At 41.0% G+C, this 288,358-nt stretch overlaps 5 protein-coding genes and 1 long non-coding RNA gene across 6 annotated transcripts; 2 read left to right on the forward strand and 4 right to left on the reverse strand.

Annotated features, from left to right (window-relative positions):
- Positions 1-449: 449 nt before the first annotated feature.
- LOC115393550 (globoside alpha-1,3-N-acetylgalactosaminyltransferase 1-like) lies at positions 450-9,998 on the reverse strand. The gene is made up of 11 exons (XM_030098591.1): positions 9,902-9,998; positions 6,498-6,539; positions 6,173-6,307; positions 5,535-5,567; positions 4,763-4,897; positions 4,474-4,582; positions 3,170-3,283; positions 2,796-2,912; positions 2,350-2,483; positions 2,051-2,128; positions 450-1,492 (listed from the first exon to the last, which is right to left on the reverse strand). The coding sequence occupies exons 1-11, from the start codon at positions 9,964-9,966 to the stop codon at positions 1,345-1,347; spliced, it is 1,110 nt and encodes a 369-aa protein (XP_029954451.1). The 5' UTR covers positions 9,967-9,998; the 3' UTR covers positions 450-1,344.
- Positions 9,999-14,868: 4,870 nt separating this feature from the next.
- On the forward strand, positions 14,869-23,609 carry ddx21 (DEAD (Asp-Glu-Ala-Asp) box helicase 21). Its single transcript, XM_030091952.1, has 16 exons — positions 14,869-15,019; positions 16,603-16,830; positions 17,038-17,160; positions 17,647-17,722; positions 18,170-18,348; positions 18,428-18,545; positions 18,800-18,985; positions 19,117-19,262; positions 19,403-19,552; positions 19,692-19,853; positions 20,060-20,179; positions 20,572-20,645; positions 21,096-21,255; positions 21,395-21,529; positions 22,017-22,061; positions 22,543-23,609. The coding sequence occupies exons 1-16, from the start codon at positions 14,936-14,938 to the stop codon at positions 22,819-22,821; spliced, it is 2,265 nt and encodes a 754-aa protein (XP_029947812.1). The 5' UTR covers positions 14,869-14,935; the 3' UTR covers positions 22,822-23,609.
- Positions 23,610-24,024: 415 nt separating this feature from the next.
- odad1 (outer dynein arm docking complex subunit 1) lies at positions 24,025-28,593 on the reverse strand. Its single transcript, XM_030094851.1, has 13 exons — positions 28,346-28,593; positions 28,054-28,243; positions 27,855-27,980; positions 27,632-27,745; positions 27,157-27,224; positions 26,900-27,087; positions 25,788-25,922; positions 25,456-25,538; positions 25,014-25,182; positions 24,696-24,850; positions 24,483-24,586; positions 24,187-24,277; positions 24,025-24,111 (listed from the first exon to the last, which is right to left on the reverse strand). The coding sequence occupies exons 1-13, from the start codon at positions 28,591-28,593 to the stop codon at positions 24,025-24,027; spliced, it is 1,758 nt and encodes a 585-aa protein (XP_029950711.1).
- Positions 28,594-30,994: 2,401 nt separating this feature from the next.
- Positions 30,995-53,068, reverse strand: chs1 (chitin synthase 1). The gene is made up of 34 exons (XM_030094864.1): positions 53,022-53,068; positions 46,803-46,938; positions 45,573-45,758; positions 44,399-44,600; positions 43,365-43,519; positions 43,137-43,212; positions 42,580-42,698; positions 41,603-41,780; positions 41,183-41,276; positions 40,875-40,971; positions 40,544-40,665; positions 40,067-40,162; positions 39,719-39,883; positions 39,493-39,640; positions 38,774-38,839; positions 38,495-38,670; positions 38,304-38,362; positions 37,953-38,153; positions 37,666-37,834; positions 37,214-37,329; positions 36,828-37,007; positions 36,610-36,714; positions 36,398-36,515; positions 35,465-35,546; positions 35,169-35,382; positions 34,877-34,957; positions 34,686-34,767; positions 34,406-34,559; positions 34,076-34,180; positions 33,579-33,689; positions 33,298-33,435; positions 33,111-33,190; positions 32,785-32,851; positions 30,995-31,081 (listed from the first exon to the last, which is right to left on the reverse strand). Exons 1-34 carry the CDS (start codon positions 53,066-53,068, stop codon positions 30,995-30,997), a joined length of 4,212 nt encoding a protein of 1,403 aa, XP_029950724.1.
- Positions 53,069-104,430: 51,362 nt separating this feature from the next.
- csmd1a (CUB and Sushi multiple domains 1a) lies at positions 104,431-243,343 on the forward strand. Its single transcript, XM_030097344.1, has 3 exons — positions 104,431-104,740; positions 194,051-194,267; positions 243,154-243,343. Exons 1-3 carry the CDS (start codon positions 104,605-104,607, stop codon positions 243,290-243,292), a joined length of 492 nt encoding a protein of 163 aa, XP_029953204.1. The 5' UTR covers positions 104,431-104,604; the 3' UTR covers positions 243,293-243,343.
- Positions 243,344-257,050: 13,707 nt separating this feature from the next.
- Positions 257,051-276,967, reverse strand: LOC115392730 (uncharacterized). The gene is made up of 3 exons (XR_003931899.1): positions 276,956-276,967; positions 267,521-267,529; positions 257,051-257,133 (listed from the first exon to the last, which is right to left on the reverse strand). It is a non-coding gene; the product is annotated as an uncharacterized LOC115392730 (long non-coding RNA).
- Positions 276,968-288,358: the final 11,391 nt, after the last annotated feature.

The following is a 288,358-nucleotide window of genomic DNA, read 5'->3' on the forward strand; positions in this document are numbered from 1 at the left end:
CGTCATGAGATTTGACCTTATCTGTACTCACGTGCAAATTGATAAATGCTGATCTCAGTGTGGAAATGTTCGTGCACCCGGTTTGAAAATGGAAGAAGTGGACATAATGAAAACAGCAGATGGATGAAGTATAAAAATGCAGACCTTTTTGAAACTGTAGCTTCACAGTAAATCAAGAAGGAAAGTGAGATAAAATGCCAGCACCGGGGTTTGTTTACTTCCAGTAGATCTAAGTACATCTAGTCTGTGCCTTGTCCAATCAGTACGTCACTTTTGGTATTTGAGCATTTAGTATCCATCCTATGTTGGCACATTATATTATTGAGGTCCCTGATCTCTTTGTCCCCATGGAAAAGTACACTCAGGCATGTTTCAACATATTTTATTAAAGTTTCATATTAAAAAAAACCAACATTTACAAATAACATCAAGCAACATAAACAAAAAAAAACCCAAAATAGATTTTGATATGGCAAAAAAAATCTTGATTTTATATCCATTGTAATACAAAATAAATCACATTTAAAAAAATGCCATTAATAAAATGTAAAAATCTTTTTTTTCCTCACATTTCAAAAGGGGTTCCATTCCCCAGCTTGTAGTGTCACTTTGCAAAATCCTGATAGGAGCAATTTTCTTCACATCCCAGCTAAACACACACTTCAAACATGTGCTTTGCACACACTCTGATTAAATATGTTTCTTTGAAAAAATAATATATTAGTCATTTTCAGAGTACCACACAAGCCACTTTAATCTCGTTTCAACTGTTGTGATTATGACTCTAAATCACTGTAAGTAAAATAAAGTTCAAGTCAAAATATGTTATAACTAATAAAGGTTTGTCCAGAGCCTGTGGGTGTTTACATATGAAATTACTTCGTAAATTATGCTCGGCTCCAGACTTTGTGCTTTGCTTGTCAAACAACAAAAACAACAGAGAGCAGCTGATATCGTGCAGGCTGTAACAGCAGCTGAAGCACCCCGACTCCACATCGAGAGACAAGATGATCTCAATAAAGATCACCTACATTTTTTTCCTGTGTGTTTTATTGCTCTCAGCTGAAAAGCACTGGGGAGTCATACCTGCACTGCAGTTAGCTTAGGTCGAATTTAGCCCAGCTATGTTTGACATGGGTGTCGCCTCACCAGAGTCAGTCCTTTACACACCTTCATGTAAACTCGTGCAGATAAGTGTTAGCCTTTGTTCCCACACATTATGCTTTATGGCTCCAGAGAGCACAGAATATGCCTTCTATTACCTTGACTTTGGAAATGTTTAACAGAGCACTTTCCAGACGTACTGTTTCCCAGTTTCACTTCTGAATGTCAACCCACATCCTGTCAGTGTCCGCCGTTGGGCCGCACCTCAGCATAGTTCTTAACCAACTGTGAGATCCTGACGACTTTGATGTCCGATGGTACCGAGTCGTAGTCAGACCACAGGTATTCGGGAGACAGCACTTTAGTGGGTTTGTTGTATAGCAGGTACCTGTATGCACCAGAAAGACAAACTCACAATCCATGTAACCTGTGACGTTAGAAATGCAGGAGATAAGATTTTGACCATTTTCCTAAAGACATACTGTAAATGTCATGACTGAGTTTTGGATTCCCAGGGGTGAAGTTACCATGAGGGCATTGGTGGATACCTCCCTCTGTAATGTGATCGAGCACGCAATGCGTCCTCCCAACCTGTCATCGGCTCCAAGTAATGTCAGTCATTGTATTAAGTTGCCACCCATTACTGAATTATAAAAGGGAGATGAAGCCAAAACTGGAGGTAATTTCAGCAGGGAAAGTATGATTCCACTTATGATGGCAGGTTAGGATTCTTACTAATTCACACTGCATGTATGCATCATCTTCAGGAGAATAAAGAATTAATTTACCATTAAAAGCAAGATAAAGAAGTAGAAACAGTCACTGGACAGTTAAAAAAAAGCTTCTTTGCAGTCTCTGTGAAATTGGATATACCTCCCTTATGTTTAATAAATTAAAATCAGGAATAACAGCAATGAAAATGCAGGAATACAAGGTGACACCATACCTGTTCAGGTGACTCTCCTCCTGCCACACAGCTTCAATGTTGTTCTTTTTGTCCTCCTCCGACATGTTATAACAGTATCTGATGAAATACAAAAGTTGCAACTGTGAGGCAGAACAGCAGGCAGAATGTGTAAGATCACACTCCCCAAAACTGTTTGTAAAGCCTTTTTTTCATGACTGCGTTTCAGGAAAAGTTAAGGAATCCTAACTGCTTTTAGAATTCAGCTAAACGTCTGCTTCTGTTCAACACTTGATTTTCTGAAACTATGGATCAAAAACATTGGAGAATATTTTGATTACTTGACCAGGTTGTACATGTCCTCCAGGTATCCGCCCCAGACGGCTGCAGTGTAGTAGTAGTCTCCTTCATCGATGGGAATATAGGCTTTGGACTGGGGCCGACGCTCATATGGAAAGTCGTCTCTGTTTGTCCTCTGGTAGAAACAGACATATACAGACATTAAAAATATTTTGAAAACTTACTAAGTTTAGCACATTGGTTTAAATCTAATGCTCTTAAACAGAAAATTAAACAATAGTGTCAGGGTTCCCCCTGAACCTGCAGGTCTATGAGCCCATAGCATGTAATGTACTAATGGCTGAGCTGAAGACAGCTTGTGAGTAACTTGTACAGTCCATCACGTCCATGGCCATGATGAAATAAAGGGGTAAAAAAAAAAACAAGCAAACAAAAAAAAAAAATTATTTGGCATGAATATGATGGAATGAAGGGAAAAAATTGAAACCTTGTAGTATCCCCGGTGAAGTACAGCAGAGAGCCGACTGAGAGCCTCTGCTCCAACGCGGCCGTGGAAAACGCTGTCGATGTCCATCATGAACAGATAGTCGGCTTCTTGACGGATCTAGAACATGGAGGACAGAGTTAAACTGTTAAATGAACACACGAAATTGAAAAACAAATCCTCCTGTCAATACTGTCTCGATCCTAAGAGCATCAGGAGTTTATAGCGAGACTCTTTAGTTGTTTATCCTAAAATACTTGTGTGGTGACTCAAAGCAGAGTAATGAAGGGATTATTGAAGAGCGGATTGTAAATGCTTGATAAAATAATCTGAGAAACTGTGGAGCGTCACACAGTCCAGTGTCTTTGACTCGTCACCTGTTTGTCGATGGTGATGGTGGCCCACTTCATTCGGCCGAGCACCACGTCCTGCCAGCGCGTGGCACTTGGAACGGTGACCACTGTGATCTTTCGGCCTTTGTTCAGTGCAACCTAAAAAAGTTCAATAAAAGCATTTACAAGAAGATTACAACCGTAATCGTCTTCCAACATTCAGTAATATGGAATGAATGAATTGCCTTTATTAGTCCCACATCCACAACCCAAACTTAATAAAAACTCAGACAGTCAGCTTTAATCGCATTAATTGCGACTAGGCATGTCAAACAATTACATTTTTAAATTAAAAATTAAAATGTTAAAAAGTGCTCCAAGTTTCGGCCAACATTTAGACTGGAACACAGGGCATGAGGAGAGGGGTCTCTTGCTCTCTCACTTCAAGCAACCACAACGAAAAAGTTTTCATATGATCAGCAATAAGACCCCTTTACAGACACATCAGTAAAACGACCAAAAATGTGGTTTGTAAAATCAAAACTGGCAAATGCCTCTTCATTTTTGTTGACCAAAACGAGCAGGAACAACAGAGGGGGAGCGAGGCACTATAAATATACAACATATGGATGTGGAAGAGTTCAATTATCTGCTTCAGCTGGTGGTCCCAAATTTCTAACCAAACGGACAAAAGTGGGTTTGATGGCAATAATATTTATTTATATTTGACAGTAATAAAAACGGTCTATAAATCTCTCTAAAATAAGACGTGCAGGAGGTCACAGTTCATATAGTTGCTGCTGCTGTTGGATGCAGTCAGAGCCATCTGTTGAGTTCTTTTCAGTTTCACTTTACAAGCAAAACACTTGCAGGCGCTAAAATAAATCCTGACCAGAGCATCCTCCATGTTTGCAATGGGTGCATTCCTCAGTTTATAAGGTAAAAATCAAATTATAACATTATATAGCGACCTTGAAGTTCAAAATAACGGAATTCAATTCAAAACATGATTCGTCTCAATGAACTATGGAAATCCTGTCATTAATTACATTTAAAAACTTATCTTTTGATCACCCCAAGATTGACATTTAAAACTGTTATTCATATTTTTGTGTAGCCCTGCTTGATATAATGGAAGCTTTCAGGTTTATTTTCATATGGGTTGTTAGCTTTGCCTTCTCCAGACTGTGACTTTCGGTTTAAATCACGGGGAGTGTTGGAGGTCTGGTTTCTGAAACAGACCTCATTCACACTTTAGGAGCCCCTTGAAATATTTCCTGAGAAGAAGCTGATCAAACTCCAAGCTATTTTAGATTCAACATCTCCCACTGAAATTAATTTTGACTTACCCTGGGAACCTCTTTCTCGTTGTCAGTGAAGATGTAGTAAGTGATCCTGAAGTCGACTAGAAAGTACTTTTCACCAGACTCCAGGAAACCCCTCAGAAAACGTGTGTATCTGTTTTTAAAGAAGCATGTCAAATCTTCAGTGCATCTGAGATAAACAACAATGTAATGTAAATAACACAGGAAGAAATTAAGGTTAAATATTTTTTAAGTTTAAAAAAAGTTACGTTTCTCAACTGATAGAATGGTTCAGAATTATTTCACACCAACAACATGCCGTCAATGCACTTACTTGCCAACAGCAAAAACCACCACAGCAATTCTTGGGTCCATTTTCTTATAGATTGCATCGATAACCACTGGATCAAACGTTCCCTCCCACACCAGAGGAGCATTCCAGTTTGTTACTGTGTTCACATCAGTGCGCCTGAGAAAAACGAAGATTAAAAATGGATTGAAGCACTCACGCTTTCTGGATACGTGTATGAATCACAATTGTGAGCTTCCAGTCTAACTGTGATCTGCAGTCTGGCTACAATCTCAACATAATTTCAGCCGTGAGGCGATATTAGATGCAGATAACAATAACATCAGCTGATCTATCCTCATTTTCTACGTCTATTGTGCATTAGGAGTACTGTACGGAAAAGTACTGCGTTCTGACATTACATGAAAATGTCCAGCTTCGTTTTCTCTTCTAAAATGCAAAGTCCAGATGTAACAGCAACTTTAATATGATCAACTTCTGAGTTTAGGAGAATCAGTCACTCTTGCCTCAACTGACTGTTTTGCTGTACATTGCAAAAACAAGACACGTACTCCTTTTTCCTTTTAGCTTCTCTGTCTCACTGACTTTCAGATTTTGCTCCTTTCACCAACTCGATAGTAAAACCCTCAACAACATTTTGTGTTTGATTGCACCATCTTCACTGCTGACACCTCTAATAATAAACTTCCTGCTTGTCACACATCCTGTATCTAAAGACACGGATGACTTAAATTCTTATCTTAGCATGAATATCTCAATATCACTGATCAAACCAGCATCAGTTTGAAAGCCTTACCCAATCTGTGTGCTTGGTAGAGCATATTTTACCCTGGAAAGTAAGAGAAAAGTCAGCATTTCAGTTTTATACAGTTGTAAAGAGACTGTGACGGTCAAAGCTGTTAAAAACAAAAACTGTGGCAAAAAATCCATGGGAACTTGAAATTTAACATGAAAGTGAGAACTAGAGAACTGGAGTGTTAAATCACCTGCTGAAAGTAATTCATCTTTAACAGAAGATAATTTTCCTATTCAGAAGAATGAGTTAATCATTCATCGGGTCATTCCATAGCGGGTGCTGTGTGACTCATTTGTCTCTTTCTCACAACACACTCGGCTAACATTTGGTGTGCATTTGGCTTAACTACTCTATAACTAACATGAATACCACCCGTAAAAGGAATGAGGAGGAGGGCATGAGAAAAAGTGTACCTTCTACTCTTGGTACTTTCCTTTTCAAAAAAAAAAAAAAAAAAAAGATCTGAACTGCCCATAATGTTTATTCTGATAAAGTAAATCTATGTGCTGATACATGAACGATGTGTTCATGGATGAGCAGATCACTGGGAAATGACATAAACATTAGTGGGCATTCATTCAGAAGTGCATTTTTAAAACAATAGTTCCAGTCTGTCAGGTGATTAAAGGGCCTCTCACCCTGATGGCATCGTCAGGTCTCCAATCTTCCACTTGTCACTGCTTGGAACAGGTTTGATTTCTTCTTTTTCCACGACATCAGTGTCCACGATGATCCTGTCTGGCTCGGGAACTACATAACATGGCTGACACACACTTCAACAAAAAACAAGATCAAAAACAAATATGAGTTCCAACATAAGAACAAACAGTACAATGCTGTTTTTAAAATCACATTTTGAACATAGCTTTATCAGTGACAGAAACGCCGCACATATTTCTAAGGATTAGGTTTTCTCAGTGTCATTTACAGATGGTGTGTTCTTATTTGCGCTGTTAGACTTACCTTAAGGATGAGATATCGTTTCCCGAGTAGATATATATGGCCCTATTAAAACAAACAAACATCCATATATTATTAACACATTAAAAATGTCATACAATTAACACAATATCATCAAATGGCTCAAAAAGCTCTGCCTTGTTATCAAAGTGTTTTGCACCACTCACTTAGTTTGCAACATTCAACTCAGAGGAGTTTGAAAACTTTCAAAATAACTTCCACAGTTACTGACTTTATGAGCAAACGTAAAGCCTGATCATGGATTTGATCAGCTTCCTTGTGAACAACGTCTCATGACTGAAATGTGCTGGAATCGAATGAAGCTCAATGTATTGTTGAAACATAAAGGCTATCTGAGGATAGTGTGTGGAGCGTTAAAGCAAAGGGTGCAGCAGAATTTAAAGAGTGAGAAGCCTAACAACATTGCTGCCATGTCAAGAAAGTGATTTATTGGGAGGAGCCGCCAACTGTAACAATTAAATTCATACCAACTATGTGTCTGTACAAGCTTTTGGAAACAGAATGCTTCAGCATTCCAGTATTTCACAACAGAGAGCTCAGATATACGAGGGATAAGTACAGGGATATGTAGATATAGCTGAAAAAAGCACAGAAAGATTGTGGTTGAGAGTCGACGACTTAATCCTGCTGCCAGCTCACAACGACGGATAATAGTTTAATATGTTACCTATCACTTCCAGCCTCTGTGGGCCTTTTCAGCTCAGGAACACATGTTGGTTACAGCAGCATTCAACCAACTGTTTGCTGAGAAATCCACAGTTAAACATTAACAGGCCTAATGCGCTCAGGTGTGTCAGACCTGATATGAGGCTCACAAAGTTTCAAGGAAATAAAATCACATTTGCACTTGAATTTTTGCCCATTGGCACATTACGACAAAACCTCAGTCTCTGATCCTTTTATGGGGAGATTACTGATTGCTTTACAAACACACACAAACAAGTTTGTTCATGTAAATCCTTGTTTTTTTTTGTTTTTTTTTTTGAGAGAGAGAGAGAGGAAAAGAGCACAGGTATCATGAATCGCAACAACACTTTATTCAAGAGTACGACAATCTGAATAAGATTTTCAAAAGCAGGACTCTGAAGAACCAAAGCACACAAACAGCACAAACACCACTTTATTTTAGAATCCTTTTTAAGATGATCTTATCTACTTTTAAATCCCTTCACAGTCTTGCCCCATCCTACTTTAACTCAACTTTGTTTCTCGAGCACTTTAAAGAACTCCTGCTGGAACAAAGTTCTGTAAATAAACAGTCATAAAAACATGAAGTGCAAGATAAACGGTAAAAGACACTGATAAAAACAGGAGCAGAGACTCAAGCTGGGTGGAAAACCAAGGAATAAAAACCTCTTTAAAGATTTCTTTTAAACGTGGACAGTGAGGGCCCTGTCCGATGTCCAGCTCATTCCACAACTTATAGCAGCACCAGAGATCTCAACTATATGGAACATCAGATGAACGTCTTTATTTCTACCTTTTTGAATTAAACCTTTAAACCCACATCTTCTTGGCTTTTAGCACCATGTAAGATGCTGGCATTTAATGTATTTTTTTCTACTTGTTTTTAATTTTTTCTTGTATTAAATCTATTTGTCTTTTGGAAGTTTTTGTTGTGTATTTCTCTGATTTTCCTGTGACTGTTTCAGTCCTTTATAAAGATGAATTGGATTCACAGAGCTTTAACAAACCACATAAAGTTACCCATCTATCACGATGGTTTCCTGACTGATTCTGCTCTCCTGAAGCACACAGGAAGAAGATTGCATCGCACCACTTTGACAATAACAAGCGTTATGAAAATCTTTCTAATGTTGATTGCATCAGTTAGTATTTTTTTTAACCTACAGGTTTATACAGCTTGCATTTCTTTTTGCACACATACCAATGGCATCTGTCATATATTATGATGATTAAAGCATTCTACATCAGAAGCGTTTGCACCATTACAAAACCACATAACGGTCCTGATTTTCTGAAAGTATTATGAGTATAAAGTGCTTTATTGATTGAATCTTGCAGGCACTCCCACGTGCAGGGTGCCTGTAAAAAGCCTGAATGACTCAGAGATTCTACTGAAAGCTTATAGAGATGATGAACCGAATATTCCACAGGAAGTCACGGTTAACTGCCAATGAAAAGGGAAAGAGGCAAAAAACGTTAACATGAAGTTTTTAAAAATTAATTCAAATCTGAACATGTGAACGAGTACATTTTGAACACTTTCAAAATATTACAGGGGAAGAGGACTCAATGTGCAACCAGCTAAAACACTTTGCCACAGCTGCATTACTTTTCTGCAGGCGGGAGTGACAGGAAGTGCTGCGGTTACACTCACTGACAAATAACCTCAAGTAGGTCAGAGCTCTGCAGTTATAAGGTTAAGCGTCTATTGAAAATGTTACTTTAGCTAGACATGATTTTGAAAAAGGTCTTAAATTGTATGCATCTATGAACTTTCATCAGACTTCCTTTATACTAAGAAATATAACGAACATTTACTTTTAATCATGTTTTCACAGCTCTGTTATATAAATCAAGATGTAGGAAAAAATGCAGAAGAAGTGATACCAGGAACAGATACTCTAAAAGTGAAACAAAAGAAATTTGAAGTACGCATTTTTATGATTTTTTTTTCTTTATTTTTTATTTAATTTTTTAAACGATGTAATACTCGTGGTATGATTTGGGACACCAAATACCAATATGAGAAAGCACAAAATACACGATTCCAAACCCATTTTTAATGAGCTTCATTTTAAAATTCTTCGTGTTCGTCTTTTTTTATGCGCTTCTGTTTTCTGATATCTTCCTTTGTTTCTGTGTTTTAATGTTTCTTTCTCTTCGTGCAGCACTGCAATAACTTGCATTGTCTTGCCTTGCCTGCGGCAAGCATTTAATCAGAAAAGTGAACAGAAAATATACAGGCCTACCCCTGTGTGAGCACACACAACAGCAGCTGTTCTGTCCAATTAACTGGAGAAAAACAACAACCTCAAACTCATCAGTTATAGTCTGTGTTGTTGGGCTTGACTTCATGCAAATATAAAGATATTGCAGTCCTGGAGCCACATGTATGTTCAGTGTGTACATTAATTTTAGACTCACGTGAATTCTCATTTATCATTCTGCTACTCACAGCAGGTGATGCAGGTTTTGATAAAACTAAGATTGTATAATAATAATAATAATAATAATAATAATAATAATAATAATAATAATAATAATAATAATTATTATTATTATTATTATTATTATAATCACTGTCATTACGAGGTACAATGGATTCAAGACAGTTTGATGGTTTTCAGTCAATTAAACAATTAAGTTCTGGTTTGGTTCAAAACACAATCACTATCATAAAGCACAAGTAAAAGACTTACCCCACAACCATGAGAATTAAAGCAGCGATGATGAAAACGTGGGTCTTCGACATGTTCCGCAACATGTTCTCCTGCCGGAACAGGCATTCACTTCTGCTTGAACAAACCGTGTGACTGTTAACTCTGCACGGAGCCGCTGTCTGCGCGGTGGGCGGAGCTCAGGGCGCACCTGAGACTGACAGTCATCTTCATCTGCACCAGATCGTCCGTTTACCCACCGTGGTGCCCGCCTCGCGGGCTCTGCTTCCAGGAAAGACCTTCTGATCGCTGTGTGTCGTCTGTGCTGACTCCCGAAACCCTCCTGCTCCCTTGATGCGGCTAGTTTTGAGTGCATGCCGAGTGGCACCTCTTAAAATGTGCCCTGCCAAATAATGCATGCACTTCTTTACCATATAGGACTGAGCTTAGGGCGTGTTTTTCAGCATTTTGGAATTATGTACAGCTTGGACTTTGTTAAAGAACAGTTGTGTTAAAAAAGTATAAAGAGAACTACAATTCGAGAAGCAATAAAAGTGTAAATAATCAGTTCACGATCAGGTTTGCCCATCAGGAGGAGGAAATGGTAAACCTGACACATTTAAAGTCTTGTCCAGGCTGACCTGTAAACAGTTCTTTTACATCCAGGATTTGATTTGTAAGATTCAGTTAAGGAAGGCTTCAGTTGGCCCAGTGTCTTCAGGTGATATATGGAAATATACTGGTGATATATATGGAAATGGTGAAATATATTGCACAGACTGTACTAACTCCAATGCAAAGTTACATCAAACATTTCCTTAAATCTGTCCAATTTGTAATGAGTGTGAATGTGCAGAAGCAGACTTGTCTCACAGTTACAATCGGATCACATCATATTGACGAGTGGTTCTTTCATTCTCCACCTGAATTGTTGCATGTGGGCTACTTTTGCCCAAATACACTAGGCTACATCTGGTTTGTGTACAAACATTTTTTTATCAATAGCAATATGACAATAGCTTAAGCACAGCACTGCAATATGAAGGCTTTTTATCAGACAAAAATAATAAATTGCTTTATTGCTCAATTAATGTATTACAAGTGTGCACTTGAGACCCCAGTTATATGATGTGTGCTGCAGAAATATTGCTAGGTTTATCATTTCTCAAGTCTCAGCATGAAGTTATACTTTCAGTTCTGCTGTGTGGGTTGATAATAGACTATAGCACACGCACTGAACCAAAGTAACTTATTCTAAACTTAAAGTAAACAACCGGCATTTAGGCAGCGAGTCTACCAGTCTGCAGCCGTTTCTGCTCAGTTCACCCTTTGGGAAAGAAAGTAGTCAACAGTTTTCTCCCTTCTTTCTTTTTCTTTCCTGTCTTTCTTCTTTTGATACCCCGATTTATACTTTTTGGGCAGCATGATGTCGAGCCCTGGGCCCTTCATTCACCCTGGGCTCACTGATGTTGCACTATTATCTCCGGTCGCTGTCGAGTGTTCTAAACCATTTTGTGCCTTCAAGAGGGGCCCCCAGAATGTCCAATATGTCGGGTGGACTGTGACGTGAAGTTCATTCTCTCAGTTGATGTTATCATTGTACTTGAAATAAGTTATGACACCACTTAATTGGAGGGCCCATTTGATTGAAAATAAAAACACTCAGGATTTTCAGGGGCCCTTCTCTCTGCTCAGACCCTGGGTATTCAGAAATGTCCTTATCAGCACGATAGACAAAACATCACTGTTTTATGTTTTCTTGTGTTAATGTCTATCAGTGTCAGGTTTTCTTTTTCTGTCCCTTTCTGATATGTTTTGATTTGGCAAAGTTCACTTATAACATCATATGAACTGATATGATTATTAAAGACATTTAAAACGGAATTATACAGCGGCGTATCATCTGCGTGACAGAGAAAGCTGATGTTATGTCTCCTGAAGACATTCTCAAGTGAAAGTATAAATAAATTAAAAAGATTGAGCGCTTCATGTTGTATTTCATAGACTGCTGAGGTACATATAACAAGAGCTCCACTAACTTTTCTGAGCAATGGAAGCTAAACCATTTGCAGACAGTGCGTCTGTCTGTTTAAAAAATGTGCAAGTATTTCTATTCTATTGCATTCTATTGACCAGGATTGACATGTTATGCGAGTTCAGATTGCACCGTTGTGATTCTTGTTGTGGTTCACTCTAAAGTCAAACTGACATTTCTCAAAAAGTGTTATCTGGTAAAGGCACGCAAGGAAGCAGCGCAGGTGTTTAATTCAATTCAATTCAGCTTTATTTATAAAGTGCCAATTACAACATAGTCATTTCTAGACACTTTTACAGAGCAAACCCAAAAGATCCACATGAACAAGCATAAGCGACTGTGGAAAGGAAAAACTCCCTTTTACAATACATTCAACAAGTTACAAAATGACATAAAATGATATCAGTAGGAGCCATTTATACTTATTCTTAGCAGGTTATTTTGTTGATCTAAATATTTTTATCATTTTATGATTTGGAGACTTGGTGGGTTCGGTTGGGCGCAGGCTGTATGTGAGAGGGCATAGGTTGCGGGAGAGGAGGGCACAGGTATAGGGAGAACAAACAGTTCTCACCAGACCAGTAAACAGAATAAACTGGAACAATACTCCAAATAGTATCATATGAGCAAATGTTCGAAAGGATGAATTATGACTTGGAGGACATTTGAATGTCATGTTGTTGTTTCTTCAGAAATGATATGGGTGTGACACTGTGAAGATAGAAAGACTATGTGGTGTGTTGTGGATTTTTTTTTTTTTTTTTTTTTTTTTTTTTTGTGGAATACTAACAACTTGAATAAAAAGAAGATTCGATGAATGGCCTTTTGTTGTCTGATTTCAGAGCTCCTCCCACTCATCCAGACAGCTAGGCTGCTTACTGTGCCTGTATGAAGAGTCTCAGACACAGAGAGACGCAAAAACTGATTTATATCCCCTTAAGTTGGAGGAACCGGAAGAAGAGGTTAAGTAAAGGTTTATCAAAGACAATGATGCAGAACTTCAAACTAAATAGATGCAGTCTATGGAAAAGGTCCTTGTGGACGGACAAAATACCTGTTGTTAGTCTAATTTTCTGTTAAATTGACACGAAAATAGGAGAAAAGGACCCGTTTATTTGAATCTGATTATGTCAACTTAACAGAAGATCAAACTAACAAAAGGTCTCTTGTCTACGGAGCCCCGGACATGACATGGTAAAAAAAAAAAAATTAATTGTGGCCACGAATTACTAATTCGTTCCCTCGAATTAATAAATCATGCGCACGAATTACTAATTCGTTCCCTCGAAATAATTAAATCGTGCGCACGAATTACTAATTCGTTCCCACGAATTAGTTATATCATTCATATACTGAACAGTTCAGTAAAGTTGGCAGCATATTGACAGATACGGACTTTCAGTCTCAATAACTCTTTAACAAAATGTCAGTAACATACAAAGGGCGCTGCATCCCATCGTTGTGAGGTGGACGATATGCTACAAGTTCATTTTTTATTAAAAATATCTGTCTTGATTTCAACAATATTGATTTCAATCAGCACCCGGTAGTGCTGCGGGCTTCAGGGACCGTCTACAATTTACAAGACGCAGCAACAGTGAAGACAAATAGCTAAAAAAAAAAAACAAAAAAAAAACCAACAACTAAAACAACAACAACAAAAAAAACGTAATACCACCACTGGGATTTACTACAGTGTCACCATAATCGCTACAACCTTCATTTGTCTCCTATCAAATTTATTGGATATGGTATTTGTCTTCACTGTTGCTGCGTCTTGTAAATTGTAGACGGTCCCTGAAGCCCGCAGCACTACCGGGTGCTGATTGAAATCAATGTTGTTTCTGCTGCTTGATAGACAGATATTTTTTAATAAAAATGAACTTGTCGCATATCGTCCACCTCACAACGATGGGATGCAGCGCCCTTCGTATGTTCCTGACATTTTGTTAAAGAGTTATTGAGACTGAAAGTCCGTATCTGTCAATATGCTGCCAACTTTACTGAACTGTTCAGTATATGAATGATGAATGATGTGGCCACAATTTATTTATTTTTTTACCATGTCATGTCCAGGGCTCCGTACTTGCCCCACTCCACTGTTTGATTTCGGTTTTGGTTACTTGTTTTTGTGTTGTGCCATCGTGTTATTTTGACTTTGGGACAAAAGTACTGTGTTAAATATATTACTGAGTTGTTTTTGGAAAACAAAACAAAAAAACACTTAAGTAGTTTATTAGCCTGGGATCAATACATCTTTATGGTGTCATTAGTTGATGTTTGTTGTGTCAGAATTCACCTTCCATGAACACCCAACTCTCTGGTGCAGCCACTCCCTGTAATGTCACAACAGACTGCAGCGTTCAAGAACAAAACTTTAGCATGTCGCAGAGCTCCATCTGCTGGAATGATCAATCATTACATGTGGAATGCAGCGCGTGCGAGTGCTGATTGTTTTTTTTCCACGTTCTTCCAAGATCAGAATCGCATCATTTGTATTTATTGGACTTGCGTCTAAGTATTCTAAAATGTAGAGTTCACTGGAACATTGTGTTGTGTTTTTACGCATGATGTTGTCTTTTATTATTTATGTTGAGAAATTCCTGGACCACACTGAGCAAAATTTGAGGAAAAAAAACTTCTTTACAAGGTTTCTGCAATTATTTCATACTTTCAATTTACATTATGTGTGCGAATGTCAATTGTAGGTCTCAAACTGCCTTAAATTCCTCAAACTAAAAGAAAAGTGAATTTGTTTGCTGCTGTGCCAAAAATACTAATTTGGCTAAGAGTTCCATAAAGTCTGTTTTGCGGTAAATGTTTTCAGATTAATTTCTTTCTTTCTTTTTGTTTTGTTGTGTTTTGTTTTGTTTTTTGTTTTATCTCTTTTCCATTTTATTTCAAAACTGTTGTTTTTCAGGAGGGTGGGTGCTCACTTCCCTCGCGAGATCTGGCGACTCAGCACCGTGCGCGTTCCTTTCCACCCGCGTGCCCGTCGGGATAAACGTGTGTCTACCGAGGGACTCCATCTGAGAAGGAAAATGCCGTCAAAAATCATCCTTGAAACTCAAGATGCCGAAATGGAAGAGACTGTGGACACCGCCGCGGAAGTGAAGACCATGAAGGTGAGCTGAATGAAGGCTGTCGGCTCGAAGAATCCCAAAACAAATCTGGTCTGTCTGTCACGTCCTGCTCGACTCCTCTGTTTGGCTACATGCGGCCACATGTGCCAACTCTAAACCTCGGAAAAACAAGTCAACCAGTCTGTGTGACCTCGGGGGTAGAAGTCAAGCAATTCAGCTTCGCTTCTCTTTTCTTTGTATTTTGGTATGTTTTGTGAACGTCCTCGTTCCGGTAACGTTAGCATTCTTTAGGAACGTGTAGCTGTGCTAAAGTTGCGGGTCACGTGTCGGGGCCATGTGTCCCTGAGCTGATCTACAGGCTTGGTGGATTCGGCTGACGACGTCTGAAAACCTTAAAGGGACCGCTCGCACGTGTGTAGATCAGCGCTGAGGGCGCGTTCTGATGACGTAAGCGTCAGCTGGTTGTGTCGCAAACAAAATGTTGGCTGGAGTGTCTCCTCGTGCGCTCGAAGCATTCTATCATGTTTCAGTAGTGTTTTACATATAAAAATGCTCTAACTGAAACTATTGTGAATTCAGAGCACCGGAGTGCGTCTTGGCAGATAATTCCCATGTTTTCATCACGTCAATATCTTCATTATTATTCATCGCTTGTGGAAAAAGACTGACAGATTTGCAATATATATATTTTATATTACTAAATGTAAATGTGTTGACTTAAGAAGAGGAAGACGTTATTGCTGTCAGGACTCATTTTCAGTTTATCCCTCTGAACATGGATGCATGAGTAACCACCTCCTTGTTAGAGTTGATGGTCTGCTGCCATTCCTAGTAGTGATTTGAAACAGACCCGAATGTGTGTGAGCAAACATTTTGAGTAGGCTTCATTCAGGAAACCCAACTTTATTTTAAAAGTTTAAGTATTGACTTTTTCTGCTTGGTTCCAAATGCTTTCTGGCCAAGTGGCTGCCTGTAGTCAACACTCGTTTGCACCTGATGCATCCTTAATACAGTGAGGGTTGTGGTTTACATCCAGGTGTTTAAACTGGGCTTGTACAGATTGTAATTTTGAAACAATACTTGGACAGGAAGTGATGTAGTTTCATGTAAACCAAAAATATGCAGACAAATGGTCAATGTTCTTTGAACGAGGAAAACACAATTCCCTACAAAAAGAAGAAATGCATTGCTAAAGAGTCTTCAATTAACCTCCATGCAGAGAGGTGCTTCTGCCCAGTTGCCCGATCTGTGTGAAATTACTCCGCTCACCAGTCCACCACTGTGAAAAGAAAAACACATTCACTGTGTGAATGTTTATTTTATTGATGTCCTTGTTCAGTTCCCTATAAGCAATCGCTAGTATAATGTAGGAAAAAAATTGGACCTTTCCTGAAAACCTATCATATTAAAAGCGGTAAAAATAAATATGTAATTATCCTATTATAATAAAAATTTAATTGTCTCCAGTTTGTTGAAATTCTGTCTTAACTATTGTGACATGTGATGCATAAATGGCTAACTGGAATACAGTTATCGGGTGGGCTTTCATTCCATTCTTCTGTTAATAAACAGCACTGGTGCAACAGTTTTACTGAGTTTTCCCCATTCTTTTGTTTTACAACCAGGTTAAGACCAAGGAAGGTAAGAAACTGAAGAAGAAGCAGCAGCAGCTGTTGGAGCAGCAGGAAGACCCAGACTGTGAGCCTCCAGCACCAAAGAAGAAAAAGAAAAAAGACAAACAGGAAGCAGACCAAGTGAACGGCCACACAGAGGAGCCCGTTATGATGAATGGAGGCAGTAACGGTGTTGAAACACCAAAACAGAAGAAGAAGAAGAAGAAAGGAGACATACAGGTCAGTGCTGTTTTATTTGCACACACTCGATGCCAAGAAATTCTCTGAAAAATACATTTTAATGCATCCTTCACATTTCATGACTTGATCAGTTGTATATAGGGTGACTGGTTGCTTGATAGAATAATTTCAAAATGTAAATTGCCATTTTTGGTTCTATATTTCTGTATGAAGCCACACTCTGCTCACTTTACCTTTTGTGTTTAGGAAAACAAGAAAAAGCAAGCGAATGCAGAAGCAGAAACCAATGGACATTCCACCCCAAACACCCCCCTTCAGACCCCGTCAGCTTCCAGCGACGAATCCCCCAGTGACAGCGAAAAAGAAACGGTGGGATTTTGGGTGAATGTTCAGTAATAATGAATAATTGTCTTCCCAAGAAGTTGAGCTGGTTTCTGTTTGATGTTGAATAATTTGTGTGAATGAAAACGATGTTCATGATTTGTTTGTTTGCTATGTCGGTGTGTTTTCCCTCTCGTCATGAAGAGCCTTCAAACTCATTTTGTGTTTGATAGTTTGGTCATTTGTTGACCAAACTACCAAACTACTTGACTCCAAACAAGCATATTTCTGCCCTTTTGCTCCCGTACAGCAGTGCTCCTGAAGCAGACCGGTTCTCCACTTGGCTGTTTGTTTTGTTTTCTTGCAAATGTGGCATCATTCAGTCAGACAGTGAAAATGACTGCCAACAAATGTCACAATAGGAATTTACAGCCGAACACTCAGTGTGGGGCTTTTTGTACCTAGTTCATATGTAATTACTTTGTTTTGACCTGTATGAAATGCTGAAGTTGTACGGACTGCTTGTCTGTCTAGGAGGAGACCCCGGAGCAGAAGGAGGGCGCCTTCTCCAACTTCAGAATCTCTGACGTCACCATTGATAAACTGAAAGGTACAAATTTGTATTGTCATTTTTCTGTGAAACATTTCATGACAGCAAAATCTCAGAAGGACCTCTGGGACACATTAAGATTTCAACATGACTGCAAGATTCCTGGTTCAGTCAGTGTTAAATTTGAAATGATGAAGACTGCATCAGCCTGGTCGTTGACCACCTGATTCTTTTTTTTTTCTTTTTTGTATGTCCATGACTCTGACATGTGGAGGACTTATTCGTCCTACATTGAACTGTATAATAAAAAGATTAAGTAGAATTTGATGTGAACTATGATGGATAAGGAATACAAACACTAGTTCTCTTTAAATGGACTCTTTTCCTTCTGAAAAATGGACGGTGCCCACGGTGACACCGGTGGGCTTTCAGACTGTGTTAAATCCCCATTAATCCTGTGTGTGTCTCTGTTCTCTCCTCCTCTCTCCACTGGTCACTCTCCTTCAGCTCGGGGAGTCACTTACCTGTTTGACATTCAGGTAAAGACGTTTAATCCTGTTTATGATGGCGAGGACGTCATCGCTCAGGCCCGCACAGGAACTGGAAAGACTTTCTCCTTCGCCATCCCTCTGGTGGAGAAGCTGCAGAGGGACCCGGCGGAGAGGGCCCGAGGCCGTCCTCCCAAGGTGCACTGCTCTACACTCTCTGTTTGAGCATCATTCTCAGTTTGAGCGTTGTTTTCTGACCGAGCGGCGCTGTCTCTAGGTCCTTGTGTTGGCGCCCACCAGAGAGTTGGCTATCCAGGTCGCCAAGGACTTCAAAGACGTCTCCAAGAAACTGTCCATCTCCTGTTTCTACGGAGGCAGCTCCTACAACCCACAAGGTGAGTCTGCTGTAAACTCTGCCATCTGTGTTGATGCATCTAGAAACAAGTGCAACTCGAGAGATTTGTTTCGTGTCTGTCCTAAAGCTCCCAGCAAAAAAAGTAAAAGGCTGATCAGAAAGACCTCAATAATTGAATAAAGTTCCAGAAAGATGACTGTTTGTTTATTTTAATTGTATACATGTAATTTTATGTTGCTGTAACAACTTGCTATGTGCATGATAATTTATTTTGATTCATCTCATGTTGTCCAGTTGATGCGATCCGTAATGGCATCGATATCTTGGTTGGGACCCCTGGTCGCATCAAGGACCACCTTCAAAACAACAAACTCAACCTGACACAGCTGAAGCATGTTGTTCTGGATGAAGTGGACCAAATGTTGGACATGGGATTTGCTGAACAAGTTGAGGAGATTCTGAGTTCTTCATATCAAAGAGGTAAAGCGTGTGTTTTTCACATTCAGTCTCCATGTATTTATAGATATCCACTGGCACCGGGTGGAAGGTTTCAGTCAATAGAAATGACCGTCTGTAGGATTTCATACCATGAACGTGCTTTCCATTTATAGAGGGTGAAAGCAACCCACAGACGCTTCTGTTTTCGGCCACATGTCCCCCCTGGGTGTACGACGTGGCCAAGAAATACATGAGACCAGACTGCAAACACGTTGACCTGATTGGAAAGAAAACCCAGAAGGCCGCAACAACAGTTGAAGTAAGTTTGTGCGTGAAAGCGATAAACATGGGCAAAGTGGTGTGAGAGGTGGCCTTACAGCAGGTTAAAAGCTGCCGACTGGATCAACGATCTTTCCTCACTCACTGGCTCTCTCTGCTCGGCCCGTCTGTTTTCTGCAGCATCTGGCCATTGCCTGCCACTGGTCACAGCGTGCAGCCGTCATCGGAGACGTGATCCAGGTGTACAGCGGCAGCCACGGCAGGACCATCGTCTTCTGCGAGACAAAGAAAGAGGCCAATGAACTTGCCTTGAACGCGTCCATCAAACAGGTACAGCAGGAGCGTCGTACACAGAGCACATGCACTGTTGGTTCCGTGGATGTGATTTAGAGAAATGCAGGGCATTCTGTGACGGTGGATTTGTTAAAAAGTGTCCTATTTTTATCCGTTGTTGCCCGTGTGCTTTCAGAGCTCCCAGTCCCTTCATGGCGACATCCCACAGAAGCAGAGGGAGACGACGCTGAAAGGCTTCAGGAACGGCTCCTTTGAGGTTTTGGTGGCTACAAACGTTGCCGCTCGTGGATTAGACATCCCCGAAGTGGATCTGGTGGTTCAGTGTTCTCCACCTAAGGTGTGTTGTTGTTCCAGTTATCAGAAATATTCAAAATACTCAGTTTAAAAAAAAGTGCTGTTATAACTGTTATAATGGATGATTTTCATTCTCTTTTCCCACCTCAAGCTTGATTTAAATAAAGATGCAGCTACTTTAGCTACTTAGCTTTTTAAGGCCCGTTCACATCCCAGTCCTCTGAGAGCTGTCGTGTTTGTGCTTGTCAGGATGTGGAGTCGTATATCCATCGCTCTGGACGTACGGGCCGTGCAGGCAGGACTGGAATCTGCATCTGTTTCTACCAGAGGAGAGAAGAGGACCAGCTGCGCTACGTGGAAAACAAAGCAGTAGGTGTCTTTAGAAACATTACTGAAGCAGTTTGAGCTGCTGTGCAGACATGTCGGGGGGCGGGGCCTGGTGGTGTAGCGGTTGGCAGCTTTACCTCACAGCCAGAACATCCCAGGTTCAGGTGTGTTATGTGTCACGTTTGCATGTTTTCCTGGGATTAAGTTTTCCTCCTTCAGTCTGAAATGCTTTTTGTGTATTTGGTGACTCTGACTCTCTGATTTCTTTGGAAATGTCATTGTTGCAACAGTATCAGAAGCCAAGTCTTCACTTGTCTGAGAGAATTTAATTTCCAGTGGAAGTTTTTAAAATTTCATTGCACTTTGTGTGGCTCAGCAAGAGACATTCCTAAAGTAATTTTCATACAGAGTCCCTTCATTTGCTTTCATTCCAGGGCATCACGTTCAGGCGAGTCGGTGTTCCCACTGCCAACGATATCATCAAGTCATCAAGCAAAGACGCTGCCAGGTGGGTAAAATATGAGTCGTGAGCCCCGATAGGAATCAGTTACTAAATAAGAATGAGACCGACGGCCACAGTGTTCAGTGGTGGATTCTCACGGTCACTTTGGAAGCCTGGCAGTCAGTGTACAGGTACACTGAAAAAAAAAAAAAAAGAAAGTCGCTTTGATTTTAGAGCTATAAAATGCCAGCAGATCAAGATAGTCAAAAAGCAGTTTCTCAAAAACATTTTATTCTATCAGGTCAGCTTTTTAACTCCTATTGCAACTATTCAAAATACAGAGAAAACTATCAAATTTTCTCTGGCTGTTTTTCTTTTTTTTTTATGCACTTGTTACGTGTTTCCCGAAAGCCTATGCCTGACTTAGCATAGCTTGAAACTGATTTTCTGAAGGAATTCATTAGATTGTGAATGTTCTTTTGATATTTTTTACATTTTTTTTTCTCTCTTTTCCAGATTTTTGGACTCTGTTCCCGCCACCGCCATCAACTACTTCAGAGCGTCCGCAGAGAAGCTGATCGAGGAGAAAGGAGCAGTGGAGGCTCTTGCTGCTGCCCTGGCGCATATTTCTGGAGCCACGGCTCTGGAGCAGAGATCACTGATGAACTCGGACGCAGTAAGTCTCGCAGGCCTGCTCCTCGACGTGCGACGCTCGCTTTCCACCTGAGATGAGAGCACGACGTCCGTCCTCCCACAAGACTCTCTTCTGGGTTTGTCGTAACTGACCCTGCCTTGCTCATGGTTTGTTTCCACAGGGCTTCGCGACAATGCAGCTGGTGTGTTCTCAGCCCATGCATAACATCGGCTACGCCTGGAGAAGCATCAAAGAACAGCTTGGAGAGGAGATGGAGAACCTGATTCACAGGATGACCTTCCTCAAAGGCAAAACGGTAAGAACGTGTGTGTGTGTGTGTGTGTTCTGCTGGAGTTAACATGCTGCACTTCTTCACCTCATTTTAAATTGTGTTGAACTTGAGAGTTGCATGTGAAATTATTAAAACAAAAAATCTGACTTCTATCATGTAGTTTTGAATAGCAGCAGTTTTAAGTGTTGACCCCCACGAGCAGCCAGTCGGGTTTCTTATTTGACTTGAAATTGTTTTTCTACCAAAGAAAACGCCCCACCGTGACACACAAATGGTAACAGTTGGCAGATTGGAGTTGGTAACCCACTAGTAGATCAAAATGCAAATTAAGGGAGGAACTCATTGAACGTCTTCGATTTGAATTGTGATGCTTCGGTAACATGCTAAGTATAAAGCTAATTATCCACAGCAGGAAAACGAATGAAATATGGATCTGTGAAGCGCCTCTGCAGGTCTGATCGCGCCTTTCATGACACAAACACTGACATCTCGCCCTCGCTGTGTCTAACAGGGAGTTTGTTTTGACGTGCCGGCCGACAAAGCCAAGGAGATTCAGGTAAGAGCAGAAGCCGCTCAACCCGCCTGGTTTGGACTGTTAGGACACCGAGTGCCGAATCCCACGCCTCAGATTAGACAAAGTAACTTTCAATAACTTGAAATGTGGGAACAGCAGTTTAAAAAAAAAAAAAAAAAAAAAAAATCTCTATTTTCTTTTAAATGTATGTGGAGTATCTGTGGTGATGAGACTGAGCTTATTGGATTATTTTGACATGACTCAGTTATTTTACACATTTTAATGCAAACTTTTACTTATTAAACACTGTTTATTAAACACTGTTTAATGATTCATTTTCAAAATTGCAGTTTTATTACTGCTACAGTGTTTATACAAAAGCATTTTTCCCTATTTACTGTGAAATGAATGAAATGAAATGCATGAAAGGTTTGATTTGAATTGTGTAAGGGAAAAAGTGTTCATTCAAATTTACCTGTTTGCACGTGTCCCGCTGAAATCTAATCTTTGGCGCTCCTCACAGGACGGCTGGAAGGACGGCCGCCGATTTCAGCTGTCGATCGCCACCGAGCTCCCTGAGCTGGAGGAGAGGCAGCAAAGCGGTAACCGCGGTGACAGAGGATCCGGCGGCGGTAACCGCGGCGACAGAGGGTCCAGAGGAGGAAGGGGAAGGGGTTTCGGAGGCCGCGGGGGCCGTGGTGGCGGGGGACGCGGCGGCGGTTTCCGGCGGAGCGACGGCGGTTCCCGGGGGAATGGCGGCAGAGGACAGAAGCGCAGCTTCAGCCGCGCCTTTGACCACTAACCCCGAGACTGACTGACCCTCAGCGGCGCTGGCAGAGTGTTCGCCAGCTTACAGCTGTCCCAAGATCTCCACCAGTCACACTGCGTTCTTATTCATGAACAGAACAGAACCCGACAGTGCAGTTCATTTTCTAGAAACCAGGATTTGAAGAATACATTTTTCCCAAACAGTCCTCAGCTCAGTCGGCTGACAGGCATTTAGATGTCTTGATATATGCTTCTTTATGAGGCAGTTCATGAGATAAAACCCTGAAAATGACGGTTTTTAAACCTCTCGACAGTTTAAAAGAGCACATGATTTGGTTGCCATGTCTTGAATGGCAGAAAATATGAAATGGTGACTTTTTGATCTTATAAAGAAGTTATGGTATTGATGTTTTTTTTTTTATTATTATTACTTTTATTTTTATGACTCTGTGTTTGGGGAGCAGCAACAGCGATCCGACTCGGGCCTTTTGTCGTCGTACTCACCTTTCTGACCGCACACCTTGTAAACTGAAAGCGATTATACATCTCGCCGTGTTTGTAATGCCATGAAGGCGCGCCGTAATACGAGCATGTAGGAGATGCTGTTTGTTCTCCTCACCCTCAGGGAACAGCGATGAAACAGCTGCTGACCTTTACAATGCGCTCTGTGTCGGATTGCTGCAGCACCCTTTGCTGAAATCTCTCTCCCCAAAAATATCTTGGATGATTGCCTTGCAATTGCCTCTATTTAATAACTTCTGTCTACTGCCTCCATTCATTTGAATGAGATGACTTGCTCATTAATAAAAAGGTCAACCTGTATTGTTTCTTTTTTTTTTCCCATGTGGAGGGGTTTAAAAGGGAGAATGAAATACTTTCAAGACAGTCAGTTGATACACTACTCAGAAAAAGTTTGGGATGTTTGTGAAAAGTTCATGAACAGTCATCTGTCGTGAAGGTAGAGCGTTGAATTAGAAGCATGGAAGGATTTTCTCATCTGGAACAATTTATTGAAATGAAGTGGTGGATTTTACACAAAATTCAGTATGTCAGTAACACTGGCTGAAGTGAAGCGCTCTCCATGTCTTCCATCATTGGCGGCCATCACTTGTGCTCAGTGTGGACGGACTTTCACCAGAGAACAGCGCCAAGACCCACCAGTGTCCGCGGTCCAGCGAAAAGACACCCTGACACAGGCAGGACGACGCCTGTACGTGGGGGTGAGGATACGTGGTCGTCAGATCAGCGCGTCTTCCAGGATGTGCTGCTGGATGGTCTTTGAGGCTTTAGTTGAGTGCTGTGCCGAGCCGCCTTTCAGCAGAACCTGGTGGAAACATGAGAAAGTCAAGCACTGAATAACTGCTTAATGGTGGCTGAGAGACTTTTTAATCGTACAAACCCCCTTCAGGATTTTTTTGCGGAGTTCCCCTTGTGAGAGTGGCCGCTCGTCCTCATCGGTGATGGGAGAGTCTTCTGCGTCGTACTCCACACTGGGGGGGGTCAAAGTAACACAACTGAGCTGTCCTAATTCCACATCCTCAGTGATATCAATACTCCAGTATTCTAAAATGACAGTTTGACCTTGGAAAGCATCGAGAGGGAAGCAGAAGCCTCATCCTCTCATGAGTTTGAGACACAAAACCAAATATTCTCATGTGATGTTGGGATTTCATTCCAGACATGTGGCTCTCAGACCTGTTGGCTGCAGGCTGGGTACTGATCTTCTGTTGCAGGACGTCTGGGTTTTGACCCAACAGGAACTTGGGCAGGTCTATCGGGTTGTAGTTCTTTTCCAGATCCTACAAATTATAAATACAAATACACAGAGCACACAAATTAAAAAAAATCACACTAATGTGAAGGAAACAAGTATCGATAAAGGGAAAGATCCACTGGATGAAATGTTACTTTGGAACTGAGGAAAGCTTGTACGGTAAGCAGCTCGTCAGTCTTTTGCTCCACGAGGCCCAGATAAGACATGATGTTGTTTTCAGTAGAGGACCCCAACATGTCCTCGATCGCCGAGCGGTCGCACTGCAGGACGGACAAGATGCTGTTCACTCCTGTGAAAACAGACCAAGAGTCACCGTTATCTCTGCTTTGTTCTTCACTCTCAATAGTGGTGTTTTAAGCTTTTTAATGTAGTCATGGAGTGTTTGATTCCAGAATGTTTTTTGACTGAGCCGGATAAGTGGATTGGATAAGAACAGTGAGAGGTTGTTGAACCTGTTTTGATCTCGTCCAGCACATTGCTGATGACGCCGGCCTGGTTTTCGTAATCCTCAGTTTGAGCCTCCGTTTCCTTTCGCTGCTGATCAATGGCTCTCAGCTTAGCGCGATGATCTTGTTCCTGTTGCAAGCCTCTGACTTGAATCTGCTTAATCTCCGCTTCGATCTGCAGATTCAAACAGACAAACGTGCATACAATGTGATCAAACAATGACTGACTAATTACCCAGAATCCCTGGAGTGTGGACAAGAATTTCACTTTCATGTGTGAAGAGAGCTACGTTTTTTCTTCCTTCCTTGTTTTTAACCAATTTCCGGTTATTTTAGTGGCAAATTGCTCTATATTTACTATTCCAAAGCAATAAGATCGTTGCTGTGGGTCGGACGACAAGCGATCCTGGGATAGTTAAAGAGAAATAAAAAAAAAAAAAACACCTACCTGGTTAATTTGACCTCTCAGTGCCTCGGCCTCATTATTCTGCTCATTGACAAACTTGAGGAGCGCAGAGTTCCGGTCCTCACCTGCACAGGGAGAAAAACAGTGAAGGAAATTAAATTTGATCTTTATTGTCAAAGGAAAACATGAAATGTGTTTTCGTTTTGTCTCTAAGATGTAGGGACACTAAATTATGTGATTTTTGATCCTATCAAAGAAAAGAGGTGACTGTCAGTAATTTGGACAAATGAAGGAATGGAAAAAGATAGATTACGGATATGGTGAAAGAGATATTTTGTGTGTGTGTGTGCTCTGGCCGTGCGGGTCAGGTTTACCCTGGATGAACCTGCTGACCAGCAGGTCCAGGTTGTCCTCGCCCGTCACAGCCTGGATTCTCTGGAACGCCTCCTCCAAAACATCCAGAGACTCCTCCCCAGAATCCGTCCTCCTCTGCTCCTTCAGCTCCGACACTGCAACACACAGCTCTGAATTATCACGCCAGCTTTTACAGAACTGTGAAACCACCACTGTAACCAGCCGTTACCGTGAAAGTTCACTTGATTCAGATTTATCAAGTTGATTATTCACATATTCTTCAGTCCACTTTCCTAAAGCACGTCTGTGTATAAACGTCACTCTAATACCAGAAATCTACAAGTCATTTATGTGGTTTCTCACTTTTGCAACAGCTGAAACAACCAGCAGATAGAAAAAGGTAATTTTACTCCAACAGCATTCAAGGACACACTTTACAGCACCAAGGGTCCTTTTCACAAAATTTCAGTTTCTAAGCCAAAAACAAAAGAATGTTTTTTTTTTTCAGTGGATTTCATCAGATTTATTCTTGCTCCTGCCTGAAGGTTTCATAAATCCTGCATTACTGTTATTCTAGTCAGAAGTGGTGCAGGAGTGTCTGTTGTTTTGAAGTGCGTTCGTTTGGGGAGTCTTGAAAAAATGCGGCGGTCATAGGGAAGCTGTTTCCCAGCAGCATTGTCTTCTTTCGATTTTTAAGAATATAATATGGTTAAAAGAAAAATGTGCTAAAGTTGCAAAATATTTTAAGAACTTATTTTTCATGTTGAATTTGTCTTAAGTGTATTGGAGACTAATAAGCTTTAGTATAAAACAAGAGTTGATTATCTGTAAAGATCAACTAGATTTTCAATGAAAAGCTTTTAAGAATAACAAGAAGAGACATGCTGCCGATGGACAACAACGGCATTTGCCAATAATGTTTTATAATGTGAAAAACGTCAACTGATAATATATTCATTCCGGTACTTAAGGTAAAGATAGTATAGTATATAGTTGTAAAGTTGTCCGCGGAGCTTGATGACGACATATTCACTGGATTCTGATGTACTGAAGCGTGGAAACGCCCTTAAACATGACGGAGAGAGAACCCTCCAGGACTGAACTCCCTCACAGCAGTTCTTCAGCAGCTTACTCTGTGCGGCTCCCATCTCAGCATCGTTGTCGTTCCCGCTCCTCTCGCTGCACTTGGTGGTCATGAACTCTTTCAGGTTGTACTCATGCACTAAAACCCTTTCCAGTTCCTTCATCTCGGCGTTGTACTGGGCCAGTTCCTTGGCGGCCTTCTCCCTCATCATGGTCATCTTGGACTGAGCCTCCACCCTGATGCACAAGTTACAAATATGAGCTGCTTTTCACTTGTGTGTGCGACACTGTAACCTGGACTCTCACCTTGCATCATAAGCAGCGGTTGACAGGCTGATAGTTTCCCCAATTTTCTTGCGGACTTCCTGTAATTCCTGCAATCACAAAGTGTCACCGCAGGGATAATTTTACAAAATTTGACAACACCAGAATGAATCACTGGCGGGCCGGAGGGTGACAAAGCTGAAGAGAAAAGTGGAAAGCTTAAAAAAGCTTCATCATACTCACAGTGTGCACGTTCTCTGTGTAGATGCACATCCTCACTTTCACACAACAGCATTTTGCACTGTGTGCTTTCCAAGGGTGTGTCAATATTGTATGATAGCTTTACTTATTTGTGTTCTTTCTATTGTTTGTGTTTTTCTTTGGTATTTTATATTTTCTGTGTATTTTTGCCCATTTTGACAGTGTTGGAGTTCTTTGAGGCTGGTGGACAGTCTCTGCATTTCACTGCCATACTTGTATGTGACGGATAAGAATGTGGTATGAATCTCAATCTGACCTTGTTAAGTTTGTTTTTCAGTTGCTGGAAGCGATCGCGCTCAACATGAAGTGTCTGCAGCTCCTCTCTCACAAGCTTGTTTTTGGCCATTTGTTCATTTAAACGAGTCGTCTCCTGGAAATGAAGTGCAATGCAATAAAATCACAGGAAATACAGATATCTGCATCTACATGCAATTCAAAGAATTACAATGTAATGGAAAGTTATGGGCTTTATAGCTCACCCTGTCCAGTTTGCCCTCCAAAGTGCGAATGGCCTTCTTAGTCTGGCGGACCTCAAACTTGTCTGTGCTGTTGGTTGTGACCCCTTCTTTTCTCAGTTCTGCTAGCTTGGACTCCATGCTGGCGATCTGCCCACGGAAAGATGAATTAAACATGCCTTGACATGCCCAAGCAAATACATATCAAATGTATAACGCGTACCTCTTTCTGTATCTCTTTCCCACTCTGCTTCTCTCTGTCCACCTCTTCCTTCTGCAGGTCGAGCTGCTGCAGCAGGAGCTGCAGGCTCTGGGTGGCCTCGCTGTCCCGCTGCTGGCTCCACGCTCTCTTACATGCTCCCAGCTTTCGATGCAGCTCCTCCTGCTCCTTCAGCAGCTTGTCAATTTCCTGCCTTCATCCACATCATACCAAATGGTTGACCACACGAATAAAACACACACAAACGCACACTCTCTGTCTCTGCTAGAAAAGTGTATGAAGAGTGCTGATTCACTGTTGTTTGCGGATCTGCTCCCGGGCCTGGATGCTGTAGGCCTGCCGGTCTCTCTCCATGACCCTCAGCTGTCTCTGGAGCTTGACAAACTCTGATTCTGCTTCAGAAATATGGCAAACAAGTTTTGACCGCAAAACAGGCAGAGTAACATCACTGAGCCCAGCATTAACACCAAAAGTACCTGTGCCATCGAGATCCATCTCACTGGTCTCTGAACGGGTGCTTGAGGCCAGTCGCTTTTGAGACATGGCTGCAACGGGCTTCACAGGACCAAGGTGAAGAGTGGCTGTTCAGAGAGAATAGTCAACTTGTGTTCGTGCCTCATGACCCTGCACAGGATAAAATACTATAGAAGATGAGAGGATGGATGGATGGATGGATGGATGTGGCTTCCTCCTTTAATCCAGAGACAGTTCAATTGGTGAATGTATGCATGAGATTCAATCCTATAGTCTCAGTGAGAGCCACTTTATGTTGTTTCGAGCCTCTGTAACACTAATATAGATAAAAGTTTGTTCATCTGTGGCCCTACGAATGACTGAAGACCTGTCCAGGGTGTACCCTCTCTTCGCCGATCATTTAGCTGCAATAAACTCCAGAACCCCGAGACCCTGAACAGGACAAATGCTATAAGATGAACGAAAGTTCATTCATGGAGTTGAATCAAATCTTATTATATACCTTCCAAACCTCAAAAGTGGATATCCAACACAATAAATAAAAGTGATTGCATTCATGAAGCATTTAACAGTCAAGAGCCCTTATTTCGTCTGAATTAAGTGATCTTTGACGGCTCACGTTACACAATTTGTTTTGTGGAAGATGTTGAGACTGGAGCAAAAAACTGAAGAAAGGAGTAATCAAGAATGCTCCAAACTTTCAAGTCCCTGCACAAGTTCTTTTAATTCAGTGGGACGTTGATCAGACAGGGAGATAACCTGAATGCTAGCAATAGAAAAAATACAGGGCGCCCCGGGCCTCAGCTATGAAGATCTAACAGCGTCAGAATCTCAAGAAGCAGAAATGGCGCCGATGTCTCCTTCGCTTGGGAAGTTTAACTTTCGCGTTTGCATGACTAAGCTGGTTGATGGTTACATTTTGATAAAACTCTGAGCCGCAGCTGTTGTTTTTCTCGGACATGAATACAGTTGTCCATTGTCTTATGAGACAGAAGCTTTTTTTCTCATATGAGGAGACAACAGGGAGTAGATCTACTCCCTGCTCCTCAACCTTGAAAACGGCCTGGGACAGTCAGAACGCACACAGAATTAATTTTAAGGTTCAAGCCAGTTAAAATGAAAATGAAAATCATGAAACAATCACAGAATATATACGAGTATATATGAGGTGAAAACATAGTGAACAGTTGAATCAGTACATGCTCATTAGAATGTGGATAAAATTGTAAATAAACAAGTGAATCTCAGCATAATTATTAGAATGTGAATACATTATACAACAAAGATCAATTTTTTAAAGTTGTACAGAAAGTCAAAGTGAGCCACATCAGTGTTTAAGTGGAAAATAGGCACAGGCTTTCAATATAATGTGGTTGATTGAACATACATTTTTTTAAATTCTGGTTCAAGCTCACAGGAAATGAAAATTACGCCCACTATTTAATGCTAATGTAGCTAAATCAAATTCATTCTCAGCCGCTTTCACAACACTAGCTATGAGATAGAAATAAGAGATTATCTCACCAAGAGCCGGTTCAGTAAAAACTCCTTCAACAAAGCCACGGAGCAGCAGCAGGAACTGAGTTGTTAGTAACCGTTGCTAGGTGACGTGGGCCAAACGATCCCTGCCCTGACTTGTCAGGCTCCACACAACTGTGCCTCTGCTATTCTATTTTGATTGTAAGTAAGTGAAATGATCCTGCTTCTATTCCCAGTTGAGAGATACATTTCAATTTTACGTGGTTTTGTCATAAACATGAGATAATGTTCAAAGCACGGACATAAAATAATTTTTCCATTAAGCCACAAGATGAGAATAAAACCTTCAATAAAGAGTCAGAACTTATAAAATTCATGTATGAATGCAAAAGACTATTTATTTCAATGTACGCAGTATTACATCCTCCAAATAGATGTGTGTGATTTAGTGTTTCCAAAAACATTTCATCTCTTTGTAAAGTGCAGCATCAGAACAGGCACACATAATCACAGGGACGATGTTCAGATGTGTCAATTACACCACAGTATAAAACATGAAACTCAGCAGTGCCCATCATATTTCACATGCATGTGTGACATTAACAGATTTTATTTTGAGAAAAAAAAAATAAGCACAGACATGACCTTTTAACTAAACATTTTATGTACAGTCTAATTTTGCTAAAGGTATTATAATGTGTCTTTGAAGTGAATCTTTGATTAAGATCTGTTTTTTAACTTGTAGTGTCTTGAATAAAGTCTGTAAATCAGGACACGCAACACTCTCTGTGAGTCCACTCAGTTTGAATGAAGATATTCAATCAGCCTGCGGAAATACATTCCTCAATATCTTGGACCAAAATAAATACAGATGTCACAACATAAACATTTACAGAAAACACTTCATCAGCAAACCAGTCTTTTCCGTGACCACTCACTCCTCGGTAAAATCTCATTTCACTCAGTAAACAGCTGTGAACAGTCGGACAGTCTACAAAACGAACATATCATCCTCGGAAATGGCAAGTTGTCTGGCCATTTGGTTCTCAATGTGAAGGCCTTCATCCTCCTCATCATCCTGAGAGAGAGAGAGAGAGAGAGAGAGAGAGAGAGAGAGAGAGAGAGAGAGAGAGAGAGAGAGAGAGAGAGAGAGAGAGAGAGAGAGAGAAAAACAGAAAAAAGTCAACAAGATTTGTTCCCATTATATTTACAAATTTACAGTTACTATATCACATCTCTAGATCTGATGTTAATATAAAGAATGTGTTTTGTGTTTGACTTTAGTTTTTCCAATCAGCTTTTAAAGGGATCTGGTTTATGTTTGTGTTGCGATCCATATTTGGGTTTGATAGATTTTTTTTTTCTTGAAGAAAGTTTCATATTAATGAAGTTTGTACCTCTGGAAAGCTGCTTTGGTTCACTTTTGAATGGTACCACTATGAAAAGCAACAAGCATTTGTGGGATGAGTATCAGAGCTCAGTCAGGCCATGCAGAATAAATGTTGGGAAATTTTACTGTGATGCTTGTCCCATAAATGCACATTCCTGATAAATCTGAATTCATTACAAAAAGAAACAAGGGTGCTTGATCTCACGTGCCTGTGCGGGTTTCCTTCCACAGTCTAAAAACACGTTTTTGAGGTTAATTGTTGCGTGTGTGTGTGTGTGTGTGTGTGTGTGTTCTCGTATTTCTATCCTTGTCGGGGCCAAATGTCCCCACAAGGATAGCAAAACGTGGAACGACGTGCCTTGTGGGGACCTTTTTCCGGTCCTAAGTAGGAGAAACAGTGTTTTCTTGACCATGTTGTTGTTACTGAAAAAAGTAAAAGTGCAAAAACATTTCTTTAGGGTTAGGCTTTGTTGTGGTGTGGGTTAGGGTTAGGGTAAGGGTCAGGGTTAGGGGCTAGACATGAATGGGAGTCAATGGACGGTCCCCACAAGGATAGAAATACAAGACTGAGCGTGTGTGTGTGTGTGTGTGTGTGTGTGTGTGTGTGTGTGTGTGTGTGTGTGTGTGTGTGTGAAAGTAACAGGAAACCTCCACTGATCAACGATTACAACAACAAATGTATGAAATGAAATAAAGAAGGCTGAAGTTTTGGATTGCACGGCTGCGTCTTTACAGATGAACTCATTGAGTTCTGGGGCTCATAGGTCAAGATATGTTAAAGTTTTCATGCAAAGGATTTTAAGGAATCAGTCTGTGTATTTAATTGTTGTTTGTCTGTTTGTGTATTATTTGTATGACTGCACTTTAGTTTCAGGTTTCCAATTTTGAAAACTGAAAATAAAGTGTTTTCGGCTGACCCAGGATAATTTACTTTGTCTCTATTGGCTTATGACCATTGTACCCACAAAAACAAAACAAAAAAAAAAACCCTGTTGATATAAACCAAGTATCATGTTCATTGGAAGCAAAGAGTGAATTACAGCTCATTACACAAAGCGCTTTAAATGTCTGTTGTCAGAGTTGAGGGTACATTTGTTGAGAAATGCTCAAAGCAGAGCGCAAAGTAGCTATTATTATGAAATTCCATTGAAGCTGTAACTATCTAAATCATTTGTTACTTTTTATGTTTATTTAATTGCATTGAAGCAGATTTTCACTTCAGTTTAAACTGTATATCAATGTTTAGAATAGAAATTTTCAAAGAAGATTATTCGAAGGTCTGTTTCCTGTTCAAGTTTGCTGGTATGCTGGCTCTCTTTTTTGTTTTGCGAAGTGCCATTTGTAACACCGAGCGTCATAAAGCCGACGTCATTTGCAGTTTTGTTGCTCACCTCACTCCTGTCTTTGTAGTCTTTTTCTGTGCTGCGATAGGACACCACATGGATCAGAGTGTAGACCCTACAAACACGGGAGACACACGAGCAGACGATAAATGAAAGTAGAGATAAAGAAGTGAATTAACAGTCACTTCCATGAGAAATATCCAGACAAGATGTTATTTGTCACCCTTTTTTTTTTTTAACAAGGAAAGGAAGATACGCAAAAATGGTTCAAAAATATACTCAAAGTAGCTGATTCTCCAACTCAGCTGTTAGACTTATGAGTCAAAATACTGTCTGGTGTGTGCGTGTGTGCGTGTGTGCGTGTGTGTGTGTACCTGTGATATAACATAGCCAGAAACTGGACAAGGAGAAGAAAAGCAAATGAGAACAGGAACATCAAGCTGAGCGGTTCCACCTGGAAACACACGATGCTGGTCATTGTCTTTACAGTTTCTCCCCTCAATGATATTTTTGCTATTTCTGCACATGTATCCAGTACGGTCTCTCTCTGGACATCCATACCCTGAGGTTCTCATCTGACCGCGTCCCGTTGGGGAAGTATTTTGGTATTTCGATGTTGATAACCTCAGAGCCGATGATTTGCAGGAAGAATGTGGCGACCACCCACAACACGTTGATGATGAAATACAGGAAGACGGCCTGTGGGGAGGAAAGCAGACTTTTCAAGTCTTATTTCTGAATAAAATTATTATTTATTTCACATGTTGTAGTTAGATTGTTCACCCATGAGAAGGATTTTCTGTGCACGTTCTTCACTGGGACAGGAACTGAAGATCACTGACCTTGTTGCGGAGGGACTTCAGTTCTCTGGTCACCTCCTCCTTATGCGCTTTGTCGTCAATGATGGGTTCTAAATAGCGCTCCAGTAACTTGTGCCAGAAGTCCAGCTCACCCTGAACACACACACACACACGCTCACACACACACACACACACACACACACACACACACACACACACACACACACACACACACACACACACACACACACACACACACACACACACTAGTCAATATCTGTGTTTTATTTTAGGATGCGCCTAGAGAAGGGTGGAACGTATTTGACTTAATATCTTCATTTGTTCACCGTCAGGATTTCTGATCTTCTCACTTTACCTTCTGATTACTGCAGTAATACAAATCCTTAATAACCCATTTAGACTCTTTATTTGACCTGTACAGAGGAAACACAAGCTCTCCAGCTGACCCTGACTCCTCTCTGCTGGCTGCTGGGTTTAATTTGCGTCTCACAGACTCTGGAGTCGCAGAAACATCTTACCTCATCTAGTTTTTTCAGTTGCGGGGCAGTGAGTGTTTTCTCAATGGCGATCTTGACTCTCTTCTCTAATCTCTCCACTTGATTGGTCTTGAGGATGCATCGAGCCTGAGAGATGGAACAAGTCAATTACTGTGAGATTCAGACGCCGGCTTCCTGCAGCATCAGTAGTTTTTATAACACAACATGGCAGCAGTCTGGTTCTAAGTACATAGAAACTGCTAACATTCAGCTGACACTTGGAAGTAAAAATGTTAAAAGAGATGTATTCAGAAAAATTGAACTATATCAGATCATTTCTCTTTGTTATAATGCTCATTTCTTCATCCTCACCTGCTTATTCAGGGCGTACTGTAACTCCTCCAGCTCGACCTCTGACGGGACGTTTTCCGGCCCCACGCCATTCAGCTGTGTGTTTAGTGTTTCTGTTAACACCTGGACTAACTCCTCACACACATCTTCATGATTCTTGTTTCGGAGTGAGTATCTGCACAGGAACAAACATTCCTCATTACGCCTCTTGAAGCTCACAGAGAAGGGAACCGTTTTGAGGCTGATGCAGCAGAATCATAATAAACATGCTTATCAGATTTTCTTGTATTAGATTATTTACCGTATCTGCTCTTTGAGATTTCTCTTCATGTTGGCGTAAGTTAATTTCTTCAGAAACTCCGCTTTCACTGGATTCACCCAGTCTACACACAAACATGGCAACAGCGTCATTGTAACGTGACAAAACAAAGAAAAACAGATCTTAATAGTGTGAAAGTATGTAGTACTGATGACAGGGAGAGTGTCTCTCACCTCTGACAGGCACCTGCTCCGTTCCATCTGCAGGATCGATGAGAGATTCGTCGTCATCCTCATCCTCATCCTCGCTGTATTCTTCAGCCGATGAACTTGATGACAAGCTGTATCTGCTCATGTCACTACACACACACACACACACACACACACACACACACACACACACACACACACACACACACACGCCATCGTCCATTTACATGTAGAGGTGAGTTAAAGCTCCCGATGTTTGTGATGAAATTATTTTACAACAAGTAGAAGAAGAACAAAAACCTGTTGAAGAGGTCACTGTCGCTTCCACTCCCCGTCCTCGTATTCGAGCTCTCCCCTTGATATTTGTCAACTTCTGCCGCATGTCTTTTGATGGAGACTCCTCTCTGGGGCATCAGGCTGGACAGTTCTTGAGGAGCAGCTTCACTGCTGTCGGCTGCAGTGGGCGGGGCCTGCGTCACTGCCTGACCTGTGATTTTTTGAAGCATCGGATTTTCTGTTTCTTGAGAAACCTGGAAAGCAACACCGTCCATGAGTCCCTCCGTCCAGCCACTGGCTGAGAGTGTTCCCACCGTCGCTGTGCGCTTACAGTACCTGTATCTTCATGTCCCAGCAGCACAGTTTGCACTTTTTGTCACACAGAATATTGTGATTTTTCTTCACCTGTTCCTCTCCCCTGACAGACAGCAGAACAGACCATCACAACACGAAAAAGCGGACAGGTGGAGGATTTTTTTTTTTCCTTTTTAGTCCTAGAAGACTCTATTTTGGGTGATTTTCAAACATCAATTATGTATTTATACCATAAAGTTGTTGGATACTAATGATTTAGTCGCCTAAAGCATGTGACAGCAGGTTGGTGGAGCCCACTACAGACATCCGCAGGGAAATATTCCCCACGTACAAGTAGTAATTCCTCAATAAATAATTAAAAATCTGTGTTTTTTGGTCACTCTTACATTTTTTTTTTTTTTACAAATTTGGTTGTGAAATAATATACTTCAATTGTTTATATTCCCTTCATATGTCCTTACAGTTAATAATAAATGTAATATTTCTATGAGTGCCCTATAAAGGGTTAACTCGTACATCTGCATGATAAATGTGAAGACAGGCATGATGACACATTGCATTTCCTCCTAATTGTCTGCATATCGGCTGCAAAATTCATTTGTTAATGCTAACAAAACATAGTCCATCATCCTTATCACCGATCATACATCTTTTATGAGCTGACACTTTAGATGCTTCTATTTTTACCCTGTTTGCTGTTACCACACATCTCCATAGAATTTAATGTAGTGGCACAGCAAATAAAACTACTTTTGGCATAAATAACTTTTGTTTCTCTGAGAATAATTGATAATTAGAAAACTATATTTTGGTGGAATTATATTTATTTTTATTATATTAATAGGTCATAATGCAAATACCATATTTGACAGTTACAGATTAAAAAAACAAACAAACTATGGAACAATAGAGAGCATAGTTATTTCCCAACTGAAGGGATTAGTGTGAGATTACTTGTTGGATTCTCTGGTGCCCCAGGACACAACGTGCATGTTCACCAGTGAGTAGATGGTGAGCAAGAGGTATCCGCTGGGGATGCAGATGAAATACATCAGACCATAGATGATCATTCCTGAAACACATGACATGACAGAACATAACATAACATGATATAACAGGACATAACAGGACATAACAGGACATAATCTACCAGAATATATTCATACCAAATTCCTCTGGGTGCAGTAAAGCTGTCACTGTGTACATTATCGCCATGGAAACCAAAAAAAGGCCAGTGGGGGTCAAGAAGGTGCCCTGAACCACAATGTCCCCTAAAAGTGAAAAGTATTTTATATAACTTGTTCTTGAAATACACTGATTAATTACTGATTCATAGTCATATTCATTCATGACATATAGTGATAGAAACGGAATTTTAACCCACCAATGATGGAAAAAAGGGCCGCGGTCATGAGGAACGCGTACAAAATACTCAAGAGAGCAGCGATTAATAACTGGGTGCTTGACTTGGTGAGGAAACAAATGATGATGTAGATGACGGGAGGAATGCTGGCAATGACGATTGAAAGTTCACCACTGAGAGTAAAGATAAACTGGAAAGCACCTGAGAGAGAGAGAGAGAGAGAGAGAGAGAGAGAGAGAGAGAGAGAGAGAGAGAGAGAGAGAGAGAGAGAGAGAGATTATGCATAACCAGTCATCGTTTGGCTCTTTCAGTGACTCAACAGGGCAGATAAATCTCTTTCCCTGGAGTCCTTCACAAAACTGCAATAAGTAAGTTTGACGTTTGTGATGAACTGAGGCTGAACCTACTTGCTATCATGAGTGTAACAGAGGCTGGCCCCAGGATAGAAGATCCAACAGACAACATCTGGTAGATGATGTACAGTCTGGATATGGATGAGTTTCTTTTCACGGTTTCCACACTACTGCAGTTCGAAACACAAAAAAGAAAGTGTTAGCATGTACATAATAAATGTTGTGACAGCTTTGTGAATAGCTCCTTGATCAAAAGATAAAATAATGTGTAGGGTCGATGGTAAATTACATTATTAATAATAAAAACTAACAGATTGGCAACAACTTAATAAGGAATTAATGTTTGAATCCACCCTTCCAATGAACCTCCCTGTCTGACTCTGAGTAATCCCCAATGAACATTTGTTCATTTGCTGATTAGAGTGAAAAACAGATGTGCTCGAACAAACACGCAGCGCCTATTCAGCTCATGAGCCCTGCAGGTGAAAATCCCAGCTGAAACCAACCTGTGCAGAAGGTCCAGGGTATTTGCCAGCGTTGAAGGCCCCCATCTTCTCCTCTGGTTGTAAAACTCTTCGAATTCCTGAGGAGAGTTGGTGTAGGCATCTGATGCAGCGTTGTACTCAACGCGCCACCCTTGCTGCAGTAACAAAGTGCACAGCCAACGATCCTCCCCTGGAGACATACAGAAGGACACGTAAAGTAAACAAAGCGAGAAATGAACCCAGACATTCAAACAGGAAGAGTGAGGAGCCAAAACCAGGAAACGAGCCGAGTGACGGCGAGCACCCACCTTGGTCATACTGCACATATTCCGAAGCTCTTGTGGATTTTGCCGTGTACCTCTTTAAAACGTTGTCGTCCATTATCGCAGAACCCCGAAACAGACTGAAGCATCCCGGACTGCAGAGCACAGAGCCGAACACGTGCTCCGCCGTCTTTTGCAACCAGTGGCCGACCGCATACTCAAACTTCTGGTACCACACCATGGGACCTGAGGAGGCGGAGCTCAGAATGAGAGGACGGAGTTACAGCAGTCTTCAGCAGGATTACACCCTAGAACAGGAGACTGTGTCCTAGTTGTTATTAGGACCAGCTCAACAAACCTTCATTAAACTTATCAATATGAGAACAGTTCACTTACCCATCCCAAGTGGATGTATTCTACCACATGCTGCACCCACATTGTCATACATCCTCAATCTGTCAAAGAAAAACAAGTCGGCCACTGCCATGAGAAACTATTCTCCTAAAAAATACAAATTAGTAAAATTGTATGTTTTTTTATTGTACATTTCCCAGAAGGTAGGACTGGTTCATTTTTCTGTAACTGACCTGTCAACAAGCAGAATCACAGCCTTAGGGTGAAAGTCAGTGTCTCCATCCAGAGCCAAAATGTATGTGTTTTCATCTGAGATGAATTTTCTCTTATTGTCGTTGTCATACTGAGGACACAAGAAAATCTCACCGTCCAGAGAGATTAAACTGGACCTTTGTTCATTTGAATGGTGCTGAAATAAACGAGATGCATTTTGACAGTGTTTAAGTTTACATTCGAGACCATCTGAAACACTAATGTGTACAAATGTGTTGCAAGCTGCAGGGAGGACTTACTGGGATCTTGTGAGGGTTTTTCACGAGGTAGCCCTTCCAGCCCAGAAGATAATACATGTACATGACCTGGAAGTAAAATACATGAGCACATGAAGTTCTGAAATTAAAAACTAAACCACACAGTCAGTTTTTGCCTTATTATTTAATACTGAATCCTGATTTCATCCTATAGCCGAGAGTGATTTCATTGTAACTGTTAGTTACTGTTGTTCTTTCTTTAAATAAACAGAAATAGCATCATCATATCGATCTAACTTAATTAACTTGTCAAGAACAATAATGCAGAAAAGTTCATTGTTTACCACAACAGATGGACGGAACAATCAGTTCATTTTGTTCCAAGAGAATATAAAGAATCTGTCATGTGTCACGCTGGAGATACAGTGTTGCCGTTTGCACACAATATAAAATATTGGAAAACAATTGGTTAAATAATTAAATGTCTGCTGCCTTGCTCAAGCTTCAATCATGCACAAGGCAGCTGAACCGTCATGGCTGCTGCCAGACAAGCAATGCCACAGTAGTTTTAAAAAAATCTTTCGAACAAAACAAGCGTAGTTTGACGGCAACTTCAACCACATCAGACCGAAGTGTTTAGATATTAACCTGAGCGGCCGGCAGTTTCACTTTTCATTTCATCTCATTTTATCAGATTAATCTGAATGAATTTTGTTGAGTCAACAGAGGAATGATTCGACAGGAACATTGCTTCTCCTCACCTGGGACCATCTTTTTTTGTTCCTGATGAGACTTTTGTCTTTGAGGTGAATATAGAGCATGTTTCCTTCTGGCATAACAAACATCAACCTGCCCCCATAGGGAGTGTCAATAATGGAGACATCATCCGGCTCTTTGTTGGTATACACCCTGAATAGAACAGGCAGGCGATAGATTAGTATTTGCATATTTATGGGGATTTGAAGTGTGACGGATGAAAAATCTCACCTGTAAACCTCGATGACAACTTGGATTAAATCTTTAACATACTCATTAACGAGCCGCTTTTCAGTGTCCTTTTCAGTCATGAAGGCATCGTCCACATAGATGTGACACTCAAAGTCGAAGCAGTCTTTATGTTCCTCCTTTGGATCGCCTCGGTAGCGGTCCAGCCTGAAGCAAAACGCCAAAGCCGGTCATTTTATTATGAGCAAGCGCAAAAAAACGACATAGAAAAGCTGACACCCGCCTGCTGAGGCGAACTCAAACAAGATGTTGTCCTGTTAGAAAAACGGATTAAAGCCTTGTGTTTGTGCTTTTGACGCCCCTGCTGTTTGCATCGGTGGATTCTCCCACCTGAACATGGAGGTGAGGATCTTCAGCATCTCGTCGTAGGTCTCATGCCACATGGTGGCACAGAGGTAGATCACACAGTTCTGTATCTCGTCTTTGCTGCGGGGACGATGGTTGAGAAGAGGGGAGAGAAAAGAAGCTTAAAAGTGATTCTTCTGCTGCGAACATGACAATTTGGCGAACATCTGTTATCTGCGGCTTCATCTGGAGGCTCATTATCGTTACAATCTCACAGCGCCAATGTTCCTGAAGAATGAACACATGCGTAGCGAGGTAATTCTGAAACGTCTCTAATCCTGCTGTTATTGCAAATCATAATGTGTGAATCATCACATAAAGAAGCCGACTGCTTTTGATATCAAAGGAATGTCAAAGCAGTTCCCGTCCTTCTACTGCGTGCAACTATTTTCCTCCAAAATGTCTCCTTGATATATGACCACAATAAAAACAACAGAAAGCTCGCTGTTCTGACCTTCTTACCTGCTATGGTTCACTGCTTTTGGGACCTTCATCTTGGTGTTGAGCAGTAAAGACAGGTCAATGAAAGAAGACTCATAGAGTCGACGAACAAAGAGCTGCGATGTTCTCTCTATACGCTGGACCTAAAGCACGGCGAAGCAGAAAAACGTCAACAGGCTCGTCTTCTCATCTGATATTAAGATATAAAAAGCCGTGATGTGACTTTAGAAGAAGGCTAAGTTCAAAAAATGGTTGCTGGAAGAGATTTATTCATGTATTATACATATATTTGAATGAAGCGAGGTGTTAGGAGGCCTGTTGTGAACTGCAGAATGTGTGCTTATATTCACACCTTGATCTTCCACACGTAGTATGTGCACGTCACGAAGCCTGACCACATGCAAAGTCCCTCCAGTGCCAAGAGGGAAAACGGCCATTGATAGTAGTTGCTGTCAATATATAAACATCCACAATTAGTTTGAAATGAAAAAGCACAGATGGGACACATTTATACACTGTCAATATCAGACACTGCACTATGTTTTTTTTTATGTCATATTTTAACCATGTTGAGACATGCACACCCCCCCCCCCCCCCCCCCCCCCCACCCCTGAAAAGAAAGAAAAAAAAAAACAGCAACAACTTTGGCACAGACTTACTTGTAAAGTGAAGTTCGACAGATGCTGTTGCTGATCTCAAGCAACACTATGGATGTATTGTTGTGATTCACTAAGTGCAAGCTTCGACAAAAGACTGCAACCAAAAACATGAATGTTGGCAAAATGTAAATAACATCCTGCTTTTATGACACAGTGTTTTCAACCAGATTCTTGCAGTTCAGCATGTAGAAACACTGAGCGAATCTGAATTAAAGCTTATTAATTTTTGGATTACATGTTGTGTTGGCCCAAGAAGTGAAATAAACAAATTACAGGAATGATATAATGCTTTAATTTTTAACTAAAACGTTACACATCATCTCGCCATATTTGCTCCCACTCACACTTTGAGCAATGCTTGACATTTCATACACATTGCTGAGAATAGTAAAGAGCCACAGTTGTCCTCCATATAGTCACCTGTGATGTTTCCGTGCGCTGCGCCAACCGGATTGTCTGTCTGGGTGATGAAAATCATGATTCCCACCAGCAGCACTGCAGGGCCTGTGAGACACACCGGAAGGGCAAAGCCCATCCTCACAGCGTGGATCTTACAGGCCACCACCCCAAACCAGTGGCAGGCCGCTGAGCAGAAGGCCTGGGACAGAAAACAAGAGGAATATTCACGAGTTCCACTCCAACTTAGTGACACAGGCATGAAACTATATGGTTCTGCTATTTAGGCAATTCCCTGTCTGCAGCTGTAATGAGCCGCAGTTCATCCACTTCACAGAAAACCCACTTTTCAAGAGAGGACTCATAACTGTTTAAGACATTTAAGCTGTGGAGCGCAACAGAAAACTGCTGCTCTGCAAGTGACAAAGCAGGGCGCTCTGTGATCAGGGACTGATCAAACCCGCAGCTTCTTCAGAGAGCAAACCTTTTAGTATTATTACCGCAACTCTGGTTTATTTCATTAAACGGTTTGAGTGCTCATTGATCACCTCATTTAATTTTGCTGCTTGGAGGATCTATGTGTTTGCTTGTGCAGGCATGCAGGTACGTTTCTTTTTAATGATTCTGTCAAACTCTTGAAAAGTGCACTTTTATTTAAATTTTCCAATGTAAAAACTGATTATTAAGGAGATGAGAAAAAATGTCATTCTGTGAAATAGAAAAAAGAAAATGGGGAAAATAACCCCAAACAAACCTCAAGATAAGTACATGGTGAAATTAAAGATGTTAATTTGAACCTGATTTTAAAGACAGTACATTTTGGACAGTTAGCACGAATCCAGCCCTGATAATGAACCAGTCTCCTCTTTTCATTTCATTAATCTCATGCTGACAACACCTTTCATGAGCACAAGCCAAAAAAAAAAAAATGTAATTTCAGTGTGTGTGAAATGCTTGATGTTCTGATTGTCACCCAGGTAGCATCAGAGCAAACCGCCTACCTGTAAGAAGAACAGCAGCAGTCCTATTTGCAGGAGTTGCCAGTCGTCATCCTGCAGGGTGAAGTCTTCCCAGATGATTGTGTCTACAATCAACTTATGGTAGATCAGGTATACTCCTCCTACAACACAGTATCACGTATGAGTAATAGTGGGGTAAGAGTAATCCTGTGAAGAAAAATATACAGGAAGACAACAGCTGTACATGAACACAGCAGAAAGTGAGAGTGAGCTGATTTAAATGGAAAGGAAAGGAAAACAGCGGAAACAGTGCTGTTGTCATTAAGTCATAATATTGTGGTGTTTAAAAAAAGGAAAGCAAGCTTCACAAAACAATTTGAGACCACAGCACAGCTGGAGAACATCTTCCACAAGTCATCTGCAGCCCGACTTCACAGAAATCACAAGTTGAAAATGAGACTTTTTCTAAGCAAAGGAAAAAAAAAAAACACCGATAGTGGGTGTTGTGATACATTTCCAGAGTGTGTAATATTTCCAGCTTCTTCTTCTTTTTCTTTCTCGACTGTTCATTGGTCGAGACGTTGATGGCAGATAATTACCTATCACGGTTATCCTCAGAATACTGCTGATGACAAACACAAAGTCCCTGAAACCGTCCAATTCTGACAATGTTTCCTGCCGAGTTGGAGATGAAAAAAAAGAAGAAAAAAAAAAAATCAGAGTCTCACTGATCTTGTTAAAGTCAGTATAATTACATGCTATAAATACACAGTACTGGAACAGCTCGGCGCAGAGCTGAAGCCTCCCTGTGGGGAGACATACCATACCTTCATGTGATTAGTGGCCTGCAGAGAATTCTCCCACCAGCAGAGGGAGACCAGGAGCGAGGAGCCGATTCCCACTCCCACATACATGTAGCGGTCGCTGCTGTCCATTGCTGTTGCTTGACGCACGTAGTAGTCCAGTCCCAGGAGGATGTAACCTGCCAGACAGTGATGTGGTCTGTCAAATAAATTGCTATGGAATTTACAAGTTTGTATCATTAATGTTTCTCTCTGTTGTTTCAGAAAAGAAGACTTGATTTTAGTTTTTTTTTATTGTTTAGTTAGAGCTGAAGTTGTTTTTTTTCCCTCCGCCCATACACCACAGATCTATAGGAGCTTCCAATCATTTTGTTTGAACGCTCAAATCAGAGCTTGTCAGGATTGTCTTGACAGCTAATAAATCTTAGATCAGTCATCTGAGACGGTTGTCATAACAGGAGTGGCAGATTTACTGAAGCAGCAGCGAGTGGATACAGAAAACTCAGCACTAATGGAAAGGCTGCGCAGGAGCTGACTTTTAATTAGAGACATGTCAGTTCAGTGAAACCTATAGACACAAACTACGACTGAAATGTGCTGAAAACAAGTAGGAGCAAAGAGGGAGGAAAAAAAAACCAATCAGTTTGACATTTGCTATTGCACATGGGAAGAAGAAAATAAGTGTCGACTCCTCGTCTTTCTGCTTCACCTCTTTCCTACGCCTGATTTAGGACTAGAAGGGATGTGACAACAAGGCTATTAAACCTTCTATTAGACATCCTGTGAACTCACCAAGACTTAGGAATGATCGCTTTGTGTGTGTGTGTGTGTGTGTGTGTGTGTGTGTGTGTGTGTGTGTGTTTGAAAGTTCTTGAAGAAAAACAATGTCAGAAATAGTTGTTCTTGTATTCGAAAAAACAACAAATCAAAGAGGAAAGCAACCCTGAAATTCAGCTTGTGAATGTGAGAATCTGCTTTTCCTCTTGATTCTTGTTTTTTTTTCTTTTCTTTTTATTCTTTACTTCCCAGAGCTATGACAGTAAGTGAAAGATGCTTACCTGCGACTGTGAGAATGAGGGAGCAGATTGGAAACACAATTTTCCAACTTTCGCTCTGCAGTCTGAATCCTATCTGCAGCACTGCGGACACAATGCAGACGCCGCCGCTGATGAAGAGATTAGTCAGCACGTCAAACTGAGGCATGACGACCAGCACCAGAACCGAGGTGCCGAAAGACACCAGACACTCAATGACACAGATCTGCAAAATAAAACACAGAGATGTTATTATTTCAGTAGGAGTATGTGAGGGAAAACAGTCAGAATAATTGACAGCAATTATGTAGCTATTCATTTTCCTAAATCCCATTTATGCCGTTTTGTGATTCTTCAGAACTGGCTCAGCAATCAAAGAGCTTGTTTTCCTCCTTTGGAACAGCTCATTCATGAGAGTGAAGTACCAGCGCTCCATACAGTCAGGTTCATATATATCTGTACATTGATCCATTTTTAATCGTGCCTCGATACCACAGTGGATTTTAAATGAAACAATCAGGAGGTGCTTTAGATGCTTTAGATGCAGATTTGCAGGTGGAGGGCTCAGTGTGTTGGACCGCTCGCTCAGTCTGGATGTGAATGCCCTCAGATTAAATCTCAAAGCCTGCGATGAAAGTACGTCTTAATTGCCTCATTCCACATCCACTGTGGCGCTGTGCGGAGCTAAAATGTTGAAAATGTGTCAGTGTTCAAATATTTATGGACCTGACTGCATGTTTTAATCCAACAGCGACATCTGAAATCTCAGCGGTGATCACCGTACCCGAAAATACTCTCCTCGGCTGTGACCCGGAGCATAAGTTGGTGTTCAACTTCTGAATTCGCAAATGCCATTTCTTCTGTGTCAGCGGAGATGTTATAAGGCATCGGATAATAGTTACACGCTGATAATCTTCAAGAAAATGAGAAGTGCCACAACGTAAATGTGCTATGCTGAAAGCCTGAAGGACAAAGGAGACAACAATTTTGCTACATTTACTGGAGAAACTTTCAAAGTTGGTTTAACCTCATACGGGACCTAGACGAGACTCACTCGCTGTGCATGAAGATTTTTCATTAAAATAGTAAAGATTTGAAAGAAATATTGTAATTTAAATAGCATTTTCTTGTCTGCCGTTTGATAGAATTGCGAGAAAAACAGACATAATGTGTGGGAATGTTTCAGGAATAAACGTACAAATGCCATGGTCTTCATGTTGGGGTGAACAAAGTTCTTGAAGGTACATCTCCACAGTGATTTCAGGAAGACCAGGAAGTTGGGGCAGACCAAGCAGAAGACCAGCATCAGCAGGTAGAACTGTTGATCCTTTTGGGGGCGAAGTGAATCAGGACTGGCCAGAGCGGCCAAGACCACCAGAGAACCCTGAACGGGGAAGGATAAAACAAATTGCTCACAAGGACACTGGAGTTGGACAGATGAGAAGATGTGATTGTTTTAATGGCTAGGGAACCTTTCCTTTTTTATGTCTTTAGGAGACATCGCTTGTTAAAGTTCACAATAAACCGTTTCAGACAACATTGTCACGCACAGTTCCTTCTTCCTCCTTCCTTCTTTATCGATAGGCTCACAGGTCAGTTACTGTTGTCATTTTACAATTTATAACCTCAGAAACATTCGGGAATTCTCGCGAATTCAAAAATCCTGGAACTCTGAAGCGTCCAAACAGTCTGACGTTTTCTAAAACTTTTACAAACAGTAGAATTGCAGAAACACTCATCTGTCCCCGGCTGTCAGGAAGCTGTCAGTGTGAGTTTGAAAGGAACAAGAAGAAGTATGAGAGTTTCCAAATGTGCTTCACAATGTACAAAATAAGCGCGTTAATCAGACTGAATGGTAAGAAGCTTGTGTTTGGAGAGGTAGACATTAGATGTGTGGCTTTGCTCTGGTGCTTTGCTCCACATGCGACGATTCAGAGGCGAAGAGGAAAACAAGGCCAGAGGAGAATGACAAATTGACAGCAGCGAGACAGACGGTGGAGACACGTGCGCATACTGCAGAGTTAATGTTTGATAGAGGAAACTTAGATCTGCAAGGGAGACAGAAGAAAGACAGAAATACAGTGAGATATAAAACACCAGACAGAAGCAGGTACAAAGGGATCAAGTGTTGTAAGGCCTGCCTTTTTATGAATAACAAGAAGGTTGGTCAAGTTACCTTTTGACATTTACTGAGTGTTCAGTGACTAAATTCGGGGTTTATGTTTCCTTGTCAGTGTAAACTGACTATAGGCATTAAAAGGTGCTGGATTGTTTGGTCACGTGTATTTCCTTATTTCAAACATGCCAAAGTCAGTGACCAGTTTCACACTGATATCATGCAGGTTATTATTGTTAAATAATTTACTTTTGGTTTGTAAATTTCTTAAAGCCTATAATATAATAAAAGTGTTCATTTTGTGAATCCTACCTTAGAGATCATGGCAGTGCCCAGGACCGCTAACCCCACAATGGCTGCCACCAGGTACTGGGCCACCTGGAAACATCGCCTCGTACGTTCCTTCTCTGCTCCAACAGGGTTCAGCTGGAACGGATCCCATGTGTCCCTGGAACAGATCGGCATTGCCAACTTGTAACTGCAGAAAAATGATGATGATGGGCCGCTAATGATCCATTAAAGGAATAAATTCCTGAAAAATGTCAGATTCGAGAGTAAAAAGTGAGACCTACTGACTTGTTAATAGACTGTTGGAATTTATGGGAACTCTTTTCAACTCAGTGAAAATGCTGGATTTGTGACACTTCCTACATATGCCTTCATTACCTTGACTCTTGATGTTCGATATTCTGCATCTACTGTTTCAATGTCATTGGTTAAGTTTCAAACAGCAATCGTCACACAGTAGATTTGGATGAAAGTCCAATACAGACATCCATCCCTGTTTCCGTCGTCTTTACAGCTTGATCTTCTTCAGGGTCTTGGGGCGCCTGAACCAATCTCAGCTAACTGTGGTCAGAGGAACATCCTGGACAGGTCAGCAGCGCGACGCTGACATGATCCCAAAGATTACTACAAAATCAACTAAAAGCTTTGATGATAAGAAACAAGAAATGTATTTTTTAGAAAAGATATCATGCATTATCCCACTCAAAATAAATGTCTGCGTCATATACTGTTGTGTCTAAAAAAATAGAGATGGTCATTCAGTAGTTTTTGTTATTTTTACATTACAACGTGTAAACTGAAACGCTTCAAGAATTTCATTAAATGTCAATTTATAATATTATTAAAATAATTATGAAATGTATGGAAAAAAACTGATCTTAAATTACATTTTAAAATATTTGATGTGTATCTGAAATGTGTCAAAATGTCACTGATCGAAATAGCAGATTAGAAAGTTTGACTTTTGCATTGTATATTTCTGAGATGGACCAGTAGGAATACTCTGTGGATTGATGGAAAATTCAATATCAATTTCAGTAAATATGAAAAACAAAAACACATCCTGTAACTTGATTGACTCACAGACAGAAACTGCCTATAAAGTTGAGGCAGTGAAGGCATCATTAAATGTCACAAGCAATATGATTCAGGTGTGTCAGTCAGTCAAAAGAGATAGTGGCAGATATCAATATTTTGATTTGAATGTGGGTCATGATCATAGATTCCGGTTGACCTACATAGAATTTTAGTTGAAACTGCATTTTACTGTGTGTGACGAAGTAAAAAAGTAATTTCTGAAACGCTGTGCATGTAAAAAAAAAAGAGCAAAGAATCAGTGATGATAATTTCCATGGACAAAACAACTCACATTTTGTACTTGATTTGTTAATCTTAGTCTCTTTTTGTTGCTTTCAACATTTTTCTCTTTCTGAAAACTTTTCGCACTGATTGCACAATAAAGTTTGCCACTATTTAAAATTTTTGCCAAGTTTCCAGCTTCTATTTCAGTTTTTTTTTTTCTTGGAGGCATTGTGCACCTCAAAAGAGACATATATTTCTCAATCGTTGTGTCATTTCCCACTGCTTCACGGTTGATACAAAGTACAGAACAATTATCAGGGTGTTGGTTGCTGGAAAAGATAACGCCACATTCTCCAGTTCAGCGCTGCGGTGGTTTGGAGCTGATCCCAGCTTACTCAAAGTGAAAGCAAAGATCCAGGTTTAGCAGGGTTGCGTGGGTTCGTCTTTAATGTTGCTAAATCATTTCATATCTAACTTTTAAAACCAGCTGATTAAGAGGAAAACAAGCTTAATCACCACAGAACAGCAGATGCTCCTCAAACTTATAGGGGAAGCTTAGAAGACCAAATCCGTTATAAAGTAGCCACCAAATTCAAAGACATTAGAATATAGTTTTCAGTCATAAACAACCACTGAACACTGAAAAACAGGCGCTTGCGTTTATCAGACGGGACACAAGTGCAGATTGTCCTCATTAGTAGAAGTACAGATACTCATGTAAAAGGAAACTGGTCAAAGTAAAAGCACTGATTGAACTTATTTTCTCCACTAAGAGTGAAAAGTTTTGCTTCTGCAGTGTGCTGAAGCGCCGCGAGTAAAAGTGAAAAGAAACCTTCTAAGGGATATTTCTATTGGCTTTATCTTTGTGTTCTCCAAGCAGTCAAGTTCAAACATCTCTCATAACATGGACGGGGAATGTATTGCTGCTGCGAGTCTGCTGTCTTCTGCGTTGGAGAGAGCTGAGAATTTAAAAGTGACGATATCTGCGTTCAAAAGGAAAACTGAAACTAAAAATAGGTTTACATTGTAAATAAGTATGAATATCAGAAAAGTCCAACTGAGCATTAAAATGTGTTAGTACTTCCCACTTTTGGGATTTGTACTGTTACGGTTCCCAACAATGAAAAGAATTATCATTTTCTATCAACTTATACCCCAAAATGACCAAATATACAAAGATGCTGACGGATCTGGTGGATTGGAGGTTGGTAAGAGACCCAAACCACCAGTAAAGGTGGATACATACTGTACTTTACAAGAACAAAGAAATATTTTCTCGATGAGGAAAGACCAAGAATCAGGAACATGTGCCAAACTCTCAGGAGGAGAGGAACAATAGAGGGAACAGAGGTGGCATGCTTCCCGATCGGCATCAGCCAATCAAGTCGCAGAACATCGCATGAGGAAAACGTTCTGTCTAGATGAGATATCATTGACAGGAGAGAGCCAGATTCCTCTGTACTTCTATTTCGCCACGTATGGCTCTTTGTCCGTCATCTGCAGGCTCATGTAATGCAGAATCAAATGAGAATTAGTCGACATCAAACATACAAAACCCTACGGTGGCCTAGCAGCTGTGTACATTTTCACTAAACACATGGACGAATGTTTAGAAATCATTATGTTGGGATATTAGAATTTTAATCATCATTGTCAGTCGAAATAGGTCCAGAAATACAAGAGCCGGATCAATGGCTGTAGATTATCAAAACAGAATAGAAAAGAATAGAAATACCTGATCAATGATAGGGGGACATTGTTGTTGAAAACCCTGTTAACCGAGTTCTTTGCTGTAAAAGTGAAGAGAGGCTGTGTTGTATGTGGCGCTCTGTAAATTGAATGGAACTGAAAATCAAATGCTGCTTTCAGATGACTTGCATTCATATTGAGCAAAATTGAATGAAACCTATGGCTCTTGCCTTCCACAGAGTTCCTTTTGGAGAATTAATTGGCCACTCTTGCTCTATATATACTGGCTACTTCTGCAGTGACAGCGTCTCTTATAGCGTGGGACAAAACCTCAAGACTGACTGAAAGTTAAAAAAGATGGTTAAATGTGGGTCCTGACCTGTCATTTCCGTGGTTAATAAAATCTTTTATGAATGAAATGTTGGCTTCACGCTCCACTTATTCCTTTTTTCAAATCGTAACTTACATTATTCATAAAAACTGAGCGATAAACCATTTTTTCAGTGTTCTTATTATATCAATGTTAGAAACCCAGCAAAAAAAAAACGAAAATGATTTTTGTGTTTTGTAGTTCAGAAGAGGTTATTTGTGGTCTTACCTTGTGGTGTGCTCTAATCTTGCTTTTATAAAAATAGAGTATTTTAGAGTTAATAATAAATGTTGAGCACATGATCAATTCTTCTGACAGTGAACATTGTACATGGAGCTTCCAACAGCAGGCTGCTCCAGAGGTCAGAGGATCAGCCTCATCAATAAACACCAGCAGTGCATCGAAGAGGAAATGAACTGTTTCCTTGACTGTAAAGTGAATAAAATCGAAACTGATATAATTCAGTGCTTTATGATAGACCACAGGGTGAACATTTTTTAATAACATCCATTCTCGTTTATCACCCACAAACAATTAACCTCTGAGAAATAATGAAGAAACTGTGTGTTTGTCTGTGGGAAATGAAATAGCTTCTGCGTATTGAGGCTGCAAGCTGTGTTGTTGTAATTAATGCATTATTACTATTAACCAGAAAATACTGGAAACATTATTTTTCTTCTAATTGCTATTAGCTTCTTCACAAGAGGCTGATTTGAATAACCTGGGATACAATGTTTCTGGGAGTTTGTTGAGACTCTTGAATGATTCAGTTCTAACCTGTCCCATGAAAATAACAAAACAAAACAAAAAGCACCTTAATAAGTTTGGAAAAATGTGACCTTAATTTTGAACTGAGAAGAGACTTACTGTAGAATCTGAATTTAATCAGATTTTAAAGGTTTTTTGTGGTCACTTACAGTTTATACAAGTTGCCTCAATTTTTGTGTTGTCTCAAGAAAATTAGAATTTACCCAGATAGGGTGGCACAACCCATGTGAAGTGACAAGGAAACTCTGTGTGCACATGGCTGGGCCATCTTACTGGTGAGTTGGGTCACTTGTTCAGTTGCGATAAAAACAAACTAAACCACAGAAACAAAAAAAAAAACTCAGAGGACATGAGAAGAGTTCAGACTGAACTGGAACTGTAGCGCTGCATTCAAACTTTGGAGACACTTCACACTTTTAATAGGATTCTACTCTTAAATGTCACATGTTTTACTACTGGAATTAAGGGACAAAACAGCAAGTGGCAGAGGTGTGCCAGGATTATTTTTTTTCCAATATTATTCTGTTGGTAGATGAAAATAAGGTTGTACTCTTTGGAGAGATAGTCCATCAGTTTGTTAATAGATGAAGATATAAAGTCTCAGAGAAGTGCAGCCTTCTCAATGTTTGCATCGACTTGCTTTGGGACTGTTTAATTGCTTCTGGTACTGCATGAATGTATCAAATGATTGATGCAGTCTGAAGACTTCAAGGCTTTTTAGAGACAAATGAACGAGTATCTGAAGTGAAGCTTTTCAGCCTTTCGCAGAACAACAACCTGAAGTTTACAAGCACCGACACACAGAAACGCTCAAAAAAAGTAAACAAGGTCTTTTTCGGCGTTGCCAGCAGAGTCCTGACCTGAATCCAATAACTGGAGAGAGCTGAGCTCTGCCACTGCAGAGAGACACTGCTGCATCTCTGTTTTGAAATTCCAAGACATCGCGTTGGAAAAGTCAGAGAAATTTCTATCAGATGTTACAATCGGAGGACCTACTGTTCCTCATTGGTCCAGTTGGGTCAAACTATAGAGGACACAGCACAACCGAGCAGAGCAACAATGCTCACACAGACAAGAAATCAGTTAGTGAGACAGCATCAGAATGAACGCCACAACACGAGGGTGAACCTGCTGAAATAGGAAGAAATTCTTTGTTTGGAAAAGCAACATTTATAATCAAATAGAAAAAATAGAATAAAATACCCAATTTTGATATGAATAACAATGACAAACTAAATAAATATAGAAAGACAACAGACAAAGTACAACATTCAAGGAAATTCTTGTTTGGAAATTGTAAAAACAAGTCTCCACTTTAGTATGAAGAGAAACCCCTCGGTTGGCACAATCTCAAATTACACTTTTTCTGGTCATTGAAAAGAGATCATGTGGAAATTGCTTCAAAGCTGATTATTTTTTGGGATGTACTCAATTATTTTTGTGGGTAACCATGATATGATATAAATAAATAACACTGGTCCAGTCCAGCTGAGAACCAGCTGGACTCTACGGAGCCTCTGCAGTATAATGAAGTGTGAAGTCCGAGATGGACAGAAAACGTTCAGAAGCTAGGTTCAGCCAACAAGACGTCTTGAATCAGAGGTTAGCAAGGAAAGTAGAATGTATGTGGATTTGTTGACCCTTTCAGTAAAATTTCTTTTGGTTGGTTTTAGTAGCATAAAGATTTGTTGCAGATATAATAGCGCTTCAGTTCAGAAATTTATGAAGATATTTCAAATACTTTCAAATAGGTTCACATTTTTTTCTGGGAACTGCAGACAGAATCAGAAAGGTGTGAAAATCTGCAGATAAAATATCTGCAGATTTCGTTGGACTCTACACACTGTCCAGTATAACTGCTAGGAACACAAAAAGCAACTCTGCAGATAATGTTATGTTGAGAACAACATAACATTTCAGTTGGTTTAATAGTGCCTCAAAAAATTATTCATGATTTTTGTACATTTTAAGTGTTCCATGTGAAAGTGATAGACGTATTTAAATTCAGTGCATGTTATTTATCGCCAGGCTGACATTTCTAACATTGGTTCAATTAAGCAGAAAAGGAAATCAGATGATCTTGGAGAGTAAACATGTGGTGGACGAATTCTTACTTCTGTCTGAGTTCTACTTTCTTCACCCTCTCTTTGATGTCCTCCATCGTGCTTGTCTAATGTCGCCGCTTCAGGGGACCTGAAATTAATCATAAATATTAATTCTAAAGACAAGTTGAAAAAAAAATTGAAGAAATAAATAAATACAAACTTAGCACTGATCAAACTAAGCAAGTTGACAAATGGCAAACAAACTGTACCTTGAGTGGTCTCCAAAGATGCTCTGATGTCTTCAATCCACCTCCACCTCAGTTTAGGTTATTTATTTTTGTCCAGGCTCATAACTGCAGGGTTTTAAATTACTTTTGTTCTGGAGTTTGTAGTGAAGATTGGCTTGAAATCAGCTGTGCCCCTTTCTGTCAGTCTGTCAGCGACTGTGTCCTCTGCTCATCGGTTTCTCTTATCACCAGTTGATGAAAGATACTCCCGTACAGTCAGGGTCGGCCCCCTCAGGCGTACGTGTGTGTTTGCTCTGACGTTCAGGGTTTATGAGAGCTATGCGGACCAGGAAGTGTGGCTTTGGGTTCCACAGTTAATCTTGACTCACCATAATCGGTACATATCATTGACCCGTGTGGATTGGACAATTGGACAAAGTTTTTCTGTGACTCTGTCTTGGAGCTTAGATACAAGGTTAATTTACACAGTAAACTCCAGCCTGTTTGCACTGTGCCTTACTGCAGCTTTACCCCATTGTTAATGTTAGTGCACACACACACACACACACACACACACACACACACACACACACACACACACACACAGACACACACACACACAGACACACACACAATCTTTCTCTTTCTCTCTGTTTTTAATTAACTAAGGCCAACACTTAGCGCAGTGCTCTTCACTCAAGATAACCTTGGGCAGTGAAACAGTAGCTGAGCCAGTGTTATTCTCCAGATCTCTCATAAATGCTTCAGTCTGTCAAACATTCAGGAATTTTATTGTATTTTATGCCATCACAACACTGCAATATTGCCTGAATGATGTAGGCTTTGTATAGTAATATTTAAGATATATGCCATGTGGAGCACTGACCCAAAGGAAGCATGAGGTTTTAGCTTCTTTATGTGACTTTCTGGTTGTAAAGTTCAAGTTTCTTCTAAAATCTAATTGGCACCGGAGGAATCAGTTCACTGTGGCTGTGTTATAACTTGCTATAAATCGAATTTTATGGCCTCATGCCTTGTTTTGTTTGGTGTTCAACATTTAAACATGTAAGCAACCTTTTACCTCTGATGTTCCAAGTAAGCAGCAACATAAAGTGTTTTCAGGGCTCATCTTGATTTTTTTTTTTTTGTGTTTAACTGCTGCCACTGGGTGTCAGTACAGGGCTTTGAATTGAGACTCTGCTAAGGCTACAATGTTTTTTTTTTCTTTTTAAAACCAGGTGAGTGTTCAAATAGATGGTTTGTGCACAAAAGGTTTTGTTTTTATTTTTTTTCTGTATTGTCTTCTTGCATTGTGAAGCCAAGTGATTACATGGGAATGTGTGTGTGTACGTGTGCACATTTTCTTCTTGTGCTTGAGCAGCGTGGACTCATAATAATGTCTCTGTTACTCTCATTAAGATGCTTTTCCAGTGCATAATTATCTGGCCATATGGTCAGCACGGTGGTGGCATCTCCTCCCACCCTCCCCACCACTCAGGTGGTTGATTTTCAGAGGCCCCAACTGTAAAAACACTCAGGGATCAGAGAGCAAGGCTGCTTAGAAAGCAGATCTGATCGGTTTCATTCGATCAGGCAGGATTATTTGCAATCCCAGCCACAGCATCATGAGAACAAGCTGCAGTTCTTGAGAACGAGGAGGACAAGACCAGCAGACCACAGTAAGAACTATTAGACCCGACTTTGGCAGGCCCCCGTTACCTCCAGGCTGTGTGTTCAGCTCAACAGTCTGACTCCATGATCTGTGAAATGTGCTTCGACGTTACTGCTTTTCACAGCCGATGCTTCTCGGATCTACAGAAAGGTCAGTGGCGAGGCACTTGTTCACGATTCTGATTAGGGCACAGTAAAAGCTTCAGTGCCAGACTACAATAACGAACCATATGGCTCGTGTGTGTTGAGAGCAGCTACCTGCTGCAGACGCATATGGACAGACTATGTTTGACTGGTGCTATTTATCGCCTGCTCAGAGGTGTGGTAAATGAGAAGGTTGAGTAAGACCACGAGCTGAATTTTAAACTGAACATCCTGGATTTACTGGGAACAACCTGGCAGAATCAGTATCTTTTACATCCTCCTCACTCTGTGTAAAAGAGTTTAATATTAAGCATTTCACTTATTTGCAGAATTTTTTTTTTGCTGCTGAAAACACTCTTCATTCTGCCACCATAGATTCATAAGCCACTTTAAGCTCTTTGTTTCTGGTGTGTATGGCTAAGTCCTCCTTATGTAAGACAGTGAGCAGCCCGTTTCAGCCCACAAGCTCACACCAGCTGTTTCTTCACTGTCAGTCCAGGATGAAACGGTGAAGAGCTGTAGTAAATGAGCTGTTTTTTTTTTAATATAAAAAAGTTGCACATCTTTCAAGCCCAAGGGACCGAGACAACTTTTTTTTTCAGCAGTCAGGAAACCAAGCTAAAGCCAAGATGAATTTAAAGACTTGGATTACATGAAAAGGTCAGACAAAAAGACATCCATGCTGTTCTATCTGTTTGATGCATTTAGTAAATACACCAAGAAATAATTTGTTTAAACCTTCACAAAAAGCTCATAAAAGGAACTACAAGGTCTTTTCTTTCTTCCCTCTAGTAATAAAAATTGTAGCTTTGCAGTTTGCATTACTTTGTACTTGAGTAAAACATTTAGCTTCCAACTGTTTCAGCAAGATATGTTCAAAAGCAAGTGAAAATTGTGTTGCCACTGAGTGAGATGAATGTGAGAGGAAGTGTTGCCGCTCTACACATTAAGGAAAAATAAATGCAAACAGAGAGAGAGAGTTTTTGAATATTTTGCACAGCAAGAAGTCTATACAAGCCCGTGGGCTGTGATTTGCACTGATTGTGCTGAAAAAATATTTATAGGTCAGAGTCAGCTGAGGTACAGGCTCCTCCAGTGCAGCACACACTCATTCAGTTCATCCATTTCTCCACTGGTGACCCACAACTGTTATTTTTCAAGAACTTTACTTGTGCATTGCAAGATCATATTTTTGTGTATAATTACATTTGGGGTTGGATGCAAATTAGTTGAAATGGTTCAAGTTTTGTTTCGGCTAACCTTTTAGAATGACGATGCAGCAGAGCGTCATTTTACTACAGTTTCCTGAAAATGTCACACTGTGTGGCGATGTCAAACCTCCGCCTAAACAAACACAGAGCATCTATATATAGACCTAAAACTACAGTACACCAAGGCTTTTCTCTGCAGGAGCGATCAGTGCTATTGGGGGAAAAAAAAATTCAGAAACATCAGATTCATCAAAGCGTTTTGGAGCTCGGTTCTGCAAATGTGGCTGTATGTTGTCTGACACCAAAAGAGGATCATAAAAGCCTGCTTTTAGAAGAGAAATCCCTTTGATCTGGCATGGTGTTACTTGACTTGAAATGACATTTGATAGACTGGAGATGCAAAAAAAAACTTCTAAATGTAGGAGAAAAACTGGTTGACAGATTGAGGGAATGCAATTGGCACAATCCCGATAATTGAAAAGCAATGAAAAGGTGCTGTGAAATCTTCATTACAGGAAGCTATTTTCTGTGCAGTTTATTCAGTATGGATTGCAGGCTGAGGAGGAAAATTACATGCAACAAGATTACAGCAAATGCAGGATAGCATCAGGATAACCAGGTCCAAAAGGCTGGTGGGAGCTGCATAGAAGGGTTATATATATATATATATATATATATATATATATATATATATATATATATATATATATATATATATATATATATATATATATATATATATATATGTGTGCTGGATCATTTTACCACAGAATTTTTCTTCAATATGGAATAAAAGAAGCTGACAATCAGACCGATATCACGGATCCATACTCAGTGCATGATGTTGCAGAAGGGGGACTCGGTGTATTGAATTCTACATCTGAGAAATACACAAAAAGTGAACTTAATCTAAAGTAACTTTTGTTTAGTCACCCCCATGATAGAAAAAAAGTACTGAATAAGCAGGAGAGAAGTCATTATTTCTTTGGAACCATCGTTTGCCCTCAAAGCAGCATTGGCTGTTCTCAACACACTTTCTCACAGCTTTTAACTAACTTCCATGAATTTTGTATTGGAACAAATTCACAGATCTTTTGCAGATTTAGTCTGGTTCAGATTCTTCTACCTCTTCATGTAAACCCACACAGACTTACCCCAAGAGAGGGTCACATCATCACTTCCAGGACTTCCTGTTCTTTGCCCTGAAGTGAGTTCTGCACCTTCCAGATGGTATTACTTAATGAATATGTGTCATGTTGCAGAGTAAAACAGTACTGGTTTTATTTCAGTAATTTCTTGATCCTTATGTAATACTTGAATGAAATGTCCATTAATGTCAGAAGATGATGCAAGGTGTATTTGAAGCTAGAATGAACAATTCTTTAAGATTGTCTGCAATATTTTATTGTCTGTGAATATTGCTCCCTCCTAAATAACACATAATTCGTGTCTCATGATGTTGATTCATATTGGTCTCTATCTTACCGTTTCAGGCTGTGCTCCCCGGCTCCACTCTCAATGCAGTGTGTACGGCACGCAGGAAAAAATGCAAGTACGCATGCGCCAGGGCACGCTGAAGGAGCGTTTTTTTTTTCTGTAGCTTGCATGCTGCAAATGTTATTGTTGGATTTGTGAGCCATAACTGTGAGAGTTCATTCACTCATATATCAGGGAGGTAGCGGTAATGCGTTTTTATAGTCCGCGTCTGCCGCACAACTACTAACGAAGAAGAAGAAGAAGAAGAAGTGAGAGCTGATTGGCTGCTGCTAATGTCGGCACGTGACTAGTGATTGACAGGTTGATGGAGCCGGGATAGTCCTGAGTTTCTGAAGCTAAAGCTAAAATTCGGAAATTAGTGAATGAAAGTCATTAACAAGTTTATCCAAAAGAAGAACCGCCGCGCCGCGTTTCGTTTCAAGTGAGCCCTCAGCTTTGGTAAGTGAAGACATATCTTGTTAATCTTATATGCACGCGCTTTTCAGTGGTGTTGAACTCTGTGTAGCAGTGACTGTATATAAAAATGTGTACACGCAAACGAAGACTGCACTTGTGAGTCACTACCGCTTTCGGTCAGGGGCCAAAAGTATAATCTGTTTTTCTGACCAAACCAACAAACGAAAAAGGAAAAAATGGCTCAATTTTCCTTTTTTCGTTTTCAACCAAAAAACGAAAAAACGGTTTTTTCTTTCTCAATTCAAAACCAAAAACAAAACCAACACAAGCAAATTACGGCCGAATTTTGTTTTTTGGATTTTAATTTTTTTGTTTTTTTGTTTCAGGTCTCAAAACGAATAAACGGAAGCACGTGACCCCTGACGTCACGGGTCAAATGGACTCCCTACCAAAATAAAAGCCTTACTAATAAATGGGCAATTAAAGATAAATTGCGTTAAATAGCGTTTTTATTTTTGCACAGCATTTATTGCATACACTACTAGGCTTGTAATAATGTTGGAAAATAATAATAATAATAATTATTATTATTAACAACAATACCACTACTACTACTACTACTACTACTACTATGAGAATAATTATAATAATAATAATGAATACAGGTCTGCTGCCTGGCCTGCATACATCTAATTCGCGGACGCCAGATCGTTAAGTGTTCACCTTTTCGATAAGTGTGACATGTCTGTTGATCATAAAATACGTGGGTCATTTTAACTTTGTGACATGTCAGCTGCATGGCGGTGCTGATGAGAAACGTTTCCCTTTTTCGCCCAGTAGATGGCAGTGTGAGCCAATTTAGAAGAAAAATCCAGTACTCAGTTGAGGGACTGACGGCCCGAACGCACTGGACGCGGTAGCACCGCGCACACGGTAGCGCCACGCACGGCGCTTCTGATCGCCTCCCATGTTAACCTATCTGACTGGCCGCACACAATGCGCACAGTGGCGCCGCACGCCCGCTCCGCTTCGTTCTATTTTTCACGCGAACCGCGAGCGCCGAGAGCGGCAACTGTCAAGCTGGATCAAGCAGATCGGACCAGAGAGGAAGTCGGAAACAGAAAAGGCAAGAGAATCCGGTCAATTTTCAAAATAAAATAAATTAAATGACGATTAGTTACGGTGTTGCTCGTCCGTCTGTCACTGGGTCTAATCACAAGAGAGACGGACACACACACACACAAACAGACGCGCGCACACACACACACACACACACACACACACACACACACACACACACACACACACACACACACACACACACACACACACACACACAGTGACAGAGATTCGCGTGATGCAGAAAAAAAGAGGACAGGAGGAGAAAAAGTCTCTCCACAGGTCACCAAAACACACACATCCATCCTGGCAGAGCGAGACAGAGGAAAACCGAGAGCAGACGGATCAGCCGAGTGCAGTCGATGTGTGACCAGGCGGAGAGCGCAGGCAGCAGATCCAATACGAACAGCCAAGCGCCGGCGCGGAGACTTCGCGGCGCGTGCGGTGCCTCCGCTACGCTTCCGTGTCCAGTGCGTTCGGGACGTAAGGATCTTACAATGTTCATATGCTCCTATGGACAAACAGTGGAATGCTCCTCTTTCTTTATGCTTTATTCCAGACTCGAAATGGTTCATAAAATTACACACAAATACTAAAGACAGCAACAAAACAGAAAAACAGCATGACACATATAAACTAAATAAACACTCCCTCCAGTGTCTCCAGAGCACAGAAGTGTACCAGACACTGCTCTGCCCAGGTTTGACAGAAGCTTGAATAATTTTATCATCAGAGTCCATGAGTCGCTTAATAAACTTAAAAATAAAATTTCTAATAACAGCCTTCAGTGTTCTGACATTATTTTGCACAAACAACCGGCTTGCACTGGTCCACTGAGGGACCTTCATTAGAAGCCTAAAGGCATCATTGTATGCCACATGCAACTTTTTAAATTTGGCTTTTGTGTAGCTACACCACAAGCATTGTTGTTAATAATAATAATTATTATTATTTTCTAACATTATTACAAGCCTAGTAGTGTATGCAATAAATGCTGTGCAAAAATAAAAACGCTATTTAACGTAATTTATCTTTTATTGCCCATTTATTAGTAAGGCTTTTATTTTGGTAGGGAGGCCATTTGACCCGTGACGTCAGGGGTCACGTGCTTCCGTTTTTTCGTTTTGAGACCTGAAACGAAAAAACTAAAAATTGAAATCCAAAAAACAAAATTCGGCCGTAATTTGCTTGTGTTGGTTTTGTTTTTGGTTTTGAATTGAGAAAGAAAAAACCGTTTTTTCGTTTTTCGGTTGAAAACGAAAAAAGGAAAATTGAGCCATTTTTTCCTTTTTCGTTTGTTGGTTTGGTCAGAAAAACAGATTATACTTTTGGCCCCTGACCGCTTTCCTAGAGGATCCCTTCCCACTACAGATTTCACATATAAAATCTCAGAATTTCCAAAACTTTCTGAAAGTAAGACTGCGTCAAGCCTGAATTTAATTGTTACTTCAGTCAATCGTTCTTTTTTGTCACTTTCTTGCTGCACCTTTGTGTACACAGAAGCAAAACTTCCCAAGTCAGGACGAAAACACAAAAAGAAGAAAAACAAATACAAAAAAGCACAAAATGCTTTGTCAAGCAGTTTGTGCAGCAGTCCTCTGGCAGAATCCCCCACAGTGCAAACAGACACTTCAAAAAGCAGAAAGCATTATGCTTAATACACAGGATCCCAAGGGAGGCATAGTTCTGATGAATTTGCCACAAATCCTGCAGAGAAGTACAAACAGAACAGATACTCTTAACATGTTCCGTAAACGTACATCAATCATAAGATGAAGGATAAAGCCGATGAGCGCGAGCTCAGAAAACACCTCAGCATCTCAAGATCTTGTTAAATCTCAGTTTTATGATCATTGATTTTAAATCCCAGTTTGTGTATCTAGTGATAGACTGTTTATAGAAAAATGCTTTATAGCATAACCAGTGTAAAGACTGTAACTGCGTGTTAATGCAGTGCTGGTTGAAAATCCTGAGATCAAATATTGTTTCTGAAGTGCAGAGATTTGACTGCATTCTTTTACTCTAACGCAATTTCTGTATGGGTAATTGTAAATGGCACAGTTTGTAATTTTCCATGATTATCCATCTTTGATGCCACTTTATCCAACTTAGGGTTGTAAGAGGTTGCAGATAATCTCAGTTTATTATAACTGAAGGCAGGGAAAAGCTTGAACAATTTTGAGTCGGCAGTTAACGGCACATTTTGACAATAGAGGGAACATGAATACCCTGGATAGAAACCCACTTGGGGAGAGCATACAAGCTCCATACAAAAAGTGCATTGTTCACAGGCTTCAAAATGAGGAACTGTCGAGCTGTGGAAGCAAATATGGACAAATGCAACTCGTTTAACAGGTAGGGTGTGGTGTCCCAGGCGGCCATGTCTCCTACTCTGCTCTGGCCTACATGTCACCTGGGACATCTCCTTCACCTCCCAGTCCTCCATGCAGCTGCTTGGAGTTTCTTCTACTTTTCAAATCCATTCAACACCGTCCTTCAATGTCTGCAGTGAGCTGCTGTACATGTTCCGCCACACTGTGGTGGGGAGTGGCCTGTTCTGTGCTGGGGTGGAGGTCTCTCTGACAAGAACAGCAAGCGCCTGGGGAAAAGTTGTTGCTCAGTGATTGGAGGGACTCTGGACTTGCACAAGAGTCAGTTTATGAGCCGTTATGGACAACGCTGTCTTCTGCACAGTGTTCTGATTGGTGGAGCAGCTGAGCAGTGAGCGGCTCATCTCAATGGGATGTCGGACTGAAAGGTTTAGACGGTCCTTTGTCCCCTGTGCCATCAGACAATATAATAACCGGGAACATCAGTGTATAATATTTAGCTACCTTTGTGGCTACAGTTATTTTTATTTCAATTATTTCCACAAATATTTGTTTTTGGTTTTAACTTTCAACTTTGTACCAATAAAAGTATTGCTTGTTTATTCATTATTCATAGATTAGATCTTCATGTCTTGTAAACGGAGAAAGTTGCAGGTCACTGTTGTTTTGGATTCATTGCTTTCTATACTGCTGCTGTGACGCCGTTGCGACTAAGTGGAACGAAAATGAATGGATGGATTGATTCATGGACAGGCGTCTCACATATAATAAGATAAAGTCTCCAAACGTGTTTCAGATTGGCAGGAGCAGATTATAGATGGATTTCCTTTTTATTTGCCTACAATGAATGCGCTTCTGTGTTGTTAAATTCTCGGTGAGTTTGTAGACACATGCTTTTTTACAACTGCAGATCATCTGTTGAGCATAAAAAACAACCCAATGGTTTTGTAATTAAGCTTCAAAACCCAAAATGCACTTGATTGAATTTCCCCTCTCAGAGGCAAAATGCACTCGCAAAACATTTTCCTCTAACTGTGATATGATTTCACAGAAAGGACAGAAAAAAAACATCTCAGAGAGACCATAAATCAGCTGTTAATCAACAAGATAGGCTCTTCAGTGGAGCAGGAAGCTGATTCTGTTATTCCCCACTCACTACAGCTGATGGCTCACAAATATCAGACACAATTATTGTCCCACTATACAAACTGCTTCAGCTGGATTTTCCTCTTAAGGTTTAGTTGGAATGAACTGACATGAGTTTTGTCGCCCGCTCTCCCCCTTTTTTTTTTTTTTTAATTGCCACAAATTAATTTAAAGATAAATTCCGTCGCTTCGTGTGGTGAAGTATTGGTTGTTGGATTGACTTCTCAACACTCTGTTAATGAAAAAGATTAATTAGGTGTGTGTGAGGCTAACTCCACCATTGTTGTCCAACTTATTCACACCGGAATGAATTATCTGCAGGTTTTATGTTTCAGTACCTGACTGTACATTGAAGATTTCTTCAGAAGGACGTTGGCTAGGCTGCTCCAGGTCAGCAGGTCACGCCGCCACCATTTTGTTGGGGAAACTTGTGCTGTGAGGTTGGTGACCTACATCCACACTGCTTTAGATTTAACGTGCATCTCGTCATTATTGACTGCAGACTCGCCGAAGACATTAGTCAGACTTGATAGTAAATTATCAATGAGGCCAAAGATTTCAAAGTCACCTTCAGCAATGCCGGGATGAAGTTTTTCGTTTTCGGAGCAGATAGGAGCTGCACCAATCTCATCCAATTTCATCCCACTCTTCTACTTCTTGTCCATTGGCTTCAGAGGCTTTTAGCTGATGAAAAATAAAAACATACTTTAAAAACCATCATGAAAAATGGATGAAGTTAAATTATCAAATGGTGAAGCTGTTATTAAAAATGTATTTAACTGTTAGTTTCACCTTTAGGCTAATGCATTTGCTGTGCTATTGCCACATTGTCAGACAAGCGCCTGAAGTCTCGTTAACTGCACGTAGATTAGAATATACTACAAAACCCCCCCCAAAAAAACAACACATTGCTTTTAATTGTACATTGTACTATTAAAATTGAGAGTGCTTTTAAAACTTTTGTAGAAGTAAAAAAAGACAAATGAGCATGTTTAAACAATACATTCATATATATTGCCTGTGTGTGTTTATTTGCTCCTAAGTCGGAACAAGTACTTAAACATAGACACGCCCACACACACGGCCACACACACACACACAAGCACAGCAATGAGAAATGCAGGGCAGGATTTCATATTCAGTTAAAATTAAAATGTCAAATTCCGTCTAAGATTGCTAACATTTAGTTTTTTTGCTACTTACAAGCAGTACTTTGCAAGATATGGAAGACTAGTACTTGATAAATTTACCAGTTCTTTCTGTAAACAGTCGTGGAGTCGTGTGCTGGTTTTATAAAAGTCATTACTATGAAAATAAGCTTCTCACTAAACTTATGCATTATTTTTCATTGCTCCTTCTTGATCTCCCAGTGTTGTTTAATGTTTCAAGTTCAGCTGAAGTTACAGGAGTTAATTGGAAGTCAAACTATTTTGGTCTGTCTTCCTGAGTAATTCAGTCATTATTCCGGTTCGGCGTCAACTGCATCCATTATAGTTCGTGTGCTCTCTAACGGGGGATACTAATGCAGCAGTCATGTGGAAATTTGCTTAACAGGAACACTTGAGAGAACCTGATTCATGATGACAACAAGAAGCATCAACAAAACACAGAGACATCTCTCAGAAAGAGAAACTAATGTTTATTTTAGGCAGCAAATGCATCTCAGTGTGGAGGCAGACTAATATTAATGTCACCGGCAGTCGGGTATTTTTTTTAAGTTGCTGTCTGGAGGGCTGAAATTGTCTTGGAAAAATGAGGTGTTGCTCCTACTTTAGTAAACAGGAGGTTTTGAAAGAAGAAATTAACTATTGATATTGAAGCTCCGCAGTACATTTGGTCTTTTTCTTTTGTTTTTGGTAAAACTGACTCTAAACGTAATGGCCAAAGTAAACAGCCAATCCACTGTTTTTGTACCCAGGTGAAGGGCAGTGAGCTTTTCTTCCATTCAGGCATTATGAGTTCAAACTTGAATCTTTCCCTTTGAGAAGGTGGATATGCAAACTAAAAATGGAAAGATTCTCAAGCCCAAAATCAAACTAATGATATTCTTGCTGTGAGTCAAGAGTGATAACTAAAGTCTTAAACTGATAAGAACAAACTAAATATTTATTTCTGCAAAAACTATGGTGATTGAATAAAACAATCCCCGCTCAACCTCGATAATTTCCAGCTCGTCGGAGAGGTGCAAGTTTCATAAGAGTAAAGACATCTGCAGCTCCTCTGATCTTTAATCAAACTGTTTTACTGGCTCAGAGCAGAAACACTTGCAGTTTCTCTCCTGCACTTTGGGACAACTAAAAGACCGGTGCCCGAGGATCTAAAGGTACATTCTGAATCACATATCGACAGTATGAAATGAAAGGAGGCTGGAATGAGACCATGAAGGCCTTTAAAGACAGCTAAAGGAATCTGAAAGTCATCACAGGCCGTGAGCATGAATTCACTTTGAAGGAGTTGAAATCTCTCTCTCAGGTTCTGGTCAGTACCTCAGCCACAGCCAGAGTTTGGGAACAAGTGCAATCAATCTGGATAAAAGACACTGATTTTGTCACGTGCTCATTATTGGGCAAACATGGGTGGCTAACAGCGTCATTATTGAAGCTGCAATTAAATCCAATAGCACTGCAAAGATAAGAACAACAAAACTTTACACAACTATCACAACTCAGGATTTCTGACATTAACGTGAAAAATCTGAATTTGTGTTTTCATACCTTTTCCCTTATTGTAACACCTGACCATCTTTATTCTCTGTCATCCTTTTTGTTTGTTTATGCTTTGTTGTGGCCACTCAAAGAAAGTCTTTCGCATCGTTCTGTCACAACATTGATTCGCATTGACACGGTGACATTTGCTTTAGTGCAGCTATATCGGCGTGTCTGTTTTTGGGCACAGTTTCCCAAAACTCTTCATCTCCCCAAACAGATTTCAGCCTGTCATCCTCTGGGAGTTCAATCATCTCCAACCCGGATGCTGCCTCATCTCCCACCAAAGGGGCTTGCAATCAGTCTGGATCTGCAGCGAAACGATTGATGAGGGATGTGATCTGGGATCTTTTCTGCTTCAGGTTACAGAATATGTCCCCCAAACTCTGCCGTAGGCTTTCAATCAGTGTCACATAATGAGCCGTCCTCTCCTTTGAGACCGCAGCGCCTTCTCCACATGCTGCTGACGGAGAGGGAAAGTGTCTGCACTCTCTGTTTTCAAGATGAGTCTGGAACAGTTTAAGTCTGTTGACAAATGCAAAAAACATTTTGCGCTCGGTCAGGCAGCATTTTCAATTTTCCTTGAAGATCTAGATTTTGTTTGTTCAGATGATGTAGAATGTTATCAAGAAACCCTGAATCTGAAACCCACTGGGGGTCATCTTGCTGTGGATTGTCGTATCTCTTTGAGGAAGAGCTTGACTGGTTTCAGAGCTCAGTGAAGGAGATCAGTACGAAGGGCTTTTTTTGAGCTCGGCTGAGTGATTTTTGTGCAGCGATCGTACAATGTAGAGAAATTCTTGTTTAATTATGAAGCCTTCTGACTCAAACCAGACAAACACAAACTGTGGCTCTTCTTTAACATCGCAATACATATGCAATTTTTAAAACAAGAACAATTTTCTACCTTTGTGTATACAGCTGAGTTTTAGATTAGATATTTGATGAATCCTGCAACTGTGATTTCTTTGTCAAAAGTAGCAAAAACTAACAATCTCAGTTACTTTATTAATTTCAATAGTCATCAATTACTTGCACATAATTGCGAAAAATCTTGGAATGACAGTAACGGACTACAGCTGTGGATGTATAAGAGCTAGTGTCGTCAGATCACACGAGAGGAAAACAAGCAAACGGCGGTTGTGAAAATATGCCTAAAACAGTCTTTACTTGAAACAAAAGTATATGAATGGATATATATATAAAAAATGAAAAAATAATTGAAAGTAAAATTCCATGATGGCCTCAATGAGAAAAGTACTTATTTACCAAATAAATCTGTCAAAAATGTACTTAATCACTGCTTTCTTGTCCTCATCATTTTTATTTGAGCTCTCGAACAAGCAAATGTTCTACCTCTTTCAGTTTCAGTTTTAATCTTTCAGTTAGAAGCACTGGATAATGTGACTTAGACATGGGAATTCAGACATGTGTCAATGGGGACTGCAGAAGATGTTTAAAAATACAGAAACCAAGAACGTGGAAAAATTACCATTAAGCTTGATCTGCAGTAGCAAAGCAACTATTTCTTAGACAAATAAATGAATGGGCGAGAAGAGTCCTAAGTTAAGCGCTGAGTTAAAATCTGCCTCACTTCTCAATGTTGCTACTTGTTCTCATTCAAAACAGAGCGGACCAGAAGCAAAATGAAGGTAGAGAAACCGTCCTTTTCTCTCTTGTGTGTGCACGGATGATGCAGAGGAAGGGTGGAGCCAGATTTAGAAATATATCAAAAACATCTGATTGATCAACTGTGGAAAAGAGAGCCAGTCCAAATATGCAAGGGCCAAAGAAACACCAAAAATACTTACAAGTGACTCTACAGAAAAACACTCCTGGCAAAAATAAAACACATACGAAATAAAACAGCCATAAAAACAAAACTCAAAGTCACTTATAATAAGCAGACTTGGCAATGGAAAAGCCCTAAAAAAAAAAAAAAAAAAAAAAAAAAAAAATCTAGATACCTTGCAACAAAATTCTGATCAGTATATGCAGACGACATGACCTTTGACTTTTGTACCAACAGCCCAGATGTGCAGCTGTCTTGTGAAGTAGTTTGGACTGTCAGTGAACTCACTCGGCGTGCCCCCCCTCCCCCGTCATCTGTTTGTGTCTGTGATCGCTGTCATTTGAATTTCCCAGCAATTCCCAAAGTGACATCCTCCACTTTTTTGTTCATCTTGGGACAGAATCGCATTAAAACACCGCCGGTGTCCTGCGGAGAGGGATGCAGGACGCGGGCTGGTGTTCAGAGGACGTGTTTGTGCTTACATATGTGCAACAGCTGTAATGAACAACGAGACAGATGGCATCGGCTTCTTTGTTCCTCTTTGTTCTCCTGTTCACTCACCTCTGTTTTCTGTTTTTCCTTCCTGCTCTCTTTCTGTCTCTGGGCTTGGAATGAAGTTTTTGTTCCCCTCATTGAATAAAATTAGGTTGTATGTTCTATTTGAAGTGTGTGGATGAATGGTATCGCAGCGCTTGTGATGTTCCCAAATAAGATATTCATGCCGCACATCCTGAACTTGTCATTTTTGCTTAGCATCTACCTGAATATGTCTTGTTTACTCAGCTTTCTCTGCCTCTCATTAGGGTCACAATTGTTCATTCCAATGCCAAACTTTGGTTTCAAGCATTGTTTGAGATCACGCAATGGTTTCATCTGACTAAAAATAACATAAACAAATGAGACAATGCATTTCAGATATTCATGATGAAGAAACTTGAACTCCTCCCATTTGGCCATTATGTTACTTTTATACTAAAGTCCTTTGCCCAAAAATTCATTTGTCAACAGCAATGACACCATGTTTTTTTAATTGCTACCAAGCTTTTTCACGTCTCCCCTGAGAGTGTAACCACCAGTCTTCAGAGATGATCCAGATCTTTTCAGAGTCTTCCTTGCCGTCACGCAGGTGTTTAATTTGCCCTTAGGCATCTCAGTGGAATCCAGTTGCCACTCCTAAATGTTTCTTTCTCTTGACTGTTTCTTGACCATTGTGGTTGTATGCGCTAAACCTTGGCTTGTTGGGAGGTCCAGGGCTGCTCAAGAATACATTTTTCATACAGACTGTGTGATGTTTTTCTCCAGAATCTCAATGTAGACTTCTGTTCTCATGATGCAGTTTATTTTGACAAGGCTGTCTAACCCACTGGCTGAAAAACAGCCCCAAAGCATTAAATTCATGCTTCCACATTTGACCGTGGGGATGGTGTTTGTGGGGTTGAATGCTTTTTTGTTATTCCTCCAAAAAAACTCCATCCTCCCTGTGGCCAAACAACTTGTTTTGTTGTTAAAAAAAGAAAAAAAAACTTTCACAAGTAAATTTATTACTTAGTCTGGGGGAGCTTTGTTTGTTTGTTCTTTTCTCGAACAACTAGAATAGTTTGTGTTTAATCAAAATTCACCTTGAAATACTTAAAACAGCTGTGTATTTTTCCCCATCAATAATCACAGCTTTCTTGATGTTTGAATCTGATCTGGGCCTCAATCACTAAACTTTTTGCCAGTGCAGACATCCGTTTTGCCTCCCTAACACACCCTTCGTTCGATTTTCAGAGGAGTGGGACTCTTTGAACATCTTGAACATCTTTCCAGCACAAAACTCAGACTGTGAGTCTGTAGCCAGTCGTGCACATTCTTTTGTGCTTTAGCCAGAATAATAATTCCAACTGATCAGTTACCAAATGTAAAAATACTGCATAAACTATGTGGAGCAATGTGGCTGCGGGAAGACTTGAAATGGTAGAGATGGATTAGATTCCTATGGGTGGAAGAAAAAGACACACCACAGAAATTGCTGAAAGTGTTACAGAACATCATCATTGTAACACGGTGCTATCAGTGTAGCTAGGATGTGGATTATTTTGAGTTTAGTTGGACATTTATTGTAAAATAAGTAGGAAAAAAAACTGGTAATGGTTGGGTATGCTACTTTTGATACTGTTCATGACTGAAACACACAAAAACCTGTACAGTCGCATACCAGCACATACTGTGGAAACCAGGCTTACGTCTCTGTCCAAATATTTATGGACCTAACTGCAGGATGTTGCCAGTGTAAGTGTGAGTTTTTATTTCTGCAAGTATGTATATGAATCCTCTCACCTTTAATTCGTTGTTTGTTAATGTAGGCCTCTGTTTCTTTGAAGTAAGTCACTGTTTTGCGTCTGTCAAACTCTAATTTTATCCACTGTGTCATGCCTGCGATGTCATGAAAAACTGGTAAGAAGCGATCTTGTGTTGTCAGTTTTTTAATAGTTCCAATGCCTTTTCAGAACTAATCTTTTTTTAAAAGTTCGCTTCTAATCACGACGCAGCCGTGTTTATAGGAAATACTAAATATGGAGTTTGATGTCATATCTAATAACTGCAAGAAAAGACTTATTTTTTTTCTCCCCTCTAGCTACTTTCAGCGTTATTCATGAATTTGTTTGAGCGAGATGACACTGTGCCATACTGCAGAAATCACACTGGCACATCAAAGCAGTAAGTATAGCGTATAAAGGCTGGTAGTTTTCTTTGAGCTACTGTAAATGCAGACTACAAGACTGTCAACGTCTTCAAATTGCCATGCTGCTCTCACACCATAAGGCATTTTTTTTGTCCCAGCCTGTTGTTATGTTGACATGAAGGTGCACTGATTACAAGATTATTCCACTTGGAGGAATCTACAGCTCCAGGAAAAATTGCAATATTTATTGAAAACAGCCGAGAAGTCACTACAAGGCAGATCCTGTCAGTTTTTTTCTGGCTTGGATTTGATGCATTCGGCCTCAGACACTTGAGTGTCTATGTACAGATTTAAACCAAAGAGAAGGTGTAAAAATAGCACAAATGGAATTTACCATGTCCATCCCCACCTGCAGCAGTCAGAGCTGTGAGACGTCCCGCGGATTCTGTCACTCAAAAGGATTTTTCATTCTCGGATCTGAAAACAGGCAATTATCATGACGAAAGTCTCGCAGAGTGTACAAGTCGAAGCTTCAGGGTTTGAATTCAGTCCAGCCTCAATGTGCAATGCACAACACTTTGGGGATTACTGAAGAAAAGCGTGCTCAATTGCTGTCAGACTGTCACCTTTTTGAACTGACGAGCTCACGATCACAAGAATAAGTGGAGTGTAAAAATTAGCTATTTTATAAAAAAAAGAGTTCTGTTTTTTAATTGCTTTTAGATCCCGCCACCTTTTGTTACGAACAGTATGAAATATATTAAGAGGTCCAACATACAACCAGAACAACTGCATGGTTTGATGAAGTATGGCTGTATGGAGAGCGACAAAGCAAAGAATTCCCAGAAACCTTTAGCAGCTTAACTGGAAAATGGAGCGGTCCAGGGTGACCTGAACCAGAGCCTAATCTTTCTGAAACTGGGGCTGTTTGTACATGAGATGAGCCTGACAGCTGAAAGCTCTGCCTCCCAGTTGACTTTCAGAAACGCAAGGAACTCCAGTGAGCGGCACTCGTGAATGATGTCTTCTGCTTGAGGTTATGAGGTTGAATAAAGTAGCAGCTGTCACTGTTGGACATGCTTTGAGCATATATCTGATCACCTCTAACTATACACACAAACAAAAGATTAAAGCCTCAGGGTGTGATAAATCAATCCACTATGTACAGATTTCTTATTGTATTTCAGATCCACCATTCAACATGCGATAAATATCTTTCTGTAACAAATTTGTTACTGTTTTTAATGATAGTTGGAATTGGACATTCAAGTGTGGGGTCAGTGGTGGACCATCATTAAATAATCCTAATTTTATTTTTATTTGAGATAAACTCCTTACTCAGATCAAAAAGCAACCCTGATTACATAATAGTACAGCAGGTTTCTTCCTCTTGTTTATTTCTGTACGACCTTTCCAACATCTTAATGAGGTTTATCGTTTTTTTGTTTTTTTTTTTTTTCCCTCACTTAAGCTGTGTATGAATTGACCTTTCCAAATAAGGTTCCATGTTTACAGAAAATGATAAGAATGATCCGTTTGTCGACCTCTTTTTTTTTATGTGGCATCAGAGAGTGAAGAAACCAGTACACCCTTTTATTTGGTTTAAATTTGGTGGCAGGTAATGTCACATCATGGTTCCTGCACGCACGCACACGCGCACAGTACGAGAATACAGTTCACCTACAGTGATGCGCATGTTTTTAAAGTGTGAAAAATTCTTCGCACCCAGAAGACCTTAAACCACTTCTCATTGAAGGGACAATGATAACCACTGAGCCTCTGTGCTACTATGTGCTGCCTGAAACCAGTATTGGATTAAAAAAAAAAAAGGTTTTCTTCAGTTTTTTTTATTTTTTTTTATTTTTAAATTCCCCTTGGGGTTTGATTCGTTTTAGAAACCAAACTTACTCAGCAGAGAATTAACAAAAGAGGGAATGAAGAAATGGATGGTTGGATGCAATGATGTCTGCATAGTAAATCAAGACAGGTGGGTGGACAGAAAAGAGGAATGAAAAACAGTGAGGGCGGGAGGGAGATAGACTGACAGATGAGAAGGAGAGAGAGATAATGAGGCGAAGACAGAGACTTGAGAGAGAAAAGGTGTGTTAGCAAACACAGAAAATCAAATTGGGAAAATTAAAAAGGAGCCTGGAATTGAAAGGATGAAGGAGAGAAGGAGGAATTAAGGACAGGTGATAAGAAATGGACAAGAGGACTAATTGAAAGCAAGTGAGGGAGAAAAGCATGGACTTGGGTTCGTGGAAAAAAAATATTTGAGAGACAAAGGGAGAGTGTGTGAGAGGGAGATAGGCCAGCAAAACAAATTAAGAGAGGAGGGCAAAAAGGAATGAGAGACTGAAAGGGTGCCACATTGAAAGAGTGAAATCAGATGGAAAGGCCTCTTTGTTCATCCAGGCTGAAAGTTGAATCACAGTTTACAAGCTCCTGGCTTAAGACCACCGTGCTTGTGTGTGTTTTTCATTAGGCACAGATACAGGAGCAGAGGCATTGCACCATATGTTCATGTCTGTCTGTCAGGTATGTCAGTGAAGTGCGACCAAAGCCACATCTTACTTGGCACAGATTTTGTTGTGCTTGTTTCAGCTGATGAAAAACCGGGCTATTGTCTGATGGTGAGAGAAAACAGACAATGATCAAACAAATCTACTTTGGTCTGGATGGGCTCTTTCTAGTAGTATGTGGGGCGGGGGGGGGGGGGGGAATCATATACATGTGCTTTCCTAAATAAAATGTATTTGGAAATATCTAAATGTAGGCTACTTAAAATCAAAATAGCAGAAAACGTAGAATGAAAAAAATACAAATTCATATTTAAACTAAGTATATACCCTCGATAATAGAGTAAGCCTCTGCTACTGTCTGTTCCGGTCTGCCATAATGGTGGGACTGAAAGAGATCAATAATTTCTCATGTAGTTCACACTGCAAAAAGTGTGAGAACCATAAAGTGACATGATGAAATGTGATCATTTGAAGGATTGACTAACCTTGCCGGCAAGCTGAATTCTCGCGGTATTTGTTCTCTCACACCACGAGAATCCATCTTGTACCGCTCGCGCCTATGTGCTCGGGATCGGACTTTTTTCGGTCAGACCAATCACGCTCGGATTATTTTTGGTCGGACCAATCACGCGTCTTTTAGGGCGGGACATGAAGCTTTGACGGAAGCAGGAAGCGACGGACTGCTAATAATATTAGCATGGCTAGCAAAAACAATGGATATCCCGACAGCGATTAAATCTGTTTTGGATGAATCCTCTATTGTGTCTTTGAAAAACAATCAGCAAGAGGTTTTTTCTTTGCAGTGATTGGCCGAAACCAAACATGGTTCGGCGGATGCACGGTGTCCTTCCATCCAATGAACGCGAAGAGTTCTACAGCAAGTCCCTCCTTCCCCAAATGGATTTGCCGAGTGAAATCCCAGATTGACATGTGAAGCAATTCGTTGCTGCACATGTCAATATGGCTTTTGCCGGGTTAAAGATTGACTGTAGGAAAGCTTTTTGTCTGTGTGGCAGCTTTTCTTATTGGAAGACCTTTGAATTTCACATCATTCATTTCTGACCACTTGCAGTTATTTGCTTTGGTGCTTGAGAAGCATTATGACAGATGAGATAATTTACAAATGCAGAGAAAAGCACAGCCATCAGGTAATGATGTACCGGATAGAGCATCCCTGCCAGACACAACAACCTCCTGACAGGATTTTTCAGTTGAGAGAGATTGGAAACCCTGCAGAATACCGTGGCTCACATGTCTACATCTGAGGCTGTGGCTCGGGTGGAGGAGCACGTCATCTTTCAATCCCAAGGATGGTTGTCCGATCCCCCACATGTCGTCATGTCCGTGTGTCCTTGGCTAAAACCCTGAAACCCAAGTTATGGAGAGGTTGAGTAGTGTGAGTGTGCATGAATGGACGAATGTGCCATTAGAGGGTAAAGCATTTTGAGCATGGAAAACCACACCTGCTGTAGATGGTAGAGCTTCAAATGAAACCTGAGTGTGGTTGATATGAATATCCTGTTTATTACTTAATGTTCAGGATCTTTTTATCTACCTTTAACAACAGTAAGTTCTTGGATCCCCATGTATCGTCAGTCTCTTGACACGATGCTTCACCACCTCTAAATACTTAACTACATACCATATACGTATGTGAAATGAGTCTTGCAGTGAATGTTGTGTGCTGTAATATGTGGTCAGTACACTAAAACCAGCGGTATGGGGATGGGATCCGGCCATTGCTTTGTGCACCAAGCTGTTGGAAGTGTGCAGCGTCTTTGCAACAAACTTAATCTCTGTTTTGCTTTCATTCCTGCTGCCTGAGATAAATCGGTCAGTGTGAAGATGAATGATGTGATAAGGATGTGATGAATGATGAAGAAGACAGCTCGATGATAAAGATGACAGAAGGGTGAAGCACAGCCGTCGGAGGGAAAAGTTCCTTCCAGGTGTCCAGAGCAGGTTTATTTTTGGGCAGCAGTGGCTCAGGTGCAGAGAGCGGTCAGTCAGAATGCCTTGTGTCGGGGATTTCTGAAGCCAGAGGTGTTCGGTTCACCTGCTGTGCTGTAACTTCTGAAAGTAACTTTTCTAGTGGCTGTGTTACAGTGGGGACTGGCATCCATCCATCCATCCATCCATCTATCTCCTCTCACCTCTTTAAAAGCATTGCGCTCCCACCATGACGTAAGCGCTGCGTGGTAAAGCACAAGAGTGTCTTTTCTTAAGAAGAATTCTCTTTTCTTAAAGAATTTATGAATAAACATAAATCATAGATAAAAGGGGGTTTATTTTTTGGGAGGTGATAGTGGGCGCTTTTTGCCATGACGAGACTCGTAAAAATAGCTCACGCCAAAGCCGCGCTGTTGTACAACAACAAGCTCCTTCCTTTCAGGCAGACGCACTAACTGTGCCTCTCCTCCTTCTCTCACAATGTAAATTCTAGAAAGAAATGAGCTGAGATGCAAATCCATGAATGCCTTTGAGGAGAGACTGTCTGAAAATGTGCGTCGTTATCCCCGCAGTCTCATCCCTCTCCGTGACAGCTGGCTTTTCATTGTATAGTTTGCTTTCCGACGTGGTCGGACAAGGCTCATACAACCTACCCTGCTTCTGAAAACTCTCAAATGATGACCGTGTAATTAAATGTCTTTAGTTTCACTGAAGACCTTTGTTTTCTCCTTCCCATTTTCTGTCATCATGTTGCCAGTCCCTTTAAAAAAAAAAAAAAAAAAAAAAAAAAAAAGCCTTCTCAAAAAAAACTCTCCATTGTTGAAGTTTTATCTTGGGGGGAAAAAAAGTTTCATTTCTTGATGCTATTTTTGGTTGTAAAACACTGCAATGGTTTGTTGCCTTTTTTCTTTGCCAGCTTCGGGTAGGAAGCTATGAGATCTCATTTAGCTTAGTTGTAAAAGCATCAGTCCCCAACGATTACAAACAGAAAATGTAAAGAAGAATATGTTTCAGTGACATTTAAGGAATTAGCTCTTTGCCTGCAGGACTTGTTTGCAGACTCACGTGAGTTTTAACAAAATCTCCTCAAATTCCACCTTCACTTTTATAATCTTGTGTGATAAGATGTTTTCTGTCCTCATGACAAACAAAAGACACAATTTGACTGTGAATCAGATTTAGAGTCATGTTTGTATTATGTTCTGGAAGTCTGGCAGCAGACGCATCGTTGAACTTTCATTACTCGTAATTAAAACATAAGCAGAACTGTAATTTTATTTTTTTTTCTTTTGTTGTTTGATGATCAAATAATGGAGTTTTTAATGGGTTGTAACAACGATTATTTGAAACCATTAAACATGAAAATTGTTTGGCTGTCTGACTGTATAACCTTTCACAGCACACTGTAAAGTGGCATGCTCACAGCCACATATTTACAGACAGACTGAAACGATTCTCTTGGAAAGAAGAGAATGCAGTGGAGAAAGATCCTCACAGCCCAGTCGACTATAAATTCCATCCTCATATGACATATATTGCAGTATATCCCATAATGTTTTCTTGACTCAACCACCAATTACTTGATAAATCAACTCATGCAAAACTCAATGTTTGCATAAATTAGGAACGGTCATTGCCTTCAAAGACTGAACACAGGAGAGATGTTACAGAGATAGATTCTGCAATCTGTGGCTAAGCCTCCCTCTCTCTCTGTGGGCGAGGCGGGTGCAGCTTGGACAGGTCAGCCATCTCAGGGCAAACACAGGAAGACAGACGACCGCACACACACACACACACACACACACACACACACACACACACACACACACACACACACACATTCACACCTACGGCCTTTTCGAGTCACCGGGTAACCTCAGAACACGCTTCTGTGCTGGTGGAGGAAATCAGAGAAATCCCACGCACGTACATGGGGAACATGCAAACGCAACAGAATGACCTCCGTCAGACTCGAGCCAGAGGTATTCATGCTGAGGGTGTGTGCAACAGTGTCCCCGTTCAGTCATGAATAGCAGTTATCCTGTGGAATATTTAAATGTGAAAGGCAGAGATGAGATGAGGGCTGTAACTAATGATTTTTATTTTCGATTGGCATTCAAAGATTTTATACAGTGAACACAGCTTAATTACAAAAGCAGTAAATGATGGCAATTGAAAAAGAGAATAGACTGAAGCTTATAACCACCCTTTTTACAAAGAAGGAGAAAAGAAAAAAGAAAAGCAAACAACCCACGCAACTTAAGGAAAGAAACTCATTAACTCAAAGGTCTGCGTTAGTCACAAAAAGTTACAAAACCAAAATTAATAATAATATTAATAATAAGTTCCATAGCAAATGAAGAGAAAAACTCAAAGGTCAGTGCTATCAACAGTTACGGTATTTTAAATACTCATCCTTTACCCAGAGTGTTATATACGCTTAGAGCTATAATTTAAAAATAAATTTAAATGTGGAAAGTGAACAACATGTTTTCATGTTCATGTTCTTGACAGCTGTTCCACATGTTGACACCTCTCACAGAAGTTTATTTCTGTTTTATAGTTGTTCTCACCTTGGCTGATTTGTGAAGTCCGGTTTCCCTCAGATTCTAACTGCTATCTCTGACTTCAAACAGTTTCTGAGTACTACAGCAAAATATAATATTTGGTATCATCTGTGCTGTTCTGAATTCAACTAAATAATATAATTTAAGGGTTTTTAATTCAATAAACAATTTGTTTTTTGGTCCAAAGTAGTTGGATGAGGTTTTTTTTTTTTTTTTACATTTTTTTTATAACTTAAAATTTGGAGGAGTATTTTCCCAGATCTCCACACTATGAATCATGATTGGGAGTAAAAGTGAACAGTAAAAATGTGTAAAATGACATTTTGTTAAGGTCATCCCTTGTTTTATTGCCGACTAATCTATCGATTATTTTTTCGATTCTTCACAATTAGTCATGATTATTATTATTTTCTTTTTAAGCATCCATTCTCGGTGGTACCTGATGATCCAGCAGCTCCGTCTGCATTTGAGGTGTTCGTGCATGGCCGGAGGGCTACAGCAGAATGAAAGTTGAGCTTCACAGTTTGCATGTAATGGGTTTCGCTGTTTTTTTTTTTTTTTTTCAGTGAAATATTCCCAAACTTTGGAAACTGGGTCGGAATTTCGAGCCTCTTCCCCCACATTCCACTGAATACTTGCAGCCTTTGCAGTGATCTTTCACTATAACCGCTGCATGCAGTTCTGATCCGTCTGTTTTAGTTGTAAATGCATGTTTGTAGCATCTTCCTCCACCTCCTCGCGTACTGGCTGCAGAAAGCGGAGAAAAAAAGACTCAGTGTATCTTTTGCAGTGCACTGCGGCACAATTGATGTTTTTTTTTTTGTTGTTTTTTTTTGGCCAAAGCCATAATGCATCATTGGAAAAATAGCCACAGACTACAATGGAGGCCATTCTTTGTGCAAGCATGCCGGATCACAATGTATTGAGTGGAACATGAGCTTTCCCTCTGTTTGTTCAGCCATAATTTATTCGTTCTTCTCTGTTTTCACACTGGATGTAAACAGCGAGCGATACTGCCATCAGCAGTTGCTGTAGTGAACTGCAGTGACACAATGAGCACGATGCGGCCGCTCTGATTTTATCAAACAGCAATTTACAACCATAACAATAACACGATTGGTCGACACTTAGATTTTCATTGATTGCGTCGACTAATCATTGCATCCCTAGAGGAGACCATTTTGACTCATTTTGGTCTCTGCCCCCTGCCCTGAACGTTTCTAGTTACGCTACATAGAAACCTCGTACGTTCCGCTTCACATGTAGTATCAAAGCTCAGGTTCAGTCAAAAAGACTTTTGAACAAGTTCAAGTTCAGAGCAATTTCCAGGGTTTCAATTTCAGATGTGGATCAACTAAGATATGAAGGAATACATGTTTTACTCACAGGACTTTCAACTTTTTCAGCCAAAGTACTGGCTTCATTTGAAGACAGACATTTTGCCCTTTGTGAGTTTATGACAGTAGGATTTCTTGAATAATTGACATCAGGCTACAAGGTATGAAGTACAAATCTGAAAAACTGCATTTTGTAGACAGAAAATATCAACTTGGACCTGCCACCAGCCCACCACATTTTTGCAGTTTACATCCATATAGTATTGCACATTGATACCATGGATCAATCTTCCTATTGACCACAGCTATTGGGAAAGTAGTTCACCTTCCTGTGTCAATAGATAAGTTGGCAACATTTTGATTTTGCTGTCCCTCCTACATAATTTTCTCCATCCCCTCCGTGGCTTCCACCATATGTCTCTGGGATAGTTGCAAAATAATGGAGCTGTAGTCTGCTAACTGTATTTCACAGTGTAATTAAATCTGTGTGCTGTCCAATTACAGTAATATGTAATCAGATTTCAGATACAATAACACGAGATCTGATTCCAGGGGAGTTACAAATCTGTTATTACAGTAATGCAATACCTGGAAAGTCTTCCTTGTTGTGTGTGTGTGTGTGTGTGAGAGAGAGAGAGGGAGAGCCAGACAGAGGACAACAGGCTTAAAAACACTGAGACAGGCATTAATGGAGAGAGGAAGGTGTACACAGAGAGGTATGTGAGTGTTTTTGTACGTGAGGAAGAGAACTTGATTAATTTCACTGGACCTGAGCCACCCCCCCACCCCCCCCCGAACAAATCCAATATAACTGTCTGCTCACTACTTATACTGTGGTCCCAGTGGTGTGTATGTGTGTGCAGGTTTGTTGTCCGTGTGTTTGTATGGCCGTGCACGGGCATGTGTATCGTTCACTGATGTGTGTTTGTGTGTGTCTGGTTACTGTTTTGTTGTTGTTTGTATTCCTGACATTGTGTGTGTCTACGCAGTTAGCAGCCGATAGGTCAGAGCTTGGGTCAAGGTGACTTAGTGAATCAAAACAAGCTAATTAGCATCTAACCTAATTAGCTTGTCTAACAACGCAGGTAAAGACGGAAAAAAAAAAAACCCTCGAAGAAGACACTATTCATCCCTCGGTACTCCTTTCTCCTCCCACCCATTCCTTAATGAAATATGTGTCTCCTCTCTCCTTTCTTCTCCTTATCATAATCAGTCTCTTCTGGGCATAGACTCAGAGTTTAACCTCCTCAAAGTCAATTTACCTCTCTACCTTTCTCTCTTCTCTTCTTAGCTTTTCTGTTTTCTCTCTTGATTCTTGTCCTTTGTTCCCCCCCCCCCCCCCCCCCCCATCCCCCCACCCCCACCCCTTGTCCACCCCAATTTCTCTGTCTGACTTTCTTTCCTGTTTTTTTTTTTTCCTCTCCGGCATCATGAACTGCCCTCTGCGTCTCTCGGGGGGAGAGCTGCTCTCCTCCCTGGGGGCCGGACAGGAGGTAATGCAAAACTAAATCTTCCTTCACCCCCACCCAAACACCCACCCTGCCTGCACATGTCTGGGGATTTTATTAAGGAAATAAGACGGAATGAACCTCAAAAAACTCTTTATATCACCTCTGACTGAATTGTTACCCATAATGCAACATGAACCCCAAGTTTTGTTAATAAGGTGATAATGGAATTAATGTGGGTAATTATTCTAACAGATCAGTTATTTATGTTTTCTCAGACATCTGTCTACCGCTAACCTTCTTATCGATTCATTCAAAAAAACTAATCATAGGGTATAATTTGGGAAGTGCAGTCCTAGCTGCAGTTACTTTGAGTAAATTTAGCAGAGTCACATCAAAGTATTTCACAACTGACTTGAAAACAGTAATAACACACAGTGCTTTTAGCTTGACAGCAGTGTGGGGCAGCTTAAGTCAATGAAATATGAATTATAATAAAAAAGGATTCGATATGACACAAAAGAAATCGTCACATTAAGGCAGAATTGATTGCCGAGCAGCAGCAAACAGAGGAGGAAAAAAATGAGAAGCTAAATCCAGATAAAACCAGTCTTGACTGAGTTTATCTGTCTGAATTTATAGGCAGTTTCATTATTGTGACTTTCTGTTTTATTATTAAACCTAAAGCTGGCATTTAAGTGTGGCATTTAAAGATGAGAAATGAGACATCTACTGAAAAAAAAATAAAAATAAATAAATAAAGCCATTTGAAACTCCATCGGATCGGAAATGCAGTTTATTTCAGTATAAAAACAACAACTTCACAAAGGAAGCCTGCCTGTGACCATGAGATATGCATGATATTGTGTAGGTGATTTGTGTACATGTGAATGTTGAGCGCATCACAACCCGGCATATTCCAACATGTCTCAACATGGTGAAACCACCGGGAGAAAATGAAAGGGAGTCGGCGGTGGAAAGAGGAGACGGGGGGAGCGAGAGTGTCTGCAAAGTTTAATTTACAGCATTTGATTTTGTTGTTTGAGCTTCATCCAAGTCTGAGAACTGAAGCATGCAATCAAGACTAGGTAAACATTCAAGGCTTGGATCCTTATTATCTTAGATTATATGTATTATTTCACTTATTTATTTTGAAATACTGTGTACACACATGAGATTGGTGGATGTATGCATATAGAGGAGAAGGGAGGATGAAAGATAAACCTGCACAATAGAGGAAGGTGACAGTAGATGAAGTAGAGAGAGGAAGCAGAGGACTGGTGTGCTGAAATTAGCTCCAGTCAGTTGTATCACGATCAGAATGAGAAAGTTTGAGGTAGATCTAGCCAAGCATTAAAGGAACCACTGATGCAGTAAACACTTTACTTTTCAGTCACTTTGCCACCAACAAAACTTCCAGCAGAACACGTCAGTTCAGCACCTGCCTTGGAGACGTATCCCACCCAGAATGCATTTGCAGACAATTGCGGCGTTTCAGTCATTGATTTGTAAATTTACATTTTGTAAGATAACTGTAACCCATGAAAATGAACAAGCTAATCAGCAAGAAGACATTTCTATTGTATTTAATGTGTTATACAACAGTGACTCATACCATTTATAATGATTGCTGCCCGCCACCAACTGCTCCCACCCATTAGACTCTACCCCTGGACTGAACATTGCCTGATGCGTTAAAAGCTTGGGTTTTACTTCCCATAATTCAAGTGTGAATCATATGTGACAAACATGTAGAAGAACATGTCCTGTGAACCCTCCAATTAAAGTATTTTTTCACTAAACCTTTATTGTTCCTATAGAAAGTCACAGAGAAAGCGGTTATGTCAAACAAACTCTGCCTGAAAAGTGACTCCAGGAGTTTTCTTGTATGCAAAGTCATGTTTACGTTCACCAAATGTATGCATCCTTGTGGTGTAACAAACGTGTCAAATGAATTACTTTCCCCATAAAACAGGTCTGTGGTGGGACACAAATCCCCGTCTCCTATGTGAAAGTGCGGCGTGTCATTTATCATCGCAGAATCCACAGTCTCACCCCTTCGCCTTGTAAAGTGCACACTACATCCTTTAATGTTGGCAGTGAACATAAATCACAAAGTGCAGAGTCATCTGCTATGGATGTAATTCCTGCGTTTCCGTGAAGCTGATCATGCGACGGCCTGCAGCGGCACAATTTAGGGTCAACCGGGGCAGAAATTTGTACCAAGCAGGCCAGTGGAGTTATTAGAGGTGAGAGCAGGTGTCGTCACCTTCCACCACGGAGGCATTTCTCTCGCTTGCCACGGACAAAGTGTTGACATCTGTTACGAGAAGCCTGCTAGATAATCCCTGTCACACAGGCACTCTCAGCCCTCCCCTTTTTCTTCCTCCAGCATCTGAACTCGGCATCTTGTTTGTAGGATATTTATACTGTGGATTTACGCAGTGGGAGCGATAATTCATACTGCTTTCATTTTTAGGCACCCCTGAACAAAAGTGAGTTTTTGTTTTCATGCATTCCAAACACATCATGCCTGTTGCTGTGATATTATTTTTAGTAATGGTTTCTTTTACGGCTATCAAACATGAAGTGGTTTAGGCCAAAAGGCCGGAGACACACCAGTCAGTTTTTGGCAGATGGATACCTCTGAGGCTGACCTGCTTTCAACAAATGCTTTAATTTAGAAGGCTGTCATATTTCATGAACACGGGCCATTAGTTCAACCCAGCAGGGAACTATGCAGGCCACTTCTATAGATAGTTGCATAGTTGGTAGAAAACATGATGCCCAAACAGTCAAACCATCATCATTATTTTTCCTTTTGAGGTTTTAGAAGGTACCTTTGAATACTATCCCGATTTGTTATCTGTTGTGCAATTTTGGCCTGTTCAAGATATTAGATGAGTAATTGTGAAGAGATCTGTTGTGACCACTGCAGATCTGCATGTCTTCATGACATTTATTTCAGGGTGAGATAGCAGACCCTCTTTAGTTGTACCTGTCTGAATGCATGTCATCCTCAATGCGAATTAGCAGTTACTTCTCCTTCGGTGTGTGTACCTCTGCAGGAAAAGCATCGCCCTCCCCATGATAGCCAGCACATTTTTTTGGAGAAAAAATGCCTTTGGGACAGCAAACAATGGTGCAGTCTAACAGGTCTAGAGTCGACTCATTCTGCCCAGCTCATTGGAGAGCGTAACAAAGAAGGGAGGTTGACAGAAGTGGAAAAGACTATGACCACTGTCAGACAGACAACGGCTGCATGAAGAGCTTTTTCACCAGACTTTACAGGCTGAAGAACATGCGGAGTAACAACACAGTTGTTAATAACTCGACTCGTGTAACTAAAATCGGTGCAATACAAGACGTGAAGACCTCAGCTCAGTCCCGACGCGGTGCCAACTCTTCTCCGAGGGCCAGATGCTGTAACTGAGCAATTTGACGTCGTATTTTGCTCATTATTAAACTAACTCCACAATGCTAATCAAAACTTAATTTGGCTGGAGGATAAGTGGCAGCTAAAGAGCAAACAGTAGGCTACTCAATGCAAAATGCAAAAGTAATGATAAAATAAAAAAAGCTCAAACTTAGACAAACTTATATGTTGATCTTTTTTACTGTATGTTTATCTGCTAGATTATAAGTTCTAAGTTATATTACTAAGTTATCATTAAAAATAATGGTATATGGTGCCTAAAGTTAAAAGATTGTTAAAAAGTTTAATGACGACACTTTCATTTGATTCAACTTTACATGATGGAATATGCAGAAAGAATAGAATTTGGCTGAATGCTTTGTTGTTTAAAGTGGATTCAGGTTGTGCATCATGTTTTTGAAAAGTATGTGAAGTGATAAAGTAACTAATTTCTTTTTAAAATACATAATCAGTAAAGTAACAGGATTGCTTTCTTGAATCAGTAACTAATTACTATTTCCAAGTAACTTGACCAACACGGGCTAATAACTTTTCTTGCAGTCGATGGAGATATTTGGAGGTTTGGAAGAGTAATGTAAACTGTTCTGATCATTATAACACTCCGGCAATTTTCTGAGCAATGTCTGTAAATTCCTTCTCAATCAGCTCACCGAACACGGTGGTTTTATGATGCCTTTAAGGTTCAGAAGTCAAGAGGCAAACCAAATACTATCAAATGCATGTTTAATCTGTCAAAAAAGATTTTTTAACCATAATATGTTCCCTTTTAACAGTGGTAGTTTTTAGACCCGGTGCAGAAAGCAATTACAGGGTGGGGATCATTACATTTTTTTGAGTGGGCTCACTTTTCCAACCTATATTTTCTCTGCTTCGGACTGAACAGTGGCTGTGTGGCCACTCCTACGGTATTGAGAAATATTTATTACTCAGTAAAACGTGGCAGTTCATTGTAAAATATGTTCGAAATAAAAAGGCGGTATAGCGTTTGTGTCCATTTATTCAACTTAAAGTTCAAAAACAGCAGCAGGGCCACACAGAGCAGCGCCATACAGATTAACTTCTCTCAGAAACATAAGCACTGATGTCGGAGGAGAACAAGGAGCAGAACCAAGCAGTGTGACCCTTCTGCCTGCAAAGGTTTAACCTCTCTCAGTCGAGTGGCAGGCTGCATTTGTGGACAGCGTGAAACCTTCTTAAAACCCTGTCCGTCCATTCTTTCCTAAATTTCTGAGTGAAGTCCTTCCCGAATGCCAACTGGAAGGGGTTGACCTTGTGCTGATGAAGCATAGTTAGGCGATGCTTTTTGAAGGCATTTTTAAGAGTGGAAAATGAATTTTCACGGAGTGCGGTGCTGGCTCCAGAAGTCAGTCCATGTTTAAATGCTGTGAAGACGGTGGGCATTGCTTCCAGCGGCCTCTGGAACTGTTTCAGAATGAGTAGGGATTCAGAAATAGGGCTGAAAATCAGCATCATTATGACCCCAATAATTTCCCTGATAGCAAAATACATGAAGATATGTATGTACCTAACATAATATTAAACAATGAAATAAATGCTCGTTTTATTAAACCAAATTATGCTGGATGTGATGTGTGGAATGCTTATCTGCTTTGATGTACCTGAAACATATCACAGTTCATTTTAAAGGTCCCAAATGACCCTCAGTCTCAAAAAAACTAAACCTAAATGTAGGTTTTGTTAATAAAGTGCCTTTACAGTGAGTTCATGGCCGGTACAGCGGACTCTATAGACGGGCACGGCCTCCTGATGCCCTCCCATGCCGCTGGGACTGGTAGTTTTGTAATCCAGAGAGAGGGCTTTATGGATGATCGTATTGACAGTCTTGCAAGAAGGACTTGATTTCAATACTTTCTGACAGTGCTAGAAATTTCGCAGAGCGGATCGAACCTTCTCGCTACACTCCACAGGGCGCCTCTTTTTTTTCTTTCTACAACCTACGTACATCTACTAACAACCAGTGGATTTTCAGAGGGAAGTGCTGCAACATTCAGCACAACCTTGGCAATGTGCCTACTCCTCGTACGTAACTGGATGTACAGTGTTGACTCACTTGCCACTTAGCTTCATTCACTTTTCTCCTGCAGGCATAGCTGACATGCTGGATGGCATAGTTCTTGCGTATCGACGTACTATTTTGCAGTTGTCTCCTCCAATATATGTGGAAAAGTGGCACTGTGCACTCAAACTTGATGATGTATTCAAGTTTATGAAATCCGTGTTGCACAGTTGTTATGAATTTGTATGATTGCTGAAATTGCTCAGTCTGTGTGAATCTTCAATCTGATGTCAAACTAGCTCATTTCATATGCTTTTAACCTGCTGTATTCTGCTGTACTGTAACCTCAACCCCATCACAAACTGCATGACATCCCCTGATTAATTTTCTCGCATTCTGCCCAGTGCTTACGTGTGAGGAAGACAAATTACCATCACAACAAGCCTTTTTATAAACGCTTTGAAGCACTGCTCTTTTCTGCATCCTGACAACAGGAGCTGTTATCTTCCAAGTGAAAGCCCCACGTGTCACCTTGTGCATCTCTACACCCGTGACTTCCTGCTCAATGACTGGTAATTTTAGATGAGATTGCAAATTGCTTTCTAATAAACAAATAAATATGGAATAGAAGCATGATTGTGGCGGCGCTCCCAGGGAGGTTAGTTAGCCGTGTCTCATATTGATCGGCATGATGGTGTATCGATCCGTGAGAGATTATACTTTTTAATCTGCTAAATCTGCTGATTTTTGCCCTGTTGTGAAACAGGTCTCCCTCTCCAGCCTCACAATTACTGCTCTGGCTATGGGTGGGAGGAAACAATGCGATAATCTCCACTGTGAAAATAATTAGGCTTAACGTTTTGTGCTGAAGTGTCAGCGTGTCGCTACTTAAACAATGAATGCCTGTGAAGTGTCTTAATCCTCCACCTTAAATCACTCATGGGTTGAATTCAGTTGATTTGATAGCGTTTTTTTTTTTTTAATCCCTGAATGAAGGTATCTTAATTTTTATCGGAGTCAGACAAATATCAGACTGTTTGGTCTGACACCTCTGAGTTCATCTTGTGGCTTATCAGCGATGAATGCTGCACTTGTAAAAGGCAAATATCTAGACACTGCCCATGGAGCTCTCAGTGAGAAGATAATAAATGTGAAGACTGAAAAATAAAGACACACACACACAAAGATAATAGCTGCTTAATTGATTAAGAGCATCTGAGTGTACAAAACAAGTCAGAAAGAAATCAGGCATTAGGTTTTATTGACTGCTGAAAACAAAATGTAATAACTCAAGGAGCCAAGTGACAATAACCGACCAAATGCACATTTGATTTGCGTAAACATGCAATAAAGTGCGATTTTTACAATCCATATGCAAGTGTAATATAATTTGAAATGACAGTGATGTTTTGAAATGACAGCCAGCAACTTAATGCCTGAAATCTCAGTTTAATTGTCTCATTACTTCACATTTTGTTGTGTTACGAAACTTCATTTGGGGAATTGTTGCCAATGACAGTAATGGATTTGTACATTTTCAGAAAGTCTAATGGTTCACACTATTGCATTTTTTAAAAGTTGTTTACTTGAAAATAGCATGCATGCACCGTCTCATTGCATACAGAGGAGATGGGAAACACTTTGGAGCAGCAGCTTGCTCGTACCTCAGCTCAGTTTTGGCTCTGGGTCTCGCTCTTTTTCTGTACATGCATGGCTTTTTCTACAGTTGCTTTGATTATCCTGAGCTCTCTGGGGCCCTAAGTTGGATTACGAGCGTATGAAAGATGGATGGATGTTTGAAAAGTTTGAGGAGACATGTTGATAAATGCTTGGATTAACTTTAGTCTGTGTTGTAAACTGTGCAGATTGCAGCATTAGCAGTGTGTATACGTACACAGACTCACAATGAGTCCAGCAGTCCTCAGTAGTGATGTTATCTCCATTTAAAGTGTCATCATAGACACAGCAGAACATTGTTTTAGCAACTCATCAACAACTCTTTCAAAGGGTCAGCCTTATATTACCATAATTACCATCTCTCTCTCTCTCTCTCTCACTCTCTCTCTCACTCTGTCAGTCATTCACACATTCCGGCTCACACACTTCTACAAGTACACACATTTTGGCTGCGTTTCCTTATCCTCCCTAAACAAAGCCTGGGCATACAGAGTTGTTATTAATTTTTTAGAAAGACTTCAAACAGCTGATGTTTTTACTGTTAACATTTCATTACACATTCAGATGTTGTGTCACTTCAAAATGAAGTTCCCTCATGAAGTGTGGGTTCATTAAAAGCACCCTATTCCTGTTGTTCAGAGACTCTCACAGTCACTTTAGATTGTTCTTTGAAGATTTTGCTCATGACATTCATAAAAGATTAAAAAAAGAAAAAAAAAAACAGGAGTTAGTTGTTAGCGTGAGCAACCATGAAAGAATAAATATAATCAACAGAAAATGAATGTAAACAGACATTAATGCATGCGACCAATGAGGAGCAGCAGGCATCATGAAGCACTATATAAACACCAGAACAATAGAAAGCCAGTGTGGGATCGCCACATTTTATTGGAGAAATTCTTCTGCATTCATTTGAAACAAAGTAACATCTAATACACAAAGGCGAGGGGAAGCTGGATCAGACAGATGGTCAGGCAGGCATACAGATATCTACCGTTCAATACAAACTGACAATGTGTGCAACCTCTGCAGAGGGTCAATAGCTTTTCATGGATTGGAAATTAACTTTTTTAATGAGATGTGTGTGGGTGCGTGTGCCAGTGTGCACTGAGAGCCCAGAGGGGTGAAAGGGGGAGACTCCTCCTGAGGTAGAACTGCAGCCATGATGGAGATGTCAGGGGAAGAAACCTCTGCGGGGAATTACAGATTTCGGTGGTAAAGAGCAAGAACAATAGACAAATAGAGGGCAGACAGGCAAAAAAAAAGAGGAATATTTAAAGGAAGGAAAACAGAAATAGACAGAGTGGGAGACGGAAACCAAGACAACAAGCGAGTGACAGAGATCAATAGTGAGAAGTGGGCAGTGTCGAGAAAAAGTGAGAGAAGCTGAAGACATGAAAGGATGAGTGCTGATTTGTTCCCTAACTGGAGAATTGAAATTGATCTTTGAGACCTGTGTGTGTGTGTGTGTGTGTGTGTGTGTGTGTGTGTGTGTGTGTGTGTTTGTCTATGTGTGTCTGTCTATGTGTCTGTGTGTGTGTCTGTGTGTGTGCATAAAGGTGCATGGACCCGCTGAGGTGTGTTCCTGTGTTCATGCAGGTAAATCAAAGACCGGCAGGTCATCAGACTGATCAGCTAAAACTGGCAGAGCCGGAGCAGCACATTCATCAGGACTTTGCTCTGGTGCAACTTAATAAGGGTCAAATAATTTCAACTGGCTATTACTGCTGGGTCATATGGTGTCTGGTTAAACTGCAAGGTCAAACACTTTGAACTCACACTGAACTTAATTTCCTCTCAAGTGCTTCAGGAGGGAAGAAACGGAAGTCGATCTATGTTTCTATCTACATGTTTAAATGCAGCTTTAATCTTTGAACTATTGAAGAGTCAGATTATATTAAAACTCCCTATATTTACTGTACATTTGTTCCGGTTATGTTTCGTATCACAAATAAAAATTGTAAATGTAAATCAGTTTTTAAAGTGTTCTATTTGACTGGGGACAGATGTCTCTCGTATGCAAACCATCCGCAGGTAAGGCGTCGCAAACATACCGGTGGTATTCATAAATTACATAGATTGTTTTCCACAATACAAAGCACCTGCCGTTTATAAAGAATGAATATTTTTGGAAGCAGCTGCTTGGTTCACAAAGCAGATGATTGCTTGCATAATTATACTATGGATCTGAAACACCTGTGCTCACTTCCTCTCCAGGATTCAGTTATATTTTTATAAAACATGTAGTAAAGTGTGTTATGTGTCATCTGTCAATAAACCACGAACCAGGTGCAGCCGATCTTTTTCTTTTCCAGTACAAAAGAAAATTATGTTCGCAGCATGTTTTCTGTCATGTCTAATCACACTTTTCACACCACTTGTGTCTTCATTTGTTCTTGTTTTGAACATTCATCTGTATCGATTTATCTTTTCCTGCGTTTTCAATAATTTTTCATCGAGGATGTCAAACAGGTCAGCAGCTGAACAGTGCAGAGCTCAATCCTATCCTCTAGAAAATGTGTTGTGGCGTCATTTTCTTGGGCTGTATGAGCGATTGTAGGAGTGATGAGTGACACTGAATTGTGGGAATTGTGGGTACACATCCCTCTTTAGCTATTTTTTTTTGGCTCTTTTGTTAAAATATTGTTTGAATAACATAAAACTGTTCTCCTTTGTATAATGATCTATTTTCTTCATCAGTAAACAGGACTAAACCCATCAAATAAATGTGAGTAACTGTAGTATGAAGTAAGCTGTCACAATTCACCATGAAGTGGTGTGAAGCTTGGTGTTTAAATGAAATTCATATTTATAAATAAATAAATGAAAGAATGAATACATATGTCTCTGTTTTATTTTTTCATGTCATGGTTTATCAAAACCACAGGAAAGCTGTTACCCTGTTCATATATTCCTATCTGCTCCTGTTGCTCAATTTAGACGAGGTATAATAAATACTTGACCCATTCTTACTGCATTGACTTGGACTGGACTAAATAATACAGCCTTTCAGCCGGCAATTACTAGGAGTGTAATAAATGCTAAACTCACGAAACGCTATACAGGGACTCACGATAAGAAGTAAAAGTTGAAGAAAATCACCTGATAAAGCTAACGAATTCGATGAAAAGCAATTTGACAGGAAAAAATTGCTTTTGTTCTAGAAATAAAGAACTAATAAAATCTGATGTTGAATCTACCAATGCCTTTGTTTCTTATTTAGACGACAGTGCAAACACACAAAATCTCATAGGTCCTTCATTGCTTGCAAACAATGAGGACAGCTTGTTTCTTGAAATGAAAAGGAAAACTAAATCCTTCTCGGGGCTGCGGCAAGAGATCTGGACAATTAGACACATTTTGAAGTTATTTCTAGTTGTATTAATGGGAACTAACGTGGTTAAAGCGTCAGAGAGAGCCAGCATCAGAGCGAGCAGCTCAGCAACTTGACACCAAGAGTGAACTCTGGCACCAGAGATGGGGGTGTGATCCTGTGGGTAGCGGTGCAGGACTCACGGCTGGCTAGCGAGGATGCGCTGTCAGTGGTTGACAGCCTCAGCGCTCAGACCTACGTACAGGACTGCAGCCATGTACTGTGGACTTGACCTGCACCTCAAAGTCACAAAAGCCACCAAAATAATTGCTGATCTGAAAGAGGACATTTGCCGACAGGACATGCTCTGCTGGCTAAGTCCATGGCGGTGGCTCGCGAGCAATCAATTGCGTCCCTCTCTTTGCTGCCGATCCAGCACCCTGGGTTCCCTCCTGCTCTACACCGACCACCAGGGCTCACGGGCAGAAATTGCCAACTCAAACAAAAGCCCAAAGCTATTCCACCTCCACATCCTGGCCCTGCATGGTGATGATGGTGTGGTCACTGGTGAAGGCCCGCGTTCAGCCTCCATATCTGCTGTGGTCTCTGCTGCTCCTGCATCCACTGCTGTGTCCATGGCTCCCTGCCTGGATGATCTGTTAGCCACGGACTTTGTGGCTCCGTCTCTGCTGCTAGACACCGATACGGTCCCTCATCCCACTGGATCTGAACCTCGTTGCTCCGCCGCGGCCCCAGAGTAGGATCGTTCCTCCACGGTCCTGGAGCAACAGCCATTACGGGCTTCAATCTCTGCAACTCGCCAGAGGCTCCTCAGGGAAACTGTGCGGAGGTGCTCTGGGAGCCTCTCTCGCCCCGGACAGACCCAGGGTCTCTGACCCGGAGATGAAGGTGCTACCAGAGGGGCTGCTGCTCCGGCAGAGTGCTCCCCAGCCCCGGACATCAACGTTGCTGACCTGCACCCCCACATCCTCCTCCCTTCAGCCCCACATTGCTCCTTGTCGGGGACAGTATCATCAGGAATTTTCATATTTTAACAACACCATTACACTCTGTTTTTCTGGTGCTGTTGTCCCCACTATCCTGTTCATACCTGGTTCTGTTCCTACCTCACAGATCGATGTTTTGATGTAAGTATTGATACGTGTTCCTTAGAAGGCCATGAAATTAGATGTGGGGTTCCCCAAGGTTCAAGTTTAGGTCCCATTTTTTAACCTTTACACGCTTCCTCTTGGGGACGTCATCTGGAGACACGGCATCAGTTTCCATAGTTACGCTGATGAATGATGATACTCAGCTGTACATCGCCGTGTCTCCTGATGACTCGGGGCCAATAGAAACCCTTATTAACTGTATCTCAGACATCAAGTCATGGATGGCAGTGAATTTCCTACAGCTCAGCCAGGACAAGACTGAGGTTTTAGTTATCCGTCCCAAAGGCCAGAGAGAGAAACTTAAATCAAAACTACAATATTTTGAGCGAGCAAAATCTGTAAAGAACCTGGGCGGGATTTTTGACTCCAAGCTGAATTTTATCACACATATTAGAAATATAAAGAAGATTGTTTTTTTGTGGCATTTCAAGAATATGGCCAGAGTCCGCCCGTTTCTCTCTCAGGCCAGTACGGAGGTGCTAATGCATGCTTTTATCTCCTGCCGGTTAGATTACTGTAATGCCTTGCTCTCTGGTCTTCCCAGAAAGAGTATCTCAAATCTCAAAACTCAACCGGATGCTTGCTGACGAGGACCAGGGGGCGGGCCCACATTACACCAGTTTTAGAGTCGCTGCATTGGCTCCCTGTCCGCTTCAGGATGGCTTTTAAGGTTTTATCAGTTTTTAAATGTCTTAACGGCCTTTCGCCTTCTGATTTAGCTGACCTATTTTTACCATATGGACCCTTGTGGACCCTGAGGTCCCCAGCAGCGGCCTACTGTGCGTCCCAAAAGCCACAACCAAGACCCATGGTTAGGCGGCCTTTAGTCACTTCGACCTCCGCCTGTGAAGCAACCTTCTGGAGACCCTCAGGACCGCAGAGACTGTTGATACTTTTAAAGGAATGTTAAAAACACACCTTTTTAATCAGGCTTTTACCTGACTGTTTACATTTTTCTGATTTTTGTCGACATTTATTTTATTATGCACATTTATTATGCACATACTTATTTTACGTCAACCTTTTACCATATTTTACATTTTAAAGTTTTTAGTAATTTAACTCCACTGTTTAGCGAGTGGGTCTTTCACACTGAGAGTTTGATCCCGTTAGCTGCTGTTGGTGCTGTGCACACGTCTTCCCGTCCTGACTGGCTGGGGGGGTCACCCCACCTTGATGTGGGGGTCCCCCAGTCTGGGGGGATGAGGGTGCCAGGTGCCGGTACCCCAGCTGTCACAACCTTTGACTTCTACCTGTGTGGACTGCCCCAGTGGCAGGTTTTCCCCATGATCTTCTGTGCCATGTCATGTCTGTATGGTGAAGATGTGGCTCTGTTTTTATTTCTATAATATATTGATTTTTGTTTTTTTTAAACTGTGAAACACTTTGTGGTGTTTTTCAGTATGAAAACTGTGCTATAAATAGTTAGATTGGTGGATTGAAAATAAATTTTACATTACATAACATTCACAGACAGCCCACATTTATTTTTGAGCGTCTCATCTTGTCATTTCTATCATTATTTTGGTAAAACTTGTGAATTGCCAGTTATCTTTGAAAGCCTCACTTTGTATTGTACAAGCTGCTTTGAACTTCAATTCACTGAACAACGCAGTACAGACACAGCGAAGGTAAGAGTTTATTTTGACAAATGTTGCCCTCAAAATGGTAACTTCAGCATCAGAAATTGCAACTATTCTCAAATGTAGAATTTATGCTAACCTCCGCACATTTCCACGGCCATTTTGCTATTGATCAATCTGAACTTTTCCATTGAAAAGAACGTATGCCATGCAATGCCCATGATCACAGGGGTGAAAATGCTCTTGTCCAGCAGAAAAAGCAACAAAAGCAAGAGTTCATAACAGTCCTCCATATTGCTGTTCAACAAAGATCCATCCACCCACAGAGCGATCAATACAGCACATCTGCAAATGTTTTTGCAAATTTTTTGCAGTGTGGATAGTTTCCTGTTTGCATAGTTTCTTATCTTTTTTTTAACATCCCATTTCTTATGCCAGCAATGAAGGAAATCGAAACTCCGCCAATCACAAGATTTTCCAATATACCACATCCTGACCACGTCTACCAAAGTGAACATGTACACAAACAGCTACAAATAGATCTGAAGAGGCAGGGTGAGCTGCCAAATTCTTATCCAAATCTTCCAACAGTGTCAACCAAACTGGCGGTTTACAAAAGTAATACACAAATAAAGTTTGTCGGACTATCTGGAGTCAAACTATGAGCTTCAGTTCATACAACTTTGTAGAAGTACGATACAAACTTTTCTTTGCCTGGACTGGTTTGCTGATATTGTGTTCCTCAGGTGGTTTTAAACACGCTGAATGACGATGTGAAGAAGAGCTTTACTGTCAGGCTAGGGAATAAGTTGACATTTTTTGTGTTAAGTTATACATTTTTTGTGCTTTGTGAAGTCAGCTGCATCGAGGCCTGCTTGTCCACCACTTCGGTCCAGCCTTAAACGTTTCAACAGCTGCTGGATGGATCCTCGTGAATTTAGCCAAAACATTCACTTTCTTTATTCCTCACCTCGGCTCTGCATCATTTTAGACAATGTTCATGTTTTTACCTGAAGCACCACAAGGTGTTTGAGAAATCAGCCAGAAGCAACTCCCTGCTGTGAGAAACACTTGGTGGGATTATTTTTCTGCTGTTTTTTTTTTTTTTTTTTTTTTTTCCAGAAGCCATGTAAAGCTGAGCACAGGAGATTGAGTCAGACAGAATTTTCCCAGACAGTAAATACATGCATTTTTAAAATCAACAGATCTTAAGTCAGTCACAACAACACAAAAATGAATGGAAAATGACAGTCAAGAACTGGTGGAGCCCTGCAATTAAGTGCATGAGTCAACACTGTAGAGGCACCCGAGGTAAATTAACCCAAATTTTACCCTAATGGCATTGAGTATTATCAATCCAGCCATTTTAATATCGGACAATCCGATTAAGGGCCCAAATCTATTTCCCACAATAACATTACACCAGGCTGCAGTTGCATACGTATAACATCAGCTAGAGCTGCAGGATCGTTTGGCAGACATATTTCATAACACTGATGAAGTTTGTCATACAGTAAAAATGTTCCACTTGGCTTTTTCTAATACTGTTTTACAATAACTTGTTATGTTGTTCGAGTTTCCACAGATAGCCCCCCCAACTATTCCACATGAGCAAGCCTGTCAGACATTGACAACCTTGAGGTTCAAATCCCACTTATGGCAAGAATGTCATCAGGCTTAAAAACTAGCCAAGGCTATAGTGCAGGTTTCAATGGTCTTATTCCCTAAAGCCTCCCAGCTTTTTGTTTCTGTCTGTCACTCATTCTGTCTGTCTGTATCTGTCTCTCTATCTGAAAAGAGAAGTTAGAAAATTATTCACATTCCGCGCAGCATTTCACAGTGCAATCACAAGGAATATGCAATTAACGGGGAAAGCCTTCAGTCAATAGCACGTTCTGTGTATTCATACACCGCGTCTACCCTCTACTCTTCACTCACTCCCTCCTCATCTTCCATCCTCCAATTCCTTCCCGCCATTCCTCCAGCGTCCTCTTTAGTTGAGTACCTGCTCTACTCTCTATCTCCATGTTTAAACAAGATCATCACGAAAGGCTTCGTGCTCTCTCTCTGTCCTCGTCTTGCAAATCATTTCCTTTTTAAAGCACATCTTATCATCCCTCACTATCATGGTTACCACCCCACCACACCCCTGCCTCTCTGTCCTCTCTACCCCTGACAGTACCTCTCTCCCTCCCTCCCACCCTCCCCGCCGCCAGCCCTCACGCTCACCACACAGCTTTCATCATTACCATCACCACCTCCTCCCAGTCTGTTTACTCTCTCCCAACCTCTCTCCCTCTCCACCAAATCCCCACCCTTCCAAGTAACTCTGTGGCATCCTAATTCGCAAGTTCCTTGCCTCTGCTTTTCTACACCTATTTTCCATTTTCTCCCCGGTGTTGGTGCAAATGGCTCAGAACCACAAAATGCGCCGAGGCTTCTTCAAGCAGCTCCGGATGCTCCTCTGGTGTTGATAAAGTCATTTTCTGATTCATTATCAGTGGCTGAGTGTTTGATATGTGGTTCTGACAGGAACTCTTGTGCTTGTTCACAAATTTCCTGTTTAACCCGTCTAGTTCTCATCTTTTAATGTGCTCAGATTTACACCTCCCCTTTTCCTCCTCTCCTCTCTCTCCCTGACCTGTGTGATAATTGCTATCTCATCGGATCCAGCGTAATCCAGCTTTTCAGCCTTCTTTCCTCTCCTCTGTCCTTTACGCTATATTACATCCCTCAGTGTTCACTTCATCATTATTTTCTTGTTGGACCCTCAGGATGGTTATTCCTTTACTTTCACCTACTCCTGTTTCAGGACCCGTCGTGAATTTTTTAAAGAGTCTAAAACAGTGCAAAAATGCTATTTTGTAAATGAATGAAAGTCAGTTCTTCTAAGAAAAAATACTGATCAACCACGACATTGTAATTACTGGCAGGTTAAAACTGAACTGATTCATAAAACTGGCACCTTACAATGGAAGGAGATTGTGAGAAATTAATAAATGGCCAAATATCAGAAGGTGTATTGTTAAGAAGGTCCAGTTGGGGATTCCTAGACGACTGGAGTACTGATCCCTGTCTTCCATGAGCCGTACAGTGAGTGTTGTACTATCTATTATTTATCCAGGCAAGCGATGGTAGCGTCATTCTGTCTGGCGTGACAATGCGTTGGTGAAAGCATTGTGATAGCTTGGTCAATGTGAGTGTTCTATTATGAAAGAAGAAATGAATGAATGAATGAATACATTTATTTCGAAGCACAGGAAAAACAACACAAAGTAAATATACTGAACAATACTTAACACAAAATTCCCCACACTGGGCAGGGGAAAAAAAACAGATTATACAGAAGTAGTATATAAGAAAAACAACAACAGAAGAAAAAAAAAAGAAAAAAAATAATAAAAAAAAGAAAAACAACAAACAAAACCCCAACAACAATACTTATTAATGTGATAATAATTTGACATGTACCGCTTCCTGAATGAAGCCATGTCCATACCAATGGATAGAACAGGAATCAAAAACCCCACAGTGAGAGCCAAATGCCCACAGAAAGCCACGCTGTTTGTGACAAGGCCACCATACGAACTGTGGCTTCTTTCAGAAAAACAATGAGCTTTCAAACCCAACTCAGGAATAGTTTGCAGAACTGATAGTCACTGTATTAAGTTGTTGTCCGTCTTTTTGCAATCTCTATCCAAATGAACATTTTGTTGTATATTCATTCCCAAAATTCCAGAACTTAAAAGGTGTCATGCAAAGGTCTTGACACTAGAAATACACCGGCAACGCAATAAACGAATTTGGGCTATTTACATGTGTGAATAGCACAGGAATATTCATAACTTTCAATTATGCAATATGAATGGTACATTTTCATTTGTATGAATAAGATTTTATACAGCAATAGTGCACATTGATTGGCATTACAAAAATGATCCTTTTAGCTGCTCCAGAGTCATTGGAATCTCTTTCCTAGCCATCATTTCGAGTCTGTTACGGCTTAGACGTTAATTATTGCAGCCTTCAAACCAATAATTATTAATAACCCTGATGGAAGCTAAACCTGCAGGGCAACAATAATTTGACAAGGCGTGCCAAATATGTGCCAGACAGAACCTGCTGTAGTAATTCCTTCCTTTAGCTAATTAAGGTTTTTATGTCATATTTAAAATCAGGAGGTGTCTCCAAGGTTGATAAGTCACCAAGGATTCATCTTATTGCTGGAGAGAAGAAAAGCAAGCAGCAAAGCTGCAGACATGGAGGTTCAGTCAAAAGCCAGATGTTTTCACGTACGACTTCCTGGAACCACCAGGGACTTCTTTTCGATTTTCGTCATCTTCTTCACACATCTTCGCCACTACTTCCTCCCTCCCTTCTGTCCTCTTCACTTTTAATTTGTTCCCCAATTCCTCTGCCACCTTTTCTTCTTCCTCGATCCTAACCCTCCCTCGTCTCATTCGTCTCTGTCTTCTCCTGTCTCAGCTATCCTTAGTATCGCCGCACATCACGGACTAACATCATAGTTCATCTTTATCGCACATTCTGCCTCTTTTTATTTCTTCCACTCTTGTCTGTTTTGTCCCGTTACTTCTCTGTCTTTTATATTCTCAACACTCTTCTGTCATTTTCTCTAAAAGGCTTGGTGTTTGACTTTGAGCTCTCTTAGGAGAACAGGTGTGTTCTCTATTAGCTCACAGTCAGACACACACATACACACACACATACACACACACAGACCTGAATACACATCACTGAACTCACAATTCCCCTCCAGACAGAGAGCCTCGTGTTTGATTGGGAAGACACTTGAAGAACAACTTGGGTAAGGTCCAGCACTGCAAAGTAGTTCCACATTCTCATGCGAAAGAGTCGTCTGGAAACTTTTTCTGTCAAGTTAGATAAATATTGTTTCACCTTGGACCTGCACTCATTAAAATGCGCTCTTTTTCAAAACCTGGGGGGAATTCAAGTGGAGTCAATTAAGGCTCTGCCCCACCGACCCGGACGAACCAAGCCAAACTGAGACGGACAGACTTATGGCTTCTATTGGTGACTCAGGTACAGTAGGAAAGCTTTTCCGGACCTGGTACACAGACTGTACTCTACTGTACTATTGTAGATAGTTTATTTTCATAGAAATCTTGAGAAGAAAAATCTTAGCCCTAATCCAAGAATGAAATGTAATAAAAAAATAAAAAAAAATAAAGACAAAGTGTTGAAGACAGTTTATGCGTTCAACTTTTTTTTTTTTCAAAAATTCGTTTAGCTTTTTTGCATTCAAAATTTGAGGTTAGTGAATTGTCAAATGACTGTGACTGAGATTGTAACTTGAGACACATCAACACATTCCTCCAGGCTAAAGGAGCCATACACACAAAATGTTAACTGTTTTAAATTTAAGGCAGAATACATCAGAGGCTAACAGGACAAAGAAATGCAAGTTCACAGAGTCCTCCAACCTGTCACAAGTTAAAGGTGCTGTAGGCAGGATTTTGCTAGTCAATGCTAACTTTTCTGTGTTTTCTTTGGATTAAATGTTAGAATATCCATTGATAATCCTTTAGGAGTGTAGCATAATTGCACTACCGCAAGGGCGCAGCGTTTCCATCTGTCTCTGTTCTGAGCTGAAAAGGAATCTCGACAGCTCCAGGTATCTTTGACCAATCAGAAGAGCCCCTGAGGCTCTAACCGTGATTGGTCGAGGGGCGTTCATCGCACGTTCTTGTGGGAGGGGCTTAACTTGCGTAAGGGCGTGATGTTATAGAAAACAGGACAGGATTGGCTGTGCTGGGTTTCAAATCGCCATCTTAGATGGGTCAAATCGCCATCTTGCTTAGGTAAACCTAAGCAAGATGGCGGAGATGCCGAATCCTGCCTACAGCACCTTTAATACAAGTTTGAGTAATAGTAAGCTCATCAACATATAGCTGGATTGAAAAGCAAAAATTATGAGCAATTTCCATTTGTGTTGTGTTCGTGTCAAAATTTCTTGATTTGTTTAAGTCTTGAGGAAAATAAATGAGTCCACGGCTTTCTTACTACAGCCAAAAAAAAAACCCTCAAAACAAGCAGGCAACCAAATTCAGCCACAAGGTGCAGCACAGACGCTAATATTAGTGCAGCAGTGAAAAGGTCAGCCTGGTGTTTGTGTTGTAGCCTTTTACTTGACAAAGCTCTCACCACTTACAGGAAGCGAATCTCCAGATTTACTGTTCTTCAGACTCTCGAGCAGGCGTCTTCTCCATTGATCTTTGTGGACTTCTTTGTCAAATTAAACTTTGGTCTCTTCGACTCTAATACGTTGGCTATCTGGAGAGTGCTGGGGAAGCTAAAGACCAGAGGTTGATGGTTTTTGATGCAGTGGCATAACTTTTGGCAGGAAATAATTAATAGTTCAAGAAAAATGTTGATAGCACTGCAGCAGCTGTGCAGGGTGGAAATGTCAGTGGTGCCAACTAAACGTTATTATACTCCAAAAGATATTTTCAAACTATATTGTAAGGTGAAACAGTTCAATAATGTTGCCTCAAACTGTTAAAACAACAAACTCTATCACTGGTGTTATCTTTTTGTCTTTATTTTCATCAGACTTTTGTTCTTATAGACGCTGACGGTTTATCAATGTTTATTAGCAAAGTAAGATTAGAGACAATTAGACAGCTTGAGAGCATTAAAGAGAAGTTAACACCTGATGTGAAGAAATGTATTGTTTGCACATGAGTCGAATTAGGTTAGTTAAAAAGCCATAATGTTGATTAATCACTTGATTAACTGCCCTCCTCAGCTCTTGAATTAGTGATTATTGGTCTGGCTTGGACTGAGCATCATCAGGAGTCTCACAGCGTTGAAAGGAAATGCCACTTTTTTTCTGAGCAGTTTGTGGAGTGTGAATCTCACCGAAACATGCAGCACTAAACAGATTTTAGGGCAAGTGCTGAGTGTATCCTCGGCTGGTGCACAGAAATTTTTCAAGGACCTATCCGAAGTTGAGTGGTGTTTTACCCAAAATATTTTAAGTCCTGGCCCTCGGTGGTTGGAGTTCAGAAAACACTATAACTCTAAAGTTGTTTGAGCCATAACAGCTCTTCTGAACTGAAGAGAGTAGTAGAGCATATGCTTCCAGCGGAAATAAAGCCTTCAAGTTTGGAGGAACTCTGAAAGAAATGATTGTTAAAAAAAAAAAAAAGCTATCTTTGACAGGTTACTGGTGATTTTTTTATGTTATAATGAAGGCTGTAATTAAATATGGACAATGTTACTGGTTATATGAACTGCCACTTTTTTCATATAACACTTCCAGTGAAAACTGACTTTCACCTGAGGTGGAGTAAAAATGCCCTCTAATGTTTTATCATGAAAAAACAAACAAACAAGCAAAAAAACAATAGTCATTTGTACTATGAACATATGAGAAACTTTCACATCTCAGAAAATACTGTTGAAGTATCTGAATGCAATTTCTGCTTCTTTTACATAATATTGTGAAAACAAGCTGGATCTGATATGAATGCAGTACTAAGGTGCATTTTCAGAGTTTATTTTTCTCTGTTTTCAATCAATACCTCTGCAGACATAAGTGCTTTTCCTCTAAATTCACTATCAGGTTAACAGATAAGACAAGACCAAAACAAACATGTCATGTTTTTCAGTTGTCAGTACAATGAATTCACAGAAAAAGTTAATATTTTCGATAGTTGGCTATTATTTATTTATTTATTTTTGACTTTGCCCCTTCTGTGGTCTATATCTCTGATTATTTTTCCAGCTTGAATCAACTGAAATTATGGCACAGTTTTGTGAAAACACTGCTATTGCAAACTTAAACATTCACCATGGATCTCTGAAATGTATTATAGCTTTCACACAATCCTCAGAATAGTACAATCTACTCTGCCACAGAAGAGCTGCTTGATCATTCTCTGTTCTGTTTGTCTTTTCTGCCAAGCTTGTGAACAGGGGAAGATTTCTTATAAATAACCTGCATCCTGCCATGTTTGAAATAACTCGTTGTCTTTGGATACACATCACAGGCTTCTTTGGTCTGCAGCGTGTGAGAGTTCGTGATCAGAGATGTCCACTAAAACTTGAGCAGCAAATCCGTGGTCTCTCCTCATTAGGTCGCCTTTCTCCTGCAATCTATTGTTGACCAGTAGATGGCAGCCTCACTACACAGCGGCGGGAGAAGGAGCTCTCCATGGTGCTGAATGGTGCATGGTACTGGTGCCGTTTGTTCGTCTGTCTGTCTGTCTGTCTGTCTGTCTGTCTGTCTGTCTGTCTGTCTGTCTGTCTGTCTGTCTGTCTGTCTGTCTGTCTGCCTGTACAAGTGCAGCAGCTGATGTGTGTTGTGTCAAGCTGCCCTCTTGCAGGGGTTGAAAAACGACGTTCTTTTTAGGACCGTATGCCGTTAGAAAGCCTCCCACCAGTAGATGTAAAAAAATGTTTTTATAAATATATATAAAATGACTAAACTAGCCCAATGCATAGAGAGCTACCAGCTTGATGGATGACTCACAGTGATGCTGTGAAATGGCTCAACCCACACACACACATACACACACACACACACACACACACACTAGTTCATGTACCACAGCTCCCGAGCCCACACACACACACACACACACACACACACACACACACACACACACACACACATACATTGGAAGGACCTATGTGACACACACACACACGCACGCGCGCGTGCTCATCAACTCTGAAGCACCCAAACACAGAGTGTGATATCAAAGTTGAGATGGTTAACGATCATGAAGGAATGAGGTTGCCTGTATGGATTAACTTGATGGGAGATTAGCAACAAATCTATTATGAAAAATATTTAAATGGGGGAAAAAAAACAAGCTGCTGTAGCCTACAAATCCTGTAGCATGTGGTCAAAGGACCCAAGGGGGTGAGAAGCAAACTGGGGATTAGTTCAGATAGTGTTTTTCCCAATCCTTGTAAGATAGAAGGACAAGTGTTGGCTGACTCTTCTAATTTGCAAACTCAACAAATACAGATCCATCTATGAAAATATCCCTTATTAGATTAATTTATGGATCCCCAGGCTGATTTGTATTCACTTTGACAAACCACTTCTCACTGACAATTGTCTTAAGATAAATATCCAACCTTTTAGCCTCTCTCCTAAACTAGCAGTAATTCCCTCAAATAATTTGCTATGACATGTCTGATTTTGAAATATAAAAGATCGTGGGCCTTTGATTTATCCCACTTTCTGGTGACAGTTAAAAGAAGAAAAAAAAAAAACGTTATGATTTGCCTCATAGCTGCCAAGGGGCGAACAATCGGTAATCCTCATCTAAACTCCCCCAAAAAATCTCAGAGAAAACGTATCGAAATGTCACAAAAGTTATGTCAGCTTTCCAAACGTACACTTAGGGCACCCACTCACCAGCTTCTCTTTTCTGGTGTTAAAGTACTGGGTGACACCTGCAGTGAAATATTGTAGCAGGCCAAATTTGGAGTGACATGTGTGATTTGCATTTGCCTCGAAATGCTGCTGCTGCTGGTCGTCTCTTTGGCTCAGTGGGCTAAGTCTGCACGTCGTGCTGGCAGCGTTGTAATCTTGTTAGTGTGATCCTCTGCACATGCCACCAGGGACCTGGGATCAATAACTGGCTCGTGGCTCCATTTGGGATACACACACACACACACACGCACGTGAAGATGAGAGAATCAGATGAACGTTGATATTTTGCTGAGATTGATTGGCAAGAGTTACAGCGACATCATTTCTTGTGTTTAACACAAAAGCGTGTGTGTGTGTGTGTGTGTGTGTGAGACCTTGTTTTTTTCCATATTTATGAGGACATCTACCCGAATACACACCGTCCCAAGAGGAGACTCATGTCAGTGTGGAGACACATGCATGTGTGTGAGCTGCTTCTTCTTCTATACTTTTGGGGACCTGAACCTGAGTGCCCTGTCGCCCCCAGTGACTCGTGTCACCACTGAAACCTGAATGGAAGCTAAAACATATTTCAATTTTAAGGGTCAAGCAACTACTAGAAGCAGCTGAGTTCAGAGTAGGTTTGTAGGGTTTCGGAGGAAGGCGAGGCGATGCTTTCCTCACTTTAAATTTGTGGATTTTGACATACTAAATGTGTGGACCAAAATGTTGGTTCTCACAATTTCCTCACATATTTTTGTAAATTAAATTACTTTATGCTCAGTTATATATACGCGAGGACATCAACTCCAGGCCTCGTGGGCCCGGCATGCTCTCGGTGCTTCAGCAGCCCTCAATCTAACGTCGACGTCGCCACCAGGCTTGTAAAAAAAGTCCAATAACGAGCTCTTATTGCAGTCAGGTGTGCTGCAGCTGGGAGCGTCAGGACTGCGGCCCACGAGGCCCGGAGCCCAGTCGCCCTGGGCGAAGGGTAACAATCTGAGCTTTATTGACCCCCACAAGCCAGGCTGCACTGTCTGACGAAAGTCGGGTCTGTTTTCTCATCTAAACAAAGAAAGGAAGCAAAGGTGTGTGTGTTGAATATTTGTGATGTGTGGCAGACTTCAGCCAAAGCCTTTTCTTTTCTTCTTTTCCTGTCTTCTTCCTCTCAGCCTTTTGGTTAGTTCTCCACATATTTCCCTCTCATCCATCCTTCTCTGCAGCCATCACTTCATTTCTTTCTGCCAGTTCCTCACGGTCCTCATTCCTCTCTTCTTCTGTCTCATTTTCCTCTGTCTTTCTTTCCTTTCCTCCAATTATTTCTTTTTACTATTCTTCTCACTTTCTTATTTATTGTCACGCTCGCTGTCTCTCTCTTCTGAAATTGACCTTTTCTCTTCTTTGCTTCGTCATTTCTCCTTCCTCCATATTTCTTCTCTTTGAAATCCTTTTCTTCACTTTCACATTGCTCCTTCTTTCTTCTCCTCCACTCCCTACCTCTCTTTCCCCCTCTCCTATTCTTCCTCTGTTCTCTCTCTTGTCCCTTCTAATCCTGCCTCATCCATCTGTTTTTGATTCACCTCCATTCCCATCCTTTCTTTTAAACATTCCTTTTATCCAGTATTTCTCCTCTTTTATCCATCTCTCCTTCCTTCTTTAACCCAGTCCCTGATTTCTTTGCCATCCTTTCGTCTTTACCCTAACCCGAATTCCTCTTCTTTCCTCCTCTTCACCCCTCTCTTCCCCCTTTAGTCCCTCTTCACTTTCTTCCCTCCTTCTCCATCTCTCACTTTTCCCAGCCGACCCTGCACCTCTCTCTCACCGGGTCTACCTCTCTCTCCCTCTCTCTCTCTCTCTCGTGCTCTCTCTCTCTCTCTCTCTCCAGTCTCAGTCGTCGCTCGCTCGCAGTGCTGTGCGGACCTACCGACCACCTCTCTCCTCTCCTTCACTGAATCCCTTCATCTGCCTCTCCTCCGGTCCTCCGGTCTCGGCTATGACAGCTCACACCAGCGGCGTGTTGCCCGATCTCAGACCGTCAGCCCGTCACCGGTCGTCCTGTCCAAACCTCACCATGGACGTGTGCGAGGAGGATTTTCGTGATTGATCCTCGGGTGCTTTTTTTTTTTTTTTTTTAATTTTCTTTTTATTTTTTTATTTTGTTTTTATTTTCTCTTTCTATAAAAAAACGAAAGAAAAGGAGGAGGGGGCGGGCGTCCTCTTTTACCCCCCCTCCGCTTCTTTCAGCCAAGCAGAGCGGCAAGGTGGGGAGAGAAGGCTTAAAATTTTAAGCCAGCTTGGATTTATTTAAGAGCAAAATGACGGATTTGGGAGCGCCGGAGATGCTGCTGATGAGGAGGAGGCTGAATGCGAAGAAAATGGGAAGGCTGAGACGCGACCTGCCGCTTCTCCTCCTGCTGGGGCTTCTCATCGGGGATTTCTCCTCGTCCAAGGGTGAGTTTTTTGGAGGTTTTCAATTTGTCTGCGCGTTTCGCTGCGAGCGAATGCCCGCATGCGAGGCGGGCACGTGTACGTGCGCGCGTGCTGTGCGGGGATCGCAATGTTCGCAGGTTGGACTGTGTGCGTGTGCGCGGGCACGAGAGCGAGAGAGAGAGAGAGAGAGAGAGCGAGAGGGTGGGGGGGTGAGAGAGGTAATGCGTGCAGTTTCGTTGCTGCAGACGGCGTTGTTGAGTGAGAGAGTTAAGGCTGCGCGCGCCCTGTACGCTTGCGCGCAGGTTTGGGTAACTGCGTGCGTGCGTGTGCGTGTTTGAGATGCACACACACACACACACACACACACACACATATGGGTTTTTAGTTTGTGCGTGTGCGCGTGAGCGGCGGGAAACAGAGTGCAGTGGCCAAGTTGGACACATTCTCACATCTGGGGAGCAGTGGAGGCATGCTCGGTTTTTTGGGGCCTGCTGTGCAGCGGCTCTCCTCATATAAGTTAAAAATGACTCGCAGAGCACTTAAACCAGATTCCTGACACAGTTAGAAGTCTTGATTGCTGTTCGGCAGCTCTTCCTGGGTCTGCTTCTGTCTACAAATGAGCAGAGAGCCATTTTCATGCGGTGCACATGAAGAGAGGAAATCCCAGGCTCATAGTTAAACATGGTTTTGGTGAGTCGCACTTTCGGTGGAGCAGTTGTCTCAAAAGACTATGGATTGTGTGATGTTGCATGTCAGCAGAGCAGCAGGTCCGTGTCGGCTGAATCCTGTGACCGAAGAATTCCCCCGTGTTAAAGATAGACGGATGGAGAAGTGTTAACATTCCCCTCGTTCGGTGGGAGCCTTAATGTTACTCTTTTTATCAATAGCTTCTCTGTGTGAACCTCCCCTCCCTCCCTGTATCAATGCCTGATCCTCTGTATGTCTTCCTTGGACTCTCTCTCTCACACACACACGATTCTCACTCTTTCAGAAAATAGTTTCTAGTCACATTGAAATGGCTTATAATATTTGGCGTGCTTGCAGCTGATGGTATCTTGTTCCTGTGTCCTCTCTCCATGCTCGTTCCCTCCTCACAATAAATATGTTGGCTGTGATGGAGAGACGGATATAGCGCGTTGGTTTGCGCACGGTGTCATCTTCATCTGTATTCCCATACACGCAGGCCGTCAACCTGGAAATAAAGGGATTTGAGTGAACGTGTGATTGCTGGAGAAATGTGTATGTTGATGATGACTATGATAGCGGGGCTTTTAAGCTGTTTGTGATTGAAGCAACCGTTTCCTATCACCTCTGAGCCATCTTCCACTTCAATCGCTCTCCGTGTGGTTGTTTCTTGCATTTTTTTTTTTGTCCTTTTCAAATCTATATTTTCTCTTGGGTTTAGACAGTTTCACAGTATGTTTGCAACTCCATCCACTTCAGTTCAGTCAACGAAAATAGATGGTAAAAGTAGTGCATCTTTAGAATCTGTCAGCATTGACAACGTGATAATATTCACAAATGAAGCCTTTCGCTGACTGAGGGGTGATCACAACCAAAGACAAAGTAAGAGAAAATTAAAGGGCACACAGACATCTGGAAAGGCAGACGGCAGTTGGTAATAATTTATTTGGTTAAATCTCGAGCCACAGATGGTTGCCAGCCTTTTAAATGGGATGTCGCATTTGAAATTCCAACACAAAACTAATTATTGATTGTCTGGAAATGTCACTTTAGAATGACATGAAAAAAGTCAGGTATTATCGGAGCATCGCGTAGAACTCAAATTGATTTTATTTCTTAGAATTTGAAACCGTATATATTACATTATATCCATCTTCTATGCAACTTTAAGCCATTCAGGGTCACGTGACACTGGAGCCCATCCCAGCTAATGAGTGAGGGCAGGAACTCTGTACAGGTCACCAGTCCATCACAGGACAGAGAAATGGACAGCCACATGCACTGACGTTGCTGGGCTGTTTTAAAGTCACTCATTAACCTCAAACTCATGTTTTTGGACTGTGGAAAGAAAGCTGAAGTACCAGGAGAAACCACACACACACACACACACACACACACACACACACACACACGCACACACACACAAACTCCCACAGAGAGGCATCCAAACAAGCCCAACCTGGATTTGAACTAACCTTGAACCAAAAGTCATGTTTTGCTTTATTTTCTTCTGCACTTATTTGCTTAGTAACATATTACACTGATCTTGTGGCGAATGCTTGCCCTCCTACCCAGCATTGCCGCTGCCTGAGCCTCTGCACTCATCCACATCCACGTCTGGAGACTGGCTGTGGAGTGTTTTGATTGGGCTTCACTCCTGACCAGATGACTGAGTGTTTTTCACCACCCCCACTTAAACGATGTGCTTCCAGAGGACTTGCCGTTTCTCTACACATAGTGGTCTTTCTGCAATCCTCACCTAGTAGACCCGATGCTGGAGCCCTTCAGAGAGCTGTTAGCCCAGCAAAGTGCCGAAGCTTTGACCAATCTCCTCTTCTATCTCATCTGAAGAGAGGCAGAAACAGTTTTTAGAGAATATGCTACGTTTGTTTACAGCGATGCATTCCTCTTAACTGTTGGTATTTTGAGCTTTAGTGGTTTATTTGAAAAACTGCTTTTGCTGCCAATTGAAGTACACAGCTTATTAAAATAAATCCAGGTGTTTTGCAGCATTTCCCTGTCCGATAGCTGCCTTTACATGTGTTTACCTCGTTTCATCGGTTGAGGCTCAGACAGACGGAGAACACATCTCGGCTCATTCATCAAGTTGTTACAGCCAAGAAATGTCCGATTGTCCAAGTGTGGTGAGAATTCCCAAGCAAGTCACCTAATGCTTATATAATTGATATATTGTTAACTACACTCCGCAAGGGATTGTATAGAAGACAGTTCTGGCACATGCACAAACACACACACACCCACTGGTGGGAATAGCATGTCTGAGAACTTCATATTAGACTCCCACTGGGACTCTGAAGCCTTTGTTTAATCACTTGTTCACACACTCACTTTAAATGCGCGCACACACACACACACACACACACACACACACACACACACACACACACACACACACACACACGCACACATGCACACACACGCACGCACGCACAAAGGACATTCCAGTGACTTATGACTATCCCCCTTTCAAAGTGAAGACTGATTAAATGTCTGTTTTTGGAAGGTTTTTAATGTTTTTTTTTTCCTGATGAGCACATTCAAACCCAAATGCACGTATTCCTACACACACACACACACACACGCGCGCGCGCGCATGCACACGCACACGGTGACAATTAGCTGACATTGAATCAATGCCAAACAGCAAGATATTGGAACTTGCTGTCTGTCCCCATGCTTGGCATACTAATATCACACGTGGGACACACACACACACACACACACACACACACACACACACACACACACACACACACACACACACACACACACACTATGAGAAGATAGCTAATTAAAGCAGTAAAGCAGAGCAATTTTTCTCATCCAAATTCACTATAGATACACCAAACTGAAATATAGGAAGAGCATGCAACGTGAAATTGTAAAATCCAGCATTCATTAACCAGGAGATGTGGACCTGAAGTTTTAATTTTTGACCTTGGGGCCCCCAGATATACGTGTGGTAAATATTCTGAAAGCAAGGTTTGCAGAATGAGCTGTCTCTCAAGCGCTCAGCAATCTCCCAGTGGCGTCTTTAGATCAGGTGTCATCACATGGTAATGATTGCCGTCCATATGTGACCACCCGTTACCACATGACTGAGGCCTCAGTGTGTGATGGAAAGCCATATGAATAGCTATGTGAAGTGTAGTGTGTGTGTACTGTATCTTCTCATAGAAATGGTCATATATTTCAAATACTGTCATATATTGAACACTCACACAATGCTCCCTGCAATTTTATGCTTTTTAAACTGCGTTTAAAGCGTCAACATTTTTCTGTTGGTAAATCATCTGTGTGGAACAGAACACAAACAGATAAAGGATGTTTGGAAAATCAGTGGTGGAGGTGCTCTAACTGGCCTGAGATTGTCACTCGCTGGATGCTCTCAAGTCTCAACAATTCTCATCAGTGAAGCGCAGTGCCCATGCAAATGTGGCCGACTGTGTCCTCTTTAAAAAAAAAAAAACAAAAAAAAAAAAAAACGTGTCTTCAAGTGAAGCTGAACTAGTTGAAGAATAACAAAAATGTAGCCTTTTCAAATATTTATTAATCACTGTTTTCAACAAAACTGATCTCTTTCTGAATAGAGAAAGGCTGTGGTTTGGTAACGGCTTGCCAAAGTGTTTCAGTGAAGCCAAACACACCGTCTCTGATTAACATATAAAAGCCGGAGGATCAACAATAAAACTAATAGACAAATTTTGAAGTCTGTTCTACTTTCTTGTGTCATTATTTATGTGCAAATCTCATTTTGACAACCTTGAAGCTGGCACCCCCCCCCCCCCCCCCCCCCCCACAGTTTGTTCAAAATAGCTAAATAAGTAATTCATAACTCCAAAGCACATTCCTTCAAAAGTGTTCATTTATTTGGATCTGGTCCATTTGTCCATCCAGTTATCCTCCTTTTTAACCACTTCATACAACTTAGGGCTGCAGAGCCAATCCAGCTGTCTCTGCTCAAGTTTGTTCATCCTTTTGGCAACAAAAGCTTTCTTGTGACATGTGTCCCATGCAATTGTGCAGTGTCTTTAGAATGATGTTGTTTTACATCATTGTGGAGGGGACATACTGGCGCTATGATGAATCTTTTGAGGTCTGTTGAGATGTCTTTTATACACTCTGTCCTTGTGCTTTGCCGAAGCTGCCTGTCTTGGACAAAGTATGTTACTTTTTAATCAAGTGTGTTTACTGTCATCATTGGGAGGTGAGGATTTTTCTTTTCGGTTGAATTATATTCATTCAGAGCATTTAAAGATTTCTCAAAGTCAGTTGACAGTCATTGCCATACACAACCTTTTGTGTTTAAGCTTTTGAAAGCTCTTTAGAAGTCGGCATGACGACACCAAATGTTTTTATCACGAGAGGGAACAGAGAAGACAACCGCAGACATTCACTATCATAGGGTTAAATAAATGATGAATGCAGACATGTACGGCCTCTCTGACATGGGGGCTGAGTTTGAAAAAAACATTTTAATACAAACATATTGAAGATAACCCGTCTGTGTTTTTAGCTTACAGATTTCCTATAAAAGCAGTGTGCCAGAGTCAGATCACAACTTGTTTTTGTGGTTGATTTTCAATACAGCCTCATGTCTGTGTGAATATTTGTATGGGATTCCCTGTGTGTGTGTGTGTGTGTGTGTAATAATTTTCTGCTCACTATGTATGAGAAGCATAGGGACACTTAAGATTTTAACCTCTGTGTGTGAGAGTGAGGCTGAAAGGCACATGCCCCGGCAGGCACGCAGGTGCAGAGCGAGAGGGATTTTTTTGCTCGATGTTTTCAGGTGCTCGTATTCTAATTGATTCCCCTCAGTCACGCTGAAGATCGCACACATTTCAAACAATCTGAGCTGGAGGAAGAGCTCGTGCATGTGCACCTGCGACGGAAAGAACAAGCTATCTCATTGAGTGCCGATGATTTTCAGGTACTTGAGGGTCCTTCTAGACGTCTAGTGAGACCAGAGAATACACATACACACACTCCAATATAGTTAACTACCTCAGAGGACACAGTTCAGTGGAGAGCAAAGAGTTGTGTGTAAGACAGGCAGAGAAAGATAGATAGAGCTGCTCAGAGGTGGAGTGAAAACCAGGTGAACGTGCAATTCTGAAATTTAAATCTTTGTATTAATGCTCATGAACAACATTTCAGGAAAAGTGGTGCCGCTGTTGGTGTCACAGGGAAGAATTATGTATCAGAGAATTCATGTTAAGAATGCATGGCTCATTATGCTTGATGACGCTATCCTGGGGAGAAAGGAGAGAAAAAAAAAAACCCTTTTTAACTAGCCATGCTGGTTGGAGCAAAATGAACAAGTTATTTGTCTTTATAGTGTTCAAATGACAGACGCTTTAAAAGAGCCATGGCCTACATACAGTACACTAATGTAAAGGGAGAGGGCGAGAAGGAACAGAGAAAATGTGTGAAGACAGAGAGAAAGAGAGAGGGACTGAGGTGGAGGCTGAGATGAGAACCGGCGTGTTAAAGAGAGATGGGACAGCGAGGAGGGAGAGGAAGTGCTATGAAGGGGAGACAAAATGAAAGAGAAAATGAAAATGTATTCTCCAGCAGATGCAATTAATCAGGAATGACTTTTCCATCTTATGCTGCTCGGCTAGTAATGTCTGGCATTAAGTAATGACATCATAACCCTGTCTGCCTCGGATTTATACCACAGATATGGAGGGAAATCCGCCAAACTGACCTAAAGGCACGAACAAACAGGCCCCTAAAATCTGTTGATATTAATGACTAGACTCGGATATTTCACGCTTGCCGTAAATACTGTCACACACAGCAGAAACCCACATCTATCTGTCATTTTAAATCTGAGGGGACAGCATGAAAACGGGATATAAAAGAGAATGTGTATATCATATGAAAAAGCACAACAGCGCTTGAAATTACGAACATCATAAAAGTGATGCCGCATTGCTGGCCCGGTTGTGTTTTCACCGCCCCATTAGTATGCATGAGTAAATGCCACGTCTGCTTCCGTTTTTCAGCTTCTTTTTCTGAACCACCATGCCAATGTTTTTTTTTTTTTTTTTTTTTTTTTAATTCTTCAAGCCTAACAGAAATCACAGAATTTATTTTTTTCTTTTAAACTCTGCATCACTCATGTAAATTTAGGTTTTAAGAGTTTCAGTGTAAATAAAATATTAAACTCCCAATGTAATTCTCATGAGTTACTTCTCTAACAAGCTCAATAAACATGTCCACTACATGATGGGTTAAGCGCTGCATTTGACTGCTGCGGCGCCTTTACGGGGCCACGTTTGGCACAGCAGTTTGTTGCTGTTTTTCTGTACCTTGTACAGACGCCTCGCTGTGGTGGGAGCTGAGGGTTATTTCATAACATAGGATTACTCAGCCAGCCAGCTCTAAAAATAAGCATGAAATGAACCTCTCAACTGGAGTTCATAATGAAAGATCAGTTGGTGTGACTACAAGACATCCATGAAAACCAATATCCAAATTTAATTTGACAGATTATTCAGAACATCAACAGCTATGGTACATTTTTGACAATTTTAGCAAAGTACATAATTTCCACTGGTTTCCGATCCTTTGCTATGCTTACGGTCATGCTGTGCGTCCTGGTGGCTGCCGTTCAAGAAGTGGCGCTCCGTACTGCTCCACAGCTGCCTCAAATCCAGATCTCAGGTATCAAACACTACCTACCAGCTCTCACATCTTCTCTTTTTTTAACGGGATCTGTTTATTAAAAGCAAAAAAAAAAAAAACAAAAAAACAAAAAAAAACAAAAACAAAACAACAAAACAACAACAAAAACAACAAGCTTTTCCATTGCATTATATATATGTGTGTGTGTGTGTGTGTGTGTGTGTGTGTGTATGTATATATATATATATATATATATATATATATATATATATATATATATATATATATATATATATATATATATATGTGTATGTATATATGTATATATGTGTATATATGTATATATTTATATATACATATACATATACATACATATATATATATATATATATATATATATATATATATATATATATATATATATATATATATATATATATATATATATGTATGCTCAGTTGGTAGAGCGGGTCGTCTTATAACCGGAAGGTTGGCGGTTTGATCCCCGCTCCCACAGGCGTAAAACTGGCGTTGTGTCCTTGGGCAAGACACTTCACCCACCTTGCCTAGTATGAAAGTTGTGAGAGTGAATGGTTGGTGGTGGTCGGAGGGGCCGATGGCGCAGATTGGCAGCCTCGCTTCCGTCAGTCTGCCCCAGGGCAGCTGTGGCTACAGTCGTAGCTTACCACCACTGAGTATGGTGTGAAAGGGTTGATGTGATATTGCAGTGTGAAGCGCTTTGGGCTCTGTCAAGCAGGGTAAAAAGTGCTATACAAGTGTAGTCCATTTACCATATATATATATATATGTATATATATATATATATATATATATATATATATATATATATATATATATTCACTCTATATATATATATATATATATATATATATATATATATATATATATATATTTACAATTGTATGATCATGATTGTATGTACTAAGTCAGTTATTTTCTTTTAGTTTTCCAAGCCTTTTGCTGCCTAGCATCGGGACAAAAGAAGCACATTCCATTGTCACAGCTCTGATAGTGTTCCCTTTGTCCAATATGTTGAATCAATACCATGTTCAAGAAAAAGCAATTTTATATGTCACCATATGATGCTGGATAAATCATCCATGCAGTTTTGTGAGTGCTGGTCAAGAAATAATGATGTATAGTGCAATTCTTGTTACTTCCAAAATGCTGGTTGTTTTTGTTTCTTTGTTATTTGGTGTGAAAATTGCGTGATGTTCACTTGTCAAAATGTCCTGAGATGCAGTGCTATGTTGTTGCCAGTTTTCTGGAAAAAAGGTTAAAACTTCCATGGATTTCCACAGTTCAGTGTTGTTTGGTTTCCCAAAAGAATGTGCACGGAATATGCACAGAATGTTCTGCTGTTACTGGCCATATACAATTATTGAAATAAAGTGACATGTTTTAGAGAAAAGAGTTGACTTAAAGACCTCTTAAAATGCACGTTATACAAATAATCTTAAGAGTTTATGTTAAATAGGTTATAGTTATTTTAATTACAGCTGCAATGTCATTTCTAAATTTGGACTTAATTGTTAAGGGACACCATCTAAAAGCTCTTTTGTCACCTGTTGTCAGCATAAAAGTTTGTAGGCTGCCTTGTTCAGTAACAAACTTGCTCCTTACAAAGACAGAAGTGTTTTATATATTTTAATATGTACATAAATTTAAATTATGCAATCTTCTAAACTAAATTCAGTTTCAAATTACTCACATCTTAAATTACTTTGTAAGAACACTGGAATTATAAAAACATGCAACTCTGTTTTTGTGTCACATGCCACACTCGGGGGGAAAAAAAAAAATCAACTTTTATCCTGGACCACTTTAAAGTGGCCTCTCGGCACAGCATCAGCACATTGGCCTCATTGAAATAAATGAGGACACCGAGGTTTTTCATGTAGTGTCTTTGTTGGTCTGAATGTAAAGTCTTCCTTACTGTCATATCCCAGGGCTGAAAGCTTAAATAACCCAGATAAAAGTAATATGGTAATTACTGATCCAGGTAGGGAGAACCCTATTTTGATGACAGCGCCGGGTCAGCCCAGAGGAACTTGAGGGAATTCAGTGTTTTGCTGAAGGACATTTAAATGGGGTTAAGTCTTTAACATTTTTAAAGTTTTTTTTAATTTTTTTTTCCCACTTGGACTGAATAACTGGAAATGTACTCAACGACCCTGCAGCTTGAACCTCAGTGTGTGTGTGTGTGTGTGTGTGTGTGTGTGTGTGTGTGTGTGTGTGTGTGTGTGTGTGTGTTGGTGTAGTGCAGCTGCTTACTGAATGCAAAGGCTAATGTGTGTGTATGTGTGTGTGTGTGTCAGTGTACCATGTTTGCTATTTCATTATTTCTGCCTTACCTCTGTTAGCATGACATTTTCTGGAAGCTGTAGGCTAATAGCTAGCTAGCGGGCTAACATTAAGCGGGCTAATGTGCCTGGTAATGTTACATTTAGTGTTATTTCGGTATTTCTCCCACTTAGTTCCATGGTTTAAGGGCAGTGTGTGTGTGTATGTGTGTGTGTGTGCGGTGAGACAATGTGAGGGCATACCTACGGTGTGTGTGTGTGTGTGAGAGATTGCCTGGGTGTCTGTTGTGTGTATGTGTGCATGCATGCGCACTCTACATATGGAGCCAATGAGTTACATTTCCATTTCAAAGCGGCGAGTCAGCAGCAGCAGAAGCTACTTTCATCCATTAATGTGATTTTATAGAGAGAGCGAGACAGTGAGACACACGCAGAAGGAAATACATAGCGCACAGCAATAATTACTCTCCAGGTTGGCAAAAGAAAGCCAGTTGTTTATTAGCATTTCTGACTCTGGCTGCCACCTCTCATCTCCTGGTCTTTCACCGCGTTTTTAGCTGGATGGTTACGTGTTGCCCCACTTATCTGCAGCACAGTTCGGCATTTTAAAGCAGCTGCCACTCGCATGGACATATTCACTACTCTCCAAGTGCACAGGTGTTGTTATCCCACTTGATCTGCGAAAAGTTAAAAAGTCTGCATTCGATAGCTTGAAAGAAGAATGACTGAGCATGTGTGCGGGTTCGTCTCGGTCTGTCAGGAGAAAACGGCTGAGGGGTTGGGGTTCTAAATTTGTGAATGCGTTGGAGAGAAGCATTATGGGGATCGCCGTGTGCTCCGGCGCCCTTCTGTGTGTAAATGTCCATGTGTAAACGGCAAATGTTTGTGCCACTGAATGGAGGCATCCTGTGTGTACACAGATTTTTGAGGGTGACCATGCGAAAGCTGTACAACCTGCGTGTCGTATCAGCGTGCTGCTGTGAGCTTCCAGTCCTGTGTTGGTTTTGAGTTTGTTTCTATGTGATCGGGTTTACTTGTGTAAACAAGCATGCATGCGTGGGCGTATTTGCCTCTGTCTATTGAGGTGTATATTTCCTTCAAGTCTTGGAGGGTTTTGTGTGCAAATGAGCGCAGGCATAGCATGCAGCACATGTGTAAAATATCTGAATGATGGGGGATTTATTTTTGGAGCCTACATGCTGCATGTTTGAGTGGTTCCGTTTTTATGTGTTTGTAGAAAAAAAAAAGCATGTTTTTTTTGTGTGTTAATTTGTGTAATGCATTTTCATCAGCGCTTGTGTGTGTGCATGTTTGCCACAGGCTATCATTTCTACAGTAGCATCGTTCTTATTCTATCCATTTTTAATGATCGGTAATGGTCGCTAGCAGTGTTGAACTTGCATCGTGAGGACACAGCAAAAAAAAAAAACATGGCCCCGTGGAGCAGAACGCGTTCGAGAGAAGCCAGGAGAAAAGAGGCTGAGAGATAGATTCAGCGGAAGTGGGGAGAGAAGGAACCGGGAGGGTGTTAATAGATGTTAACTCGTGGAAACCAACATCACAGGAGCACCGTGGAAAAGGTCCCATGGTGCACTGTGCCACTGCAGCACAGCCCCACCGGGAGGACAGCGGGTGAAGAAGAAGGAGGGAGGAGGTGTGAAACCGGCCGGCATGCTGAATGACTGACTGACTGTCATTTTGATTCACCGACTAAATGATGAACTGGTTGTTAAATTGATTGACTGACTTGCTGGCTGATTGGTTGTGTTACAGGCTGGCTACGTGACTGACTGAGGCAATTGCTGATTTGTTGAAGGCTTTTTACAAGGTACGTCTGTAATGGCCAAGCAGGACAGGAGAGAGAGAGAGAGAGAGGGAGGTGGCTGATGAAGAGATGGAGGAAAGGCATCTAAACTGTGTTTAAACCTGAGAAAAAGAAAAAAAAGAAAACGGTTTGGAATGAGTTTCCAGGGTCCAAAGGCCAAGAAACGTTCTCGGCACATAATGGCTGTTAAATTGTTCCTTGTTAAATTTAGCTTTTATTTGTTTCCATTAAAAACCACAATGTGCTTTATTACCAATGCTTCCTTGTGCTGTCCTGGAGGGGAATTGCTGGATTTCATACACCAAAATCCAGTAAAATCCAATCAAATACAATTGTAATAAAGTGAATTAAATAACATAGGACAAACAAGGTCTTTCATACAAATCATGAGATCAAGCATAAAAATATAGTTCAATCGCTTAAACCTGCCGTTCAGAGCATTTAATGCAATGCTGACATATGAAAGTGTAAACTGAGCAATATCTGCCTGTCAGCTGGAGAGGAGAGACGGAGAAATGGAGAAGAGCTGGATAAGGAGTGACTGAGTGAAGCAGGGAAGGAGTTAAGAAGAAGGAAGAGGCGCTGGAAAAGAGGAGGGGGGGAGGGAGGGAGGGAGGGAGGGAAGGCCTTAAGCAGTGTGATAAGGAAATAATAAAGGGAAGGTTGTAAAAGGCTCCAAGACTCCAGCTATAGCAGTATCAGTCCCACACACACACACACACACACACACACACACACACACACACACACACACACACACACACACACACACGCCCCGCTGTATGAAAACTGATGTTGCATTGTCCTTTACAGGCCATTAAAGCTGAGCTGAAGCAATTGCTTACTCCTGTCTGACAAATGACGGCTAAATAACGCAGCACTTCTGCCCAGCTTTCAGTCTCTTTGTCTATCTCACGATCAAATCCTTGTAGAGTCTTAAATAGACTTTAAGCGCTCTTTTTGGTGTTGGGATCGAGGCAGGTGGGGCAGTCATTATGGATGAATCCACTCTGCCTTTGTTTTCATTAGCGTACGTCAATCGGGCTTTGTTTTATGAACTTTTTGAGAAATGTTCTCGACTCAAATTTGCACTAATTCGCCTGCATTTTTCCAGCAGAGACGGTATCGAGTCTTTTCAGCACATCTTCAGCACATTAGACAATAAGCTGCTTCTGTGAGGAGTTTCAAGTAATGCTTCTTGAATGTCAAGAAGCAAGTGATTCTCTCTCTCTCTCTCTCTCTCTCTCTCTCTCTCTCTCTCTCTCTCTCTCTCTCTCTCTCATCCCATTTCTTTCTGTCACTGGCCACTCTTCTCTTATCTCATCTCTCTTCTTTCATCCTTCTGCCCTTTTTCTCTCGCCTCATGTCTTTTCCCTTCTTTTCATCTGTAACTGTGATTCCTCTCTTTCCATTTTTTGTTTCCTTTATATATTTATATATATATATATATATATATATATATATATATATATATATATATATATATATATATATATATATATATGTCATTCTGAGCCTTGCTTTATACCTGCTATTCATTTTTGCTAATTTTCATCCATTTATCGTTCTTTTTTCTGCACCTATTCGTTTTTATGCCTCTCGTTGATCTCTCTCTCTCTTGCACTCTCTCTCTCTCTCTCTCTCTCTCTCTCCTTCCCTTTCGGTCTTCCTCCCTCATCAACTTCCTCCACCTCTCTCCTTCTCATTCCGCTCCCTGTTTGGCGTCTCTTTTTCCGACTCTCTCTCTGCCCTTTTGAGTCCTTTGATTAGGTTGTTGGCATTTTCATTGAGATGTCTATATGACCACTGAAATAACTCTCCTGTCACAGTCTCATCTGCCCTCTATCTGCTTCTTCTTGCTCTGTCTCTTCATTCTCCGCTCCTCCACGTCACAGCATCCCCTGCACTCCTCTCCTCGCACGCCTTTTTGAATCCACGCTTCGTTTCGGCCCTCTTCTGCGCCAGTCCCTTGCTCGTCTGCGATATCCCTCCACTGGTTTTCTTCCTCTCTCTCTCTCTCAGTACCCTCCTTATTTTTTTGACCGTCCTTTCGTTCTGTGGCTTTCTGTTCTCGTTTCGCCTCCTCTCAGTCCGTCGGCCGCTTGTGTGGACGGTTTGTCTAAGTGTTGCATCGCCACATCACCCTCTGTTGGTATCATACTGGAGTAAGAGGGCAGGGCTGGTGGTTATGTGGTGGGCTGACGCTGCGTTTCTTCTTACTGGCAGTGAACAGAAAGAAGATGTCTGAAAATAGAGAGCACGTGTTTTAAAAAATTGTACGGCGTATGTCGTGAGAAGAAGAGTACGTGGATTTATATGGAAGAAAAACGATAAGCAAAGTTGAGGGAGATATGAGGAAAAAAACATAACGAGGGAATAAAGAGAGAAGGAGAGCCAGTGTGTCGACATGCCTCTAATCTGTTGACGGTTGAGGAGAAGCAGACAATAAGCCATTATCTCCTGACTTAGCGGTAGTTTCAGCAGTGTGGCACCTCATCCTGTCCTGTGCCAGAGGAGCTTACAGCGCCGCCGCCGTGTTCCCACGACGCCGTGACATCCACAGACAGACACAATGGGAGACGAGCTCCAAATTAAACAGATGATGCCATCAAAACTCCGAATGCCCTTAAAGTAACAAGGGAATATAATGCAAAAATCCAACGTCCAAATAAATGTGATCAATTTAACAATGTTTGGATTTTACCATCCATAATAACAATAACAGTGTTTATTACATCATTGGATAGTCACAATCAGAGTGATTTATTCATCACTTTTATAGTGTACTGCTGTGTCCATGAAGCGGGATATTGCTCTCCACATGTCCATATTTCTATTAAGCAAAGACAAAAAAAAAAGCATAAAGCAAACTTCACGGCAATCATCAGCTGTAACATTATGACAAATAGTGAGTAAAGTAAATGAGACTAATTATACTGTACATTATTTTGTCAGTGGTTAAAGAGGCAGGCTTTGGATCGGGAGCTCACAGGTTCAGTCTTCACTATGGTCCTGACCTCCATCAGCTCCCTGGAGCACCCACCAGTGTCTGCTTGGAAAAAAAGGAAGGGAATTGTTCGTGTACAAATAATTATTCTTCAAGCAATAGTGTAAGAATTTGTGCGAGGCGGTTGAGGGCCTCACTGTGGTGGCTTGAAGACCGAGTCAGAGATTCTTCAACACTGCAGTTTATCTGAGGTGAAGTGAGGGCAGTACAGAGTTGAGCCGGTCATGGGCGTCCAAGCCTCACTAAAGACGAGTCCATGTGGTATGATCAAATATTCTTTGATCTATTAACTATGGTAGTTCATCTATCTGAATACACAGTTTGCATACGTGGCTGCACAGCCTCAGATCATTGACCCCTTGCCGACCCCAGTTTACTACTGAAAGCACCACTGATGGATTCTCAATCCAATTGAGCATCTGTGGGACGGGCTGGACAAGTGATCTATCGGGGCCCCACCTCACACATTCCCCCATTTAATGGATCTGATGAAAATCTGTTTGACCCAGACACCGGAGCACACCGTCAGAGGCGTCCATGTGAGCACATCTCGGGACAGTGTTGTCAACAGAAGCAGGGCGTACTCAATGTGAGGTCATAATGTCATGGCTGACCTTCGTACGTGTGGTGTGTCAATCCTTCATTATTCTTAACAGGATCTTGAGGAAAGTCATAGATTCTAAACAAGAGGAACTACACCTCAACTGCCTTATAGTCCAGAACAATCCTCCTAATTATCAAGCAAGTGTTCTTTTAACTTTTAACAGTAGATGATTCAGTTGGTGTTGACCAGCTTTCAGCATTTTTCTCCATCCTTAATGATGCTTCTGCGTACTTGCTGTGGACACACGTTGAGCCACAGCCGCGAGGTCTGGTCAGAGCTCCATGCTGAGTCACTGTAACCTCCATCGAGCTGCTTATGTTGGCATGGATGAACAATTCTCCAGTTTCTCTTAAGAAAGGAAAACAAATGAAGCGACAGGAAAATACTGCTGCAACAGGATGTGCCACCACGATACCATCAGCTTCGGTGCTACAGAGAAGAACTTACATAAGGTTGCCAATGAACCCGAGGAGCGTTTCCAACTGACCATAAACGGCTTGTGTTGCTCACTAAAATGTGCTGCTTGTTCTCAGAAGTCACAGTAATATAGAGAAACTGTGTGGCTAATAACATCTGTCATAAACTCTTGTTGTTTTTAATAATTTATAACAATATGTGTTGGAATATTTATTTAAATCAGCGCCTTGTAGATATCGACACTGTCTGGACTGATATTCATGAAAAATTACTCGAACATATTTACATTCTTGGTACCAGATATTTATGAGGGAAAGGAGTCAAAAATGTCATATTGCTGAAGAAAAAGAAAAGGCGTATTGTACTGTAATGTGCTTAATGTTGTGCATCAGTAACTGTATAGCCCACTGTTTCCCCTGTATTATAGGCTGGTTAATATTTAATCATGAACTAGATGCACTGCTGTATGCAGTTTGAAGTGAATGATTAAAAAGTTAATGTACTTCCTGTGGTTATTATGTTTGTGCTTGGTGCAGTGTGGAGGCACGTGTCCGTTGAGATATCTGCAGAGCCATTTGTGATCTTTCATTTCCACTATTTCCATGGAATTCGGTATGAGGCAGTTTTTTTTTTTTTTTGTATTTGCAGTATTTTTTCCCGATGATATGGGCCGTATAATTCTGTATATCTCACCTTTTTATCCCTGCTGCTGCTTTCGCGAAGGAGCGCGGAAATGTCATTGTAGCCTGCAAATGCCATTGCAGAGCTCACTGTAAGCCGCTCTTTAAGCAATGTCATAACTCCCAGTTTGTTGGTCCCAGACACTTCTCCTCTGTAAAGCGGGAGTCCAGAGAGAGCAGCGTCGGACATGGGAAGCTTCACAGAGGTGACATTAAGTTGCACAGGTGTTTCTGAGATTGTGTCCATTTGGTGTGCACGATTAGAAAATGAATAAGTGCACGCGAAAAAAAAAAAGAAATCCACATTTGCTGTCTAATAATCTCTTTCAGGCTGCTTTCCTGGCGCTTGAAACAGGAGGGAGGCCAGATTTGACACCAGTGCTGTTAAAAAGCTGACGTCACTGCACTGACTAAGACAGAGAACAGAGAGAGGTGTCACATCGCCAGCCTGCTCCTCTCCTCTCTCCTTTCTTTTCCTATCTCCCTCATTTCTTTTCTGCCCTCCCTCCTTTTCCTGTATTTGATTGCAGCAGGCATTTTGTGGCATCCAATCGCCTGCTGGTGTGGAGTTGTTTAGGGGGGGACTTGAAGAGCTTTCTAAATGATGGCTAAATTTAACTAAATGACTTCCTCCACTCAGATCTGATATAATGTTCTCCTCTGCTCCTCTCTCCTATCACTGCCTCATCCTTTTTAGCTGTTGTCCTTTTTTCTTCTCCTTCCTCTCGCTCTCTGTCCTGAAGTGCGATTTCCATTCCTCTATCTGCCTCGCAGCTACTCCCGCCCTCTCTCCTGCCTATTTACCTTTTCATCTCATTTCGTCTAATGCTCACACCACTCCTGTCTTCTCCCATTTCTTGTTTTCTAGTAATTTCTTTCACCTACTTTCTGGTTCCACAAAAAAAGGAGTGCACTGCTTTATTATTGGAGGAATTGGAAGAAATGTCGTCCCTCGAATCAGCCAGTTGCTGGCTGTTGTCATTTTGCCCGTTTCATTTATTTACTGCCTGTTTCTTCCACTATTTGTAATAATGTGCCTTTGACTGGAAGCAGCGACTAATTAGATGATAGATCTTTTACCTGGAAGTTATGGTCAGAAAATTGGAAAAGGATAATTGCTTGAACATCAGCAGTCAATTGTGACTGTGCCAGCCAACCCACCAGCCTTTATGCTTCTTTATTCATCCACTAACAACCCCGCTCCGATATCGCCTAATTACCTCATTTGTATGTATAAAGCATATCACTCATTAGATTACTATTTATATTATCTTACCGTATAATTATGTCATAACACAGTTGGATATAATGTTACTTTGTGGCTGTTTTATGTGATCCAGTTCCACTAGGTAAGATTGTGTTCACTATATTGATCGAGATTTGCATATTCTAATGGGCCAACTGTGTCCAAACTCCTGATTTATTAAATAGATCTTTATCTGATAGATAAAAGATAATGTAACATATGAAACACTGCAGTAATTACATGGAATACCGCACGCCACATTTTTCAAATTCTCTCCCAGCACTGAATCCTCGCTCCTCACTAGACACCAAGGAAAATCCAGGTGCATTTATTGTACTCGTGAAAAAACGTTCCCGCTCGTGGTTCTGAAAGCTTACAGATCGCACTGCCGGCTCTGCACTGCTTTTTTTGGCATTGAAAAAAGCAGCATGGATATAATAATTCTATGAAATAAATGGAAAACCGGGAAGATGCCGTGCATCTCACAGGCTGATATGTGCATCAGTTACATGCGTTGAGCCCCCTTTGCCTCACAAGGGAATCAGTCTGTAAACCTCAGATCAGCGAGATGTTTTCTGTTTACACAGTCTGCCGTCAACACAGCTGATACATTAATCTAAGTTTTCTTTACAGCCAAACATGGGAATCATTCATGCATGAATCTTTGTGAAAATAAAACGCAGACTGCCATCTTTTATATGAGTAAATTGCAATAAACTGCATTCAGCGGAGTTCCTTTAAAAGAAGAAGAAAATTAAAAAAGTCTACCGAAAAGCTGAGGCTAGTTTTTGCGAGCCTTCAGGGTTAGGAAATTAATTTTCATGAGTAGGAAGCCACGAGCAAAAACTATGACTACTTTGGAAGGTTGAGTCATAAGTTCTACTCAATGTGAATTTACTTTTTATTTAAATACAGTACGGTGCCTGGTTTTGTGAAACTGCGGCTCCTCGTGCAGCAGCAGACTTCACGTGCATCTCTGCTGGTTTGTTGTCTGATAATGATTTTTTTCAACTTGTAATATTTCAGCTGGGGATGTTCCTGGTTGACTGATTTCTCTGTTGATGAAACAAGATCTCTTAATTAAAACTAATCTTCGGAGGGAAAAAAAAAAAAAAAAACTCGAAAACAATCAAGATTTAGGGGTTGTGTATCCAGGCTCGACATATTCCATAAACTTTCTGAAGCCGCTACATTCGACAAAGTTAACTTTTGAAAGACCTTCCAAAGTCATTGCCATGATGAGTGCTGTTATCTTCTCAGACTGGTTGGAAAATGAACTTAATTAGGTAAATGATGTCAAATTGGCCTGAGTGTGTCTCACCAGTCCTGAGAGCAACAGCAGCCTTTGTTCCATGCTGGTGAATTCGCATGTGCTGGAGCTGAATGTGCTGGATAATTATTTCTATGACGTGAGTAAGTTAGTTTCTGACACAGACTCTATGCTACTTTGTTTTCATTTTCTAGATGAAAGTACTTGCGAAAATATGCTGCTTTTGTCGGTGGACATCTCTTCTACTTCCCACCATGCGCTTTCAAAACTGTGATCTTCTGCTGTCTGAAGGCTCTGCAGCCCCGACTAGTGGCAGGGGGCGGTATGACAGTCAAGCCACCTTTTACACCAATAAGACAATCGTTAAATGGAATAAATGACTAATATTCCTGCTGCTGAGTAGAGAAGAAATGGATGTTTGATCATTCACTCTGCTGATTTTGTGCATTCCTGGGCCCTCATTTATCACCGGTGTGTACAAAAGCTTCTCAATTCTGTCTTACGAATGAAATTTAGAACATGTGTGATTACAGTGAACCGTACGTACGTGGGTCGTACAGAAGTTCAGTGATGAATCCCACTTGTTCTTAATCCCAATGCTCGTGCACTTTCGTGCTCATTTGCCTCGAGAAACACCTCAAATTAACCGTAGCCTATGTGGTAACAACATGCCTCTATATAGATATTTATATTTTTCCTCGCCCTACATCATCATGTCAAAGAGGGCGAAAAAGAGGAACCAAGATTGCAGCCAAATAGCATTAGAGATGAGACGAGGTAGCAGTGCCGAGAGTCAGTCAGACCTCACACGGTGGGGAAAAATGTGGAAAATGTATTGGCGGCAGGCTGTTCATTTTTTTTTTTTTTGTTTTTTTTTTCCTTTTTGTGGCCCACATGCTGTGTCTCATCTTTTTTGACTGCTGTTATTTTTTTTTCTGAATTCAGCTAAAGCTTGAGTGACATGCTCCATGTTCTGTATGTCATGATTTTTTTTTTGCCACGTCAGTTTTTCTTTCTGCACTGTACCGTGGATTTTTGCCATGCATTAAAATGTGGTTGCAATATTTTCTTTGAAGAAAAAAAAACCCCATCAGTTTTTCCTTTTTTTTTTGTAACATGATACAAAAATCATGAATGCTCTTTAATTTTGGATGGATTCTCTGTTCCCACCCACACTAACATTCGTTCTTGACAGGGCTGCTCATCAGTCGTGTCATGATTCAAAACGTGCCACATTGGGGTCAAGGTGAACAACCGGTAGTAGAAAATTTGACAGAGCGTATGTGTCGAATGGTTAATACTTGATGAGAATACTTTATAATGCATGCAAAGCAAGACGTCGCGGCAGTGACATAAATCAGAGGCTGCTTACTGCGAGGCTCGCAGAACCAGAGCGTTGTCTCTGGTGTTGTCAACCACATCTTATTTCCTGCTCGTTCTTCCACTCCAATAAGATATTACAACATGACAGGAGTCCAGGACCTCTGGCCAGCTTGCACTATTACTCAAAATACAACTGTCAATGTTCATATGCAGTGTTTTCCCTTTCCTCCCATGACTTTCCCTTTAATTTCTTCTGTGCAGCAATGATACAATTGAGAGTGACCTCTGTTGCTGCCAAAATAGTATGTGTCTTGTCTGCGATGATTAGTGTTCAGTATATCACCAGTGACACGTGCGCCACTCGATATGATGTTACTCAGCGCGTTGATGGGAGACGTATAATCACGGCATCCATAACCACCGTGCCATAATCAAGAAATGGCTACTGGTGCATGAATCAAAACAATTACACACCCATCAGGTTCACGTAGCAGTCGGCGCTCAGATCACCATCGATTCAGTTGAATATTTTGTGCTTTGAGAGCTTGTGAATTTTACAAACACGCCGTTTCCTTTGTGAAGTTTTCTCATTGATGGCAGCAGAGTGAGCTGGTGTTTCTCTCGGGTTTGCTGCAGGTTGTGATAATAACACTGTTCCTTTATAATCTGCTTTTTAAAGAGGAATGATAGCACAAACAGACTCTCTCTCAGCTGCCTTTGCTTTGAATCGGTATCGTCGTGCACAAACAGGCCCTACTCAGTCAGGTGCCTTGCTCAACAGCATTATAGTTGTGCTGCTGTTGGTTACATTATGAAAAATTTACCTAGACTTTTTCACTTCCAGTCTATTTTCTCAGAGTACTGGCAGTGTTGTTCTGCAATGACTCAGCATGCAAAACAGGAAGAATATGAAGACTGCTGCACAATGTTATACTCACATTTCAGGGAAAAAAAAAAAAAAAGGCTCGGAGCAGTGATTGACGTTCTGCATGACTTACCATCCAGCTGTCAGTCTTGGAAATACTGTATCCAGTGAGTACCAGCCCATCTTCACTGCGTCGTCGTAAAAGTAACTCTGAGCCGATGTGATGTTTGGCATCTTTGCCGAATCGGACTTCTCCAACAACCTGGGCTTTATGAACATGTTGATTCTTATCAGTTATGACCGTGCGTGCCTCTAAATGACTGTGTCGGAAAAAGCGTCGTCTCGATCCACAGATTGAAATGACTGTAAGTGAAAGGCAAGTGCAGGCAAAAAGCCATTATAGCCTCCCTTTGGCAGAATTATGCAACCTTTCTGAACTCGTTCTCTTGTCTTTGCGTTATCAACAAAATGACTCATCAGGAGGCAACGTTTCTTGACAGTTGTCCCTCGGAGGCGTTTATGCTGTTGTGCAGAACTTGATGGACGCACTTGTGTCAATAGAAGACTTTTGTAACCCTTGACCACTCACCAAATAAGCTGTAAAGCAATAACAGAAATTGTTCTGTCATTGCATTTGCAAGTTTTGCTGACTTTGGCCTTTAATGTTCATGACGAGAACAGGTTCTGAAACAGGGAAGGCCTTTACCTTTCTGCTGCAGCTCAGTGTTGATTTTCACTCGTCAGCGTGGGAAGTAATTCTCCTTTTATCTTTCCTTTATCCTCCTTTATTCTCACAGAGTGGAAATGCCAGCTTATGTTATGCAGGAGTTGTATTAAGGCACATCTATTGAATAAGAGACATCAACCTTCTATTGATCTATCAATGTATTTATTGATCTATCTATCTGCAACATATGAGGAACTCAACGATGATCACTCCATAATCACACAATTTTTCACATTTTAAAGAATGGTACATTTACATCCCTGAAGAGATCAAAACTAATAAAAGAAAAACAAAAATGTTAGTTATCTAACAGCATATAAAAAAAATACAGATAAAGAATAGAATGTTCTAAAATAAAAATCTGTTCAAATTTAGATTTGAGCATTAAAGCATCACCCCTGCTGCATTCTGTCACTGGCAGATTTGGTGGAGTAAGGTCTGCATGACGGTGGGCCTTGTATGGCGTCCCTGCTTTCAGTAGAAAGGACTCAGTGATCGTATTATGAACAGTTTCTGCTATGATGATGTTTGCGTGTCTGATGATATCCTGTTGAACGATTTCTTGAGGTGATAAAGAGGTCGACGGTCTTTCGATTTTAATCTTAAGTAGACCAAAGATCTGCATTTTCTGACTCAACAGTCAGATTACACAACCAGCTGGCGATCCCAGTTTTCTCCTCTGAGACTGAAAGCGCTGCTGGATTTGCGCTCAGACACTTGCCGGAGTCCCTGACTCGCCGGTACCAGACACGGTCTCTGTGTCTTCTGCACTGCATTAGACTCACTTCACCTGGACTCATTTTCAGCCTCCTGCCCGTCTGCGACTCGATTCCAGTCTGGCTGGAACGGGGAGCAGCTACAGGATGATTTCTCTCCTGGATGCTACATGTTGATGTGGTGTGATAGCTACACATATGACATGTGCTGTCATGGTTATCTTGCCGGCCTGCACCTCCTGGGCATGACAGCATCAGCGATGGCTTCTCAGTTGTACCGCTCCGTATCTCCGGGATTAAGGACATATCTCCTGGTTTGTAATGTAGTGTTACCATACTAATACCGAACGCGCCAGCTGTTAAACATCGAACATTCAGTAGAGAAATGGTGTGAATAATGGGTTGTCATCAATCCCTCTTTTCTTTTCTCTGATTTATTTCTTTACAACATTCTCAGTGATCCAAGAAAACAATCAAATGATACATTTAGGACTCAGACTGACTGTTTGAGGGGAAAAAAAGTATAATCCTTAATTGTCATATGCATATGTTGATTAATTTAATAAAATGGTGGTGTTACACACAGAGAAATGCCACAAAGGAAGAGATCTGCCACATCAGACGTCCAGTCATTTATCTTTAGCACGTGATGTTATCACAGCCCACATATGATGAAAGGATTTGGACAGTTTACCATCAGTTATTTGTCTGAACATAGAGGTCTCTGAATAGACAGGAAGCCAGAACACTTGAAGAAAAACCATGTGGCCCAGAGAGGTCATGCAAACTCCCTGCTGAAAAGCTCCACCGGTGTATCACTCCACCTTTCATAAAACGGTGGTTGGAATTTAAATGTGGTTCAAACTTTTGCTTCGAACTCTCTTGGGTAAATTGATCATGGAGGTGATTTCATCGAAGTATTTCAGTTATTCTTCTAAATTAATTGGAATATTTGATTAAATACAAACTTGAATGGAAAATGGACAGTATTTTCTGTCAGTGCGACCGGCCGCTGCAGAAGCATTGGTAAAACACTCACTTGCATGTGAGGTGATGCTTGTGCATGTGGCAGGAGTGCTCGCCTGTTTTTGAGTGAATCTTCACTTCATAAGATTAGTGATTTGATTTCATGCTCCTCCACTCTCCTCTCTTTTCCTCTCCTTTGCTCTTCCTGTCTGATTCCTGCAGTAACAGATATAGTGTGTTTCAGAAGAAGGTGCTCAGTCGTATCATTGGACTCTCACCTGGAAATTTCTGTCCCTTGCAATTTGTGGAGAATGTCTCGTTCAATGACAGTTGCAGCGACTGTTGTTCTTCCAGTTTTGCCGTTTCCCTCATAACGCAATTAAATAATCTAAATACAGATTGATGCATGATTTCTCCTCGCCGTACGCCAAAATCCCTGTTAATGCATCTCCGTGCAGCACAACTTGAAACAGAGATCAGGCACTTTTGGCGAACGTCTAAATTAAACAAACCTTTTACAGTTTCTTCTTACATAACGACCACATTTAGCTGCCATGTTTAGCTTTGTGTGTAAAGAGGTAGTGTTTGCACAAGGCTGCCACAAAAGTTAAGCCTCTTTATGTAATGAGCCTGCAGTTTACTCACATTATCATGTTTCACTTAAAACTATTGAGAAAAGAAATATATTATTGATGCGTGAAGGAAGGATCTCGCTTCGACTTTCTGCTGCTGACATTATAAAGCTTTATTACAAAAAAATACTCTAACATGTTGCTACAGACTCGGTTCCTCCAGTGTTGAAGACAATCCAGTGCCTGCGTCTGGAACATTGACTGATCAGATTGTGCAGTGGTTCCTTCACTGCGATGAATCGTTTGGCGACACGAGGATCCTTTAACATCGCGTCGCCAAAACTTGTTAGAACAGTTTCACAGCTGCAAGTAACAATTACTTTCAGAATTGATATGACAGTTCAGTTATTTACTGTTTGGAGTATAACATCTCAGAAAATTGATTGAAAAATAGAAAAAAAGCTCTCTCGACCCTATAAGTGGAAACAACAAGTTTTCTCTTCCCAGTAATGTGAAAAGAAATCTTTTTAGTGTTTTGTGCTCCAGGTTTGTTATTTTTGGCTTCTGAGCGTGAATATCTTCGACTCATAGTTTCAGGTCTTCATATATTTTTTTCTGACATTCAGCAGAACAAGGAGAGACGGAGGGAGACGAGATGCAGGACAAACCCCACTCAGCTGTCATTGCTCGACTAAAATCTCACATTATTCCTCATTTTTCGTCTGGTTTTTTTATACGCATACATATAATTTTAGACTAAAACATGAAGCCCGAGAAGAACATCATACTGAGAAATGTAGAAATTAGTCTAAATGACACCAGTTCATGTAAAAAACCAAAAACACATGCGGCCGTTGAGCGCCACACCACTGAGCGAATGCAGAGCCAGTCCTTTGTGGACTTGCAACTTCAATCACAATCCATTAGCATTTTGCCAACAGCTCAGGGGGTCATGAGTGTCAAGTTAAACTCATCCATTCAGGGCTTTTATGAGTACGACATTAGGCAGACCAGAAAATAGTCTCTCAGTCTTTGACTACCGTCACTTTCCCTCCAGTGGAAGATTGAGGGACCCAGGAGCGGCATACAGATATAAAAACTAATTTGCTCCTGTACCCAATAGGATTTTTAATGCCAGGAACTAATGCTCATATGTGCTGGCTCTTTACTTCTTAAATACGAAAGCTTTTACAGACACAGGTACTGTACACTAACTTGCAGTTTTCAGGCGTCCTGATTCAGCATTAGTGGTGTGAATTTTACTTATACGATACTGCAAAAATGGCAGAATGCAGAGAAGTGTTCTCTTGGAAAAAAAAAAAAAGGTAAAGGTATATTCAGTTAGTTTTATATACTGTATATATGCGCATGCACTAAGGAATAGACGTACAGCGAGAGCAGGTGAGTAAGGTGCAAAAAGATCTGTAAATAAAAGTGAAGGTCTGTTTTCAGATTCTCTCTCTGTGTTCTGGCGACTTGGTCAGAATCATAACAAGCCCAAAATCAATGAAAAACCACAAAACAACAGAATGCATACACACAGAAACGGTGTGAGAAAAAGAAGGCTGAAAGTGTATTCTCTACATGTCTAGAAACACGATGAACTGTAGACTAGAGCAGACTAGAGTTTGCAGGCCGAAAGCAATGGAAAACAGCCAATCAAGAAAACAAAATGAAAGGTAAAGCAGCTTGAGTCAGGCATTTTTTAACCTGGTGCTGGTGTGTATGAAACACTGGCTAATTGCATGTGTCCCAGGATAACCTCCCTTATACGAGCGCTGTGGTTTTCAGAGTGTGGAGTGGGCTCCCCCTGGGGTGGCACCAGAGACCCTGTATCTCCTCATTTTTAAGGACCAATTAGAAAAATAAATGCAGGGACAAATTTTTTTTTGTTCGCACAAGCAATGAATTTATTGAAAGTTTAATAGAGATAAAAGACTATTAAAGAGGCTTTGAGGGCAAGCAGTCATTGCAGTGGTGTTGATGTGTGCGCCCTGTATCGCAGCCGTTGTCAGTGGAGAGTCGAGTGTGAGAATGGATGAATGTGATGGGTCATGTGGAAGTGCATCAAGGTGAAAACATTCATCACTGCAAGGACCATGGTAAGAATTTGAAAAGTGAGCTTCTACTGTCCTCAGTATTAATTGTACTTATGTTTTCTGAGGGCTGGAACATTTCTATAAGGACTGTCTGTAGTTAGTAATTCACAGAAAACCAAAACTTTTGCTCAGTAGCTCTCAGCTGTGTTGCATCTTCTTTTAACAGAAAGGAATCCATTTGCCCTATTAAATGCCTTCTTTTTTAAATAACATTGGTGAGGAAATAATGGACACTTAGCCAGCACTTTAACACGTGTCTCAACCGATTAACTAGCAGCTTAGATTTAAAACACAGAGCACCTCAATTACCAGGTGCCTCAACTGATCACCTGGCAAACATAAGATATTCGACAGCTCAGCTCTCTTATTTGTGTTGCAATTTATCAAGCAGTCTCTTTCCGTATTAAAGATCATTTGGTATCTCCTTAATTTGTGAGCTATTTGGTTCAAGAGGTGTTGGAGAAAGCAAAGTCTGATGTAAATGAAAATGAAGGGATCATTCTGTCTTCATCCAGCTGTAAATCAACACCATCCATCACTGTACGATTACAGAAATCAACACTTTAGCTGTATTTTCAACGATCAGGTTTTTGCCAATGCATCAATACATTTAACCGAAGCTTTGTTTATTGCTGTTAAGTGGATTCAGGTCGTATCTGCATGTTTCTAGAAATGCTGGCATTCCCTCGCTTGTGAAGTTAATTAAAATGTACAGTTATTTTTGAGGTCATTTCTCAGCATGTCACAAAAAAAATGACATGCTGAGAAACGACCCATTAAAATGTTTCTCAAATTTAGTTTAAAAACTCCTTCGATTTAACACAGACCTACAAAATGGCATGAAGTTCCCTTGATTTATGTTTTCTAATTCAAGAAGCAAGCTATATAGATGTATGCCGGCTGGAATTTACGACTTTCTGTCTTAGTGAGACTTAACGTTGTCAGTGGCGCAGACAAAATAAAGTGCAGATCTATAATATATCTTACAGGTGCCGCAGTCGCAGAGCCTTCACCTTTAAAATAAAAACCTTCTACTAGCAAATGCTAACACTTGTTATTTATTTCCTGTGGTTATGAGCTTCGAGGTAATTGTTTGAGGCTTACTCTGAGTTAGAAAGGCGACAGCAGCAATTTGCTGAGATGTCAAAAGACTTTTTTTTTTTTTTTTTTTTTGAACTGGCCGAATCTTTTAATTGCTGTGTAAGAGCAGTGATTTGTTTCTCACATGGACAGCTCAGCCCAGATGGGATATGTATCCACCAGCCTCTCAGCGAGGTGCACCCTGCATGCCTGAGAGAGTGTGAGTTTTGTTAAGTGTACCTAACCGGCTAATCTGGCTGCTGACTCATTTAAGCAGGATATTTGGCAGAAGTGATTAAAAATCTTGATTTGAAGATCGCTATCTGCTTCAGATGCAGTAAATCATCTAAGTTGGACGGCAATCAACAGCCTCTTCAGTTCACTCCTCTCTCCAAATATTTAATCTGTCTTCTCATCTGTCTTAATCATGCGTGACCTGAGGATTATGGATGTAGTCACATCGGGCTGAGAAATTACAGGAAAGGTCTGCGGCACAATCCAGTGGTCAAACAAGTGGAAGACGTGTCTGTTTAACCGAGCACTGAGACACACACGATGCTGCCTTTGTAATTTGTGCTTAATATGTAAAACAAATAGTGTTCTGCTCCAGTGAGGCGCGAACGCAGGCGTTGACACATACGCATCCTGACACACACGTGTCCACCGACATACGGAGTGAAACATGGTAGCACTGACTTCTTGATAATAAGTGGTCTGATTACGGCGGCTGCAGAGTTGCTCTAAGCAAATCGAGAGAGGGAAGAGGAGTGGGGGGGTGGGGGGGGGGGTGGGGGGGGGGTGGAGGAAGTCAAAGGCAATGGGTGGGGGGGTTAGGCAAAGAGAAATGCTTGGCGAGAAGGATGGAGAGGAAGAGTGAGTGTGAAGAGCAAACGGAGAGGGTTGAATAAAGCTTCCGGGCCCCAGAAGGCCGAGCTCTCAGACATTTTAATCAATAACCGCAGCTCTATCAAAGGACGGCTGATAGGCCGGAGACAGAGGGATTGTTCTGCACTCACTGCCTCACCCCTAAGGAGTGACTCAACACTCTGGGACAGGGTTCGGAGGGAGAGGGCAGCAAGAGACAGATGGAGGGAGAGAATGATGGGGATGAGCGAAGGACAGATAGCGTGGCGGAGGGAGGGAGAAAACTACGGACAATGGGGATACAGTTACAGAGACTGAGCGAGGCAGAAGAGGGTGAAGTTTTTGTGATTGATTTTCTGCTCGTGTTGGATTTTTTCTGCCATTATGTCGCACACGGAAAATTGCGAGTGTGCATGCAAAATCAAGATCTTTTATGTGACTTGACAGATTTCCGCAGCTTATATATAAAGGCTGTATTCTTTGTTTGTGTGTGTGAGAGAAGGGCAAAGAGAGAAAAGCACATGTGTGCATACAGTTAATTGCGTGCGACTGACAGTGTTGTTGAGATGAATCTTGGAGGAACTATCTGATAACTTGACATTTTTCTGAATAAATGCGTTCTGGACATCTTATCGCTGTTTCTCTGTAACTTGGCGGGATGGCTGTTTTTGTTCCTCCTGTCCCTTCATCCTAAAGCGATTTCAGTGGAAGTGATAGGGGACCAAATCCTCGAAATCCAACCGCAGCCATTATGAAGCTTTACTGGTCTCAGGTAGACGATCCAAGTGGCTGCTAAATTCCCACTTTGTGTTGTCATTTCACTGCAGAGGCTCAGCAAGGAAATGCTTTATAAAAACACTGCAGACTTGAAGTGATACTCCATTTATTTGTTGAACTTAGACGGCCAGAACCTCACATTCGCTTCAGTTTAACTTGAAAATACTGTTTCACAACGAGGACTCTGGATTCCATCCTGTTTCATATATTTCAGGTGTTCCTCACTTCCAGTGAGGATGGCAGGAACTTAGTTTACATCAAACCCTTAAAAATATGAATTTAGTGTTGTAACATAGCAAAAAAATCTAAAAATGTTTTTCCCCTGGGGCTGTACGGCGATGCAGCGGTTAGCACTCTCGCCTCAGTGAGAGAAATATCTTGTTTCAATTCAGAGTTGTGGCATTTCTCTGTGTTTGCATGCTCATTGCTCACAATGCATGCTGGGTTTTCTCCCAGTACTGCTGTTTCCTCTCACACTCCAAAAACATGCATTTGAGATTCATTGGTGAAACTAAGTAAATCACTGGAGTGTGTGTGAGTGTGTGTGTGTCTCCATGCATCACTCTGTGATGGATGAACGAATGGACACTAGAAAGTTTGCAATCCATCTACAGACTAGCCAAAAAAAACATATATGGTGACTTTCCTTACTAGTACAATGCTTTATTTGGCTATTATTCCATTAAAATAAATAATCATTATCATGATAAATTCATAATATTCAGCGTGTCAATAAATCTGCCCTCTGCCAATCGCTGTTGGGCTGAAACGTTGTCAGCTGTGCTTTGCAGTGATTGATGTTTCACCTACGTGTGTCGAACCAGTTTTGTCTGAAACTCTCCAAAAAAAACCCTGAACCCAACATAAAAAAACATGAAAACCTTGAAGCAGGGAGGACAAAAAATAATAAGTAACTCCAGCAGCTCTCAAAGAAACAAGAAAATTCAAAGAGCTTTATATAAAGCATGAAAGGCATCAACAAGAGACATGCGGGACAATATAAAGCAGGCGTCACCTAAAATTGGATGTAAAGGGTCACATGAAAAGATAAGAGAACTAAGCTAAAGTCGAATGAAAGAAGAAAAAAAATGAGAAGTTCAAAATGTGGACAGATAGCTTGAAATAAAAAGTTCAACTTAATAAAATGCAGGAATGTCTTAAGCCCCGGAGAATCTGACAGCGGCAGCAGACATGTTTTGTAGGAGATTGTTTCAGATATATCAAAAATAAAAGCTGTACGCTGCCTCGTCGTGTTTGGTTTCGACTCTGGGGACAGTGGGCAGATCTGTTCCAGACGACCTGAGAGGGCTTGATTGTTCAGAAAGGAGCAGCAGAGCAGAAATATATTTCGGGTCTCAGCCACTCAGTGCGTTGCAAGCCAACGGTGAAATTTTAAAGTCAATTCTTTCGACAAACACTAAGCCACTGCGAAGAAGTTGTGAATCAGCTGCAGTCATTTCATCGATGGAAATGACTGCAGAGGGGACAGGATTAACATCATCGATGCCTCAGATGTCACTTTTGACCTTTTTACTACTCTTTCTACTGTCACACACGTTTTGACCCATTTTATTGACGTCAGAAACTCTGAGCAAAGAGAAAGATGAAGTTGCCTTAACGGAAGGAAGTTTATTTCAATTTTAAGTAAGAGCTGTTTTTTTGAGGAAGGAGTGCAATCGGTTTGTAAATTTCCTCAGGACGGGCCACAGGGCAGTCTGTATTTTCTGAGGCAGCCGAGGCCCATTAAGAGCTGACCCTTCCCTTCATAAATATTACATTTATTTCCATATTGTCAAGCTTTACATTTACATACCGGTGTAACACGAGGGTTCGATGTGAGGTGGTCAACTCACTGTTTTCAGGAGTCCACAACAGGATGAGAGCATATTTGCTGTAACAACAAGCACATTTCCTGTTTACAGTTCGTTCTCATCCATCACATGTCTGAACAGACCATTAAAAAGCTAGAAAGTTTTTAGATGAGGTCTGAAACCTAAAGACATAAATTCAGACAGCTAGTTACCTCTTTTAAAAGGTCTATTCTATTCTATTCTATTCTATCCTATTCTATTCTATTCTATTCCATGCCTGATATTTTAAAGCCCTGCTGCTGCTCAGTGTGTGTCGTGTTGTATAGAAGCTGTGTGTGAGACAGCGAACATCTCTGAGGAATATTCAAGTGCAACAAATGAATTGTTACATGCAAACAGCTCATCTGGAGGTGTGTATGAGAAATGATTAATTGCACAGTCCGACGTCCTGCTGTTCCAGTGTCACTGAGCACTGCTGTGTGTGTGTGTTTGTCTGCGTGCACATGTGTGTGTGCGTACGCGTACATTTGCAGCAGGCGTTGTGTGTTTTTGTCTCACATGTGCACCTGTCTTTGTGCTTAGATGTGTGCCTTACACTGTTCGGATTCTGTAATCAACCCCCCCAAAATTCCCAGCTCAACTGGTATTACTTCTAATTAATGCAGAAGAATCTGTGTCCTACCTTCTTTTCTATTATTACCGCTGCAACGTGCAAATTGAAAAATACTAAAACCCGGCATGGCAGCTGTATTTTCAAAAGGCTGCTCTAAGGATTCTGGGTAGAGCTCTATTTGAATATGAAATGATTTTGATTGCATTTAAATGCCCCTCATTTGAATTTTGTGCCACTTTGAAGATGAATTTAATCAGGAGGTGAGTGAAAATGCAAAACTTGAAGTATCCCACTTTTCCACCTCAAACAATTGCAAGTCAGAAAATATTTGAACAGATTTTGTTAAAACTACCAAACAATACTTACTAATGAAAACATTAAGAAATGCTCAAGGAGCAATTCATTTAACCCGGTGCAAAATAGATGTGTGCTTTGTTCTATTCAAACCGTCTCTTGTTTCCTTGTGTCTTTTCTTTACCGCCGTGCAATTGTCAAGGTGCTTGTTCCACATGTCAGACTCTAAATCAAAGTTAATCATTTACTCCATGCTCCATTACCAGGCTGCTTCACAAAAGGAGATGTGCGCACTCAGACTCAAAGCCTCCACCTTTAAAGGAAAAAGGTAGAATTTGGGCGATTATCAGAACAGCATGGGGTCAGTCAGTGCAATAGTTGAACAGCTGCCCTGATGTGACCTTCAGCCTCTGTCAGGAGGAAGTGGAAAGATCTGCAGCTGACTTCTGACCTTTGTAATCAGCCAGGAGCTCAAAGCAAAAGCTCAAGATTTAACAAAGTCTGACTTCAATTTCTTGTCCTTGTCCTGCAGGAAATTTTCTATTTATTACTTTCTTTTTAAGAGAAGTGTGAAGCATTGGGAGGTTAACGCCGTGCCGCCATTATCACTTCCTGAATCTAAAATCTTTTAGCATTTCAAGTTTCTGTAATCGAAATTTTCTCATATAGGTTGTCTCACGCTTTTGACATAGTGTAAGTGTATATATGCAGCTGTTATTATGCTGAGTGTGTGTTTGTGAATAGCTTTTCGTTTACAGTCGAGGAGGCAGCAGGTTGCAAACATTCTTATAAAGAGAAGTCGTTTCAAATGCAAAACTGATGACACATCCATCAGCTTTCTTATCTGAATCAGTGGTTAAAGGCTGTTAGACGCTGTACGTGCTGTCAAACACTGTGGGACGGCATTTCAGAGCCCATGAATAATCTCGACTTGACCACACTGTCAACGCTTTTCACAAGGAGTACTTCTCCACTCCTCGACAGGACTGAAGAAAGCTGTTGACAGGAAGGTGTGTGGGTTATCCAGAGGAACCAGGACAGTTTTCTCAGACAGGCACGCTCCTGCTGAGTTTGTCATTTTTTGGGTGGTTTTTGTGCACCACAAACAAAACTCCCTTCATCTTTTTTTTTTTTTTTTTTTTTTGTGTGTCTGTGTCTGGGTGGCACATCAAATCCTCAGTAAATAAAACAAACAGTTTACATGGGAAGATACTGTTGAGGATTAAAGGAGAAGTATGTTTTTTTAGTTGCACAGTTTTGTGCTACCGAAGCCAGTGCGTGAGTTTGCTCTGGTTTGATGATTCTAATTGATTGCTGTGTGATACAAAAATAGAAGAACGAAAAACAAACACATAAACACCTTTATTATATTCTCCCCGCTTTAACTTTATTATATTCTCCTCACTCTTGTCTTCTGTCATATCGGGTAATTAATGACATTAAACTGGCTGTAGGTGTGAGTGTATACTGGGAAAGACTCCCATCACTCCACAACCCAAACTCAGGCGGAGTGGATTGATAGGGGGAAAAAAAGTAATTCTAGGAATTGCCTTTAAGCTTCCCGTTCAGCAGTGCCAAACACTGCACCATGACTACACTGTGAAACATTTGTGTTGCTTCTTAAACTGATTCCTAAACCCACAAGTCGTTATCCCTGCAGGTGGGATTTTACCTTCCAAATAGCTTCCATTGGACAGCTGAGCAATGAGGTGGGGGTGTTGATACAGGCGGTAAATTCACTGGCGGCAACGGAGAGGAGCGGAGAGGGGGGGGGGGGGGGGGGGGGGGGAGAAAAGTCGGTGACAGGGAGGCACTGAAAAGAGGATGGTATACAGTAAGAGACAGAGGGAGAGGGGGAATGGTGAAGAGCAGATAAAAACAGACTTACAGATGCACAAACTGACAGCCTCTCGACATGAAAGAAGAAGGGAGAGAATAAAAGAGAATATTAAAAGAACTATAAGCATGCACTTATATCTACACACACACACACGCACACAGTGCAGCGAGTGTGTGTGCGCGCATGCTTGTTTTTATTAGAAGCGTTTCTCAAGCCGGAATAAAAAAAAAAAAAAGGAGAAGCGTGAGAAAAAAAAATGCGCCAGAGTCTCCGAGATCAAGGAGGAAAATCTGGCACAGTGTCATGTGTGTTTTAACACAGAGAGCCAGATAGATGGAAGGAGACACAGGGGAAGGAAGAGAGAAAGCCGGACGGACCCGGAGCCGGGGGGAGACGGAGGGAGGGAAGAAGAATGGGCAGAAGGAGTAAATTAGAGAGGGGGAAAGGTAAGTGGAGCTGAAAGGGAGACTTTTCTTGTTGTGCTCCAGATTTTTTTTTCTACACTTATTTAGTGTGAAACCTTGATAACATCTACTCGGGCACAGGAGTGCAGGTCCACACACACACACACACACACACACACACACACACACACACACACACACACACACACACACACACACACACACACTGTGGAGAAGCTGCATGTGTTAGAGCAGAGCATGCTTGGAATAACACAGTTGTTATAGCTTAGCTAACAAACAGCCCAAAGCCAAAGGGAATGCAGAGAAGCACAAGTTCACACTCAATTCAGATCTATAATGACTGAACACACTTTCATGACTGGGGCCGAGCCGAACAGTTTGAGAGCGTTTCAGAGGTACCGAGCCTCTTCGCGGGGGTTCACTGTGAAAATGTGTAGATGATACAAATCTGTGGAGGAACGTGGAGCTGTGAGAGCGGAGTGGGGAGCGATGAGCAGACAAGTCAAAACTATTCTTAGCCTGCTGCTGTTAACTGCCTTGGCATCCTCACACGTTCACACACTCAGAAGCAACAGCACTCCGAAGGAAGAATGTGCTGCATATTCGTCATCCGCGTAGACCTGCAGTTAGATGGCAGCGTGTTGGACATGTCTGGATGAGATGGAGGGACGACTGAAGAGGATTTTTTTTTTTTTTTTAGAGGAGGAAAAGAACCTTGTACAAGGACGTGAATTAAGGAAAGTAACAAAAGAATAGCGGGGAGATAGAGAATGAGAGGAGCAGGGGGAAAAAAAGGAGAGATAACCAGTGTTCTCGTCCTTGTATTAGCTCTAATTCCTCCTAATGTACCTGGTATTAAAGGGGGAGTTCACCCATTTTCTCTGACCTTGACTATAGCACTCTGAGAAGGTACAGAGATACAGGGCTGGTGGATATTGTCTGGCCGTGGGCCAGCAGTTCATCTCCATGTCATTCTAAGAAAAAAAAATGGAAACCCTCCTTGTTTTACGGCTCCATATTTTACTTTTTTTGTCGTCCTTACATCCATTTTACAGCTGCTTTATGTCCTCCTCTCCAACACACATATGCAGAGTATCATGCTAATGGGTTTAAAATGCATGATGCATTAGATGCATTACAATCTGTGCATCTAATTGTGGCTCAAAAGGTGAAACTGTCATGAAACCTTACAGAAAAATGAGTTCCACCATCTTAACTCAGTGCAGCTGACAGTCCCCACGCATATAAAGTGAGCTCTGTATATAGACAAGAAATGGAAAAACTGGTAAATACATGTGAGCACTGTAACCATAAAAACATGTAAACACCCCCCAAACTGTAGTTTGACTACATTACAGCTCTGAATGCAAATTGCAAATGACCTGGAGGGTTTATTCAGCTGATGAATATGATATTTATTAGTTAGACAATATGTCGTCGTAGCTCAGACTCAGCAGAGACACAGATGAGGTGATCAAACCGCTCTCCTGTCTTTTTATTATTCATTAAGCTGCAGTCAAAACAGACATGTTAGCTCAAGAAAAAAAGCAAAACAAAAACAGCTAAAGAGCACAAAAAAAAGAAAGAAGTGCTTCTTTTCCAGGTTGTTTTGTGACGGTCTTCTCATCAGAACATGTGCACGCGCTGTGCTGACTGACTGACAGCTCTGTTGGTTCACTTATTTTTCACTGAATATTTCACTAATACAGGATAATCCCGTTTGATTTTTTTTTTTTTTAGTTTTTATACTCACAACTGTGCATACTAATTAATATTCAAATATTTTAATCTGTTTTTTAGTTAATATGTTGATCCTTTTAACTGAAATAGAATCTTTTTTTTTTCTTTTTGAAAACAAAATGCTGCTGTGTTTTTTCCAAACTTAGTCCCAAAAATCTATTTGATACTTGAATATATATCAGTAAATGGACTTGAGTAGATGCTACTGGCAATGCAATAAAACGTGTTTTATACTTTGAGTTGTTTTTAAAAAGATGTTTAGGATCTGTATTGTCATTGAGTACAATTCAAGCCATTTGCCAGTAGCTGTGAGTGAATACAAACGTCCTGTGCTCCTTTTACCTGTGTGTGCTCCCGCCTTGTGACGAACCGGCACACGTTGAGCGGACACGAAGCTGACTTTTTGTGCTCACTTCTCTTGTCTCTCAGCATTTCTGCTTCAAAGCTCTTCTCTGCTTCTTTGTTCCTATTTCTGACCTCCAGTCATTTGAAAAAAAAAAAAAAAAAACACAAGTTGTTATTCTTCAGCATGAGTGCAACATGGACATGTCTTCCCTCTCATTCTGTGTGTGTGTGTGTGTCGTGTCTGTGTGTGTGTGTGTGTGTCTTCACATTTCCCAGTGTGGAACAATTTTACCAAATTACAGCATGAAACCGCGGCCCCCTTACCCTGCCGTACTTTATCATTCTATATTGCATTTAATGAAGCAGAAAGGTCAATAACAGCCTTTCAGATTGTGAATAATATCCCGTTCAACTTAAAAACTTTTCGACAGATTAAAATGCAAAAATAATCTTTTAAGTCTCCAGAACTGAAGGATCGGGTTGATTTTGACATCATATAATTGTTGACATGCATAATTCAGCTCTGAATACAAACTAGTTCCAGGTCTCGGTGGAATTCTCTCGTAAACAAGTGAAAGTCATGCTTACGTTCAGCGTTGCTCCAAAAATGCAGCGTGCCATTTCTTGAGATTTAACAAACGCGTTAAATGATTTCCATCCTCATTAAATATTTGCAATGATAATTTATCAGCATTTTGAATCCAGTATTGTTTACATTCGTGTTTTCTGGCAATCAGTCCTCTCCTTCCGGAGCTTTTTTGGCGCATTGCTACAAATGCTGGCATCTGACAGCGTGCACGGGAGAAACAAAACAAGGACTGGCTCGGAGAAAGCAGGCTATTTGCTTGTGCTGAGCTCCAAACTCATCAGGAAACCATTATGAAAATCTAAATGATGAAGATAAAGTTAATACTTATGGACATCGGTCAAAAAACCCATGATGAAACCGATATTTCCCTTATTTTTGTATTGACATTGGAAAATGTGACGATGAAATGTGCTGTTTCTCCTGACTGTGTGTGTGTGTATCTGCATGTATGTGTGTGTGCTTTCATCACCAGCTGCTTTCTACCACCTGAGACTCACTCATGCACATGCGAGCACTAATACACTAATCGCTCACTTAACGTCGTCGAAATCCTTTGGTCAGTCTCTGAGTGGAAATTGCTTGACACTCAAAGTTAGCGTTTATTGTATTGTGCCGCATTGTGGAAGAGAGGAAATAGAAAATGAAACAGAAGATAAGGATGAAGGGATGATGCAGCGGCGAGGGACAGTGAAAAGATTAAAATGGGAGGAATTCAAAAAGATGAGACAAGGTGATCTCTTCTGAAGCGTGGTCAAGGCCTTCAAAATTCAAAATGTAATAAATAAAAATCCCGTGAGCATTCAGATATAAAGCAAAATGAAATCGTAGCGCCACAAGGCCTCGTGTGAAGGGTAAAGCCGGCTGCCGAGTGTTGTCTCGAATCTCTCGGTGTAAAGTTCCCTTCTCACCATTTTATGGCTTCGCCAGAGAAGCGAGACTGGAACAGGTGAAAAATTCATCCGTCGGCTGTCTATTTCACGATTTTCTTCTCTGGTGTCCTCCGAGCGCACACATTTCTCACAGCAGCTACTTGACAGTGTTCATACCAGCAAGCCTATTTCAACGTCTCTCTCACACACACACACACACACACACACACACACACACACACACACACACACACACACACACATCTTCCCTGTGTGCGGTACTGTTATTTATAATACACAGAGCTGAATGTAATGGTTGCATTTGGTTGTGCTAAATGATATGCTAATTCATGGTAGTGTGGACCACCCAGGGTGTGTGTTGCTGTTTCTGTCCTACTTGGGCTTTCACACGCTGAGTTTCTCATCTGATTAAATGCGGCGTTCTATCATTGAGAATTTTAAAAGTGATGAAATGTACGAACGTGGCCGGCGAGGTGCGGCTCTGTCAGTGAACAAGAGGCAGTGTTTTCTCTCCTCACAGAGGATACAATGATGTGCTCTAAAACTGTCACCTGTAATGAATCTGAGTGCGTCGTGATAAACAGCGTCGAGGGGCCCGAGCGTATGGGGCTCCCGCATCCATGTAAATCACATCAGAGCAGTCGAATGCTGATAAACAATCTTGTCTGTATCGTCGACGATTCCCTGTTTCAGGCGAGACTATTTATTTCTTTAAGAGCCCCTAAATTAAAATGTCAGCTTCCTGCTGATTCCAGTTTAGTCAATTCACCAGTATCATCATTCTGGTAGCAGTTAGAGTACAGATGTTGGAATCAAAAAAAGGTTATTTTCTTATTTCCAGGAGCATTTGTAAATTGAATGGAAATAGGCAATTTCATCTGTGCATTTATATCTCCGAGTTACCAATGTGGTTTGCAATGTGAGTTTAAGCGTTTAAATTTGTGTAATTGAAATGCATAGAAAACATTTCAGTGTGAAGTGAATAAATTGAACTATTTCTACAGCATTGTCTCAGACAATATCAGCGTAGAGCAAATGTTTTGATTGCAAAGCTTGGTCACTTTGTGATTAATTACAGAATTTAATGTTTTAGAGGTTGGAGTATGATCCGAGTAAAAATTGCTCACGAATGTAATTTTCTGAGGCCAAAGAACATGAAGACATTCATCCAATAATAAATCACAAGGTGAAAAAGAAAGCTAGGCTCACATTCAGTGAGCCACTGCTCCAACAGCAAGATTCTCTCAATTGATTTCTATTATAAAATTAATGACAATGTTGTAATTACTGAAGTGTGCGTTAGCTTGTTGCTCATTAGTTCTGTTGTTGGTTAAAGCAGCTGTGACAATGCTTTCTCTCTCTAAGCCTGATTATCAGTAACATTAACATGAACCAGTTTCCTGTGATTCTTTGCAAACTTTAAATAAAGAGAGGCTTGTTTACCTTCATAAGAGCAGCCTGCATGTTGGGAGATTACCCGCTGTTTGCTTTGCAAATAATTCAAATTTGTTTTTAGAAAATAACTCCACCGATTTATAAGATGTCCACATTTTTAATAACGGTAATGTAGCCTTGTACTAATTTTCAGTTTTTTGGCAGTTAACCTATATAAAAAACAAATCACAGAAAAAGTGTTTTAGTTTCACATAATTTCACACAAAGGAGGTCAGGAGTTCTTTCTTTCTATCTGGCCTTGTTGAGAGAAGATCAAAAGTTGCTCAGTCTCAGCCAACCTGGAGCCACAACAGTAATTTTTGAAAACTATTTTCGTTTGGCATCAGAGTATTTTCAGCTAACAACAGCATGTCACTAACTGCACCGGCCCAAAAAAATCAAAACTGTCGAATGCTGCAGAATAATTTGTAGAGATGCAATCATTACCACTTGATCCCAGCCCTTTGAAAATCAATCTAATGTGATGTCTATAATTTGATGCTTAGGGTATGTGGAATATTTGATTAGACAGATTACATTACACCCATAAATGACTTTGTGCATATATTTGAATAAAATACTGAAGCACTGTTGAATGACGCCATTGCACTGTGTAGAATCAGACCGCTTTTCAGTGTTTAATCTTTTAAAGTGACCAATAAGGAGGCGGACTTTACAGATTTAACCATTCATAGTGTTAATGACATGTGAGGATTGAGATTGAGAGCTGATCAAATCCAGTGTAAGGCCAAAATCCTGCCCTCCTCTGGAACAGTAACCTGAGGAGGCAGATTGGAGGCAGAGAACTGAAGCGCTGGTGAGGTGTAAAAAATGAATTGGTGGCAGATGAGAGGGTGGGGGAGGCAGGAGATAAAGAGGGGCTCAGCAGAGCAAGCACAGAAGTGGCTTGTCAAACTCAGAGGAGACCTGGAGGAGAAAAAGAGAGAGATGTGAAGACAACAGAGAGGGAGGACTGCGGAAGAGAAAGAGGCTGAAAAAGAATAAGAGAGACCGTCTTCAAAGATGAGGTCAGAGTGAACGCTTGGAGAATGAAGCAGATGAATGTAGGACGAGGGTGAGGAGGATGAAAGCTTCGAGACGGGGGGGGAAGAAGAAGAGGGCAGTCAACAAGATGGATGTACGTAGAAAATGAAAGAAGATGGATGTACACAGCGGGGTCAGAGGAGGAGGAAGGAAGGAGGGAAGACGGGGAAGGAGAGGTCGAAGAGAGGAGGGGAGGGGGGTACAGGGCAACGTGAAGGTGACTGTGGAGGATGGCTGTCATAATTTACTGATTAACAGAGGAAGACTGTGTCTGCCTTTCACATAAAGGGTGTGTTACACCATGATTTACCCCTGTGCTTTACCCCTTCTCACCATTAATAGGATTCATATAAGAATCCAATGAAAGCTGCGCCATGTAACAATTTGATTTGATTTAATTCACTACAACTAGCTGCCTATCTAGCTCTCTTTTTTGTTTGTTCCTCATCGTTCCTTTCTGAAAACATTTGTCAGGGCATCTCTCTCTGTTGACATCCAGCCTCTCAGTATGACTTTCAGCGTGGATATTCGGAACGACTGTTATCACGTTTGATTTCCAATGTACTCGGACAACTTATCTTAGGAACTCGTTCTGAGGGACCTTTGCTTGCCTCTGGAGTTTTCAGAGTTGAGATTGCCTTGAAGTTCAGCAACAGGGGGAAAAAAACAAAAACACTCTCTGCTCCAGCTACATCAGCATTCAACTGTAACATTACTGTGACAGATAAAACAACGCTACTCTATTGTACACTGCAGTGGATTATCTCAAGAAAGTTTGAAGACTGTAAGTTGATAAACTTTTCTTTTTTTTAAAATATGGAAAATATGCAAATAGCGATCAAAAAGTCTCTTTGAAATCTGTCAAAGATCTGCAAGCATCCAAAGGCACACAGACAACCAAGAAATCCTTTAGACCTGACCCGTCAGGAATGAGAGGGCAGAACATCCCCACAAGTCAACAGCAACGGACGCAACGTGCGGATGAACAGTCTTTGATGATTTGCAGTATTCTTCAGTCTGGACTTTGTTTTTCCTTTTCTGTGAATCTAAGTGACAAAAGTTTTTGAACCCCGTCCAAGACTGAGCAAGAGCACTTCAGCTGGCAGCTGCCGCACCAACGACAATGTAAGCCTTTTGGGCAATTGCACTTTGTCACTGTGCATCCTCTGAAAGTGCTTGTTTTTGCCACCAACAGCCTCAGATTCTTCATAGATTTGTCTAACATTATGGAAATGGAGTGATGATTTATGCGGCGATCCCACCGTGTTGTTCTGAGCGGTCAGGCCGGGCCAACACAACAGCTTCAGTAAATGATGTTAGCTGGGCTCCGTCTGCAGCGCGTCTTTCCACTCTCGGGGCAGCAATTGTCTGTCTGAGTTGCTGCCTTGATAGCTTTTTTCCATTCTTTCTATTTTAAGTATACCGTTCCTGATCAAAGCAGTTATTGAGGACCTAATGGGCCTCGAGGTGCATCGCATCGAAAGGGGTTTTTCGCATTAAATAACGTCAGAACTGGCCACAGCTCCAGGGTGTCTCAGTCCAACAGGGATTGTCCATGAATATGTTGGCAGGTGCTGAGAGATTTTTCGTTGGTACTAGTTTAGAAATTTTGCCGCTCCTCTTTCTTACTCACATTGTTCATCGCCGTGTGTTTGTGCGACAACTAAATCCTGGCTGGATTTAAGAGTGAGGCTGCTCATTAATGGGAGCATCTATGTTGCTTTACAAAGTGCATCACTGCGACAGGACAATTTCCAGTTCTCAATTATTTCATTATCAAAGTATCTAAAACGACAGAACAGAGCACAGGATGTCACAGCCACCAAAATTCCAAGTCTTGATAGAAACTTTATAAAAATAAGAATGTATTGAAGAATTGATTCGATTACAGAGAGATAATGTCCCAGATTAATAATAACAGCAACAGCAAGTGAGTCCTTAAGCCAAATGAATTGCATTTCTTGAAAGATCTTGAGCACCGTCTTGTCTCAGAGTCGGCAGAGTGGGCTTAAACGGCGCTACATACGACCGTTGAGACAGTCTGCCCAGACAGAGGAGAGGTCGGGTGTGTGAATGTGTGTGTGAGAGTTTGCTGAGCGAGTGGCTGTGCAAGTGCAGGAGAAGGATGGATAGGGGGGAGTGGTGCAGATAATAGTCCGCTCTATCGGTAGGTGAGAGACGTGGAGGAGTAGAGGGAAGTGAAAGAGGAGAGATGGATGGACTGGAGCGGCAGGATGAGTGTAGATAATGGGCAGACATAATATCCGGCGAAGAGAGGAGGGAAGAGGGACGGAGAGGGGAAAAAAATGGGGGAGAGACAACAGGTAAAGTGAAGCAAGGCATCCATGGAAGGATGGATGAATATGAAGGGTAGACGGATATGATAGAGGGATGAGTGAAGATAATAGAGCGAGATCTAATGTCTAGAAAGAGGACAGAGAGTCGGGAGGTTTGGAGCAGTACGCATTCAGGAATTGAGCAGCAAGCAAAGATAATGGGCTCCATCTAATGTCTGGAGAAAGGAGAGGTTACGCAGATAGAGAGAGGAGATAGAGATATGACTGCGAAGGGAAAGAGGGACGGCATTATCTTTATACCTGTTCATCCACAGACAGTTTGAACGCACATTGAAAGTGAATGTGTATTTATTGAATGACAATGCGCTTTCTCGCTCCGACTTATTGAATGCGCAGCACCTTGCAGGCCGTGTGACGCCGTGCGCTGTGCCGACGTGAGTCAGATATCTCTCTCCATCAGTGTCACGGGGACAGATTCCCACACGTTTCGTGCATGACAGATAAAGAGATTCTGGCGCGTCTACTGTATGGAGAGTCGGTAATGGGCTTGATCGAGTGTCCGCAGGAGAGGAGAGGAGAACAGAGTCGAAGAGAGGATAGGAGAAAGGATGGAGACAGGAAGAGATGGATGTGTTGATAGAGAGGACTGGGGGGACGAGTTTAAAATATGGTTAGATGTTGATGTCTGGAGCCGGAAAGGAGGAGAGTGCTGGCGAGAGACGGGAGCGGATGGAGGAATGGAAGAGCTAAGCATAAATGATGAGACTGGCCTAATGTGTGGAGGACTGGGAAGAGGGCATGGGGGAGGAAAAGGGGGAATGAATGGTGGGACTGGATACCAGGATGGATGCAGAGAAGAGGGGGGGAGTGAGAGGGAGAAGGGGAGATGGATAGATGGACGGTGGAGGGATGAGTGTAGATAATGGCTAAACCTAATGTCTGGAGGGCAGACATCCATCTGACTGACCGAATTATAGTCCAGCTCACTTGCTGCAGACTAATTACTGGAACACAGGACTCACTCTCTGTCTTTCACCCTCAGTGTCTTTGTCTTTTTCGCTATTTCAGTGCTCAGGGTGATTTTGAGGGCTCATGAGAGAGGAGGATGCCTGAGCTGATAACACGCCTCTCAGTGCAGCTTGTAGATCAGCTCACCTGCCCTCTTTTCCCCTTGTTAGCACACAGATCCTCACATACACAGCCTCCCGCAGCAGATGGCTTTCTAAAGAAAATTCAGTTTGTTACCTACCCACCACCTCGCTCATTTGCCTTATTTTTCTTCTCCCTGCTCCCTTGTCAACAATCTGTTTCCATCGTAATCTAAGGAGGAGAAACGGCAATCTGCCTGTCTTCTGCACAGCTTGTTAGTACCAGGAGTAACTCTTTCCCCTCTTGTTTAAGCACATATTTCAGACAGTGAGTAAGTGAGGTGAAAACAAGCCACTCGTATTTATCGTGACCCTGCTACATGCACTTCAGGAAACTTTCAGGTGTGGGAGACTGAAGGACTTCACGATAATGGCTGTGGCACAGTAACATGAAAGGCTTTTACAGGATGTAATGTCACCACTGGATCTAAATTCTACACAAGTCTCAACCCTATAGAGGGGTTTTGTATACAACCCAACAGTTTTACAAAAAGCTCCATGATGCAGTGCTGTAAATGGAGTTGAAATATCTTCAAATCACATTCAGGTGGGCCAATCATCTTTGGCACACCTGAGTGTTCAGCTGTGTTTGGTAAATTTGAGATTCGGCTTCAGACCGGGCTTTGGGATTCAGTTTACATTGTTTTCATGTCTTATAAAAACAGTTTTCTTCTCTCGCTCTTTAGATGCAGCTATTATCTTCCTGGAACACTGAACAAATTCACTCACTCAACAGCATTTAATGTGCTGTCAAAGACGTCTACTGTAGCTTAACAGTGCCAGGAAAACACTTTCTACGCAGGAGCGAGGTTTCAGCAGACTCTGCTGAGCTTGTTGAGCGCCGTGTGAGTCACGACACGCTTGGCGGTATAGTTTTCTCTGCACAGTCGGCGTCTCCCTGCACTAATGTTTTTGCAGTACTTAGGTTGATGCTCTGAACATAATAAGGCGGTAATATAAGTTGGGCAAAGTCCCTCCTTTGAGTATCATCCAGACATGTGGCCATTTTGGAATTTTAAAGAATACAAACACGCAGTTATTATGATTTCACAGAATATGCATCCTTCCAAATACTCCCTAATTTGATTCTGTGTTACATTTGCCAAGTTCTCAACTAAATTGCCTTTGTCAGTTTAATTATGCTTCCCACAAACAGATGGATGCCTTTGTTGCAGCATTTAAACTGTACACAAACTCCACAAACTTCACTGCACCTGATTTCCAGCCGGTGCGCTCACGACAGAATGGTAAATGACGACTGAAGCACGGATTTCAAACTCCAGAGCAACTCAGAATTTTAAAAAGGAAAAGTTTAGACTAACTGATCGAAGAGGATTGGAGAGGGAGATTGGTTCGAGTGGTTTGAGTTTTGGGGTGTTTATCTGTTTTTACATCTAGTTGTTGAGTTTTTGAAGAGTCTGTATTGGTCAGTGTAATTCTTTCTGTGATGGAGGATAGCGGTGTGTTTATGACGTGCTCTCACCAGGCAGTGTGCTTCAGGAGCTTACAGTGTGTCCTGAATCGAAGAGGTCAGGACTTTCAGAGTCTCTGCCCGGGGTGTTGTGCTTTAAGGACACACGAAACTGGAACAAAAGGTCACACTCTCTAATAATCACCTGAGACAAAACTACTTCGTCAACTCACAGATCAATTTCATCCAATCATTTTGCCGATCAATCCTGCTCCCGTGGGACTTCAGACACTCTGTCTCTGCATGTGTTTGTCTCCCACTGTTTAAGTATTCCGCACTGAACAAAAAGGTGGATTATTTAACGTGAAGGACCGTTGGACAGCGCGTCCTACAGCCGGCAGCTACCTGAGTGCCTGTGACAATGTTAAACAAATACTCAAAGGACAAAGCTGCGGGTGTGTGTCAGCGTAGATGTGCAATGTGATTCCACGTATAGTGATTCAGGTCAGGATAATGTACCAGTAAATACGATGAGCTGCTTGTATCAGAAGTCATTTAGCAGAAGCATCAGTGCATATCAGTGCTTTCAGTTGCCGAGCTGACCAGCAAGAATGGATAATAAACACAGCATAGATTTCACTTCTTTGTAATTGCTAACTGAACAGCATGCTTCTAAACCCCCGATTTCATTCAAAGCAGCTGGACTAAAGACAAAAACAGCCTTGCATTTAATGGAGGCAGTGGAGGAAAAGTGCACAAAACCGGCAACACTTAATTGCGGCAAACTGCAGAGGTAGAGAATAAATGAGTGACTTTTTTTGTGACTGTATGGAAAGAAATGTATAGTTAGAATATATACTGTATGTTGTGTAGATTTGCGTGTTGGTATTTAAAGACGACTTCTGTAGCAATGCTCTGTGGAGGACAGCTTCTCTAAAGCACCGGTGGAAAAAACTCCCTGCAGAGAAATGAACAATTGTAAATCTGAAAAGAGAAATTAAATGTGGCTCAAGAATCCAGGCTGTTTCTAAGAATCAGTCCAAGGTAGAACCTTCTCGGAGAGGTTAGAAGGGGAGGAAAGATTCACAAAATATTGTTGATATTCAAATATCATTTGAACTTTGGTCAAACTGAAGTGAAATTGTCTGTTTTGCTTTCACAACCATTATGTTTTAGTAATTCTAACTGCATATGAAAACACAGGAAAGGATGAGGACAGAGCTGCTGTTTAGACAGCTGCTGATTTAATTTAATCCTTCATGTAAATCAATTTGTGTTAAATTATCTAAAAAAAAAAAAGAAGAAGAAAAATGTCTATTAGATAGATGTCCAATGTTGAAGTACAGAAACCACAATTAAGCCAAAATGGATTTGCTGGACTGTGTGGGCAGGCAAATTATATGCTTTGATTTGATTATCATTTTGAATTTGAATTTTTAATAGTTGCGAGCCGACGAGTTCAGTATCAGGAGGGATCTGTCTCGTTTTGTTTTAAACAAAAGAGAGACAAACACCTGGCAGTTGTAATCACCTGACAGGACGGAAACGCTTTCAGCCACTTTCTAAACACAACGCCAAAAAAAAACAAAAAAAAAAAACATCACCTGTGTGTGTGTTGTTCACACTCAGAGATCGACCACCTGAGGATCGGGTCGCTGTTTTATGTTGGGCTCCGCTTCCTGCTGCCGCGCGCGTGGAAAAAATAATTAACTCAGGCTCTCCGTGCTTCTACCTGTGACTGTAATTAAATCTCCTTCCCAGCATATCTGCAGAATGGAGGAGTGGAGATATGAGGCCAACTGACAGCAGTGATTTACTGTGACATAATGACACTTGTATGAATTGTGTGTGTGTGCACGTGTGTGTGTGGTTAATAGAAAATTAGTTCCCAACTTTATAGTCATTATTGTGTAAAACCCTGTTGCCCTCCTGACGACCGTACTCGGGGTCTATCTTTGTTTTTTCTCATTTTAGAAAATCATTTCTGTTTGTTTCAAATGAATTAAAAAAAACAAACAAAACAAAACTTGAAAATGGGATTATAAAGTTACCATCTGGGGAGCGAACACTCTGCGGATATCACTTTTCTTATTCTTTTTATTTCTTTAAGGGACTCTGGTGCATCAGCAGCAGCTCAATTACATTTTCCACCCGTTTTTATCTCTGCTTTCCGAGCTGTGTGCATACTCTCTTGATTCCTTCCTCCCGACTGACGCTGTATTACTTTAAAAGTGCTGCGTGTGAGATTTAGTGGCGTCTATTGATGAAGTCGGTGACTGAAACAGCTAAATACTGTACTGCTCTTTTTAAATGTCCAAGCATTTGCAGTGTCCCAAAAAAAAGTGAAATAGAGCACGTGAACTTGTCTTTGTTTTGTTTTTTTCTTTGATTTTATTGTAATAAGATGGAGGCACAATAAAAATCAGGGTCCTAGATAGTGCAAAGTACGATAGTTGCGCCACCTAATGTATCAAGAAATAATTTATTTCCCTATTTCTCCTTATAAGGTCACTCATTTTCAGGTCCGACTGCAGTAGAAACACTGTCTCTCCTGCTGTTGTAGTGCAGCAGACAGTTCATCTGCCGTACGGCTGCTGGATCAGAGCGCGGACTCCTGCTCCCGCCTCTCAGGTCTTCTGTCGGTAAACGGTTTGCCGTGATGTACGCAGCGCCCACAGGGCCATTCGGGGGGCGTGGGCCACGCTGCTCACTTTAAGCAGTTTTCATGGACAAGCACTCTTCATTCAGGGGAGAAGTGGAAAATAGTGCGATGCTCACCTATGAATCTTCTCAACAAAATTTCATGGCGTGTTATGATTTTGACTCATTCTTTAAAAAAAAAAAAAAAGAAAAAAAGAAAAACACCCCGCTTTCAGATCTCTTGTCTTATAACTCAGAAAACAAAATGATGTAAAACTTGTTCAATTTTGATTTCTTCTTATTTACGTGCGGTTTCCCTCAGATGGATAAAGGCTTATCTGCACTGTGATGGACTGTAATATAGTAAGAGACAGCTGGTGGTTATGACTAAAACTTGAGTCACTACCAGCTCCATCATCTGCAGATATTCAAGTAAAATCTGTGTGGTTTTTGTCTGAAAATCATTTAGTTTTTGTCTTTCTAACCAACTGCTGCCGTGATTTCAACCAAACCGGCTGCAGCTGTGAATAAGGCCGCAGCGGCCATGGGATGACATGGCTGTTGAAGTGACTAAGGCAGTCGCTTGCTCACAGATTCAACGACAAAAAAATGCAAGTGAAGTCTGGGGAAACTTCCTTATTTACAAGCGCAGGTTCACACGGCAGATCAGCTGCAGCTGCGCTCAAGGCCACTGGCCGCGTCCTGTCAAAAGTTGGCCTTTTGAAAGAAGCAGTGAGCAACACATGCGTCATGTGAAGCACATCATCGTGCTTCTGTGTCGCGTCTGCAGAGCCCCAAACCGGCAGGGTTTTAAAGTCAGAGTGGACCAACACACCAGCAGCTCATACAGATGGGGGTAAGGAGAGAAAGAGGATCATGTGGGCAACAGCAAAAACAAACAAACAAACAAAATAAACCCCCTGACGCTTGTTCTTGCTGTTTTCTGAGTTGGTAAACCAACTGAGCAACAAAGTCTGTGGAATCATCGCCAGCCGGGGTTAAATATTTATGTTTTTCTTAGATTTTCAAATAAGTGTTAAGCCTTTGGCAAATCCTCTAGTGTTTTCTATAGACTTGTGGTTTTTGTATTTGTTTTATGTTTTACTACTGTTCTATATATACATCTGAAATAATCTGACATTTATTCTGGATCAGCTAATTTACATCACAGATTCGGCAACAGCCTGCAGCCCTGATTGCCTATAGCATAAATCTAAATGTTTGAGTAAACACACACGTTTTTTTTTTTTTCATTACCCCTTTTGTAATGAGGCAAAATCTTTTAATCATGAAATGTAATTAACTTTTTAATCATTCTTTGAAATTTCAATGGATTTTCCTATTTCCCCGTCTTCTGAAAATGCCTCTCCGAGACAGAAGACCGTTGTCAATTTGATGCATCGCGCCAGACAAAACAAAGCTCCTCATAAAAGCTGCATGTACATGCTGTGCTGGCTGCTGCCGTCGATACAATTCTGGCTAACTTTGCCCACCACAAGTTATATTGTTTGCGGTAGATGTCAACAGTGCTGTCTTGGAGCAGAAATCACAATTGCTTCTTGATGAGTGGAGGCAATATCCGGGAAGATTTGTACAAAGCAAAGTGTTGCTATTAAAAAATCCTGTTTTTCTTAAGAAGATAGAAAAAGATTGGCAGCCGTTACGTTCGTAACCAAAGATTGTTGTTCTCGCAATGCTCTTCAACAATGTATATCAGAAAGCTCGGGTTTCTCGGCCTTGTGTTTCGTTGCTGAGCAGTGGTTCTGACAGATGAGACTTAAGCTTGTCCAAGCCTTCCACTACACTTGGTGCTGTGGATGTAATATTTTTTGATGTTCCTGAAGTTGTCAGGATATCATTGGCGAGTGACTCATTTCTGTGCTGTTTGTTAATAAAACGTCTGAAGACAACTGGAAATGGAAAGTTCAACTGAGTCAAGTGTTGTAAATGCAGAGAAACGACATGAAATCGTCACGGATCATTGCAAAGTGCAATAATCAAGCATATCAAGTGTAACTACTGTAAGAATAAAAAGATGCTGTTAATAAAGCTGAACGTTACAAATGGTAATGGTGAATCTACATCTAGATTTGAGCGGCACATCTACATACAATAATAATATAGGAAATACTCTACATGGAGAAAACCTGTGTGTGCTCAGGGAGAACATGCGGACTCCAAACACTCAAGCCTGCCTGAACTCTGACCCACAACCTCACCACAGCACCACCATGCATCTGGAGTTCTTTTGTACCTGGATCAGACTTGCATTGGTAAAGGGATGGTTTGTCCAGATTCTTTGAGTCGAATGTGGTTGAATGTGACATATTGTTTGAAGTGCGCTGAAATTGCTGGTGTGTGGGGGTGGGGGGTGGGTGAATATATATATAAATAAATAAATAAATATATAAATATATATATATATATATATATATATATATATATATATATATATATATATATATATATATAAACAAACATATTCACCTTTATCTCACATTTGAATGTTTTAGTTCCACTGTGAGAGGGAATATTACCCTTTCCTCACAAAAAAAAAATCCAATATTAAGCAGACATATTGTTTCTATACATTTTAAAAGATGTCTGGAGGGGATCTTTTCCTACATTGTCACCAATTGGCTGAGTTTCCAATGTTTCCTCAGTAGGAGTTCCGTGGTATTTCCAGCTACTGAGTCAAGTTTTATGGGTTTTTGCTCATGTAAGCTCACAGCAATTTGAGCTGCTGAGGTAGACAACAAATAATAATAAACCAGCAGAAACCTCTGAGGGCTTTGAACCCTAAATATGATTATTATAATGCCTGAGAACTTGCATGCCTCTCCAGGAAGCTATATAAATATATATATACTGTTATTGTTTTAAAATAATAATGTTAAAAACACTGAGAGGTGTAAAGCAAAAATAAAATAAGATGCAGTATTAGCAGTTCACAAAAACCCACATTTTTATACACATTAGAAGACAAACAGTACATCAGATGTTGAAAGCACGGCATTTTATCATTTCAGACATTTCTCTAGAGTCCCTGAATCCTTTGATGCTATTATGTACTGTAAATGGTGAAACCTTCAAAGCCTTTGCAATTTTATGTTAAAGGTTTTTTTCAAGAAATAGTTTCACGTTTGTCTGATGTAATATTTTTGAAATTGATGGTGCTTTGTCCAGTTAAACACGATGCCTCTCTTTTTACATTCATTCTTTTTACATTCATTCATTGGCAGCAATATGCTCCCACAATGTCAATTATCTTATTCTTATGTTGGACATCTTCAGTAGCTCTGTTGCGAGGAAAAAATGGGTTAATAACTTTTAGAAATCAGTAATCTTTTACAGACCCTCCTCTTTTGAACACCTTTTTTTAAGTTGAAGTTGTAATATTTAATGGATAATACCTTATCATGTTCATTGTTCATGAAGAAACAGCCACACCTGCTTCCGTGTGTGTGTGTGTGTGTGTGTGTGTGTGTGTGTGTGTGTGTGTGTGTGTGCGCACTGTCAGATTTTAGTCTGTATTGGCACTGTTTGCAAAGCTTGGCAGCTTAAACATTGAAGTAAAGGCCAACTGTTTTAGACCAGCCATCCTCTTTATTATTGTAGCCCTGAGCTATGACACACACACAAAAGTAAATCCTGCAACCTTGTACCTATCTAACTAAAGTCTCTCTCTCTCTCTCTCTCTCTCTCTCTCTCTCTCTCTCTCTCTCTCTCTCTCTCTCTCTCTCTCTCTCTCTCTCTCTCCCTCTCTCCCTCTCTCTCTTACACTCACATTCACACACACACACGCACAAATACAGGTGAGTTATCATTGCTTTGCCCTCAAGAGCACTATCAGTCAAAATGTAATTCAGTCACAAGTTGATATACTAGTGCTTGTGTAGGTATACTGGTCCAGAGTGTGTGGATTGCATCTATGTGCATGTGAGTATGTGGATATCGTGTGTGTGTGTGTGTGTGTGTGTGTGTGTGTGTGTGTGTGTGTGTGTGTGTGATGTAATGGCAGGCCACAGGGGGCAGAGAGAAATAGAGAGTCCAAACTCAAAGGTATTCTTTAGCTTTTATTATCATGATATCGCTAAGGGCTGCGAGTCGGAGAGGAGCGACACAAAGATGGATAGTGAGCAGAGACAGATACCCACTGACCAACAGGGAATGAAGAGAAAGAAAAGGACATTAATCTCTTTTTTTATTATTCCTTTGGGCATGAGTAATACTGCTTTTTGCTCAACACACTATGCGTGTGTTTACAGGTTCATGTATTTCACTGAATATTTACATAGCTTCATCAACCAGCTGTGTTTTGATGACTTGCATGATTTTCCTCTAGTTGTGGAAAAAGTGGAAAATACCTTTGGTCGCTGTGTGAGATGATGTTTAACTGCTCCAGATTAAAGGCAGGGTGAGGACACTATTGTTCAAGCTCGGGTTGTTAGCCTTTCCTCCAGTGACAGATGGTGGAGCAGTGGAAATGCTGATGGTTCCCTGCATCAAAGCCTTGCTGTGATGCCTAAACAGACTGAGGGCTGGAGGACCGTAGTCAGTACTGCATGCAGCATGATGATGACCACGTCATCCGCCGAAATGTCAAGGCCTGCTGCAGTTTTTCTGGTTCAGGCGAGGCATCGATGAGAGTTTTTCCATATATCTGTAATAATAATCTTCTAATACCACTTTAACTCGGCTCTCAGGTCTTGCCTCTTTACTCGGGATGACCCTGTGACAGAATGGCGGTTTCGTCATGGGACTGTGTTGTGACATGTGAAAGACAACCAGTATGTACAACCAGCGTGTCAGTTCTAAAGACTCTCTTTTATGCCAACAAAGCGCTTTTGAATCGACGAGGATTCACTTCTGCTGGAGCGATTATGTTCATTTTAGATGCTAATCATCGTAGTAGGTGTTGTACTGGAGATGTGACACATACAAAAGGTTTTCCATGATGCTTTCACTTTGCATGTTGGGCAAAGGATTTGCCTGTGTGACTGACGCAGCTTGGGTCTATTTTAGTCTTGTGTTGACACTGTAAATATCACAGAAAACTCATATTGTCAGTGCCTACACTATATATTTTTTTATTACTTGTCCATCTGCCCATCTTTCTAAAACCTGTTGTCACTTTATGGCTGAGTCAGAATCTCAGCAAGTGATATGAAGGTCCTCGGAGAACACTTAACCTCCAGGAGCAGCAATCAAGGATGCACCCGCAGGCCTTTTCTCTGCAACATACCCCACTCTCTCTCTCTCTCTCTCTCTCTCTCTCTCTCTCTCTCTCTCTCTCTCTCTCTCTCTCTCTCTCTCTCTCTCTCTCTCTCCCTCTCAGCCTGATGTGCTTTGTTGCTTCCAAAGTGCCAGCCTTGCCCCATAAAGTTGGGTTTATTAATAAGTGTTTAAAAAAAAAACCTTACAGTGTTCTGGGAGCTCTTATTGGAAACTTTGTCACTGAAGGTTGCACTCCTGCTTGCATTACGCTGCAGTTCTGACAGACTTTGCATTTGTGTACTTTTTCCACACAACTTGGTCTGGGGTTAATTTAACACGGACCTCATACAAACTGCACCACTTCTGACAGGTCAGTGCAGCGGCATGTGCATAGTGGGGCGTCTGCGGATCAAAAGGTAGGTCACATTGTCTCTGTGACTGCTGCTGATCTCGACATCTGCTCTGTAGCAGAACTGAAGGAGACCATCTGTCTGTAGCCGAAAATGCAGATTAACACAGAGAATAAATAGAGCTTTCACTTGATACATGAGAGGCTGAGAATGGCTGTAGCATTGAGTTGCACATGTTCAAATTCAAAAAGCAGTGATATGTTGGATGAATGCTGGCACTAGCAAGGATTTTTGCACAAAGCGATGAACCTGTAAATAAGCGCTATCCTGAAAAGGAGCGATTTATAAGAATGCAGTGGAAGTGATGAGTTACGATTGAGTCAACAAACAATGACATGTTGACTTCAGATCTCAGAGTTGTAATTCAGATTTCTCTTCACTTTGTGATTGCAGGTCTTCAATAACATTTCTTTGCTTGAATTAGGTTAGCGTCTTGCTTTGATATTTTGTATTCAACGGGTTAAAGTAGATGGAGGGATATGTACACCAGTGTGGAGGGAATTATCCCACCCATCCACGCAGAGAATTGGAAAAAAAACCTTTCAGTATTTTGCATGTGGTAGACCAGCGTCGGACTGTCTTTGATTGTCAGGGCAGAGACATCTGAGCACACGCTCTCATCCCGATGGTGTTTTAAGTGACATTTCTATACCATTCTGTTTGTTATTCTGCCCTTGAGGGAAGCTAATGGCGTAGGTTAGTGATAGAAGTGGAATCCAGCCAGACTTGTCCATCACATAATGAAGATTTCACAAGGGTAACAAAACTGAGGGTGGCCTCTCAGAGTCTAGAAATTGTCAGGGAAAACTGAATAAAAATCGCCCACAGTTGCAAAACACTTGGTTCAAAATTGACAGTGTGCCTGTTCTCTGCTGGTATGATTACTCAATTAATCTCATCTGTCGTGGTGGATCTGTGGCTAATCACCAAGTTATCTACACTGGTCATTAAGTTTTTCCAAGCATCAACATCAAACGCTGGCTGGCTTGTACCCCCCCACATGTTCTAGATGTGACAGAGGGTGTGTCTCCTGTCTTGGTATTTAACAGACTGCTAATTAACTAGTGGTGTCTTATCTCCTTGTGTTGACAGAGTTGTCAAAAAAGCTATGAGTCATGTAGACGATGAGGGAAGTTCGGAAAGAGCTGCAGGCAGATATGGTTACATACGGAGACATGAGAGAAGAATGTTTTTATTTAAAGATCTCGCCTTCATGGGCTATATAAATCCACAGAAACCATCACTTACAGCTTGTATTTATCAAGCATGCATAATTCAGCCTTTTAGACGTCGTGCATAGCTTCTTCATCTGCATGGTCCACCGGCCAGTATTACCATCAGACGATAGCTGGGCTCTGAACTATCACCTGACTCTCGGTCAGCAGTCTTCTTCTTGTGGTTGGCCTGGATGCATGGCCCTTAGAACTTTAGGAAATAACTTAACCAAGATGTGCAAATAGCTGAAAATGGTTTTAGGTCATCTAAAACACCAAACGTGTCTTCATATTCATATGAAGACTGCGAATCAGCGTCTGGAAAATCCCAGACCTTTAAAGTATCTCCTGTCAGCCTGTTGTCACTTCTTCCTGACAGAGACATGAAAATGTGTTTGAACACATGAGTCATACAGTTAAGTAATGATGAGAGAAATCGGAAGATATTGCTGCTTGCTAAGAGGTTTCATTTGTACATTATTTATCGCTGTGTGACATTGTCACGTGCTGTCAAAACTTTCTAGCACAGCTGTTGCCTCAAGTGTGACTTCAGTGTTTTTCTTTTTTTGGTCGATATTAGATTTTTTAGCTTTGCGGTCTTGATTTTTAGAAGTGTAAACATCTGAAAACAAAAGTGAGAAAATTTGAGCGCACATGGAGATGACATAAGAAAAAAAGCGAGTGGACGAGGCAGAGACGCGGGGCAGCGAGGAGCGACAGCAGGGAGAATGGAAACACTGTGATGAGTGGGATCTCAAACCAGAGAAAGCGAGTCTGTTGGAAAAAAAGAGAAGAGAGTGAGAGAGGGAGAAAGAGAGAGGAAGAGATTGAATGGGATATCAGATGAGCGAGCCATTAGTCACTGCCTTCTTACTTCCTGCTGTGACTGAGTTTCCATGGTGATAATTAGCATATCAGATGTTAACCCCGCCTCCACAGGCCTCAGTGCCTTGTTAACCAATTTTCTTCTCAGTCAGTAAGAAGTGATCTTAACTTAGAGCATCTCTCAAATATTATGACTCTGCTGTTCAATAAGATCATTTTATTTGAGTTTCTGATATCTTAACCCTTTTCACCTTTCTGAAATTCAGTCAATAGCTGCACCACCTTGTGTATTGTATCATAATGTTGGATTGTTCTTGACATACACGAAGAACAACTCTTCAGATATGACATTGGAGTGTCAACGGGAGGGGTGGTAGTTCAATCTCCAACCCAAACAAGTCTTTGGCTTCTCGTGTGTGATGGAACCAGTTAGTGACTGCTTGTTAAAGTGCCCTTGAACAAGGCACTGAATCACAAACAAGTGTGGTGACACCGCTCTCACTGCCAGCCCTCTTCTCTATCCCTTCTGAAGAAAAAGTTTTTGAAAGGACGATGTATTCTGCAATGAAAGGTGGCTGCTCAGTGCTCACAAAACAATTCTAAAGTGCCCTTGAACAAGGCACTGAATTCCAAATTCCTCCAGGGGTGCTGCTCTGCTGCCAGCCCTGTGCTCTGTGAAGATATGCGTGTGTGCATATATATAGGAAGGGTACACAGCGTAAAGCATTCAGGGTACCTCACCATGAAGAGCCGAGCCTTGATTCACTGGCTTTTCTTGAACACTGCAGGAAAGATTTATGTAAACTATGGCCCATTTTGTTCAAGTATTTATGGTGATTCTGGCTTTGTATAGTGTATATTTATTGACAGAACAATTTGTTTTTAAAGCTTTTCTTAAAGGGAGTCCTCACTGCTGGAATTTTTCTTTAAAAAGTGCTCTGTCTAGGCAGCAGAGGGATGCAGATACTTTTGAAAGTGGTTCTACATGACCAGAAAAGGAAAGAGAAGTCAAAATGTTTTACCCAAACAATAGAAAACCTCCCAGAAATCTAAACAAGTCAAATCAGGCTTGATTCTGGCTTCTCCTTCGTGACTTCATTCAAAAGTTACTGCACCTGAACAGCTTCACCTATATGTTATATTCAGTCAGCGCTGAGCGCAGTGGCACCACCGCTTCCTTGTTTATCGATGTTTGTTGGTTTTTGTTGTGGCACTTTTAAATTGTGCTGAATGTATGAAGTCCTCTCTTTGTGATCCCCGGGACCATCAGCTTCCTGTGGTTTTCCAGCTGCCGTCAGTGTAATTGACTCGACAACATGGTAGAAAGACCGTTTTGATTTGCAAAGCTGCTCTTCACACATCCTGACCGTCCGTGGAGGCACTAGGCAGCTGTACAAAGAATGTGTAATCTGCAGTTAGAGCAACAGTGTTTCTCCCCGTATATCATCTGATGGACTTTTGCAGGAGTGAGGAGCTCCGGGCACAGGTGATTTAGTTAACTATTGGTCATTTGCATTTACAGCTCACACCGTAAAAAGCTGACAGAAGAATTTTGTCCCTGGTCAATAATGTGGTATTAGGCACATTTGGATGAATCAGTTCATGAGTGGAGAAATCGGTTTCAGTGACAAACTACTATCGATGAGTGAACCACTGGTTCATCGAGGCATTTCAGTGTCTTTATTTTGATAGCTAAAAAAAAAAAAGACTGTTTTTTGCATTTCAGGACTGCTGCCGTGTGCTTGTGTTGTTCTGGAATCTCTCGATCAGATGAGTAGCTGTTGGGGGAGTTTTTATGGGCTAAATCTTTGTGTGCTTAAAGAAATGGCAACTCAAACTCAGCAAATGATGTTGGAGATGTTGGGGGGGAAAAAAAAGTCAGTGTTCAGAAATAATTATTTTCACTGAAATTATGACAGAACGAGAAAACATGAGAAGACATGATATGAATAATTGATGAATAATCAATAAACGAGGAGTCAAATATATTTCACTTACTTTTTCAGACATTGAGAAATGTGGTTGATGATCAGCATTAATCCACTGAATAAAATTCACCGCTCGCAAACTGATACTGTCAGTCATTATTGAAATACACTATTTCTAACTGCCAGTGCTCCACTCCACACAGTACTACAGGGGGGATGCAGTTTTTCAGCAGTCGTTATGAGAGCACCTGTTAGTGAAAGAAACAGATTAATGAACAAATTATGACAAGAAAAAGCAGAAATAAAACAGCAGAGATGAGCTATCGATGCAAAGACTGCACAGTAGAGCTCCTATAAAAGCTTGGAAAACCCACATTTATTCATGTGCTGCAAATATTTCTCCTGAATTATAAAGGCAGATCAGTGTCAGTTACAGTGAAGTTGCTTTAGTAGCAGGACAGAGAGAAACAGCAGCTTTTTGACTAGTTAGTGACGATGAAACTGACTTTTATAGTTTCATGAGTTTCATTAACAGTTATAAGGGTGTGTGAATACACATAGAAGCGGCATTGCAACAACAAGGTAACTTGTGAAGTTCAACCGAAACATTTTTTTTTCAGTCTCTGTCACTTGTAGGTACGTTTCTGGGAAGGTACATGCCAGGTTTTGGTGAGTTGGAGATCAAAAAAGACAAATGCCACTTGACACAGATGTGCTCCATGAGTGAGTAATCCAGTGAGTAATATATAACCCTTAGGCGACCAGAGTGTGACACTGATGAGTTAATTCTCATATGTCATCGAGTTTAGGGCAAGTGTGGAAAAGTAGTACCGTTTGACATATTACACAGTTAGAGTGGACATGAAATTATATATCTGAAGTCCAACTTTCGAGTAGTTTTGTGATAAAAGAAAAAAAGTGTGATGTGAGCTTTAAAGTGCCTCCATCATCATTTCCTTGGGACTGGCTTATTGAAATGTATTTTATCTGTTTCTCTGTCCATTTGTCCTTTATATATCTCACCAAAAAAAGAAAAAAAAAAAAATCAATTTTCTGATCTTAGTTTCATTTTCACATAAAGTTGGATTGTAATGTATATGTCCAGTGCTGCCGTAATGAATAATGTACTTTACTATAAGTTTAGATACTGCCAGCCATAACTTAAAGTAATGTACTTAGACACGCACACACGCACGCACACACACACACACACACACACACACACACACACACACACACACACACACACACACACACACACACACACACACACACACTTATTCTTTAATGACAGGACACAAAGATCAGAGAGCAGGATTTCCAGCTGTAGGTCAGTTACCATGGCAACAGAGAAGAACGCACCGGAGACCTGTCACCATAGGAACCAATAGCTAGAAAGAGACAGAAAGACGGAGACAGCAGGAGAAACAGAGATGTCAATGCGGTGTGTGTGTGTGTGTGTGTGTGTGTGTGTGTGTGTCTGTGTGTGTGTGTGAGACAAAGACAGAGACTGTACAGAGATGTAAACAGAAGACGTGAGTCGAAGTATAAAAGCAAAATATAATCAAAATCAAGTCACAAAGAATAAAAGCGACGGCCCATAGCCTTCACTGTATCCTCGTTGTCCCTCACACAACATGCAACGCAACAATGCGTTGGCAACATACGCTGCGAACGCTTCGAGTGTCTGTCATATGCAGCTCACAGGTCAACACAGGAAAAATTAAACCAGGCTGAAACTGATCGTTCTGATTCCTCATGTGAAAAATCACTCTTAGTTGAGGTTGTTATACATAATCTGTATTCCTCTGTCAAGGGCGGCACATTGGTGGCATTACTCACAGGACGTTTCTGCTTGGTCAGTGCTTTCAAAACAGTGACCTTTGAATTACAATACTGAGGTGAGTGGCTTGAATAAAGCAGTAGTAGATCTTATTCAGGAACTTCAGCTGGTCCTGTTGGCTCTGGTGATAAGGTGTGCTGCACTCACATTTGTCTCTGGGCTGCATCTGTCTCCGCTGGTCACTTACAGTTCAACCTAAAGAGAAGTTGCTTTATACGTAAAGTCACCGATTCAGCAGCTTTCATGCATGATTGATGGTACCTTTTTTTATGACTGAAAGAAAAAGAAAATAGCTGCCCTTTCAGAAAACTAACAGCATGATGTTTACTGGCAGCTGCTCATAGTCATTTGCAGCCTTTTTAAAAATGCATGGTCTCTATTAGCCTGTTGCCTAGTAATGTATAGCCGGATTGTTATTTCTACTTAACATTAAGCTGTGCCTCCAAATTCTGCCAGCTGCAGCCACTTGTGGGAATAGCAGCCTAATTTGCGTGAGCATTTTTTGCCTGAGCTGTGGCAGAGAATTATAGTATCTTAGCAGAAGTTTTCTCCAAGTTTGCTATGCTTGGTTCTTTATTGGCTACTGTGTGAAATCCTGGATAAAATAGTGCTCTACATGCACTGTTTAGTATCTCGCTATAGCCTCTTGTCCACTTTTATGACTTTTGTTAGGGAGATTTTATTAGCCTCAGTTGCAGGGTGGTCTCAAAGAAGCTGCAACCCAGAGGAAGTGGGGGAGTCAGAGACGGCGAGAAGCGAGGAAGTAACAGAAAAAAGAGTGATAAGAAAGTATAAAGAGGAATAAAACAAAAAAAAAAAACTTCAATCAGAAAGACTGAGAAAGGGCAAGCAAAGACAAAGAGAGACAAAGAAGAGATTGGTGTGTTTGTGTGTGTGTCACTGCCTGGAGATTAGCGCAAGCTTAGTTCTTATTCCAATCACACACACAGCCTAATGAGCTAATGGGCCTGACAACCAGACAGACACACACAGAGTCGGGGACGGGAAGAGAGGCGGGCGGATGGATAGAAAGTCACTATGCGAGTCAGCCATCCATCCATTCAGGCGGCCATTCAGCGAGTCAACCTATTAGCCCCTCGTCGCACAGTGAGGTCGGTGTGACTGCTGCAGATAAGACGCACAATATTCCAGTGGCATTTCGCAGAAAAACTGAGCATTCTCCCACCTTGACCCTGTTCTCACTTTTTGTCTCTTCGTCCGTCCTCTCATGCATGAGGATGTGCTCAAGCAGGTGCACACACACACACACACACACACACACACACACACACACACACACACACACACACACACACACACCCCTCTGTGAATGTTATAAATGGGTAAGAAACTGACACATTGATTAAACTCCTCCCTGGTTTGAAAGTACTCTGCGCCCCCGGCTCCCCCTCAGGAGGCCCGTTCACAATTACTGGAGTATTCGATTTGATAAAAGTATTTTGCAGATTTGTCAAAAAAGTGACAAGTCGGCAGAGCCCTGTGAGTAAGGTCACTAAAAATCAGCGGCAGTGTCATGATTAGCACCTCCTACCGTGCCGACTTCCAGCTTTCCTGGCAATTATCTATATGTGTTAAACAGCTCCATCACTGTAATGTCGTTTGATTGTCCAGAGCTCAGAAATAAATGATTCTAATGCAAAAGGGGGTAAACATTAACAAGATAAAGGAAGCTTTTGACTGTGAATGTATACAACTGCTGATAGCATTAGCCTCTAACAAAATGCTATCGTCATGATTTTCTCGATCCTTGTTCTCTTGTTATCGTCCCTGTTATAATCCAAGCTTCTCCTGCATGACTGCTCTGTTGTCTTCACCCTCACTTCTACTTGTTCCAGTGTTTTGTGTCGTACTATTCAGCTAGTTTGCATTTGGAGCACATTGTCCATGACTTTACTCGACTGCTCTCCTGGCTTCATTGTGTACGTCTGTATGTTCTCGCATCTGTTTTATCAGACGGTGCCAAGAGTTTGATTACACATGGTGGCCATATCTTTCACTCCAATATAAATATAAGCTGAATGTACTATGGCCTTGTGTTAATCCCCCCCCCCCCCCCCCCTTTCCTTTTTATCACCTCTTATGCTCTGAAGTTAATGAATACATGAATGACGATACGTCCACCTTGATACAGTAGGAATCAAGACTCACTTTTAGCTCAGAATGCGGTGGGCGTGTTGAACCACAGAGGCTCAAGAAGATCAGTCATCTCTGATGTTAAATCTGCTGAGATCTCGAGTAAGTAATTAACGATCTTCAGACCTCCCATGGCAATATTGTCGTCCATGGAGGGCAGAGAGATTAATGCATCATTACATGAGCTGACCGCTTATCCTGTTTAGGACTTCATCACGTTTTTCAAAGCAACACAGGGCTTTGAAAAATACGATGATGGCCAGGGCTCTTAAAAAAAGATGAACGCTGCTAATTAGCATCCAGTCTGCTGTGTTGAAGCCTCTGTAAGTGTAGCTCGGCAGTTCAACTTCTTTTGGGTGCTTTGATTATGGGTGCTTTGCTTTGTCATAACAGAAGAAGCTTCTGTTTATTTTTGATTGTAATTAGAGAATTTTCAGTAAACAAACATGACAAAAATCAGTTTGAAGCTTTCAGGAATGCCCTATTTGATACCTATACCCTTTTTGTGTGTTTTGTTAAATTGTTTGCTACACAATCTTTTTGTATCGTGTTATTGAAACACAGTAAACAGTGTTATGTACGAGAACGTAACATTTAAAGATAACTGTCTTGAGTGGTTATGTTGTCTTCACTGTGACATTTTCATTGTCTTGCTCTCCCTTTCTACTACACAGTTGAATATTCATGTGAGTACATGTGTGCTTCAGCTTGCGGATTGACGGGCCAACTGTTGTTGAATTTACTGGGCATCTGGACCGGTGTTCATTATGGCTGATGGTTCTGTTTGGGAAGCTGCAGCGAAGAGACAGAGAGGAAGAGAGAGTGAGCCGGAGTGAGAAAGAGAAGGAGTGGAAGAGTCAGAAGATGACAGCAGCGGCATCAATCACTTTGTCAACAAGCATCCTTCACCACCTCAGTACTGGGAGACAGATGTTTGGCTGTGTGTGTGTGTGTGTGTGTGTGTGTGTGTGTGTGTGTGTGTGTGTATCTCCCCATGTGTTCGAAATCGATGTGATCAGCTACCTTTCTCTCACACACCGGGTAAATTATCAGGGTTTTGTAAATGAGCCCGGCCGAGGCTGCGGACGTCAGCGGAGAGCACCAGAAGTACGACGCTCCCCGCCCTCCAGAACATCCGCGACAGATTAGCGCGGTGAGGGCCAGCAGGATCATGAAGGATCCTCAACCAACTGCTCGAGGGGCCGCGCTCCATGCCTTCGTTTCATCCAGGCAAACACAGACACACTCAGGAGGAGCTTGGTCCCTGGAGCTGTCAGTAGGGTGAACTCTGACCTCCAGTCAGCACCTGACAAACAGGGACGTTTCACAGCCGAAATGGTGTGTGTGCATGAGATGAATAGAAATCTAATCCGGTAGAACTTTATGAGACTCTTTCTGACTTTGTGAAGCTCAGCTGGTAGTGACTGCAGCAGGTTCTGTTTGAACACAGACACATTCAGCCACTTCACCCACAGAACAAAAACATTTCAGCTGAACAGCAGTAGACCTCACTGTATGCCGGTAACCGTGACGTACTTTCATTCTCTTAAAGTACGGAACTTATACTTCACAGTGGAGAGCTTGCATTAGACAGCTGCCTACTTTTCTAAGCCTACATGGAGCTCTACACAAATCACAGTTTATGTGGTGAACAGGTTTGTTCGATTGCCTCAACGCTGGGTTCCCTTTGGTTTGATTCCATATTAGGGTTTTGGCATGGTCAGTCCTGTACAGCATTTTAGGTTGCGTGGTGGAGTAGTGATAGAATGTCCCCATTTTAAGTCATGAGAACTTTCATGGGTACTCTGCTTTTCTTACACGTTTGAGTGTGTTTATCTTTCTCTCTGTGTTTGCAGTGTGATGGACTGACAACCTTCAGGGTGTACCGTGGCTTCACCCGTCATCAGTTAGGATTTGTTTGGAAGGGGGGGCCGATTCTTAACTGTTCATAGGAGTTGTGGTTATCTATCTCTCTGTGGTGGCCCTGTGAAGGAGTGGAGACCTGTTGAAGGTGTACTCTGCCTATTTCCTGAATGTCAGTTGTCATATTCACCACACAGTCAGAGGCTAAAGAATATTGTCGAATGAATGAAGGAATCAGTGCATCTCTGCAGATTGTTGAACTTCCTGGAGGTCCTAAGTGTGACTCCTACTGGCTATCATCAACAGTATTTCTAGAAAAAAAAAGTTTGAGTTTTAAAGTAGTTTGAAGTGGCTTAGGCGGCACATCTCCATGACTTTTGTCAGATTATAGGCATGTGCTCAGGATATTATGTTTAGGGCTTTTTGCTCATCTTTATTCCTTGAAGTCACATGCATCCACACATCCTGTTTTTGCAAAACCTCACCTGATACTGTAAGCTCTTTGGCAATTATTTAAATCATAGAGGAGAAGAAGAAGACCTGATCATACAGGGGTGATAGTGTCAAGGTCTTGTGCCACTCTGTGTTTATTTTGTTTAACAGTCACCATCATGCAGGTCGGGACAGATAGTGATGACAGCTGCAGCTTTGCTCTTTGGTGGACGTATAAAAATGTGTTATTATATGAAGATGGCCCTTAAATATCCTGGAGTGGACATATTGCTGTTGCTGGAGTACTGACTGGGTTACAGCAGGACATAGAAACAATGAACACATGAATTCATTCAGGAAAACAATTTTATTTTGACAAACAAAGCACAGCAAATTTTTCATAAAACAAAATAATCCAAGTTTTTAGAAATTAAGTTTCGATGTTAGTGGCACATTTCAGTCTGTATGAAATGATACTGAGGGAAATTGCCATTTATTCTTTAAACACATTTATTATGCCTTCTTTTATTTTGGTTTCATTGTTTGTATTCATGTTGAACAGTCTAAAATGAACTAATAATGTAAAATACAATTATTTCAAAATCATTGCAACCTCAGCTTACCTTCTTATGGGTTAAATGAAGAAAATTATTTGGTATTTGAATATTTTGAAATAATTTATAAAGTATGTTAAGCAATTTGATTGAAAGGCTGTCATATGTGAGTTTTTTTTTTTCATTGTTAAAGCCCACATCAACTTTTTTCTGTAATTAACATCTTTCTTGGATATGAAAACAAGCACACTGACTCACAGCGCACCATTGACTCTAAATCTTTCATCCATTCTTCATTTTCTGTCTTTCTGTTCATACAGATTAAATGGAAGTCCCTTTAGTGTAATTGAAAAGCAGAATGAGGTTTATTCAACATTTCAACTTCAAAAATAATGCATGTTTTTGAAGCGGTATATGTAAACAACTGCAGTGCATACCTCTTGCAAATACAAAATACACGCTATGTTTTGTAACCTTAATGAAATCCTTCTTGACATTATATAGGATTTGTGAGTCTGTTTACCGGTAGAGAACACAGTGAACGCACGAGGCCACGTTTTACTGACTTTTCCCTCTCTTACCTCCGGTGACTCTCTTCTCCCCCATCATGAATTAATCTTCTCTGCCTCCGAATTATCCTCTCATTTTAGTTTTTCTCCTTTTTTAACTTACACCACGACAAACGATTTCCTTTTGGAGCCTGTGTCACAGTGAGATTTGCTTTGTTCAGTTAATAAGACTAATTAATGCTCCAAGAATATGGAAGACGTTGACAAATAACGTAGTAATCTCTGACAGATCCTGAACCAACTGCTTTGCTGGGCTTGAAAGAACAGACTGAAACACACACACACACACACACACACACACACACACACACACACACACACACACACACACGAGATGTGGCACGCCATCATGCATTTGTCAACTTCGCTTACTGAGTTTTCTTATCTACAGAGACTTTGTGAATTTATAGAAATCAAATCGAAAACCGGCACAAAAACAAACACGCGCGCACACACATACCGGCACACACACGTGCGCGTGCTGCACTCAATCTCCCGCTATCTAAATATAAACTGTCCTCCCTTAGATGAACCCCACTGTCTCAAAAACCCTCTGTCTCCATTTCATCTTCCATGACTTGCTGTCTCGCTCTCTCTCTCTCTCTCTCACACACACACACACACACAGAGTCTCGCTCTTCCCCTGCCTCTCTACAGTGTATTGACAAAGCCCACTAGCTAATCCAGTGTGTGGGGAGTGTTGCTGAAGACAGAATTAGGTGGATAACACTGGATTGCCCCCCCACGCACTCCTCATTCCCTCCACGCCTCCCACCAGCTCCAGCGTCTGTGTTTCTGTGTGCACTCCATGTATCTTGTTTGTGCATGCCTGTGTGTGCACGGGAGTGAGTTAGTGAGGGAGGGAGAGATTAGAGACCTGACTGTACGTCTAGAGTAGATTAGCTGCTCTTAATGTGGCTCCTCACTCCTACAGTAAGAACTTAAAAAGTCCCATTTTGTTGAGAAAACCACATGGGGCTCCCCAGTTGGAAGCAGCTTTCGACTTATCCAAATTAAATATTCTTAAGGCCATTGCACCCCAGTCAGACAGTTTCTCTTTGCAGTAGCTACACCTCCTTACACCTTCTGTCAACAAGATAAATTCTTGCGCACTTAAAGTGCCAAGCACAGAAAGTGTCTTTAATTTGTATGTTGGATAGTTTGAGTTCAAAGGCAATCAACATCCAATATTCGGGGTTTGGCCCGCGGGGGCCTCTATCACAACCGGCTCTCCGGCTTTAGCCTTACTGCTCAATATCAATAATTGCAGGCAGGTAAAATAACTCGAAGAAACAATAATCCCCAAGGTAAGTGGAGTAATATAACTCGGATCAATGTCTCCTTTGTGTCAAGAGTCTTTTAAGAACAATTATTAAACAACACTTGAAAATTAGATTTTTAAGTTTGACTACATGTCCCCAGAGCAGATTTTAGGCTCTGACCGCTTTTTAACTTTTATGAAACCATGTGCTCGGCTAAATTAAAACAACCGTTTGGACCATTCATCATTCGTGTTGCTGTGTAGCACTTAAATTCAATCACCGAAACTCACTTTGCGGTGCTTGATAGTGCGCTGATAGCTCAGCACTGCTTTAAATGGCTTCGTGTGAGAGCCGTCCTGCTGTCTTGTGTCTGTTTATTGTTATGCTATAAATAAATGTAATAATTTCTGCAGTCATCACTACTCAAAATACATTTTTCACTTGAGCGTTTAAAAGCTTTATTATAGCCACAGGGCAGCTCACACGTGCAGCAGCTCACATAAGAGGGAAGTGGAAGGGAATTTAGCCTGTCAGTAACTTGAAGGCGAGAAAGACAGAGAGAGAAGAAAACAGAGGCCAAGAGTAAAGACCTTTTTAACTCAGTAATGAGGTTGTTTCTACAGTATCTCCTTTTACACACACACGCACACACACACACACACACACACACCTCCACCTCCTCGCACTGCTCTACTCGGTTGTGCTCTATTTATATTGTATATATTTTGGATAAACTTCTCTGCTTTCTGCCGTTTTTGTAATGAAAAATATCCCAGACGCCACAACAGCTGAGTCAGAGCACCTGGAAACTGAAAATAATGTACAATATGGGTGTGTCTACAGAAGCTTTTGCATTGTAGGAGTGAAACGTCAACACAACACAAACTGGGAACAAGTCTTTGTTTTGGAAGTCAAAGTTAACTCCCAAGTTTTGAATCTCCGAGTGAAGTCCTGATTCTAGTTGAGTCTAAGTCCTTTTTTCTTTGATTCCTAAGCAAGTTCTTAAAAAATGTAACTATAGACCTATAGAAGTTTGACATAGTTGTTTTGATCGTCTGTTATCGTTTCATTCGCAAAATCTGCATTTTGTAATTGGGGTCAGACTAAGTGAAGGAAACAATTCTTCCAGCCGTGAACCGTCCGGGTGTCACATGTGTAACAGCCCCGCGCTGCCGCATGACTTACAGCGGGTGTCATGACACCGGCTTTGTTTGACCTTCTCTTGACACCCGCTGTCGCTTCATTTCATGGTGTCGCTTGTGATGTGATGAAGTGAAGCGACAGATCATAAAAATGATTCATATATCACACTTTGAATAAAAAAAAAGAAAAAAAAAAGCTGTCATTATTTTATTGCTGCACATGACTCGTCGAGTCAAAGGGGTCGAGTCTTATCCAAGTCCAGAGTCTCTGCGTCGAGATTCCAAGCAGGTCCAAGCCTTTTTTCTATTTATTGAAGTAGAGTCAAAAAGTCAGAAAATCAGGACTCAAATCTGAGTCTCAAGTTCAAGTTCCCATTTCTGAATGAAACGGGTTTACATTACCTGCAGAGTTAACACACACACACCTGGAACTGCTACTAATCAACCTCTACCATCGACCATCTTTCCATCAGGGAACGTCAATTTCTGTCTCCACAATAACATGAACGGCACTTCAGAGGACTTTTAGACTGACATTAATTTCCTCAATACATTTTCTAACCCCAGTCATCATCATGCAGTCAGTCCAGCCATATATACAAAGCAGGCAAACAGACTCAAAATATTGTTTGCTCTCACCCAAGTGTTTTGAATTCTTTTTTTTTTCTTACAATATTCTGTGAAAAAGAAAAAAAAAATCCTCACTTCTGTACGACTCATCCCAGCCTCTTAGCTAAAGGAAGTTGACCCTGTCCAAGCTACCAGTACATGAAAAGATTTAATATACATATTTGAATATATATGTAAATAAAACATGCATTTTATGAAAATAAATATGATTTACATTGTGTTTTATTAGGTCTTGTACTCAAATGGAAGTGCTTTTATTTAGGTTATCAGTGACAGACACACACACACACACACACACACACACACACACACACACACAAAATAATTGGAATAATAATAATTGGACTGTCTGTTCATGACTATATTTTATAAAACTGTGATCACTATCTTGAATTTCTGAACCTTTTCTAAATTAAAAAAAACTATGTGCCTGTTTTGAGTTTCACAAACACATGAACTTTTGTGGGACGCAGGCAGGACTTAGTTCATGATGCTCATTACAGAAACATACACAACGCCATAATAAGGCCAGACCATCTGGAGAAGACAGTATTAGGCTGCCGGACTGAATTGCCCTTTGGACTGGTGCCCTGTTCTCTCTCTCTCTCATTCCCTTGCTTCCTTCTTCTCATATGTCTTGCCAGGTTTGTTGTCTGAGCGTGTCTTCTGTCAATTTTTGACTGTTGGATCGAAAATCTCTTCTAAATGCGTTTTTATTATGTTATCCTGAACATGCATTGAGACTCACGCAGGCTTTATCCTCGGTGCCATTTTTATTTATTTTTATTTTTCCAGAGCAGCATCAATCATCTGACAGGGGCAGCAGTGATGAAACAGAGGGCATGCTTAAATGTCTAGACACTGCTGATAAACATCGTGTTTGCCAGCAATATTTGTCCAAAAGCAGAACTTATCACCGTGCTCAGTCGCCTACAAATGCACAAATAAAGTCAGAGTTAAGGAAACAGCGAGCCAAAGTCCTGACATCCCCCCTGAGCCTGCCTCTGCTCCATTAGCTTTTGTAACTAAACACAACCTCATTCAACTTTTCTGTCCAAAAAAGTATGTTTTTGGCATCGCTCTGTCCAGGAACTCCAACAAATTGGCCTCCGACACTGCAGCAGCGCTCGCTATTGAAGGTTTAAACTTTGCAGGGTTTAACAGTTACTTAGTCAGCATACAAAGAACTGCATGTCTCATAAAACGGTTATGTGAGGCGTCACCACTATCCTCTGAAATTACCTCCACTTATTAAACCGTAGCTGCATTATGTGCGATAGTTGGGTCCTCCCAGTTTTCCTCAATTCACATGTAGACTGTTGACTTCAAGCTTCACCAGCCTTTGTTTTTATTGTCTTTAATTACTGTCTTTATTCATGTGACCCAACATGCACGGCGCTGAGAGAGACTCACTTCCAAATAATGCATATAATTGCCCCTATTATTAATTAAATGTGTCTCTAATGCTATTTTCTTCCCTCTGTGGTTTAGTTTGGGAGTTTCTTTTATATTTCGATAAGACATATTCTTTCAATATTACTCTCTGAAATAAATACATGAATAGGTTTGTGTGCATTTATGAGAAAAACCTTGTGTACAAGTGGAATATTTATATGGAGCAGACGCTTTTGTAATAATTCATTCCAGTTATTTTGGTGAAATGACTTGCTTAAGTCACTTGTGTAATAGAAACCATTTCTGTCACCATGAGGCACATCAAAACGTCTTTGTGTATTCCAGCTCTGTCACCTCATGTCATTGTACTCATTTCGCTTGCATTAGGGTTTACTTTAGTCTCATCACACCAGAAACCATTTGTCAGTTTCTACTGACGACAAGAAGCTCCACCGGCGAACACGGCAATCTAATGCTTTATGGGTTTTATTTTTCTTTCTGCTTTGATAACGGCGCAAAAAAGAAACGACTTGCTCCCTCCTTTCGCCGTCGCTCTGTTATATCGCTCTCGCAACAAAAGTTCCAGGAGTTAATTTGGGATGTTAATATGTCATCCTCTTGAGCGCCTGCATAGTAAATCTGCTCTTTGAGGCCAGCGAGGACAGGCTTTCTGCTGTATGATTTAACTCGTCCTCGGCACGCCGCTTCGCCGCCGCCATGGCGGGCAGATGCCGCGCGCACAGTCAGAAAGTCACGGAGACTGAAACTTCGATGTCACGTATCCTGAGCGTTGTTTTCGGCGCTGAAACAATCCTGTTCGATGTCTATAATTTAATAGGCCTTGTGGTCCGGACTGTGTTCTGGTCTAAATGAATAATCGGCCGACGGCATCAAAAACAAACCAGCGGTGTCAAAAATCTGTCAAACTAAATAAAACAGACACCGGTGCAGACACTCCCTATTTTTCACCCTCTTATTTTTTTTTTTTTTCAAGCCGTCCATGGTAGCGACTCCAGCGCTGCGCTGCTGCGTGTTTACAAATGGAAAACACACAAATGTAAATGATGACTATGATCATAGACATGTAAATTTCAGCGTTCCTTTATCTTTCATAGTGGAAATAGCATCTAAACAAGAACAATCAATGTGAGGAAAAGAGATAAACAAGCTCCACGGGGGATATGGATGTTTATCTGTTTTATCATAAAAGCTAAATAACGTGGATATTCATCGCTGCGGCCCGGCTCCACCATACCTCTGAAATGTTTTTCTCCTACCATCGACTGGCTGGAGGTTTTACTAATTGGCCGCCCTCCTGCCAGACATCGGACCGTCTGACTGGTTCACCGACCGATTGGCTCGGAGGTCGGTTGACTAACTGACCGGATAACTGGCTGACAGGCTTAGTGCTGGTTGACTGATTGGCTGGCTGGTTGATGAAATGGCGTCCTGGATGACTGACTATCTGGCCGGCCGAGTGACTGAGCAGAATGCGAGCCCACAACTCAAAGCCAGCAGAGCAGCAACGGCAGCGTCCTTGGGTGAGATGATCAATACACACAGATGCTCATGTGTGCTTTTAAAGTTAGGAAGAAGAGACAGGATAACTTGGAACTTTTTCTTTTTCTTTCTTTTTTGTTTTTCAACAGTGTGATTTCCCTTTATCTCTAATTTGCACTGACAAATGTGTTAATATTTGGCCGTACTGTTTTATGCCCTGCAGTGCTGTGGATTAAAAAAAAGTTTGATTTGGCAGCAAAACGCGGCATCACGCTGGATTAACATGTTTCTTGAATGTGGTGGAAAGTACATCAAAAGACTTCAGAATTGAAAAACTTTATTTTATGTGACTGAATTAGGTGTGTGTTTACTTTATAAGGTAAACAACTTCAACACACTGGGGTTTTTATTGACTGAATTCATTTTTTGCTTCATCAGACTTGAGGACACGGTTGTGTTTTTACCAAAAAGGCTCGGTAACTTTTTCTTCCTGTTGCTGACTCGAATGGCTGACCTGTGGTCTCGGATCTCTACACGCTGTACCCGGATACACGCTCATAAATCACCTAAGCTTTTGAAAATTGTAACAGGCTGTACTGAAGCCACTGCAAAACAAACACACTGCAGCTCAGGGCTTCTTTTTATTTCCCATTTATGAAGCCAAAGAAATTTAGAATGTGCTTCCCTGAAGCCGTGAGCGTCAAGTTACAAGAACATCTAGGTGGTCCTCTACTTTTTGGTGTGTTTTCATAAATACCTGTTTAATGAAACCTGGATCGTGAAAAGACGGTTCAGAAAACACTTCCTGAATAGCCTGAAATGCTCATCTGATCTTCATGACCTTGAAAGAAAAAAAAGAAAAAGAAAAATCATAAACCTGAGTACATTTGAATGTACAGTTGTGTGCAAAAGATTCAGTGCAAAATACTTTGACATTTGAATGGTAAAGTAAATAAAATAAAGCCCTGCATCAAACACTCAACACTAACAGTACCGTTTAGGTTCACAAAAAAGAAGAAGAAGAAAGATGTAAAGTATTTTTCAACGGCTGAAACAAGTTTCTTTTTTTTTTTTCAGATCAACAGAAGATGTAATTAACTTTAGCACACCTAAGTTTTGCATCCACCTTCGCGCCCATTCAATTATTTTGTTTTGGCTACGAAAAAGATCCATAATGAAGTTATATTTCCAAATAAGTTCAGGCTAAATAAATGAACACAGAGTAAAATAAAATAGTAGAAACTCAAACAGGTGTGTGTTTCACCCTGTGAGCCTCCACTGAATTCCCACTGCAACATTATTGCATCCCACAGTGCACAGTGCTGCAGTAATACTGTTATGCTTCTATTTTTCATGCCATCATAGTAAAATATTGAACACAATTACCCAAAGGAAAATTAAATACTGGAATCAATTATACATAGAATTAAAATCCCCTGAAACAGTTACGAGATAAAATTTGAGGCTACTGAAACTTTTAAAAAGACCATTTCTTTCCATTTTTTTCAAAGACAGGAGTGCAGAGAGAATTTAAATGTCAAAAAGTCTGATTTTTTTTCGCTATAAGCCAGATGAAATGCTGTACCACGAAATAACTTTGCAAATGTTGCCTAAAATTAGCAACCATTAGGTATGAGTTGCAGACATCATTGGACTTCGGTTTCAGATTCAGTCCGATGCTTTTTGAGGGAGTTTTATTTTTAACTTTATTCCTGTGTTGATGTCTCTTTGATGACCACACGACTGCCTGTTTGAAAAACATTAGCAACAATGTTTTAGTATTTCAGCGGACACCTGAATAACAATATTTTTACTTCCTTTTGTATGCCATTAAAATTTTTCTGTTTTGTCTTTTAATCAGTTTTTTTTTTTTTTTTTTGGGGGATCACTCACAAAAGTAGTTTTGATCACTAACAAAAGTAGTCTCGACGCTGATGTGCTCTGTCTCTCTCTGAGTATCCAGGTCCTTCAGCGCATTAATGAGAATTCAATCAGTTCATCATTCTTTTATGCCCAGTTTTTCATTTCATTAAGTATCAGCCTCTCCTCTGTGGACCCAGCTCACTTGTTTTAACCCATGAATCTGATATTAGTGGTTGTATCACCCTGTCTGTGTCACCATTAAGATTATGTAGTGATATGTGAACATACAGAGGTATTGTGTGTGTGTGTGTGTGTGTGTGTGTGTGTGTGTGTGTGTGTGTGTGTGTGTGTGTGTGTGTGTAAGGCATGCATTTGAACTCATTTTGGGCCAAAGAGGCTGTGTTGCCTCATCGTGCAGAATTTGTATAAAACAGCAAATGGAATCAGCAGACAGGCATTAAATTGGGTGAATTAAGCAAAGCTGATGTGTGAATTGTCCACATTTGGTGTTCCACTCCACCAAACTGTTTCGGTTATGAGTGTGCCTATGAGCTATTAGGAATCACTCAGAAGCTCTCTGACACACACTTCCAGCCAAATCCAGCCTCAGATGATAAAAATCAATACAAATTGTATCACTCGTACAGATATACAGCGAGGTCAGGGACATGTTTAACTGTGCATTGCTCGAACGCCGGAGACCGTTGTAAATATCCAAAGCTGCCAGTTGGCAAAATCCTAAACTGCATGCTGTATCTTAGTTTATTTTTTGCGGGTTGGGTTAGGTTGCATATGCTTGTAATCTTAGTCAATCTAAACTGAAAGGACTCGACCACCAACAGCTACAGACGCAGCTAAATGTGATTTCCTTTCAGCGTCGTCGCTGGTTTCTTCGTCTTCAACTTGGCAATGCGTCTCCAAGTTTGGACACCGGGTTTCTTTGGGTGGGGAATTACTGTGGTCAGATAAAGTTGCTGTCATTCTGCCAAGAAAACTCAGAAAAATAATACTGGGCCAGGCCAGCAGAGAGTTTTTTATATGAATTTATAGGGATGTAAATGAAGGAGGGGGAGAGAGAAGTTCATGCATAATGCTCAGGGTGGCACTGGTGACAGGATGTCATGCTCCTCAGGAACCAAACCCCTCTGAGACTGAAATCTCAAGCAGGCTGAGTAAATCTGCCTCGAATTCGCCCTTTCAGGTGTTTTAAATCCATGCTTAAGCCCTAATATCGCTGTTGTGAGTGGTTTAAGACAGTTTGCTGTTTATGCATTCAAATGTATTGTCGAAGCAAAAAGTGTGTGTGTGTGCCTCAGACTCTTGAACCTTGCAGTAGCCCTTAAGTGTAATCGGTTTCATCTCAATAGCAGCTCATTCCTGGTAATATGATTACTGTCGCCATAATAGGCTAATTACAATAACCTGTCATGTAGAACGATTTATGCTGAGTAGGCAGCGTGCGTTTGACCTGTGAGTGAGCGCGCGCGTGTGTGTGTCTTTACTCCCACCCTCCCCTCATGTACTGTATTTATTCATTTGCCTATTTATTTTCCTCTCCTTCTTTTATCACCGCCTCACCCCCTCATCACTCCATCTCAGAGTCCCTGCTCGCCTTTTTCTCGTCTTTCTAACAGATTGTTAATCGGTGATTACTGCAGCAACAAAAGGTTAGGTGAGAGTGTTGATGGGATTCTGTTGTCATGGGAAGTGCTGAAGGCAAAAGGCAGCATTTGCTGAGTTTAATGATCCCGCGCGCATGTGTATGTTTAAAATCTCTCGCTAAATCATGCATGAACATGACGTAGTTTGCAAAAGAGCTGTGGGCTTTTCTGCACGCATGCACGCACGCACGTGCGCGCGCACACACACACACACACACACACACACACACACACACACACACACACACACACACACACACACACACACACAGTATACAGACAGTAGAAGATGGATGTTCTAGGTTCTCCGTAATGCCTCTCTGTCTCAATCTGTCTTCCTGAAAATGACAACGTGCCACGATCATTCAGGATATATAGCTACACTCACACACACACACACACACACACACACACACACACACACACACACACACACACACACAAACAGATATACACTGAGGTACATCTACAGACGAAGACACGCAGATTCAGGGAAAAAGAACAAAGTATTAAGAAGAGGAAGAAATTAAGATATGAAGAGTGAAGGAGTTCCACACAGCACAAAATCAAAGCAGTTTCTTTCTTTTTCCTCAGTGTTTCATTTTTAACTTCTCTGTCGAGCTTTTCTGCTGCTTCTCGCTTTCTGAGGCCTGTGAAGAAGGAAACATGTCATGTCAAACTTGTCTCATGCATCATTGTGCTTGTTTCCCAGCGTGTGTGTGTGTGTGTGTGTGTGTGTGTGTGTGTGTGTGTGTGTGTGTGTGTGTGTGTGTGTGTGTGTGTGTGTGTGAGAGCACAGGCTGACACATCAGAGTGTTGTGTGCATGCAGTATGGACGTGTGTCCCGGCATGATTACCAATAATCATTGTTTCTGGCATTTATGTGTTTTTTTTTTTTTCCCCACACGTTGCATAATAATAACTGTTCAGGTTGGTAAAAATGGGCACATAGAAACTGTTGCTATAGAAACACCAGAATAAAAGCACCCTCCCCGGTTACGACACAAGTTTCCATTTCTTCCTGTGAGATGGAAAAGGGGGTTTCACTCTTTGTGTTCTCTCTTTCTGCCTTTCCCCCCCCCTCTTCCTTTGAAATGAAACAATAGTTTCTGCCTCTTCCCTCTCCATGTTCCACTTTCATTCTGTTCCTCCCTCCTCCTCTTCTCCTCCTTACAACTTTCCTCTCTGCCTCCTCAGAGGACCCTATTTCCATGAGTCAGATTCATTGCACTGTAGTGCACTTGGCCTTGACTGACAGACTTTTGGTAATTTTATGACCAGAGGCTGGCGGGCTCCCGTGGCGCACCTGCGGTGCTAATGCAAAAGAGACCGGATCAGTCGGAATAAATCATTGGTATCAATCATGAACAATCAGATTGACTCTTTTCATCCCTTTTAGCAGCAGTGTGCTCCCAACACATGCTGACATTTCTGTGATGGAGCGCAGAGTCGAGGACTCCCCCACGTGCAAAACGACCTCAGAGCACTAATGCACGCCGTAACTGACTGTCGTCTTCGTCGTGAGTTCAGCAAGAGCTATGAACGTGAGCGACTTTTTAAATATAATTCAGTGCCGTTTGAACTGCAGGTCTTATCAGATACCTGGATATTGGGAGATGGTCCTTCCTGCATGAGGGGCCATACTGTCGGGTAGTGGTTCTCGCCTTTGCCTCACAGTGAGGATATCTCCAGTTTGAGTCCAGTAGGCCTTTCTGTTTAGAGTTTGCATGTTCTCTCTATGCGGATGAGACTTTTTTCTGAATGTCCAGACTTCCTCCTCCAATCCAAAAACTTTTTACATCAATTGGTGGCTCAAAATTGCCCAAAGTTGTGAACTTGGCCCTCTGTCTCTGTGCTTGGTGATCCATTCCTGATCTGCCAAAACAGCAGAAAACAGGCAAACAGCCTGTCTTGGCTCATAAGTAGCTGGTATTGGCTCCAGTTCTAAAATGGCATAGCTGATTAATGGATTGTACATAATACAAAACACTCTTCTCTGACTAGTTGTAACAGTAGTTTGTGTATTGTTCAAGTAGTAGGTTGTTTTATTTAACATCCAACTCATAGCGTCATTTTCTTAAATAATACATTGCGTGTTCTGGTAAAAGCAAAATTTTCCTTTCTTTTTTCCCAGTATTTGTACATCGATTCGCCTAATTTGTGTTGACACCCTCTTCTCTCAGTGCCCTTTCCCCAATATTCCTGCAGCAATGTCATCGCAAACTACAGCACTATTGAACGCACGCAGGCAGGAAATTATCCACTTGCAGAAAGCAAATGTAGCACTGCACCAGTGTGGGATTGCTGTGGGTAAACTGCCCCACCGCGACATTATGTCTGCAAATATGTTGCGTGCGATGCGTTTCGTCAATGAGGGTGTACATTTGCAGCAGCTCCGAGTGCTAAGCACGATATATGAAGTCATTACTGAATTCCAGTACATTGTATATATGTGCTGGAATAAATATGATAGCAAATATAATAAATATTGTATTAAATGTTGTTTTTTTTCACTGTGCAACACTGGATGTATGAACCCCGTGAGTCTGCTGTGAAATGGACAAGCGCCGAACCAAAGGACTGCCTGTGCTCCTCACATTTTCCCTGAAACGCTCCTTAAAACTGCACTCGTCCCACTTCAGCGCATCAGGAACACAACGCGCACAATCCACAAGAAAAAAACCCAAAAAACGTTGAAGCTAAGCACCTCAGTGTGACACTGTGTGAAAGAAGCTTTCTTGGACTTTAAATTGTAACCTGTTTCCTTTCACATTTATTTTAGTTTTTGCAGCGAATCGTCTTGACGTTTTCGATTTCTCTCCCCACGAAGCAGGTGGAATCTGACTTGACTGATCCATGAAAACTGTCAAATATAATTAATGAACTCAATTCTGCTTTCTAGGATTATTATGTCTATTTCAGTGACTTTTTTTTTCCCCTTTATACCTCTGCTTTTCCTTTCTGCAACTCTGGCTGTGCTGCTCTGTCTTTCATGTGTGGTACAAGGCCAGGACTCTTGATGCCCTCATTCTTCTGTGCTGATTGTTTTGCTCTTGCAGCGTGAACCTGCTTCCCCTTTCACGTATCTTTGCCATCTCCATTTTGACTTATAGACTACCAGTTCCATTTTTCTTCTGGGTGTGTGTCTTTCTGACACACACACACACGCACTCACTCACACACACACACACACACACACACCCTGCAAGCTGATGTGAAACATCAACGTCCCTACAGATGAATAACAAAGTGTACTGCAGCATATAGAGAATTGTGGCCCCAAGGGCACATATATATAGATGCAAAGAACTGCATCTCCTCTCTCGTACTTTTTCCCCGCTCTCTCGTTTGCACTTCACCTCTCTCTCCATCTCCGCTCTCCTGTCTCCATTTCTGCACCCCACACCAGACTTCCTGAGAGATTTCACAAATTTCAATCTTATCAATCTACTTTTTCCACATGTTTCCAGGGATTTGCGGCTGCGTGAGTGTGACTGCGGTGCTCGGCTGTCAGCTGACACACCTCGCTGCAATCACAGCCACGGAGAAGTGTCCGCGGTCGCACCCTGTGCGTGCGTGCGTTCGTGTGTGCGCGGGAGCGCCATGCCTCCCTGCGCTTTTACCGGCGCACTGTCACACACATACAGTTATTACACAAATTGCCCCGCGGAGCATCTCTACCTGTCTCTTCCCATCTCCCTCACCTCTCGTCTCTCCATGTCTCACAAACGAAGGAGACGCGCAAATCCACAGGGACCAACAAACACAAGAGGCAGGTGCATAGATTTAAAAAAAAAAAAAAAAGACAAAAAGGGTAAAAAAAAAAAAAAAAATAAGAAAAAGGAAGACGTATACAGAGAAGCCCTGACACAGTGAATTCACAGGAATATTCTTCACTTTGCCTGACTCTCACTTGCCCACAGTGAAAGCCTGGTTAGGATTGTAAAACGCTGAGCTGCTGCAGGTGTAGCTAATTAGATAAATACTAGAATTGACAGGCTCCAATTAATTTCAGTGAAGAGAGGAAGCTGAATTATTTACAGCTGAATTATTTAAACCCAGCCATCAGTTTAAAAAACAACACTTTGGTTGAGGATGTTAACTGCCCGGGCTGAAAGGCGGAATTCACGCTAAATTACTCCTTTTATTAAAAACAACGTCCTCGCTTTATTGTTACTTAAATGAGAGGAAAACCGTGTTCTGAATGCCTCCATTGCAGTAGTTCACATTTAATGGTGTACAGTTGAGTTTTGTTTATGTTCCAGGGTGGTTTTTTTTTTTTTTTTTTACTTTTTAAAGGACTCACTCTGTGCTTTACGGACTCGACAAAACCCCAGCCGTACCAGCTTCATACATACTATTGTGCAAATTGCTGGAAATAAATACTGGGTTACTGTCACGAGTTATTTCCTTAAAATTCACCAGTGGATGAACATAAAAGTAACTTGTGTCTTATTTTCAGCTGCATTTTTTTTTTTTTTTTCATAATTCTGTCTGGTATTTTCCAAAGCAATCCCTGGAGAGATAAAAAAAGAACAGTAACAGACAGTAATGCTGTCGAGTGCAAAAAAAAAGAAAAAAAAAGTCAATTGACATATTTCAATGTGAAAAAATCAGGAAGTCAGTGTTCAATGAAAATTGACTTATTGGCTTTGATGCTAACGGTGTTGGATGTGGTTATGATTTTAGAGTCCATTGTGAAAATTTCCCTCTTTATGCATTAGTCTCTTTATGCATGGTTAAATTACCCAAACCTTCAGATTGTCTTGCAGCTTTATTTACGTCACATTTTTCGCTTGGGAAAAAAAAAAAAAAAATTAAAAAAAAAAAACCAACGATAAAAAAAAATCCAACAACAACAACTTATCTTTCTTTAAGGCCTTTAAGTACGAGAGGGATGATAATAATATTCTGACATAGAGACACATCACTGACTCACCATTAATCTGCAAACACAACTTACTCTCTTGTAGGAATCAGCATTCACGTTTCTTGCAATAGCTCTTTGAAGACAAGAGAAGTTAAAGTAAAAAAAAAACAAAAAAAAAAACTGAGGGGCTCTGACATTTTCCCAATCATGCATATTGTTATAACGTAAGCGATATAAATCAAACATCAATTGATCAGATTCACTTTGATAATCAATAGTAACAGACTTTAAAGTTAGATTGTGGACTTCTCACAACAAATACTGTATCTACACACTTTTAATATTTGTAGACCTGTATATGCATAAAAAAAAGGCCAGCACCACTCATGAAGGAACCATTAATGTGTACATTTTAAAGTTTATATACAGTCACATGCACGCCACTGCATGGACTGGCTGTATGCAGTGATTCTACTAAGTGTTCCACATCCAGTTTAATGCTCACTTCAGGCCCAGACAGGACTGAGACTCAGACTGTCCTCACTAATTCATCTGCAGCGCTGAGGAGATGCCTGCAGACAGCTGGCTAGCATTAGCCACCCGGTAGGAACACAATGAATAAAACACAACTTGCATGCTGTTCCCCCATTGTTGCTGAAAAAAGCTTGTTCACAAAGCAAAATACAATTTGTCTAACTTGCCGGTGAGATAGCCCTGTGTCAGCATGATTCTGGACCATTACTGTCAGGATTTGAGGTAATTTTTGAACCGATAAAATCATTGCTTTCCCTGGTGGGATTGTTAGGAGCACATTTATCGGCTTTTTTCCCCCCGTACCTGTAAGTTTCATGGAAGTGAATATTTACAGAAATGAATTTGGATAAAATGTTGATCAGTAACTGTAATTTACATCGGTAGCAAACTAGAGTGACACTCCATGTCACATTTACTGTCAGAGTTCAAAAAATGTGTGGTAAGATAAAACAACATTATCTTAAATTTTGGGGGTATATACTGTATGTGATGAGTGTAATTAGTTTCAGTTTTCTTATGTTTAATCTGATCTTTTGAACTCCTAGAAATAAATCATGCTGCTCACTGTGGTCACAGAGACACACAGACTCTCTTACCACCTTCAAGAAGAATGATAATCCCATATTAACTGTAATTGTTATATATTTAATTCTATAAGATAATATGGAAAAATAAACATCATGCGCAAGATTTATTTTAACATTTCTTGTGATCTTTTCCCAGATGAAATAGTTTTGCTGTCTAAACATACATAACGTGCCATCAGCCACATGATATTTATAGCTACGCTGATGGGAATGGTTTAGTAACTTTACATATAACTCTGTACACATGTATTAAGTTTACTGACAAAGTCAACCGTTATAAAAATGGGCAATTAATTTTTTTATTGTTGACTTTAGATCACAGATCGCAGTCTGAACATACCACTAAGCTTCAGGGGTTCACAATCAGAGTTTATGTTCAAAAGATGTCTCGTAATTTCTCTCCATTTATTATCGCCATAAACAAGTTTAAACGTAACAATAAAACATGCTGAAATAAATTCCATTGGAGTCAAAGTCTGGGAAATCCATACTGATATACGAAGGTTGTTTCATACGCTTGAGAGCCAAAGGAGAGAGGGAAGATAAGTGGATCATTTTCACAGCAGGAAGAGTTCCTAATGAAAATTATCATAAAATTATAAGGGACACACCTGGACTAGTGAGGCTTTGATTCCTTTATGGAGGTATAATTTAGCTTCCCATTTCTTTTTCTCCCGTTTGTGTGTATTCCAACACACCTGCCCATGGAAATGCTGGCTGACATGCTGACACACACAAAACCACACGCAGCTTAACGTGTTGGAGGAAAACACGTTTTTTTTTACCACAGTGTTTTGATTCTTAATAGAATTTTACTGATATATTTGTCCTCCAAATTGTCTGCTTCCACTGGTTGGAGGTCAGATCAGATGTTCTGTAAGTGAACGTGTGTGTGTGTGTGTGTGTGTGTGTGTGTGTGTGTGTGTGTGTGTTTGTGTGTTTGTATTTCTTCCGGTTGGTGTCAGATTATTTACAGTGAGCAACAAATAACATAAACGTGTTTGATATGGAGCCACTTAACTTCACACAGTAAATTCCCAAACGAAAACTCTGACAGACCTAATAACGGTATATTTGAAGAAGAAAGGTGTTAACTGTGATGGATTATTGAGCGAGAAAAGAACTGCAAATTGGAGACATTTTTATTTAGAAAAAATAAAAGTGTTAGTGCAGCTCGGTGTCACAGGAATTGAGCTACAGGACCACTTTCATTTGTTTTGTTTTTTTTTTTTTTTTGGGGGGGGGGGGTTTGCACTAAAACAGCAATATTGTTAGATGAAAGAGGCAATTGATTTCTACTGTCAGAGAGAAATGCTCTTATTTATTAGGAAAAAAGTTACAGAAGGGGAGAGAGAGACACCAGAGCAGCCCGCCGCAAATGGAAAGAAATTATAAAAAGAACTTTTAGGCGTCGTGTTTCTATCTATAGCAATGACAGAGTGACCCAGTCCTGACCGCGCCACTTTATATAACAACATCTCAGCATAATCATACAGTTTACCCCCCCCAACACACACACACACACCAATCACACAGAGGATTGCTTACTATTGCTTGCTCTCTGCACCCATTTTGCTTCACTGCAGCCTAACAAATGTCCAGCAGCTTGCTGAGTTCATAGATTTAATATTCCTACCCTTGACCACAGAACATAGTAATGCATGTTTCTGTGTGTGCGTGTGCTTGTGTGTGTGTGTGTGTGTGTGTGTGTGTGTGTGTGTGTGTGTGTGTGTGTGTGTGTGTGTGTGTGTGTGTGTGTGTGTGTGTGTGTGTGTGTGCTGAGCCTAGCAACCATCAAGCCCAGATTGTGCATGCCCTATCAAGTCTATCTGTTAAATGCTTCGCACATCTGTAGATTTACTCTTCATTGACTCAAATTTATTTCTACACAGTGTTCAAGACACAATTCTGGAATGCACAGAACATACTGCATGGCTGATGCCCCGTCCTGTCAGCTCTCAGAAGCTAAGTGGGGTAGGGCCTGGTCATGGGAGACTTCAAGGGAACATCAGGACATCTGTGTGAATGCATTGTGTGAGTGTGTGAGTGATTGGTTGGTGGTGGTAGGAGGGTGCAGTGGTGCAGAACGGCAGCCCCTCTTCTGTCGTTCTACCCCAGGATAGCTGTGGCTACTTACATAGCCTACCTGGGTATGGCGTGAATGAATAATGCAATCGTGAAGCAACTCTGCGTCTCCCAAAAAGCGCAATAGAAAACCACCGCACTATTACTGTAGTGTGAATATAAACAATCCCCAAGCCTTCCTTAACATCTGCAAATCTGCATTGTATTTATAAATAGTGAAATTACTGAAGAGTTCAAAAGAGGTTCCTGGCAGTGCTGACTTCACACAATTACCCTTTGACCCCGTGCATTTTCCAGTTCTCATGAGGTTTTCAGCCTCTTTCAGATCACTGGTAGTGTTGATGCCAGCAACTTTATGTTTTTGGTTTTTTTCTTCTTGCTCAAATCGTGTTGTTTCCAGCTGCAGCAGGCAGCTGTTTTCTAGGGAGCCCGGTTTTAACAGCAAGGAGACTCAGCTTGTAGCGGAGTTGGTGAGCATAGTGGAACACTGAACAGCCATGGAACCAGATATTTCCCTCAGGAGTTCATTGACTGAACTAAGCACTGAATATTAGAAGTAAATTCATTAGGTAGCAAGGAAATGTGACCCCAAATGAATGCTCATGTTGACTTGAATCACCTAAAATGGTAAACAAATGACTAAACAGTTGTTTTTTTATGCTCTCATGTGACTAACAAGTCATTGAGCGCAGACCTGTCTCCATAAAATGTACATTTGCTAAGAGGAATTTTTTTCAGCTTAGCCTCAAGCTGTTTTAGTTGGTTTTCATTTTCATCGAACCTTTAAACGTGTCCAAATCAGATGAATCAATGGCGGATGAGGCACAACGGCTCCAGAAACCTCCTCTTCGTGGATAAACAACACCTATCATAACCTTTAAACTGTCGTCCCAACAAGGACTATGAACAATTGGTGCTTCACTCTGGTCTGGCATCATATCTACATTCAAACTCTACTAAACTCTCTCCTGACTGCTGATCTCTGAGAAACGGAGGAAAAATAAGCACAACAAGTCTTGCTCACCTTGTTTTTTCCTGATGTGCCAGTCACTCATGTCATTTTAGCCATTTGACCCGACAAAAGCCGATCTGGCCCCGTACTCACTCCTTGGCTGTGACCACACCGTTAGTAATGAGCTGTCACTGCAGTGGTTTTCAGCGCTGAATTCGCCATCACTTCATGAAAACTGCTCCCAGGGCTTTGGCGTCACTGGACTGACAAGAGCTCCCAAACCCCCAAATAAACATCCATGGTCTGCTCTACTGAGACTGTTGAGGCAAATACAAATAATGGAACGACAGAATTTCAGCTGGTGCCTGTGAGCAACCGTGTCTGCAGAGACAGTGATATCTTCACAAGAAAACACATCAATCCTGATTTCCAAAACATTTTGAGGGGTTTATTATGTGTACGCTGTTGTTTACTCTGAAGTTTGTTGAGTCTTTGGTTTTGATGCTCCAGTTTGATTTTACCCCACGAATTGTCTTTGTGTGTGTGTGTGTGTGTGTGTGTGTGTGTGTGTGTGTGTGTGTGTGTGTGTGTGTGTGTGTGTGTGTGTGTGTGTGTGTGTGTGTGTTTTCCAGAGTACAAAGTGACTGGATTGTAGGTTAGATGATGATTGATAATGGATACAAAGTGGTAGTTTAACTCGGTTTTTCAAGCAAAAAATATGAAAAATAAGATGTAGAAATAGACATATCCACATAGGAACAAAAGTGCAAATATAATCAAATGCCTCTCTCCATATCAGTCCTGCATGTTATGTTTGATTACTATTAGCCTCCACGGAACTTGCTCTTGCACACGCACACACCCACGCACGCCCACACACAAGCATGCCATCAATCTCACCTGTTCAGCTATCTTTAGACAGCAACCCCTACCCCTTGCTGACAATGTTTGGGATTTACTCTGGACATAGCCTTGAGTACTGCTCGGCCTCTCCATGGGTTTCTATTTCTGTCCCATACGAGTGATGATACATGTCTTTCAATATGTTACGGTTGCCATGGTAACTGGTGACCAGCATGTTCTGTCCCTGTCATTCAGCGTTTGCTCAGGTACCACCCTCGCTGTGGATTGCACTCGACTGTTTTGACTTTTTTCAATGTGCATTTAGTTTATATGAGACGGGTAGATTTTTCCTGAATTTGAGAAACTGCATCTCAGCAACAGAGTGTAAGAAAAGGTGTTCGTTTCCAAAATTTTCGGGTTTGTGCTGTAAGTGGTTTCAGGCCACGTTTACTGGTGACCATCGGCAAAGTTTGCAGAGAGGGAAGTTTGTGGTGAAGGCGATGCATGGAGGGGAACTTTCAAGCAGTTTTTGATTTAATCATGTCATGCTTTTAAAGACATTAAATGCTCTAAATACATAAAATTTAAAGGAAATTATTTAGTCTGTGGTGCTAACGTCTCAATGATAAAATTATTTTAAGAACTATTTTGTTATTTTTATACAACTAGTAGCGTCAGCATTGTAATAGCTGTAAAAAGTTCAGACTCATGAATAAGTATTAGGAGTAATTGCTTTCACAAGAGAAGACAAAGTGTTCTCCAAAATTGTTTTGTTGTTGTCAACCGTGTCGATGGACTTTCATATTATTTACAAGACTTGCTTTCATCCCCGTTGAGCACCAGTTAAATGGCTTAAACACTTAAATCTTTGTGCATTCCCACTTTTTTTTTAAACCATTTGACAGTGGGCTGACAGAAAGCGCGAGAAATGGCGATAGAGAGAAAGACAGACACGGAGAGGTTGTGGTATTTGTTCTTTGTGTGATAAATATAGCAGGTGAGTGGGTGGAATAAAAACAACCTAACACTCTAGCAGGATAAGAGAGGAAACACAGGAGATAGATATAATGACACCAGGAGAGAGACAATATGACATAGCGATAATAACGGCGAGGAAGCGAGGAAGAAGCATAATGACACTTAGGGAGGGATGCAATGATGCTAATACAGAGATAATTGTGGTGAAACAGGGATGCAGGGAGAGTAGAAGGGATGAGAGGAGCGGGACAGAAGAGGGAGGAAGCAGGGAGGGAGGGGGAGATGATGACAGAGCTGGGGAAAGAGATAGAGGAATTGAGCTGCAGGGAGGATGAGATGCATGGAGAGAGGTACAGAGGTGGCGATAACACGGTGCAATAAGGAGCGCGAGGATGGACAGAAGGTTGGTGAGAGAGTGCAGAGAGATGGAGGGCTGCAGAGAGACAAACATAATGTAGGAGAGACACAATGATTCTGACATGGAGATAATGAAAAAGAGGGAGGGGGGGAGGTGCTTGAGGAGAGCGAGGAGGAAGGAGCGATGAGAGAAAGAAAGCAAGAAAACATTCAATCCTCTCCTCTCCTGTCTCCTCCCCTCCTCTCCACTTTTTCATAGTCGGTATTGAATCACTGGAGTCAATAGTTCTACACAGCGTAACTTGGAAAGATGCGTTTGATTTGTGGCCCGGCGTGTCACGGTAGGGAGAGGCCAGCGTTTGATTTATGAGCCAGGGACCTTGTGGTCAGGTCCTTCCACGCTACTTCACCCCTCTGTTGCTTCTCAGCACCTCCGATTTAACCGTTGCTCCGATTCCTATGTAGATCTGCGCACAGGGCCGGGTCCCAAACAATGCAGAATATGTGTGAGTTTTTGACTGAGAAAACAGAAATCAAAGAACTGATATCCTTCTAAGGCACAAGTGGAAAAAGGAATTGTTTACATATTGGAAAAAATGCGCAATACTGCTTTAACATGGAACATTTCTCACTCCAGTATCTACTGCAACCTGCATTAACATTTTATTTAGACAATGTATATTTACGTAATCGACAGATACAAAGCAAACACTATGCACCAATAACATTTTCTCATTGATCTACTAAAACAGGTTAAATTAGCATTCATGGTATTAATGTATGCGTCTGAGTGCAGCGCTTAAATGTGCAAATGACAGCAGGCTTTTCTTCGCGTCTGTCCTGAGTGACTATTTTGTGGAACATTTCCCTAAAGAAGCGAGGACACTTGAATAGAAAGAAAGGACATGGATGGCGAAGCATATGAAGCAAAGTTCAACTTGAAGGTCGCCACACACCAGTAAAACAGTTCCCACAGAGTCCTTCCAGTGGTAAAAGTCACCGAGCTTCATGAAGTGGTGACCAGGACCACCACTTCACTGCGAATTATCGTAATGTCGGGATGGATTGCCATGAAATTTTATGCAGACATTCAAGGTCCCACAGGATGAAGAACACTGAGTGGGGATTCCCTGACTTCTCTCCTCCAGGCACCAAAGAGGCTGACATTTATGGTGCTGAGTAAAAGTTCTTTGACAAATATTGAGTGGATTTCCATAAAATTTAGAGTCAGACTTCAATTTCCACACAGAAGAGACTGTATTATTTGATGATTGCTTCTTCTGGATCTGTCACTGTGATCAGGTTAAAATTTCATGCTCGAGTCGACTCATAATGCAGAAAAAAATTCCAATTTATGAAATGGGTCATTTGAACTGATCAGCCATAACATTATGACCACATGCCAGATATTTTGGAGTTCCTCTTTTTGCAGCCCCATAGGCAACCGACTGTGACACGATGCATTCTTCCACCTTTCTATAAGAATCAACATTGCAAATTCAGCTAAAGTAGCTAATCTGTTGGATTATTCTGCATGGACTTTAAACCCCATCTTGCATTTAATATCAACTTTGCTGAAAAAAAAAAATAGAAACATTAAAAAAATGTTATATACTGTATCATCCACTAATATGATAAAGAGGTAATCAGTGTTTTTCACTCAGCCTGTCAGTGGTCTTAATGTTATGGCCAATCAGTGTGTGATTTGAACTGTCACTATGCTAAATGCTGGCTCTAAAGTGCCTTTTCTTACAGTCATTTCTTACACTGAGAACAAAATCATTGTGTCCTGTCATCTTGCTCGCAAAGCAGCTGTTGGGAATAATGGCCAGATGTTTTTCTGTTGTGGGACTCCCTCTTGCACAACAAACTTCACCAAAGAAACACACACACACACACACACACACACACACACACACACACACACACACACACACACGTCACAATAAAAATACAGGGAAGGAACCTCATCCCGATCACCCCAGTACTTTAAACCAAAATGCCCCGAGTATGGTGCGACAATATGGCTGAATGTGAGGATCCGCTCAATTTTCCTTCCACCATCTGCTGGATTGGAGCAGAGGGGGGTCCGGCTGCGGGACGGCACACGGAAAGAGAGACACAAGTGAAGACGGAATGAAAGACAGACGCAGATACTGCTGAGGAGAGAGGTGAATTGGGTTGGAAAGACGGCGGAGAACAATCTGAAATTAATCTGGACACTCCAGATGGTTTGAAGTTTGTGTGTGTGCTTGATAGTGTGAAGGCGCGCGCGCACACACACACATACTCACACACATACACATGTGCTTGTCTGTTAGCGCCAGCTTGTCTGTTCGGGCTTGTGTATAGGTATTTATGTGTTTTTTCTCTGTTATTTCAGATAAACAAGAACATCTGGTATGTGCACAACCAGCAAGTTTTGATCTCAATTTTGATTGAACAAAGAAGAAAAGCCCACAGAAACACACTCGCACATATTGTGTTAGCTTTCGTTTGACTCGATTGTGACCTAGTAGATAATCATCTGATGAGTGAGGAACAGGCGAAGAGTGTATATGTGTGTGTGTGTGAAAAGCCGTCTCAGGAATGGGAGGTTAATAAACCAGTTGTTATCTGAAAACAGTTACTGCTTGCTTTCATGTCGGTAACACACAAACACATGCACTCACACAGTCCCGTGCCCTCTATTTTCTTCATGAGTGAACTAAACAAAGTTTTCTGAAGGAGAGAGTAGCAGGGTGCGTCGGGTGGAGGGGAGACGTGAAGCTTGCAGATCAAGTTTGCAAATGACAATGAAGGAAAACAGCGACGACTCAGGAGTGTGTCATCCTGGAAGCTCGATGGCGTGTGCGTTTCCACTCGCTGTTTTATCTTTTATCTTCCACATGCAGCAGTGCATGGCAGAAGCTGAAAATAATGCACTGTTTTATTAATCTAAGCATATTCATTTTTTAAAACTGTGTTTCAAGTTTAGATACTTTGGACACTTTGTGCAGTGTGCGTAATCCATGGTTTTAGTGTTGCTTGTTTAGTTCTGTTGTCACCATGGCAATCATCTGTGAAGTACATGGAATCGTACTAAAAGAGAACAAACACCCATCCATGGATGGATGATCGAGCAGGTGTGACTGAATGGACGAATCGCAGAGCGGCGATGGTTTCATTCACTTAGCACCTCCTTGGCACCACCAGTTTATGAATGAAAAGGGGAAAAACACGCACGCACACACACACTCAAGAAATTCAAATACTAACAATACACCCACAGTCTTAACAAAGACTCCTGTTGCAAAAAAACCAAACAAAACAAAACAGTCTTTTAAACCTCCACAGTGAAGGGCTCCACTTCCAGGCTGTCATGGCTTAATTCTTTAGTGGCCCTTCCATCCGATTCATGAAACAGGAAGCCATAAATTCTCCTTGAGATAATTGTCTTCATATCTGTTTTTAAAGCGTAAACGGCTCTCAGTGGGGAGGTTTGTCTTCCAGACACATACATTAAACAAAGAAATTAAAGGTTTGCTACCTTTTAGTATCAGTCATAATCATCAAGCACTTTCGTACAGCAACATGCTGAAAACGAAGCAAATATTGTGGCTGCAGACATGAATCTTCATTAAATTCTATGTATTCGTCGCAGTGTTGGTGGAGAAAATGCCTCAGAAATTCTATCTTTATCGTAGGTTTCATGGCAACTGTGTGTGCCTTTGTGCATCAGTAAGGATTTACATTGCTTTCGGCCTGTTCAATGACAGGAGAACATTTTTAGGGCTTGCATAATGCTTCTTGTCTGCATGTTTCATAGTGGGAACATTTATTGTCATGGGATATTAATGAGCAAAGCAATATGATCACACGACACACGCTGTTGAAACAACACCACACAGTATGCTGCACATGCTTGAGTGTGCATGAGCGCATGTGTCATGGGCGGTTACTTCTGGTCAGACATCAGTAGACTGCTGCGGCTCCAGCGACATCAGAATGAAAAGGGGACGGGGACGTGGCGTCTGAACGTATGCCGTGCGCGCTCATCCAGGCAGTTTGCAGGGAGGCTTCATGCGGGCATATGTTGTTGTGTCAAGGGACGCTGTGAGGCATTTTGTTGGAGTTGCATGTGAGGACAGGGGCTTTTTACTGTACCAACACACAGTTAAGCTCCGCAATGGTGTCATCCTTCAAGTACAGAACCCGTTCTATTATTTTGGAAGAGCTGTACTGTTGAAATCATCACAGTTGTTTGAAGTTCTTCACTCTTTCTGATCTCTGGACAGAGCTGAGATGTTTCCAGAGCCGTGGGCTACATGTGAAGTATGCATGGCGTGAATCAAATAGATGACCTTGTCTGAATTACTTTTTTTTTTTTTTAAATGTAATTTAGGACAGAATGCAAGTTTGTAATTCTAACATGTTTTTTTCCCCTTCTCTCTTTGTAGCCGAATCATGTGGCGGCGTCGTCCAAGGTCTAAACGGCACCATCGAGTCGCCTGGATTTCCCCACGGCTATCCCAACTACGCCAACTGCACGTGGCTGATAATAACAGGGGAGAGGAACAGAATCCAGCTCACCTTTGTCACATTGGCACTGGAAGAAGACTTCGATATTGTATCAGTCTATGATGGACAGCCTTCGCCTGGCAACCTAAAAATGAGGTTAGATGTTTTTCTATAATTTGGAGTCTGATCTTTAGTCCCCTCTCTGTCTGTTGCTCTGTGTCTCTCCTCCCTTCTGTCTAATCTGTTTGGACTCGTGCAGTCCTGACCCTGCTCTCAGACTCACCTCATCTCTCTGCTGGAAACAAAAACTTGACATTTGTACTGTAGCATGTTTCTTCTGACATCTGAGTTTCAACCTTTTTTTTTTCTTTTTTTTTCTCCCCTAAAAGAGCAGTGACTGTCAGTTTTAATTTGACTTGATTTTTCATGGTGGGAAATACTAGCTGGACAAAATTAATTGAGATTCAGCAAAGCAGACACTGTGACAATTCAGCAAGACGACCGTTTTATTGTCTGCCTAAAAACTCTATATTCAGTCCACTGGGAAAGAGAGTGTTATATCAATTTAGATATGATTTAGTGCAGGTGAAAAGGCAGCACTTTTGTTCAACTTTGTAAAATATTTTCTGGTTCATATTCTGTTCTTGAAGGCATGGATACGACTGCTTGCAAAAGTATTTTGCCAGCGTTTTCCGTTCGTTATTGACTTTATACTGGCACTGAGGCAAGGATGCAGCCTATTAAAGGAACTCTCCGATGTTGTTACTAATGACCAGTTCACAATACAATCCTTTGTGTTTATCTTTGCAGATATTAGAGTGAATATTGACGCAGTGCATGTAACACCTTGAAAAAAGCTGCAAAGCGAGTACTCATGTAGGTAAAATACTTAATGCTTTGTGCTGTCAGAAAGAATAAGGTCAAGCAATCATTTCTCAGATACTCATGTTTATGTCAAACTGACAACTTCACCTACATTTGAAATATGTTGCTCTGAATAGACGTGCCACGTTGGCTTTGCCTGACATGGAAAGTTCAACACTGTAATTTAGACTTCAGGAGATGACAATAAATCATAGCAGCACATGAATAAGTATAGTATAACTTGTGTTTTGTGCCAGTGGGAGGTAAAGGCTGCGGATTGAGTTAAAATGACTCCCAAACACTGAAAACTGGGAATGACAGAAAATATCCAGTTTTTTTTTTTCTTTTTCTTCTTACGTGTCATATTTTCTTTTGGCTGTTAAAGATGTCAAACAGGGTAAATAGAGTAATATCAATAAAAGAGCAACATAAGCAACAGAGGAGAAAGTGTCTAAAGGCCATTAGATGCACTTTGTGTGGGATGACGCAAACCAAATCGATTTTTATGATACACAATTCAGCACTGATTCACGAACTCCAAAGCTGTGGTTTTGAGGCTATTTTCAGCATCTGATGACTGTTGAGCTGTGGAGGAGACTATTCTTCATATGTTCTTTTTTTTTTTTTATTTGTGTATACTAAAACACTTCTAACTGGAAAAAAAAAACAGCTAAAAGCTTGGACGCAGTTTACTGGACTTGGTGATTCAACACTTCAAAAACCCCCCACAGAAAAGAAAACGCTCAGGCTACTGTTCTGCATTGTTTTCACTCCAGCAATTCATTTCTATGTATTTATTTATTTATTTTTTTTTTTACCGCTATCTTCATTCATTTACCCTTTCACCATTTGCACTTTAGTTTGCCCAATTTAGCAGTCAGATACCGTTTAACTCAGTGGTATTAATTCCTCTCAGATCTTTTATTCAGTCAGACCACAATATCTGCCGTAAGTGTCTGACTATAAGCCCCTATTTTTTCCCCCATGTCTGGAACTCTGCGGCTTTTACAATGATGCGACTTATTTAGGGATTTTTACAGTTTCAACAAGCTTCAGTGACGATCAGGTGTCACTATAAGCCACAGGGTGTCAGTAGTGTCTACCAACACTTGGGATGGAGCTTTTCAGGTAGAAAGATGAGAAGAAGAACCGGGACGTGTTAAATAAAGGATTTGAAGTTAGTGCCAGCATGCGCACACCCTCAGCAGGTGTTTCTGTCATTGGATGTGGTGGTGAGATTTAAAACAACAGTAGTTTATGTTAACAAAGAGTAACAAAGAGTAAAATGCACAGTTTAAAAGAAAAAAACAAAAAAAAAAACAACCCGTCACATTTCCACGCTGCAGATCCGACTAAAAGCCAAAACAATCGCTGCTGAGCAGAAGATTGAGGATTTTAATGGACCATCGTGGTGTCTCAGATTGATGAGGAGAAAAGGCTCGTCAGTCAGGGCCCGGACGACTCTCTGTCAGCACCTCCCTCCCGACTACGAGGAAAAAGTTTCCTGCTTCATGCAAGTTGATTAAAACAAAGATAGCAGAGCATTCCACTGCACCACACGACACCGTAAATATGGACGAGGTTGAGACGAAGCACTTCAACCCCGACACCCAGATGGAGGTCTTCAGTAGTTTCAGTGCGCAGGAGGAGGATGACAGCGATGAGCCACTTTTCTGGAAGGCTGATGTATTTTTCTTTTTTCTTTTTTCTTTTTCTTTTTTTTTATCAGGTGTGCTTAATAGTCTGACATTTTTGGTTTTGATTAATAACGGTGCATGCACTGTTAGAAAAATTCCTTTTGCTTTGTCTGCATTTGTGTTTTTCGCATTTGTAGAAGCCCGAACAAATCAACACCACATTTAGAAAGCTAAAGGATTTTAGTTTTTTTTTTTTTTCATGTAGATTCTATTAATTCCTTCATTCAGCAAAATGTCACAGATCACAGAAGAAATTATTTTTTTATTAGCCAGTGAGACTTTTGCCTTTTCTCTCCTGAATCTCTTGCTGGTTCAATAATCTGAATTATTGACCAGTTACTTGCTTCACTTGCCTGAAGGTCACCAGGGCCAATGTTTCACTGGATAGCTTGAAGAAAATGGTCTAACATCAGTGAAGAATTAGTTAAAAAGAGAATAGTTACAGCTAAAGATCTGTGAGAATAATTAAACCAAACAATCTAGATAGGAAATAAAAGACCATTCTCAGTAAAGACTGCTTTTCTGTATCTTCAAGGATATATTCCCAGATGAAGACATTCACACTGCAATATTTCATGAGCTTATTTTTTTTATATATATATACACATTCAGAGTTAAATATGACAACTTAATCAGCATGCATACAGTCTCGGTTTAACAGCTCTACCTAGTGGATAATTATAATAGAGAGTGAGTTCTCTCTTGGTCGTCAAACATGTGCAAGGAAATATCAGCCACTGATGTGCTGGCAGCATCTCTTTCTGGTGAGTGGTAGGCCTGTAATATTGTTGCAAAAAAAAAGGGCAGAGAGAACAGCATCTGAAGAGCTGGCAAACTGTAGGAAGATTATTCATAGTGCTCCGCTTGTGTGTAGGAGGGATGAGCTGGGAATGCACCGAGTTGTGTTTGAGCCTGCTGGTGCTGTTATGGATAACAGTGGGTTTTTCCTTGAAAACACTACATAGCTGTATTATATGTCAGCATTTGAGTAGCAGATTTTTTTTTTCTTTCCTTTTTTTTTTTTTTGTTTTTTTTTTGTTGGATGTGTGAGAATAGAGTTGACTATAGAGAGTGGTGGATTTGTGTGGAGGCTTGCTGTGAATCCTTTTTTTATGCACAATGTGTTTATGTCAGGATCTTTTGTCTGGTTCTGTGCTGAAAAAGCCATAATTTTATAAACAAAAAAGTCACATTTATTTATGAAGATGAAATAAGAGGGCAAGACAGGATCCAGGATTAAAACAATATGCTGTATTTTGAGAAATGACTCCTAATTACACTTTTCTGCAGTTGCAGTGATACAGTTTGTCATTAATTATAATCACTCAAACAAATGTAAACATAGTCCACAGTGCTTCAGACTGTTATTAAAATAACATCTGGTGTCAATCAAAGCTGGTTTGAAAGAAACACTGTTGAGTTCCTGCGTGATCTCTGGGTATTTGCCAGATGCTGCCGATGTTAACTCACATTTAATCCAGTATATCTGTTTTGGCACATAATAACTTGAAGTACACAGATGTTTGGTTTCATTACTGCAGTATCCTACCCTGTTTGCTGTTATCGTTGGGCAAAAAGAAAATGAGAGCGGGAGAGAGGGTGAGTTTGTGCTGTTTGGCCTCACCGATCCGCGGTCAGATTCTTTCTCAAGATAGGTTGACTCAAGGGACTACTTCACCGCACGGTTTCGCTCAGCTATTTAAATGTTTTTTTTTTCTTCCTTTCCTCTCTTTAAAAAGTCAAGTCTAATTTGTCAGTATAATGAGTCTGAACGTTTGCTTAGATTCTTTAAGAAAAATATCAGATATATGAAATTTGAAGAGAAAATTAAATCCTATTAAAAGTCGTGACTGCCTGGACTTGTTAAGATATTCTCATCAATTCTTATGTGTTTCCTAAGATACTCTGATGTTCTCATCATAAACTCAAGGCTTGCAACATTCTTTTGGTTTTGATTATTACCTTATTTTACCTCCCTGACGTGTCCTGATGCGTTCATGTTTGAGCAGGGATTCAAGGATACTTTCTTGTGGCCTTTACAGATCCTGACCTCCAGTTCACTGTAATTTGTTATAAGAAGAACTATTCATTACATGCTGTTAAAAAAACAAAACAAAACAAAAAAAACAAAACAAAACCGTGCAGTAGATAACTACTTTGGCAAGTGAGCTGACAAGAGGTGGCGTCTGCAACCTTTCGTCAGCCTGGTGGCTGTGTCACTGACAGTAATTAGCCTTGGAGTTATTCAGCACACAAAATACAGGACAGCCAAGTTTTTCATGTCCTCACGGCCATCGATGGGAAATATCAGTTGAAGATTAGCAGAGTATTGCACTGTGATTAAATTTATGGCAAAAAAAAGAACAAAAATTAAAAAAAAATCTCTTTTCAATCAAATAACTAAATGCTAAATTAATTAATCATTACAGTATTATAATTATTAGGGATTTTTTTGACTTTCACATATCCTTTTTTTTTTCAATACTCTCACCAATTAAACAATGAAGAACCTTTGCAGGGAACATGCTGAAAACATTTTAGAATTTTTATACAAACCTTAGAAGTCCTTGATGGATTGTGTCCTTTTGTAACTGAGACAAACACGATCATTTAGAGAAAAACACTCTTCGGTTTCACTCTATAACTTCACTGATCCCTTCATCATATTCTGTGTGTTTGTTTTACATGTTCTCTGCTGCAGATTGATATGAAATCTATCCTACGTCTTCTTGAAAAGTGACATTTAGTTCACACCTGCCTGGAAGTTTGCAGACACCATCCCGTATCTCGAACTCTGTTGTGGGTGGAATACAGCAGCATGGAGAAAACAAACAATAATTAGATTGGTGGGTTCACTTCTTACAAATCAGAAACTTTCAGCAGGAAGGAGCAGGTGTAGTGAGGATGGGGAGACGGTGCAGCGAGTTACTGCAGTGAACTCATCCCCAACACCATTAAGATGAAGTGACTGAGCTGGCCGGCCGAGGCTCGCTCTCTCCCCAGCTCAGGCCTTCTGTTGATGTTAGCATTTCTTTGAATGGTGCAGAAATAGCTGAGGACGGGCAGCATAGTGCTGTATTGAAACCACTGGCCGGCCGTCTTCTGTGCCTCAGGGTCCTCCCTGGTGTGTGTGTGTGTGTGTGTGTGTGTGTGTGTGTGTGTGTGTGTGTGTGTGTGTCACTGTGGGCAAAGCTTTGGCTCGACTCCAACTGGGTGTTACTTGCTTTCAAGACACGCTCCCATTTTTGCATGTAAGATACCGACTTATGTTTCTACATAAAACATTTCACCCTTTCCATATAAGAGCTGAATTCAATTATCCTGCTGTTGCCTGCTCTCAGTCTGAGCTCCGCAAGGGCAATCGTCAGTCGGTTGACCTCAAACCTTCTCCTCCTCTTAGCTTCTGGCTGAATGGCCCGAGACTCGCTGATATGAACCCATCACGCTGCCCACATGGACAGTGGGACGGAGCCAAGAGGCGCTTACTGCCCTCTCTTTGCTCACAAAGAGGAGCGCAGAAGACACAGGATGAATCTTTCTCTGGCAGCCACCCCTCTAACTGCCCTCGGACCTGCTATGTGGGGAACGCTGCAATCTCATATATATAAAAGAAAAAGGCTGACCCGGCATCTATGTTCTCTTCTTACCAGCAGCAGCAGCAGCAGCAGCAGCTGTGCGTCAGCAGCAGTAACTACTCCATCCCACTCGCTCTGACGACTGATGTCAACAGTGTGAAAAAAAAAAAAAAAAAGATTTTCAGAACTGAGATGTTTCTCTCAGACAGACAATATCGCCTGCTCTAACCCAGCATCTCATACAGTGGAAGGAAAAAACTGTGTTTTTCTCGATTGTTGCTTCAAGTGCACCAATTCTCCTATCGTCACAAATCTGGACGATATTTCAAATAGTACAGAGGGATATAGTATATTCTTAAGGAATACTGACCGAAACGTCTACTATGACAGAAGCAAAGTAAAGACGAGTGAAATGTTGCGGTAGCTTTCACCTTTCTGTACCTTCATTGTGAGATCTGTCTCCACTGGAGTCCATTTGAGCCGAGCTTCACCTCGCCGTCCTCTCTGTGCGACACTAACTAAAATAAAACCTTTTTACGGCTTCCACTCAGACTGCAAGGTGTGTGTCTCTGGTGGAGTTTCAGATTACTCCAAAGAGTTTCTGTTTTGCACTTTCATTAAACTTAGTCTGCTTTTGAAATACAGCGTTGTTTTTTTCCTTAAGGAGACGTTAATATTGACCGTCTGCGATGAAGTGTTTGTCTTGTGTCCTCAAACGACATTATGATCAGCATCATGTACACTGAAACCAAGAGAAGAGAAACATCACTTTTCATCTTTTTAGTGTCTTCAGGAAAATACAAATGACATAATCCTCATGAGGAGGGCAGGGAATTAAAAGCATTGTCCTTCAAGGAAAGACGCTGCTCTCTGGGTGGAGGTGTATTTTGTCTCCATAAAATCTGTCAACACACTCATAGCTCTATCTGAAATATAGGTAGGAAAACTGATCCCACATTAAGGTAATCGTAAACCTGGTGGTTATACGAGGTCTGTAATGGTTCAGCTGAAGTTCGGGTGAACTGGTTTATTCTAGTATTAGTTAAGGTTAAGTTTAGTGTAAATCCTCGCGCTCAGAAGTGACAGTGCTGGGTGTGTATTTGAATATGAAATTATAACATTTCTGATTATATTCAAGGTGAGCACAATGTCTCAACATAAATTCTTTACCTCGAAGCTAACATCCAGTACATTTTACAAAGCACTGAATTTCGCTCAACACAATACAAACACATTTCCAAAACCTTCAAGATAGCAAGCCAAAAAGAAAAAAAAAAACCTGTGTGAAAGAAACACCTGTCTTACTTTATCTCAAAAAGAGAAATAAATCAGTGGTGCAGATTAAGGCAGGGGAAGTGCTCTAGAAGATAAGAGCAGCAGCACCGAGACCTTTGTTCCCACCTGAAGTGGCCGAGGTGGGATGTAGGTGTGGAGATGATCACAGAAGTATTTAGAAGCCAACTTTTGAAGAGACTTTTAGGTCGCAGGGAAACACTCTAAATGTCACGCGGACCTTGATGGGGAGCCAGTGGAGGGGCTCCTGGGTGGCAGCGCGCTGGCTGCCAGAGCTCCGGCCGCGCGGTAACCCTGGCAGTAGCAGAGTTATAGACGTATGGGAGTCTGTCCAGGCTTCTTTCACGCTGTCCAAATAGGTTTCTATTACAGCCTTGCAGATAAAATATAACAGATGTATAAATGAGGGTGTCTACAACAGAGTTAGTAAGGGATGGCTTGTACATCTCAGATGAGGGGAAAAAAAAAATCAATTTTGTCAGTTTTACAAAATGTGGCTCAAATGGGAAGTGGAATCAGCAATCACTCAAATTGCAGTCGAGTGAGACGTGGGCAGGTGAAGCAGATATCAGTCAATGTAAGTATTTCATGTTTCATTTGATGGACGTCCATTTAATGTAGGCTGATGATGAGTGTCAGAAGAGAGAGGTGATTTAGTGCCACCGTAACAGAATTCACAGTGAGGTCCAGCGTATCTCATTATCTGCATGCACACCCTGAAAAATAACTGTCCGAGCACTGAGCCTTGGACTAACCCTCAGTTTATGAGGGCAAGAGAGAACTGCACTTTTCCAGTTTGAAGAAATGCCATGCTGAAACTTGAACCTTGACCAGATTATGTCAGGGTGCTTCCTCATGCAATGCAGAGAGGTAAAACTGAATGATGCTGTTACCAGAGCCTGAACTGATTACAGTGAGGAGGTAGTTTTTCACTTTCACTATGTTGGTGTCTGTACTTTGCCTTGTTCTGAAAAGTGATTGTGCCATTTTTGTAAATATCATAAGTTAAAAAAAAAAAAAACCTTGAATCAGTTTTTCATGAAATTCTCTGTCTGTGCATTAAATACTTAAAAAAATAAGAAAAAAAGAATGTTTCACCATATGTGGTTTTATGGGTCTTATGCCTTGTTCCTGTGAAGCAGGGAGATATTATGGAGTCACGTCAGAGGGTTCAGCGGGGCAAACCATTGACATTCTCACTGTCATGCACCCTGCAGCGCTCATGTCAGTGGCTCACTGTGTTTTTACTGCCGCTGCGGTACATGGGGCGTTTGCACAAGTAGTTTGTCAGGCACAACTTGAACCTGTAATTTCATAAGTTAAGCGGTACCCTTTTGATCCCAGTAGGATGATTTTTCTTTCTTCCTTTTTCTTTTTTCACCTTTTATTTGACCTTTTCCGTTCGGACAGTCCCTTAGAAGACCACAAACTTCATGCCATCGTATTTAATGTAATTCAAACAGCGTGCCAAGATAACTGACCTTTATAAGTCAAAATGAAGAGATCAGTTATTTGTTTTTCAAACTCTGAAAGAATTGTGGATCCAACACAAGAATAAACACAAGAATTTTAAAACAACCATTCCTGGTTTAGAAATATTGTTCAATAATGCTTTTATGCATAGAAAACTTCCTAAATGGCACAATTTACATTTACATCTGAAGCTCATTTGGAGGTTATATAAACAAAGTTTATTTTGAATCACTGCAAAATTCAAGTTTTCTATAACCGGTGTAGTTTACAGTTCTTAAATATGCAACACACACCGTAATTAAATTTACCACTGATCCTTAGAGGCAGAACACTTGCTGTGCATCAGACTTCATTTCATCAACAGATGCAACGCTGCATGTTGCTGCAGGACTCACAGAGGTGAAAAAAAAAAAAAAAAAAGACTGTCGATTGCACAACTGTGCTGGGATAATGACTGACAGTCAACGTCTGACTGATCACCGTTCAGGACAGGAGATCAGGAGATGTCAACAACAGCAGCAAAGTGGCTCTAAGTCAGCAATAAACAGAATAAAGGTCACATACAGAGGAAATTGAGTTTCATGCAGACACTCAGATGTGATCCGAAAAACAAGCAGGCAAAATTTTATCTGCATTTATTCAAACAATCTAAGGCATGGCAGCTGAAAATCACATCATGTTCACAGAGGCACGAGCAGTTAAATGTTTGACTTTAACGTCTGATTAGCTCAAACAGACCAAAATAACATATATGTACCAATAGTTGATCTTCCTCTAACTGATGCAACCTGATGTAACTTTAGCAGCACTTCATGAATAAATCAGTCATTAGACTGAGCTGCGCAGTGCTTACAGCTAAACCCATGTGTCACTGCAGCGATGCAATACAATCATGACTTTCTTTCACTCTGGGTCTCTATTGGCCAAGAGCCCTGGCGGGTGCCTACAAAACCTCCAACACAAACAGTCCAGAGAGGAGCACAGCAAGCGAATAAACATAACAGAAAAGTAGATGGCTACAAACTGCAGGGCAGTCTTGTAAACACCTGCAAACACCAACACTTGCTGCTAAATATTATTTTTTGAAATGTACCATTGAAAAACTGCAATACATTTTGCATAATTCGAGAAAGTCGCTGCAATGCAAAGTTCAGTTTTAACTAAATCTAACAAGTCCATGAGCATGGATTTTTTTTTTTTTTTTTTTTTTTTTTTTTTAGATCGATCGGCATCAGTTGCTTTTGCTGAGTAATTTTGAAAAAGCAGAAAAATAGCTGTTGTGAACATCTTACAGTACTTGCTACAAGTGCTCCTGCTTCTCTTCCTCCCGTCTCCAATAATGTTGACACCAGGACTCTGTCATATCATCTGAATCAGGATCCCACCTCCTGTAATGTCTCTCTGACCATTCAGAGCCCTCGCTGTATGTTTCAGGTCATTGCCATGCTGCCGCAGGATCCTTTGGCAATCAGACGGTGTAGCATGTGCACCTCGTCCGTGACCCAGATGGAGTCGGTTTAATGCAGGACTGCCTCAACAATGTTGCATGATTTTCATCTCAAGGCTTCACGCTCGCTGTTAGACGGCTTGATCTCTTTCTTGTTTGTCTTTTCACATATATCATCCTCCTCCTGCCTTAAATATAAAGCTTAGATTTTCTGCTTTGAAATACCGGAATGTCTTCGCTTTGTTTTCCCTCCGCACAGACACTTTAGAAATGACTACACATCTTCTGAGACAGCGACAACACAGCTTTGGTTTTACAAGACTTACGCTGATTAGAACCTTTATTTTTGCAAATTCTCTCTGTGATTAACTTTATTTGTTTCTCAGACTTTGTTGTATTGACTTGACGACTGCACTGGCAGCCTTTTTCTCCCGAACTGTGTATTGGATACAACTGATCAGGTTTTGGCAAAGTGCCACGTGTCGCCACCATATAAAACCTCTGACACTTCCGGCTAGCGCTGATGTTCAATTTACAGGATACAACTCATGGAAATCTGATTATATATTCCTAAACTTTTAATTGCTGACAAATAGTTCATAGGTCATACAGTATATTTATATAATCTCCAACAGAAAAGTGTCATTGTGCATATCAGTCCTCTAACATATATACTATCTCAGTTATTTTGGGGGAATATGAAGATACAAGAGTCAACTTTCACCATCTTGTCCTCAAATTAAAATGAAAATGACTTTAAGTTTAGTTCCAGATTCAGAAATGTTCTTTAATCTGTTTTTAGCATGTACTCAGCAGCTGTATTGCGGAACATGTGTCAGTATATTCACTGCAGCCCTCTATATCATATAACAGAAATCAGAGCAACGCGTCTCTTGATGCTTCATATAAAAAAAAATGCAAAAAAAAAAAAAAAATGAAGGGATTTAAGAGAGCAGGTTTATTTTCCATGGTAAGGAGGCATGAGAAAACCAAAATCTTTGCATACACAAGGAGAAGGGTGAAAGGAAGGTCATCATAAAGGTGTTATACCTTGTTTGACGAGAGGAACAGACAAATTCCAGAGAACTGTAAAGACACACAGAGAGAAAGAGAGAGCAATAAAACCAGAGCACGAAGAGCCAAAAAGGCTAAAGTTCATGCTGTACTGTGTGTGTGTGTGTGTGTGTGTGTGTGTGTGTGTGTGTGTGTGTGTGTGTCTGTCTGGTGGAGAAAGTTACCATTCTTTCGGCGCCTTTACACAATGTAAAAACACATACACACACAATTGTGATACACACACACACATATGAAAAGAATACAAACACTGGTGTTGGGTAATTTTGGCTTCATCGGCTTCTATCTTAAACTTCCTAACTCATTTATTCTCCTGTCAAACACATTCTCTCTCCTCTTTCTCTGCTTCTGTTTCTCTTCCCTTCATTGCTTTTGTTCTTCTACCTCTGCTTTCCTGCTGCTGGACTCTTTGTGCTTCTCCCTTTCTCATCTACTTGTCTTTGCTCAGTTTCAGTGAGATTCAAATTTACACACATTTGCATGGCATTTTAGAAGCTTAAATTATAAAAAGTGATTAAAAAAGAATGTTATGATTTGGGAATATTGGGATGAGACTGTGAAAAACAAATGAGGAAGAACAAAGTGCTAGATTAAAAGATCTTTAAACTGGATAGCACACAAACATTTAAGTTTCAAAAATAAATAGTTTTTTTCTTTTAAAACATAATCTATACTCGTTTGAATCAATTCATTCAACCTTCCAGATCTGAAAACAGGATGGCAGTTTCACGGTTGCGAATAAACTGATGAAGCCAATTCATAAAAAGCAAAGCATCTTCCGAGACATTTAAACATGCACAGCTCACCTGATTCACGTGGTTTGAGATGTGAAGTTAAATATAGTGCTTACCTTCCTGAAATGAAGTGATCGCTGCACATTCTGCAGTGTGCTCTGGAGGCTCGCATCCTGCGTTTTGTGGGGAATCACAAAGGCTATCCTCGTCTTTTCTGCTTCATGATTTTATCTTCACATGATAAAGTTTTAGATCATTAACCTGAAGTCCAGTATCAAAAGGCTTCAGTGCTCTTAAAAGCATTGAGAGACTTGCCAGGGTAAGGAAGGGGATTCTCGATCAGGAAGACAAATGAGTAATGAATTATGATGGATTTCCTCTGTTCTTAAATCGTATGAAGAGTTCATCTGGAAAAGAAACGAGGAAAAAAAAGCAACGGCTGCAGGATACAGTTCATGCTTCATTTTCACCCAACGTGACCTCGTGACACCAGCGAGCACACTGAAGTATTGAGCCATGCTCTCGACCTTATTGATCATCAACTTAGGAAACCTTTGTTCATTAGCATGGCCTGAACTCTCCTGAGTCCCTCGCTGGGGATTGGGTTTCAGAAAATATTCCCTTTGCAATTAGAAATCTTTAGCATTTAAGACACTTTGGTATTTAACCAATGTACAGTTTTGTGTCATCTTGTATTTATTTTTGTCTCCATATAAGCTGGATCATGATGGAAACTTGGTGAAGCTGAACTGAAACATGAAGAAAAAAAAAATCATCTGAATTTTGAGTAATGGCTTCCACCGAAGGAAATGACAAATATCAAATAAAATGCATCTCATGGCAAATTATGTTTGCCGGCATCATCTGGGGAACTCACATGAGCATACACCCACACAAACTCCAGACTACCCCCAGTAACTGCAGAGTAACATCCACACTTTTCTGAGAAAAATAGGCCAACACTAGATAACCAGGCAATGGAACTAATCCAGGAGTACCGCTAGGGAGGGAGGGAGAGAAGTAAAGAGAGGGAGAGAGAGAGAGAGAGAGAGAGAGAGAGAGAGAGAGAGAGAGAGAGAGAGAGAGAGAGAGAGAGTGGGGGAGGGATGGAGGTAGGACTGCCACACAGCACACAAAAGAAAAAAGAGACATAGGACCAGAGAGGGAACTGAAACACACACACACACACACACACACACACACACACACACACACACACACAGAGGATGCTAAAGCTAGTAGAACTAAGACCTTCTGCGGTTGGTAGTTCTGTCCGTCTGTCTGTGTCTTATTGTATTCTTGATAATTCGCTAAGCTGCTTCGACTTGTCACCAGCACATCAGAAAGTTGAGTACAGTTTTCCCAATGTGATAAGAGTTGAAGGGGCACCGAAGCTCAAACTATATGCATGATTCCTGCTGTGTACACACTTTGATCTTTTTTTTTTGTTTTGTTTTGTTTCATCCTGTATTGTGTCCAACAATCGACTGTCAGCACATTGATCCTGCAGTGTGAATAACAAATTTGTGGGTGTATTTGTCCATGCGGTGTTTAGGGGATACTCCTCTTAGTTTCAAACGCTCTCTCATCCTGTAGGTTTGAAATATAACTTTAAAAAGTGTGCAGCTGGGTGTCTTATGGAAGGTGAAATCAACACAGAACATTTACAGTAAATTGAATTACACTTACTCCTCTTGCATTGAGGCTGAAAATATTACTTTTATATTTTTCAACTATTGATTGTTGATTTTTTTTCAGGCCTTAAAGTGAATTTATGAAGGCTGTACAGATCTGTTAATTACCGTTACGTACAGAGAAATAGGTTTTTCAAAGTTCTTGTGGCTCACCCCTCAAATAGATGTATGTTGGTTGATTGCTGAATTTTCTAATGTTTTACAGACATTAGAAAATAGAAATTAGAAAATAGACATTATTGGGATATTAGGGACATAATAGGTAGTTAAAAGCTTTTTTATAATATTTACTCTTTGTCTTTGTATGTCATCTGTGACAGCCATAATGTTAATTTTTGCCATACTAATGCTCATGCTTATTTTATATTCTTAAGTATTCTTCTTTGCAGTTACAATAAATTCAGTTTATTAAAAATTCATAATTTTTTAGTCAAATATTAGCTTCTTAAGTGTTTTAGCTGAATGAGAAGTCTCATTATTTTAAGTTGTTGTCAGCTGGTTTACATTTCTTCACTCCAGCTCTCATCCCATATTTGCTGCTCGGTCAATATCTTTATCTGAGTTAACTTATTTGGCTTTAAAAAAAAAACACACACACATAAGCAAGGTCAGCTGGGACTGTAGTGACCCTCTTGTATGCTTTGAAGGACTCACCAAATACAGCCTGTTCCCCAGATTCCAGTGCAGCCCGGAGTGATGTGTCACCAGCAAAATGAAAGTGTATTATTGTCAGGAACGAAGGGGGCCGAGAGGAGCGGGCTCAGGGCTGATGCTGAGTTCAGCTGTCGGGCTGGACTGCAGGACTGATGAGAACATTTAGATGTGCAGGCCTCCCGCCTCAGCAAACACCTGTTACTGCTGAGAAACAGCAGGGGGCGAGGGGCGACGGGAGGGCAGCCGAGGCAAGGAGGGGAAAAAGGTACAGGTAGGCAAAACACGGTGGTGTGTGTGTGTGTGTGTGTGTGTGTGTGTGTGTGTGTGTGTGTGTGTGTGTGTGTGTGTGTGTGTGTGTGTGTGTGTGTGTGTGTGTGTGTGTGTGAGTGAATGATACACAATTCATAGATTCATAGAGACAACTTAAGGGAAGCTCAGCTTGAATTTGGCCACCAGCGTACAGTTCCTCCATTCTTCCATCTCTCTGTCTCTCTCTAATGCGCGCACACACACACACACACACACACACACACACACACACACACACACAGACTCCCTCCCTGTCTTACCGCTGCTAACCTGAATTCCAGTCACATTTATTCAGACATCGACAGTGAATATTAAATTTGCCAGGAATTCAGTTTGAGCCTCGTCACACAAGTTTCACTTCACTGAAACATCCGAGTTACTAATTTAGTTTGTTTTAAAAGAGGAAGAACATCGAAGCAAGTGCACGAAAACGGAGTCAGAAAATACAACGAAAAGGCGCAGAGCAGGAACTGAACAGAGAGTAAAGAGAAATTTCTAAATCAACCAAAACAGCAGAAACAATGGACCAAAACTTCAATAAATATTAGTATAGCAATTGAACAATTGAAAATGCAGTAAGTATTGATCAGTAAATCTCAGTGATAACTGAAGTGTACTGTCATTTTCATGTCATACACTGTTTTGGAGAAATGCAACACATTCAGGAAGTATTCATGAAATCCATCATGTAATGATATTCATGCTCAGGAGGTAATAAGCTTTTATCAAGCAAGAGTGAAGAGGAGCAACAAAGAACCGCGTCACGCTGACATCCTTAGCAGCCGAAGTGTGAGTTCACCAATAAAACTGTAGAAGTGCAGCCTTGCAAGAGCTGCTATTATTGTGAATGAGAATGGAAAAAGGAAACATCTTGCTTTACCAAACTGAATATAAAAGGAACTGGGAGAACAAAAAGCTGATCTTAGCACATTCGGCGAATAAACACATCTGTCTTTGTTAGACTTCCCAGTTGGGAACTTGTGCAGCCTTTGATCAACATGGTGACGTCTGCAGAAAGTTTGGAAAAAAATCAGAAATAAATTGGTCGGTTTGATCTGCCTATCTCAGCGTTTTAGTTTGATAACTGCAGACAAGCTTGGGGAGGAACGAATGTATGGAGGAATATTATTCAGTTGGGAAGCCAAAAATGTAATCTTTTATAGAACTAGGAAAATAATGTGTAGTCCAATTATAGGCATATTTTATATAAAACAAACAAACAAACAAACAAAAACAAGGATGATTAGCACAATTAAATTCAACAATCCAAATAGATCCATGACAGAAGCATGTACAGTACGCACACTCAAGTGCGAGACTTAAAAGCACAAAATCAACTTGACACAAGCACAGTTACACATTCGCCACTGGATAATAAGCCCACATTAACTTCATATCCGCAAAAGGGCTCAACGTCACAGTGGCAGCTCTGCTGTCTACATCCTGGGATTCAAACTAAAAGAAACTGAGAAACAGAGAAGACTGTGACTATAGACAGGAATACACAGCAAGCTCAAGTTAGCGTTTGCTCGCGTCCTAACATGCATGTTATTCGCCCTCAAAGGGAACTCAAGGGCTTTAGCTTGTAGGTTGTTTGATTTTAGCCTCTCTGCTTAAGTATCTTTTTCATTTAAACTTTCCATAAACCTGCTAACCTGCTAATGAGCAATTGACTTTATTTAGCAGTTTTTTTTTCAACACATTGAACAGTTATTTTTACTTTGAGAACATTTCAGAGACAGACAATGAGCAGAAAAGTGCAAAAAAAAAAAAACATTGGTAATTTACACTCAGTCATTAATTGAAAGACTTGACACAGCTCTGCTTCTTCTTTGGGTTTTCTGTGTAGTTTATGCATTTTTAAATCTGGAAATTACATAACTTTTCAGCTAGAGGTGGTTTTAGCTGCACCAGCTGACTTTCATATATGTTAGATTCATTACACACAACTGAAGTAGTTCAAGCTTTTTATTGTTTTAATATTGATGATATTGGCCAAAAAGTAAAGAAAAACCAAAATCAAAACCAAAATTTGGCCAAAATCATCACTATCAAATCAATATTAAAACAACAAAAGGCTTGAACTACTTCAGTTGTGTGTAATGAATCTAACATACATGAAAGTCTAATGTTTATCAGTACATTACAGAGAATAATGCACTTTGTTACAATATGATAATTTTTTGAGAAGGACCTGTGTAGACAGGTTCATCAGTGCTTTTTCATGAGACGTTTGATTCCTGCTTGGATCTGAATAAAGGTTAAATCTGCTCTAAAATGACCATGTAAACACCTGAAAACTTTGTTTGGAATTAAGGTTAAATCCATATAAATCGGCCGGTTTATTCTACTTTCAGAGTGGAATTCTATTCAAAATAGGTGCAATTTTATTCCGGTCTTTCTATGCATGTTTGTCTGTTACAATGATGCAATATTCCAAGATGGCGGTCTACGGTTCGGCTCGTGTGGAGACGACTTATTTAACAGGAGCTTTAGAGGACATGAGTGGATGGACGGCTGCTTAACAACGTGGACGTTTTCGAAGCTGTAGCATCAAAGTTAATCGAGGAAGAAAGGAGAGAAAAATCCCCGCCAAGATGCTTTGTTTACTTTTGGTAGACATAAGTACGTTACAGTACGGCTGGTGGGGTTCGACGTTCGTTCACTGTAAAGTAAATTCCGTACTTAATAAACCACTTTATTGCAGTCCATTCAGTCGTATTGTACGTGCACGCGTACATCACACGCACAAAGAGAGACAGAGAGAGAGAGAACACAACATATTTTGTGTGTTAAATTGAAAGCAGCAAGTCATTTTGAGTCACAGGGCTCAAGTCAAAGTGCAGTCACAAGCCATTGCTGTTCAACCCCAAGTCGAGTTGAAAACCTTTTAAAAATGTTCGGGTCAAATTCATGACTCAAGTCTAAGTCATGTGACTGGAGTCCGCAACTCTGCTAATTCTTCATCATTGAGACTCTGTGTATGCAATAGTTAAAAATAAGAATTGGCCATGAATAGAAGTGATGACCCAGAACTTAATTGATCATGAACTATAAATTTCTTTCATAATTTTTAAATCACTATTAATGACTGGTGTGTGTCAGCGCTGTTTTCCATTCTTGTTTCTGTGGATTTTTTTTTTTTTTTTTTTTTTTTTACAGAGCTGCTTTTAATAGGCCGTGTCCACATTCATTGTTAATGTCACAGCTGTTTCCAAAGTTCAAAATGTGTGAAGCATCCGTTATCTATTTTAAATGTAGGCAGACATGGAACTAATAAATGTTTCATTTTAGTCATGATTACTGCAAGATAGAGAGTTGCCAGTATAAATTTAGAATAACTTATTGGAAAACATTTGATCAAGATGTAAGAATCTAAACAATATATGCTGTATGTGTACTACTGTGTAAATAAATGTTACCTTTGTTTGCAATACTTTTGATTAAGTACAGTGCAGCAGACAGTGCTTTCCATGTTAGAAACAGAGGCCCTCCCTTCAGCCACAGACCTACGATCAGTGGAATGGGGGTCTGTGAAGGGTGAATGGACAGGATCTCACTATGTGGGAAAAGCTAAATAGAAAGATATGAGTGTCTCTCATCCATGCATTCAACCAGAAAACTTCTGGTTTCAGTTTTCATACCATGGCGTCCGTCATATGACCAGCATCTCTAAGAAAACATCTGTATCTGGGGTATAATGATGTACTGGGAGACGTGGAAATAATGGCATCACCCCCTGAAGGGTTCTGATGTTGATATCATGGAGTCTGTTTGGAGTTACTCGAAGAGACAGAAGAATCTGAGCCAGTCTATATCCAAACAAAAACTGTGATTGGCTCTGAAAGGCGCTTTCAGAAGGATACATATTCAGCAAGAGCCAAGATATTTGTTTTCTTGTAATATTAAGTGAAGGAACAAAGTTACTAATGGCCAGAACATTTCATACTTTAAAAAGAAACTCAAGTGCAGAACTCCTGGGAGGAGATTTGAGGAAAAAAAGAGTAAATGTAGGTGACTGTTGGCTTTGTTATTTGGTAATCATGGCCACTTCGAATTTCCGGTCAGTCAGTACAGTAGTTGTTGGACTCAACATGAGAAAAAGATTCGGTGGTGATGATGTGTTGAGAACAAGCTGCAAGAACTCCTAACCCAGGGCTAGGACTGCAAAAAAAAGAGCAGCTTCATTCTTTTCTCACAGCTAGAAGTGAGAGGACACATTCCTCTGTACTTGCAGAGAATGTACAGACATACGATCTGTGTGTCATGGCTCTGCAGCAGCATGTGGCCCTCAAGGCAATCTGTAGGGAGTTATTGTAGCTTTTGAAAAGAAAAAAGTTTAAATACATATTTTTATGCTTAATTTTAATGTTAATCTTCTCTCAAATGTGAAAAAATATGGTGCACAAGAGGAGGAAAGGGTCAGCAGTTTGTCAGCTGCTTTCCATCCTTTTCATATCACCAGACGTCAAGGGTAGAAAAAGGGTAATGATGAACAGCTGGAACAGTCACATCAGCTCGAATGCCTAAAGCTAAACATCGAAAACAACTGAGCAGTTAAGAAAAAAAGGTCAAATGAACAAGCTTGTCACATGTGCCTGAAACTTTTGCACAAACTTTCATTTTTTTTTTCCCCCACAGTTCATCTGAATAGAAGTGCGATCCGAAACTAAATAATGATCTTCCTGTTGATAAGGTCCTCTTGATTATTCTCACCATCCACATGATGCTGAAATATTCATGTGACTGCTGTTATGTAACGGCCCCGCAGTCTGATTCACATGTAGCGAACTACACCAAAACAATGACTTTTCTGGGGGCATAAATAAATTATCACATTGCACATATTCCCTGTAAGAGCCGGCGCTGAACTATCAGCTGGGATCCACTTAAATTGAGATATTCAGTTCACAAGCTCTGTATAGTAACAGCTATTTCTAACTATCTCTTATTTAGTTCTATCCCTTAGGGTTAGTGGTGATTTATATTTTACATTTCAAAACATCATACTTCATAAGCCGTAATGCGTGCAGGCATTCAGACAGGGGGCCGCTGGCGCTCCTTTGCACACTGGCTGACTGGCGGACTAACCGACTGGCTGAGTGGCTGGCTGTCATTTTCAGAACATCTGAGCTGGCATGTCTCCAGAAAATCTCCTGCTGATTTTGCTGCCCTTTGGGTATTTGCTGAGTAGTAATATGGAATCTGCGCTTCCTGAAAATACGTATTTAAAAAAAAAATGTTTGTTTCAAAGACATCAAGGTGGAAAGGCTCACTAGGAAATAGCCAGTTTGAAATACCTCCAAAAGAGACTGTGTGTGTGTGCGTGCGTGCGTGCCTGCGTACGTGTGTTTGGATACATCAAAGTACAGAGACGAAAGCATTTTGACATATGAGGTAAAAACCCAAATGATGCTCTCTGCTTTTTCAGATTTGCGCTTTATTCATACATCAGGAAATAACAGTGCTTTTCATGCTTTGTGTGTGATTTTTTTTTCGTGCTAAGTGGCTGACCCAGAGTGCCACTTTATGCAAAAACCAAGAACTTTTTTTTTTTTATTTGCACCCTTGAAATGTGAAAATCAAGCTAAGAAAACTCAGCATGGTCAGTTTATTAAAAGCTTTAGATATGAGTTCCTTAGTCTTTCATCCAATAAGAACTTTGCAAGCTGGATTTTTGTGATATTTTTTCCCCCCACTTTTATTTCATTTTGCATTGGGGGAGAAAATAATTTAATTCATCTCTCACTGTCAGAGACCTGGAGACTCTGATAAGCTTTCTTCCTTTTGTCCATCTCTTCTATCCCTCTCTCTGTCCTTGCTTGCCGAGTCTCTCTCGTTAACCTCTCCTCTGGCTTACTGTACTTCTGTCTCACCTCTGGCTTGCCCCCCCAAAAAATATTGATATGACTTTGTTTTCAATTCTCCACTCATTTTAACCTCTTGTCAACGCCGCCTTTTGTCTGCCTCTGCTGTCTGTCCCCAGTGAATATATTTACTTGTTACATTAGCTGCTCTCTGCTCTTTTAATTTGTTTGGACAGTGTGTTTATTGTAAAGCGTCTTTGTCCTGCTTTGACATTTTATGTTTTCACCTTCTGTGTACGTACATGCAGGATACAAGTGTTGTGGATTTCATGCTTTCAATAGTGAAGAATGTTATATTGACTTGAAATCATTTCAAGTCCACATTCCACTGTGGAGAAAAAGCAGCTTTAAGAGCTTTAAGTTGAAAAATACAATAAAAGCTTGATCCTCGCTAACAGTAGAATGATCTTTCCACTGTTGTAATCATGTTATTTGTTACATGCGCTTTTCCTACTGTGACAGGTCAGCATGACTTGACTTTCCAGATCAGGTGTGTAAGTCGTGTCAGGTTCAACATCGCTGAAACATGTGAACCATCGCCGTGAATCACAGGGCTTTGTGATCACAGACCAGCCTGCTGATGTGGCGCATTCAGTGTCCTCTTTCATAACGTTGCTACTTAGGCTTCCATTCAACAGGCCTCAGCCAAGGCTTTCTGTGAAGATGAGCCTGCTCTCATTCATTCGGGATGCTAATAAATAATCTTTCTTTAACTGCTTCAGCAGAGAGTAGCACAACGTGTTTTCAGTCCTCAATAAAGCTTTATTTCTATGATATTGTCATATTTATAATTGTTTGGAGACAGTAAAAAAAAAACAGTATGGTGGGTGTATTTAAATGTCAAATTTGCTTATGTGGGCTGCCATTTGTGGATAATTGGAACAGTCAAACCCGTAGTTGCTACGAGTGTGTATAAGTGTATGTGTCCACACGTTCATGTGTGAGAAGCTGTTGAAGTTGGTGGATTTGTCTCTGCTAATTTGGTGGATTTTCTTAAAAGGACAACACTGTGATTACAGTGGGATGAAGTTAGCTCAGCTTCTTCATGTCACAAACAGTTTCTATTTCATCTATTCCTTTGTTAGAATTGTGCACAGCAATAATAGCATGAAGATCATGCAAATACTAATGTAACTGTCAGGATTTTCCTGTATTTGTGAAAGACCTCAGTGCCGAGGAAAGCGTATTTACCTTGGAGCAGACTTTATTTTGACTCCTTTGCCAGTGAGCGAACTAATCTCACTCATGGATGTACCTTCAAACTGCTCTCCGATACATGAAAAGAGATTCGTGAGTTTGCTTTTCTTTGGATGAGTGGAAAAAGAAGAAAAAAAAAAAAGAAAAAGGTACGGTTCTCCCAAAAGTGAACTGAGAGTCCCATATCAGCCGGTGAGTCAGCATGCTTTGCATATTTTTAGCCCTCTGGCCAATTGTAGCAGAGCATAGCACCTGGCCTGACTTCAAATTTATGAGGTGTTTTTTTTTTTTCCATTTAGAGGATGGAAAGGTTGCCATAGTAACTATAGATGAGTTGTGATAATGGATTGACAGCTGACGGATCAACGCCAAAATGACTTGTCACACAAAGACCATCCTGGTAACAGATTCCTCTCACACTTTGTCTTCTGATAAAGATATATATTTTTTTTCAATGTACACCGGCTCTGTGGCTTTAACTCTCTGTTAGCACACAATTCCTATCATGAAACTGACTTTGGAGTTTATATAAGACTGTTTATGCCTCAAAACGATTTGAATTTCAAAGAAATTTGAGTTGGTCTCCTTGAGAAAGGAAGGCTGAAGGGAAGTGGAGGAGAGAGCTGGAAAATGGAAATAAGCAGAGTTCAGAACAGATGGAGAGGTGAAAAAGAGAGTAACATTGAACAGCGTCAAACACTGAAGAACACTGAAGGTTTGGAAAAAGTGGAGATGTCGCAAATGAACACAAGTGCAAAATGATTCATGAAAATGTCTTCAATGCAATACTAATTTTAGATGTGTGTGTGCTGAAGGGGACTGAAGAGGGCAGGTACTGTACTGAAATGGGAATAATTAAAGAAAGAGAAGGCAGAGGATGAGAAAAGTTCAAAGAAAAAGATTTAATCACTTTTTAAACTGTTGCATGCTTAACAAGTAGTAATTATTTTACTTTTTCTCTATTACACTGCAAAAACAGCCCTACTAGAAATAAGCTAAATGTTCTTAAATCTGGGCAAATTTTCTTGTTTTGAGCAAAAAAAATCTGCCAATGGGGTAAGCAAAATTTACTTGGCTAGAATTCTTAAAACTAGACTATAAGTCTAGCCACTTTAAGACCATAATGTGTCTTAAAACTAGAAAAAATAGTTCAAAATGTAAGAAAATTTGCTTATAACAGACAAAGAAACTTTGTCATGTAAGAAATATTTACTTAAAATAAGTGTTCTGCTTTCTTGATGAAGCTGACTTTAAGAATGTGGTACTTAATTTAAGAATTTCACTTAGTAAAAAGAAGCTTATGATGTGCACCGATCGGGATGCAAACCCACGACCTCCTGGCTGTGAGGTGGATGCTCTACCACTAGGCCGTCACTCCAGTTCTTGTACAACAATACTAAAAACAAACTACTTTTTCTTAAAGGGCCTGTATCATGCTTTTTTAGCTTGTCCAAACCCTATTATTGGCATTAACATGGTAATAGTTTATTTTTGGCGCTAAGGAAAAGTCTTTTTGTGTTAAATAAAGGATTTTCGGAGGTTAATTCTGAAACCCGGAAGAGAAAACGCTCTGTTTCACTGAAAATCCCGCCTCTCCCCCTGTGGACTTTGACTGACAGCGTACTTCAACCAATCGGAGCTGCGTTAGCGTCTCTAAGGGTGAGCTTTAGCTCTTTAGCTTTAGCTTCTCTACACGCAAAGACACGCGAAAACGTCTTTTCCTGTTAGAAACTCACCAAGCGCAGACCCTTCAGACTCTTGGTCTTGCTTGATTGTGGCTTTCAGACGATGCTTAAAGTTTATATCCGTAATCGGAGATACAAAAAGCAGCAACGCTGACTGCCGAGGGCCTGCGGGGGGGTGGGGGGGTTCCTCAGTGGAAAAGGCGAATCAGCTGCGTGCTGGTCAGAGGAGAGTGCGCGTGTTGTCTGCGCAGGGGTGGGGTGGGAGAAGAGTGGTGGGGGGAGTTCAACTTTGTGATGTACTTAGGTTTGAAGAGTTTCAAACGAGCTGTTTTCTACCCGAAGGGAGGGGCTGCTGGAGAGAGCAGCAGACTGAAAGAGATTATTCAGACGTGTGGAAGAAGGCAAATAACCTTTTGGGGGTGGTTTTTAAGGGAATTCAACTTTGGGGCATGCTTAAAACCTTAAAAAAGTGGATTTTGCATGATATAGGTCCTTTAAATGAATTCACCAGAAGCATTGTTCATTTATTAATTTTATATTCAAGCAAATCAAGACAGCTGGGAGTTTGACATCACTCCAGTCCAACAACTGCGTGTTACCACTCTTGGCATTTGGTTGTTTGGCATCTTTTATGATCCTCCAGCATTCACTTCCATGGACACTTTGTTTTCCGACTTGCTTTTAAAAGTTCAGATTTTAGTTGACTTCAGTTAGTCTGACTTTAGTCTGACTTTAAAGGGCAACTTCGGTTTTTTGACATCTGGACCTTATTTCTACGTGTGTGCATGCTCATATACTCCCTCAGACAAACATTGTGCAGCACGGAGTCCTTCGAAGTTATTTAGATCCAACCGATTTAGCCACACTTAGCGGGGGCCACGCAAGGGAGCTTCAGCGCGGGACATAATCTCTGCAAAGTCGCTCATTTTGGCTGTATTTTTTCATCCATCGCCAGTGTTATCATAAAGTCACCTCGTCTACCGTCTTCAGGTGGGTCAGCTCAGCTGACGAGCTGACAGTTTTCACTAACTTAGCCACAATTAGCTAAGATGGGAACGTCGCGGAGCTCCTCTCCCCAGCAGAGAGGCACTTTGGCTGGGCCTCGGCTGTCACGTTGCGCGGGCGTCTGACTTCCAGGGCCGAGTTGGTCCGAGTCGGGGCCGAGGTGGGTAAACGGCCCGGAGCTTGCTCCACGGAGTCTCCGGAGGTCTTCAGGCCGGCCTGGCCGCACCGTGCGCGGGCCGCGGTGCACGCAGGGACCCGCCGCGTTCCGCCTGGATGTCTCTCCTCACCGAGGGTCTCCGACGTGACAGCCGAGGCCCAGCCAAAGTGCCTCTCTGCTGGGGAGAGGAGCTCCGCGATGTTCCCATCCGAGCTAATTGTGGCTAAGTTAGCTGAGCTGACCCACCTGAAGACAGTAGACGAGCTGACTTTATGATAACACTGGCGATGGATGAAAAAATACAGCCGAAATGAGCGACTTTGCAGAGATTATGTCCCGCGCTGAAGCTCCCTTGCCGTGGCCCCCGCTAAGTGCTGCTAAATCGGTTCTTAAACTTAAACTTCTCTTAAACTTCTGAAGGACTCCGTGCTGAACAGTGTTTTCTCTGAGTGAGTATATGAGCATGCACACACCTAGAAATAAGGTCCAGATGTCAAAAAACCGAAGTTGCCCTTTAAGATGAGTGTACATCAGGTTATGGTTGTGTTCATAATGTCACATGTGAAGCTTGTTGTCAGTGTTGACACAGTGAATAAAAACAGATTAATTCAGACTTTAATTGGTGTAGTTTCTTGAATTGAGAACTTGTGTAATTTGTCTTTCTCTTAAAATAAGACAAAAAAATCTTGTTCCCCTGCCGGGATTTCATGTAGACCATTTTTGTGGCTTATTACTAGTAATTCTAGCTCAATATTAGCTGTAGTATCTTATTGAGAAAATATTAGATATATTTTCTCAAAATAAGAATAATTTTCTAGAACAAAACTTGCTTGTCAAGATTATTTGACTTTTTAGACAAAAAATAAGAACAATTTACCTGAAATAAGACTTTTTTACTTTCTCATAAATCCTTTTTTGCAGTGTATTTGTGTGAGATTATTATATTCTTATTTATGCATTTTTTTTTCTCTGTAGATATGAAGGGGCTTAATATTTCAGAATAAGAATACTATAAACACAGTTGTTTTTTTTTTTTACCTTTTTTTTAATTTAAAATCCTTTTTAATGTCTCATTTTTGCTCTGTCTCACTGTTGATATTGAAGAATTGATTAGTGAAGGGTTCATGTTTATTTCTCACAATAACAAACCTACAGGATCATGATTTGAATTTCTATCATTGTAACAGGCATTGTTGACACATACTCGAACACTAAGGTCATCGATGGGGGCAATAAGGTCAGGAACGTTCCCCCCCGACTTGTTTTAATCTGAACTGTTATTACCTCATTCATAATGTTAAAGTAAATATTCAGTTTTGTGTTGAAAATGAGGATACAGCTCAGTATTACTTTCAACAATATTTTGAGATGCCTGTCACACACACACACACACACACACACACACACACACACACACACACACACACACACACACACACAGTGGTGTGAAAAAGTGTTTGCCCGTTCGTGATATCTTAATTTTTTGCACGTTTGTCTCACCTGAATGTTTCAGATCAAACAAATTTAAATAGCAGATAAGAACAACAGCAGTAAACACAGAATGCATATGAATTTGTGATAACCTGTATTGAGTCTTGTATGGTGCTGTGCAGGAATTTTGGCCCACTCGTCTTTGTTGTTGTAATTCAGCCACATTGGAGGGTTTTGGAGCCTGAGCTGCAGTTTGACGGTCATGCCACAGCATCTCAACTGGACTCAGGTCAGGACTTTGATGGAGCCTCTCCAAAGTCTTCATTTAGTTTTCCTCCAGCCTGTCAGAGGTGGACTGGCTGGCGTGTTTTGGGTCTTTGTCCTGCTCCAGAAACCAAGTTTGCTTCAGCTTGAGGTCACTAACAGTTTGGCTGGTATTTCTTCTGGATTTTCTGGTAGACATCAGAACTCCTGGTTTTATTTATCACAGCAAGTCTTCCAGGACCTAAAGTAGCAGAACAGCCATCAGCACTACCATCACCATGTTTTACTGTTGCTATGATGTTCTTTTACTTTAATGCCAGATATAACGGGACACACATCTTCCAAAAAGTTCAGCTTTTATCTCGTCAGTCAACAGAATGTTCTTTTTGCTCGACAGTGGTTTTTATCTTGGAACTCTGCCATGCCGGCCATTTTTGCCCCGTTGTCTCTTTCTTATGGTGGAGTCATGACCTTTGACCTTAACTGAGGCGAGTTCTTTGGATGTTATTGTGGGACATTTTGTGATCTCTTGGATGAGTCGGCGCTGGACTCTCGGGGTAATTTTGGTTGGACGGCTCACTGCTTTTCCATGTTTTCACCATTAGTGGATAATGGTTCTCACTGTGGCTCTCCGGAGTCCCAAAGCTTTAGAAATGACTTCTGAACCTTTTCCAGACTGATTGATCTCAATTACTTTCTTTCTGATTTATTCTTGAATTTCCTTGGCTCTCAGGATGATGTTTAGCTTTTAATGGTCATTCGGTCACCTTTGGTCAGGCTGGTCGGATTTCAGTTATTTGTTGATTGACAACAGGTGTGTCAGTAATCAGTCCTGGGTGTGTCTGGAGAAATTTAACTCCAATGAAATACATAAAATACATTCATGTTTAAACAGGAGGGGGGCAGGGGCATGCAGATTAGGATTTATTTCTCGATTAATAATTAAAACCTTAATTTAAAAACTGCATTTTGTGTTTACTTGTGTTGTCTTTGTATTCTATTTACGATTTGTTTGATGAACTGAAATATTTAGATGTGTCAAACATGCAAAAAAAAAAAAAAAAAAGCGAAAAGAAAAGAAAATCAGGAAGGGAGCAATCACTTTTTCACACCACTGTATTTGGTCCAGACCTTTCTGTTGACTCTCATTTCATCCTGCAGTCCAAAAACAGGTGTTTGCGAAGGGTTGTGACCTTATATAAATATTGTTCCTCTGTATTTGCTTTCATATGGACTGAAGACTTGTCCAGCATGGATCCTGTCTGTTGTTAGCTGGATTGACTCCGGCGCCCTGCGACCCTCAGCTGGATGAGGATGAAAGATGATGGATGTTTTCTGTTGCTGTCTGAATACAGCAGCCTGAGTATCACAGTGTGGTGCACACGATAAAGCACAGTTTGAGCTGAACAGCCCTGCTGCCTTTTTTCCACAAAAGCCACAAACTGAGCATCAACATATTTGTGACATGCCTAAACACTCCTGTCACAACAACGCTATCAGCGGCAGAGTGGATGATATGTCAGCAGTGTTGACATTTTTTTGAAGTAAAAGTGCAAGCAGCCACTTGCAGATCAGCAATACCAGCATTTCGTGAGATGGAGGAATCAGAGGTTTGTTCAATACAATCAATCCAGAGCAACTTTTCAAAAGTAACCATGCAGCTGAGTTTGTGTTGCACTGAAACTGCTCCCGGTGCGTCCTGAGGATCTGGTCCCGGAGCAGCCGGAGCTGAGCTCTGGTGCAGTACGCAGCAGACCAAAAGCCCCATGTTCTATTTTGTTTATATTTTTATTTATTTTACAAGGTGAAATGCGCCGCACATTCAAACTGAGCGGGCTCCTTTATTTGAAATGAAGAATTTAATTCAGGAATACACAGCTCGCCACAACACAAACACGATGATGGGTGTGCTGTGTTCATTAAACGCCTCATGAAGAGACGTTTTAATCGCACTGTAAAAAAAATCCACATAAAGGCAAGAAAATCCCCCAAAGCAGCAATTCCGTCTGTAACAATGTTGCTGACTGTTAAATGAGCAGCGTTGCAGTCGTGGCCGTCCAGGAGAAGGGCGATTGGGATATAAACAAGGAACAAGTTCATGTCAGTAAAACCAGTTTGCAGGTCAATATACCAAGGAAATGTGTGTTTGTGGTAATAAGGTAAGTGTGTAAGTATAGATCCTCTAAGTATATAATCCCAACAGAAGCTTGGTTGGTTATAGATTCAGGTAAATAGTTATTGTGGGCAGTGAAGCAAACAGGCTTTGGATGATTTGCGAAAATATAAACTCCCAAGTTAGGATAAAGAAGAATGAGAAGCCTCAATATACATACAAAAACAACAGTTAATATATAGATGTGTGTTAGTTTTGCAAAGAGAGAATATAAGATGTATTTCTCTTAACTCCGTGTTGCCTTCAGTCTTCGGGATCAGTGCAGATGGCAATTTGAGGAGGCATCAGCTGTGGTGTCTCTTACAATCTAACCTTTGAGCCTACGCATGTCTCTGGCATAGACACAACACATCCCTTTTCTTAGAGAAATATAAATTTAGCTTTGGGTTTTGACAAGGGATTCTCTCCGGCCCCGTCGTGACATGAGAGATATTTTGACAACAGTTAAAGTGATGTTTGGTGTAAAAAGAATAGTTGGTCCAGATTTACAGTGAGCGAGGTTGCATCTAGTGAATGGACATAAACTCTGACTTTACTGTTTCCGCTCAAGTCATGAATTGCGTTTGATTTGTGTTGTTTTTCTATGTGCAGTTTTGAGCCACAAAGAATGCATTTCTTTATAACTCAGCCTTATCCTTTCTTCCTCTGGCTCTTTGTCTTTATGCCACAACCTGCCCCGGTGCTCATGGATTCAGAGCAGAATGGATACAACTGGATGTCAGTGGAGAGGAAGAGGAGAACGGAAAATGACACAGTAGCATTGATAAGTGAGAGCAGAATGTGAGAAGAAGAGAGATGATAAAAGTGGTGGAAACAAACTGAGGGGAAATATATTTGTGAAGTAGAAAAAATGTCAAAACAGAACTAGATCGTAAGAGGAAAACAGAGCAGGGGAATCTGGAGACGGACTGATCTACTGAGTCACATGTTTTCCAATGAAATCTGATCAAATCAGAATCAAACACTGAATTACCTGGTGAGGAAAGGAACACATAGTGGATTGCTGTATAGATAGAAGTCATGGCTTTTCCTTAGTTCACAAATCAGCGCTATTGAGTGAGAAACTGTGTGCGTAGGATTTCACTGAGTCATTTCTAAGGCCTGAACGCCTGAATCACGGTAACACTGACTAATGTTGAATTGTTGTTAGGTTCCAAGCAGAGCTAATTTTTTTTCTTATTGCAGCGTTTGTCACAGTCTGAGAAATGCAGTGATTTCTCCACGATCTTTTCTGGATTCATCCTTTTGTCAATCTAGCACTTTGAATCATTTGAATTCAGACTGATATACGATACATGATTTTCACTGTTGAAAAGCCTGAAAATGCCCAACGTTTAACTTTGTCATTAAGCCAAATCGTTTCCTTTCAGAATGCGTTGCAGTCCTTGTCGGATTGTTTCACTAAAAAACTTTCAAGACGCCGTCTGTGGCCCCAGTGACTTCCACCCGTTACTCACATTACCCTGGTTTTTCAAAGTTAATGATCCTCCGAATGTCAAGCAGATGTTTTTTCACTCCATAAACCATATCTATGAACTGAGTTTGTTATACACTTCTATCAGAAAAAGAATAATTATATCAATCTAACTATGCTGTTTCTCTCACAGATTTCAGCCGCTCACAATGGGCACATTTAGGGGTGAGTTACCAGGAAATCACAGGGAAAACATAAAAAAAAAACAAAAACAATCCTCTGATGTTTTGGTTTGAATTATACAAACTCTATCACTGAAGAATTGACCATTTTTATATTGGTCTTTTGCAAATGTTTAACAAATAAACTGAAAGTATCTATGCCAATGGAGTATTTTCTATAATTTGGAAAGCTGCCAGGTTTCTCGCGCTCTCTTGAGGTTTTGTATGAAGAAGATCCACCATCCTGTTTTGTTATTGGAAAATCAGAAGAAAACAAACGCACACAAAATGAAACAAGTAATCAAAGAAAACACATTCCATAGTTTTCACTTCATATTCAGAAATATTCTTGGTTATTTTGGCCTTTCACGCTTCTGAAGATGCAGAAATCCGGCTCCTCTTGGTGAGAAAGCAAAGTGAAGGATTACAGCTGCAACAGAGGGGTGGCAATCAATCAAATGAGGATGAGTAAGGGTGTGGAGGAGGGGAGTCTCTCTCCCGTCAGTCATGTTTTATACCCCAGAGAATGAGTTCAGCAAGAATCAGCATGTTTTATTCCACTGTTAATTTAACTTTTTCTCCTTGTTTTATTGCTACTGTCTTTATTTACATTTGGCCTTTAAATTCTGATTGACAACACAATAAATTGTTAAATCCAACAAAACCGCAGACGGCTGTACATGCAGGGATGTGTCGATTCAATCAATAACGCCAGTCTGCAAGATTGCATTCAGACACATTAAATGAGCTTTCTTCTGCAATTGCTATAAATGGAAACATGGATTTTCTTTCCCCCGACATGTATAAATGCAACAATTACATAACGGTGTAAACAGTGGTCTAATTAAGGATTAACAGCTCTGTCTGAATACTGTGGTGTCGTTGGAGCTAAAATTTTCAACCTTTGTTTGGCTATTATCAGCTGTGGTGATTTTTCTTCTCTCCTTTTTTTCCCTCTTAAAATTACTAATTAAATCATTTGAGTTTAATTTCCTGGAGCTGTAAATGAGATTTTGAGACAGTGTCAGGTTAGAGACCAACAGACTTTTGCAGGGAGGAAGAAATCCTTTGCTACAATGATGGTGGTGATGATGATGATGATAATGATGATTCCTAGAGACTATGTGTAAGTGTAGATGGTGAATTGATTTCACTCATATAGAGTCTTTTCACTGCTTGAGCAGTCTTTGAAATACTTTGTTAATCACATTCACCCATTCACACACTCACTCACCCTGGATGGATGTGTGCTCGTTAATCTCTGTATTTCTGAAGCAATGCTTATATCTGTAAACTGAGCTTCTATTTAGCTTGTCTGATGCCGGTTTTTGACTCCACCAAGGTCGTGCATTGTGTTGAATTTTTTTTTGTGATTTTCATGGACAGGGTGTCAAGAGGCGTGCAAGGTTAGTGGAGCATCATGTAGGGAGGCCTGAAGGTTGCGTCTCTGCTCTCTGAGGGCGATGTTGTCTTTTTGGCTCCATCACATGAGCGCCTCCAGCCGTTAGTTTGATATGGTTGGGATATGCTTCTGCACCTCCAAGTCTGAGTCAGTGGTCTATTCGTGAAAACAAAAAAAGAAAAACATGGTCTGTTCTCCACATCCCAGATGCAGGAGTTCAAGTATCCCAAGATACAAGCCACAGATTTGGACAGCAAAGCTGTCTGCTGGTTTAATGGTCGATCACTAACCTCATATATGGCCATAAACTTTGGGTCGAAGAATGAGATCACTGACACAACCGGTTGGAATTAGTTTTCACCTCGAGGACAGTGAGGAGGTGGAGAGACTGACAGTAGGAACACCATTCCTCTGCACTGAGACGAGCCAGGTAAAGAGGTTCAGGCATATAGCGCACACTGGTTCCCTCCCATTGGAGGCCCACCTGCCACACCCTGATGAAACAAAAAAATAAAGATATATCACCCCAAAATGTTCTGACATAATGAACAACCGCCAATCAATCCAGAAACAACAACACGGCGCTGTAGAGACAATTAGGCAGTGATTTAGTTCTGCAGCTGTGTGACTGATGAGGGTCCAGTTGGATGGTAATTACACTGTGGTCTCGATTGTTTGTCAGCATTAGCACATACATGTCTGTGCCTTGTCCGACCAGGTGTGGAAAAAATTTAGACCATGTTTGACAGGTTAATATGTAGTTTTCATACTGAAGTTATAAAAGGAAAAAAAAGTTCAAATATTGCACAAAGCTTTAAAAAAAAAAATAAAATAAAATGCCTTGCATTCTCCCGCTGCCTCTCAATGATTCAGATGTTCTGTGGAGGCCTTGCACATTTACACATGACAGGCACAATGAGCAATTTGCACTGTATGTCCTGCACTGCACTGCCTTTTCAAATCACCTCTTAATGTAGAGGGGGGCGTTTTACGGCGCAAAGCCACCACCAGCAAGGAAAAGAGAAAGAATCAGGTAATTATGTGATCATCACGCTCATAGTAACTCTGAAAAGCCACTGTTTGCTTTTGTTGCTCACTGTGCTACACTATGAATATGCATAGGAATTTGTACTTTTTGACTGCACCTTGCACACCTTGTATGCATGCACGTGTGCACGGAGGAGAGTATAAAGGTGTCCTTCCCTCAGGGCTGTAGGTGGATGTGACTGTAGAAGCTTTCACTGTTCACACCTTGTCAGAAATCTTTCATTTAACGCATACACACATGCATACACACACAAGGACACATGCACACATACACCACGTACACCAAGGCATGTAGAGGACACATGTCAAGGGGCCTCTAAACAAACCTGACAGAGATAAGAGGAGGGGAGAATGAGATGGTGAGAGAGACGGTGTCGAGGAGGAAATGGAGCTGGGGGTGGCGGGTTGCGGTCTCCTAATTCTCGCTTCCTCTCTCTAATCCGCCCCTTCTTTCCTTTTTTTCCCCCTCTTCTCTCTCTCTCACTGTCTCTCAGAAGCATAGAGAATCAGTTTTAATGGTTTGTCAAATAATGCATTTCTCCCCCACAGTGGATTGGTGATGCGGTGTTAGTGTTAAGTGTGTGTGTGTGTGTGTGTGTGTGTGTGTGTGTGTGTGTGTGTGTGTGTGTGTGTGTGTGTTTTAAAGGGAAGCTTGGCCTACTTTAGCCCAGTGGTTTTCTCTGTTGATATTGCCCATAGCGCCGGATTATACGCTTTTCAATGTGGTCAGACACACACATTCACACTCACAAAACAATAGACATAGACACTGTGCACAAACTCACAAATCATTTGAAATGCACACATAGAGAAGTACAAAAACATGTTTACAGGTAGTGTAAAAACTGTTCATACACAGATCACATAAAGACATGAAAACCCATTCAAACACACTGTACAGGTCCAGACAGTGAGTCATGGTTTATGTTACATATATGTTAATGTTTTCACTATTTGCATTTAAACTACAGCCTGGGGATGAGTTCAGATGCCTGTTTAATGTGACATAGATGCTAGACTTTACAAATTCCCCGGCGTTTGTTTGTGTGTGTATGACATGGTTGGTTTCAGTATTTTTTTATATGTCATGACCTGTGTTTACACACCCTGTGAGCCATCCATGTTCTCAGGTGGATGTTTGTGTTTCGGATCACTAGTGTTGTGCGATTGTGTGTGGATGTGAGTCTATATGTTTGTGTGCTTGCTCTACCTGCTCCTCAAGACTAGTAATGACCAATCTTTGTGTGGGACGAGGACCAAGTAATGGTCGTAAGAGTGTGAGAGGAGTCAAGGTTGAAGCACTTTATAAAGTGTGTGTGTGTGTGTGTGTGTGTGTGTGTGTGTGTGTGTGTGTGTGTGTGTGTGTGTGTGTGTGTGTGTGTGTGTGTGTGTGTGTGTGTGTGTGTGTGTGTCTAATAGTAATGGTTAGCATTGTGATGGATGGTTGGCTCCCTGTGCTGATGTGAGTGCATCACTAGTGTTACTGACATGTCTGACAGTTGGAAAACAGATTTGCTGAACAGCTGACCTAAACAGATGGCAGCAAATTGTATTAAAGGTTAACATATCATGAATTTTCAGTATTTATTGTCCTGTGTTTGCACGTTACAGAGTTATAAATTGGTTTGAAACTTGTATGAAATCTCAATAGAAGGATAGCAGAGAAATCCACAAGCAGTCTCGATGGACTAAAGATAAATGGATGGACGGAGGGATAGTGTCCTGGAAACTGAGGAAGAGGAGGCTGAACTCTTTGGGTGCACATTCAGAACAATTTACTAGGTTTTGCTGATCATTCTTTTTGTGAATTTTGTGTATTGATCTATTCACTTTTGCTGAATAATGTTCAATAAATTTGAGTTCTAACATTAGGATTACCTCCATAGTGTTGTGTATAGTTCTTTTTCAGTTCCATACATGAACTGCCATCCACTGTGCAGCTTTCTGCAAACATGAATAACTTGTGGAGGATGTAATGGCTCGGATCACAACTGCCAGCCCTCTTTCTTTGGAACTCTTTTGATAGATACTGTTCATTGCAAACTGGAACCGCTGCTGACCCTGTTGACTATCCATCAGACTTTAGCGCTGTCATGTTCGCTCTCCCTGACATTTGTTATTTTTTTCCATCTTCTAACACATCAACATTGTACACAAAATGTTCACTTGCTGCATCATCTATTTTGACTTTTTAACGCATGCCATGATGAAGACATAAGGGAAGTATTTGTTTTTTTTTTCTGTAAAAGTGCTGAGAAATGACTGTGTTGTACTTGGGAATGTATACACAAAGTTGAATTGACTTGATTAGTCGGTGTTTTTCATCTCACATGTGTGCAAAATGTTATGTTTAGTCATTGTATACAACATAACAAATGTTTAAATGTTTACAGGTTAATTAACCATTAAAACAGTTGTTTAATGGTGTACAGTCCACAGCCAAGAAACAGAATCATGGTTGGCTAAACAACACCACAGTTGTTTGGCATGTATCTCCATATTTGTATTTTTCAATGTAGTTTTCTGAGTTATTTTTCCTTCAAATGGATAGACACAATTGCCAAGAGTCCCTGTGTTTGGCACATATCCATAACTCACATTCACAACTTTGAGCTTTTTTGAGCTTTTGTTCCAAGTGTCCCACATTAGCAGTGGAAAAACGCCAGTGCTTTTGGCCAGTTTTCAGTGTAGTTTTCCTCCATTTCAATATGCATCAGTGATTTCTATATGTGCTTTGTGCAACTTTAACCTAAATCTGATATCAACCTAATATGAATAAAGATGAAAAACCAGCTAGCACTGATATCATACAGCAGAGAGTTGGCAAGAAGCAAATCGAGGCAGAGGATTGGTCTTCTAACTATGAGAATGTCAGCAATTAAAATCTTAAGGTCTCTGGACTCACTATTGGTATATTACATATGAGTACAAATGAAGACACGTTTACTCCGACTTCTTAGTAATGAAATGGGAACAGTTAAGCACGGTAGCATACATATCCTACATGCCCCGTGGAATTATTCTGTTTTTCTGATCATGAAGTTAAGATGGCCTACAAAGACCAGAAGCAAGAGAAAATGAATAACCATTTGGTGATTCGTGTTGTGAAATAAGATCTCAGCTTTGTTAAGCTTTTTTGTAATTCCAAGAGCGACATGCCTTACTTTGCCTTTAGTGGATATTTCACTTTTTCTTTTTTTCCATCCATCCATCCATCTTCCACCACTGATCCAGGACCCACGTCAAGAGGGCAGCAGTCTAAGGAGAGATTCCCAGGCTTCCCTGTCCCCAGACACTTCCTCCAGCTCTTCCGGGAGGATCCCAAGGTGTTCCCAGGCCAGCCTAGAGACATAGTCTCTCCAGCATGTCCTAGGTCTTCCCTGCTGTCTCCTCTCGGTGTGACATGCACAGAACACCTCCCCAGGGAGGCATCCTAGAGAGGTGCCCGAGCCACTTCAGCTGGCTTCTCGATGTGGAGGAGTGGCAGCTCTACTCCGAGCTCCTCCCTGGTGATTGAGCCCTCACCCTATCTCTAAGGAAGTGCCCAACCACCCTACGGAGGAATCTCATTTCAGCCACTTGTATCCGGGATCTTGGCCTTTCGGTCATGACCCAAAGCTCGTGACCATAGGTGAAGGTGGGTACGTAGATTGACCGGTAAATTGAGAGCTTCGCCTTTTGGATCAGCTCCTTCTTCACCACGACGGACCAATACAATGACCACATCACTGCAGACGCTGCACTGATCCACCTGTCGATCTCAAGCTCCATCCGTCCCTCACTCGTGTACAAGACCCCATATACATAAAGTCCTCCACTTGGGCCAGAGTCTGTCCACCGACCTGGAGAGTGCAAACACCTTCTTCGGTCGAGGACTATGGCCTCAGATTTGGAGGTGCTGATCCTCATCCCTGTCCCTCCACACATGGCTGTGAACCACCCCGGTGCATGCTGAAGGTCTAAGTTTGATAGAGCAAACAGGGCAATATCATCTGCAAAAAGCAAAGAAGCAAAGAAATCCATCCATCCATCCATCCATTTTCTACCGCTTATCCGGGGCCGGGTCGCGGGGGCAGCAGTCTCAGCAGGGATGCCCAGACTTCCCTGTCCCCAGACACTTCCTCCAGCTCCTCTGGGAGGATCCCAAGGCGTTCCCAGGCCAGCCGAGAGACATAGTCTCTCCAGCGTGTCCTGGGTCTTCCCCGGGGTCTCCTCCCAGTGGGACATGCCCGGAACACCTCCCTAGGGAGGCGTCCAGGAGGCATCCTAAACAGATGTCCGAGCCACCTCAGCTGGTTCCTCTCGATGTGGAGGAGTAGCGGCCCTACTCCGAGCTCCTCCCTGGTGACTGAGCTCCTCACCCTATCTCTAAGGGAGCGCCCAGCTACCCTACGGAGGAAGCTCATTTCGGCCGCTTGTATCCGGGATCTTGTCCTTTCGGTCATGACCCAAAGCTCATGACCATAGGTGAGGGTGGGAACGTAGATTGACCGGTAAATCCGGGCATACAGAGACCAGACGCCAGTTAACAGTGGGCCCCGAACTTTGTATTCCCGGAGCACCCCCCGCAAGACACCACAAGGGATGCAGTCGAATGCCTTCTCCAACTCCACAAAACACATGTGAACTGCTCGGGCAAACTCCCACAAACCCTCAAGCAACCTATGGAGGGTATAGAGCTGGTCCAGCGTTCTGCAACCCTGACGACAACCACATTGTTCCTCCTGGATCTGAGATTCGACTATCAGTCGAATCCTTTTCTCCAGTACCCTGGAGTAGACTTTCCCAGAGAGGCTGAGGAGTGTGAACCCCTTTTATAGTTGAAGCACATCCTCTGGTCCCCCTTTTTAAAAAGGGATACCACCACATCAGTCTGCCAATCCAGAGGCACTGTCCCCGACCACCATGGGATGTTGCAGAGATGTGTCAAAAAAGACAGTCCCTGCACATCCAGAGACTTAAGGTACTCGGGGCAAATCTCATTCACCCCCTGTGCCTTGCCACTGAGGAGCTTACCAACCACCTCGGTGACTTCAGCTTGGGTGATAGATGAGTTCATCTCTGAAACATCCGCATCTGCGTCCTCCGCGGAAGACGTGGCGACGGGATTGAGGAGGTCTTCGAAGTATTACTTCCACCATCCTATAATGTCCCCACTTGAGGCCAGCAGATCCCCACCTCCATTGTAAACAGTGTTAGTAGAGACCTGCTTTCCCTTCCTGAGGCGCTGGACGATTTGCCAGAATTTCTTCGAGGCCAACTGGTAGTCGTCCTCCATGACCTCCCCGAACTCCTCCCAGACCCGAGATTTTTCCTCCACAACCGCTCGCACTGCAGTTCGCTTGGTCTGCTGGTACCTGTCAGCTGCTTCTGGAGTCCCATGAGCCAACAAGTCTCAATGGGAGTCTTTCTTTAGCTTGACTCCACCCTCACTTCCGGTGTCAACCACCGGGTTCGGGAGTTGCCACCACGATAGGCACCGGAGACCTTACGGCCACAGCTGCGGGCAACTGCTTCGACAATGGAGGTGGAGAACATGGTCCACTCAGACTCAATGTCCCCAGCCTCCCTCGGGATATGAGAGAAGTTCTTGGAGGTGGGAGTTCAAAACTGACAGAGGTTTCCACCAGACATTCCTAACAGACCCTCACAACGGCTAGCACAGAAGTCCAATAACAAAACACCACTCGGATTCAGATCAGGGAGGCCGTGCGTCCCAATCACTCCCCTCTAGGTCTCACTGTCACTGCTCACGTGGGCGTTGAAGTCCCCCAGTAGAACAATGGAGTCCCCAGCTGGAGCACTGTCCAGTACCCCTCCCAGGGACTTCAAGAAGGCTGAGTACTCTGCCCTGCTGTTCGGCTCATAAGCCGAGACCTATCTCTGACCCAAAGGCGCACAGATGCGACCCTCTCGTTCACTGGGGAAAACTCCAACACATGGCAGCTCAGCTGTGGGGCTATAAGCAAACCCAGGCCCGACCACCAGGTGCTTGCTTGCGAGCCCCAACCCCAGGCCTGGCTCCAGGGTGGGGCCCTGGTTGCGCCATACTGGGCAACGTCACGGTCCTTGATTTAAGCTTCTTCATAGGGGCTTTTGACCTGCCCTTGGTGTGGCCAATCACCCAGGACCTGTTTGCTATGGGAGACCCTACCAGGGGCATAAAGCCCCGGACAACATAGCTCCTGGGATCACGCGGGCACTGAAACTCCCCCACCTCTTTAAGATGGCAGGTCAGGGTTTTTTTTTTATTTTTTAAGATTCTAAATATTACTGTTAGGGATTTGTGCCATCAAATGAGAACTGAACACCATAATACCAAAATCACATACTGCAGGTTGAACTGGCACATTTGTTCATGATTCAGTTTCTCTCTCTCTCTCTCTCTCTCTCTCTCTCTCTCTCTCTCTCTCTCTCTCTCTCTCTCTCTCTCTTTCGCTCAGTGCAATACAACATGCAGTTCAGGAGTTAGTAAGAGCGTGATGTGCATCTCACTACAACAGACTGGGGAACGAAACAAGGTTGTGTGTGCTTGTGTGTTGGTATCTGTGAGACAGAGACAGAGAGGGAAAGTACTTTAGTCTGAAGGACCTGGAGACTTGGCGAACAGCCAGCAGTCTGGATACCCACAAACCTTTGCAGATGCCGCTGCTGCTAGGCAGAAAGGACTTTTCTAAATAGCAGCTGAACCTCTGTTGCCGCGTTTGTGCTTTGTCTGCCTACACACCATGAACATTTCAAATGTCATTGTTTTTTTTTTTTTTTTGTTTGTTTTTTTGGCAGAGTTTTGAGCATTTCCTTTGGACTTTGGCACCTCGATGTTGCTTGAAAAATAGCAGACAAAGCCAGCCTTTGGTTCCAATGAAATACTTTGGTCTTTTTTTTTTAATTACTGAACAAAACATATTATTCAACAAAAAACCTTTCAGTTGAATTCAACCGTAGATTGCAACATTAGTCATCTTGAGGTACCCTATACAGTAAGAGAAGACCTTTTCATTCAACCCTTACTTTAAACAATTTTTCACAAGAAACGACTCTGTCGGTGGTCCATTGACTAAATGCCGACTCTTGTCTCACCAACGACTAGAAAATCAGTAACTTTTATTACATGCAACATTCTTTCATTACCTCATTTTTTAAATCTGATATTTACATTCAGTGAAACATCCTCTTGCCTGATTTAAGCAAACTGTGGCCCATGTTAAAACCACATTCTTAGTAAAAATAACTCTGGTCTACAACCCAGTGAAATTTGGCAGCATGCCAGCAGCTTACTCTCTGCCTCTGTTCCTAACCACAGCTTAGACAAATTGGTCCCTCTGGGATTCAGTGGAGCTTATTTGTACCTTTTGTGACCTAATATTATGGTGACTTTTCCCCAAAAAAATTTAACACAATTTTCATTTTTAACACAGGGTATTTTTGCAATATGATTGTAATAATTGGAGCGGATTGCGCGTTATGTAACAAAAGGGCAGCACTCCTATGATTCAAGGGGAATGTGATCTGTTTTTAGACTAATTATTTATCCCTGAGAAATATAAGACTATAAGATTCATTCTGATAATGACCGTATTGCACATCACTGAAAATATAGCTGGTTATTAACTTTTACAAAAAAATTCCACAAAAGGAAAAGCTGTTTTCCACTTAAATATCATGACTTTCAGTCCACTACCAGAAAACATGGAGTCAAATCCATCCACCCATCCTTCCATCTTCTTTCATACTAATACCCTGTTCAGGGTTGCTGGAGTCAATCCCAGCCAGTTATAGTCAAAGACAGGACAAATCTGGACAGGGCACTGATAAATCACAGGGCAAAGACACACAGAACCACACATACCCACACTCACTTTTGATATGGAATAATGCTTTGTCTCCAAGTTTTCAGGAACACAGAGCAAGGCCGCCCTGTTTTGTCTGAATCCACTTGGCTCGGAAGCATCTGCTATTCTCGCGTGAGATATAACCTGGCATTGCCGCAAGTCATGCGAGAACTGGGTTGGATTCTCCTTGGAGCAGCAGCCTCGTTCTCGATCAGCTGATCTGTGTGTGTTTCCTCTGCAATTCTGAAAAAAAAAAACCCCTCCCTGTGCAAGCGTCAACACCTTGGCTCGTAATCTTTGGCTCTGTATCACCAAAAATTCCACAACTACTTTTATGGACAATTTACGGTCTCCAGTTAACTTGACATGCATGTTTTTGGACTATCGGAAGAAACTAGAGTACCTGGAGAAAACCCATGCAGGGAGAACATGCAAGCTCCACACAGAAAGGCCCTGCTGGTATTTGAACCCGGACCTTCTCATTTTGAGACGAGATAAAAACGTAACTGTAAAGTTTTCTGAATTCATTTTTGACACTGCAACAGGAACCTCACCATTATGCAAGTTTTTCCTCTTTTAAAGTTAAAATATCTTTTCTGAATGCACACACACACACACACACACACACACACACACACACACACACACACACACACGCACGGTCTTGTATTTCTATCCTTGTGGGGACCTTCCATTGACTCCCATTCATGTCTAGCCCCTAACCCTGACCCTTACCCTAACCCTAACCCACACCACAACAAAGCCTAACCCTAAAGAAATGTTTTTGCACTTTTACTTTTTTCAGTAACAACAACATGGTCAAGAAAACACTGTTTCTCCTACTTAGGACCGGAAAAGGGTCCCCACAAGGCACGTCGTTTCACGTTTTGCTATCCTTGTGGGGACATTTGGCCCCAAGAAGGATAGAAATACGAGAACACACACACACACACACACACACACACACACACACACACACACACACACACACACACAGAAAACCTGCTCAACTAGCTTCCATAGACAACTCAAGTAAGCAGACATCTTGCCGTTCCCTCTGGGGTTGGGTGGGGTTTCTGCTAACACAGCAGGGGGCTGCTTGAGGACTCGGGAAAATCAGTCGGCTTCTTACCACCTCATCACACACATCAATTCCCATCAACTGCCAAAGTGCCCTTGAGCAAGGCATTCAACTTCGCACAAAACTGCGGCAGTGGTCCCGTGTAGGTCGGTGTGATCATGTGTGTGCCTTATGCTTTCCTGCTTATCTCCTGTGTGTGTGTGTGTGTGTGTGTGTGTGTGTGTGTGTGTGTGTGTGTGTGTGTGTGTGTGTATTTATGTATCTCAGTGGGTAACTCACATTCCCACAGGCAAAATACATTAAAAAAAACACCCAGCAATTCTTCTTCAGAAGAAGATATGTTTGTGTTTCTACATTTGACAGCATGAAATGTGCTTGATACTATGAAAACAAATGTATTTCAATATCTCAACTTCTCTTCTCTTCTCTTCTCTTCTCTTCTCTTCTCTTCTTTTCTCTTCTCTTCTCTTCTCCTCGTCCAAAAACAAGTGAAAGTGCAGTATCATCTCATCATATTAATCGTCTCAACAATAGTTACAGAGACAGTTTTGAAAGAGTTTGCAGGAGCTTAAAGTAGAGCAGCCTGTTGAACTGTTCCTCAGCCTGGGATCTACAATTATACCTTAGAACAAATTATCCATTAATCCAGCTTCATTTCTTCATTCAAGATGACACACATATGTGATTTATTGTTTTGCATTGATACCATTGGAATGTAGGTATTCATCTCCAGCCTGCTCCGGTTGTTTCCATGTTTCATCCACTGCAAATATGAGCTTGTGTGTTTTGTATTTGTCAATAAGGCTGTAAAATTTTACAACCTTCAAAATCCTGCCTGTGAAATTTTCAACCATCACGTTACAAGATATGGAGAAAGTTTTACCACCATTAAGAGTTCAGTTCAAAATACACATCTCTTTTCATTTGCTATGTTGGCACATTTTCACTCCTGCCCCCAAGACTAAATCTATTCATGACTTTAATTTAAATCGTTTTAGCATTTTTTTTCTGTGGCTTGTCCTCTACCTTACTTTCTCTCATCAGGCGCCTCTTTTCCTTTGTCTTCTCCACCACAAGCTGCTCTTTTCATTTGCTCAGGGCTGTGTTGTGTCACTAGTAGAACCAGCAAGGTGTAGACAATCTTAAGAAAAAAAAAAAAAAAAAAGGTTACATCCCAGATTGACAGTTGAAACAAATAGTTTCAGCCAGGGACATACATCTACTGACAAGTGGAGAGTGAATCTAGTATTGGCAAGTCGAAGCCCAATACTGTGCAGGAATAAAGGAGAGCATTGTTATATTTGTTTATGAGTTTACACTGGTCTGGTTGTTTTTTGTTTTGTTTTGTTTTTTTAATTGTGCCAAGAGAGATTTATTCATATTTTCCATCAGATTGCTGTTGTTTTATATTCGCTAAACGCACATAGTATGACATTTATAGATTAAGTGGCTGCTTTTTTTTTTTTTTTTTGACTGTGTGTCACTGTGCGGAGTTACCAAATGTTAAAATTTTCCCAGTGCCAAAATTAAATATCGAGTCAGCCCTGTCATTTGATTTTGGAAATGACATGTATTCACTGCAAGCTGTAACCTGACTCATAACTTCCTTTCAAGCATTTTAATTGGAATGCAAATTACCAACCATTGTGGCAAAAACTGAACTGTTCACACCTTCACAAAAACAAAATCCAGAAAAAAACAAAAACAAAACAACCTTTTTCTGTTTTGGGTGCATGTTGCATTAGTCACCAAGAGTCAGCAGGATGTTTTACTTCACAAATCGTGAGTGAAATCCCTCAAGTTTCCCCACTTCCTTTGAGCCTCATGTCAGCCCCTCATCTGAGCTCTCCGGCTTGTATCGTGGAGGTTGAGAGCAGTCAGGGGTCGTTTGTCCCGCGTGAGGCTCATCATAATGGCCATTGAATAAGTCACTTAGACACTACAGCTGAAATTTCAAATGCAACAGTTTGTTTACACGCTCTCCTTTTAGATGCAACCTCCTGTGAGGTGTTAAAGCCCAGACTGCCAACATCACTCATTATTTGGCATTGTTAAGGTGTGATTGATACAGGTTGTCACTGCCTTTGCAGGAAAACGGTGCCTGAGAGCCTTAAAAAGTCAGCAGTGGGCATCAAACACTCATTCGTAATGAGATGAGAAGATTTAAATGGTTATAGTTCAATACTGCATCCATTAAGAGACGCAGTATACCTAACACAAACAAATGAAGCCACCAGCACGTGCAGAACCAACCTCTTTTGTGTATTTCAGCGAGTTAATTTCACAGGCATCTGTCATGCTTTATGGTTTACAAAAGGTTTTATCAACATGATAGAGATAAATGTTATTCCACTGTGAACCGGGAGGTGAAAATAAAATGGTTTCACTCACTGAGTAATGCATCCATGTTTTTGAAATGTGCTCACTTGTTAATTCTTTCCTCTTTATCTTCCTTTGAATGAATCAAAGCGTGGCAGCCAATTCAGGCTGTCAGCTTCAGTCTACCGCTACACCCGCCACGGCGTTGCCCCTCTTGCCTCAACATATATCTTGTGCGCCCTCTTAATCATGGCGTTCACTTAAAACAGCCGCCGCTCCGCAAACTGCCCATTTGCCACACGTCTCCAGCCGCCCCGCTCGTGTGACTCTTACTGTATTTGAAAGGCTCACTCCCGGCCCGGCGCTTCCTTGTGGGGGCCGGCGAGGCCGCAGCCCAGACGCCAAACATCAATGCTGTATATTTTCTACATTCGCATATAATCTATTCCACTTGAGCTGGCCGATTGAAATACCGAGAGCTTCAGAAAGCTGTTTGAACCAACCTTAAAAACATAAAAGATATTGAAATTTTCTGCTTGGTAGGCTACTTATAAGCCAGATTTACTAGGAAACTGCAAGGACAGATTCAAGGTCACATCACTTTGATGTATGTGTCCGTATGTAGATATAAGAGAAAACATAAACTTAGTTTATTTAATTTGAGTGATGACAGCTCCTGGGTGAGAACTGTGATAATAAATATAGAATTGATCACTTTCCAGCTGTGATTACTGTTGTAGCCAGACTGTAAATAGAGACTGAGCTCTGTTTTGTTTGCGTGAACATTTTATGCATACAGGTAGTAAAGATGTTTCTTCATGCACCTGCTGTTTTCACCGGAAAATAAATATACTCAGTGGCAGAAAACCGACCTGAGACAAAATCTAGCTCATTTTCTTAAATGTCTTATTTGAAAAACATTTTTTTTTTCCTCTAGCAAAAACAGTTCTCTTTGAGCTGACTCATTTGTTTAAAGGCTCCCATCTGTTTGTGATTCTTTTCTCACTTTTCTATCATCCTTTGATTTATTTTTCTCCACAGATTCATAGCATCACTAACATGTTTGCATCCTTTCACTTGCTTTAGAATGTACCATCATGCGACAAGACAGAAGAGCCACATTTAAAGCTGAAAGTTTGAAGTTCAATGATGTTTTCCAAAATTTGTTGTCAAAACTAGTTTGGAGAAATGTGACATGAGGCACTTATTAAAAGTTCCAGCTCTGAAGAAGAGAGATAATCACTTGATGGGAAGGCACTGATCATACATTCCAGCGATAGGGTTTTTTTTCTTCCCCCTCCTCATGCACTGCCATCCAGTCTGAACAGTAATCCTGAGGAGATTAAGAGAATATGCTGACATGAGACATGCTGACAGTCAGATAGACAGACAGGCGGAGGGGAAGAAGAGACCGGAACAGGCAGATACAGATGAGCATTCCGACAGATGGACGAAGCAGCAGAAAGGCTCACAAGGAAGCGAGCCGACTGGCTGGCTGGATGGAAGGCTGTAAAGACCAACTGGCTGCAGACACTGAGTGGCTGTCTGGTTACATAAGCTGGCTGGCTGGGTGGACATTTCACTGGATAAACAGTCAAATATTTTAAATTCATCTCAGCTATTTTAGAGAGAGAGATAATTTTTGGTACTTTTTATTAGAGAATTTTCTGTAACAGCCGTTTGAATTGGGTTTGTACAGAGAGTTTATAGAAATACTAACATGAATTTGCTTTCAATGCAGCATTAGTCAGTTTAACTCTTCGAGACAAATCTTGATTCAGGTCTGTATACTTGCTCGAAGTCCTTCACAAATTGTTTTACCTTTGCTGTTTTCAGCCGCAGTAACTCAATAATGCTCCAGTGCCTACTTGATCAATAGAAGACCGGTATCACGCCAACCCCAGTGTAATTTTTTGACCAGTGGCAAACATTAACCTTGGCCTGAAGCAACATGTCCTTCAAAGTTCATATGCCTGTGAAATTAAAAATGATGGGGCAAAGCATGCTCCTGATAATTAGTTTTACCCATTTCACTTTGTTCACCATCTTATTTGTTGAGTGGTGAAATATTCATGTGAGAATGCAGCCGCTGTCCCCCTTGGGCCACCAAGGTGATTTATTGTAGCCTGTGACCAAGCAATTCTCATTCTGGCTGAGAAAAAAAGGGCGAGTGTACAAAAAATGCAGTGCTCAGGCAAGAAAAAAATGGATGACTTCACCTCTTCAATGGGGGAAAAAAAAGAAATAAAAAACAATGTCGTATTGATGTGAAGAAGTAAATGATGTTGCACATGAATGTCATTGAAGCCGACTCAACTCGTAACGGTGAAAGAACATACAATCTCTGTTGTTGCCTTGCAGAAAATTTACATCCACTTAAGAAGGAAAGGTTCAGTTTGGGAATAAAGCATACGATCAGTAGTACTTCACTTTAAAACACTGCTGTTCTCTCTCATGTAGCGACCAGTGGCCCATTATGGATGAACAGTTGCATTGGGTGTGCTGAGCTGTTTGGTTCCATCTGTTCTGTATGTTAATGCAGCTGCTTGGCTTTGAACAGGATCAGACAGGAGACCCCACATCACCCCTCTCCTGTCTTCACTGCCTCACCATCACTTTTCCTATTCTTTTCAAAATACTGGTGCTAATTTTTAGGACTTTATGTGGTTTAAACATGTTGATATATTACCGACTTCTTTCACCCTAATGTCCCAAATGGAGCTCTGAGGTCTGGCCTTCAAAACCCACTTGCTGTCTCACCAACCAAGAACAGACCCTGTGGTGACTGTGCTTTTCAAGCTCTCAGGCCGAAGCAGTGGATTGCTCTTCCTCCACAGCTCAGACCGGTCGACTCCCGTGAAACTTTTATGAGGCAGTTGAAAACACGTTGGTTCAGATTTGTCTTTGGCTGGGCTGCAGCCGCTCAGTTTTATTTATTGTTTTTGTTGACGTATGTTTTTGATGATCTGGATGTTAGCAGTAACTCCCCTGCTTTTATCAATATTATTACATATATTCATATTTTTACTGACTTTTTGTGTGTGTATCTTTCTACATTTATTGGTGCAATTTTTTTTATCTTTATCTGTGAAAGACGCTTTATAAATAAATTCTGCTCAATAACTTGTTTACTTGCCTACATACTTGGATGGGGGCGCTTAAATGTTCACTAAATGAAGGTAGAACCTTTCCACAAACATTATTTTATTTTATTTTTTTATCAAACTAAGAGGACAACCGTCTGGGTTTGGAGTCTCCACACTGCCGTGTTTTGATGGTGTTGCTGGTTTCCATCAGATCCTCCTGTTTCTTCAGGTCTCCAAACTCTGGTGTCAGGTTTGGTCAACACTGGCAACGCTGCAGTTTGTCTGATAGGGGTGTGTATTTTATTAATTCATATGCTAATATACAAGAAGGGCCCTTCTTTAAAAATATGCATTCTACCATATTGAGACGGTTTGGTCGTGTATGTCGGAGACATGAGAGCTGTGAGGAGAAAAGAGTGCTGAGGATGGAGCTGCCAGTCAAGGGAAGAAGGGGAAAGGCAGTGGAGAGGATCATGGGAGCAGTGAGGGGGGACAGGCAGGTGATTAGTGTGAGAAAGGAGGATCCAGAAGACAGACAGAGGACACTGTGGCAGCCCCTGATGGGAAAAAGCCAAAAGAAAATGAGTATGAATTTAAAGATGAGGTTATCTATAGCATATTAGAAAAATAAAACAAATGTTTAAATTAACACAGTTTGATATATATCCTTCACTGAAACATACTGGTATGAGAAATATGTTGGTTTTAACTATTTTATTAGCTCTCCTGAGTGTTCCTTGGCATGAGTAACAGACAACATTTCATTCACCTTGTCTAGCTAAGAAAACGCTTCATTATTGATGCAGTAGCAAAAAATGGAGGTTAATAACCCAAGTGTCGTCTTTAGGTAAAGTGAAATGTATTTCATCTCCAGGAAGAGAAACCTGTTGTTTTTGTGTGCCCCACCTCACACACTGCAGTCCTGTCTTTCCTCCTCTCATTCCTCAGCCGCTCTGTTTGTTGAGCTTTGTATGCTCCCTTCATCTGTTCTTGTCCGTCCTTTGTGTCCTTGCTCTGAGGCCAGAAAATTAAAATTATTCATTTTTTTCACCAATCTCTCTGTGCACTGTCCTCTAAGTTGTAAATGGCTTAAGCCTTTTCTTTTTTTTTTTTTTCTTTTTTTGGTCCATTCACCTTTCATACTCTTTCCTCAAACCTCTCCGTTTTCCTAACTGGCCTTTGAAATGATAACAAATGAATTTTATAACACTACTTCTGGGCTTCAATTCTGTTTCTACCTATTTTTATTTCTGCTTTTTTTTTTTTTTTTTTTCCTTTTTCCTGTTAGTCTTGCCATTCATTCACATGTAATACATGTTTTCATTTATTCATTTTTACTGATTCATGCTAACTATCTGACTGTGATTCATACTGGTGGTGAAAACACAGGAAAACACTCTGGACCAAGTGTTGCTCTCCTCACATATCCTCTGTTGTTCCTCCATGGGGGAAACCCTGCAGATCTTAGGCCAGATTGAACCAGGCCATATCACACATGCACACACACACACACACACACACACACACACACGCATACACACACACACACCCTCCAGTGGGCTCGTCTGTCCCGAGGTCTCCTAGTGGGGAGATATCCGCAGGCATTCAGATCAACTCAACACCCTCGACAGTTCTATGGGCTTTTTTCAGCGGCCATGCTGAGGATCGTGGACATAATGGTGAAAAGACAACATAGGTTCAAAGACACACCTTGTCCTTGATCTTTGATTTGTCCCATCAGGCATTCATAGTGTCCATGTGTTTGGTTTCACAACTAGTGACTCTTGTGCGTTGTGGCTTAATGTTGCATTAATGAGAAAATGACTCCTTGGTGAAGGAGAAGCCTAGAAATGGTTGAACACAGTCAGAAGTACAAGGATAAGGAGACGATGGAGGACCCAGTGGATATAGTCATGAATTTGGGGTTAACACTCAACACTGTATATTGTGGGCTTGTATTTCTATGCAGTGTGTGGTCAGATGTAATATTGCCTGTCTTGCTGAACTTAAATTATGTCAACATTTCTGTCCTTGCATTTCCTTGCAGGTTGTCAGGATTCATGCTGCCTTCCCCTATAGTGAGCAGTGGATCCATATTGGCCTTATGGTTTACCACAGACTTTGCTGTGAGTGCACAGGGCTTCAAAGCTGTATATGAAGGTAAGAAAATGCTTCAGTGTTCATAGAAATGTATGAAAGCGGGTGATGGTACACGGACATTTTCTCGGGAAATAGTCTCAAGAACTATTGCTTTCCAATGCTGTTTATTGCTTATAAACAGAGATTGAGGGGGTGTGAAAAGCAGTGAGATTATGAAGCAACAGGGAGATTTCAGGTGTTGTCTTGGGGCATCAGTTTAAAGGGAACCGCATGGCTCATTAATGCAGAACGTAACCTGAACAGGTCATGAGTTGAATGCAGAGACAAATTGACCATTTTGTAAATTATCGGCTGGAATTGTCTTCTGCTAACATGAGTTAATACCCTAAAATTAATGAAGCCACTTTTGATCCTGACTGGATGGATACATTGATTGACCTCTTGCCCAAATTGCCCAAACACCTCTGACTAACTGACCACGTTTACATGGGCCCAAAAATCCTCCGTATAATCGGATTGTAAGGTGAGATGGATTGTAAATGTGTCACATAAACACCTGAGTGGATCCACTTCACTCGGAGCGGATTGTATTTAGGATCCGATTGTATGATCCGCTCCGTGTCTCATATAATCAACGCGACAGCGGAGCGGATTAAACGGGGGATTATTCATTCCGTGCATGCATTCCCTCGTACGTAGTGACGTGGTGGCGTGCGCAGTGAACGTTAAGCAGGAAAGTCAAAAACAAATAGAAGAACGAATCGCACAACAGCGAGTTGTTCATCGAGCTCCGTGGTGGACAACTGGCGGGCTGCCCGGCCGGTGTTCCCATGTTAACAAGTGACAGATTTCTGTGTAAACACATGCTGATAACAGCAGATGTGAAAATAAGACTCAGAAAAGACTCTAAACTTGTAAATTTACTGTAACTGTAGATAACCGTTGTTCACTTGAACAACTACAAGTTTCAGTCGGTATTTCAACATCTGTTGGTCATAAGTCAACACGGACACCAGTTAATTCGAAACATCGGCAGGCGGAGCGGAGCCCCGGTGCTTTACACCGGGATGAGCCGGCAGGGCAGTACTCCGGCCGGGGGAGCGCTCGCTCCTTGAGCATCTTACCATGAAGATGTTAGAACATTATTTGAGCAGATAAAAACACTCTGCTCGGTGCTGAGAACTGCTGGCTGCAAAGCTAAAGACCTGAAAGTTCCGCGAGAGACTTTGTGCGCATGTCTCAGGACGCCGTATAATCCGCTTCACCCAGGGCCCTTGTAAACGAGGATCGATCGTGGATCGCTTTGTACGCCGTCCATGTATACACGTCAGTCTAACACGATTGTTTTCAATCGGATTGAAAAAAACACCCATATAAATTGGGCCAGTGAGAGATGGACTCCTCGTCAGAATGATGGTAGCAGCAGATCCTCCAAGTCCTGGAAGTCATGAGTTGAGGTCTCCATGGGACCAAATGCTGTCGGTTCACTGCTTTTCCTCCCTAAGAGCGCTTTTCATAGATAATGACCCCCTCAGACCAGGAAGACCCCGTGAGGGCTGCGGTTTGAAAAATGCTCTGACACAGTCGTCAATGTGTCCCTTTTTAAACTCACTGAAATCAGTGTCTCCCTTTTCTTTCCTTTTATTTTTTTTTGAACAAAACAATTTTGAGAATAACATTTTCACTTGATGATTGTTATATCTCACTCACTACCAGGGACCACAATAAAGTTAAGAAGCATGACTCACTTCACATCTCAGCAGTCAAAATGTAAGGCCGATGGACTCAAGAACTCAATTAAAACACTGTCCCATCGTACTCGACATGACCCTACTAAAGACTAAAAGGGTTTTATTGAAGGATTATGTTTTATGTCTAGAAGCTTCTAGTATGGCATCAACGGTTACAGTTGTTGGGCGTGCCTTTAATGGCACGGGTCTACCTGCTGCTGAAATAAGGATTGCAAACATAGTTTCCCTGTTTAAAAAAAGAAAATTGTTAGCAGCAACTTGTGTTTTTAGTGGAATCAGGCAGGTCCATTGTTTTACAGCTGAGATGATTGCAGGCAGGTGAACTCTCCTTATGATCAGCCACTAATACTCAGGCAGTAAGTTCCTCCAGACTCCAGGTGAAGCAGTGTGGCTGAGCTCTGCTCCAGATTTATGGGAATATCTGCTCATGTTAATAGTGGTGTGTGGGCGAGCCTTGGCCGACAGCCCGGAGCTTTTGTCTCGGTCATTCCTCCATCATTTGGGAACGCTTTAATGTATACAGCGGACCCCGCTCCTGTGTTCCCTGTTTGTTTTTCCACAGCATGTTCACATCAGCTCCTGTTTTGCTGTGTGTCTTACTTGGGTGCGATAATCAGAGTGTACAAAACTACTCCGCTGTCTGCGTGCCAGTTGGGAGGCGACACAACTGCTTAACCTGACCTTTTAAAGAAACACACACACACACACACACACACACACACACACACACACACACACACACACACACACACACACACACACACACACACACACACACAAAGCGTTCCATTACGCTTGTATAACAGTTCATCTATGAATCATGAACTGTAAATATCAAAGACGAACGCAAGAGACAAAATATACACACAAAATCCCCTTTGTGTGTGCATGTGTGTTTCTTTTACTTTATTCTGTTATGGCAATTTTACCGTGTTTAGTGATACTGCAGATTGTTTCCTTTTAGTATGAGGCTGAGAATGAGCATGTGTAAATGTGTGTCTAAAGAAAATGCCAGTGAAGGCATGGCATCTATAAATGATTTGTTTTTATGTATATAGCACCACAGTCCGTGTATTCAGTCCTGCTAACGGCTATATTGTTTGAGTTCATGGAACATTAGCATGTCTGAGAGGGAATATTTATAATACCAGTGACAGTTATCGGTGCAACTATCGATGATCATGCATCTCATAAGGTTAGGAGTCTCATAACACACGTGAGGGGAAAATCAGCTCCTTACAGAGGATATTCTGAGCTTTATTGTTTGTTTGTTTCTCCAATATAAAAGGAAAATGTATGTGAAACCGCATTGAGATACATTTTGAATTGCAGAATTACAAATGCTATGTCCATGTGCATAAAAAAAAAAAAATATTGCATGTGCAATATTACACTTCAAATCAATTTTGTATTAATCCATTTCGATCTGTTTTATGTCTCAAATGCCAGATGATTTCAGTGAGGTTCGCAAGAGTGCTTATCTTTAAAAAGATCGCTCTCAAGCTCCCATTAATTCAAATCAGGATCACTAAAACCAACCCAGTCATGACTGGAGGAAAAATAAATAAACAAATAAATAAAAACACTTCTCAGAGATCTGATCATCACTCAACATTCTGACACTGAAAAAAATGTTTGAAGCAACATGAGAAACAAATTAGTTGCTGTGATCATTTGACCTAAAATTAAATACCCTGTTGAGCTGTACTTTAAAAAAAAAAACAAAACAAAACAAAAAAACCTCAGTTAGGTGAGCTGAGGTTTTATTTTCCTCCAGTTCAGTCAAAAAGAGCGACCTCTTCCGATGTAAGGAGTGAGGTAAAAAGTTGATGTTGAGATGAGTGTGACAGTGTACATGCCCAGACTGACAAAGTATAAGAAAAATGTTACACTTTTTTTTTCCCCCTTTGACCTTTATTCAATTGTTTTATGCAAATAAACTGTACTTGCATAAATTGTCACTGCAAACAGAGACTTAGAAAAACAGTGGAGTTTGTGGAAGTGCCACAGGGTCAGAAACTTGGATTTAATGACCACCAGAGAGTCGATATCAAGTCACATCATGCATTTTATCACATTGGGTAAACGACCTCTCTGAATTCAATTCACAAAGGCGAACAAATCACTAAACTCCAGCGCCCAGGTCCAGAAGACGGACGGTCAGGCATGCATTGTTGATGTTTGTAAATTACTGCTCCGAGCTTAATAGGTCTGCAGAAAATACTGAAATCAACTAAAAATAAAAATGTCAAGAAACAAGCAAGTCTGTCCTGTTTGGGAAAAAAAAGTAGCAAGAAATATGCCTTTTCTGTACTTTTCCCCTTAAGCTCTTATTTTTCTTTTCTCACATATTACCTAGAAATCTTCTACAACCTCTTTCAAATTAACACAGTGTGCTTTAACTATGATTATTATATTATATAGTATTGCTTTTGGATTTATTTATAGATTGAATGACATTTTAGTTTGCTGTGGCTACTGTTAAGGAATTGATCTTTGTATATCAACAGCTTCTGTTGTTCCAGTTAATTTTATTCAGTAATAAATCTCTCAGATTGAACACTGTCATAACTAATAAGCAAATTGGATAATTTTCTGCACTGCTTACCGGATGTTTCCATAGACATTATTGAACTCTGGCAAGATTCTCCTTCCCGTTCATATATTTCCACACACTTCATTTTACTTTGGTTCATTGAAAATCACCACCAAAGAATCAATTTGACTCAGTCTTTTTGTTGTTTTTTTTAACAGGCCGTCCCACTCCGTCTGTGTGCCTTTCTTTTTTAACACGGCCAGTTCTGCTAACAAATCTTTCCTTTTATTAGAGAAACCCAAATTGAACTTTAAGTCTGAACACAGAGCTGAGTGATAAGACCCCAGCTGCCTAAGAGGGATGGAGACAGATGGATCGGCTAGAATGGATGGATATAAATAAAGACAGAGAGGAAAGGAGAGGGGAGGTGTCAAATAAAGCAATAACTAAAGCAGCTGATAAAAAGGCAAACTTACAAACCAACTCTACAGGACAAGATAATCATCAATTAATTTCCCCTGAAGCAGAAAAGACACGGGGGGAGAGACAGAGAGCTAGAGAGTGGGACGGGGGGTTGAGGAAGTACTGTATATAATCACATTGATGGGATTTGTATCCGTTCATGTCACAAGTTGCTTGTCCTCACCAATCTGAGGTGAAAGACGACACTGTTTTAAGTTCTCGACTCACCTCCATGTCACTTATGCCTCATGGTGCCTTTAATGCTTCTTTTGGACTTTAAAACAAGGATGGGATTGTGAGGATATTTGATGCTTCTGATTGCAGGACGCAATTCTCTCATCTTCCCCAAGATACTCACCATCTGTTTCCCCTGCAACAAAAAGAGCCATGAAATCATTTGAAATATTTATAATTTCTTACAGCTGCTTTATCAGGTTCAGACATGCAGCCACGGCTGGGAATTCTTTGTAAACTACATGGCTCGGCGTCCTCGACAATTCTCTTCTTTCCCAACGTCAGTATTTTGTGAATGTAAAAGATGCCTTCATGCATGTTCCTGCTAAGCATGTGCTCAGCACCCCCGATGCCAAATGCTAAATGTTATGAATATTTAAAGTTTTAGTAAAAGACAGCCTGGCCTGAAGTGAGTTTGCAATTGTCGCTTGGCAACAAGCAGCAGTACCAACACTTCCCCTGAGCGTTTGCTAAGTGCTGGTACCTGTAAGGAACCCCGGGTGGATCCAAGGACTCCTTTTCTTTTTCACAAAAGTGACAATAAACTGCTTACGACTGCCTGAAGACTGGAAACCCATTGTCAAACAAGCAGTGGTGCTCGTTAGTGACGTTGGTTTTGCCGACATAATATGAGATTTATAATACAACATACATCCAATGGTATCAATGTTGAATAAGCAGACAAAAAGGAAAGTGGTTGGATCTTGTTTTGTTGGTATTGTTCTTTTTTGTGCATATTGTTTGGCGAACAAATGACTATAAAGCAAATTATATTCTATGGATATTTTTCTTTTCTGTGATCATAGGAAAACTGCTCTAATTAGCATGAGCAGTTAGTTATAAATAGTTTATAATAATGTATCAGAGAGAGAGAGAGAGAGAGAGAATAAATCACAATCTTTAATTAAATGACTGGGGTGTAAAATTTAGTAGCATCTAGTGGTTCGGTTGCAGACTGCAACCAACTGAGAGTCATTGCATCTTCATTCCAAGCATCTAAAACTTACAACACAATCCTTCAAACATTTGATTCATTTCTCCTGCTCCATCGGAGAAACTGGATGGTGAAATGTGTCAGTCTCCGTGTGGAAGGATCTACATTTTGTGAATGGATTAATCCCGAAACAGTGAAACCATTAAACTAAGTTAGCGAGTTAAAAGTTATAGCTTGGACCACTGTATTTGTTCTTTTCTTTTTCCCAGACTCTATCTTACAGACTGAACCTTTAACCGAACACAAATCAGAAAAATCATCTTCAAAGTCTTTACTCCAAACACTTAAGCTGCGCTAGCACTCACCGACACACTCACACACACAAAGCTGTGCACATGTTTTTCAGCCCTCAGGCTAGCTGTAGAGTTTTCTCTCCTGTTGAGGGACTTCTGTGAAGAAGAAGGGGGGGAAAAAAAAGGCTCACTTGGAAAGCCTTTAAAGAGATTTTGCATATACAACATCCTCATGGGATCATATGCGAACATATAAACACACACGTGCACGGATTGCATTTGTGACACCTCAACATTACATGAAGATTATCCTGGAAGAGCAAGAGTATGAGTATGAATACAGGAGGAAGGGTGTGTGCGTGTGTGTGTGCGCACATATCATGGGTGGTTTATTTTTCTTTACTTGCTTATTGTTATCTACTATGCCACGATGTGCATGTCTGCGCGAGGTTCCACTTTCACACTGCCTTACAGCCCGAGCCCATATCTGTAACACCGCTGGAAGTTCTTCCCCTTTGGTATTGGCATTATGTCTGTTTGTCCTCTCGCTCTCTCTCCCGCTCTCCCTCTCTTTGTTTGGTGTAGACTGCTGTAGAATCCATTAGAAACACTTCTAGGAGCTCCCAAATCTTGCTGACTTGATGCAAGGCTTTGCACAGACTGTGGCAAAAGCCTTGTAGACACCAGCCATTGGACGAGACGCAAAAAAATATCGCTGCCTCCTGCTCAGGGATTTTGGGTCCTTGCACATGATGTTACACATAAGAAAGATTTATTCATCTGGAGTTTTTTCCGATGCCTCCAGCCAGATAGTTTTCTAAGCGGAGCCTTTATAAAACAGAATTTTGCTTTAGCAAGTCTCAATAGGCTGCACATAGCCATTGCAGAAAATTGCACTACAACAGAAGGACATTTGTGACATAATATGAATACAAAATGTGATGTGCCTTCACACAGAGAAGATTTAGGACAACTTTTCTTTTTAAGTTTGTGGAAACCTTTCAGTTCTGAACTTACTGTGATCAAAGATTAAGACGTCGTCAGATACGCAGCAATCTTTATGTTGTAAGTTCACGTTAGCTGAGCACAACAGCTCAAGGTGAAAGAACAATAGCTGGTCAAACAGTCGTCGCTAAGCTCAGGATCACTGGAAATCTATAAGAGACAGAGAGAGAGCTGTATTCAGTAGGCTTCATGGGAATAAAATGATTCATGGATTTGCTTGTAATTCCTGCAGCTATTATTGTGAGCAGGGGAAACATGTCTCTCTATAAACACCAGAGAAGCCGCTGGGATTGAGGCGCACATACTATTATTAACTTCAAAAAAATGATTGTTGTTTTATCTATCAAAAGGACATCCTGGAGATGAAAAGCCATCGTATAGCAATCTATTGGTAACTGAATAATTTAATTAATGAAACAAAGCAATCGGCTTGCACATAAAATCACGGGGGTTCTTTTGTGTGGATTATTTGATAGAAAGAGTTTGGGGGGGGTGATTGTGAATGTATGATTTGCTGCTTGTTATGGGATAGAAGTGGAATGTATTTATGAATGTAGCTGTAGAAAAAAAGACTGCATGATGTGCTTTTTTATCGTACTTCTTCCTTTCATATAAGAGATGCTTGTTATTGTAAGCTGATGACTTTGTGTCTCTCCCTGTTTACCCTGCGTTTCATTCTCCCATCCATGGCTCGGTTAAAATCGTCGGATGAAAGCGTTGGCGATGAATGGATGCATGAACTCTGTGTCAAAAACCGCATTGCATTTTAATTTCCAAGCACATGTTTGATTCCATGTTACACATTTCATCTCGGAATGCATTTTTCACCACCTGCTGTCCTTCACAGCTGGCCACCCAGTCGAATGTTACAACAAGTGCGTTGCAAAAAAGCGATGCAAGTTCTTTTTTTTTGTTACCACTCACTGGCATCTCGACTTGTTTCAGCAGATCACCCTTGTCATTATGCTCATGAGTTTGTGTAAATAATCTAATCAGCACTAATGATCTGCTACTTTTCTTGTGAACGCACTGTTACTGCTGAGGCAGGAAAACAGCTGTGCTCTATATTTAGCATTTATAGATTCACCATAATAACTGCCTTCATTAGGTCAGAAAAACTATTGAGCTTGTAGATCGGGCAAGGGCAACACAGACTCCGCTATGTGAATGAAAGTCACAGATTAAACAATTCACAGCTGTTCTAAAAGGAAGTGATTTCATTTGGATTTCCCTTTTTGATTTGTCGGTAAATGAACACATACTGATCACATTGCTTATCCTTTACGCGTGTGTAAAAATATCAGCTGTTTGAAGGGAAATTGATTAATATGACAGAAATTAATGGGCTTGGTTTAAACATAATATAGCATTTGTGAAATATGCTTTGATGTATGTAATGGGATGTCTTCCTGTAGAGCAGAGAGCTTTCTACCAAAACGTGTAAATAAATGTAAAAATAATACTGCACCGTGTCCCATTACTGCATGTCTGAGGTGGAAGAAGCAGGGAACCACCGAAACAAATAATGCATGAAAAACATGTCATTTTCACCCCGTCTGAGAGGTATGTTTTATTCCGGCGTGATATCAATGATCATGATTTCAGCTGACATTTATTGCATTTCTCTGCTCCCAATGCATAGCCTATTTGTTTCTCACTATCGACCTGTTATCCCTTGTTCCTATCAGTACCTGCGTGCAATTCATTGAGAATAATAGGTTGGCGAGCTTAGTCAAAGTCAATGGATTCAGCAGGGAAGCTTCTAAAAGCAAACACAGCAAATCATTAAAGGAAGGAAGGGCTACTGGTGGATTTGTCAACTTGTGTAGTCGGGCCGCTGCTGTATGTGTGAGGAACTTTGTGTATGCGTCAGAGGGATGAAGGACGAAGGAGTGAGATACAGTGAGAGTGGAAAAAGGAGACGCAGTCCGCTGGACCATTAACCCATATTGACTAGAGCGCCATAGGAAGCGCTTCGCTCCCAGAGTGTGTGTCATATAACGCTGTCGGTACTGACGCCAGCAGTAGTCAGCTACATCGATCGAAGCAGCAATGTCAACCCTCCTGGTGCGAGTGTGTGTGTGTGTGTCAGCGTGTATGTGCGCACCCAATGGGGGGGTTGCAAACAGGAGTGTTCAAGGGGGCTATCACTGTCATCAGTGTGTGTCATCAGAGTCAAGACACAGTACCCGATCGCTCACTCTTACAATGTGGTGAAAGTTGTGTGTGTGTGGATTCGACCTTCTACCTTGTAATGCAGGCATAGTGACGTCTCAGTTCTTTGCGCTGTTATTGTGCTGTTCTGGAGTTTGTTTGGGTTAACCCAGGGGTCTGCTGGCCTCATCACCAAAAGAACCAGTTTCTCACTGTCCAACCAGCTCAGATTCATTTATTAACACTGCTACGACTCCACTGAGTAGTTAATATGTTCTGACACTGCAGTTTACGCTGGATTTATTAGCTGAATTTTGAACTTGAATATACTTAAAGCTATGCATAAAATAGGTTCATTTTTATATTTCGGTTTTTGGCAGTTTTTAATTTTTGGATTGACTGTAATTGTTAGTTTCTCTCCACATGTCAAATACTGGTAAACCAACAGCAGATAGATAAATCAATGCCTGTCTCTATTAACTGGTGATTTGACTAATCGCTGGATTTTGAAACTCAACGTTTATCACCAGCAATGAGACACAGAGTGGGCTCACATATATTTTATAGATAAAGCACTTATTCTTAAAGCTTATCACACTTGCCACAATTTTCACTCATGACATACTCATTCTCTGAGAATATGACAAACACACACACACACACACACACACACACACACACACACACACACACACACACACACACACACACACACACACACACACACACGAACAGATAACATGTGTTATGGATTGTTAGTAAAGCCTTCTTGAAATGTGTTTTTTTTTTCTCCAGCACATTTTTTTTTCAATAACATACATGTCAAAGCAGTGCATTGCAGACTCAGAAGATGTTACATTTGCAATGAAGTCCCCATTAATTCCACTGCAGAAGATGAACACATTTTATATATAATTGTATTTCTTGGAAATGTCGGTTAGTTGATGCTCATTTTCTTCCAGTCTGAATGAATAAAATCATTTCATAGACTTTTATCTAATCACTATTCAGTGTAGTCAAATACTTATCTTCAATATTTGTGGAGAAAAAGACGTAATTATGCCTTCTCTGTGGTATAGCTCATCTGTATAACTGTTTTGTGAATTACCTTGAATTGATTACGCCTTCTGGGAGGAAAACATAGATTCATATAGAATATCTGTAAGCCAGGCTGTCGGTTAAAAATGAGTAATTGCATATTCGCATTTACCGTTTGAGAAGGAAGACAGCATTATTTACACTTTACTTTTAGTACGTGACATTGTTTTACTTGGTGTGTTTCCTGCATGTCAAGATGGTGATGGTTGCGGTGTTGGCACTTTTAATTAAAGTTATTAAATGTCCAAAGAAAGAAAACAAAGGCACGATGCAGCAGACAGGCAGTGATTCAGGCAGTTCATTCCCAGAGGGAAGCAGAGGTTCAGTACATAGAAAGGCCATCCTTGAGGCAAGTGTAACCCAGAATGTCATGGATGGGAGCTGTCCAAGGTCAATATGCCAAACACAAGTACGAGGAAGCTTCAACTCTTTAAAGCTGGAAAACAAACCTAACTTTGTACAAAACATACCACAGACAGTCTGCATTTCTTGTTTAATGACTGCTGATTCACTACACCACACAGTAAGACTTCCGCTATTAGCTAAAGCTACTAAAAACAAATGGAAATGTTGAGATGTTTAAAGAAAGGCCAGTTCCAATACCAGGCCACAATCACAATCTGTGTCTACATCCTTTTTACCCGCACATAAATGCAGCTACAGCATCAAAATAGTTTGCTTTTTTTTTATTTCTACAAGGCACCGGCAGGGTGCATACATGGTGTACAACACCCTGTCATGGGTATTGACAGCTCTGCCCTGAAGTTTATTCAAAGTCATGACCTTCTGTCATGTTGCAGCAGCACACCTTATTGCAATGGCTCAATGCAATTGTTTCTCACTGGGGTTTTTCTCAGTAACCTGTTGAAAACACAATCATCATATTCAGGTTTGTTGAAGCAGCGAGAGAAACCAGCCCTCCAGGAATAGTGTGGGACACCTCTGTCTTTCAGGATACGTCAGCTCTAATTCAGTGGAAGGCTCCAATGGGCAGTCAAACTTACTCAAGTTAGTGGAATCAATCCAGTGTTGAAGGCATGAATCTTATAAGACAACTGAAATCACATGGGGTGTGGGAGCCTGAACAATATAGTGGATGACACACACACACACACACACACACACACACACACACACACACACACACACACACACACACACACACACACACACACACACACACACAGGGAATCTGAGTTTACAAGAAAGAGCTGACAACAATCAAGGAGAAAGCAAGGTGAGACACATGGAGGGCTGGGCAACAAAATGAGGAGAGGAGAGAAGGGCTTGAGCTCGTGGCAGTCATCCAACAACACAACACAAACATAAAACATGAAGCTAGACATGGACTTGAGTATGAAGGAAACCACGAACATTAGCTTTCTAGTAGAAAAGGGGTTAGTATCTCTAGATTTAAGGTTCTCTTCTCTGATGGGGAAACTCATGTACTGGGTGAAGGTGGTGAGTCTGCAGGCCATGGTGATCTGGTTGAAGTCATTTGCTTTATGAAAACCAAATGACCCAAGTGGAATAAATTTCAATCAGTGAATATTCAGTGCGATGCTCCCACTGACTTTTATGTGAAAAACAAAGAAAAGGAAGATCACTGCAAATTCGTCAGCCATTGTGCCTCCTTACCTTTATTTTTACACCATCCAGCCCTAAACAAACAGTGTAGAGGATAAATTAGCTGGTATAGCAAGGAATAAAGGTTTCCTGTGCAAAATTATTTTCCACAGAAATCTCCAAGAAGACATTCTTCTAATTGTACCGCATTTGCTAAACCAGAATTTACTCACTCACGTTTTCTCAGTGAAATGATTGATATATGAAATTGACTACAAGCATCAGTCTGATTGCACGCCCGTCCAATCAGACTGATGCTACCATTTGTGCCATTTTAAATGTGGACGTAATTCTGCGTGGGGTCCCACTCAGGCTGCTGTTAAATGTTTGATTGATGTTACATAAAGGGGATTAAAAGGGACTGTAAATGCTAGGGTGGTATTGATTTTCTGTTCAATATTCTGTCAGAAATTGTGTTTTTCAAAGTCACACAGACAGACACGGATACTTATACGTTAACAAGCAAGGCACTGACTACATAAACCAAAAGTTAACTTTTTGGTATTCAAGCTTTTCACAATTTATCAAACCACAACTCAGACGTATTGTTTATCCCATTGCTCACTTCATGCGTTAATGCCGCAGTCAGGGAACTTTAAACAGCTGGAGATTTATAAAGTGTGGCCTTCATCTGGTGATAAGGCGCAGGACCCCCCAAATTTAGATTTTCCCATGCTGTTTCCTTATCGCTTGTGTCACACCAGTTACAATTCAGTACAGTTCAAATATACTGTAATAGCCTAATAAGACTTTGGAGGGGGCAGAGATAAAAGGTTTCTTTAGCATTTTTCATATCTGTGTGCCTCTTTTTATCCTCTGTGTTTCTCTCTCTGATGATAAGCAGAGCTTATAAAATCTGTGTGAAAATCTTCGAGACAGAAAGTGCTCGCTACTGTCATTTTAGCTACGCTTTCTCTGACTCTCGGTCATGCTTTCAGTTCCTTTCTGGCTTTCACCGGCTGAGTTTCTAACTCTGGCTCTGTCTCACACCTTAAATCTTTAACACATCAGTGGCTTCCAAGGGAACGAGGCACGCTATTATTATTATCAAAATCTGGTTGTGGCTAGTAAAATTGTTCCAGTTAATATCTATATGAAACTTTGATCATTTGGATGTTCCCTCCATGCACAAGTGGACTCTTTCCTTCTTTTCTGTTTTTCCAAAGTCACACTCAAGACCTAATAGAGGGTCATGCTCTCGAGAAGGAGATGTTCTTTTCACTCCGATGCACTATCTTGGCTGATATTTAAAATGTAATAGTCTTTTTAATGCCCATTTAAGAAAGGAAAACTTTGTAGGTTTTAATAAAAACCACATGAAGACACTCATCCATTAGCTATATCCACTTATCCTTGAAGAACTTGGATCCTGATCCCGCTGACGCAAGGCAGGAGGCCGGTTGTACCTTGGACAAGTCGCTGTTCAAACACATAGTTAAAAAATAAGATGTAGAAGAGAAAAACAGAGCCAACTGTACAATTTCACACATCTCATCAGTTGTTCTAACTGTACATAATTTTCTTTGAGGAATTTCAGTATTCAAATCCAAGTCATCAAATATAATTGCAACTCATTTTAGCTTTATTTTGCTTTGCGTCAGTGAATCACTATGGCTCTGGCTCTCAAGAAAAGTCAGCTTTTCACACTCTTGAGATTCCTGAGGGCATCACCTGAAATGGTTTTCCAACTGTTCCCAGAGATGCTGAGCCCTTTTGTCTTCATGCTATGGTCCATCTCACCCCATAACCATATTGATTAGGTTTAGATCAGGTGACTGTGGAGGCCAGGTCATCTGATGCAGCACTCCATCACTCTCCTTCTTGGTCAGATTTCCTTAACACAGCCTGGAGGTGCGTTTGGGGTCACTGCCTTGTTGAAAAATAAATGATGGTCCAACCAGATGTGATGGCAGGTCTCTGCAGGATGCTGTGGTCGGCATGCTGGTTCAGTGTGCATTCAGTTTTAAATAAATTCCCAACAGTGTTACCAGAGAAGCACCTCCACACCATCACCCCTCCTCCTCCATGTTTCACTGTGGGAACCACGTACGGAGAAACCATCCATTTTCTGCTTCACATGTAGACGCAGCGGGTGGAACCACATTTGGAGTCATCAGACCGGAGAACAGATTTCCACTGGTCTAATATCCACTCCTTCTGGCCCAAATAAATCTCTTATGCTTGCTGATTTTTAAAACAATAATGGACTGAGGGGTGATCCTTGGCAAGTGCCCCTGCCCAGTGGGCCCCTGCCTAGCTATTTGACCATGAAGGCCTGATTCACACAGCCTCATTTGAACAGTCGATGTAGAGGTGCATCTGCTACTAGAACTCTGGTCGGCATTTTTCTGGGTTCCAATCTGACCTGTGGTAAACTTGCAATTTCTGAGACTGGTGACTCGGAGGAGCTTATCCTCAGCAGGTGACTCTTGGTCTTCCTTTCGTGGGACGGTCCTCGTGTGAGCCAGTTTTGTCGAGGAGTTTGTTGGTTTTTGCAACTGCACTTGGGGACACGTTGATAGTTTTTTGCAATTTTCCAGTCTGACTAACCTTCAGTTCTTGAGGTAAGGATGGTGTGATGGAAAATTTTATGTATTTGATGCATGTGATGGTTATCAACTTTAAGAAGACTTCCCCAGCAGACGGCCCCCTGGGATCCTCACACAACTGTAGCCAAGAAGTGGGGGGATGTCATTCCCGTTTGTCCTGTTATATGCTAAACAGATTACCCCCTGACCGGGCGTAATCTCCAAAAGGTATCTATGGTTTGTATTCTACTCTTCTCTGATGCATGGGCAACCACAGGGGGTTTGAAGTGGGTTGGGTGGTTGGAGTTGTTCCTTTGTCACTTCATATGGTAAATATGTGTCCCTTCCTATCTGAGGGCAGCCTCTAAGACATGTTGATGACATTAACATGTCTGCCCCCTGGCCGCAGGGGTTCAGGACAGGGTATAAATATCAGTCTGTATTACAGAACTTTAGAACTCTCCCTGACTGAGGACAGTGGTGATTCTCTCCTGTTGCAACTGGAATTAAAGGAATCATTAAGGAACTCATCGTTGGTGCATTTCTTAATAGAATTTCCACAACAATGGACTGTCATTTCTCTTTGCTTTGATTGGTTCTTGCCATAATATGAATTCTAACAGTTGTGAAATACCAACTTGACTTCTGCACAACAGCACTGATGGTCCCAGCATCACTAAGAAGGCAAAATAATTCACAAATATGATGAAGCACAGCTGTGAATAGAAGACGACCTCATGAAGCTCATTCAGAGAAGGTCGAGGGTTTGTAGTCCCGTCAATAAATGCTTGGAAAAATCCAAAATATAAAACATGTTTTGAGTTATTTCACACTTTTTAATTGAGCTTGTTTGTTCTTCTCTGTTTCCTCTGTGTTAGAACTGTGCACCCATTGTAAATTGGATAAAGCATACCAAAGAACAAAGATGGATGGATGGATGGATCATTTTAATATAATTCTGAGCAAACTGAGTGCGAATTGTTCTGAACATGTGCCAGTGTTCTGTATTATTTTGATGTTCAGAACTGAAATGTGTCAGTGGCATTTCAAGATCCTCACATTTCTCTGAATTGACCTTTCCACATGTACATAAGTGGTATGATATTCAGAGGTATATGAAATCCGTTTTATTTTTCCCCCAATTCCGTTTTATTTTTTCCCAAATTCCGTTTTTTCCGTTTTAATATTTCTGAATTTGGTATTTTGTTTTTTATGCTCATTTTTACCATAAAAAAAGGTGTCTGGTAAGTGGAAATTAATAAATGTCCACAATTTAATAGGATATAACAGTCGATTTAATGTTTAAAGTCCTGCAACAAAGAAATACTTTTTAATTAGTCGCATGCGTCTTTGCGAGTCCAGTCCACAGTACGTTAACAGTATTTACAAAAAAGCTTTTCCCCTGAGGCATAAAAGTCCGTGTACTGTTCTGCTCTGTATTTAGTGCTTAGCGTGGAGTTTCATAACTTTTTTGAATGTGTGAGAGGGGAGGGAGTAGCTCGCTTGGACATCGTGTTGTTGCGTCACGTCTCGTCGTGGCTGGAACGCACGTTCACATATGTTTTCAATTGTATTTTGACGCAAAATCGCGGAAAACATTTGGCGTTGTGAACGCAGCTTTAGCATGTTAGCAGCGCTGTGGAAGTGACGTACACGTTGCAGCAGCTCGGGCGGTCCCCCCCGGCATGTTTGCTTTGCACTATAAGGTTCCATTTTCTCCCGAAAACTGAATTTCAGACCAGATTAGGACGAATTCCGCAATATTCCGCGTTTTATTCCAATTCCGTTTTTATTGGTCATTTCCGCGATTCCGTCCGCGATTCCGTTAACACGGATTTCATATGGCTCTAGATATTGCTTGAATTTCTGTAACTGCGCTGCACCATTGTTCTAATCTTGAGGGAAGCTTTGTTTCAGGGGTGCAATCCTTCATACTGGTGAGCAGATAACACATGGATACAGCATTTCACTAATGGGCATTACACTAAAGAAAAGACAATTCATTGGTGTGGAGTCTCTTTTATGTCTATTTTTAAATCAATATCACGTTTTATTACCAAAAAAGTGGTGATGAAAGAGCACCACTGATGATACTGATAAAACTCTGATGCCAGCCTTGCGGGAAACTGCAAAAGTCTGAGTTGTATAATGCAATCCCCAAAAGCTTGTTCATCTGAATGTAGAATGAAATTCTGAGTGGAGTTCAGAGAGATTTCTGGATCCTACATTTCAAAGTGTGCATATTTTATTAAATTTAAATACTGTTCTCACCTGAAGCTGAACTGGACATCTGCTGGAACTTTTTTGTGCTTTTTGTTGGACTCTGATGTGAGGTTTCTGTCCCTGTGGCTCTCTTTGTAGTTACAAGGCAGTTACATCAATACCACAGAGTACTGTAATTAACAATAACAATATTCAGTTTGTTCTATCTATACTGGCTGTACTGTAACAGACACACACACACACACACATTTTTTGGTAAATGTAATTCAAGAATAGATTATTAAATTTAGAACGAACTTTATACTCATTACAATAACAAGGCCATTAGGAAAAATGTAATGAGACACTACTTCGATCACCACGGTGGGAATAGATGAACATTTTTCAGCTTTAGTCATAATTTAACGTAATGTTACCATACAGAGGCAAGAAACAAGATGAGCTGCACTCATAACACACACACACACACACACACACACACACACACACACACACACACACACACACACACACACACACACACACACACACACACACACACACGCATACTGTCCCATGCTATCTGCCTTCCAGCTGATGTCTAACCAGTCAGTGTGACTCTGTCTTCTCTCTGGACATGTTTGGTGACGCGCTCACGGCAGACGAACATGAGCTCGCTGAAATGCGGAATGATTACATTTGCTTCGGTTTGCACTGTTCTCAGGTAGAGACCATTCAGAAACCTGCGCCAGGACCGTTCCTAAATATATCCTCTCTCAGGCCAAAGTGAACCGAACCCTTGTTGGTAACAGTTGACTTGATGATCAGAACAGTCCTCGGAGGCTTGACCATCACTTCCCGGGCTGCGTTCTGAATATGTGCTGGGCTCATTTCGATGTGGGTCTATAATGTGGCATGTAACTGCATATCATGGGGATGTGTGGCTGACAAAGCCAGATAACAACCATGAAAGCTTCGTCAAAACAGAGTGGGTGAAAATATGTCGTTTATGTTTAAATGGCAGAAAGAACTGGAGGAGGGAGGACGATGAAGAGGGTACCTGAAGTGAGAAACAAAGGAGGTGCATCAAGAGGCAAAAGAAGATAGTTGAAAAAATGCAACGATAAAACGAGAGGAGTAGGAGAGTAGACTGAGGAGAAAAGGAGAGCAGACAATCCCTGGAATACCAAACGTTTCTCTGGCTGAGAGAGAAGGCGAGGAGGAGAGGAGGGGTTGCAGTGAAAGATGGGGAGCATCCACAGAATACCAAAGAGAGAATAAATGCTAGCAGGCTTTTCAAGCCATTTTCACATTAATCCCATGAGTCTTTGCTGGTAGTTAAAAACAGAAGTACCTTCTTGTTTAAGTTAGTCATCCTTAGTTAAAATAAGAGCTTTTCCTTGACTCGCTGTCTTAAAGTCACTGCACCTGGAGTGTTTGACAAAAGTTGATTTGTTTCTAGTTTTACAGCAGCTTCACAGAGCGAGGAATGTTAAGAGATAGCCGCTGAAGAAAGGAAAGAGGGGAGAGCTCACGGAAAAGGCCAGCGAGGAAAACTTATTAATGAAAAGTAATGTGATACTAAGTGAGATGGAAGGAAGGAGAAAAGGAAAAGAGAGAGAACTGACTCTCAGAATCACTCTCGCTTGGCTGAACTCGCACCTTTTCCCAAGATGCATTCTGTTTGAGAGGTGCCTAAAAATAGCACACACACACACACACACACACACACACACACACACACACACACACACACACACACACACACACACACACACACACACACACACACACACACACACAGTTTTAAAGATATACACCACTCCCTGGAGTGGAATCACTGTCTTGCACACTGAGACATATACACTGCAGACAAGCTGCAGACACACACACACATACAAACTCAGGACATCATGTTGTCTCACCTTAACCAACCGCCACAAGTTGTTAACGTTTTCATAGAGGAAGAGAAAGAGCAGGACAGATGTAAACAGAGATAGGAAGGGACAAAAAAAAAAAAAAACAGAAGAGAAGAGGCTACACAGAGGTGGATGAAGCAACATACCAGATTCATTTATCCCACTACAAAATAATGAGATGTGCAGAGCGATGATTGCTATAATAACAGCAAACTGCAGCCCTACATACAGATCAGCATGAATACAGCATCATATGCGGCACGCATAAACCACACAAGCATAGTGATGATTACGCCTGCTCTCTGGTCTCATAAGAGCGCTCAACATCACAACATTAGTTGTTTGCAACCAAACCTGGTCCAAACCCTCTGGAGAAAAAAAGAAAGAAAGAAAGAAAGAATGAAAGAAAAGGAAACTCCACTAACTGTTCATTCAAAATGATTGTGTTACAGAATGACTTAATTCTGTTTTAACAGAATGATGCAGGAAACACCTGCAAAGTAGTGTGTGTTCCTCTGCTTTCACATTGTGTTATAAATGCGTATTTATTGATTTTTATGTCAGATTATCAGAATGGCTCATGCGCCTCCAGAATTGGAGCAAAGTTGTCAGCCCCTACAGCCTGTCAAACTCTCTGAAATGACACTCCCATTGAGATTTAAACGTGGATTTTATTCTCTACTTTGCACACAAAGGTTGTGATATAATCAGGCTTCACTTGAAGGGAGGAGCTTCTCGACCATTTTGTGTTAACTCAACAACAAATATGTACACGTTTAAATGCAAAATGACTGTGTGACGTTCACCAGACCCGCTTTGCCCTTTTCCAGATGATCATATAGGAGGCTTGTATTCAAAACTACCATTTTTTTTGTTTTTTTCCTCTGGTTATCTAGCTGGCACTAATATCTGTCCTAAGTGATCAAGGCAAACTACATCTTTAAATAGGAGATAGAACTTCTTGCAATTATAAAAACATAACACGAGCCTAATTATGAATGAATTGTGTCACCTGTCTATTTGTGTGGCTGTTGTAACTTTATGAAAGATGCCTTCTTTGCTCTTCCGGCTGCATACAGATGCATCATGTCTTTTGTGTTGTGAATAGAGATCTTGATTTGGACAGCCATGAAAATGGCTTCTTTGCACTCCTCATTTCATCATCACGTGAACATGTGAGATCCTGGGAGTGAGATAAAGGTTGTACAGAAAGCCGACTTCTCTCCGCCTGCCTGCAGCCCTTTATCTCTTTTACCTTTCTCAGATCACCTGGAAAGACCTCGTCATCCTTTCACTGTATCTTCCCCTCTACCGTTGCTTGCCCTCCTTTTTCATTTGCGCTCTCTTTCTTTCATTTTTTCACAAAGGCCTTTTGAGGTAAAGGTAACTGGCTTGCACTCTTACCAGTGTGTTTTTATGCTGTTAGTTCAGGGGCTGCTTACTTCCAAATTAAATCATGACTCACAAGCTGCACATTGAACACCAGGTAGGAGTTCATGTGAGTTGGCGACGATGTTGTGAATAATCTGTATTTGCTTTTTCCTCCATTAACTGATTCCCAAATATTGAAATGTGAATGAAATTATTAATACGTCAAGGGTTGGCAGACAAACTGTCATTGTTGAAAATTTATTTCAGTTGTAACTAAAGTCAAGACATTTTCACACACCCTTAGTAGATTTGTTATGACCAGTTCAAGTAGGTATTCTAATCGCTGATCCCCCAGACCACTGTAACATGAGGTGATTATTATTCCCGAGAACAAGTGAACAGTCAATTTGTGCAGTTTGTGTATCGAAAAAAAATGGGCAGTGCAATTATTTGAGCAACTTTTATGATTAATCAAAGCTGTGTGGATCAGACAACAGGGTCAGAGTCTTGCCTGTTGGTCCCGCATGCATTAATTAGCACTTAACAAAGCTGAACCAAGAAACAACACCCGATGAACCCATGAACCCGTGACGTGGACGTCCTTGGCTCTGTGATCTGATCTCATAAAGCAGGGACTGTAAACACCAGCTGTTTTAAAACTCATGTTGGCGGCATTAGAACTGTGTCAAAACGCTCTGTGTTTTACAAATTAAAGCTGACGAGTTTCAACAGGTCTAAAGCCTTTTTTAGCAAGACCTATTAATAATAATTAAACATTTAGCCACCTGAAGGCACCGCAACATATAAATTACTGGTTAAATAACCAAGAAGAAGCCTTTGCAGGTGCCGGTCTGTGGAGCTGTTGAAGGCCTCACAGGCCGACCTTATAAAAGTTATCCTACATTTACATTGTACACAATGCTTCTACCACCAGTTTGATACTGGGCTTTTTTACCTGAGTAGTTTTCATGTTCATCCTATGCATGTGTGGATTTACTCCCACAATCAAAGGACGTGTGTGTCTTTGATTAACTGGTGCCCGGTGCACCATGTATGCCTTTCACCCAGTCAGTTTGGGGTGACTCCAGCGCCGCTGTGACTCTAAGTTTCTGTACTCGTATATAAAATCGTTCGTAATGTGGATGGATAATACCACAACTTTCTTTAATATTCAGGAGCATGTAGCAGTATCTTTGGAAATTATTGACACATTAAAAGGTTGCGAGTTTCCCCACATTGAGGTGTCCACATCATACCCAAGTTATTGACATTCCCTCTTTCTGAGCAGTTTATGCTCAGTCAATAATTAATGTCCTTTTGAATTTAGTCATAAAGGCCCAAATGAAATGCAGCTTTTGTGAGTTAATTTATTCTTGCTGTCATTAAAAGACTTATGAAACTTGATTGATTGAGACTTTTTGGCTCAAATTCTTTCTCTTTAATCCAAGTAGTCAATTATAAAAACACACAGTGAAAGCAAAGTAAGAGGCTTAATGCAGCTGTTGAATTTAGCTAAAAAAAAAAGAAGAAGACGAAAAAAGATGGCGCTCGGTCAGTCTTGCAAGTTCAATTATATGTTATAAATCACATTTTGTCATTAGTTTGAAGTTTCCTTAACCCTGTCAAGGTGGTGACTCGGTTGAAGATGAGTGAGTCCTCGTGGTTCAGTTATTGTTGTCAAAGTATTGACTGTCAATATCCTGGCCTTTGTAAATTGTCTGCATTTGTTCAGTTTTGAGGCTCGTTCATATTAGGCTTCCTGTGACAGCAGTGTTGTCTGACAGTTGTTTTCCAGATCTAGCGGTGATATTTAGGGCAGGGTTTTTTCAGTCACTCTAACCTTGTCAGTGAAACTGTAAAATCTGACTTTCCTGTAATGGCATATCAAGACAATGTGACACATTGTGACTTTTTTCTGACAGTGGCTGTGATGCTGACCTTTAATGAATCCAGGAGATGCCATTTGAAACTTTCTCTTCTTCTGTAATCGTCGCTGCTTTGTTGAGTTCAGTTAGGGACAGTACACATCTGGCGCTGCTGCTCGGTGCAACAGGTGGTGTGTGCTGAAAACACACACACACGCACGCATGTATTTGCAGCTTTATAATTTTATATTAAAAGGCGATAAAATTGTTTTTGAGTTGCTTCATTTGGAATAGATTGAAGGGCCAAATCCTCTCTGCTTTGGTATTCAACTAGTCTTTTATGGTGTGATTTGACTTTCACTTGGGAAATTTAAAGTAATTCCTAAACAGTTGGATAGTTGAGGCATGGCCATTCCAATATCCATTCCGAGACCTTCATTAGATTTTCTTTTTTTTCTACACAGTTGCTGTTTAAAAAAAAAACATAAAATACCCAAAGAAGAACAATTAAAGCAACATAATCACAAGTGTAAGTTGCTTATTCCCATAATAATGAAGTTTAATATTTCCATAAGCTTTTCTGTTATATTACCAAATAAATCCTGGATCATGGCATTAACACAGATTATAGACAGCATGCTTCTCTTCTCAGAAAGAGAGTGAGAAAAAAAAAATCAAAACAATCCCTCTTCTGCCATCATCCCCTTGTTACATTTGAACAATCTCATTTAGAGCAGCTTTGGACACACAGGCAGCCTGTCAGCCAGGAGTCACATCCAGCTTTCACTGGGTCCTGTCATTTCCCAATCAGAGCTGGAGCCATAACACAGATGAGTTTGGCGAAAGCGGCCAGCTCCAGACAGAGTTGGACTTGAAGTAATACCTAGATATTTTGGCTCAGCCACCTTAAGTAGTATTAGAATGTGCAGTGCCAAATCTCTGCACCTGCACTTAGAGAGTCATAGTCATTCTTAAGTTTTTAGATGAAACATTTTAGAGTTCATTAAAATACAAAATTCTCATGTATATTTTCAGTTTCTCCCAGCAACAGATATTCCTTAATTATATGGGGCTTCAACCAGTCAAGACTTCACTGTACGTATTGTTCTCATTAATATCGTTATTGTTGGGCTTAACATTGTATATTGTCATTCCTGTAGAGTCATCAAAAAAAGAAAAGAAAATCAGTGCTTCTGGTTCACTTTTCAAAGACAACTTGAAGCATCAGTAATACTGCATGTTTTGTGCATGTAAAGCGTGACACAGTGGTGAATTTCTGTGATCATACTGCAGAAATTGTGCAAACGTTTTTTTTGTGGGGTAGCCGTGCTCGTTTCTATCAGCACAGAGAAGGTAATATCCTTAAATTAATGTCCGTTTCAGTCGCACCGCACATATTGTCTTTTAGCTTTCAGCTGTGTTCACTGTGAAAACAGTGTTTTCCATGATTTATAATTGATAGCTCTTCTGCCAGCAAGTTTATCTGATTATCCTAATAAATACAACCGACTTAATATGAACAATTAGATCTTTTTTTTTTTTTTTGGCTGTCTTGTTCCTCCTCTCCTTGGCCAGAATGCACCCAGAAAGCATCAGGGTGATGTGACACTCTGAATAAATAAACAAGGTCTTTGGCAGCTCGTTTCTATGTGCTAAAACGTAAAACAAAACAAAACAAAAAGAGGTTTTGGAGGTTATTATCACTGACCGAAAATAGTTGCAGAACTCTCTGATCCCCCTGCTTTACGGAAAGCCAACTGGGAGTGTTTGCGCTGAATAAGCAGTATGCATTATTGTCCAGTCACACGGAGAGTGGGTTTGAGCAGCAGTCTTAATTGTCTGCACATTTGGTGAATTAAAGTGTGGAGCAACATTGAGATGGCTGTTTAGGTTCTGGTGTGGGCCAGCTGGCGTCGCAATGTCAGATTAAATTCTACACTGAAAAAAAAAAAAAAAAAAAAAAAGCATTCTCTGTCTTTTCATTTGTTGCTTTCTAATTCTTCTCTGTCTCGATAGCGGTTCCGTCCTTCCTTCTTGCTTTAAGGGTCATTTGTAGACCGTCAAATTACGAAGGATAACTACATGGACACCTCTCTCATTGATGAAAATATCCTCACACACAGACACAGGGTAGCACTAGACGAAGACATGCATAAGTGTTCTCCTTCACCCGCTGCACTGGTATCTGTCTCAGTCTCTCTCCTTCATTTCAATCCAAAGCTGTTTCATTAGGCAGACAGTCCAGAAGACGGTCCTGACAGCGCCAATAGAGAATCCATCAAAACCGCCGAAAGGTGACAGATGGTTCAAGGAGGATGTGGATGATTTTGTTTGACCCTCATGTACTTGTTCATATCATTGGTGTCTCACATGAGTTTGACGGGAGTGATAGGCTCTTGAGCTTTACACCCTTTTCGCACGTCCTGGACAGCAACACAGCAACAGCTTAATGGCTTTTATCGCAGGTCATCCAGGCTGCGTACAGCAGCTCCTGGCTCGTCATTTGCACCTCGTCTGTGTGCGTCAGTTTGAATTTACCTCAAACCACATATTATGGTTTTGTTTTTTTAATCACACTTTTGGTTCTCCAACAGACCCCTGTTTTTTTTTGTCACTTTGAGCCTCGGTTCAGCTGACCATGTGCACGGTTCATCCAAGCATGGCCTCGCTGCAAAAGAAGTTGTGAGACAAGAACCAAACATAGTTTGTGTGCACGGCCACCAGTTGTGTAGCTTCCCATCTGAGATACAGGTCACTTCCTGCCTACCCAAATGTCGCTTTCTCTCACCACCAATGACTCACGCATACAAACAAACCCACTCACACGGACTCACACACTCGTCTTGCCCTGGGCTGCAGTGAGCAGATCAGCAGTCAAATTCCCTTTGCGACCGAAGTGCAGCAAAATCACTGAACACACACACACACACACACATTCAGAGCCGTGGCCCGTGTTGACAGCGTTGACTTTTTTCAGGATTATTCTGCTTCAACTGTTTGCATATGTTTGTTTTATGCTTATGCTGTGTGTGTCCGTGTGTGTTGTGTACATGCATTAACCAAACCAACAGATTGCCAGCGATCATTTAGTCGTGTTCTGCATGGCTATACAACATCCAGTTTCAGCCAGTCAGCGAAACTGATATGTTTATCTGAAAGAGAGCTCATCCACCAAAAGCCTTTATTGTGCCAAAAAGAAACATTTTTGCTGTCGTTTGTTTCACATTTTGTGCGATTGGTGTGGGAGCACATTCGTTTTAGTGCGATCAGTAAAATGAGGAAAAAGAAAAAAAAAGAGATCTTGCTTTGAAGAAAGTTTCTTCATAATTGCTGTTCCTGAAAATCAGTTCACAGATTATTATATACACATAGTTTTAATGGGAGTGAGTAAGTGTAATTTATGCATATTAATGTATGAGTGTGTGTTGAGTGGCTGCGTGTCCAAACAGAACCGCACACAAAGGTCTAGTTCTGCCCTGTGCAACTTTCCACTGAAGTGCCATTGTTGCCTCTTATCTGCGTACCTGACTGTAACAGTGCTCCATTGATTCAGCCACGCTGCTCACTTCGTCACCTGTTGAGTAAGAAAGAGGCGTAGACAGAGTACGAGGGACTGGAGGATCGGACTATTAATGACAGCGGGAAGGAGAATCGAAAAAAGTTGGAAAATTGGCCTGCTTGACACGCTTTAGCTTAATAGTCGGTGCGACATGTGCCCGGTGAAAAAAATAGGAACAAATTCGACGTGTCATTGTCTCCCACGCAGATGAATACCCAACCTGCGATGACATAAATTGCTGGTAGCTGGTAATGACTCTGTGGTGGCGTCGGCATCTCGGAGCAGTGCAGGAGATTTATTCCGACTTGAATCTGGAAGGTTGAAGAGGTCAGCGATCAAGCGCTCTCCTGCAAACGTTGGCTCTATTTTAACTGAGACTCGACGTACCTGCCACTTCAATTATTTAAGTATGCAGCTCCGTGGAAAAACAGGGCAGGTGGGGAGAGAAGGAGTGAGATAGAGTGAAAGCAATGAAGCAGGGAAAGTAAAGAGTTTCGCTTTCAGATAAAATGACCGTCATCGCAGGCGTGGTGCTAATGACACTGTAAGTGTAGGAACCGTTGCTTTATAACTTGGCAACAACCTAGTGTTTAAAAAAAAAAAGAAAAAGAAAAGAAAACTATTTTCACTGCTCACCAAGTCACGATACTTCTTCAGAGGAAGTGCTGAATCTAGGATGACTAAATGTTATTACATATGCAGGGGGAGTGTTAATATTAATGGCCACATTGCTGTCAGCTTTTTAATATTCAGAGTGAGGAAGACGAAGAGTGGAGGGTGAGAGAGGTTAAGTACTGCGTATGACAAAGATCAGTGCAAAGTGAGGCAGTACTCCATATCAACACTTCATTCCAGATGTGCTATGTGTAGGAATTTTAATCAATTAATCATCACGACTCTAATTTTGGACCACATTTGTACTCATTTCTTTGTTGTTGAAAACAACCATCTGCTGCATTGCGCAAAAATATGATATGCCTTGTGCATGTGCGAGCTGTTCAAATTAGGCAGCTGTTGACATTAAAAAAAAGAAAAACAAGTAATTAAAAAATGTTATCAAGTGAAAAAAAATGACCAGTTAAACACATTTAATTGATTTAGTTCCGATGAGACAACTTATCTGGCCTGTTGGCCTCATGTTTGAGGGAGTATCAATAGAAAACACTGAGTGGAGTTAATATGCTGCCTAATCAATGCTAAAATCTTAAAAAAAAAAGTTAATTTGGGACTTTTGCAATCTACCTCGCATCTTGAATTGTTTTATCAGCACCCTCAGGCTCAGTAATACCAGTTTGAATATATTTATTTAATCAAACTAGATTTGTTACCTAGTTAAAGGTTTTCTCTCTCTTTCTCTCTCTTACAAAGAAGCCGTGAGATTGTACGGCGCGGCAGCTTTTTCACTCCCAAGCAGTTTGCAACTCTTTTTCAGGATCTGTAATGCGTTTCTGCAGCAGCCGAGGTGTGTTTCACATGGAGTAAGCAAAGCAAATCCACCAAGAAAACCCCCCAAAATATGTGGAGAATGTCGAGCTTTAATGCTTGGTGTGTGTCGAACAGCGAGTGTGTGTAAAGTGGAGTCTGACAGCTGGGGAAGAGGAGCTTTTGAAATCAGCAGTATAGATGTGTGAACTTTGCAGCGCGATGTTAACACAGTCTGTTCTGTTTGACAGTGAATTACTGCCACGAATCCTTTAGATCTAAGCTAATTTTCTGTGACTTGTTAATCCCACCTTGATCAATTAACATCCCTTTTTCAATTAGCGTTAGACAGCTGTTTTGCTTGTCTGTTGCTCACCAAACATCCCTGTAAGATTCATGAGTAATTGGGTTGAATTAAAAAGGAGTGCCTCACCATCGGCTGTGGTGCAGTAGACTGCTGACTGTATTAGCTGCTGATGATTGCGTGTGTGATGTTGGCAGGATGGAAACTTCTTACTTTTTGACTAATGATGCTAATCTATACTGGTAATGTAAACCCTGTATGAAAGGTGTTTCCTCCAGTGATGAAAACAGATGCAGTTAGGAAAAAAAAAAAAAAAAAAACGTCAATAATTCAAAATGATGAGCATGTCTTTCCTCTAGTACATTAGGTGGATCTATTCAGCTGATAGAGCCTCCTGAATCCTTAATACTGGTTCTGTAAATCTCAATGAAATGTTATTCAACTACAAAAGTTAATGATCTCCAATGTCAGCATAAAGTTCCACCATCAGTGTTGGAAATTAGTGTCCACCACTGCTAAAACACAGGTGGGCTTGTGATGTGTTGATAAACACTCTCAGTGAAGAGCTTTCTACGTACCAAACAATCACTTTTAAGGAAAGTAACCTTCATATTGGAATGGCTTGTTTCATGAGTACAAATCAATTTTTTTCCAAGTCTCTATCTTACCTGACAGTAATATATTCAGTATCAGACACGTCTTTATTTCACTTGAGTAGATCCTTTCCCAATATTTACACAAGCATTTTATGAAGAAACATTCTTTTGACAATGATCAATGTCTACATTTGCAGGTAAAGCAGACAGAGAGTAAGGAAAACAGAGGGAATACAAAAAGAGCCTCTATTTTTGGACTAGTTGAATCTCGTGATTGTCACATGGCCCTCTGTGTCGACCACACCGTAAACCCCATCAGGTCGGTTGAGAAGCGTCAATGCACAGCCATTTTCAGATCTTTCCAGGAATGTTCAGTCAGATTCCAGTCTTTGCTCTGGCAGGGCCATTCTAGGACATTTGCTGAGTTGTCCTGAAGCCTCTCCTTTGATATCTAAGCCGTGTGCTTCAGATTGTTGTCCAGCTGAAAGGTCCGTGGTCAAGAGTGCTCTAGGGGGAGATTTTCCTGGATTTTCATACAGGATTTCTCTGTACTTTGCTGCATTCATCTTCTTCGTTCTCACAGCATGATACTGCCACTGCCGTGCTTTGCTGTCGGGATGGCATTGGCCTGGTGATGAACGCTGCCTGGTTTCCTCCAAACACCACACCTGGCATTCATTTGTCTCATCAGATGAGTTAACTTTGTTTCTTATGCTCTGAGGGTCATCATCAGGTGCATTATGGTAAACTCCAGATGAATTTGCTATGTGCCTTTCACCAAGAAGTGGCTGCAGTCTGGCCTCTGTACCACACAGGCGTGATTGGTGGACTGCTGCAGAGATGTTGTTCTTCTGGAAAGTCCTTCTCTATCCACAGAGGAATGCTGGAACTCTGATAGAGTGACCCTGAGGTTCTTGGTCACCTCCCTGATTAAGGCCCTTCACCACTGATTGCTCAGTTTAGACAGCCGGTCAGCTCTAGGAAGAATCTTGTTGAATCTGAATGTCTTCTTGTGGGGATGATAGAACCCAGTGTGCTTCAAAGCAGCAAAGGTTTCTCTCTACCCTTATGCCTGCAGACAGTCCTGTCTCGCAGGTCTGCAGACAATTCCTTTGACTTCATGCTTGGTTTGTGCTCTGAAATTCACTGTCAACTGTGGGACTTTATATACAGAGGAGTCATTTCCAATCAGTTGAATTTTCTGCAGATGGACTTGAATTAAGCTGTAGAAACATCTCAAGGACGATCAGTGGGAAGGGGATGCGTTTAAGCTACATTTTGAACTTCATGGCGAAAGCTGTGTATAGTAACGCTCGTGTGATTTGTGATATCTTAATTGTTGTTTTTTTCAACTTTTTCATTCAATTCGGAAACCTTAAAAAATCCTGCTGTCATTATGAGGCGTTAGGCGTCAAATAATATATATTATAAATAATATAAATAATTATAAATAATATATATTATATAATATATATATATTCCTTTTGGAGTAAGACGGTAACAACAACATGCGGTATTAGTGGTGTTAGTTTCTCTACTATGGTGTTTATTTTTTGTACTGTTAATTACCTTGTTTAATTTGCTGATGACTATTTAATCCTCTGTCTGATCCATAAAGTATAAAGTATGTTATCCCCCCCCCCAAAAAAAAAAAAAAAAAAAAAAAAATCATGCTTTAATATTTTATGTATCCATAAACATTTTCACATAAATGTTCACACTGGTAGTTGAAAATAAAAAAATAAAAGGATTGAGTTGTTCGTGATTTGGAACCAGCTTCAGCAGCATAGCTTGAAGGTAGTGTTAGTTTTCTGGCCTTTACCATGAAGGTTCACTTGGGTGTGAACAGAGTGGAAGGTTAATGTCAGCTCTGCTGCCATCAGCAACACATATTAACACACTGACTTACTTTGGCCTAATTTACTGTGCGCTGCAATCAGCGTCTATTTTAGCCTCTCTCTTCCAGCCATGATCTTTGCACTTACACGTTTTCAATTATTTACCAGCACGTGGGAGAATGACAAATTTTCTTCCTTCTGCGAAACTGCTGCGGAGCTGCAGAGCCGAGTCTCCAGTAACTGGGGAGGGAGGAACCGTATTAATCCGCTGAATTCTTTTGCTGATGGCTACAACTTCTCCTAAACCAATAATGACTCATCACCTTGTGCACGCATGTATTCCCGTTTGTGTGTTCGTAGTCGAGGTTTGTTTAATTAGAGTAATTGTGGTCCCAGTTATGCCTGGTTTTCTCTGAAATTATGGCTTTTTTATTCAAGATTTTCACTCTTTGAACTCTCCCAACTCTCCTTCCTTCCCCTCTTTCTGTGTGTCTCCGTGTCTGTCTTTCCTTCTCCGTCCCCCCCTGTGTCAGCCACTCATGTCTGATGTGTCAGTCAGTCAGGGTCTTAGCAAATCAAAGTGTGTGTGCGTGAGCGTGTGTGTCTTTCAATGTGCGCACGCGTGTTTGGTGTGTATGTGAGCATTGGACTTTAGTTCCACACGACGTGTGTGCGCGCTCGGCGTGTGTGCGCTCAGTGTGTGTGTGTGTGCTCTATCTAGTAGAGCCAGCCTTGTGTTAATCTGACGTGCTTGGCTGACGTTCTTTAGTTGAAACTTTGCATGACTCCGTGACAATCTCTGCTTAAGCTGGAAGACAGGGCAAACCCGTGTGCCTGCGAGACAGAGAGGGAGAGCGAGGGGATGTGTGTTGGTGTAGAAGACAGACAGAGAGAGGGAGCGAGTGAAAAGCATAAAGCGAGCGCGCGTGAGAGAGGGCAACAAGAATGTTAAGTATCACGAAAAAAGAGGTAGCGACAGTAAGCCTTTGAATTTGAATTGGGGTTTGTGTTTGAGGGTTTAAACCAGGCCACTGTGGGATCACATCTACGCCGATCTCCGTGTTCCAATGCAGGTGTGTGCGTTTCTTTGAAAAAACTGAACACATTTACACTTCATCAAGATTAATTGTTCACTTTTAGAGAAAATATGTTCACAGCGATTTTGAAAATATGCAAGCATGCTTTCAGGAAGGTCTTGCAATTGTTACAATTGTTAAAGTAGTTTCGGTAGTTTTATTGCAGCATGGGCAATGTATGAACACACTCAGATTGAATGCCTCAAACATCCTCTGGCAAACAACTAGCCCAAATTTTTCAGCAAACTAATCACGTAGAAACGTGTCAGTGTTGCTTGTGCTTGCAGTGGCTCACACTCCACTGCTGCACAGGCATCCAGACGGTCACTTTCTACACATCTCCCTGCAGTGCAAACTTCTGATTTTGTAATTAGTACAGTTGTTACTCTGAGGCTCTTTGATCTGTCGACAATGACAGACAAATGTGTTTTCAAATGTAAAGCGTGAAAATATAAAGTGGTCAAAGCACAAGGGCAGGTTGCCAATGTTCATAATTCCAAGAAATTTGAATGGGAATTGTCTAAAACAGAACCTACAAGCAGATGAAAACAAATGTTTCTACACTTTTCTCTTGAAATTACCTCGGTCTCCTTTATTTGAGTTCTTTTTCAGCATATACGTAATTATACACAACAATCCAATATCAATATCAATCGTCCATTTAGGATACTAGATAAAACGTTTCCTAGAACTGACTTATATACTGACTTTCTTTGACTCAGCCACGGTGTGATGTGTAACCTATGTTTTGGACAGTCTCTGAAGCTGTCCTTGCTTTTGTGTCAGAGCCCCCAAAACTACACAGTTGTTGGAAAGTGGAATGTAACATAAAACTTTTCAATTTGAGAACGCCCTTGAATGCAAGATGAGTTATCTGACATCACCAAAAAAGTAGAGGAAAAATGAAGAAATCAAATAATTATTCATGATATTTTTTTTTAATTGAATGATTTCATATTAACAGATATCCAGAGTTAAAAAAAAATTATTAAAGAATAGAAAGTCCTTGGAGTGAAATGGCTCTTCCTTCACTGCTGAAACGGTGTGTGAAGTACATGACACTGGGTTCCACGATGGACACGACCTCAGAGGAACATGATGAAGGGGCTGAAATCAGAGAGAAATGACTGTGGAGGCTGCTGCAAATCAAAAACTGTGTGACTGTGTGTGTGTGGACACAAAGCCCTTCTTTACACCTGCAACAAGACATGAGGTTTTAAGACCAGCACGTCAGCGGAGTAATTATGAAGCCTCATCGCTCCCCCGCTGTGGAAAAGTCAGCACGTCTCTGTTTAATTGCCCTCCGACGCTCCTGCCCTCGAGCAGGACGTCCCCGTCGTTATGGAACATGTGTGATCCTGTCTTTATTTTTTTTGGTGGTCTTCCATTGTGAGTGGTCAAATGAGCAGAGCCGTCAGCTCTGATCAGCATCAAGACTACAATCATGTGAAGCCGGATGAACAACAGACGAGAAGAAAACAAACCGCGGAGTCAGTCAGCCTATTAGACAGCTGCCCACATGTATTTTCATTTTCCTTTTGAGTTTATGTCAGTTCCCCGTTTTTATGTTCATACCCTTCAGTTTTGGTGTAAAAAGAAAACAGAAAAAAAAAAAGCACCATATTTCCTTTCAGAGGCAGCTTTTGTTAAACAGAAGGTGCCGTTGCTCCTATTAAGAACCGAGCGATGGGATTTTTCCGCAAATCCTCTATCATACGCAACCTACACAAACTCTGTCACGCTTCAGTGCCTCCCTCTCCTTTAAGTTCGCTGGATCTGATTGAGCGCGCCACACGACACGCTCGCGCACACAAAAATGCAAACGTGCATAGAAAGAAGCTAAGTAGCTTTATTAATTTTTCATGATTTTTCTTTTTTCCTCATCCATTGTTTTTCATGCACCGCTATGTCTATGTGCTTGTGTTACTCATGTTGTGAGAACACGGATATGTTTCCACCGGCACACTGTAGGGATGAACCTCCGCTCATAAAGAAGTAGTAGTTTTAAAGGTTGCGTAGCTTTGAGGAAAATAAAGCTTAAGTTAGGTTATATTTTATGTCAGTGCTTGAGATCCGTCGTGTTTTAAGTTGGCATGCTGTGGTCTCTGTGTGTGTGTGTGTGTGTGTGTGTGTTTCACTCTGGATTTGAACAGATATTGAACAGAGCTTGCAGCAGAGTGTGTATGTGCCATACAGGAGTCTGCCGGTCACTCCAGCCTGGGAAATGAAAATTAGACGTCTTTATTGTGCCGTAGCCTTCACAGGAGGGATGGATGGGACGAGATAAGAGAAAACTTTAATAAAGTGTGTGGAAGAATTAGGTCACCACAGACGTGCACCATCGGGAAGAGACAAACGTGAGCGTGCCCACACAAGCAATAAAACAGTACAAATTTAGCCACAGGCGCAGCCGTCGTAGTTCAAAATTACAGTAAGATCTGCTCGTTGGAGATGTGGTGAATAACAGGAATTCATGTTCTAAGATTTTGCGAGACGAAGACAGCATCTCCTTTTCTTCCGAGTTTTGTTTGAAACTGACAGCCAAATAGGTTTATTGGTACCATAGAAGTTCCAAAATCAAGTATATGGGAGGATTTACCTGTACGCTTGAGAAATGCTGACTTTTGTGTTCCTGAAAGTGCAAATCAATTATATATGTCATCAGGCGTTCCCATGAGGTGGCGCCTCTCTCAGAAGCCTTTGGCTACGGTAAGTTTGCCACCGGGCTCAAAGGCATCAAAGTCATTTTCGTATTGAAGCGTATTATAGATAATTAATATAGTGGTTTAGAATTGTTTTTTTTTTTTGTGCATCATTCATTGTTTACAGTCAGACAAGTAAAGAGTATATTGCTTCAGTAATGACTAAAATACTCTACAATACTTGAACACTTCGGAAACGAGTTGCCTAAAAACATGGAGCTCCAGTCTTAACTCTTGTAAACAGATGTTGTCTTAGTAAAAAAAATAAACATACGTCTAGAAATATACTTAGTTTAACCTCATGAAAAGGAAGAAAGGCTTTTAAAAGATGTGCCACTCTGTTGTCACATCTCATACAATGCTAAGTCCTACAGTTGCATAAATCAACATGTTATTTACAAAATAATAAAATAAATAAATTTGAAAAAGATTCTCATACTGACTTGCTTTACTCATTTTGACATTTTCTTTTTTAAATTGATGTGTTGTTACTGTCACTTGCTTTTATGTGCACAGTGCATATGATCAGCTTTTAAGTACACTGATTAAGTGCACTGACAGCGCAAGAGATAGTTTTCAAAACAAATGGGCCAAATTATAGCAGTGAGTCTCTCATAATGAGAAATGTGAAGCAGAAAAGGTTTTGTATTGTAAACTACTGAAATGCTTCACGAGCAGAACTGATCTCAGTGTTTGGAAAAAAAAAAGTCATGTTTTCTCTGTTTGAGATACTGCTCGATACGAGCAGTATTACCAGAGAGGCACACGTAGATTTTTTTTACCCTGGAAAAACATAAAGTTTAATCATTTATTGAACAGGGACAGTGCCTGTTAATTATATTTCTGAAAATATTCCAGAGTTCATCAGAAGGATCATTTCCATCTGTAGTGTGAGCGCACAGGTCAAATATAAAACAGAAGCAAGGAGTCCTCATGGTGGAGAAACTAAAGCTCGTGTATGCGCATGGTCAATTTATGTGAAAACTCATTGTTCAGTTCTTTTTTTGATTATGATTCAGATTACTAGTATACATTACACAGTGAAAACCTTTTGTGCATCAATAATAAAAAAAAATCATCATGCTGTGAAAGTAAATGTAAAATACAAACTGTATGATTTCAATGAAGCGGGACTCACAGTGTCCTTCTTTATTCAGGTGATTCAGTTTAAAACAAAATGTCTTTTACAGATGTCCACAATTTCTCCAAATAGTACAGGCACCACTTTTTCACTATGGGAAGTAAAGGTGTTATTCTATAATTTTCTTTGTCACCTTTTTGGTTTATAAGCAAATACTTTTAAATAAAACATTTGCTGAGAAGAATTGTCTGTGGAAAAAAAAGATGGGCTGTCACACTTTCATCTGTTTTTACAGTTTTTTTTTTTCCTTTGCTCATTTTAGCAAATCATGAAATATTTCATTTGCATAAAGCTACAGCAGCACATTGAAAACATTGCAATGTTATTATAAGACTAGTGCATTGATGGAGTGATTAGAGCAGACAGATTTCAGAGAGATCCTGGCTTTGTGAGGAGATTTACAGTATCTGTGTGTGTTTTGATGTGTGTGTTTCACAGGATACACTGAAAGAGTCGTGCCTGTCATTCATCTGATGGGTTGGAGATTTTTGTCTTCATCAGCCAGTTTCAGAGTAGAGCTTTACACTCCTTCATTCAGGGTTAAATTCACTTGCTCGGGCCCTGAGGCTCAACTCACTGGGAATTGAACTGGCAACCTTCAGGGTCACACAGACTGAATCTCTTCCTGGCCGTTTTAAACGATCTCGATAACGAGCCCGTTGAGAGTCGATGAGTGTGTAGATTATCATAAATTAACATAAATTAGGAAGGCAATTAATATTCTCTTCAATCTGTTCAAAAGTCATCTGACTATCTAGAGGGAAAGACAGCGAGGAAGTGAGGAAGAGGAGGAAGAGGAAGAGGAAGATGCAGGAGAGAAACACAAGAAAGAAATCAGGCCATGTCAAATACTGTACTGTCAAGAAATATGATCAGTAGTTTTTGTCATCAAAGTCAAGTAGATGTACGCGCAGGAACAAACACTCTAATGTAATATTAATTCAAATGGAGACGTGACTAACTGACGACTGATCTAATATGTTTTAAAGAGGACGGCGGTGATGCCGTAACTTCGACAAAAGGGATAAATATTTCACCAAGCCGCTGTTTCCACAGTTTCCTTCATCGTCATACTTTTTCACCTCTCAAAAACACCAGCGCAGAGAACATCCATCCATCCGTATAACCATCCATCTTGATTCAGTTTGGATTTGCTTGTTTTTTTAGTGATGGGCAACAAAATCCTTATTGTGGTTGATCATGGAAAATCATGCAGTTAATTGTGTTGTTCCACACAATTCAGTCATGAATCCACAGGCATGAAGCATTTCAGAGTGTTAATGTGCAGTCTTTGATCAGAGGTGGGAAAAAACAAAGTAAAACAAAGTTTTTGACTTAGTTGATCTTTAATGGACTGTTTCTCTGATGAAAGCACCCCAAAATCAGGAAAGTGCCAGAAAAACAACAGTAACTTCGATGAACCTCTCAGATTAAAAAAAAAAAAAAAAAATCTGTAATTTCTTATTACTGTTCCAGATTTCCAAAAGATAACATAAAATTAGTTTTTATAGCTGTTACCTTGTTCTGAACACAGTGTTACCTTGTTTTAATTAAAGTTCACACTTCTAAAACATCCACTCAGCCTCTGTACCACAATAAATCCCAGCTGACTAAACACACTTCCAGGATTTACCCTCGACATGTCACTGGTCCATCACAGGGTGGGCGCTGAAACATATTCATACATTCATCACATTCACACCGACAAGCAATCACCAGAAAGCATTAAATACATCTTCTGGGGCTGAGGGAGGGGAACTGGAGACCCAGACTTGAACCGGGGACCTTCTCACTAAACGGTGAGAATGTTCCCCATTAATCACTGATCAGAAGTCCAAAAGCAAAAATTAAAACTATGAAATGTGTTATGATCAGTTAACTATTCATAAGTAAGCTCATAAATCCATAGTTAGACAGTTTCAGTACAAAATGCAAAACTTTTAGTTTTCATAATTAACACACTTCAAAATCAGTACATTCTTTTGAGCACTTTACTAATTTCTTTTACCTTCACAAGTATCTGTACTTGGCACCTCTGTGCGTTTTCAGCATGTGAGCATGAATCAAATGAAATTCAAACAATACAGTCAAGACTAACGTTCCTTAACAGGCTATTATTGTACTTTTATTAACTGGGCCTTGAGTTTGAATTTTTTTTTTTTTTTTTTGTCAAACGCCTTCTGAGATTTGTCCTTCCGTTTCTTACGGGTGCCTTGGGCCACACTTTTTTTTTTCTTTTGTTTTATCTGCATCATTTTAATTAACCTCGTTGCCTCTGCGTCTTGTGGAAGATATCACCTGCCAAGATTTATCTCACACTTGAAAACGTAAATGTTGAATTAGGTTATGCGAAATGGATTCCACTTTGATGTTATGTATTGATAGTAGTCAGGCGTCGGTGAAATATTTCCTCAGATTTATATATAGGCACATAATCCTATCAGGTGTGCTGGTTAATTTTTTTTTTTTTTTTTTTTGTCCATGTACTACACAGACTTTTGCTGTTGCTTAATGTTTTCCCAGAGGGGAGAAATGTGTTTTAATCAATAGAACATGTTTCTGCACCAACCAGAAGCTACAAAACAGCTGTGCAATTTCATCTATAGGAATACAAACACACACACACACACACACACACACACACACACACACACACACACACACACACACACACACACACCGGCTACAGTAGGAAGATAAATAGCCGTGCAACATCATTTAAAGGACCACTAGAGAACATTCATCATAACCAAAAGTCTCACTTTACCTTGTCTTGTTAAAATGAAAGCTTTATAAACTGACAGTACAATCCCCGCTTCATTAGACAAATCCTGCTTTAGGTACTGGATACTAACCAGTAAAATGTGATGCATATATTTTAATCAGTGTGTTGTTGAGATGCCTGCTGTGATATACAGTATGTACAGTGAGAATGGCTTTAGAATCAGAGGAATAGAGGGACAGAAGGCCAATGACTCTTGAGTTACAGCTCATCATGTAGTCCTTGGAAATCCAAGGCATTTCTTTGCATGACTATATTGTATATAAATAGAAGTGCACTTACACAAAACGTGCAATGTCTATTGTGTCTATTTTCCACGTGTGCCTCCCCCCTTTCTCTGCTCCTCTGCCCCTCCCATCTAAAACCCAAGGGAGAGATACCGCGGATAAGATGCAGGAACAGTAACCTTCGAACAGCAACACATCTAACATGTACCCATTGGGACTTCCTTGCTCAGCCAAGCATCAGTGGGAAATGTCATTTAAATATGTTGCTCAGCTGTATCCACTGACACAGAGCTTCATGCGCATTGCACTGTTTCGTTCACCTCAGAGCTCAATTTTGCTCAGATTATGTGAAGCTCTGTTCTACTAATGCTGATTTTCCCCACTGAGTTACCGCGGCACTGTGTTCCTCACACGCTACAAAATTTTGGATGTAGTGCAACACATGCGGGAAAATTACGGGGCAAGAAAACCGCAATAAAACTGGATTTTACACCACCGCCATGTACACCATGAAGCTTTCTGTGGTATAGCTGAGTACTTGCAAATCCAAGTATATGTTCAAAAGATGATGAGATGATGGTAGCTAGAGAGTCTTGGTCTTATGTATGCAAGAGGCCGCTTTTTTTTTTTTTTTCTGTTGCACCATTAGTTTTTCCCTTCTGAGGGAGCGTTAATGGTTATTATAACATTGTAGAAAAACTCTATTAACTCAAAAATGACTTGAATCAGCTGGTGTCAAAAATTTTTTTTGTAAGATGTGTATTTTTTCAACGTGAACACAGTTAACTATCTTGAACCTAAATCTTTCCAATATGTTACCATCCAGCTTTCCCCAGACTGATCCACACAGCCTGCAGCCCGTGTACACAACCTCAGGGAAAACACATCCTGAAGATTAAATCCACTTTTTTTTTTCTCTGCACTACATCTTTAAATTGGTTCATTTGCGTTGTTAAATTCTGTTGTTTATTTGGTCTAATTTAATTTTGCATCCCTGATGAAGGCAGAAAATGCACACCCACAGCTGCGTTTTCACTGGAATGAATTCACAGTTTACATTCAACACTGAACAGCAACTGCTTTATAAAGCTTTCATAGGTACATGCACACACCTGTGTTAACTGAACGTAGCACAAGTTTTATAATTGAGGTGCTTAGCATATTTTAATTCTTCTAAATACAGTTAAAGCCAGAACAACAGCAAGCAAATGTATTTTTAAAAATATCACCTGCTGAGAAAAATTAATATCCTAGGGTATGAAAAGAACTCAGATGCCTGTGGGGGGGTATAGAAATAGTATCCGAGGACTTTAGTTACTAAGAGACCATTTAAAAGCCAAGCTTTTGAAAGGTGAAATGAAAGCAGCAAAAAAGAAGAGGGGAAATAAAAGGGGTCTATATTGTGTTCAAAAGGTGAGCATCAGACAGAGAAAGAGGCAGAAACAAAATCACAAAGTGTCGTGAGCGAGGAAAAAAAAAAGGAATGTTTACAGTCCATGAGGATATTATGGAAATTAAATAGGAATATGACTCCAAAAGATGAATATGGAAACAGGAAACAATGAAGATTTGAAAGAGCAGATGAGATGGTGGATGACAGGCGTATGGGGTCCATGGAGACGACACTCAGTCCACTTATTTAGAAATGCTTTGGAGGTAAGAATATGGAGTGAAGTGATGTGAATGCACAAATGCTAAGTGATATCTAATACATAGAGATACTTCATGAAAGAAAGATTGGAAATACTAAAGAATGGAGAGATAAAATAAAGGTTTCAAAGGTTAATGTGGATTCAAAAAGGAAAGAGGGCTTGAGATGGAACACAGGAAGGAGGGGTATTGAAGAGGTATTGAACGATGACAAGAAATGAAACGTGTGTGTGTGTGTGTGTGGGGGGGGGGGGGTAAAAGTGCAATATGAGAAGAGAGATGGGACTAAGGAAGTGAAGTGAAAAGTGTGAAAAACACTGCATTCCGCCTAATCCTAGTCCCACACTTATATTGCATTTCTTCCATTTCATTTTTCTGTCTCTGCTTGTGCACCTATGCACATGTATGAAGTTCTCTGTGTGTGTGTGTGTGTGTGTGTGTGTGTGTGTGTGTGTGTGTGTGTGTGTGTGTGTGTGTGTGTGCTGGCATGCGTGCATCTGTCTGTGTCTTATCCCTGTGTGTGACTGTGTGGCTATCTGTGTGCATGTTAGATGAAAGTGTTGTGCAGTGTTTACGCTAGCCGGAGTCATGCCGTGAACAATAAGAATCCTTGATCATACATCAAAGACTTCACATTGACTCACACACACACAGACACACACACACACACACACACACACACACACACACACACACACACACACACACACCTTCACTGCATTTGAAGATGGGGCAAGAAAGTTTAAACATCCTTTCAGTGAGTTGTGTGCTCCTCATGAGTATAACAGGTGGTTCCACAAGCAGAATCACAGACACTGGACAGGCCAACCTGAGAGCCAAATACTAACAGCCATTACATTTATAGATGCACAAAGACCTTACGCAGTAAAACACATGTTTGCTGTTTTATCTGCACAAATTCCACTTTCAGAAAGTAAGTGAGTGTAAGTAATACATCATGAGAGAAACTGCTTATTTGGTTGTATGCATGAAGCTGTAGGCGGCAGGTATAACCTCAAATGTGAAAGTAAGATGGCAAGACAGTCAGTTCAATTCTTTTTTTTTTGTTTTTTTAAATGGTATCAATACTCAAGGCACTTTCACAGAGAAAAACTCAACAGTTCCACATGAGCAAGCAAAGGTGACAATGCAGAAGAAAAACCCCTTTGACAGGAAGAAGCCTTTGTAGAACCAGACTCACATGTGGAGATGTCCTGCTGTTCCAGTTCAGGCTTTGGGGTAAAAAGAGAGAAAATAATAGGACAGAGAGCAACAAGCAAACAAATTGTCAAAACAAGGCAAGTTTATCCCCTTGTTTCAAACTTAATGGGGACAGAAGGCTCAGATCACGAGTCTTCAGTTTCAAGATTCAGTGAGTGATGAGAGTAGAAGAGGAGACTCCAGTTCAGAGTTCAGCTTTGATGACTTTTAGACACGCTTGTGGGGGAAATCTCACGGGAGGGCCGGGGTTTTGGTGACGGAGCAGAGGTGCGGTTATAATGAAGGAAGTGTGAGCATTGATACAGACGGACATCCAGGCATTTTGCCAACATCTGGGTCCGTCGCCCATAGCAACCAGTGCAAAGGGGAATGCCATCGTCTCCGCTCGCTTTGACAGAGTAAAGACGTACAATACGAGAGAGGTTCTAAGATGGTTAAAAGTTGTTGTGTGGTCGGCTGCACCAACAATAAAAGGAACAATCCTACTCTTATCATTTCATATGATACCGAGTGAGTGTACGGAACCAGAAAGGCGCCGACTGCGGCTGCAAGCCATAAATAGAAAGTCGACATCGAATTCAGAAAATGGTCTGACCTCTCTCCACAACAACTTATGGCACCCAAGATCTCATTACACGTGTGTGCTCAGCTCATTTTATTTCAGGTATGTATTTATTACTCCTGATACCTTTTCAGTGTTTTTTGTCTCTTCCACCCTGTCCTCCTCTTCCTCCTCTTCCTCCTGCACTGTCTCCTCCTCTAACCTGGGCTGTATAGAGACGGTGACCAAGCGTCCTCTTTTTCCCGGACATGTCCACTTTTTACGTCCTGTCCGGGCGGGTTTTATAAATTCAGGAAAATGTCCTGTGTTCACTGTTTTTCATAGCACAATTACACGTGAACGTAAATTGACCGGCGCTTACACACACAATACTGTGATACTACTTTGCTGCACGAGGTAATTATACACACACAGACGGAGCGGCGCAGACAGGGCTGTTCAGACAGTGCCGCTTCACAGCTGAATTGCTAAAACAATTCCCACATACCGTCAGCTACTCGTCAGCAGGGAGTCTGAAGGGGCGCACTTTTACACCCACAATGTCCAATTTTGTCCTATATCGGGCCCAACTATTCCCAAAAAGCTCGTCGTAGTATGTGTAGGCCATCTATAGCCGACAAGACCTTCCACGCACTGAACAAATGTAAAATTACACTACAATAACACCTAAAACCGCAACGCACAAGGCACAATGAACTGCGTGAGGCTGCTGTTTTTCCCCTTTGAGCAAAATGGCAGACGGTTGCTATGGCCGGTCACATGACCTATGACGCGACTCCGTCTGCAAGAATGGCAGCTGTCAGTCACTGTCAACTCCAGGCACTCCTCGGTCTCCTTTTCGACGACTTCCTCAAGCTTCTAGTTTGGGAATTTGATAAATATTACATCATCTGCATAACAAGTTAATAAAGTGTTCCATACAGGACGCATGTATAACGTGTAACATGTGGGTCTGAACACAAAGCACCACGGAGCTATATTGTTGACTTTACTCTGAGCTGAAGGGTCGTCATTAACGTGAACAAAGTGGAATCTGAGCTGCTGTGAACTCTGAGTGCGTCGAGGACCTCAACTCCTCTTTACTGTTACTGTCTTTACATTACTGTGCTTTAGACCTTTGAATGTGCAAAAGGGAAAAAAGCATGCCAAACGTACCATTACTGTTAGGGATCCAGACCAGCTGTGTGTCTAACAGCATTAGAACTGAATGATTCAATAATGTTGGGTCTTGGTACTGTTGTGCTGAACTGAAAGTCTAATTTTTCACATGAACTGTATTATTTTGTTTTGTTTTTCTCCAGTAGAAGCTTTTGAATCAAAAACACGTGGCGTTTTTATACAAATCACATTGCATTTACTATTCTACAGTTTAGTATTGAACCTAAACATACCTTTTTTAATAGTAATCAGCTTTCATAGCATCACGTTCCTTTTCGTCTGCTACAGGGTAAAGAGACAAGCTGAGAACAGAACATTTACATATCACGTCTATAAGTTATTACTGCGTATGCGTTACCAATCAATGTGCCGCCTTGCCCGTTTACCACATTTTATTTTCAGTAAAGAGATGAATGTAAGCCCAGCATTCACTCTCCTCCCCACCAGCTCCTCGGGGAAATTTCTGACTGAGCAGGAGGTTTACAGTGGTTTGTGGAGCTTTTTGGCTAAAAACAGCAGCCTGCGCTGCAGCAAACAGAGACTGTATGTTATGGGCCATAAAACCAAACAGCGATTCAGACTGGACAAAAAGAGTTTTACTATTGTAAAGAACTACAGAGTTAGTGCATCATTTCTGATGGGTTTATCACTGTAAATAGTCACTTTGACATGATTTTATCCACCGTCAGCCTTGAAGTATTGGTTATTACAACAACTTTGATTTTCTTAGTCCTTTCAGTGTTAAAGTTTACTGTTTGGTTTTTTTGTTTTTTTTTTTTTTTAAGGGGTGGGACTGTTTTATGTGACACTTTCTGTAGCACCCTGTCTGGCACTGTCTCTTGCTGTATTTTCACTTTTCATTATTTCCGCAAAGTTGGCCACAAACGGATCTCTTGTTTAACCACGTTTGAAGAAATCCAAACTTTTTCATCCATCATTTCTACCATTCCTGTCTGATTTAAGTGTTGTGGAGGCTGGAGCCAGTCAGAGATGACTGAGTATAAGCAGTGCAGGGTCTGAACCGATGGCCAGTCCATCATAGGGCGAACACACAGACAGTCACTCAAAACACACTCACCAAAACGCTATATCGAGTCATAGATTGACCTCCAATACTTGTTCTTCAGACGTGGGAGGAAACGGGAGTGCACCTGTTGAAAGTCATGCTTGTGAAGATAGGACATGCAAAGTATGCGCAGAAATGCCCACAGGTTGTGATTTGATTTGGGGATATTCTCACAGGCAGAGGACGGACCAGCTCCGGCTCCCAGTTCAAAGTGGGTTCTTAATATGAACTTCAGCACTGCTGTTCATGCTGCTTATGTTTACTGTTTCTGTTTACACTTTGTAACACTAATGAAAAAGAAAAGATTACCTCTGAATGTACTTCAAAAACTAATACTCTAACCATTTTGTTGGAATGTTTGTTTTGTTTGCTCTTTCGATGTGTCACCAGTTTCAAGGGCTCATCAGCAGCCCTTCAGTAATTATCAATGTGGACAGAAGTAAATATTCCTTTTTTCCATCAGTTTGAAATGCCTTTTTATTTAATATTTTCATCTTTTTTTTTTTTCCACTTGGAGCTTCTGTGTATTTCTCCCTGGTGTGTGTGCGTGCGTGTGCATTCACACACATACTGCATTCATTCATATTTGTTGTTTCTTCAAAAGCACACACCCCATTAAAATACATTTACATATAAGATATATTTACATCCTGAAGGCAGCTTTGCCAGTTTTTGTTTGTTTAGTTTGTTTGGATGTAAAAATATCTATATTTATGCACCATTCACCTTTATTTTTCCTTCAGGGATCGCCTTCATTTTAATGCTTCACAGAACTACTTCATGATTTGCAAAGTGTTGTTGAAGGGCTTTAAATTCAAAAGCCACAAGCAAAGTGGTGTCGCTGATAAGTCTTAACTGCTTTTGTAATCGTCTCTGTTACCTAAATCTTTTTTTTTTTTTTTTTCCCTACCTACCTCGGGGACGCAAATGCCTTGCTATGAACTACTGTCTGTTGACATCTGGCAGCTGGAACATGGTGACAAACTAATTGCTTACGTTCCCAGATCCAGAATGAAACACATTTCAGTCACCCAAACATCGACACTGGCCACTGAGCACCTGACTGGCCATGGAATGCATTTAACAGAAAAATGGAACGAGGATGTTCTGAACTGTACACTGTGTTTATTAGCAAGGCCACATGCACACCGGGTGCAGTCAGTACAGACGAGTGATTCAAATTATCACTGTCAATGTCATCAGGCTTTACATTCATGAAATGCTTTTACGAATGGAAAGAAACTACGTGATTCAACAAAGATTTCCATTTGTAGAAAATTTGTGTAACTGATGTTAAAAGATTAACATTTTTTTATTTTGAAAAGTTGTGCAAAGTTTTTGGAACATTTCCAGGTGAAGTTGAGGATTCACTCATTTCAAATCTCAGTATAGGGATATATTTTCTTAGTCCTTTGTCCAATTTGTCACAACCCCATGAGATGCTGGCTTTAGCCAGTTGGAGTTTACACAGCAGCGGGAAAGTAAATCAAATTAACTCCCTCGGTTAGACATTGTATTGGTGTAACCTTCAAAAAGGCCACGAAAACAGTTGCAGATCACACTGGGAGGTAAAATGTTGCTCCTCTAATGGTGTGTAAGGTTTGGGTCACTCAAGCCAAAATTCCTTTCTGTGCGTTCTTAGACTGGGGAGAGAAGAAAATACAGCAGATCAAAAATCAAAGTTTATATTTATTCAGCCACGTACTACAACATCACATGAAATGTTTTTATCCAGTTAGTGTCTCAGTTTCTCCTGCAGAGTCCCAGTCTTTTCCCTGGTTCCAGCCTAAATAACATATAATAAGGGTAAACAGGAGAACTAGTGGATATGCTTGTTCACATCTTGTGGGTGTTCAGAAATGCATCCTTC

Source organism: Salarias fasciatus, chromosome 1 (genome assembly GCF_902148845.1).
Source record: "Salarias fasciatus chromosome 1, fSalaFa1.1, whole genome shotgun sequence".
NCBI lineage: Eukaryota > Metazoa > Chordata > Actinopteri > Blenniiformes > Blenniidae > Salarias > Salarias fasciatus.

What these genes read in the sequence shown, in the direction of transcription:
- LOC115393550 (XM_030098591.1), bottom strand. Translation starts at nt 9,966, where the DNA reads ATGTTGCGGAACATGTCGAAGACCCACGTTTTCATCATCGCTGCTTTA. An exon ending in AACGATATCTCATCCTTAAG is followed by an intron (nt 6,308 to 6,497) that starts GTAAGTCTAACA and finishes TTTTTGTTGAAG; the next exon opens with TGTGTGTCAGCCATGTTATG. An exon ending in ACGAGAAAGAGGTTCCCAGG is followed by an intron (nt 3,284 to 4,473) that starts GTAAGTCAAAAT and finishes GAACTTTTTTAG; the next exon opens with GTTGCACTGAACAAAGGCCG.
- ddx21 (XM_030091952.1), top strand. Translation starts at nt 14,936, where the DNA reads ATGCCGTCAAAAATCATCCTTGAAACTCAAGATGCCGAAATGGAAGAG. An exon ending in CACTGATGAACTCGGACGCA is followed by an intron (nt 21,256 to 21,394) that starts GTAAGTCTCGCA and finishes TTGTTTCCACAG; the next exon opens with GGCTTCGCGACAATGCAGCT. An exon ending in ACAAAGCCAAGGAGATTCAG is followed by an intron (nt 22,062 to 22,542) that starts GTAAGAGCAGAA and finishes CGCTCCTCACAG; the next exon opens with GACGGCTGGAAGGACGGCCG.
- odad1 (XM_030094851.1), bottom strand. Translation starts at nt 28,593, where the DNA reads ATGTCTCAAAAGCGACTGGCCTCAAGCACCCGTTCAGAGACCAGTGAG. An exon ending in TGGAGGGCAAACTGGACAGG is followed by an intron (nt 27,746 to 27,854) that starts GTGAGCTATAAA and finishes CTTCATTTCCAG; the next exon opens with GAGACGACTCGTTTAAATGA. An exon ending in TGAGAGGTCAAATTAACCAG is followed by an intron (nt 25,183 to 25,455) that starts GTAGGTGTTTTT and finishes TTGAATCTGCAG; the next exon opens with ATCGAAGCGGAGATTAAGCA.
- chs1 (XM_030094864.1), bottom strand. Translation starts at nt 53,068, where the DNA reads ATGGAGGACATCAAAGAGAGGGTGAAGAAAGTAGAACTCAGACAGAA. An exon ending in AAAGTAGAACTCAGACAGAA is followed by an intron (nt 46,939 to 53,021) that starts GTAAGAATTCGT and finishes GATCTGTTCCAG; the next exon opens with GGACACATGGGATCCGTTCC. An exon ending in ACTACAAAGACAGGAGTGAG is followed by an intron (nt 31,082 to 32,784) that starts GTGAGCAACAAA and finishes TCTCTCTCTCAG; the next exon opens with GATGATGAGGAGGATGAAGG.
- csmd1a (XM_030097344.1), top strand. Translation starts at nt 104,605, where the DNA reads ATGACGGATTTGGGAGCGCCGGAGATGCTGCTGATGAGGAGGAGGCTG. An exon ending in GGATTTCTCCTCGTCCAAGG is followed by an intron (nt 104,741 to 194,050) that starts GTGAGTTTTTTG and finishes CTCTCTTTGTAG; the next exon opens with CCGAATCATGTGGCGGCGTC. An exon ending in CCTGGCAACCTAAAAATGAG is followed by an intron (nt 194,268 to 243,153) that starts GTTAGATGTTTT and finishes ATTTCCTTGCAG; the next exon opens with GTTGTCAGGATTCATGCTGC.